Here is a 285,639-nt window from a genome sequence, read left to right as displayed (position 1 = left end):
CACCCATGGGTACCATATAAGCTCTGTATTTTTAGATAAGTTTGATACATTGCTATATAAATTAAAATGTGAGAAACTGTACAAGAAAGTGGTTATATGTGCTGACTTCAACATAGATGTAAGGATTGATGACAAATTTTCTTCACATGTAAAGAACCTGGTAGCCACAAATGGACTAAATCTCAATTTTGATTAGTATACAAGAGTTACAGCAAGCTCTGCAACATGTATTGACAATATTGTAAGTAGTTATAATTATTATGTAAAAGAAAAGTTTCTTCTAGATTTAGGAGTATCAGACCATAAAGCACTATTTGTATCACTACCAAAGCAAAATTCAGTCTGCACAACAAAAAGATGTAGGAATTTCAGTCAAGAAAACCAAGTGGACAGTCAGCAAACACTTCCACAAGTGACAATTAAAATAACTTTTTAACTGAATTCTTGGGTATATTCAATGAATGCTTCCCTTTTGTAACAGTGAGGACCAGGTCCCAAAAAAGTAGATCCTGGGTAACAAAAGGAATTAGAGTGTCTAGTGCTACTATGAGGAAACTGCATATGGAGGCAAAAGTAAATCGAAGCCCTCAATTTCTTAAGTATGTAAGCACATACAAAAAAACATTTGACAAAATAGTTAAACTAGCAAAACGTACTGCAAATAACGACGTCATTTCAAATGCAAAAAACAAATCAAAATCTGTTTGGTCTGTTATAAGAAGCGAAGTTGGCAGTGAGTCAGAGAGAAAATGCCCTTCTAAAATAGTGATAAATGGTAGAGCTGTTACAGAACCCAGTGCCATTTGTGAATCATTCAATGATTTTTTCATAAACTGTAACAGATTTGGTGACTGTTCACCACCAAATACACTCCTGGAAATTGAAATAAGAACACCGTGAATTCATTGTCCCCGGAAGGAGAAACTTTATTGACACATTCCTGGGGTCAGATACATCACATGATCACACTGACAGAACCACAGGCACATAGACACAGGCAACAGAGCATGCACAATGTCGGCACTAGTACAATGTATATCCACCTTTCGCAGCAATGCAGGCTGCTATTCTCCCATGGAGACGATCGTAGAGATGCTGGATGTAGTCCTGTGGAACGGCTTGCCATGCCATTTCCACCTGGCGCCTCAGTTGGACCAGCGTTCGTGCTGGACGTGCAGACCGCGTGAGACGACGCTTCATCCAGTCCCAAACATGCTCAATGGGGGACAGATCCGGAGATCTTGCTGGCCAGGGTAGTTGACTTACACCTTCTAGAGCACGTTGGGTGGCACGGGATACATGCGGACGTGCATTGTCCTGTTGGAACAGCAAGTTCCCTTGCCGGTCTTGGAATGGTAGAACGATGGGTTCGATGATGGTTTGGATGTACCGTGCACTATTCAGTGTCCCCTCGACGATCACCAGTGGTGTACGGCCAGTGTAGGAGATAGCTCCCCACACCATGATGCCGGGTGTTGGCCCTGTGTGGCTCGGTCGCATGCAGTCCTGATTGTGGCGCTCACCTGCACGGCGCCAAACACGCATACGACCATCATTGGCACCAAGGCAGAAGCGACTCTCATCGCTGAAGACGACACGTCTCCATTCGTCCCTCCATTCACGCCTGTCGCGACACCACTGGAGGTGGGCTGCACGATGTTGGGGCGTGAGCGGAAGACGGCCTAACGGTGTGCGGGACCGTAGCCCAGTTTCATGGAGACGGTTGCGAATGGTCCTCGCCGATACCCCAGGAGCAACAGTGTCCCTAATTTGCTGGGAAGTGGCGGTGCGGTCCCCTACGGCACTGCGTAGGATCCTACGGACTTGGCGTGCATCCGTGCGTCGCTGCGGTCCGGTCCCAGGTCGACGGGCACGTGCACCTTCCGCCGACCACTGGCGACAACATCGATGTACTGTGGAGACCTCACGCCCCACGTGTTGAGCAATTCGGCGGTACGTCCACCCGGCCTCCCGCATGCCCACTATACGCCCTCGCTCAAAGTCCGTCAACTGCACATACGGTTCACGTCCACGCTGTCGCGGCATGCTACCAGTGTTAAAGACTGCGATGGAGCTCCGTATGCCACGGCAAACTGGCTGACACTGACGGCGGCGGTGCACAAATGCTGCGCAGCTAGCGCCATTCGACGGCCAACACCGCGGTTCCTGGTGTGTCCGCTGTGCCGTGCGTGTGATCATTGCTTGTACAGCCCTCTCGCAGTGTCCGGAGCAAGTATGGTTGGTCTGACACACCGGTGTCAATGTGTTCTTTTTTCCATTTCCAGGAGTGTATAAAGCCCAATGTGACAGATAGCAATTGCATATGTTTTAAGTTTTCTCATGTTTCCATCTCAGATGTCGTCAAAATCATAATGTCCTTAAAAAAATTCAAAATCAGCGCGGTGGGATGAGGTCCCCACTGAAATAATAAAAACAGTCCATCACAGTATTGCATATCCACTCTCTTTCATAATCAACCAATCATTTGATGAGGGATGTTTCCCAGATCGATTAAAATATGCAGAAGTTCAGCACATACATAAAAAAGGCAAACAAGATGAATTGGGCAACTATAGGCCAATCTCACTGTTACCAATTTTCTCAAAAATATTTGAAAGAGCTGCATGTGATCAGATTGAAAATCACAATGCATCTAACAGCATTATCTTAGGCAATCAATATGGTTTCAGAAAAGGCCGGAGCACAATCCATGCAATAAATGAATTAGTCCCAAAAGTCAGCAGATGTCTTGATGATAGAATGTGTGTATCAGGCATCTTTTGTGACCTGTCCAAAGCCTTCGACACAGTAAATCATGACCTGCTTCTCCAAAAATTGGCACGCTATGGTTTTCAAGGCAAATTTCTTAGCTGGATGTCATCATACTTGGCAAACAGAAAACAAAGAGTACTTATTAACATCAATGGCAAGAAATTTCTCTCTGGCTGGAAAAACACTTAATTAGGTGTTCCACAAGGTTCAATATTAGGGCCACTACTTTTTCTGTATTATATTAATGATATGCCATGTCAGGTCCAGACGATACTATCCTCTATGCAGATGACTCAACAGCTGTAGTCTGTTGTAAAAATGAGGTAGACCTAATTCGTCATATTGAACAAACACTTGGGGAAGTGGAGGCATGGGTCAAAAACAATAACTTGACATTAAATTTTACAAAAACAGAAATTGTTCATTTTACCACAAAACAATCTGCACAGTCTATAAGTGAAATAAGGTATATGGATAAAAAATTAGAGACTGCAGACTGTGTGAAATTCCTTGGCATGTTAGTCAATAAAAACCTGTGACGGAGTCACCATGTGGACAACATACTGGGTCGACTGAATAGCCTTGTATATATTATGAATATCTTGTATAGTATTACTGATTTAGCTGTAAGAAAAACTGTATATAATACATATTTTGTTTCAGTCATTAGGTATAGTATAATTTTCTGGGGGTCTGAAAAAACAAATTTACTTAGAGCTTTTAGACTACAAAAAAGAATCATCCGAGCAATGGTGGGAGCAAAACCAAAGCAACACTGCAAACCTTTATTTGTAAAACTGGATCTAATGAGCATTCCAACCATATACATCTATCAAACTCTCACTTTAAAGAAAAGAAACCCACAACTTTTTGAGGGCAACTTCTTCTTGCATCAATATGATACTAGACATAGAACGAGCTACATGTTACCTACCCACCGTTTAAAATCATATGAAAAAACCCCATACTGTATGGGCACGAAATTTGTAAATAAAATATGTAAAGATATGGATGACCAAATGTAAAAGGTACGAAAAGAGACCTGGAAAAATATCTGAAAGATAAATGTTACTATAGTGTAGAATATTTCATGAATGGTAACAATGCATTATAATTGTAATTAAAATACCTCTTTGAAGATGTTACACCATATATATTATTAGTTTATTGTCTATTTTTAGTATTGTTATATATAGTGTAAAACTGACAAGTCATCACAAGCATATGAAAATTTTCCCTGTTCTGGCCCAATATTTTGATATTACAAAAGGCATACAATGTAACTTATTACAGTTAAATGAATGTGACCGTGAAAGTTCCAGAACACTGTCTGAGAGAGTATATAAATTAATTTCTGATTTCAACCTTGGCAATAAAGTTTTTTGCTTTTGGTTGGGATAATACTAACACTAACTGTGGAGATGTTGGAAGAAAAGGGGGAAACAATATAGTCAGAAAACTTTAAAACAAACTAAACAGGTCTATAGCAGGGGTAGGTTGCCCAGTTTGTATATTACATACTGCAATCCAAAGTGAAACAGATATACTTTCACAAGATATTTAAAGCATAATTATTAAAGTACCTAACCACTCTTCAATTTATGCTGTTCGTGTAGCAGCACTAAAGCACTTTCATGATTTCCTGCATGTGACATGCAAAGATCTACTCAGGCATGTAAAAACTAAGTGGATGAGCTTCTTTCCTGCAATTGAAAGGTTGATATACATGTTTCAGCCCATCTTAAACCATACTTCCTATCTCTGATATGTGTACCAGTCTTTTCAAGTCTTTTTTCCACTTCTTGTGGAGAAATTTATTTACACTTCCTGCATGTTCAAATAAGTCAACTTCAAAAGGCAATTGCCACAACAGCAAACAGCAGAACATACACTGATGGGCTTCAAGCACACATGTTTACAGAAGAAACATACCTGGGTTATCTGTTTATTTATATTTGGTATAATAGGGAAAGACATTTGTGCAACCTCTTCTCCTGATACTACTTGATCTAGTCTCATCCATGTTATGTCATTGAAGTTCTCTTACAAGCTTTTTTCAAATGCTACAGAAAAAAGCATATGGTTCCATTAGAAGAAAAAGTCAGAGTCATAATTCAGTGACTTTACTTTGCAATCACGACACCATGCAGCACAGTATAGATGCACCCAACAACATGCCAAATGGACCTCTCAGGATTGGCATCACATTCTCTTCACCAATGAGCGTCACATAAGCCTTCAATCAGACAATAGCTGGAGACATGTTTGGAGCCAACACAGTCAGGCTGAATTCCTTAGACACAATGTCCAGTCAGTGCAGCAAGGTGGAGGTTACCTGCTGTTATGGGGTGGCACTATGTGGGGCCAATGTATGGCACTGCTGGTCGTGGAAGGCGCCGTAATGGCTGTACGATACATGAATGCCATCCTCTGACCAATAGTGCAACCATATCGGCATTATATTGGCAAGGCATTCATCTTCATGGTCGACAATTTGCTTCCCCATCATGCAAATCTTGTGAATGACTTCCATCAGGATAACGACAACATTTGACGAGAGTGGCCAGCATGTTCCCCAGATGTGAACCCTATCGAGCATGCCTGGAATAGATTGAAAAGGGCTGTTTATGGACGATGTGACCCACCTACCACTCTGAGGGATCTATGCCGAATCACCATTGAGGAGTGGGATAATCTGGACCAACAGTGCTTTGATGAACTTGTGGATAGTATGCCACATCTAATATAGGCATGCATCAATGCAAGAGGACATGCTACTGGGTATTAGAGGTACCAATGTGTACAGAAATCTGGACCACCACCTCTGAAGGTCTCACTGTATGGTAGTACAACATGCAATGTGTGGTTTTCATGAGCAATAAAAAGGGTAGAAATGATTTTTGTGTTGACCTGTATTCCAATTTTCTGTAGAGGTTGCAGAACTCTCGGAACTGAGGTGATGCAAAACTTTTTCTGATGTGTGTGTGTGTGTCTATACTCCACAGGCCACTATATGGTGTATAGCAGATGATACAATGTACCACTACTTGTCATTTCTGTTCCTATTCCACTCATAAATGGAGCAAGTGACATCTTCAAGATCCAGACACAAAATGTAAATTGACGTCAGTAGCATCATTCTGTGGTAAGCTGCAAATGCCTATTCTACAATTTTATCAATAGAGTTTTACAAAATGAGTGCTGTCTTCCCTCTAAGAGTTCCCTTTGAGTTCACAAAGCATTCCTGTAGCACTTACATGTTGATCGAATCTCTGATAACAAATCTAGTAGCATGCTTCTGAACATGTCTTCCTTTAATACAACCTGATGGGGATCCCAAACACTCAAGCAGTACTCAATAATGTGTTGCACAAGTGTTACATCATTTGGATGTTGTAATGCTCCAGCCATCTTTGAATGCACGATTGACAACCTGCTTTCACACCATAAACTGATTACATATATTTGCTATTTCGATAACATTTTAATTTTTCAGACATTTGAAGACTGTCTAATCTGACTGACAGCTATGTTGATGTGTCTCCAAACTGCACCTGAATCCAAAAAAGTGCCTTTTCGTCATGCAAGAAATAAAAATCTTGGGGCATCTAACACATGGTGATTGAGACCATCCCAATCTAGAGAAAATAACAGTAGGCAAAGATGTTCCAACTCTTTGACATGTTTTGTGTGTGCTCATACTACTAGCAATTCATAAATGACTTCAGTACCAAGGTACATTCCTTTCAAAAACTACTGTAGGGAGACACAAAATTTTTGTACAATGAGGTGAAAGAAAGGACTTCCCCTGTTCTTAAGGAGGCACTAACATCTTCTCCTGTTCTAGCCTTGTATGACAGGAATGGCAAGACACAACTTCACACTGACAGTAGCGATTTTGGCAGAGAGGCAGTTATAACACAAATTCAGGAGATAGATTACACTTCCAGAGTACTCTCCATGTCTGAGAAAAACTACTCTACAACAAAAAAAAGAGTGCCTTTAGTTATTGTTCAGACTATTCAGAAGGATCTGTTGGGTTGACTGTTGAGATTAGCAATGAAGCTTCAGGAGTATGATATCACAGTAGTATACAAAAATGTGTCTGAACACAGGGGCATCAACTGCCTTTCTAGCAATCCTCTGGTGGAACACAGAAGTGTAGACAAAATCTCAGTCATTGTTGGATTAAATGACATTGTTGCTCAACAGAGGGAAAATCCAGCACTGCTGGAAACTATAAGAGACTTGAATAACGAGTAACTGACCAAAGGAGAATTCCAATTCATAAAACAAAGGAAGGAAGGAAGGAAGATTAAAGTTTAATGTCCAAGTGACCATGTAGTCATTAGAGATGGAGCACAAATTCAGATTATGAAAGAATGGGAAATGAAATTGGCCATGCCATTTACAGAGGAACCATCCCAGCATTTGCTTGGAGTGGCTTAGGGAATTAATGGAAAACCTAAATCTGGATGGCTGGATAGGGATTTGAATCCTCATTCTCCCAAATGCAAGTCCAGAGTGCTAACCACAGTGTCAGCCCTCTTGGTAATTAATAAAAGGAATGTTGTATAAGAGGAACTATGATCCAATGGGGCAGAAATGTTTGGTTGTCAACCCATATACAACACAGAGCAGCAAGATACTACAGGTCTCACAACATTCTTTCTCTTCCATTTTTGCAAGGCTCAAACAGCACTGTTCCCATATCAACCAGAGGATACTCAGGATGACTATGGGGAACACCACATCACCTGGACTTAATAAGCAAGGTATAAACTCACATATGGAAAGACCAAGAGCACTATAATGGCAAATAACAGCCAGTAAGATATGGCCATGAAGATTTGATATGGATTTTTAAACCTGTGTGGAAAGAGGTACTATCGGAAAAGTTACTAATATGCTACTTTTTGGCTGTATCTTTGTTGCTTGTCTAATGTCATGTTTGAAGTTGACAATTATGACTTCATCATGAAGAGGAAAAATGTGTAGAGACATTGTCTGTGTCCTCTGTATCAAGCTCTGCTTCAGTCCAGAGGCACATATCAACTATGGATGACTGAAGAAAGGAGAAGACCCATTCCAAAATCATGATGCTTCAATGGGTGGGGCTACCTTTAATGCTCATCAAAGTGAGGTGGGTGTAATAACACAACTAGAATACGAGACTCTGCCAGTTTCACCATACAAAGACCACTGACAAGCTCTTGATCCCTACTGCTGTAATCAGCTCCAATGAGAATTTCTGAAACACTGGGTCACTGTTTATTCAGCAGCAGCAGCACTCCATCATCAGGCCCCATGTGTCTACACAAATACAATTGCCTACTTATGGGGAATTTCAGTGCCTGGGTAGTGAAGGAGGGGGAAAAAAGGAGCACATAACAGAATTAACCAAAATGGGATCAGACTGACAGATTTATGCAAAGCACACTTCGTGATTGAGAAATCCAAAATCTGGGTAGGGAAGGAAAAGAAATACAAAAACAAAAAAAATATTGGAAACTACTCAGCACATAACAGAATTAACCAAAATGGACCAGCTTGACAGATTTATGTAAAGCACGCAACATGATAGAGAAATTCAAAATCTTTAAAAAGCTAACCTAAAAAATACGACACATGACTGTTAACAAACCTATGTCTAGTTGAATTCCAACTGAATGATATATCAATCAAAAAGAAGTTCCATAAAGAAATATATATTGTCAGAGTCCTCAGAGGACTTTCTAAAATAAAATTCGTTGTCACTCCCAAAAAGCAAAAGTGAGCTAACAGTACCAAAAAAACTTAAATAACAACAGAAAAAAAGAGACCCAGAAAAGATGATGAACTCCAAAGAGTTTCCCCTCAAAACTGAAGACATGCAATACTAAAACTGAAATCAAATAAAAGAATGTCTAGTAACTTAAGCTAAACAACCAGCTCCCATAAGCGAAATGAAAAACATGCCTGATGGATGGAAGAAAGTGACAGACTTCTTGGACCAATAAGAAAAGTGTGTCAGCAGTGGCAATCACAGAAAAACAAACGTAACAGACAAAACTTCTCAAGCATAAGAAAATTAATGAGTAACAATCTCACATGAATCAAAACAGCCCATGAAAAGTATCTCCTGTTTCAGATCAATGAAGACTTAATCAAAAACAATACAAGCAACCTTTATAAGACTTTTAAACAAAAAACAATAAAATACAACTCACTGACCCTACAACTCCAATAAAAAACTGAAATACTGCCAACAACAAAGTGAATAATTGCAAAATATTGGCAGAATATTTCAGAAACCACCTCAACTGTAAAGAACCCCTAATGCTGAACTCCCCACCAATGAGAAACTGAAAATAATCATATTGAATCTTAAAACCTATAAGGCCTCAGGAGAAAAGCTATTCACAGAAAAACGTCAGAAAAATGTCTAAGAAATTGCCATAAACTGTCTCCAAAACGTCTATGAAGAAATCTGGATAAATTAAAGAATCAAAGATAAGTGGAAGTTCAACCCCATCCATTCACTCCATAAGAAATGCTCCAAGATAAACTGCAACAACCACAGATGGACCTCACTTGTAGATGTAATGTACAAGATAGTCTCTAAAGTCCTACTAAACAGAGAAGAACCTCAACTAGTGTATCAACTTGGAGAATAACAAGACGATTTTAGGAAAGGAAGATAGTGCCCATGTCAAATTCAAAACTTCAAAAATTTCATGGCTTCCTAAAAATCAAGAGCAAGATCATCTGTTGTCTTCTCCAGTAACTTTCAAAAAGCTTATGACTCAGTACAATGGGAATTGCTCATCTCTGAGTTAAAGGAATTAAACCTAGACAACAAAGCCACAAAAACTAATCAGAGAGAACTTTAAAATACATCAAACTCAAATTCATGGAAAAATTCTCTGCCCTTTGTGAGATAAAAAACTGGTGTATGACTAGGAGATGGACTGTCCTCACTGCTATTTAACTGCACCCTAGAAAAAGTAATCGGCAAGTAGGACAAAAATACCCATAGTGAAAACTGACTCGAAACAAAAAACAAAAGCATTATTGCTTGGTGTTCGTAGAAGATATGGCCCTACTAGCTGAAATCTAGGAGGAAGCCCTTGAAATATAAAAGCAAACAGAAAAATAGGTCTAAAGTCTCCTTTGAAAAAGAGCAAAATAATGACAGTCATAAAAAACCTTCTGAAAGATTTCAGAGTGGGAGAACAAAAAATAGAAATAGTCATAGGATTAAAATATCTTGGAGAATGAATCAGCTGGAATGCCCTCAAGGAAAAAAAGGGATTTAAAAGAAATATAATGGAACTGGCCTTCCAAATCATCAACAACAGGTAGGGGAAGGTGGGGTAAAGTGCCCCCTCTAAATGAAATTGAATTTTCATGAAATAATGGCTGTTAACTGAAGCTTGCAGCATATAAATCTTGAATCAACATACTGTAAGGTATCACACCAAATATTTATAGCTAAGGTAAGAGTATATTTTATAGGACATGTAAACATTTTTCTGAATGCTTATATAGTGGCCACTTTTCCATACCTAATGGGGTAAATTGGCCAGATCTTTGCCAACATTCCCAAATAGATTGTTTAGTTTTAAAATATGGGTAGGCTTATAGTTTTTATTTCACCATTGATTATGATTAGGAGAACAATAATAAGAGTAATGAATTGAGCAAATAGGGGTAACAGTTTAGACCAGCTTTAGACATTAAAAATTGTAAGTAATTTACAGAGATCAACATTATTTCGAAGTTCCTATCCTTGTGGCACCTGCACCAAGAAATTCGTGAGCCATAGTTACAGCTAGCACAAGGTAGAAATGCCTAGCATTGACTGGCATGACCACAGATTTAGCATTAGTCCAAATTTTGACAATGGTAGAATGCACCCAGGTGCACACAAGACAAAGCAAAGACCAGGGTGAGCTGAGCAATGCACCAGTGTAGACTTGTCTGCAGGTGTATGATTCTGCTCACCACAGGCCACATGTGATTAGTTTAACATGAGCTTCCCACGACATGTATGAATTTATTTTGATAGCACAATTTATTCATCCATCTCATTATATTGTGACCAGCAACCAGCAATACAGCTCTAGCAGCTCTAGCAATATGCCACAGATGTCAGGTCAGCTGCCAGACAGCTTCTAGTCATACCATGCCCAGTTCAGAAACAACACAACAAAGTGCCACCATCTTGCTTGCACCCAAATGTCAGTGGCAACTGGGCTTGGACACACCTAGCTGCAGTGCCATATCAAAGCATCTCTTCATGGCAGAATGGGCTGGCAGTGTTAAGTACCCTTTAGACATGGGTTCTGAGCTCTCATTATTCCCAGGAACAATGTTGAGGGACTGCAGGACAGCCAAGGTGCTATCTCTTATGGCTGTACACAATTCAACACTCAAAATGTATGGCACACACCAACAAAATTTGGGTCTGGAACTACACTGCACATTTGTGTGGACCTTCAGGTTGGCTGACATCAGTGAGCTAATCCTGGGTGCAGATTCCTCGGACACTACCAGCTGCTTGTTGGTATTCCAAATTACCAGCTGGTAGGTGCTACCACAAGTCAGAAGATAGCAGGACAGTGACACCAGGCTACTTTCTTCAGTGTACGCTGACATCCTTGACAAATTTCTGGAGGTCACTTGCCTGCCTGGTCTTCATTGGGACATGAATCATTCTATGGTCCACCACATTATAACTACACCAGGTCCTCCCACTTCATGTCATCCATGTTGATTTGTGCCCAGCAGACTCGCTGAAGCAAAGACTGAGTTCGAGGCCATGCTGCAACAGGGCATCATCCAATGATTGAGCAGCCCATGGTCCTCTGCCTTGCACTTAGTGGAGACTATTGTGCCTTCAGTTCACAAATAGTGCCAGATCGATATCCTGTAAAATGTCTTCAGTGTTTTAGTCATGCTTTGGAGAGCTCTGTAATTTTCAGAAAATCAACTGTGTGAAGGCATTCACGCAAATACCAGTGGCACCAGAAGAAATTTAAAAAATGGCAAACATCACACTATTTGGACTCTTCCAGAGCATGTACATGACATTTGGCTTTTGGAATGCTGTCCAGACCTGGAAGTGTTTCCTGGATGTTATCTTATAAGGTTTACCATGTTGTTTTGCATATCTTGACAACATCTTGGTTTTCTTTAAGTCACTTGCGCTCCTCTGCCACCACCTAACAACCATTTTTTGGTGCCTGAGTGAGGCCTGCATATTCAGCAACATAGAAATGGAGTTTCTTGTAGACTTAATCATACTGAGTGGATCCATGCTACTACCAGGTACAGGTGATCTTAAATATACCATGTCTACAGGTACATAAAGAGTTACGCCACTACATCAGTGTGCTGAACTTTTAGTGACAAGATCTCCCTAATACTGCTGCTGTGCAGGAGGTGCTGACAGCAGCTCTGTGTGGCCCCATCATGAAGGGGAGGTCTCCTGTGCACTGGATAGATGCAATGGACAAAAGTTCCAACAAAATCAAATGAAACCTCGCAGAAACAATGTTTTGCTCAAACACCCACTGTGCAACACTGAACAGGCCATGGTTGTTGATGCTAGCCAGTGCTTCAACAGCATGTTGTCAGTATCTGGCAGCTACTTAGTTTCTTCTCACAGAAACAATCAATGTTGCAAAACGATTGGAGTGTCCAGGACCATGAGTTACTTGCAGTGTATGAGGCAGTAAAATACTTCCGCACACTGGTAGCAGCATACTCATTAATTATTTACAGTGGCCACAAACCTATCACTGATATGTTTTGGGTCAACAACACCAAATGTTTGCCATGCTGGTCCTGGCAGTTGAAGTACATGTGATAGTTCGCCACAGATATTCATTATATTTCCAGGATGGACAATATCATCGCCACTGTTTGTCCTGCACTTGTGCCATTGTCTCTTCTGCTGTGAACTTTGAGGACGTTGTCCAAGAAGAGGAGAGCAACAATAAACTTGACAGCTTTTACCATAATGCTCCACCAGCCTGAAACACAAACTAGAGCCCTTTCATGGCTCCAAACATAACATTTGGTGTGATGTATTGAAAGGCACACACTGCCTGTTTTGCCTGTAGAAATTCTGGCGCACTAATTTTGACTGCGTCCACAGACTGTCAAACTCGGGTATCAACACTCCCATGTCACTCATCACTGTGCATTTGGTTTGGTCAGAACTCCGGAAAGAGTACCATCAATGGGCACATGCCTGGAGCACATGTCAATGTGCCAAAGTTGGGATACACACCCATGACCTGTTGGTACCTTTCCCAATGTGACATGCCGCTTTGCACATGTCCACATGGCAAGCAGTATCTGCTAACAATAGTGGACCATTTCATTTGTTTGCCGGAAGCAACACCCAAGACCATCACCATCACTCATGTTGACAACTGGGTGGCACATTTCAGATGCCCCAGTCATGTCACAACAGACCACCAGTTTGACAACACTCTGTTCACTGACATTTCCTAGCTTTGTGGCGTACAATTGCACACGACCACTAGCTACCACACGGCCTCTAATGGCATTCTGGAACAGTTCAATAGGATACTGAAAATTGCTGCAACTTGACACAATACATCCTGGATGCAAGCACTCCTGCAGGTTCTCCTCAGCCTTGAGGTATCACTAAAGTATTTCACCAGCCAATCTCATCTATGTGCAAAAACTCGCCATTCCAGGAGATTTCATGGAGGAAGTACCACCACCACATGATACCTCAATCACTCTGGGGGTGGAACATCTGCACATCCAAATGGCCGATGTGACATGGCACCAGTAAAGCATTTGTATATGCTGATCTGCAGTGCTGTACACACGTAATGTTGCACACCAATGTGGTACAGTCACCTCAGCCTCTCCCCATCTCACCCAGGCAGCCAGCACAACAACCCAGGCTGCACCAACAACAGGCGCACCAAGCACCCACACCCTAGCCCCCCAGTGGACTATGTCATGCAGTCCAGCCACCACATCCACTTCAAACGACCATGCTGCATAATAATCAAGTACACTTAACAATGCAGCCGACATGCACCCCAGCCATCACATGAGGTAAGAATATGCTCCCTGAGCCACTGCTTGCTGTAGAGACTCTGTCTCCAGTGTGTCACATCACCATCTGATCTCCAGTCGAGCTCTAGTCATCACCTCCCATCTCATCAGCGGCTTGTCCACTGTAGCCCCTGGACCCACGTCCATGTCCCTTTACCTCTGCTCCAACAGTTGTTGAGGCGGGATCTACTGACTTGCCCTTTTCCATGTTTGCATCCTCGTTGTACTCCAGGCTTCACCCATTGCATTGCCAGGCAAGTCCGTTGCAGTTCCGGAGCCCGTGTTTAAGTCACAATTATACCATGCTCATGCAAGTTAAAACACTTTCTACAGTTCTCCCACCTCCACTGTCTTGAGCTTTGATGCTGGATTGAGTGCTGCACTCTGGTTGCCCATCAGACTGTCAGTGAAGTCAGTGAACTACGAACAATGCTACTTCATGAACAATTTATTTCATTACCTACTGTGCAACTGTTCAATCTTTTGTTTTGTGATTTCAACTGTCAACCAGACTTTGCTTGTGTGTTAGTGTCCTCTGAAGTGAACCATGTATGGCTATCAACTTGTGACAGTTTTTTTTATTTCTTTGTTTGTTGTCCTCAGTGTCAATGTACTGTTGCTATTCTGGCTGAAAAATTTTGGGGCAGAAATCAAACACGGACTACTTTGAATGATGTAGCCAACTGGTACACATTTGCATTTCAGAGTGGTTTACTTTCAGTGTTCATAACCCACCAAATAATACACAGTTATATGGCCAGTGCACTATTGTTTAACTTTTGATAAGTCTCATTAATAGGTTGCAAGTGAACATCCACATACTGCTTCAGTAGTTTACTGTCGTACATCTACGAGCAGTAAAAACCTAACCACACAGTTCACAAGTCTTGCAGAATATTGCAGTTTGTACTGAACAGATACTGTTATTGTTTTAACACATGGCCTAATTGTGTTACACTTATTTCACAGTTAATTTGATGCATTGTTGTTGTTCTAACCAACACAGGTTCCTGTCTGAAACTTGGCCATGAACTGACTGTCTTGGGACCAAAAATCGGGCCCTTATATATCCTCACAATACTAGGTACTGAAACTACACATTGTTTGAAGTTAAATTTACAGAAATTAAAATTAAAACCTAACTCATTAAATTAACTGAATACACCAAAAAATTTGTACCTTTTAACACTTTTTTCTACTACAAGGTTTAGGCCAAATTATTTGTTTAAATGATGAAATTAACATTTATCATTATGCAAATAATACTTTTGACAAAACTGTTAATTACTTTGGAGTTAATTAAGGGCCGGCTTTCCTAACATGTTTTCGAATAGAGCCAAATAGATCCTTTAAGAATACTATTAGTTGTTCCTCCAAATGTTTATAATTGGTACAGAATTTATATTTGTTTATATGTCAGCAATAGAATTTAAGTTACAAAACAATTACTGATTTCACCCTATACCAAAAGATACTAACTAGGAATAGTCAAAATAAATTAGAAAATCAATTACATACATAAAACTAAGCACAAGATTAGATCTGGTGTTATATTCTTTGAGATTAAGGGCCAACCTTTCTCTTTTATAAAAATGCAGATTGTACTTGTGTATGTTAATGGTAATTAGTTTAAAGTGAAAGAAACAAATTTAAGGAGGCAGATGACAAAACAAGAGGGGAAGTAAAAATATCCCAGCTTCCTTCATCACAGACTGTGCATAACTTGATTCCGCTGTCACTAGCTGGCTGTGCATGGACACACCCACCGTGTGCTCTGTCCATGTGTGTACTGACATCATTGGCCACTGTCAGATCTGTGTGGATGTGCCTGCCACCATCGTGTTCATGCTTACTACACCAGAAAGCCCAACAGCTCCAAATGTGCTAGTTGCAAGTTGGTTGCTGGTACTTTCTCTTAGCCCCTGATCTCCACTTTCCAAGGGGGGAACTGTGTGGCAGCCACACTGAGAAATATGGGAACCATAGTTACATCCAGCACAAGCTAGCAATATCTGTCTTCCACTGGCGCATTCACAGATTTACCATTAGACCAGAGTTTGGCAATGATGTGACATGCACAGGTGCACAAAAGACAAAGCAGAGACCAGTGTGAGCTGAGCAGTGGATCAGTGTAGACGTATCTACAGGTGTATCATTCTGCTTGCCACAGGCCACCTGGATCAAGCTTAATGTGAGTTTCCCACAATGCATACAGGATTATTCAGAAAGCACCGTCCATTTTCACATCTTGTTACATCATGACTGTAACATACATGATGCCCCACAGGTTGGAAGATGGTTACCTGTTTCGTCCACTTGTGTGAAAATCATTTTTCCTGTGGTTAGATGATCAAACCATGTGCCTGATTCCTGAGGAGCGTAACCCTCCCGGAACAGTGTTCAAGCATATCTATTATGAAACACCCTTTACTGTGACAACATGGTGACAAGAGCATAGACTGTCGATATCATAAAACATTGTTAATAGTCTGCATATTCCATTGCCACAAATAAATGAACCATTGTGCAGACATGTTTTCAGTCAATTTCCGTCAGCCTGTCCTACAGCCCAAGCATAGCACATGGGTGTGGCAATAAGCCCCACTCACAGCACAACTAACTTGTAATTGGTGATCCAACATATTCCTGCTTCATGTTGTTTATAAGTCTTAAAACCTGAATTTTGGACCATTGTCCATTAAGCAAGTTTGTTTCAAGGGAATCCGATAAGTATGTTTTCCTATTTTATAAAAACTCATTACACACAATTTATGATCCTGAAATATTTTTATTTACATTGTACAGTGCTTCTGTTACTTTTTTACATCGTCATAATGTTTTTCCCAGTATTTTTGGCAACGTGACACAAGGTTTTCCAAACCAGTGTAATGCCATGTCATGTCCTTGCTCAGAACTTCTTGTTTACTGTTGATGTGACTACATCATCAGTGTTGAAGTACTTATCTCTAAGATGACCTTTGAGTTGGGGGAACATGTGAAAATCACTTGCAGCAAGATCTGGTGAATATGAAGGATGTGAGAACACTTTCTAGCTGAATCTTCTAAGCTCAGCCTGGGTCACTCCATTGTATGAGGCAGAGCATTGTCATGAAGGAAGAGAATGTTATGAGACAAAAGTCCATGAAATTTTCTTTTTATGGCAGCTTATAGATTCCTCAAGATATTACTGTACCTCTCTCAATTTGGTGAGGTGTTGTGAGGCAGTTAGTGAATGATCAAAACCCCACAGTCCCAAAATATGGTTGACATAACTTATCCTGCTGCATGTGTGACCTTTGTTTTTTTTTGTGGTTGGGTTTCTTCCACACGCCCTGACATTTTGTCTCAGGGGTCAAGTGATGAACCTAGGTCTCATCCCCAGTGACAGTCCATTTGAAGAGCAGATCTCCCTCTCTCTGATGCATTTCCAAAAACATTATGGCCAGATCCATCCATTGCTGCCTGTGGACATCACTCAGTAAATGTGGCACCCATCTTGCAAAGACTTCGCTGTAGTGAATGAGCATCCAATTTCAGTCCCAGAAAATAGCTGCATTATGATGCTGTCAATGATAAATATGACAATCTTCATCCAAAATATTGTGAATTGCAATAATGGTATCACTTCATCACTGTAGTGAGCCTCCCAATGTGGTATTTGTCATTTGCATTTTCTATCTCTTCCACAAACTATACATAACAACATCTGACCATTTTAATTCTCATATAGCCTTCCCCACAGACAGAGGTTAATTCCCACTGGATATTGACAGCAGATAGTTGTTTCACTGTGAAAAAAATGAATGACAGAGCACAGTTCACAATCAGACACATTTTGTAATGGTAACTCCATGTTAGCTCACAGCATACTGGCAAGATAGTGCAGTATGCATAGTTAGCCACTATGAGTGTTGTCAGCACATACCAGTCTAACTCACCAGCCCTCACATGTCATCACAAGTCACAGGCACATTTTATTTTACAGAGAAATTTTTTGTGCGTCCAGTATTGATTGGCACTCCCCCAATAACTCTTGCAAAGTAGCAGTTTGAAATATGCGTCATTTATGCATGAAGATAGATTATAGAGCTGTCTACTGCCACCAGATGGTGTTGCTGCTTCCCATAAGTGGCATCAGTAAGACATCATGGAAGCAGACCAGCAGCAGAGGACAGTGTGGTTCCTCTAGAGGGAAGAAATGACTGCTTCAGTTATCCACAAGTCGTTTGTAGTCATATGTGGGGAAACAGCACTAATTTGCCAATCCATGTTTCATTGGGTGTCAGAGTTCAGAAGCAGCAGACACTGTGCTCAAAAACACAAAAGCACTCAGTGTCCAGCAACTGCATGCAAACGAAACAATGCCCGGCATGTCAATGACTTGATAACGGGGCATAGGCAAATCACATTTGAGGAACTCCTGAAGGCAACAGGTCTGTCATGGGAAACTCTCTGCGCCATCAGCCACGAGGATTTGAAAAAGAAGAGGTTGTGCAAACAATGGGTCCCCCATTCCCTCATCATTGTGCAGAAACAGGGGCATGTGGGGATATGTCAAGAGTTGGTGCTACAGTGCAGTGCAGATCCAGTGGAGTTCTTTGAGCACCTGGTCACTATTGATGAATAATAGTTCTTCCATGAGACTCTAGAAACAAAAGTTCAGTCTATGCAGTAGAAGCATACTGGAAGCCCTCATCTGAACAAGTCAAGACTGGGACTATTCATGCAGAGATAAATGACGACTGTGTTCTGGGATCAGGAAGGTATACTGCTGCTGGAGTGGCCCTCTCACATTATGACCCTCAAGATTGTTCAGTACTGCTCTTCACTGTACCAGTTCCATCAACACACTCAACAACTCTGCACAGAAAATGTTGCCATGGCATTTTGTTCCAAAACAGCAATGCGTGGCCTCATACCAGTCACCAGACCATTGCCACTGTGCATGAACTAGGGTTCACTGTGCTACCCCATCCTCCATATTCACCAGCTCTGGCTCCTAGTGACTGTGCCCTATTCAATGTGATGAAAGATGTTGTGCAAGGTAACAAGTTCACTACCAATGATGAGCTTCATGCAGCTGTCAACCAGTGGTGCCAGGATGCTCTCAAAGAATGGTTTGCTACACAAATATGGACTCTGCCAGAATGATGGCAAAAGTGCATGCACAAAAGTGGAGAATATCTGTAATATAAACTGTATTCATTTGTTCAGTAAATGGTACCTGTGAACACAAAAAAAACTGTAGTACTAACTATGTTTGAATGCTTCAAATAAAATAGGGAAACTCACTTGCTGGATGAACCTCATAATATTTATTATCCTATGTAGATGCTGTTTATGCAAGTGCTGAGTTAATTATCTACCCACAACCAAAGTCAGTACTGAAATATGCTAAAATTTCAGTGCAATTGATGCGATCATTCTGTTCTTGTCAGTCTTCTGTCAATCTGTCTTGTTTTTTTATGTAAATCTCATACACTGAAACTGTGTCATCATTATTATTACTCAGCTCCAGCAAACAACATGGGCGTATTCACTCTCCATAACACTATCCATCCAAAATTCTTGTTCATACATTTGACATCAATCAGCATCTCTAGTTTTGAAGTCCTTGAAGATCTGCTTTTCCCACTTATAATGACATCTTTCGAGTCACTCTCAAAGAATGTATGGATCAAAGTTGACACTCAGATTTTTGACACCATTCCTCACAAACAACTTCTAATTAAATTGTGTGCCTATGGAGTATTGTCTCAGTTGTGTGACTGGATTCATCATTTCCTGTCAGAAAGGATATAATTCATAATAACTGATGGTTGTGTGACTGTATTTGTGATTTCCTGTCATAAAGGACACAGTTCATAGTGATTGATGGAAAGTCATCAAGAAAAACAGAAGTAATATCTGGCACTCCCCAAGGTCCTCTGTTGTTCCAGATCCACATAAAGGACTTAGGAGACAATCTGAGCTGCTCTCTTAGATGATTCTGTCACTTACTGTCTTGTAAAGTCATCAGATGATCAAAACAAATTTCAAAATGATTTAGATATCTGCATGTTGCAAAACGTGGCAATAATGAAAAGTGTGAAGTCATCCACGTGAGGACTAAGAGGAATCTGCTCAATTTCAGTTACACAATAAATCACACAAACGTAAAGGCTGTAAACTCAACTAAATACTTTGGGATTACAGTTATTAATAATTTAAATTGGAACAATCCCATAGATAATGTTGTGTGGAAACTAAAACAAAGACTGTGAATTATTGGCAAGACACTTAGAAAATGTAACAGGTCTACTAAAGGGACTGCTTACATGATACTTGTCTGCCCTCTTAAGGAGTATCTTTGTGTGGTGTGGGATCTGCATCAGATAGGATTCATGGAGGACACTGAAAAAGTTCATAAAAGGGCAGCTTTTTTTGTATTACTGCTAGATAAAGGAGAGGGTGCCATGGATATGATACACAACTTGGAGTGGCAGTCTTTGAGGCAGAGGCATTTTTCTCTGTGGCAGGACATTCTCATGGAATTTCAATCACCAGCTATTTCCTCAGTGTGTGAAATTATTTTGTTGTTGCCCACCTACATAGGGAGCAATGAATGTCATAATAAAACAAGAGAAATCAGAGCTCACATGGAAAGACTTATGTGTTCACTTTCCCTGCACAATGTCCGAGAATGGAACAGTAGAGAAGTAGCTTAAAAGTGGTGGGATGAATGCTCTGCCAGCCATTTAATTGTGAATTGCAGATTAATCATTTAGATATAGATGTAGAAGTGATTCTGTGGTAGGACCCGCTCTTCATATGAGTGTATTACTGCAATCAAATTTGCTTTAAGGATTTCCAACACTCCTGTTTGCAATTCTAACTGTTGTTGAATACTGTAAGTCTTTATTTGAACAGTTTTGATTACATTGACTGTAATACATACACTGAAATCTGAAGGTAGTAGGAATAAAGCACATGGAGCAAAAGGTTATCTAGGAGCAGGAAATGTGCTATAGACCAGCTGATGTTAGGAAGCCCAGGCTCATGCAAAGTGTTAGGAAAAAGAAAGTGCTGCTGCTAGAAAGTAGCCACAGGTGAGGTAGAGGCCCTCAGTTACAGGAGAACTTAGGGGCAGTATACCAGACCATCAGCATATTCAAATCAAATGCAGGGCTACGTCATGTGATAGAGCGCTTAAGATCATTATGAAAAGATTTTTCAAAATAGGGTCTTTTATTAATAGCGGGTGGGGTGGGAAACAGTTCGGACAGCAATGGGGCATATGACATAGGTAATGAACTGGGAAAGATAGCTTTGCTGGACAGGATAGCTTCTGTTACTCATGGCACCAATGTACACTTTGCTGAGCTGTTCCAGTGCCATGACCAGACACACTTTAATGGAGCTCTGAGGTGGATTAATCTGGATTAGAGATGGCACTGATGGTAACTGACTTTGTACATGTTGCTCTGGTGCATGTCGAGACAATCAATAGATGGCGTTTCACGAGGCACAACCAACTCCTAAACAGGACTGGGAAGGGCAGGTTGGTACAGGTGATTCATGAAAGTATGGGGGGTGGATCTCGAGCCACACATGATCAAATACCTGTTGTCAGAGGTAGGAGAAGTATCTTTTTTAGGATAAATGAAGACAACAGGTTTCACTACCTCAAGTTTAAAAAATTCTGAAACAATCACTCACAACACACCAAATGACATACATATCATAAAGAAAAAGAAACCATTGGAAAAAAGCAACAAGGGACATTTTACAGACTTAACAATCATTCATCGAAACATGTAATCAATAAAAAATAAAATACAACAATTTGAAGTTGAGCTCTATTCTTTGAATTGCACAGTAGTTTGTGGCAGTCAACATTTGTGCAGAGACACAGAAATCCAACACATAGCATTATCATTGCATGAAAGGACAGACTCTTATTGTGAGATTAATTCAAATGGTGGAGGATAATGCATTTATTTCAGAAAAAGAATGCAGTTGAAATCAAGACAGATCTTAGTACAGTAAGTGAACATAAACATTTTTAAATATCAGCCACTGAATTAACAGGTCTTGATAACACCGTGTAATTAATCATTGTGTGCATGTATCGATCTCACAGTGGTAGTGTGAACACTTTTTTCAGTAAATTAACAATAGTTCTCTATAAGTTCAAGTACAAAAATAAACTTAACTTTGTGTGGAAACACAAACACAAATATCATAAACAAAATTAGCAGGACCCTCATAAATATCCTTAAGAGTTCTGGCACATTCCTGTTTGTCAATCGTGCAACAAAAGTTACTACAAAGACTGCATCAGTAATTTAACAAGTGCCCACAAATATGGACAGGGAAAAGTGTGATGTAGCTGTAAAAGTTCTGGAACCATCAACCCATTTCTGTCAAATAGTAACAGTAAAATCAGGTTTGGAAAAATTTCCTAAACAGCAAGATTACAAAATATGTTTATCAGAAATCAAAATACAACATTTTTCAAAAGAACTACCAAACCAAAGCAGGGAGGACATGTATATGGAAACCAATGTAAATGTGAAATTCTCTAAATACTAAAAATTATTTCAACTGAATTCTGAAAAGACATTTCCAAAAGTACTCACATCAGTATCAATGTCTCAAAAAAACAAATGGATAACAGGAGTTACTAAGAAGTCCTCCCAAACCAAAAAGTACCTCAGTTCCATGAAAAAGAGTCATAATGAACCAGAGCTCCTAAATTTCTAATCAAGAGGATTTATAGGGTGGAGCTGATTTCTGCAAAAAAAAAAGTCATTTAATGGCTAAGTAAAATATAATGAAGAGGATAAAAGCAGAGCAGACAGAGTTGTAATAAAAAGAAAATAAAAAAAATAAAAAAGACAGGGAGAGCCAAACAAAGACATAATAACATACTGATAAGGGAGGGAGATAAACTAATAAATGAACCACACTACTTAGCAAGCTATGCGAACAATGACTTTTCAGGTATTGCAGAGAAGTTGCAGTAAAAATTCCCTAAACCAAATACAACACCTGTAAATAATTATGCAGTAAATAGAATGATGTTGCTGCCAAACACAGGTATAGACCATAAAGTCAGCGAAACCATACATAAAACAAAAAATAAAAAGTCAGTCAGCTTAGATGAAGTACCAATGTGTGTACTGAAACAATGCATAGAGAGTGTACAAGCTCCCTTAAGAAACATAATAAGTGAGTCCTTTAATTCAGGGAAATTTTCAGAGTATTTAAAATATGCAAGAGTTATACCAATGTAAAAGTAAGGTAATGCAGAAGTCATAGAAAATTAGTGACTCATTTCTCGACTGTCCCCATTCTCAAATAAAATAGAATCAATTAACTCTCTGCTGCTTGTGCAGATGACATCAAAATGATTTTCCTGTTCTATTTTGTCTGAGTGGGCTGGATGGCAGTCACACAACTTTCAATACCTTTCCATTAACCCTCCAGCCATTAGTTTCAGCCATCATCAGCTTTCAGTTATGTTTATGAAACAGTATTATAGCCTAGAAGATGCTCGTCTTCTGCACAAGCACTACTACTACAATCTGGAACAAAGTAGTGTTTGCTATTTTATTCCTTTCCTAGATTCAATACAACTTTCATGTTGATAATTTTAATCATATCTAACGTAATTATAGGTAATTTGCTTTTTACGTAGAATACTTACCTATGAAAAGTAAATATTCTCTATACTTTTACTTTGTGGGAAAAAAAACCATAGAGTTTAGCTGACATTCTGATGTATGGCGGAAATGGTTGCAAGAGCTAAGTGACGTAGATCCTTACAGTGATACTGTTGACTCAGAGAATGATGATTTTGTACATAAAAGTGGTCATGATTCAGGAGCAGGACAACAACTGTCAAAAATTATGGATTTGAATCATAAGAAGAAGTAATTGATGAGGACATATTTCTTTTCTGAAAAGATGGAATAGCTAAATGGAGGAACAGTAGATAGCCTACTAATGTTAGAATAAGAGTTTGTAACATTGTTACACATTTACCTGGACTGAAAAGTGAAGCTAACATAACAAAGAAATAGATATTACAAAGTTATTCTGGAATGAAAATATAATACCTATTGTTGCACATGTACTAATATTTACATCAATGAAGTTAATGGTAACTTTCTATGGAAAGGGATGCTAAAGAAACTGATGTTATAAAGATCAGAGTTTTATTAGTTTGTAATATCTGTGTAGATCTCTGAGGCATTCTAGAAAGAGGTTATCAGTGTTGTGGGATAACTCAAATGGCAACAGACTTGAATCATTCTACCTGTGCATGAGTAAAAACTGATTCAGGATACACATGAGATGTCTCAGGTTTGATAGCATCCTTGACAGAGGTGTCCACAGAGAGAATGACAAGTTGGCTGCTGTCTAGAGGTACTGGAGCTATTTAAAAAAACTTGCCAAAAATATTTATCACCTAGTGTATATCTTACTGTATTTTTGTATTAATTGTATTATATTTAGATTTAAATAAAACACTTCTAAAGTCATTCATATACACCATTCAGAGTATCCAATTACAGTGTTTATGTTGTGGGTGACACATGTTATCCACATGAATAACAATATCAGGAATCATCACATAAGTAATGGGTGGTTAATAAAGAGAGATTAATGAATTACTTGATTAAATACAACTTTTTAAGTGACCCACAGTATGGGTTCTGAACTGATAGATGTATGGAATCAGCCACAGTAAAATTCACAAAAATGATACTTGATGCCCTCGACAAAGATGAGTATGTCACAGACACATTTTTAGATCTTTGTAAGGCTTTTGATACTATTAACCACAAGAGTCCACTAAATAAGCTAGAAGCATTAGGAATAAGCAGGATAGCTAATGACTGGTTCCTGATAATACCTAGCAGATAGGGTACAATAAGTGTAAAGTTGTAGTAAAACACTTATCAGAGCTGAAACACATTAATGTAGAAGTTCCTCAGGGTAGCATTTTACGATAAATACTAGTCCTAATATGCTTCAATAAGTCTCCCAATACCTAAGTCATGGGGAAAAAATTCTCTTTGCTGATGCAGTAATATTGTAGTCACTAAGAAAACAAGATAACTCCTTGCACAGAGACCAAATCAAATGCTCAAGGGCGTTTACAATTGGTCAATAAGCACTAAACTGACACTGAACATAAGGAAAACAAATTCCATGAATTTCAGTTTGAAAAGGGAAAATAACATTGTTACATTAGATGAGATGGCACATCTATAGATTGTTTAACAAATGCAAAATTTCTAGGAATGAATATTTATTCTCAGTTCAAGTGGTGTTAACACACAAAGATAAAAGCAAACAGAATGTCATCAGTATATTACGCCCTTACAGTCCTGTCACCAGTGTGTAGCAGCGAGTGTCCTTTATTTACTTACTACTCATATGTGCTTCTTAGCTTTGGCGTTCTTTCCTGGGGAACAAGTGCACAGAATATGAACACAATCTTCAAACTCCAGAAAAGGGCCATAAGGATAATAACCAAAAATAATACTATAGCTCATTGTAAAGATCTGTTCAAAACACTAGGGATATTAACTGCACTGTGTGAATACATTTACCAATCAATTGTACATGTAAAAAATAATATCGATAATTACTGCAGAAACAGGTAAGTTCATTACCATGAAACAAGATCTAGACTGAACTTACACTTACCAATAAAGAATAAACATAAAATTAAAAACAGCATTTTCTACCAAAGTATAAAACTATAACAAATTACCAAAGCTATGCAATCTATAATATTAACACCTTGACCCCTTTCTGAGCTCAATAACTCACTCATTAGAGAGGGACGCTGAATCAGTTTTTCAGGTCAGCAAATGGAAAGTTGTGGTACATGGCATCAGCTGATCCTGTGTGCAATGCTATGAAACAATGTGCATATAGTGTGTGTAGTGTGAGCAGTGTCTAGGAGTCAGAAATAAATGAACAGTTTTTACATTAGTCTTTGTCATTATTAAACAAGTTATTTGTGAAACAGTATTAATCACACTAGGAGTAAACCAAATGAGGTAGCACCATTTTAAACACAGTGGCCTTGTATTCAACCCAGCCATCTCGATTTAGGTTTGCTGTGGTTTTCGTACATTATTTTAGACAACTGCTGGGATGGTTCCTACTATAAAGCCACAGTTGACTACCTGTTCCATCTTTGTCATATTAGACCTGTAAGTCTGTAAATGTCTGTATATGTGAAACACTATTTTTCTTGTTCTTAAATTTTAATGACAAGACGACCAGTTTCTTCATATAAGAGATCTATGTATGAATAGAATTACTACTGCTATTGAAGGAAATTGTAGAAGAGGCCAAGGCTCATCATGAGCTGTAGAGCCAATAAAGAAGAAGGAGGCTACTGCTATTACTGCTACTACTATAACTACTTCTACACTTTTTGCAGAAATCAGACTGCAGTTATAAGAAATGAAGGACTTGAAAAATATGTTTAATTGTGAAGAAATGGAATGAGTATTTTAACATTTTCGTTAAACATTCTTTTTTAAATATGGCATTTATTCTTGTAGGGAACAGGAGTTGTCAACGATAAACTTTTTCAGGTTGTCTTCACATTTGGCTTCACTGTCTGTCAGACACTTTATGTCACCAGGTACTGGTAAGTGATCAAAAATTTTGGTTGCAGCAATGTACACCCGTCTTTGTACTAAAGACAAACTTACTGTGGAGTAATAGATGTCAGTTTTCCTTCTGGTATTCAGATTATGTACATCATTGTTTGTTATGAACTGTAGTGGATTATTTACAACAAACTTCATGAGGGGATAAATATACTGTGAAGCAGTAGTCAAAATACATACCTTTTTAAACAAATGTTTGCAAGGTGATTGTGAGTGATCACTTCATATTATTCTTATAGCACATTTTTTAGCAATGAATACCTTCTTTCTTAAATATTAGTTGCATCATAACATTATTTCATATGTCTTCATTGAATGAAAATACAGAAAATATATCAACGTACTGATTTCTCTCTCACCAAGATCTGCAATTATTCAAGCTGCAAATGTGGCTGAACTAAGTAGTTTTAGAAGTTGCAAAATGTGTTCTTTCCAGCCAGCCACTGTGGCTGAGCAGTTCTAGGTGCTTTAGTCCGGAACTGCGCTACTGCTGCGGTCGCAGGTTTGAATCCTGCCTCGGGCATGGATGTGTGTGATGTCTGTAGGTTAGTTAGGTTTAAGTAGTTCTAAGTCTAGGTGACTGATGACCTCAGAGGTTAAGTCCCATAGTGTTTAGAGTCATCTGAACCATTTCACCCAGTTTAATTTCTCATCAACATGGACATCTAAAATTTTTGAAGACTCCACCCTACTTGTTATTTCCTTGCCATGTGTTACATGTATGATTGGTAAAGTACATCTAGATGTGCAGAACTGAACATGCTGTGTGGTTTTTAAGCCGAGAGTGAGACCACTTGCAGAATACAACTCAATAGTACATTTAAGAACATTATTTATGATTTCTTCTATTGCTCTACATGATTGGATTGATTACAATATTAGTGTCATCCAGAAAAAGAATAATTCTGCTTTTTATATAGTAGATGGAAGATCATTTACATATATGAAAAACAAGTAGACTTAAGATAGACTCTTGTGGAAGCCAATAAGTGATTTCTCCCCAGTCAAGAGAATATCCCAACCTTACATTGCTTCAACATTCTCAGTTCTTTTGATTAGATAGGACATTAACCATTGGCTGTCTATAACATCAGATGCATAAAACCACAATTTACTCAGGAGAATATTGTGATTCACAAAGTCAAATGCCTTTGATAGGTCACATGAAATATCAATTGGAGACATTTTGTTATTTAATTTAAAGTTGGTGACTGATTGTGTAACTGGCATTCTCAGTTTAGCAACTTTTCTGGATTCCTAACATGATTTACCGCAGATATTATTGTTGCACACATAGGATACTATCCTCGTATTTATTTATTTATTTGTTTATTTTTTCTCCGTACACATATATGAGGATTTGCTTTGGACTGTCAGGGAAAAAAAAAAGGGACACCCCATGAAAAAATTATTTGAATGGGATGGAAATTGGTGGATCTGAGGTACATGTACTGTCAAGCTAATGATTTGAAATTCAGAAAAAACTGAATGATTTATTCAAGAGAAAGGACTTCACAACCTGAGCAAGTAGATAAAGCATTGGTCCACTTCTTGCCCTCATGCAAGCAGTTATTCAACTTGGCATAGATTGATAGAGTTGTTGGATGTTCTCCTGAGGGATATTGTGCTGAATTCTGTTGAACTGGTGTGTTGTATTGCCAAAACTCCAAAGTGATTTGAGGTCCCTACCAATAATGCACCAAACTTTCTCAGTTGAGGAGGGATCTAGCTACCTTACAGGCCAGGGTAGGGTTTGGCAAGCATGACGACAAGCAGTAGAAACTCTCGCCACGTGCGGGTGGGCATTATCTTGCTGAAATAAAAGCCCAGAATGGCTTGCCATCAAGGGCAACAAAACAGAGAAATGAATATTGCTGATGTGCCACTATGCTGTAAGAATGTCATGGATGACAACCAAAGAAGTCCTGTTATGAAAAGTAATGGCATCCCAGACTATTACCCCTGACTGTAGGGCCGTATGGTGTGTGACAGTCAAGTTAATATCCAACCACTGTTTGAGGCACCTCCAGACATGTCTTTGGTGGTCATCAGAGCCTAGAATCTCATGGGCTGGAGTAGAATTGTCTTTAGTGATGAGTTCTAGTTCAAAGTGAGCGCAGATGAACAGCAAGATGCTCCAGACAGTGGTGGGATACCAACTTGACTGTTGCTACCATATAGCCCAACAACAAGGAGTGGTGGTCTAGGGTGCCATTCGATGTCTTCCCCAGCACCCTTATAGCACAGCAGCATGCCGACAATATTCTTCATCCCGTTTTATTGCCCTTCATGGCAAGCCATCCTGTGTTTACATTTCAGTAAGATAATGCCTATCTGCACATGGCAAGAGTTTTTACTGCTTGTCTTCATGTTTGCCAAACCCTACCTTTCCCAGCAAGGTCTCTGGATCTCTCCCCAATTGACAAGGTTTGGAGCATTATGGGCAGGACCCTCCAACCAGCTCAGGTCTTTGATGATCTAATGCGATGAATTTGGCATGATATTTCTCAGGACGATATCCAGCAACTCTGTGAATCAGTGCCAAATAACTGAAATAACTGTTGCATAAGTGCCAGAGATAGACCAACATATTATTGACTTGCTGAATTTGTGGAACTCTTGCTCTTCAATAAATCATCAAATTCTTATGAAACTGTAATCATTTGCTTGTCTGTACATGTATATCACATCTACTGATTTCATCCCACTTGGATAATTTCTTCATGATGGGCACCTTTTTTTGAGTGTGTATTATACACTGAAGAGCCAAAGAAACTGGTACACCTGCCTAATATCATGTAGGGCCCCGAAAGAATGCAGAAGTGCCACAATACATGGCATGGACTCAACTAATGTTTGAAGTAGTGCTGGAAAGAACTGACACCATGAATCCTGCAGGGCTGTCCATAAATCCATAAGAGTACGAGGGGTTGGAGATCCCTTCTGAACAGCATGTTACATGGAATCCCAGATATGCTCAGTAATGTTCTTGTCTGGGGAGTTTGGTGACCATCGGAAGTGTTTAAACTTGTAAGTGTTTTCGTGGGGCCACTCTGTAGCAATTCTGGTTTTGTGGGGTGTGGCATTGTCCTGCTGCAATTATCCAGGTCCATTGGAATGTACAATGGGCATGAATGGATGCAGGTGATAGACAGGATGCTTATGTACATGTAACCTGTCAGAGTCGTGTCTGGACATATCAGGGGTCCCAAATCACTCCAACTGCACGTTCTCCACACCATTACAGTGCCTACACCAGCTTGAACAGTCTCCTGCTGAGATGCAGGGTCCATGAAGTTGTCTCCATAACCGTACACATCCATCCACTTGATACAATTTGAAATGAGACTCGTTCTACCAGGCAATATGTTTCCAGTCATTAAGAATCCAATGTTATTGTTGATGGGCCCCAGCAAGGCATAAAGCTTTGTTTCGTGCAGTCATCACAACTACGTGAGTGGGCCTTTGGCTCCAAAGGCCCATATCGATGATGTTTTGTTGAATGGTTTGCATGCTGACACTTATTGATGTCCCAGCATTGAAATATGCAGCAATTTGTGGAAGGGTTGCACTTCTGTCACATTGAACGATTCTCTTTAGTCGTCATTGGCCCTGTTCTTGCAGGATCTTTTTCCAGCCTCAACAGTGTCAGGGATTTGATATTTTAGTGGATTCCTGATATTCACTGTACACTCATGAAATGTTTGTACGGGAAAATCCGCAATTCATCATTGCCTCAGAGATGCTGTGTCCCATCACTTGTGTGCTGACTGTAACACCACATTCAAACTCACTTAAATCTTGATAATCCACTGTTGTAGCAGCAGTAACTGATCTAGCAACTACACCAGACACTTGATGTCTTATATAGGCATTGCCGACTGCAGTGCCATATTCTGCCTGTTTACATATCTCTGTATTTCAGCTCTCATGCCTATACCAGTGTCTTTGGCACTTCAGTGTATTTCCTCTCTTCACCTTGTGTGAACTGTTATAAACAATATAGATTGATTACTGGTATATATAAAAACTATTTGTACAAATGAAAAGTATTTGACTCCTTTGAAAGAATTCCTTAATACTACAAAAACGTTTGTTGATAAGAAACTCTTTCACGGCCATTTCAAAGCATCTTTCACTTGAACTTTATAAAGTTTTTGGAAGTTTGTTGTAAAATTTTATCCCCAGATAACAGGAGCTGCTGTCTGCACTTTTTGTGTCCTTTCTTCCCAGATGATAATCATAGTCTGTCCTAGTATTGTAAATGTGCACATCTCTATTTAGACTATTATACTGCTTTTATTTTAAAATTAGTTGAACAGTTTTATAAATATACCTAGATGGTAGTTTCATGAGATTTTTATTTTTGAAAATCCTGTTACCAGACTCATTATAACTAAGTTTACACACAATCCTCACTACCTGTTTTTTAACGATGAGTTACCTGTTTAAATGCTTGGCAGCAGTACACCCCCATACTTCAATTCCACATGTGATGTATGGATACAATAAAGAATAGTAGATAATACTCATTTGCTCATAATTAAGAACTTTTGACATTGTCCTCATTGTGTTCATTGATTTTCTTAATTTTTGGCATAAGAAATCAATATGGTGCTTCCAAGAGATATGCTGGTTCAACATCGTACCAAGGAAAGTTCTTTTATCATCCAGTTTTATTCCTGTACCATCAGCAGACACAGTTCTCAAAAATTTTAGAAAATTATGCTAGCAGTGAAACATGTTGGTAGTTATTGTCATATGTCATCTTTTTTACACAGGAGTTTATGGCATATTTCAATCTCTTTGGAAAATTGCCTTGAAATTAGTGACAAATTACATATTTCAGAAAACACAGCACTTAAAACCTTTTATATATTAACAAGTCTTAAGTACTCTGTTGGAAATGCCATCAGATGAGCTTTTATTTTTGAGAGAATATATAATCTTTTTTAATTTCAGAAGATAAGTTGATGAGACATTCATATGATTGAATTTTATTTGAGCTGTTTATTCAACATATTGCTTTGATTTTTCTCTGAAACTGTTTGTTACTACATTTCCTACGACTGTAAGAAATAATTATTACATATAGCTGCTCCTGTGCCAGATCATTAGCAACCCTTCCATTTATATCAATAACTACATTATCCTGTTCTGTGCACTGTTTTCCTTTCTCTTGTCTTACTAAATTCCATATATACTTTAGTCCGTTGTCAGAAATACTGATTTCTGATATAATCTGCATGTTACTTGACATTTTAATAAGTTTTATTAGTAATTTTAAGCAGCTTTTGTTAGTGCATAACTACTGTTGGATCTTTACTTGGTCTTAACAACTGTTATATTTCCTTTCCCTCTCAGAAGAAACTTTCCCTCCACTGATCCATGGTATTTCATATGGTTGTTAAATGTAATTTCTGATTAGCTTATTTAAAGAGCTACTTTCAAATGATGATATGATTTTATCATGGAATAGATTAAATTTTATGTCAGCATTTGGTTCATTATGCCAACAGTCTTGGCGCATTGGTAACACCAGTTCCCATCAAATCACCGAATTACATACTGTCAGGCTTGGGTAGCTCTTGGATGGGTGACCATCCTGGTCTGCTGAGTGCTTTTGTCAAATGGGATGCGCTTTGCTCTTGTGAGGTAAATTGAGGACCTACCTGATTGAGAAGTAATGGCTCTGGTCAGGAAAACTGACAGTGGTTGGGATAGCAGTGTGATGACCACATGCTTCTCCATATCATTATGGGGACGGGATCGGTAATCGGGATATAGAAAACTTAATTCCCATATATGTCATAGTTCATATATATATATTTACACTTGACACTGTGTCCGTACAGAATGAAATATCACAAAGAACTGGCTAAAGTAAAGTTAAGATGGAGGCTCGACAGAGCACTTAGAGTACACAGATATTAAGTTTCATGGTCGATACAAACTATCGACGCCACACAGCCCCCCCCCCCCCCCCCCCCCCCCTCTTCCCTCTTCTGCAGTTCGGAGTACTGCAGATGTCCAAGGATGAGGGTGTGCGGGTGTCGATGTCGGTGGAAATCGTGTGCTCAGGCAGGTGCACCACAGGTACTTCCATCTCGAACGAGGTGGCTTGTGCAGGCGGAGCGGCGAGAGGCAGGTACACTTCATAGTCAGTCATCCACCGTGGCTGGATGAGACGGCGGCCAGCCCGGGTGTAAGCAGGTGGGGTGGTCGATAATGCGGTGGAGGCATGTGTAACCCTTAAGTGGATCGAGCCATCCGTAGAAATGAAAGCACGTAGAGATGCTCGGTCACACTCACGCGGGAGTGTGAGATTATGTGCAATGTTGACGTGTAAGGGACCGTCTGATGGCGGGACCTCGGTATCTGTCAAAGAATGAGCACTCGGTTGTCGAACGTCACAATAGAAATGTCGTTCATTCGGTGTGGCGGCACGCTGCATGACAAACTGATAGCAGGTGTGTGTGTCTCCAACATTGGAGGTGAGGGCGCGAAACCTGCGCAGGGAGAAACGGGGTGACGTGGGGAAACCAGTGAATGGTGGCGAAAAGTCTTCGGTGGAAGAGGTATGCGGTGAGGTTGATGGGAGCACGTCTTTGTTTTTGATCAAGGATGGATCGTCTGCAGAGTCCGACTGAGGTGGTGTGAGACCATCAGGGTCAACGAGAGCCAGTTTCAGGTGATGCAGAGAAACTGTCTGTGTGTGGTCTTTAATCATGATATCAAAATTAATGTCCCCCCACCTCAGGACCTTGTAGGGGCCAAGATAAGGAGGTTGAAGAGGCTGCCGAACCACATCATCATGCAGCACGACGTGGGAGCAGTTGGAGCATGCGGTGGGAACGTAAGTCTCGGGTGGTGAGTGACTGATGGGTGGGTGCAAACGCATTTGTTGAAAATGCGTGTGCATCCGGCTAATGAAATCTGGTGAGTGGGGAAGATCCTCGCTAACCTGGGGAAGAAAAAGTCCCCCCAGTAGGAAAACAAATTTGGATATAGCCTCCCTGTAGGTCAGGTTTATATATCGAACGTAGACCAAGTAGCACCCACAGGAGAGCTTCTGACCAGATACAATCATGGCATTGAAGGGCTGTCTTGAGGGTATGGTGCCATCTCTCCACCAACCCATTGCTTTGTGGGTGATCTGTGGTAGTGTGTATTTTTTAGTGCCACAGATATTGCGGAGGATGGTGAAAAGGGAGGATTCGAACTGCTGACCCTGATCGGTGGTGATAGTGGTCGAGCACCCGAAACGAGCGATCCACGAGCCAATGAAAGCCTTGGCTACCATCTCAGCAATAATGTTAGGGAGAGGAACAGTCTCAACCCAGCAAGACAAATGGTTGATAGTTGATAAAATAAATCTATGGCCCTCCGAAGGAGGAAGAGGCCCGATCAGGTCAATATGTACGCGACAGAATTGTCCTGTGGGAATGTCGAACTTGCCCAGAGGCGGGGAGATGTGGCAGCTGATCTTGTTGTCTTGTTGCGTTGGCAAGGGACGCAGCTGCGTGCCCAGGTTTGACAGTCACGTTTGATATTCTTCCAAACAAAACGTTCTGACATGAGATGTGTGGTGGTTCGAACACCCAGGTGGGCTAGGTTATGCAGGGCATCAAAAAACTGTCGGCGCAGCCCGCGTGGGAGCAAAGGGCGTAGGGTGCTGGTCGAAGAATCACACCACACCTCGTCGGAAATGCCAAGAAATTTAGCTTTTGTGAAAACAAGTGATGTTTGTGGGTCTCGCAGGAGAGCCTGAGAATCTTCGTCAGAAGCTTGGAGGGAGGCCAGATCGGAAAGATCAACAATGTGGGAAACAGTACTGATCCGTGAGATGAAATCTGCAGCGATGTTATCTGTACACGTAACGGACTTGTCAAGGGGGTGGATCCTCAGGTGGGTTGCAGAACGCTTCTGCCAGTGGTTTGTGATTGGTGAGGATGAAAAACAAACGTCCCTCGACGTCAGGGCAGAAATGTTTGATTGCCTCGAAACAGCAAGAAGCATAGATAGTTTCTTGGAGAAGAAACGATGGGGAGAAACTGTGTCGCCCTTGAGTTGTTGCAACACTGCCCCCACTGCGATGTCGCTGGTGTCCGTAGTGATGAATAACTTGGCCGAGGGGTCGGGGTGGGCGAGTGTCATAAGAGCTAAATAAGTCTTCAGAGCCTAGAAGACCTCTAACATCGGAGCAGTCCAAGAGACAGGTTTGATACCGGAAGTTTGTTTGCCTGATAGTGCGTCCGTCAGGGGTGCCTGAACAGTGGTGGCGGAAGGCAGATGGCGTTGATAGTAAATGATGGTGCCGAGGAAACAGCGTAGCTCTTTGTAAGTAGCCGGGGGCAGCAGAGACGTGATAGCCTGCACACAAGATTTGGGAGGCTGTATTCAGTCAGTGGGGACAGTGTAACCTAGGAAGGAGACTGATGCCTGGCACAACTGAAACTTGTGTTTGTTGACCTCGACACCATTGGAGTTCAAGGTCTGGAGGAGCGTAGACAGACAATTTTCATGTTCCTCCTCTGAGCTGCTGAAAACGAGAATGTCGTCCAGATAAGCAAAGCAAAACTCGAACTGTCACAAGATAGAGTCAATGAAACATTGTCACATTTCCGTCATGTTCTTTAGGCCAAATGGCATGAATTGGTATTGGAATAAACCAAGCGGCATGATAAGAGCTGCCTTAGGAATGTCTTCCGGTAAGAATGAGAAAACTGATAGATGCTGACTTTGCATAAGAGAAATTTAGGAATAAGCAAGGCAGTACAGGCTCTAAGACTCATCTTAGAAGATGGGATGAGGAAAGGCAAACTTATGTTTACAGCATTTGTACATTTAGAGAAACAATGTGGACTGGAATAATATCTTAGAAATTTTGAAGCTAGGAGGGCTAAAATACAGGTATGAAAAAGCTATTTACAGTTTGTACAGAAGCCAGAAGGCAGTTATAAGAGTTGAGCGGCATGAAAGGGAAGCTTCAGTTGAGAAAGAAGTGACAGGGTTGGAGCCTATCCCTGAGGTTATTCAGTCAGTGCATTGAGTAAGCAGTAAAGGAAACCAAAGAAAATTTGTAGAAGGAATTAAAGTTCTGGGAGAAGAAATAAAAACTTTGAGGTTTTCCAATGACACTGCAATTCTGTCACAGACAGAACCTGACTTGGCAGAGGAACTAAAAGGAATGGACAGCATCTTGAAAGGAGGATATAAGATGAACATCAACAAAAGCAAAACAAGAATAATAAGAGTATAGTCAAATTAAATCAGGTGGTGCTGCAGGAATTAGATTAGGAAATGAGATACTTAGAATAGAAGATGAGTTTTGCTATTTGGGCAGAGAAATGACCATTGATGGCCTGAGTAGAGAGGATACAAAATGTAGACTGGCAACGGCAAAAAATGCTTCTGAAGAAGAGAAAATATGTTAAAACTGAACATATTTTTAGGGATTAGGAAATTTTTTCTTAAGATATTTACCTGGAGTGTAGCCATACATGGAAGTGAAACATGGATGATAAGCAGTTTCGCCAAGATGAGACTAGAAGTTTTTGAAATGTGGTGCTACATAAGAACACTGAAGGTTATGTAAGTTGGACATGTAACTAACAAGAAAGTACTGAATAGGATTGGGGAGAAAAGAAATTTGTGGCCTAACTTGACTAAAAGATGGGACTGGTTGATAGGACAGGTTCTGAGACATCAAGGGATCATAAATGTAGTGTTGAAGGGAAGAGTGGGGGGTACAAACTATAGAGAAAGACCAAGAGATGAGTAGCATGAGGAGCTGCATCAAACCAGTCTTCAGATACAGCAACAACAACAGAAACAAAAACATTATGTAAGTAGGTGTGATTATCTGAAATTTGTATCTCTTTACTTCTAATTCTTTAATGTTAAGTTGGAGAAATTCTGCTCAGCACTAACAATGCTCTGTTGTTTTGATGATTTTGAGACCTATTGACTAAAATCTCTTATGCCAGAAATGTAATTTAGCTTATAGTTTCATTTCAGTCTCTCTCCATGGCACATCTCTTAGTCTTACCATATAATTCTCATACACTTTTACTAGAATGTACTGGACTATGTATGTATGTATGTATGTATGTATGTTCTAGGAAAGTTCATGTAGAATGTAAATACTTCTGGATTAAAGGACACCACTCACTGAAAAGCAGAAGTGTTTAGTTGCAGGAATAAGGTACATGGCTCATGTTGTCTGTAGTTCGATTGCATCCACATTGCTACTTTGTGCCAGGAAGGGCTCTCAACAAGGGAAGTGTCCAGGTGGTTAGGAGTGAACCAAAGCAATGTTGTTCGAACATGGAGGAGATATAAAGAGACAGGAACCGTCGCTGACACGCCTCGCTCAGGCTGCCCAAGGGCTATTACTCCAATGGACGACTGCTACCTATGGATTATGGCTCGGAGGAACCCTGACAGCAACGCCACCATGTTGAATAATGCTTTTCATGCAGCCACAGGACATCATGTTATGATTCAAACTGTGTGCAATAGGCTGCATGATGGGAAACTTCACTCCAGACATCCATGGCGAGGTTCATCTACGCAACCACGACACCATGCAGCGCAGTACAGATGGTCCCAACAACATGCCGAATGGGCCATTCAGGATTGGTATCGTGTTCTCTTCACCAATGAGTGTTGCATATTCCTTCAACCAGACAATCGTCAAAGACATGTTTGGAGGCAACCCAGTCAGGCTGAACGCCTTAGACACACTGAGCAGTGAGTGCAGCAAGGTGGAGGTTCCCTGCTGTTTTAGGGTGGCATTATGTGGGGCCAAATACTCCACTAGTAGTCATGGAAGGTGCTGTAATGGCTGTACAATACATGAATCCCATCCTCTGACTGATAGTGCAACCATATCAGCAGTATACTGACCAGGGATTCGTCTTCATGAATGACAATTCATGTACCATCGTGCAAATCTTGTGAATGACTTCCTTCAGAATAGCGACATGACTCTACTACAGTGGACAAGATGTTCTCCAGACATGAACCCTATCAAACATGTGTGGAACAGATTGAAAAGGGCTGTTTATGGACGATGTGACCCACCAACCACTCTGAGGGATCTACGTCAAATCGCCACTGAGGAGTGGGACAATCTGGACCAACAGTGCCTTGATGAACTTATGGATAGTATGCCATGATGAATACAGGCACACATCAATGCAAGAGAACGTGCTACTGGGTATTAGAGGTACTGGTGTGTACAGCAATCTGGACCAGCACCTCTGTAGGTCTTGCTGTATGGTGGTACAACATACAATGTGTGGTTTTCATCAGCAATGAAAAGGGCGAAAATGATGTTTATATTGATCTGAAATGCAACAATGTATTGAAATCAAAACTTAGCAGCTATGTTGTAAGTATCTGAATGTTGGGAATAAATGTTAAGATACAGGTTCTGCATTATATTATGTGAATATGTGCTAGTAAATTGAGTCAGTTGAGGAGCTTTGGCGAAGGATACTTATTGTTACCGAACTCCACAATAATCTTACAAAAAAGACTGTGTAACAAATTAGTGTAAGATGATTCTTACCTCACAATCAGTACAGAAAATTTAAGGAGGTTGTCAACCATAACAATTTTCTAATGCACCAACAACAAATGAAATGTAAAAGGAAAACCTTCTGACAGCAGTAATAAACTCATGTGTGCCTTGCCTGAACAGTCTGCAAGTCTGATATATAAATGCAAATAATTCCCAAAACTAGCTTGTTGGTATCTGTTCCAAAATCAGGCATTAGTTTACACATTGTCAGCAAGAGGAGAAACTGTACTACATTAACAGCTACTATCAAGTCAACAGTTGACATGATGAACAACACAGTGACTAAACCAAGTCTAGCAAAGCATAAAATAAATAATGCATGTGTGATAAGAAAGTTCTATGCATTGCAAATGACATCTGGGATAGTTTCCCTCTTAAGTAACACATTTAAAAAATTACTTCATTGCTAATGCTATCAGTGTTTTTCCCTCTCTCCATTTTCTGATGGCAAATGAACTTGTAATTATGCGCAATCTTAAATGTCATAATGATAGGGCTAGTACTAATCACATAGTCTTCAAATTATAGAACATTTTTTCCTTCTTTTTGTAAATATCAGTTTCACTTTTAACTACCTAAAAAGTTTATCATCCACTTTTACTCAATTAATTACAGTATTCCTCTAGATTCTCTAGGTGCTAATATGTGTGTGTGTGTGTGTGTGTGTGTGTGTGTGTGTGTGTGAGAGAGAGAGAGAGAGAGAGAGAGAGAGAGAGAGAGAGAGAGAGAATGTGTAATTGTAAAGGTGCTGATAATATCAATGTCGAGTGTCCTAAACAAGCCACAGCATCAGCGATATTATCTTTTCATATCTTTTTTATTAAAATCTATATCTCTGCTAAATGAACAAATGTTCTACCCACAAAATCTAACAACAAAAATGATAAAAACTTCATGCAGATTTTTGATACCATTATATTTTTATTCGTGTACTTTTCCTATTTGGTTCATACTAATAATTTTTAACTGGTTAGGTTTTTTAGTGATATGTCTTCCTTTCTTCAGTTTAGAATTATGGCTTTACCATCCATGGTACATTTGAATTTGAAGTGTCTAACTTGTCTTCATTTCTTTGTATACTGTTATGGTATTTGTGTGTTACATCATTAACTGTTTTGGCTCTTCAATATTTTCCACTACTTTAAAATGTACATGTATTTTCAATCTGTGCTACGCTGTCAGTACAGCTTGTTTTCCCTTATTTCTTTTCTTTTCATTTCTTGCTAGATCGTTTCACAAGTTTCTTGTTTTTCTGCACAGTTGTGTTAACTGCCTAATACACAAAATTAATACTTATGGAATATCAGAAAAAGTATGTGATCAGTTTGAAGACTTCCTAGAAAAGAGAGTCCAGTATGAAAAAGGTCCCTTGGCAGTCCCCTCCCTTGGCAGTCCCCTTCAGAATTCTCTGATATTTCTATAATTACAAGCATACCTGTCCTGCAATGTGACTCATATTAATTTACTGACTGTCACTACAGCATTATGCAAATTGAGATAGCTATAGCAGCAGAATTTTTCAAACACACATTCATACTAACACATTTAAGCACAGGTATGAGATTTTCTTTTATTATGTGGTGGTCATTTTTAATACCCAGATATATTCAGCTCATCAAGGTGGGGCCTTCTTCAAAGTACAAGGTATGCATTTTGTAGATATAGCTCTTCCCAATTCATGCTTGTATTACATATTAATTAATTGTATTAATTAATCAGTTCATAAGTTTCATATATATAATTTGCACTGTTGTTGACATCTAAATACAGTCATCATCAACTGAAATCAGACAATTACTGTAATATGTGATCAACAACTGGAGCAGAAAACCTGTTCAATGTTTCCATCCTTCACAGTGATGAAATAACATTTTGAGAGAAGCCAATATGTTGTCATTAATGGGTAGGCCTCACTGGAAGTGAAAGTGGCATCTGGTGTACCTCATGGAACTGTGAAAGGGGCATTACTGTTCACAACAACATAAAAAACACAGTAGACTACATATTTACTTTCTGAGGCTGTTCATAGATGACACAACTGCATACATGTAGGTCATGCCAAAAACTGTCATGAAATGCAGGAAAATTTGAAAGTGTTCAGCATTTCATGCAAGGCTGGCAGTTGATCCTTGACATAAATAATTCAAACATAATGCAATAAATAAAACTTTCAGCCTGTAGTGCCTGTGTCAAAAATAGACCACACACACACACACACACACACACACACACAGTCTCAAGCAACTGTAGCCACACACAATGTGGCTACAGTTGCCCAAGGCTGCAGTCATGTGTGTGTGAGTTGCGTTTGCATTTGACAAAGGCCTTATGGGCCAAAAGTTTTATTTGTGACAGTTTTTTTTTTTTTTTTTTTTTTTTTTTTTTTTTTTTTTTTTTTTTTTTTTTTTTTTTTTTGTGTGTGTGCCTGTGTGCGACTCAGCATCTCAGCTATATGGTGAAAGGCAACTTTCCTTCTCATAATTTCGTTACATTCCATCCTGGATTTTCCATTGTTTGAACATAATGCAATGCCACAAAAAGATGAAGAGCCAAAGATTGTATGACTACATAACAGATGGTCAGTTGCACAAATAACTTAACAACAGTCAAGTATCTTGTGGTGTCTGTACAGACTGCTTTAAAGTGGAATTAACACAAAACTCTCATCGTGGGTAAGGTTGAGTTTTCTTTTTTGTTTTTTTAAGGAATTCTATGAATGTGTAAATTACACAGAAAGGAGATCAAAAACCTTCATACCACTATGAGTCAAGAGACATATTACTTTCTGCAACTTATACTTTTGTGCAATGATCACAAGGATGAAACCTGAGAAGGGGTACAGACATTGTTTTTCCTTGTCACGCACAACCCATCAGAAGAAGAAGAAGAAGCAGCAGAATGGATGGGGAGAGGGGGGAGAAAATGTGGAAGAAATGATTCTGGCACACCATATAAACACTGCAACACAATGTACATTGTTGCCTGTGGAATGCACATGTAAATGAATTTTTCAGTTGTTGATAACCATAGCAATTCCTCTGATACTAGACTCTACAATGTTCCGATGCAAAGCTCAGCATCCCACTAACACTGGAGTCAACACATACTGAGCATTAGTTCTATTAGACAAGGATGCAGACAGGAACAGACCATGATCTTGTAGAAGGTATCTCCCAACATTTGTCTGAAGCAATTAAAAGAAACCACTGAAAATATAAAATAGGTTTTTGAAACTCTTTTCTTCTAGCTAACAGTCCAGTGTATCCATCAATATTGCACCTGGCTCCATTACCAAATTTTGGTAAACATTTTGTATTGTCTTACATGTTTGTTTATATTTTCATATTGAACGATGTGCATTATTGTAATACTATACAAAATGTTACACAGCCCCCATCAGAGATCTGATAAAACTAAATCATTCTCAGCAAAAACCATCAAGACATTCACAATTACTTTCTCATGCTTTCCTGCTTACTGTATTACAGCAATGGAAAGAAAAAATTAGTTCATTTGATTTTTTGCTGGAAGATGGGAAAGAAAATACTGAGGTACAATGTCTAATCAACGTCACAATAAGAACCCTAAGACTGAAAAATATGAAAGCAAGTTATAGTATTGACTGTAGTGATGAAACCCGCACTATAATGTTATCATAAAACTAAAAGAGAAAGAGAGAAATGCATCAGACCTAGTACAGCTGTGATGGTATTGTTAACAAGATAATTGTGTTTGTACACTCTTCTAAAAATCAAGATGACATCACCACATTTTACTTTATCAAAAGATTTCTCAGAACTCTGAAATGTACAAAACATATGTTCCAATTCCTTACAATATTACTATTTGCAAATCCGAGTTTCTTCTTGTGTACCTCACATACTCAGATATGGTGCAATTATTTATTAATTTTTAAATATTCTATTTGATCTATATTCAGTTCTACTTTCAGATGTGCTGAAATATAGTGAGACTGCATTATAATATTTATTACTTCTTTATTTTTGTTTGTGCTTCACTATGAATTGTGAAAATAATGCATCTATTTAAACACATTTTCCTCTCATCTTGCAAATTATGCAGGTCATTTTGAACAGTTCACTTCATTATGGAAGGTGATTATAACAATATACAAGTATCAATTTAATACAGGCATCTTTAACAAAAGGAAAGAAAAAACTATTGTCAACATTATTACAGCTTCTTAAATTTTTACCAAAGTATCATATCTCACTGGAGGTGTAACAGCTACATCTCATTGCTGAAACAGTTAGGACACCCAGAATTTATAATAAGTACTGAGAACATAAACAACTTATTATGTCACATCAAAATCAATAGAAATTCTGTAACAGGACCAGTCCAAGCACCATAATTATGTTCATCACATTCACTACTGCACATGACATCATCTAGCTCTCAATGAAAAGAAATATAATGCCATTGTCACAACAACACAAAACACTTGTAACACATTTCTACCTTATGCAGGCGTGTGTATGTGTGTATGTACGCCCCTGCTACTCCATGCCCTCACACACACACACACACACACACACACACACACACACACACACACACACACACGTGCAGCATGACAAGACTTCTGCTTTCACCATATTGAGATATCAAAAAGCAGCCAAGATTCTGCTTTCAACATACTAAGATATCAAAAAGCAGCCTACATTGTCCAGCTGGTACTACTTTTTAGTAATTAACCAAATGTTTTGGATGATTTCGGAAGAAGGACAGTGGCATAACTTCAAAAAGTTATTACTGGTTTAAAATACACTAAATTAGTATGTAAAACTACATAATAATTACAGCAGTAATAAAAAATATCATAATAATACCTTTAACCACACATGATGAAAATTAAAGAGCAGTAAGTACCTTTCAATTACAAGATAAAATCTTTCAATAATCAATCAGAATTTATAAAAACATAAAACAAAAGCAAAATTTGTAAACTGTACAATTAATTGATTTGACCAGTATTACAGTGGAAATATATCACAGATCAAGCAGAAAAGGACATTTGTCCCAAAATGTGCGAACAGCAAAACATTTAGGGCAAACTCTGTGAAATATGTGATCATATTTTCCCCTGTTGTAGGGATAAAATTTTCTGTTTTCATACCAATCAGTACAGTTGCACATGGAAACTGCAGCAGAAATGAATCGCCTCAATGAACGTAATATTGGACAGGAGAAAACAAGCAGCATGAAACTGAATGAAAATATAAATTGTGATTGAAAACTGTGACTCAAAACCACACTATTCTTATTGCTTGCACATTTTTTTTCCGAATAAATGATTTTACAAACTGTCAGCATGGGAATTCTACTGTAACATCATTATTTGGCAAGGGAAGATGTATGGTGGTGGTGGTGGTGGTGGTGGTGGTGGTGGTGGCGCATGTGGGGGTTGGCTATTCAAACCTGTACTAAAATCTATAAAAAAAAAAAAAAAAGGCTGACATGTACATGATACAGTACAAATAATGTACTCATTACAATCTTAAATATACTATGTTACACACTTAATCCCTAATCATCACGATATCTGAAGTACATTATCTTCAATAATCACAGCCACAGCCATAACCACGATGGCATGGTGCCAAATATATGCAGACAGACAAAGTTATTGGCAAGACAAATACAAATAGATTTTTCAAAATGTATGAACCGATAACTTAAAAACATAACTCAGTCACTGTAAAAATAACATGTTTGTTTGCATCATGAAGTTTACTGGAGATCTGGTCAGACATCACTGATTGTAGTTACAAAGGGCAATATAAGATAAAACTGGCAGTCAATGTTGCAAGAACAAATATGTTTTAACTTAAAGAAATTCAAGCAGCTCTATTTCATGACATGAAGTACACTTATAATTTAACTCCTGAGAAGATTGTACAATTTTCAGTGCAAAACAGAACCTAAAACTCACTGAACTTTAGTGCACAACAATCCTTCAAATGCAGTGTCCATGCAGAAAAAATAGATATCTAATGAGAAAAATCCAGATCTATATACATATATGTTCCACTGTGGATAAAATGTCTTGGAGAAATAGGATGGCTTTAGCAACAGTCTACACTTTCAAAATCTTTTTTTTTTATCACTGATGAAACACACACACACACACACACACACACACACACACACACACACACACACACACACACACACACCATCTGTATTAGTACCAGTTAAAATAAGTACAGTGTAGAATGCAATACTTATGTCGCTGTAGTAATGAATAATTAAATTATTGATTTGTTAGCAATTCCAAAACTATTAACAGAATTAAGATGTTATAAATTTTATAGCCAACACAGGGAAAACTCTTTCTTATAGTTATACTGCAGTTCTTCTCCATTGATTTCGCTTGAAACCAACAATGACATATGTTCCAAGTGATATGTTAAATTAGGTTCGTTGTTTCAAGTTGTGTAGTTATAGCATTCAGTCTTAAGTTCCACACACAGCTGTTTGCACCATGGAATTTTTGGCAGTACTTTCACAGTTTACACAGGGTATTGTTATACACCCAAGACTGGTTGATCTGGTGGAAGAAAGAAGTAGGAAAAGACTCTCCCTGTTCACTCCGCCTCCGTTCTCCTTCTCGCTGCCGTTCCTCCAACTAAAAAAAAAGTTCATAACACAACAAGAGAAATAACACTATGAATCAGCATCAGATATATAAAATATAAATAACTATATGATACATCACTTCAATTGTTAATGATATCAGTTTGACAAGAAAGAGAATCCCCAAGTTTCTCCAGATATGCCATATCCAACTGAAGCCACTCATTGATAGTTAGAAACTTTGCAAGCTAGAAATAAGCTCAGAAGAGAATATATTTTCACCCCCTTAAAAGAGAACACTGATGCCTTTGGAGCACTGTAGTTGGTGTAGCACTGGTGCATGTGGTCATATTATCCTCCACTGCTGATAGAGATCATGGGAGTGGAGTGGTGTGGTGTGCATGTGCCAGTCAGTTGCACAGTAACAGCACAGATGGGTTGACATGCAGTGACAGGATGGCAGAAAGAATCCATCATGTCTAGATATGCCCACAACCATAACGTGAATGAAGTTCCCCAACTTCTTGGTGTATTATGTGGACTATTCAGTTTGGCTATGAGGAATGGTGTATTACCTGCAGTCATGCAACATAGCTTAAGAACAGTAATCTTAAAAAGATTCTCCAACAGGAATAGGAGATGAGTGTAACATTTTTTCAACAACAATCAGTTTCAAACACAACAGCAATTGCAGATCCATCTCAACCAGATTCTGAGCTAACAGTGCAACATTCAATGGACATTTGGAGTTGAGGCACCTCATGAAAGGCCACTGCTCATAGGGATGCACAAAGCTGCACTTCTCCATCAGCCAAACAACACAGAAACAATAGCTAAAAGAACGTGTTTTCAATTGATGCAAAGCACAATGAGTTATTTAACCCACAATATGTGGAGGGTGTAGGTCAGGTTCCATATATTTCTGTGATGTTTTGGAGTGTTTATTATACCATGGCTTAGGTCCACTCTCTCAAGTTACCATAAACATGAACTAGGAAGTTTATTTTAACATACTCAGTGACCAAGTGTTGCCCCTTTTTTTACATCTTCATGATGCACATGCTGTGGACACTGTCATCTTCCAAAATGATGCCAGACATTTTCAGAGGGCTGCTTATGTACATTTATGGACTGACGAATAACCAAGTACCCTACCACACTGTGTTTGCTACTACAATGTAACTCATTTTTGGTACCTTTGTATGTATCTGAAACAAGAATATGTATTAAGCATTGTAGTCACCTGCTTAAGGTTTAGGTTATTTGTAAGTTACTCATATGCTAATTATATCTATGCCTTATATATAGTGTCTGGAATATTAATATTATTTTATGTACTGACGAAGCCTATTTCATCTTGCATGATCAATGGCTAATAAAGAATCTTGAATCATTGGTCTGCTGAATCACAGTAATCAACATACCTGCAGTCTGGTAGTCCTATTGGAGCTAATTATCAATGAGAGGCTTCAGTTGGATATGGCATACCTGGAGAAACTTGTGGATTCTCTTTCTTGCCAAACTGATACCATTAACAAATGTAAATGTGATGTCACACAGTATTAGTGTGATGTCTCCAGGGAAAGACTAATATTTTGTCCAGTGCAGTAATTTATTTTTGAAACAAAGTGTAATGAACAGGAAGGGAAAATTCTAAAGGTCACATCCACTAACGTATGCTGATGACTGAGTGATGAGTTGCTCACTCTCTCCTCATGACAAAGAGAACACTTTACTTTTTTGTCTTACACGACACAGCTATATTTAGAGATCTGTTGTTTCTTTCATTTGACTGCAATCTTAGTTATATACTAAAGGATAATATTAGCATAACCATCAAAACATATCATTCTTCTGAGTAATTCAACAAGAACTTGATACAGTATTCAAGTAAACAAATCAAAATAGAGTCTGGAGTGTAATGCAAGAGAGTTGTGTATTTCCATGTGGATGTCAATTGATCCACTACACTTGCATACTGCAGAATGGGTTCCATGCAAAAATTACAGGTGAGATGCTTGCAAATCAACTTATTACAAAAAATATCTGCTGTGGTTGGAAAAGGAGTAGTGAGTATAATTTTACCTTTATTTTCAAGCATCAGGTGCGGGGTATGTACAAATTAAAAGAAAGGAAGCAAGTGATGGCCACACAAAAGAAACTGCAATAAGTACGGTTTGAGCAAAGGTAGGGATGGAAATTGCCCATGGTCTCATTTAACAAATCATTCTGACATTCACCTCAAGCATTTACAGAAATACTTTCCCCTCACATATTTGGAGAAACTGTAGAGTGAGTCATTAGGAATCTCACCTGTCTCTTGTGAGCCGTTGCAGCAATGATATCCTTATTTTTTAAAGCTTCTGTTACTTTCAGCCACATTCTTCTTGACTCAAATGTTGCCTGCTTTTCTATTGGTCGTACCCTCTTCTTATATATGTCTAAGCTGTTCACTTCAATTATTTTGGTTGCTGCCTACAAACACAAAAATGAAAATCAGTGAGTTGTTAAAATACAATACAAAACACTTTTATCCTATTTACAACAGGAAGTTACTATCTTAAGTTAGTATAGATAAAGTACATTTAATGAAGGAACTGGAAGCCATCTAATATGAACGAAGGCAGTGTGAAGCAAAAACTTGTGGTGCAACAATGAAGTAATGATGTAAAGAGAGAAGAAATTATGGTATTGCATTTTAGCTTGTGTCTAATTTTTCAAAGCACTCACAACCAAAAGCCAAATAACATATTTGGAACTTTCTAGGTAATAATTTAAGCCCATCAAGAACACAGCATCAATACTGTGCCTACAAGGATTTCACTTTTTACTGTAAACCCATATCAAATTTTGAGTAACAGAAGTATTTTTGGAGGAGAGGCCACAAAAATATAATTTTACTTTTTGAAATCTGAGTAGGTCTGTCAAACAGCACATAAATATATTGTGAAAAAGTAAACACTCATTAATCAAAGTTTTTGTTTGAACATCACAGCACTTTACCTGGAATAGTTACATTGGATTGGTGTGCCTTGGATTTACTGGAAACAATAACCTAGACCACCAAGTCAGTTATGAAGTTCAGGTCCACACTGAATCTTAATAATCACAGTGTGAACTGCCATTTACCACATATAAAGCTATGGCAAAAATGGAAGTTAAGTGCCATGAAGATCTCTAAGACCAAAGAGCACTGAAACACTGACATTACCAGCAGAGTCACAAGACCACAAAACCGTAGTAAACACTAAATGCAACATACACACTATCATCTAGAGTTATTAGGTCATGTGTAGTAGTAAAAAAAAAAAAAAAAAAAAAAAAAAAAAAAAAAAAAAAAAAAAAAAAAAAAAAAAAAAACAGAGATCTATGTGAAATCCTGCTTTTTATTGCACAGTATGATGATCTTGAGAAATTTATTTTGTATCCTTGGAGTAATGGCATGGTGCAAGACAACCAGATGTTGTGATCTGACTGGTGACACACATTTTCATCCACACTTCAAAAAGGAATTTATGGATAAATTGAGATGATGTTGAATTAGTACACCTATCTTTGCAGTGAACCTGGAAGTCTGAGGGGAAGAAACTTTTACAAAGGTGTCGTGTAATGATATTAGAAATATCTTTGGATTGAGTGTGATTGGTAATTGTGTGAACCATCTGTAAATTTGTTAGTTACCCAGTATGAAGCAGCTAAGACAGCCCATTCCAGATACATCCAGAATGAATAATTACATCAAGATGAGGTTTTTGCTAAGTTTTGGCGGACAATGTGGTGAATTTTCTAACATATGCAAGTGATTTTTAATGCTTATAGCTACCAAACTATGACAGTAACTATATACAGAACTATATACTTTTAATGGCATTAAAATAGCGTTTGAAGAAGACTACAACAACTTAACATGTGAAACTTGATCAAATAGTAACGCAGTACCAGCACCACAAACTACTGTACCATTGTCAGGAGAAGAAATCCCACAAATGTTTTAACTACTGCAAGAAATGTAAGCAAACACATATCACAGGTACATTTTGTGTGTTTGAAGCCCATCAATCTGTGGTCTCCTGTTATAGTGATTAGACAACTTGCTCATGGCACTACTCATTGTACAGGACAGTTGAAAAAGTGGGTATGGTTTTTGCCAAACTTTTAGAGCAGCAGTGCACTTGTATCCTTAAAGGTATTCTGATTGTGCTGATGCATCACAATTCGTCTTTGCAAACAATGTACAAAAATTTCAAGACTCAAAGTGTGAATAATAAAAGAATAAAATATGCCAATGAAAAAGAACATTAACTGACAACAGAAATGAAACTATTATTTTAGCAATGGTAACACACTGCCCATGTCTCACTACAAGATTGCTTGAATGAGGGAGTAGGATCAGCAAAAGGAGTGTTCTGCAAATACTACAGTTAAACACAGCTCATCCTCATCACATTTTGTTCCATCAACAGCTGCACTGCAGTGACATTCAAAATTGGTTACAGTTCTGCAAATGCTGTCCCTGAAAATTGGAAAGTGGTGCATTATTTCTGTGCCCACAACTACCATGGTCAGTCAGTCTGTAGTGCAGGCTTTTCAAGAATCACATCACTAACTCCTATTTTATTGGTGGGGCTGTAAATAGCCACAAATATCTAAAGTTCCCAACAGATATGCTGCTGCAGTTACAGGAAGAATTCCTCTTGACAATGGAATCCATGTGGTACCAACAGGACAGATGTCCAACCCTTCTGCACAGATAATTACCAGCTTTCTTAATGGAATATTTGAAGATTGTTGGACTGGTCATTTGGGATAGACACAATAGCTTGCAAGCTCACCAAGCTTAAAACCTCTGGACTTTTATCTGGGTGGAGGAGATTAAAACAAGAGGTCTACAAGAAAACAAACACCGTGAGAGGACATGTATAACACAGGTCTGTGCTGCTGTAAGTCCAAATGAAATTTAATACTTGGTAGCATGTATTAGTGTCCAAGACCAACACTTTGAACACTTGATATGGCTGTATAATAACAATCTCACAAACCATACCAAAGTTACATGTTTGTTTAGATTTTAAACAGTAGGGTTGAGCTTGTGGGACCTCTTCTACTAACAGCAGGACACTGGCTTGCAGAACTGTTATCTTGTTACTATTTGCTCAAGTCCCCAACATATTATGTCGTTGAAGTTCTCTCCAAAGGTTCTCCACAAAAAGTATATATTTCAATTTAAGAAAGTCACAAATTATCCCTTATACCTCAGGGAACACCACACCTTGATATATTTACTCATTTCGGTTATATTTTGGATGGCCTGCCTTAGCTGCTTCACCATATTTATTTGTTAGATCACTTGCACAACACACATCATGATTTGGAAAATGTCACACGTCAAAAGTATTTTAGTACAATAAAAGCACTGGGTACAATGTTCTCTCTCTCTCTCTCTCTCTCTCTCTCTCTCTCTGTGTGTGTGTGTGTGTGTGTGTGTGTGTGTGTGTGTGTGTGTGTGTGTGTAAGGGAGGGAAAATCAAACAGGGCTGAAACAAGCAGCACAATTAAGAAAATAGGAATGCAGGTGAGCTACTATGAACAACATAGTGAAGATCTTACCACAAACAAAGCCAACAAACACCACCATGGAACAAGTTTATATGCCCACCAGTTCTGCATATGATGAAGAGATTGAAAGAATATAAGTCAAGATAACAGAATTTATTCAGATAGTTCAGGCATACAAAATTGTGTTATGAGAACTGAGACCGAGGAAAAAGAAATCACAGGGTAGGCAGCCTGCTGAATTTTGCATAGAACACAATTGCCTTAACAATGATGACAGATGACTGTACAAACAGAACACATGTGGAGACATGGGAAGGTTTCAGACAGATTATAATTGTGAACCAGAGATTTCAAAACCATATTTTAGACTGCATAACATTTCCAGGGATAGATGCAGTTTCTGGCCATACCTTATTGATTATGAGTTGCAGATTAAAACTAAAGAAATTATAGAAAGGTGGAGAATTGAGAAAATGGGACATGTGTAAGCCAAAAGAAGCAGAGGTTCATGATAATTTCAGAGATAGCATTAGGCAACTAATGACTACCGTGGAGGAAAGGAACACTGCAGAAGACAAACTGGTGTCATTGAGACATGTTGTCACATGCAGTGTCAGTGACGGATAATGTTTCACAATAAATCGTAATGATGTGTAATGAGTCTTTTACAGTCCATCACACTTTTGAATACGGTTACTAGCTAAAAATTTATAACTTTATTTATCTTAAATACACAGATGTGAGTTAGTAATTCTTACCCACCATCTTTAACACATTACAATAACAGAAATTATTCTCTGGACTTGTTTTCACATTTTACTTTGCTATCTATCAGACATTTTATATTCCTGAGTAAGTGATCAAAAATTTTTGCTGCAGCATTGTACACCCCTTCTTGTGCTAAGACAACTTCAACGTGGAGTAATGTCCACCTGATTAGCTGAGTGGTAATGTGTTTGTCTATCATGCAGTAGGCCTGGATTCGATTCCCAGCCGGGTTGGAGATTTTCTCCATTCATAGAATGGAGAATTGTAACCTGGTGATCAAACTTCCCTGGATGGGGCATCCCAGCCAACAATGCCACACAATTTTATTTTATTTTATTTTTTTTGTGGAATAATGAATGTCTTTTTTGTGGAGTAATGAATGTCATTTTTGCTTCCAGTACTGTAACTATGCATATCATTGTTTCTTTTGGACTGTAGTGGATTATTTACAATAAACTTCATGAGGGAATAAATATACTGTGAAGCAGTAGTCAGAATGCCCAGTTCCATAAACAGATGTCTACAAGATGACCATGGGTGAACATCACATATTGTTCCTACAGTGCGCTTATGAGCAACAAAAGACTTTCTTTCTCAAAGATGAGTTACCCCAGATTTGTAATGATTCTAACAAGGGAAATTCGCCATTGCATCCCCCCCCCCCCTTCAGATGTAGTGGTAAGAGGGGCCAGTGCACAGCCCACCAAAAACTGAACACAAATCAAGCATGTAAACAGGAAGAAGTTGTACTGAACTGTGGGGGAAAAAAGCATAACAGAAATGTGAACAGTCCAAGGATAGGAAGTGCAATATAAGGCAGCCAGTAGCAGCAACAGTGTCATGATTAAGAGGTCACAGTGTTAGAATGCCAAGTGGGTGAGCTGTGTTGAAATCTCCCTTTTGCCAATTATTATTATTTTTTACCACACTGTTCGCTGTATTCAAATTTGTGTCTGTGTCATCATGTAACGTCCGTTTGCAACAGCGAAGTGTAAAGGAGGGACCTATAATGACAGTTGATTCTGCAAAGACTTTATTAGCAGCTGAAAGAATGTGAATTTTGTGAATGGGAACCGTAAACTTTTGATGAGAAGGCAACAAGTCAACCAAATCCTCCACCGGAAAAAAATGTCTGGTGTGTCATAAATGGCATTAGTTACAGTACGTATGTCATATAATAGGAAGCTCTTACCAATGCACCGAATTTATATACCTGGTAAGAGAGTGAGATATGCCTCCTTGTCTGATTTAGGTGTTCACATGAACATGAATGTGATCATTCCCAAGGAAACAATGAAAACATAATAGTTTGTCACATAAGTTGCAACAAATGAATGAAACAGTTTCACGATCACACAGGTTCTCTGTGCTCTGTCAAAATGTATATTTTTTAACATTTTTGAAGTTGTGTTCTGTTTTGGAAGTTTTGACTCTTGAATTCCTTTGTTGTTAACATAGTTCACACCTGTTTATTTGTTGTTTTCATTTCTGTGAGCCATCTATGTGGTATCTTGTCTGCTCTCACTATTCATCACGTTTACTTGTGACAGTAAAGTATGCTTACCACATGACTCATATTCTATAACCAACTGACGAGCTTACAGGAAGGGAACAAACATTTCAATGACCAGATGCACAGTAAATAAAGTTGTGAAAAAAATAAATAAATGGTATTAGGGAGTTTTGAACATGGCTCACCCATTTGACAGTTCAACACTGACCACGTAATCACGATGCCTCGGCTCCTCAACTTAGTTTAATATTACACTTGTGAAGCTTGGACCATTCACTGTTCCTATTTCACTTTTTTCATAGTTCAGTACACCTCCTTCCCGTTTTCACGCTTGATCTGTGTTCAGTTTTTGGCAGGTTACCCACTGGGGCATGTTACCACTAAATCTGAGGGGGTACAATGGGGTGTTTGACTTTAAAAACGTGCTTTTCGCAGTTTAAATTATCATCAATATGGACACCTAAGAATTTTAAGTTTCCACTCTGTTTACTATTTCCTCACCACGTGTTACACTTATCATTGGTGTAATACTCTTGTATGTGTAGAACTGAATAAGTTGTTTTTTAAAATCAAGGGCAAGGCAATGTGGAGAAAACCAATGATACATTTATGAGCATTGTTTACCATTTCTTCTGTTTCTGTACATATGCTTGGACTGATGACATTAATAGTGTCATCTGCAAAAACAACTAATTCTGATTGTTGTATATTAGATGTAAATTTGTTTACTACATGAGGAACAATGGCGGACCTAAGATTGAGCCTTGGTGAACTCCATACATGATTTCTTTCCAGGCAGAATTACATCCCTGGATAATATTGGTTGAATTACTAAGTAAAACATTCTGCATCCTTTTGGTTGGGTATGATGATGTCCATTGGTTGGCCATACCATCAACCCCACAAAACTTCCATCTATCTAGGAGAATACTATGGTTCAACAGTCAAATGTCATATATATATAATGGTACACCTGGAAAGAGCATGTTGATTTTGGTCTGATGATGGCATATGCCCCCTGTGGGATAGTAGATGTACTAAAATGGTTCAAATGGCTCTAAGCACTATGGGACTTAACATCTATGGTCATCAGTCCCCTAGAACTTAGAACTACTTAAACCTAACTAACCTAAGGACAGCACACAACAACACCCAGTAGATGTACTGATAATGGTTTCAACATAATCTGCCAACAGATAGCGTAGTGGCATAGCTAACAGGGTGCCATCTGTGTCTACTCTTTAACAAAGAATTCTCGCAGCCAGAAGGCTCAGTGTTGTGCAAATGTGTGAAGTAAGCAGGCAACCAAGCCACAGACATGCACTCGTGCTTCCTACAGTGAACTGAGCAAGTTTGAAAGGTGTCAAACTGTGGCCTTCCAAATAGCGGGATGGTTCATTCACAGATTTATCACACAAGTTGAATGCGCTGTCACAGCTGTACAACAGAACTGGTATCAGCGGTCAAATGGACATTCTCACTGCTGTAGATGAGGTTCTGGAGATCAATCCATCAGATGACTGAAAGGATCATCGTATTTTAAGGGCAGCAGTGACACAATGTACGGCTACCACAGCACAGATAAGAGGACTTGTGAGTGCAGACACGTCAACATGAAATGTTGTGAATCGGTTATTAGCAATGGGACTACTGGCATGCACACCTCTGACCCACGCCACAGCATCAACGTGCACAGCTCAACTGTTGCCACCAGAGAATCACATGGAACATGAAATGGCACGCTATGTTCTTCAGCAATGAAAGCAGATTCTGCCTGCACACAAGTGATAGTTGTTCGTGCATATTATGTAGAACTGGTGAGCACTGTTTTGCAGAGTGCATTCACTAAGACACACTGGCCGCACCCCAGGACTTATGGTCTATGGTACAATACACTACAAGTCTCTTTCACCTTCGGTGTTTCTGGAGGGGACACTAACCAGCACTTAGTACATACAGAATGTTGCTAGACCCATTCTTTTGCGTTGTCATAACAGAAGGTTAGTGTATTGTTCCTACAGGATAGTGCTCATCCACACACTGCCCACGAAACTTTACATGCTCTGCAAGATATGCAGCAACTTCCCTGGCCAGCACTATATCCAGACTTGTCTCCAGTTGAGCACGTGGGGGATATGATGCGACAAGAAGTGACTCATCAACCACTAACTCTTACAGAGCTGTGAGAACAGGTTAAACAGGCATGGCATAACATATCCCAGGACAGTGTTTGCCACCTGTACTTGATGCAAAAGTGAGCACCTGCCCCTGTATGCTACACCACGTACTAATATTGGTGTTCAAGCATGGGTCAATATCTCGTACCTAAGAATTGCTTGTGCTGGTGATCTGTAAATGTAATCATTTCATGTACTCCATATGCTCTGTTGCAACTATAGATCTTGAGTGAATTGGAAACCTCTAAATGGGTGTAGCAATTTTTTCTGGCAATGTGTTTAATACTTGTAAAACTTGGTGAGTGAACATGAAAATGGCATTATCAGTAGAGTAAATCTTTTGAAAAATAAACTGCGATATTCTGAGGACATTATTGTTGCTAAGGTGACATACTATTCTAGAATAAATCATCATTTCAAAAATTTTGGAAAATGGTCAGTAGTTACTAACATCTCTCTAATCATCTTTCTTAAAGAGGGGTTAAGCGACAGCATATTTCAGACTCTTTGCAAAAATGCCTTGATTTAATAATGCAGATGATGAACAACTCGGCAAAAAGACAAGGTCCAGTAGACAGTCTTGGGTAATATACGACATACTGAATTTAATTGGCGAAAGGAGAAAATACATGAAAAATGGATGACCTGATTACAAAACTCCATATTTACTGATAAAGAACAAACTACAAAATCTTGAAATTTTAACAATGCTCTGTGTGTCCACCAGAGCAGCACAAACAATATCTAGAAGATAAGTTATGGCAGCTGTTATTCTGTTCTTCACTTCTTCTATGTTCTATGTCATGGGATAAAGGGGATATGAACACATTTTCCCTCAAATATCCCCACAAAGAGGGGGGGGGGGGGGAAGAGCAGGGGGTCACATCTGTCTGGTGATCTTGGAGGCCAAGAATGCAGGGCAGTGTCCTGCGATCCCATGCACCCTATCCAGCAGTGAAGCAGAGTATCACTGAGAAACTGATATACATTGTAGTGCCAGTGTGGTGGAGTTTCATCCTGTTACAAAATGAAGTCATCGGAATCCTCCTGAAGTTGTGGGAAAAGCCAATTCTGGAGCATTAGAAGATAGCTCATTCCAGTCACCGTTCTTTCCTCAAACAAGAAGGAACCTTACACTTTTTCATGACAAATGACACAAAAACATCCACTTTAGGTGAGTCTCTTTTATGCTCAATAATATCATGAGGCTTCTAGTGTCCCCATATGCACATGTTATGCCGGTTTACTTTATTGCTAACATGAGATGTTGCTTCATCACAGAAAATTGAACATGGTAAAAATGTATTGCCTTACATATCCTCTAGCAGAGCATTGCTGAAGGCAACCTGTTTCCTTTTATCATTAACCCGAAGAGCTTGAGCTAGCTGTAGCCTGTATGGTTTATAGGCCAAACGATGCCTTAACACTTGCCAGACAGTCATATTAGGTACTGCCAGTTCTCTGCTTGCACAGTGAGTAGACTTCTGTAGACTCCGTTCAAATATTTATTAAATCCCTTCCACCATGTCAGTCATCAGAAGTGCAATGTTGACCTGGACTCTTATCTTTGCACAAGCATACTGTCTCTTCAATGAAGAATGTTTTTAATTGCAGCTACATCAATGCCAAAATGTCGATGAAAAGCATGCTGGACTGAAATCACTGACTCACTCTTTGAGAACTGCACCACACAACATGCCTTCTGTTGAGGGATCATCATCTTAATTCTGACTGACTGCCAACTGAGAAGACACACTGACTGGCATCCACGAGTAATTTTCTGAAGCTCTAGGTCATGCCCATTCAAACGACACACATTTCCTTGCTGGCATGTCCCTTGTTTCATAATTACTAATATCCAAAATCATGTCACTCTTTTTGAAACACCCTGCATAACAACACAGCACAGGATCTGCTGAACGGAAAAGCAGGACTGACTGGATGAGAAACACAAAGGTGTAGAGGTATGCACAACTATGGCATTGATGGATGTCACTTATTGGAAAATTAAGAAATCTATGGAGAAATGAGAATTAGCTATGCGAGTATCAAGGGCTCAGATGGACAGCCAGTACTAAGAAAAGAAGAGAAGCTTGTACGATTGAAGGTATATATATGAAAGGGCTAGACAAGAGAAAGAAACCTGAAGACAACATTATGCAAAGGAACAAGGAAGCAGACGAATATTAGGTGGGAAATATGGTACTGTAAGGAGAATTTTACAGAGTGATAAAACATCCAAGCTGAAACATGGCACGCCGAGTAGATGACACACACTCAGAATTATTGAGATCCTTTGGAAAACATACTAAGAAAAAAATTATCCGCCTGATGTTCAAGTTTAACAAAAATGTAATCATGCAAATTCCAAAGGAGGCAGGTATCGATAGGTATGAATATTACATAACTATTAGTGTAATAGGTCATTTTTGCAAAATATTATCATGAATTATTTACAGAAGAATAGAAAGACTATGAGGAGTTGACCTTGTCAAGATTAGTTTGGGTGCTGGAGGAACTTGGGAACATGCAATGTAGTACTGATCCCACCACTTATCTTAGAAGATCAACTGAAGAAATATAAAACTGGAATAAGGGAACACTTTTGACAAAGTCGAATGGAAGTAGTAAGTGACTGATAAAAAGCCTGGCACTTTACCACTTTACAACCAAGCCATAATTGGTCAAAAACAGAAACATGAGCTTACCATAATGCACCAAAATTATTGAACTCTGACAACTAATAATAGTGATTTAGATTCGTCTGTAAATAAATCCAAAACACCAGTCATGAATCAATACCAGTACTATGATCACATAATTAGCTTTTGTGAGCTTCAGACCATAACCTCTGCTGCTTTCTCCAGGAAAGACAAAACGAGTAGTGGTGTACCAATATTCACTGTAAAAAGGGTTAACTACCATGGTGCATATATTAGCAGCTGTCGTGCTGAAGATTTTGCTGAAACTGCAGCAGTAAAATGAAAATGGAAAAAATGAATGCCTAGTAATCTTTGTGTACACAGATCAGTTGGAGCATGGGTTGATAGTAGCTTCCTAACCAAACTTACAAACCAGTTAATTCATACAGACAATAAACATCTTGCAAAAAAGAGGCTGGCTAATCACTGTAATTACTGAAGACCAACATCATCCCTGTCCTGAAACCTAATCTAATTCCCTCATTATTGCCTGATTTAATTTGACTACATTCCTTTAGACTTCAAAGTTTCTACATGTACATCAAACTCCCAATGCCACCCAACGGACTATGGCAGATGGTACTTCTGGTACCATTAACTGATGCCCTTCCCCTGTTCCACTTATGAATGGTGGGAAGAATATTATTTGGTAAGCCTCTGTATTGGCTCTAATTTCTTGAATTTTCCCATCGAGGTCATTTTAGTGATAGGAAGTAATGTGTTGTCCAACTCTGTCCAGAATGAGCTCACTCGAAATTTCAATAGTAAACCTCTTCATGATGCACAATACCTCTCTTGCAATATCTGCCACTGGAGTTTGTTGATGATTTCTGTAACACTCTTGTGCCAAATAAACAATCCTTTGATCACTGCTCTTCATTGAATCTTCTCTATCTCTTCTATCAGTTCTACCTGGTAAGGATCCCAGATAGATGAACAATCCTCTAGAATCAGTCGAACAAGCACCTTGTAAGCCACTTCCTTCATGGATGAGTAACATTTCCTTAAGACTCTTCCTATAATCTCAGTGTGGCATCTCCTTTTTCTACTATTTGTTTTATGGGGTCATTCCACTTATGGTTACTATGGATAGTTAATCCTAGATATTTTATGTTAGATATTGTTTCTGGCAATTTGTCATCAATAGTTTAGTTTCACAGTTGTGGATTTCTTTTCCTATTTATGCATTCAGGGTTAAATGCCAGAGCCTGCACCACTGATCAATCCTCTGTAGGCCATTCAGCAAATCTATACTGTCCTCTGGCCTTGCTACTTTCTTCTAGACAACCACATCATCTTCAAACAGTCTTTAACAACTTCTGGCACTTTCTAGAAATCATTTATATACATTGTAAATAGTAACAGCCCTATCATACTTCCTTGTCGTACCCCAGAAATTACCTTTACATCTGTCGATTTTGTTCCACTGAGAGCGACATGTTGAGTTCTGCCTGCAAGGAAGTCTTGAATCCAGGAGCAAATCTGGTACAATACTTGGTAAGCTCTTGTTTCTTTCTTTCTTTTTTTCTTTTCAGTAAATGGCAGTTCGAGGCAGTGTCAAATGTCTTCCTCAATCAAGGAATACGGCATCTACCTGAGCACCGTTGTCTATAACACTACGGATCTCATGGAAAAACAGAGCAAGCCGGGTTTCACAACATCTCTGTTTGCATAATCCATGTTGGTTTTTAGGAGGAGATTTTTGTTCCCCAAAAATCTCATAACTCTTGAGCGTAAAACATGTTCCATAATTCAACAACAGACTGATGTCAACAACATAGGCCTATAACTATATGCATCTGTCCCATGATCCTCCTTGAAAACTGGAATGACCTGCACTTTTTTTACCCTTCATTGCTCCACTGATCTACAATAAACTGCTGCTACACATGGAGCCAATTCTTTTGCATAATCTTTGTAGAATCTTATAGGTATATCATCTGGTTCTGATGCCCTTCAATTACTAAGCAATTGTTGTTGCTTTTCTGTTCTCTGAACTGTAATTTCCTTTCCAAAAATCTCCTTGGTTTCTTTTAATAGTGCTCAATGAACAGACTGAATAACATGATGGATAGGCTACAACCCTGTCTCACTCTCATCTCAACTGCTACCTCCATTTCATGTCCAAATCTTGTAACTGCAGTCTTGCTTCTGTGCCAGCTGCAGGTAATCTTCCACACTGTATTTTATTCCTGCTGCCCTCAGATTTTCCAATAGTGTATTCCAGTCAACATTTTTCTCTAAATCTGCAAATGCTACAAATATAGGTTTAGCTTTCATTAGGCTATCTTTAAGAGAAGTGGTAGTATCAGTATTGGGTGATGTGTTTGTCCATTTCTCAGAAATGCAAACTGATAATCCACTATCAGTTTCTCCCAGTATTTTCATTTTTCTGTAAATAACTTGTGTTGTTTGTGCCTTGATCAGCTGAGGTATTTCAGTGCCTTGTCAGACTCTTCTTGCAGTACCATATCTCCCATCTCATCTTCATCTGTTTCCTCTTCCATTTTCAAAATGGTGTCTTCAATTTGTTTGGCTTTCAATTTCCTTCATTAGTATTGGTTGCCATCTGCAGCCTTGATATCTATATAGCTGCATAAATTTTGACCATAGATTTCTTTACTTTTCATGAAGGTGCCCCTATCATTCCTGTAACCATGCATGTTTCTACAGTCAGTCCTCCTTTGCCATTCAGCACATCTGTGAATCTCACTTTTTCACATGTCTGTGTTTTTATAGTTTCCTTTCATCAATTAAATTCAGTGTCTCATATGCTATCCACAGATTTCTAAGTCACCTTATCTCATTGCCTCGATATTTTTCTGCTGCCTTCATATATTATCTCACAAAGATACCCATTCATCTTCTATGGTATTCCTCTCCCCTGTTTCAGTCAATAGTCACCAAATGCTGTCTTTGAAATCTCATCAACCTCTCATTCTTTTAATATCCCCTACATTTCCTATCCTTCTGTAACTTCTTTTGTCTTAATCTGCAGATCACAGCCAATACATTACGGTTAGAGACCAAGTCTACCCCTGGAAGCATTTTATAGTTTAAATCCAGTTTTAAAAACTCTGTCGTGCCATTATAATCTATCTGAAACATTCCAGTGTCCCATGTCTCTTCCACTTATACAGAAGTCTTTCGTTATTGTTAAGCCAAATATTACCAATTATGAAATTGTGTTCTGTGCACAATTCTACCTGACTGCTTCTCCTATCATTCCTTACCAACAGTCCATGCTACCCTATGGTTTTTTTCTCTCTCTTGCTTTGCTTGCCAACAAATTCCTGTCCCCCTCATCACAATTAAACTTTTGCCTGACTTAATCCGAGTCATTTCATCACACAGTCTTACAATCTCTTCATCATTCACAGAGCTAGTGGGCATATAAACTTTACGGCTGTGGTGAGTGTTGGCATTGTCTCTATCGTGAATATAATAAGGTCTTCACTATGCTGTTCATACTATCTCGCATGCATTCCTACTTTGTTAATCATTATTTGACCTACTCCTGCATTATCTCTTTTTGATTATGGAGGATGCCATAATCGAGCCATTCAGTAGTAATTGCCTTAGTTTCCCCTTGCTGTCAGCCACTGGCAGTAACAACATATGTTAATCTTACAAGACCAGTAAAGACCCTGCTGCTACTGAAAAGGCTGCTACCCCACTTCAGGAATATGTTGGGGTGGCCTCTCCACAGATGTCTTCCTGTATTTTTTAGGCACACAAATCACCTCACTAAGAGAATTTCTGTGGTTTATGGTTATGAGTGGGGTGGGGGAGGGGAGGAGGGATATAATTTGGGCTTATGAGTGGTGAAGTCACGTAAACATTTTTTTTATTGCTTTAGAACTAATAACACCAGGTGGCATACTTGATGTAATTAACATGGACAATAAATAATTCAGACAAGAAGAGAATAGAAGCTTTCAAAATGTGGTGATACAGAAGAATGCTCAGGATTAGATGGGTAAATCGCGTAACTAATGAGGAGGTACTGAACAGAATTGAGGAGAAGAGGAATTTGTGGCACAATTGACTAGAAGAAGGGATCAGTTGGTAAGACACATTCTGAGGCATCAAGGGATCACCAATTTAATACTGGAGGGAAATGTAGAGAGTAAAAATCGTAGAGGGAGACCAAGAGATGAATATGCTAAGCAGATTCAGAAGGATGTAGGTTGCAGCAGTTACTCAGGGATGATGAAGCTTGCACAGGATAGAGTAGCATGGAGAGCTGCATCAAACCAGTCTCTGGACTGAAGACCACAAAAACAAATCAACATTTTTCAAGCAATGTGTGAGTGATGCTACAGTAACTTAACCACAGCTCATAATATGATTCTTAAAAATAAATAATTTGAAAATGCTTCCATTTTCAATTACTATTTCTCCTCAGTGGGTAAAATGATCAATGATAAGGTAAAAGTCTTTGACAAAGTTTCATGGGAAGTCCATCAGCATACAGGATACACCATTTTACTGCAAACTGCAGAGAAATAAGTATCATAGTGTTTTCATTAAAATGTTCTACATCTTCATAATAGGATAGGTTAATATTAACACCTTAAAATGTATTTGTGAACCTGTCTACAGCAATTAAAACAAGTACCTTTCTGGAAAAACTGAAAATAGCTAAGGTAACCTTAATTGTTAAGACTGGGTAGTAATGAAGAGAAGAAAATGTTAGGTTGATCTCCATTCTATCAGTTTCCTCCAAGATGATAGCAAATATGAACTATAATAGAACCACAAAATAGTTTGGAAATAAACGAGCATGCCACATGTATTTACTCTGATCTTTTTTAAAAAAAAAAGTTTTTGATTGTTACAATATTATAGGATAAATTACAAAATACTGGATTTAAAGTTACCCCCTACTCATCGATAAAACCTCATCTAATGAAGAGAAAACAGTTAGGGACTACATACATCTGAAATTGGTAACACTAAATGTGGTGCTTTTGATGTTTCTGTACTGGGGTCCCTTCTTTTTCTTATATTCTTGGCTTAGAAGTGACACAGAAAATAAGTCTGTCATTTGCAAACACAAGCCTATCACAGATCAGACATTTTACAACACAGTTGGAAATGAATTAATGCAGTATTTTAATGAAAGCCATCGGAATGTGAGCACCACCCATGAAATTCAACAAAGAGGAAAATGACACTGGTGTGGAAGTAAAAATGGGCATTGAAACTGTGAAAAAATGAATCAAATGTAAAATTTATTTGCAATAGATATTTTAAGCAAATACTGGTACACTACACACTGCCTATCATTCACATTAAGCTCACAAATTAATTATGTCATCAAAATGAGATTGATGGAAAGAGCAAAATGTAAAAGCAGGAATGACCTATGAGAAATGTATGGATGTAGAGGCATGAATAACTACAGGAAAGATAGATGTCACCTACATAAAAGAAACAAACTTAACCCAACTCTAAAAGTATACAATGCAGGATTCAGCAACCACCAAGCTGTCATTCTAAAGGTCGATGTTAGCAAAGATACCTCAAACCCAGTGCCACCTAAAACTTTATGAAGGTTTTTCACTCAAGATAACTTGAACAAGCTAAATGCCCTCCTTAGTAAAGAAAAGTGGACAGAGATGTACACAGCCAATGATGTCTACATGAAATTCAACATACTTCTTGACAAAATGATCCACCACTTTGAAGAGGCTTTTCTGCAAAAACCAGTAATACTAAATAATAATAATAATAATAATAATAATAATAATAATAATAATAATAAGAGAAATAAGACTTCGATTACACCAGCTATAAAAATCTCTTGCAAACATAAAGAATACTCCACATGTTATGTAAACAAAGTAGTGACTCCCCCCAACTAACAGAATACTACAAAAACTATACATGTATCCTAAGAAGAGTGATAAAACAAGTGAAAAGGATGCAAAATGGTGAGTACATTGACAAATCCAGCAATAAAGTAAAAGCAATGTGGAATATCATAAAAAGGGAAGGAGGGGAAATGAAAGCTACAAACACAAACATAGAAATCAAACTCAACAATGAATCTATATCTAATCCTGAAGTTGTAGTGAACTCTTTCAACAATTTCTTTACAAGCATAGCTGAAAAATTGGCAAAAAATAATCCTAACACAAACTACCAACCAGCAAACCAAAAATATCACACATGTGCAGAGTCAATGTTCATTACCAAAGTCACTGAAAATGATGTTGCAAAAGCCCTCAGAGTGTTAAAAAATTCATATTCAGCTGGAATTGATGGTATCCCAGAAGCTGTAATCAAAAATTGTGTACACACAATTGCTGAACCATTAACTCACCTCTGTGACTGTTCTTTCCAGGCAGGTATTCCCCCTGAAGCTCTGAAACTTTCTGAAGTAATTCCTGTCTTCAAAAAAGGTGGTAGTAAAGATATGAATAACTACAGGACTATCTCAATCTCATCCTGCTTTTCTTAAGGTTTTGAAAAAATAATGTACAAAAAACTGATAGACTTCATTGAAAAAAAAAGATTTACTAAGTTTAGCTCAACATGGGTTCAGAAGCAACAAATCTACTTAAACTGCAGTATATGATTGCATAAATACGCTATTAGATCTGTTAGTTAGAAAACAACCCATAACAGACATATTTCTGGATTTGTCAAAGGGTTTTGACACTGTTGACAACAAAATATTGATGGAAAAAATAGAACGGTATGGTATCAGAGGAACTGCAAACAATTGGATTGCTACATGCCTAACCAATCAGATGCAGAGAGTCAGCATGAAATACACGAATAGACAAACCAACTCAATAACTGAAATCCTATCAAGTTATAAAATTGTAAAGCAAGGTGTACCACAGGGCTCAGTATTGGGACCCCTACTTTTCCTCCTGTATATTAATGACAGGAGCCTGAATGTACATGCACACAAAACAATAATATTTGCTGATGACACAACTGTACTCCTCAAAGGGGAGAATACAGAGGCTGTGCAAAAAGCTGTGAACTTGGCCACTGAACAACTCAGCAACTGGGCTAAAATCAACAGATTAACTATCGACACCAAAAAGACAGCTTCCATGAACTTTCACACAGCACAAAATGCAAATTTCTCTCAGCCACTTGTCACTGTAAATAACCAACCAATAGATACCGACACGGTTTTCAAATTCCTGGGTCTGTGGGTTCAAGATAAACTGAAATGGAATACACATACAGGAAAGGTAAATGTCAGAATTAGTACTGCCTGTTATGCATTGAGTGTACCTAAATCATGTGCTAGCCTGAAAACATTAACCAGCGCGTACTATGCTTACATACAAGCCCACGTAAAATATGGTGTGATATTCTGGGGAAATTCTCCAACTGCTCTGAGATCATTCAAAATCCAGAAGAGAGCAATGAGTATTATTACTGGGAGCAAACCCAGAGACTCCTGCAAACCAATCTTCAGAAAGTTGGAAATCCTTACACTGCCTTGCCTATACATTCTCGAGACTTTAAAATACTGACACTATGATTTATCTTAGAAGATAGGCTGAAGAAAGGCACACCTATGTTTATAGCCCTTGTAGATGGAGGATGTGTGTATGCTGCCACCTCACTACTAACCGGCATTGCCCAGCGATGATGAAACAAGCCCGTTACATCTTACCAGCTAATTTAATCTGCACCATTACTCCTCACCCCAATGCTCACTACGATCCTCACTAGGTGAGGATCTCATGCTGGTTTGTGATTTGTGCCATGACCATCATCATATGTCCCGAAACTTGAGGTGGGACTGGCTGCTTCAAGGTCACTCCGGTAGTGCTGCAACTGGCTTCTCCAAGTTCACTCTAGTAGTGCTGTGTTTGACTGCCACTCATTGTGCAGTTTCTAGCACACCGTACATACAGTCACAAACTGCAAACTCCTATGCAGGGCATGCCAGAGAGTACTTCCCATTGTACCAGTTATTAGGGCTTCTTCCTGTTCCATTCATGTATGGAGCGCGGGAAAAAGTTATTAGTTAAATGCATCTGAATAATCTGTAATCACATCTCGTGGAAATCGGGTTTTCTGCCGGATATCGGCGTCTTCCAAACACAATATTTCGATGTCATTACTTGACGTCTTCATCAGGTGATCCCTGAGACTGGCTGCTTGCTGGACCGGGTCGCATATTTATGCCTGCCCGGTGCCTGGTGTTCTGTTTGCTGTTCCTAGTCGGTCCACGCCCGCGAGTCGCGCTATCCTGCCGCTCTAGGGGTTCCCTATTCCATCCGCGCCCACTCTGGCCGCCTCCAACTGCGGTCGTGGCCCCCTGATGTTGCCTCCTCAGTCCGCAACCGTGAGTGGCGCTCCCCTGCCACTCTGGACGCTCCCTATTCCGTCCGCGCCCGCTCTGAACGCCTCCATCTGCGGTGGTGGCCTCCTAGTGTTCCCTTTTCGGTCCGCACCCGCGAGTGGCGCTCCCCTGCCGCCCTGGAGGTTCTCTATTCCGTTCGCGCCCGCTCTGGCCGCCTCCAACTGCGATCGTATCTCAGACAGCCGCACACTGCGGGCACGAACCAAGAAGGGGTCACCAGGAAGCCTCAGCCACAGTCGGAGAGAGCCAGAGCGGGCGCAGATGGAATAGGGAACGTCCAGGGCGGCAGGGGAGCACCACTCGCGGGCGCGGACCGAAAAGGGAACACCAGGAGGCCACCACCGCAGATGGAGGCGGCCAGAGTGGGCGCGGACGGAATAGGGAGCGTCCAGAGTGGCAGGGGAGCGCCACTCACAGGTGCAGACTGAGGAGGCAACACCAGGAGGCCACGACCGCAGTTGGAGGCGGCCAGAGTGGGCGCGGACGGAATAGGGAACACCTAGAGCGGCAGGATAGTGCGACTCGCGGGTGCGGACCAACTAGGGAACGGCAAACAGAACACCAGGCACCGGGCAGGCATAAATATGCGACCCGGTACATCAAGCAGCCAGTCTCAGGGAACACCTGATGAAGACGTCAAGTAATGACATCGAAATATCGTGTTTGGAAGACGCTGATATCCAGCAGAAAACCCGATTTCCACGAGATGTCATCAAATCGGCGGGAAAGTCTAAGAAATTACAATCTGTAATCAGTTTAACCTTGTCTTTGCAGTTTTTAGGAGTGATATGCAGGAGGCTGTAGTATATTCCTAGAGTCCTCCCTTGATACTGGTACATAAAACTGTAAGTAGTCTTACTAGAAGTAGTTTGCCTCTACTTCAAGCATCTGGCAGTTCAAGATTTTCTACATTTCTGTGACACTGTCTTGTGGAGCAAACAAACACGTGACTATTGGTGCTGTTATTCTTTTTCTATGTTTAATATCCCTTCATAGTCCTATTTCAATGGATACCACATATTTGAGCAATATTTTAACACATTGTTCTGTATGCAATGTCCTTTGTTGACTGATGACATCTGCACAGTGTCCTACCAATGAATTTACCAAACACAAACGGTAACATTTCTATCCAAAACCGGTGTTGAGGCAACAGGGGTGCACCACTGGCAAAGATGACGGAGTGAACGACAGCTGCAGAGTTCTGTATGGGCAAATAGAGTTGCAATGTTCAGCAACTGACCAGTCAGATGAACCAAGGTGCTATCAACAGTGTCTCCTCAATGACCACTCAGCAGACATTGCCGTGGATGGGCTTCCGCAACAAGCACCTAGTGCATGCACCTATGCTCACTGCTGTTCATTGACAACAAAGGCTGAAATTTTGTAAGCCAATACAGCAACTGGATGTCCACTGAGTGCGACAAGTGGCCTTTTCAGATGAAAGGGTCCAGGCCAAAAATGTTTTCATGGCATTTCCTGGGTGATCTCGTCATTCTGGAAGGCACAATGGATCACCACAAGTATGCATCTATTCTTGGGAACCATATACAGGCTTTTGACAGGTGGTCACATTAATGTGACAGGACAGAGTAGAATGAGACTAGGTTGCAAAGAAAGTAAAACATTATTAATAAACATTTATATTGGGAATAATCAGCTTCTGGGAGCACACAGACTTACAAAAGAAGACCATTATCTATTTCAATAAGAAATTACAGTTTTTACAAAGAGATATAAGAATAAAATCCAAATACCATCTGAATAAAAGGCTTATGGAAGACACAGTAAGAGACTAATCTGATAAGGACGCATACATGGACATTAAGTAAAGTCACAAGCAGGTAGTTTCTAGTGACAGAGTACTACTTCAATCTAAGAAACCTCTTTCTCAGCACTTTCCACAAGTTTTGTTTTCAGGCTCTGCAGAGCTCTAGACTTTTTTTTACTCACTTTCGAATGAAATTGTCAGAGAAACCTCTTTCAAGACTGACTTTGCCTTGGAAGAGACTGCAAACAACTCTTCACATTTTCATGTACACTTTTGACCCCAATGACCACCATCCAGAACTGGTTGATGCGAATACGATCCCCATAAAGTTCTTTGAGGATTTCCTCTCTTGACATGATCTCCACTAGATTTTGGAACTCATGAGCAATAGCATCAGCCTCATGACAACCAAAGAAAATTAAGGTAGTAAAATGTATCAATTCTATGCCTAACTGTCTCTTCTCATGTTCAGTGTTAACTGCCACTTGCGGGACTAAATGTGGAATGCTCTTCATAAAAAAATAAACCAGGGGGAATTTGTCCAGAATTTTGGATACTGCACTCTGCATAAATGTAAGGCTCACAATTCCAAGATATCTTTCTCTGAAACGTCACACTGACCAAGATCTTTTTATTCAACTGATTTATGTTGGCACTCAGATCTGTTTTCAAGATAGTCTGTTTCTTCAAACTTCTGGTTTCACAAATGTTCTGTTTAATTCTCTGACTAGACCAGTGGGAAGGATAGAGGAATGGAGTTAAGGGTGCATCTGACTGATATTTGGTCAACAATGACTCAACCTGAGCATTGACAGTCTCAAAATAGGCAAGATGAGCTATCAGCAACTTTCCCCTTAAGGACTCGCACACTACTTGGTAGCTATGACTAAAATTCCAGTAGCAACTTTAAGTCTATGGTTTTACCTACTTCTGTTCCTTCTTTACCCTTTCTACTTCCTTTACATATTTTTAAACAGCTGTTATATTTGCTGAGCCCAGACTGATAACATTTTGTTTTCCACCCACCAAACAGCACAAAACTGCTGTAGGAAAATGGCAGTGCTTGTAATACTGTTGATATCAACTTGGCAGGAGGGGCAGTTTTTAAATAGATTACATTAAGCTCTTAGAAACTGAACAAGATTCCAACCAGTGCTAGTACCACCTGTGTTAAAGTCACCGTGCACTGTATGTAAGCCACATGTCCCAAAGTCCAAAAGCACAGAACCCTCTGCATTACCCTCAACTTGGAGCTTCCTTTTCAGTTCTCTTAGGAATGTCTTATTAACATTAGCGCCACCCATGATCACCTTGAACAACGTGCCTTTTCAGATTTACCTCAGATTGGAATGCTCGTGCCTCGAAGTCTTCAACTAAATCTTTTGCCGTACTTTCTTTCAAAAACACTGAAGGCTCAAAACATGGCCCAACATCCTATTCCAAAAATGAACAATTACATCAAACTCAGTCACAACTTCAACACAAGCAAGAACAATCTCTTGTAGTTGTTTAATGAAAAACAGCTCCAATCCAAACACAATGCCATAATTTGCCTTTGACTTTTGAAACTGCACTTGGAAGGCAATGTTACTATCTGGGAACACATCTGGTAAGAGGTTAACAAGATGTCGATGTCCCAAGAAGATTGGTGTCTCACAGCAGCCAACAGACACAAATGGAGCTCTGTCTTCAAAATGGGCTCCTCTGCAAGTAATCTAGGATTGTCACCCTTCATCCAGAAGTTCCTGCAGTAGGTACTCGATGCAACTGCATTGGGGTAACACCTGGCTGTAGCCTGAAGCTCAGCATCCTTCTTTCCAAGTTGGTTTTACGAAGCATGAACCAGACACAATTTTTTTCGGATGTGATCTCTGTGATTCAACAAAATTCTGGATCCTCAATCCAGCAAGAGTAGAATTCACACTTCCAGTTCATTGAATAAGCGCTGAGGTAACACATGGATTAGACAGGATTGCAACTACACAATATAGTGAGATGTGGCCAAGAGTTCATAAAGACAGAAAGCCACTAAAAATTTTTGTGACCTGCACTTTTATCTTTCTTACGAGCAAATTATACCCCACCCCCTTCACCTATATCTCTCCCTGAGTGCCTCCAAAGTAAGCCAATAAAATCTTGCTTGTATGTGTGTAACTGAAAGTAGTTGACTAAGATTGGATTGGATTGGATTGGATTGGATTCGATTGGATTGGAGATGTTAGCCACTCAGGACAGAAATTACACAGTCACCTCACTCCCCATGCACCAGGCACCTCCTCTCAAAAGTTCCTACTTACCCTCCAACCATCTGTGTTACACTACAGGCTTCTGCTCAATGTTAACTAAACAAACAACAGCATACCAAAGCCCAATGACTGCTTGTTAGTGTTCTAATTACACTATTTTATGCCTACAACTAAAGATCTATAATCAATCTTAATTGTACACAACACAATGAGATTGACAGATGTTGGCATGAACAACAGTAATTTTTATGTATATAACTAACAAATGTACTGTATGTTTACCTATCATGCCCTAGTATTACTGGTATAAAATAAATGGATTTGAATAGGCCACAAACTCCCCTAAAAGCACACTTTTTGTGATAACACTGTGTTAGCAAACAAGGCAGTACGTTTGAACAGATGTAAATGTAAACCACACCAAATACTCATCACAGATTCTTGCTCATTACATTGAGTCAGAAACACACACAATCACAACACAACACAAACCAGAGTTGCATAGTCAGGCTGCAGTGACAGGCGTGCAAGCTATTCCATGTCAACAAACAACAACCTCTGCACTGCTTGCCTGGACTTGGCCAGGCCGGGTGGTCTGGCTGGCTGCTGCATTGGAGTTAGCGAGGGAAGAGGTTTAGGGCTTCCAAAACTCTGATGGAGGGCAGCTGCATAGTACCAAGGAGGAAAAGACATTCTCGTCTAACATTTTATAAAGCTGTAGATGATGTTGAGTTGAATGCTCAACCAGTGAGTGGACAACCGTTTTTGCACAGCCCTTCAGTGTTTTGTGGAGCTGTGTTTAATTTTACGTTGGAGAACCTTGAAGCATATGATCGTGGAAATGGTTGGGTGACCACAGATATTGTACGGTACCCAGGAGACAAAGTAACTAGTGTTGGAGGACTCTAGAGCTTTAGTGAAAGAGACATTACTGCTTATCGCACCTTGGCATTGAGTCAAGGAGAAGGCAAGCAAATGCCTCTGCCCAAAATCAAATGAAACACCATGCCTTTTCCAGACATTTTAGACAAAATACAAAAATTCCCCAAGTTTTCCAGAGCAAAAACATTCCCTACGTTTTCCCTGCTTTCCAGATTTTCCAGGACACTAGACACCCTGAATAAGCAGAGTCAGATTGATGTAATTATGAAGAGACTGGCACATGACAGAAATGAGTGGAGAGCTGCAGCAAACTAGTATTTAGATTTTCTACCGAAGAGGCAATAACAGCAAAAACAACAATTGAAATATGGGCTATTTCCAGGGTCAATGAAACAAACTGCTGGTATGAAAGGAAATAAATGTGAGAGTATGTAGGACTGTACCAAGAGAATCTAGGTGTACATGGTGATATGTTGGTTCTGACTAATATTAAGTGTAGTTTTATAGCAGAAGACAGCAGCTAACCATTACCTCCAATGTATGTAAGAACAGAACCAAAGAAAAATAACATAGTTATAGCCACAGGACAGTAGCTGTATGGTGGGAGTTCATTGCTTGGCAGAATTAGATTAGTAAATGCATTGCTGATCACTGTTTTAACTATTTCAGCACTTAAATTTAAATTTTGACTTAAAAAACTACTTAACAATAATCCTTTTCACACCTTTGAAGAGTTATTATTTCTTGAATAATAAAAATGTTACCAGTAAAATGTCTCTTTTTTTTACCATGTCCTGCTGAATATTAAGTAAAATTTGTTTCCTTACTATGAGAGAATTTTTACATATTCTGAAAATTCAGGTGAAGAACTTTGACATATTCATAAAAATGACAATGCAATGTGACCAAAAACTGGAAAAATTGCCACATTTGGCCACATTCAGAAGAACTGATGTCAAATACATTTATTATTATTATTATTATTATTCTTTCTTTCTTTTCTCAGACGTTATGTCTGGTCAAAGATGGAAAGTGACGCGGACCTTGATCAAGCGTGACTTCCTTTTAACTGTACAGTATATGTTATATTGCATTTAGGAACTTTCGGCTAATTGAACATGTATCAATAATTACGGATTTCTGTAGTTGTATATATAAGTTTGGATGTAGCTGTATTGCATTGATGTACTGGTGGATATTGTGTGGTATGACTCCTGTAGTTGATAGTATAATTGGTATAATGTCAACTTTATCCTGATTCCACATGTCCCTGACTTCCTCAGCCAGTTGGATGTATTTTTCAACTTTTTCTCCTGTTTTCTTTTGTATATTTGTTGTATTGGGTATGGATATTTCGATTAGTTGGATTAATTTCTTCTTTTTATTGGTGAGTATGATGTCAGGTTTGTTATGTGGTGTTGTCTTATCTGTTATAATGGTTCTGTTCCAGTATAATTTGTATTCATCATTCTCCAGCACATTTTGTGGTGCATACTTGTACGTGGGAACGTGTTGTTTTATAAGTTTATGTTGTAAGGCAAGCTGTTGATGTATTATTTTTGCTACATTGTCATGTCTTCTGGGGTATTCTGTATTTGCTAGTATTGTATCCGCTTGTGATGTGATCTACTGTTTCTATTTGTTGTTTGCAAAGTCTGCATTTATCTGTTGTATTATTATTATTATTATTATTATTATTGTTGTTACTATTAATACTACTATTATTATTAGTATAAACACAAACATTTCTGGAGACACTTTTTTCAACCAATACTAATCAAGAAAGCATATGCTGCAACTAATGGAATATAACATGTGGCTTTCCATTTTAGCTGCAATTATTGAGAAATTATTTGATTAAGTAGACTGTTGAACACACTTGCACTGGTAAATAGCACAGCAGTTTCTTACAAGTATTTGATAATTTGAGTCAATGATATTACTATCTGGAAGAACAATCACAAAATAAATACAAGGAATAGGAGAGAAAACCATTTCTTTAATAACATTTTAAAGCTATGTGTTACATTGAAAGGTAAAATTAATATGATGGTCTAGCTCTAGGAATTTTATAGACCTACACACTACAGTTACACAAAGTACCATCTCAGAGTACAACCTCAAGGTTCTGCATTTTCTCTACCATTACCTCTAATCAGCAAATCATCGATTATCTTCTCAGATTGGAACAACTACACCATATCCTTTACACAATACCCTGGTCCATCCCTATGCCACATCAGCTCTCATACTTCACCCACCAACACATCCTACTCTGGTCCTGTGACAAGCTTATCCAATCCTGTCAGAGGCAGGGACATCTCTGACAGCAGCCATCTCATATACCAACTCTGCTGCTAGTCCTACACAACATTTTATGTGGGCATGACCACCAACCAATCATCCACCTGAATGAATGACAACTGCCAAACTCTGGACAAGAGCTCAGTTGACCACCCAGTGGACGAACATGCTGCCGAGCACAACATGCACGATTTCAATGGCTACTTAACAACCCGTTCCATCTGGATCTTCCCCCTCAACACCAGTTTTCCTGAACTAGGTAGATGGGAATTATACTCACAACACATCCTTCATTTCTGTAATCCTTCTGGCCTCATCTCCACTAACTTCCACCTCATACCCACCTCCACTCTGCCTCAGGACCCTAACTTCACTCATCTTGCACCCACATCCTCTTCCCCACAGTCTGCACTTTCATCTTCTCTGTCTCCTCCTCCCAATCCATTCATCCATATCATCACCATGAGCTCACTGGCGCCTGTGTTGCATTTCTATCTTGTGCACCAGCTGTTCCTCCCCCCCTCCCCCTTTTATCCCCTGCATCTGCTGCCTATCCCTCCCCCATTCTTATCCTGTAAACTTGCTACCCCTCATTCCCCATTCCTATCCCATGCACCTGCTGCCTCCCTCCCAGCCTTCAGATACCCTTCCCAGTACAGTGATTTCAGTAGGATGTGTGCACACGTGTGTACTCCCACTTGAAAAAAGTTTCCTCAAAAAGCTAGCGAATTTCTCAGCCTCATTTATATATCTTTAGACAATTCAATGTCTCTACTATAAGGCAAGTTTCTTTCCCTTTATTCTTACATATTTAAAAAGTGTTTATAGAGTGTTTCTTACAGGGTAGAACTTACTGTTAAGGTGGTAAGAAAATACCAGAGAATTAAAACACTAATGCAAAGGAAAGTGATCAACATGCAAATATGACTAAAGCATTCATTCACAGTCCATGGGCTAGGATTGTTTTCCAGTTCATTTTCCAGTTTACCACAAAATATAATGTTACTGAATATAGTCTTTACTGGTAATTATTATTAATTAAAATTTATATTATTCAAATGAAGTAGCTAAATGTTCAGATGGAAGCTTAATTCTGACATGATGCTAATTCATACATTATATCAATTACTTACATTAGGATAAGTAAATTCAAAATGGCTGTTCCATTCTCCCTGTATCTTGCATATGATAGTTCCAGTTTCATTCTTTACATCTGATGTTACAGCATTTACTTTTCCACCATAAAAAGGCTGAAACAGAAAACATTTAGGAATTATAAATTTAAAATAAATTCATTCAAATACATCATCAGGTAATGACAATCTATAAACCCAAGAGACTGAATGATCTGCCCTTAGTGGAGAATTTGTCAAACAATGTATAAATAATGTCAGCATAGTCTACAGATGGTTGTATAGATTTCTGATGCCCCAATAGTCGGATATGCCACCATCCTGCATGAACATCGTACGTTCCAGCACGTGTTTATCAGCCAGGCTGGGGATGATGCGATCCTGTAACATATTGGCGTACCTCTCACCCATCACGGTAGCAGTTACAAAACCAGAATGACGCATTTCCTCGAAGAAAAAAGGCCCGATAATGGTAGATGTGGTAAATCCAACCCATACCGTGACTTTCTCATTGTGCAATGGAGTTTGCACGACAGGTCTAGGATTTTCAGTAGCCCAAATTCTGCAGTTGTGGGTGTTGACAGACCCTCGGAGCATGAAATGAGCTCCGTCGGTCCACAACACGTTACTCAACCAATCGCCATCTTCCGCCATCTTTTGAAATGCCCACGCCACAAATGCCCTCCGCTTCACTAAATCGCCAGGTAACAGTTCATGATGCCGATGGATTTTGTACAGATAGCATCAGAGGGTACGCCTCAGTGCGAACCAAACAGTAGTGTATGGAATGCCGGTGTGATGTGCGACTGCACAAACACTGACTTCCCCATGCATAGACGAACCCACTACAGTCTCCATTTCTTCCTGAACTGTCTCAGCAGTATTACGCTTTGTGCTCGGTCGGCCACTATGGGGCCTATCGTCTAAACAACCCATGGCTTTGAACTTCAAAATCATTCTTGCCACAGCTGCATTTGTCAATGGACCTTTACCCTTTCAAATCCCCTTCCTACGGCGATTGGATCGTAACGCTGAACTAGCACATTCCCCATTCTGATAATACAGCTTCACTAAAAGTGCCTTTTCAGGCAACATCAACATGCTGCGACTGCTGGCACATCTGATTCTCTCTGTCATTACAGCTCCTTTTATACATGATTGTCATGCGCAGTCACTGACGTTTTGCTGTCCAGTGCCATCTGTCGGACATTTTGTGAACTTTTTTTTTTTTTTTTTTTTTTTTTGTTCTAATAAAACCCCATGTCATTCCAAGCATGTGTGTCAATTTTTACCTCTCTATCTACATTATTCTGTGGTTTATTAAGTTTTAAAATTTATATTGACTTGTTGGTCACATGGTTCATCCACATGGTCACACACTCATGTGATACCACGCATGTCTCCTTCCACAGACATGCACCTAAGTTGGCACTCTGCCCACAGAGAGCCAGTTACATCAATCGACAGCTGCCTGAAGTCTCCACTACGGACACCGCTGTCACCATGCGGCCCACCAAGGTGTAGTGCTGCCCTCGCCCTGAACCACGTCCCATGCTACACTTCAAACAGACACTTCAAGGATGTCCTTTTTAGTGTTTTAACATGTCTTAGTTTGTTTGCTGTAGCAGGGTTCCTTTTCAATTTTATTTGTGTGGCTTTTCAACCAAATGGATTTTTGCATATGTGAGAGTTCATTTGTTAGGGCAGTGCTTCATGCTTCTTGTGTTGCTGTACTCTGAAGGCAGTGGTGTCCATTCCTACGACAGGGCAAGTTTCTCAGTCTATGCACATTTATTAACAAAGTTTCAGATTGGTAGCTGTCTCTTCAGCATAGTTCAGGCAGTCCGTTCATGTGTTTCACAAGTGTGAATTCTCTCAACTGAAGCTGTTGGTGTGAGATGTTTTCAGTACTTAAAGGTTCAAGAACAATGTACAGACTTGTGTGTGTGTGTGTGTGTGTGTGTGTGTGTGTGTGTGTGTGTGTGTGTGTAACTTCTGCACTGTTTCAGTGCAGTAATGTGTTCATTGTAAATAAGTATTGTAATAGTTCTATTATATGTTTGTTACCTTATAAATAAATAAAAACTTTTTTCTCAATTTTAAATTCAGTGCATTAATGCCATCTTAGTAAATCAGTGTTGTAAAATGATACTTTCATGTAGTGTTCATTAAAATAAAAAAAATCATTCCACTTGGGACCTATGGAAGGTACATCAGCTTATTTGTTTTAGTTGTAAATATTTGTCATGTATTATTGTTTTTCTGACATGTTCTACATCCTGAAGAGCCTCCTCACTGCAGATCAATTGGAATAAAAGTAAATCTATCTGTAACCTATTTACAGGTTCCATAGGATGAGGATTTGAAAAGGCTCTCTGTGATTAAAATGACCTTTGGGTTGTACCAATATTGGCACCTCCCATTTGGCAAGTGCCCATGTGATTTTCAGTGTTTTCCAAAACAACTGACAATGTCCGTTTCTGGGTGCATCAACCGTCTTGACATCGTGATGGGTGCATCCACAGAAGAGCATTTCTGCAACTTACGACACTGGCCTGTGAATGCGCTTTTACATTTTTGAAATCTAAATCACATTCTGCTCCTTGTTTGGCTACCTTCCATCCTGGCCACCATCTGGACTTGGCTATAGACACCTCTCAGTATGACCTTGGGGCCATTCTTCCACAAGAATATGAGAATGGTTCTGAATGTCCGATAGCTTATGCATAAAAAAATGCTGAACTCGACCCAGCAGTGCTCCTCCCAAGATGAAAAGGAAGTGCTTCCTGTCATCTACACCCTCAAAATGTTTTTCATGTGTTCTTGTATGGGTCTAAGTTCCACCTCATTAGCCCTCAGTTTCATTGTTCTGTTCATCTGCTTCATTGCCTGACAAAGTAGCACACCATCTCCAGTGTTGCTTCTTCTTTCAGTCTCGTTACAACTATGAAACACATTATTGGCCCACTGTGCAGCGTGCCAATGCCAATGTACTGTCCCAGCTTCCAATGAGGCCAGGTCCTAGTTCTGATCAGGATGAGCTCCTTTGTTCTCACTTAGATGATGTACAGTCAAAGTGTTTTGTATTATTGGCTCCAAGGTCACATCTGCTGTTGCTGCCGATCTCATTTTGTGCCAAGTTGTTCAACTCAACCAGCATGGTTGGCCGGACAAGCCTCTGGGCAGGGCTTCTGATCCTTTATGACACTATTTTACCCTCCGTCACCACCTTTTGGTGTTTGATGGTGGTGGTCTCTCAGCTACAGATGGACTGTCGCCCGCATTGTGATCCTGACCACCCTACAGTGGGATGTGCTTCAGCTCCTACATCTGGAACTTTGGGTGGTGGTCTTTCACACCAAGTCATTGGCCTGTCGATATCTCTTCTATCCTGGCATCGATGGTGGCATTGTGCATCTTTTTACAGCCTGCTCTCAGTGTGCTGTACAACAGCCAGTGCTGGCGGTGACACTTTGTCCACAGCCTGAATCACAGCATCCATGGAAATATGTTCATATTGATTTCACAGGTCCCTTCCTACATTCTGACTGGTTGTTGTTCCATTCTACATTCTTACTGGTTGCTGGTTGTCGATGCTTTCTCGAAATTTCTGTACCTTACCTGCTGTCCTCCAACGTCAGCTGCAGCTATGGTTCAGGCCACCTCAAAAATGTTTCTTGTAGAAGGACTGCATTATACACTTGTGATAGATAACAGTTTATGTCTCAGACCTTCCACGATTTCCATGCCTTTCAAGTCATTCGCCAAGTGACTGCTCCTCTGTTCCATCCCCAATCTAACAGTGAGGCAGAAAAGCTCATTTGCACATTCAAGGTTCAAATGAAGAAGTAAGTCACAGACTCTTCCATGGACGGTACATTGAGTTCCTACAGGTTTACAGCAGTGGGGGATTGGAGTCTGGGTGAGATGCTCCATAGTTGCCAGCTACGCACCCTTCTGCATGTGCTCACGCTGCCCCACCATCTGTCAGCATGACCCTCGTCACAGTTTGATCCTTGGGCTGCGGTCTGTGTTGGAGGGTTCAGTCGCCAACTGAAGTGGAGTATGGTTGTGGTCCACAGCTTCTGTGGCTGCCACCTCTGCATGGTGCACATCAGTGATGGGCTGGTGGCATGCCACCGTGATCAGCTACATCCTCATGCCATAGCGACAGCTGCACGTCCACCGCTGCCTTCACTTCCTCCCCCAGCACCTGTCCAGGCTTCCACTGGGAGTCCCTGCTGTGAGTGTTGGACAGCCCCCCCCCCCCCCCCCCCCCCCTGCTGCGGATGTTGCTGCCTCCTGCCTCCCCTCCAGGGTCCATTATTTCGATGCACATTGCCAGCCCATCCCATGATGCTCTGCTACCACCTGGTGTTCCATTGCTGCCTGGGCTGGAGCCGTGGGGTACTTCATGACCAGCGCCTCCTGCCCAAGTCGCCAGGGCCTTCATCATTGATACAGTTTCACCACCCAAATGTTGAGATGCTACCAGCACCCTCATTGTCATTCCTCCTTTTTGATACTTTGTGGACTGTGTGTGTATGGGGGGAAGGGGAAGGGGGCAGGGGGAAGGGGAGGGGAGCAGGGGGAAGGGGAGGGGAGAGGGGGTAGTCACCACACGTGTCCACAGCTGCTCCTGCTGAGCCCCTACTCAGCAGTTCCAGCTTGGAATCTCCTTCCAATACCATTGTCATCACCTGTGGCACCCACCGCAGAGGACATTGATTTGTAATCTGTTGGGGCAACATTAACATCAGACAAGTGTCCTTTTTCCCAATAGTGAGAGGGGCGTTATAACTGTGTTCATCATATCTCAATATACGCTGTGGCACCAGGAGGCCAGTGCCCTATACTCAGATGCTCTGCCAATGGCGGCTGCGTGGGCCAGCCACCACAGGGTTATCCTCTGTATAAGGACAGCACAGTAGGCTCCTGTCCTCAGATTGTGTTCTACTGCTTATTGTACTGTTCCTATGTTTGTTGTTTGCTTGAATACGGATGGACAAACTTTTGGGCTTTGTGGCCACACTATTGTTTGTGTCTAGCATTATGAAAATTTGTGACTACTGAGTTCCTCAGAACCTAACTGAAGAGCAGAAGGAACACCTGTGCCAAACTGCTTGCTTGTTATGAGGCTGGTGGTGATGACTTCTTGTCAAACATTTTCATAGATGAGGAAACAAGGATTCACCACTTCGAGCCTGGGGGCAAATGCAATCCACAGAGTGGCAGCACACAATATCTCCATCAAAGAAGAAATTGAAAACAGTACCATCAGCTGTAAAGTCATGGATTCAGTCTTCTGGGACAACGAAAGGCAATAATCTGTTCGATATCTTCCCTCACAGTCAAATGACTGACTTTGGAAGTCTATTGAGAAATACTTTGGGAAACGAAAAAACCATTACAGCATGTTTGTGCACACAAAAATGTGAACAAAATTCTCCTTCTCCACAATAACATAAGACCACACCCAATTCTGCATGTCCAAGATGAGATCACAAAACTTTGGTGGATTTTTCTTCCTAGTTAGCCCTACAGCCAGTAAATATCACCTTCTTTGGCCTACTGAAGGACTGACTCTGCAGGAAGTACAACTGCAATAATGAGAAATTTAGTGAAGCAGCAAGAACTTGGGTGAGATGCACACCAGTAGAATGGCATGATCACTACATACAGGTTTTCAGATCAACAAGGTGTAAGGGCATAAAAATGAATGGAGATTATGTTGGGAAAAAAAATAATTTAATAGCCAAAAGATTGGGGAGCAACAGAGCATATTTAACTTATGAATAAAATTACCTTCTTTGAGGAAAAAAATGTGTTCCATTACTTACTGAACAACGATCAAAACAATTATTATGAGACAAGAGGCATCTAAACATGGAAGGCACACAAACTATGAAACTTTCTCTCAAACGTCAATGTAATGCTTAACTTCAGTTATGTGTATTGCACTGTATGCTTACACAGTATTCTCTTCACCAGGAACAATCAGCTATGGAACTCTTAAGGAACACACTTAAGAGAGGACATGAGGCGCATCAAGGGGTATTTGCGTGTGTCTCCCTTTTTGAATTAAGAACAGATTTATTCTCCTATGACAGTAGTCCTCAGCTGTCACATATTTCTTACAGTGCATAACCAACAGAGATTAAGCCAGAGGAACAGATACTCAAGTTTCAGTATACGTGAGAAACTGCAAGTGAAGCTGGGCAGTTTTTGACATATCAAGCAGAAATATGGCATTACCTTTCCACTCAATTTCGGGGAATCTGAGTTCAATAGCATGAACATCTGTCCAGCCTGGTGTACACACTCATTGTGTGACATCACAGTGACTGCATAGATTGTTGTGTAACAGGTATGAAGAGTCCGGGTCAGTCCAGGCAGTACTCACAGCAATTTGCTCCCTGTTGTTGTTAGCCTATGCATGAAGAAGGTGGCTAACTTCAGACGGTGCTCTCATTATGTGGTCCAACTCACTACACATGGTGTATAGATAATTTTTCTTGCTGTAATCTTGGTGGAGATTTAGGTCTTGGGTAACACTCCACAATTAGCGTGTCATGTTACACTTTTTTAACTGCAACAGAAGTATCGATGCCACAGGCTATAAACAGTAAGCCTGTTATGAACTGAGTACCTTCTAAAAAGCTCAAAGATATTACAGAAGCCGAAGTTCAGTCTTTTCTTCCTCCATAACAAGATAGCCCGAACATACACAATTTCAAGAAGGTTATAGAATTTGACATGTCGCTGAGAGCTTACAGATGAATAAGGTAACAGTGTAAGCTCACTCTACTCATTATGACCTCTTCTCTAAATCTTTTGTCTACTTTAGCATTTGAAAACTGTTGTTTGTGTGTCTTATATCTAAGAGAAAAATATCACTGACTGCTGGTAAGTATTAGAAATAGAAATGACACCCACTGACCATGCCAAAGGAAGAATGCTAGGTTAATCATGTCTCAATACATAAACAGTATCTCTCTCTCTCTCTCTCTCTCTCTCTCTCTCTCTCTCTCTCACACCCCCTTCCCCCTCCCTCCTCCTCTTTGCACATTCCACATTATAGACTGGTATGGCAAAGACATTCAACATGCAAGCGATATCTTCATTTACTGAACATTTGAAATTAAGAAAGATGCAGGGACTTTCACATAAATTTCGACAGATATCCAACAACATTTCTTTTCTGTGTGACTCAATTATGAAATACAAATTATCTCTATAGATTTCAATGAATATGACAGTAAATTAACCAATTATAATAGCAAGGGGTGAGCTCACTCACTTATATTACACAGTCTTTTTTTTAAAATTACATACAGGGAGTGAAAGGTTATTCACAACAAGATTATTCACAACTTGTACAGAAACCAGGTGTATCAAGGGGCACAAAATGGAGGCAGTAGTTGGGAAGGAAGTAAGACAGGGTTGTAACCTAACCCCAATGTTATTCAATCTGTACATTGAGCAAGCAAGTAAGGAAACCAAGGACTAATTTGGGGACAGAATTACTTCTCAGGGAGAAGAAACAAAGACTTGGAGATTTGTTGTTGAATTGGAAGAGCAACTAAATGGAATGGATAGTGTACTGTAAAGAGATTGTAAGATGATCATCAATAAAAGTAAATCAAGGGTAATGGAATGTAGTCAAATAAGGAGATTTTGAAGGAATTATATTAATAAATGAGACATTAAAAGTAATAGACAAGTTTTGCTATTTGGGTAGCAAAATAACTGACAATGGCTGACGAGGAAAAGCATTTTTGAGAAAGAGGAATCTAATAAAATCTAAAACAAGATTAAGTGTTTGGAAGTCTTTTCTGAAAGTATTTTGAGTGTAGCCTTGTATGAAAGTGAAATGTGGACAATAAACAGTTCAGACAGGAAAAGAATAGAAGCTTTTGCAATGTGGTGTTACAAAACAATGCTGAAAATTAGATTGGTAGATCACATACGTAATACGAAGATACTCACTAGAATTGAGGAGAAAAGAAATTTGTGACACAACTTTGTTACAAGAAGGGATCGGTTGATAGGACACATTCTGAGACATAAAGGGATCATGAGTTTAGTATTGGGAAGGGAGGGGGAGGGGGAGTGGGGGGATAAAATTATTGAGGGAAGCCAATAGATGACAACAAGAAGCAGGTTCAAATAGATCTACTTTGCAGTAGTTATTCAGACATGAGGGGGCTTGCTTAGGATAGAATAGCGTGGAGAACTGCATCAAACCAGTCTTTGGACTGAAGTCAACAACAACAGTATACTATACTACATCATATCAAACATCACTAGCCCTGTTAGAAGTTTTACAAATTGTCACACTTTAAATAGAGGCTTCCTACCTTCTGTTTAACTACTTTAGCATTTCATGTTAGTTGATGGTTCTTCTGTATGTAATTCATTCCTACAAATTATTGAAGCTGTGCAAGTGGAATTCAGTGATTCTACCACAATGTAATACACAAGTTCTACCAACATACATAAATTACCTGTAATGAGCATGAACCCATCCACAGCTCTGTGCAATAATCTGCAAAAGTCATTACACTATTAAAATTGTAATTGTGTGCATGATGGCAATACTAATTCAAGCTGACAGAAAAAGCTGTGAATCAATAACAGGTGCTGATTAAAAAAGTGAATCAAAGACTAAACCTATGTTGTGAGCCACTCTGTGAATGTCAACCACATGTCAGACAATAGCAGTCTGGATTATACCATATATCAAAACCAGGAAGAATATACAACCCACTGCTAAACAGAATACACAATCTCTCCTTGGCACACTACTCATCACTCTACTCTAATTTTATTACCATACACTCAGTCCCTAATGATTATACCCAGATTATCAATGGAATAAAAGATTCACTGAAATTTTCAAAACATCAGGGAAGTGTGAGTGTGTTTGAAGTCTTTATCCATCATATGTGTAATGACACTGTGCAATGAGTTGCTTAACTAGCCAGTAACTTTTAAGTGATAACTTGTTACTGCATGCTCAGTCAATACAAAATCACTAGGTGGCAACAACTTCTTTTTACATTGTCTGTTTCTAATTAAGTACTGTGTCCTACAACTTTCCCAGTCATGTAAGTATGCATACGTGAGAGAGTCTGACTCTATGCTGCATTCAAAACTAGAAAAAGAAACTGTGTTTCCCAGGCTCTATGGTATGAATCAAATATCGTGAAGACTTGTTGGTAACTACCAAATTGTTCTTCCAATCTTTCGATAGATTACGAGACAGCAAAGAATAAGAAACATAATACTTAAAATCATTAGAAATAAATTTCCAGCAAAAGCCGTGAAAGTGTGATGTATGCACAACTACTACGATAATGAGAATAGTTAAGTCAACTTGTATTAAAAAGAAATTAAGACACTAAGATAGCTCAACAATGGAATAAATTAAATACGTGTGTGTTCTGAAGAGTATATACAGGAAGGGAATGAGAGGAGACAAGCTCACCTGAAGCAACTCGCTGTTTTCATGAATTGCCTGGGTGTCTGTCATCTGAGAGATAAGTGATAATGGATTCTCGTCTTCCTATAAGAATTGAAAGTTACAAAATCAATTACCTAGATTCTGCTTAATTATTTTCAAATTTTAACTGTGAATAGTTCGATTTCCGCACAACAAACACCTATCTACGTCGCTCAATAGTAGGGCTAGGATTTATATGATAGGGCATATATTTTTTGGTAAGACTGACATTTTCCTTCAATAAATATAAATATTTGTTATGAAAATCTGAATGAATTACTGTAATTTGTTAAATCATATATACGCAGATGTGACTATTTCTCTCTGACAGAGCCTATTTTAGTAAGTAAATGGTCATATTAATTATATTTTCACTCTTTCAAGAAATAAAGAACTTTTCCCCTGCAATTTCTTTCTTCCATGTTACATTTCTCGTAAGTGTGCATCTCATTTTGTTTCCTGGAAAATAGCAAACATCTTCCTTCTCGCCCTATTTCACCTGAATTCATAATGTGGAATTCACCCTCATGCAACAATGAGTTTGTGAAGCCTATTAGTATTCTATGAGCAGATAGTTGCTTAAGCCATTCTGGACCCTGGATTGCAGACAAGTGTTGAGTCATTGAAGTCAGAAGTATGTGCAGTATCGTTCACAAAAATATCTTAAGTGAAGCAAAGCATTCATGTAAAATTACAACAGTTAATGCCTCAATGCGGTGAAAAGGTATTTTCGATTGATGGTAAAATACTGTATTGTAAACTGTGTGATGTAAGAGTAACTGCGAAGAAGTCATTTAACATTCAGCAACATGTGAGGAAAAAAATCCCACACACAAATGTGGAGTATAATGAACTGAGAATGAGAAAACACTATTTTATACATAACTCTGTGAAGCACTTTGTACAGCTTTCCTTTCTGCTGACAGTCCCTTAAATGAACTGAACCATCCAAAATTTTACGAATTTTTAGAAAAATACACAGGCAAATATCTCCCTGATTCTTCCACATTAAGAAAGGACTGTCACCTGAAGTTATGAAAAAACATTACAACAAATCAGACAACAGATTGAAAATAAAAATGTGTGGTATGATTTGATGAAACAGACTCCATGGGAAGACACACTGCAAATGTTGGTGTCGGAACTTTGGAAGATGGTGAGCCATGTTGCTCTTATCGACAGTATATGTGGTTGCACTGTTCGACTGTTACACAGCAATGGCTTCATGCCCAGTGCTGACATGAAGTACGCAGTCACTTCTGAGCCTTTGAGAGGCATACCTAGCTCGCATTGAGGGGTCTCTACCTCTGGGTCTACAAGGAAGAGTCCAGCTGTCAACTAGAGTGCCAAGGCCCTTTTGAGCAGACAACTTCAGATCAGCGCAAGGCTGTGCAGACAGAAAGTGAAGTGGGTAACTGTACTTCAGGTGGAGAAATTGTCAGGCCAGAGTGTGACCAAAGGAAGATTTGTGTACCAGTTACCTCTTGGGACAGCCCCTGTTCAACCAAAAAACACTAAAACTGGCAAGTGCATTTCAGAACATCACCTGTTGCTGTATGCAACAAAGTCAAGTCTAGTTTGTTTAAGACTTGTCTGCCTTATGTTTAAATTGATTATTTATTAATTTCAGAACCAGGGTACGTGGGGAGAATGGATTTGAGTGCTGATCTTGCTCAGTGAGTGCATCCAGTTTTAAGATTGATATTTTGTTAATATTGTAACTCATGCAAGTTGATGCTGCACCTTGGCTTAATTTTATTTGAGAAGGCTTCCATCATCAGCACTGTTTCTTGCATATTTCAACCTAGCTGTATTATGCCTGTACTGAGTTTACCAGGACTCGTTCGTGGTTTATTATCGAAGAGTTAATAGCTATCGGTGTCAGATAAAAGCACTATTGTTTTAACTTGTTCATATTTGTGGTGTTTATGATTATTTATTAGCATAATGAAAGGTTGTTTCAAATATATTTCTCAGTGTGGGCAATGCAATGTGTAATTTGGGGGACTTTGAAATTATCCATTTTTATGAACTGTTTATTGTGTTTTTGTTAAATGTACGCTATTTATATCTTGTAAAAGTACCAGTGACTGCACCATTTGACCATATCCTGTAGAGTGGTGTGTCATTACTACGAACTGGTGCTGGGTTTGAGTCCTGCCCATATTCGGTTGATGGTAATAGGAAGCTAATTGAGCATGTGCTGGCATTTATAATTGTACTGTAGAGCTTTGGGCAGTCTTTTGTATTTTGTTACTTATGAGTGCAAGGCTTGTTTATATTAATAAAATTGTTATTGTGCAAATTATGTTTATTTTAAGGCCTGTACCTTCCATCCCCAAGCACTTTCATGTAGCTCACTGGCCATTTCATATGATCCAGGTGAAAATTTTGTAATAAACTGAACATTTAGAAAAACCGGACAAGTGCAAGTAGGACTTGTGCCCTGAGAGTTCCATACGAACTTAATTCGGCATATAGATGCTGCTGCTGCTGCTGCTGATGATGATGATAAGTAATAATAATAATAATAATAATAATAATAATAATAATTTGTGTGGCTCAGTGGTCCAGTCCAAGTCTTTCTATTGAGCACCACTTCAGCAAATTTTATGTTCCATACCTACTCCAGTTATCCAGTTGGGGAAAGGGGACCTACAGTTTAGCATGGAATCCAAAGCATGTGTTGTTTCTGGTGACTTATTTGAGAGACTGAAAATCCGTTCTCCAACAGAGGTTCAATCCTGCAACCCCTTAGTTTTCATATACGTGCTTTACCACTAGACTACTAACCCGACACGTATATAGGTATTTCATCTATAGGTTTTGATGACAGAGTTTGAGAGTATAAAAATATGTGACACATATGGCCATATGTATTGAGCGCACTGACTTAGAAGCACAAGTTATTTACACCACCAAGGGAAATTTTAACTTGATACCGCTACACGTTCCTGAGAAGAAGTGGTCATAACAGTCTGATGGATGAACAGACAGACTCACACAAATGGGCAACAAAATGATTTTACACAGGTTTCATTTTTACAGCTACAGAACCCTAAAGAGTAAATTTTTCTACTATCACAAAATTGTTTGACAGATCTGTGTGTGCAATACAGCATAAAGGCATTAAGCATGACACTGTACCTCTCTTCGTAATGTATGTTGCACCTTATATGGTGAAAGCTGCCGATTCACTCAAAGAATTACTGCATACAATAGCACCATGCATGTCACTTGTTTAGCTCACACCTTACATTGAGTTGCATTCATAGTAAACTGAGTGATACTGACAAATTTATAGTGTGTTTCAAGAAAGTATTTTTGAATGCCCCTCCATGTGTTGTAGCATTTAAGTTGCTAGCTCCAGACATTTCCTTGCTACCATCTCCTATTTCAATAAGATGGAGGTTCGAGATTAATACCTGCAACTATCTGACAGAACATCACCACTGTGAAAAGCAGAACTGATTCATTTGTTAGCAGTGAAGCCACTTCCATTGGACTAGCCCAAGAATTAATGTCCATTGCTGAAATTTCAGGCAAACTTTTGAACAGAAAATCAGATATTGGATTTATTCCCTGTGCTATAACTGGTATGCAGCAATCAGAAATGCCACTAATGAATCAAACAGAAGAAGTGAAAATAAAGTTGAAAAAGAAGTGTCAAAGAACATGGAAAAGGTGTCAGAAAAAAAGAAGGATATCATATATTGTGTTCCATTCCAGTGATTTTGTTTGGTGAAATGTTCTCTCTTAATCATTGAGATTTAGACTGAAATGATATTTTCCCTTTAAATATGCTCCTCTTTAGTCAGGTAAAGTAGAAAGAAGCTTTTCAATGTACAAAGCTTTGTTTACTGACAATAGGAAATCTTTTTTATTTGGAAATTCACCCAAGGTGTACACTGTATATTGCAACTGAGAGTTCATAAACTGAAGTGAAAATGAGGATGTACAAAACATATGTCACAGAGATGAGAAGCACACTGAATGGTGGAATTTTATGTAGTATGCTTTTTATTAACATAAGTTAACTATATTCTGAAAATGTTAATAAAAAGCATACAACAATGTCAAATTAAGTAGTTTAGCTTGCTTCTCATCTGCAGTTTATTCTTAAATAAATAGTTCATTATCATAAACTGACTTACTAATTTATTTTGCAACAGAAATTTGATCTCATTTTAATAGTCAGGTCATACTTTTTATATTACTGTGCATATTTTTGTAAATTTTTGGTCATATCTTATTTTTTGTGCATATTATCGTGATTTTTAGGTCCTAAAAATCCTAGTCATACTCATCAGTCATTGACACTAATATTTAACTTGAGTTACAATACACACGTACCACGTATAGTATTTAAGCAGAGTCTGTTCATTCAACTCAAGTGAGAAGTCTCACATCACAGTTTGTTGAGTGACAAATACATTCCTGACACAAATAATCACTAGATTTAGTAAGTGGACACATGGTTAGAAAGAAATAAAGTTGGTTACAATATGATCTGTGTAAAAAGATAAGGCAAGAGAAGTTCAAATGTACCATCAGAATTTGTGAAATGATTCAGAAATTAAGCAACTACAAGGTCTTCAGAGATAGTTATCACAAACAACAAAAATTCAGAGAATTTCATGGAGTCAGTTTGTTTGCAGCTCCTGGAATGGACACAAAGAGAGTACACCACTGGCTTTTTAACTAACCATCTTCACAGGATCCAGCTTTCATTTATAAAAATATTAACATTTCTATCAATTTTTTGAGCTCACATTTAATAATATATGCTATATCAAAATGATCATCTATTACTAGAATCGGGCTCTAGAAGCATCCACAATGGCACCATGATAAAAATCAATTTTACCTGTGTCTTCTGGATGAATACAAACAAAAATATTTTGATACAGCATTCTTGAGGGAAATGCTCCATTCAAAAATGTTTTAGGCGATATTTTGTTGCATCTCCACTGCAACAAGAAGCAACTATTTAAGCTACCAGTTATCTTATTGGGAAGTAATTGGGGGTGATCAGATGTGCCATATTTTATGGTATGTCCCTTATTTAACTTAAGTGCCCCATTGTCCTGACCAAATGCAGTCCAATTACGCATCTACAATGTGTATGCCTGGGTACAAAACAAGTTGTGACTCCAGTCCTTGCACATTTGCCACCTTGCTGATCACCTTCATACTGTTGCAGAAACATATTAACTACTCCAAGACCACCTAGGCTTAGCCACCTTTTGAACATGGCAATCACTACTCAAGCATATCACAAATATTATGAGTGAATAACAGATGATACAGAGGTAGTACAAGTAACAGAATTTACATAGTTTTATTACTGTACCCAACTGATAAGCAGGTATTACATAGCAAATATTGTCAATGCAGATAAGTCAATCATCAGTGAGCACCGCTGCATGATGATATTGTCAAACCAACTCCACAAGAGACAGTATTTCACTGCAGGTAAGTCAACAGGAACAATCCTGATGAGCATGTTACTGGGTTATATTGCAATATCGTTTCACTCCCATTTTCACACAGTGAGTAAATCACGTACTGAAAACAGAAAAGTACCCCATCTGCAGGAACCTTGCATCAAATCAACACCAGATATACCACAGAGGTTTCAGTAGCTCACTCAGTTTAAAGAAGGAATAAAGAACAATTGTGTTAGATTAAGGTCAAATTATATGAAGGATTAAATGAAATGGTTACTATATCATGAACTGGAGAGTTCACTGCTCAAGCCACTTTGCAGTCAAGCTTACGTTGTGCCTATGTTGCATTTACCTCATTGTTTTCATGTTATTTTGTGCTGCAATTCCCATGCTTTCTATTTACTATTTTCTGATATTTTGCTAATTATGTTTCACACATGTACTAGTGGGTAAGGTCATGACAGTCCTACCCATGAAGTTAGTTGCAGTTACGTTATATAACTTGCATGATATATAGGTAAATGTGAAACATTTCTTTCATATGTTTTATTTGCAGTATTACTGGACAATTCCCAGAAGTACCCAGGTACTTAAGAAAGTTAATTTTAGTTATTGAACGCACTATCAAAAATGTTTCCCCTTTTTGAGCAATGACAAACAGTCTATTTTAGTTAATCTAGTGTTGTGGATATAGCACCAACCCATATTGCTGTTCCAGGATGTCTGGACCCTGCAGCTAGATACATCCACAGTCCCTTCATTGAGTGCACTCTAGCGAATTATATAAATTTTGTTTTCTTGACTGTGGTTACGATTTTACTGTGTTGTTCACCAGTCAGACACCTTTAAGCGCAGATGTGCAGACAAACATTTGATCTGTTTCAATCAAGACCTGGTAGAGGCTACCTGTATTGTAAACACAAGTTGTAAAACTGACCACATCTTTAAAGTTACTTAGCAAACTTCATGTTGAAATGCTACATGTTAATGCTGACCTAACTTTATATAATCTGGTCAAGCCTGTAACAATGCTTATATATTTCAACACAGGGTTAACATATCTCTCTCAGTTAATCAAAGGGCCTTTTAAAGGATCAAGCTATGATGGTCCCATCACATCCTGTGATCAAATATGTTTTAATTCATATTCTCTGTACCAAAAGTAAGCACCCCCCCCCCCCCCCCCCCCCCCGCTCCAGACACTCCAAGTCCACAAATTTATGAAAGTTCATGTTACTATCTTAACTACCAAAGATTCCCACAGTAATTCTAGCACATGTTATTTTATCTACTCTTTATTTCTTTTCTTTTTTGCGGTTAATGTTACTATGAACTGCAAGAAAATGTTTTTTATCTTACTTAGTCAGTGCCCAAATGGATTAATTAGGACCAGAGTCCTTCTTGGAAGGAACAGTGACCTCAATTACCGTACACATTATTTCTCTTTTGTAGACACCCGTTCCTGGTTCGTCACATAGTGAGCAACATCGCATGGTGCACAATGTGCCAGACTGCCAAGGGTACTAAGAGCCTGGATAGCTGATCACGACTGTTACCTCAGTACAACTCTGAATGACATTATCCTAATTTTCCTACTTTCATGAAAATTTTCAATTTTGTACTTTATGCTTACTTGTACATATGTCAATTTACCTAAAATCCCATGTTTTTTGAAGAACAATTTAACCCCTCAAGTGTGTATGACGACATATGTCGTCCACAGCCAACCACTCGCTCAGTGTGCGCGACGTCATTTGCTGTCTGAACTTTTTGAATACATTTTTCCTCTCTGCCAATGCAGTTTGAAAGACAGCCATTAGATGGCAATGTTATACGTTCCTTGGCTTCATGTTGATGGAGACTGCATTTGTTATTTGCATGGATTACAGACGTTTTTGTCTTTGAGCGTGTGAGAATTTTTCGCAGGTTGTGTACAATGGTTTGGCTGACTAAAGATAAAATTCTGTGACTTTTAATGGGGTACAGCCTCACCTGACTGGAAGGAATGTGACAGAATTTCTGCACCAAGTCCATTTACATCAAGCACTGCTGATGGTAGGCTGAAACTCCAAATTCCTGGTAATTCCGGGCCATTAGCTTACTCTGAACTGTTTGTTGACAGTGAAATAATAGCAATGATTGTCAAAGAAACAAATATGTGAAAAGTTTTCTTACACAAGGAAAGTGAAAAAATATTTTCTCTGAAAAAATGGTAATTTGCAAAGTGGTTTCCAACTGATGTTTATGGAGTCAGAGTTCTCTTAGCTCCATTTCTAGTTTTACTGAGGGAGACAGTGTCTAAAAGATCAGCTAACATGCATTTCAGCAGAAATAACAAGCTAGAAATGCTCTTCTTCCCTAATGTTATGAGTGAAGAAAGATTTAATCTCCTGCCAAGATTCCTACATTTTGCTGACAACAGAGATCACAAACACGTACATGGCAGTCAAAACATTTATAAAATTATGCCTCTGATAAAGCACTTGAAATCAAGATTTCAGACAGTTTATGAGCCAGGAAATAATATAAGTGTTGATCATTGTTACTTTGGAAAGGGAGACTCTAGTGGAAGCAGTATATACCTTTGAAAGCAGCACACTTTGGGATGACATTTTTCGAACTGTATGACAAGAATTGGTATCATGGAACTTTATTTTGTACACTGGAAGAGATACTGGTCTTAACTGCCAAATAACAAAAGATGATGATCTTCTGTCAACAAAGGTGATGTTAAATTTGTGTGAAAATTTGTTAGATGTAGTTAGATGAAGCTGACAAATGAGCTCATAACTAATTATCACCACAGAGCCATCGACCAGAAGCAAAGAAGGCCCTCTGACATTGTCACTAGCCATCACCGATTGTCTGGTATACACTTCCCAGAAGGAAATCCAGCAACAGAAGAGTAGGCCTTAGGAAATATGTGCTGTGTGCAACAAAACGGAAAAGAAGAGAGACATCACAGATGCAACACTTGTCCTGTAAACTCAGCACTGCGTATTGTGCCATGCTTCGAGTGTTATCACACTCAAAATATCTTATAAACAATTAATTTTTATAACACAATTAAAAGTATTTGTGCTTAAAGTGATATACTCTGCTAAATCCTTTTGGTTTCAAGTGTTTACCCAATTTTTTCAGAATGTTATTTCCAGTACTTTATTAGATATAGTATTTGCATTATAGGAGGGATATAGCACTCACAGACATGCACAATAGATGTCACACTGCAGGTGCTATCAGGTGGAAGGCAGCGACAAGCTTGAGGGGTTAATCAATGTATTCTGTATAAACTTCGTGAGCTCTAGTTCAATACAAGCTCTGTAAGCCTATGTGAACTGTTTGCTTAAGGGAGAATTTCTACATTTCTCTGTTATATCACAAATTTTGCTGATTCATTGTTAGAGCCAAGAAGTGACCAGATCCTGCGAATCCTGTTACAACTGCCATTTCTCTCGAGTGTCGACTATAACAGAATTTTAAGCATATTCCGTACAACAATGGGCATACCCTGATGTTGACCTGTTTCCTTTCATTATATTACAGATGGTGTCCAATCTGTGATCGTTCAGTGGAGTGTTTGAGTGTGAGGTCACACATGTTTACGATCACTGAACCACGATACCCATTTGCCTTTACCTACTACAGGTAACCACCAACATCCATATTTGCTGCCAAATGTTTTTCATGGGACATACCATTATTCCATTTTAAATCCAACTCAGTCACAGGAATCCTTTTTTATGTTTTAGCACTTTGTGTTTGTGCATTTTTATGTTATTGTTTTGTGGTAGTAACTCTACTGACATGCCCCAAACTGGTGACAGCCTCACTGGTGCATTCAACTACTTGAGCTGCTGTATCTTTGCACATTGTTGCCAATCAATTGAAATGAGATGCTATATTCTGTTTACTTTATCAATATTGTTGGCAGTCTGCCATTCCAAAACCCTCCTTCAAGTTCTGATATAATGTTTGAACGGCTGGACAATCTACTGTATATCACTCAACAGGGGTGAGTGTTACTATCTCCACATTTTTCCAGTAGCCTGGACATTTGCACAAAAGCACATTGTTTGGCAGACAAAAGAAATCTTGATTGTTACAAAGGAAAAAGGAGTGCCAAACCCATTCTGTTATGGGGCACAGTGTGACCTTCAGTCTAGCATTCACATAAATTATTACAAGTGCTCCACTTTAAAAAATACATGCTGGTATCAGCAATTGCAAAATTGCTCTTTTCCTAACAGAAATAAAGACAGCCCCTTGTCTTATATGGTCACAGTGGTGCACGGTCTGCTGTTCACATCCGCTGGTAAAAACTAATGGTACACTGTAATGGTCACTTCAACTGGCAGTGGACTTCCATATAACAGTTTGAGCTGTAATGTAATTGTACCCTTTGTTAGATTATCTGCTCACTTGACACAAATAAAAAATACAAGTACATAGTCTTTTCTATTGCATTTACCTGAATTACCAATTGTACAGCCACAATATGACAGCTGGCCTATGCTACCTGACAGTAAAAATGACCGTCTACTGCAATCAATTGTTACACTTATAGCCCACAAATGGAGGCAAATTACTATCAATAATGCAGTCGTGCACATTGCTGAAAGGCATATGAGAGAAATTATGTTAGCATTAACTGAAGAGATAATCCAGGTATGTATGCTAAAGATATGCTAGCAACGGTCCTACGACACTCCCCTGCAGCACACCTGAAATCACTCTTACTTCGGAAGACTTCTCCCCATTGGGAATGACATGCTGCGTTCTGTTATCTAGGAACGCTTCAATCCAATCACACAATTGGTCTGATAGTCCATATGCTCTTACTTTGTTCATTAAATGACTGTGGGGAACTGTATCAAACACCTTGTGGAAGTCAAGAAACATGGCATCTACCTGGGAACCCGTGTCTATGGCCCTCTGAGTCTCGTGGATGAATAGCATCAGCTGGGTTTCACATGATCATCTTTTTTGAAACCCATGCTGATTCCTACAGTCTCCAGAAAAGTCATTATACTCGAACATAATACATGTTCCAAAATTCTACAACTGATCAACGTTAGAGATATAGGTCCATAGTTCTGCACATCTGTTCAATGTCCCTTCTTGAAAACGGGGATGACCTGTGCCCTTTTCCAATACTTTGGAGCGCTACACTCTTCTAGAGACCTATGGTACACCGCTGCAAGAAGGGGAGCAAGTTCTTTCACGTACTCTGTGTAAAATCGAATTGGTATCCCATCAGGTCCAGAGGCATTTCCTCTTTTGAGCAATTTTAATTGTTTTTCTATCCCTCTGTCATCTATTTCGATAGCTACCATTTTGTCATTTGTGCGACAATCTAGAGAAGCAACTACAGTGCAATCTTCCTCTGTGAATAAGCTTTGGAAAAAGACATTTAGTATTTTGGCCTTTAGTCTGTCATCCTCTGTTTCAGTACCATTTTGGTCACAGTGTGTCTGGACCTTTTCTTTTGATCCACCTACCACTTTGACATAAGGCCAAAATTTCTTAGGATTTTCTGCCAAGTCAGTACATAGAACTTTACTTTAGAATTTGTTGAACACCTCTTGCATAGCCCTCCTCACACTACATTTCGCTTCGTGTAATTTTTGTTTGTCTGCAAGGCTTTGGCTATGTTTATGTTTGCTATGAAGTTCCCTTTGCTTCTGCAGCAGTTTTCTAACTCAGTTGTTGTACCATGGTGGCTCTTTTCCATCTCTTACGATTGTTATACTTATCTAATGCATATTGTACGATGGTTCTTAACTTTGTCCACTGATCCTCGACACTATTTATACTCAAGGTAAACCTTTTGTGTTGAGCCGTCAAGTACTCTGAAATCTGCTTTTTGTCACTTTTGCTAAACAGAAAAATCTTCCTACTGTTAACTGTTTCAAATAGTTCGGGTCTGTTTGTCACCAGAAGGTCTAATATGTTATCGCCATGAGTCGGTTCTCTGTTTAACTGCTCACGGTAGTTTTCAGATAATGCACTTAAAAATCACCGGATTCTTTGTCCCTGCCACCCGTTATAAATGTTTGAGTCTCCCAGTCTATATCTGGTAAATTAAAATCTCCACCCAAAACTATAACATGGTCGGGAAATCTACTTGAAATATTTTCCAAATTTTCCTTCAGGTGTTCTGCCACAACAGCTGCTGAGCCAGGGGACCTATAGAGACTCCAATTACCACGTTTGAATCTGCTTTAATCATGACCTTCACCCAAATTATTTCACATTTCGGATCTCTGTCAATTTCCTTTGATACTATTGCACTTTTTATAGCTATAAACACGCCTCCCCCTTCACTGTCCACCCTGTCTCTTCGGTATACGTCTGATTTCAGTCAACTTTCCATCCCTAGTACTATGTGGACATTGTGACCATTTATTAATGAGAGCAGTTCTGGGATATTTATATAGATGCTCCTGTAGTTTACTATTACCACATTAATATTGTCATTCTCTGTTGTGCTTTGCCTACTGCTACCTTGTCGCATCTCAGGTAGTGTCTTGTCGGGCCTGGGGAGGGAATTCTCTAACATGAAAAACCCACATGTGCACTCCACACATACTCTGCTACCCTTGTAGCCTCTTCCTGCATGTAGTGCACACCTGACCTATTCAGGGGGATCCTACATTTCTCCACCCGATAGCGGAGGTCGAGAAATTTGCACCCCAGATCTCCACAGAATCTTCTGAGCTTCTGGTTTAAGCCTTCCACTCGATATTGTCTGAGCCTCTGGTTTAAGCATTCCACTTGGCTCCAAAACAGAGGATCACGATCGGTTCTGGTAATGACACTACAAATATTTAGCTCAGATTCCACCCCATGAGCAAGGCTATCCACCTTCACCAACTTCGCCAACCGCCTGACTGAACTGAGGATGGCTTCTGAACCCAGACGGCAGGAGTCATTGGTGCCAACATGAGCAACAATTTGCAGTCGGGTACACCAGTGCTCTCTATCGCCACTGCCAGGGCTTCACCAATGAGACCCCCAGCAAGCAGACAGAGTGAACACTGGCCTTCTTCCCCGACCTTTCCGCTATTTTCCTAAGGGGCTCCATCACCCGCCTAACATTGGAGCTACCAATCACTAATAAACCCCTCCCCTCGTGTGCCTGCTCGGACCTTGCTGAAGGAGCAGCCACATGTCCACTCACAGGCAGAGCGGGCGATGCCACATGACCAGCCTCCACATTGACCCTCCGCCTTGTGCGATGTGAATGCGTTTGAACCCACCACTCCCCTTGGGGAGAGGGTGGTCCAGCATCGCCCAGTACCCGCGAAGATGTCTCGACAGCAGGGACCGGGTGTACCATGTGACTCCCCACTGCCGCTACACTCCGAGGTAGCAGCCTGAAGACGGCTGACCGTGGCCATCAGCACATTCAGCTGTTCGTGAACAGTGGCCAGCTCCTCCTATGTCCGTACACAGCAGTCACACATCCTATCCGTCCTAAGAAATCAACAATTTACTGTAGAGAGTTAAGTAATCAACTTTTAACTAGGCTGCTAATTCACTAAAGGTGGCTGATAGCTGACTAAACTGTGGTTACCAGACACTTCTTGCCGGAAACAATGAAAATAAGAACTAACTGTCTCTGTACTGTATTCAAAACAAACTCGAAATCTATGGAACACTATTACTAGTAATCGAAAATTAAAGCTTCCTAAAAGCAAAAACACATGGAAAAAGAAGTAACAAGTAAGGAAAACACAGTTAATACTTAAATTTATGTAGCTTGCTGCACAGGAGATGTGAAGCATATGGCAGTTACAACTTCATGTTTTATTGAACATATTAATCATTACTGTTAGATACAATGTTACCCTTCAGACAAATGCCTTCAGAAAAAGACTTCCAAACAATTGACTCTATATTCGATGTTAACAAATTTCTCTTTTTAAGAAACTGTGTTCTTGTGACTGTCAGTCTACATTTTGTTTCCTCTTTACTTCCGTCGTCATCATTATTTTATCACCCAGATTACAAAAGTCATCATCTATTTTAGTGTCTCATTTCCTAATCTACTTCCCTCAGCACTGCCTGATTTAATTTGACAACATTCCATTACCCTTGTTTTGCTTTTGTTAATGTTCATCTTATATCTTACTTCCACGACAGCGTCCATCCTGTTCATTTTCAAATCCTTTGCTGTCTCTAACTGAATTACAATGCCTGATTCCACAGGGAAACTGTTGTGCCCAATGACTGTATTCATTTGAAGTAGTAAAGGGTACAGCAACCAGTTGCGATGATGTTCATTTCGAAGCTAGATTTTGGTCACTGAGTCACATTGAAGAGGTTTATTTCATATTTAGATTTCAGTCACTATGTGGCACAAACCATGGCCAAACAGTGACCGAAACCTAGAAATGAAGTAAACATGACTGTGACTGACTGACTGATGTACCCATCACTACTTAGAATTACAATGTCATTGGCAAACCTCAAAGTGTTTGTTTATTCTCATTGAGCTTTAATTCCTTCTCCAAATTTTTATTTGGATTCCTTCACTACTTGCTTGTTCAAAGTTTAATTACAAAAAAATGCCAACTCTCACAAAGCATTTACACAGTATGGTGGTGGTGGTTAGTGTTTAACGTCCCGTCGACAACGAGGTCATTAGAGACGGAGCGCAAGCTCGGGTTAGGGAAGGATTGGGAAGGAAATCGGCCGTGCCCTTTCAAAGGAACCATCCCGGCATTTGCCTTAAACAATTTAGGGAAATCACGGAAAACCTAAATGAGGATGGCCGGAGATGGGATTGAACCGTCGTCCTCCCGAATGCGAGTCCAGTGTGATAACCACTGCGCCACCTCGCTCGGTACACAGTATGTTATGCTGCTCAGGTGTTTAGTACAAGGGTGAAAAATATCTCAAATATCATTGACCACTTACCTTTGTATGGAAAATGATGTTGGCTGAGAAGCCAGAGCTGGAAGTTAGAGTTACTTTGCCACCCAGTTCAACCCAAGGTACAGAGAGTATAGACCGTGCATATACAGCTGGCAGTGAAAATGTATATTTTTCCTTATGCACGCCTAGGTAAAGATTTATCTCTCCAATCATATTTGCTCCTATTGACATGCCTGAGAAGTTGGATTTGGTCCATATAGATGCATTTAGGCATATGTTTTTAGATGGGCATTCAACATAGAATGCAGTGACTGAAAAAAAGAATGAAAATTATATAGTACAGAAATTAATAGAGAATATTCATTCAAAACAACAAAATTAAAAGTATGTCCCTTCTTTGCATCAGCAAACTACAATGATTCTGAAACATTCTTGCTTTTACCTAGGTGACATATATGAAACTGGCATTCAAAATACTTAATCTATGATAGAAATTAATTGTTCATATAAAATACTTCAGACAACCTACACCAACTCTGCACAACTTTTAAAGTTGCAAATTTATTTTGTTGTTCTCTAAAATAATATTAAATTTCTAACAAAAAAGAAAAATAATGCTCATTCACTGAAGATCAGGGAATTATTTAATATCAAAGGGAGGAAAGAACATAGAATGTGGAGAAAAACAGAAAATCATTAAGAGTAAAGTAAGAATAATTTTGACGAATAATCTCTACTAATAATAAAATTGCAAAACTGTTGTGTCTGTCTCTGTCTGAACACGCTAACCTCCAAAACTACTATAGGAATTTTCATGGAGTTTTCATAGGTAACTTGAGAATAGCTTGGGGCAACATATAGACTTTATTTCATCAAAATCAAAACACACAAAAAAAGATATTTTAATTTAAAATTTTGTATAAAGGTGTCTGCAAAGCTAGGGTACACAGGTATACTGATTTTGCTTTGTGCACTAAAAATTTCACAAAATTGCTTTGCTTCTTTCAATATGTTTTATTTATATTTGACTTCTTGGCTAGGAAAAATGAATTTATTTAGTTTGCTCTGTGATTTGGGTGCCTGCTTGTTAAATTTTGATTTTTTTGTTTATGAATAAAACTATCTAGAAAATAGTCAAGTCTTTCTGAATACACCAGAATAGATAAAAGACTGAGGATTATGCAGTCTCAAGATCCAATGAAGATTGCGAGGTGCGACATGCTGTGGCTCAAAAGCATTAGGCTCAACTCGCTCTATGGGAACTCCTCCTGAAAGTGAGGTGCGACATAAAGCAACCTTTGGCATGCCACAGAGGAGTGTTATGGGACCATTGCTTTTCACAATATATATAAATGACCTAGTTGATAGTGTCGGAAGTTCCATGCGGCTTTTCGCAAATGATGCTGTAGTATACAGAGAAGCTGCAGCATTAGAAAATTTCAGCGAATATATTACAGGTATCGAATATATTGCTTCCCCCTACTTATACCTCCCGAGGAGATCACGAATGTAAAATTAGAGAGATTCGAGCACTCACGGAGGTTTTCTGGCAGTCGTTCTTCCTGCAAACCATATGCAACTGGAACAGGACAGGGAGGTAATGACAGTGGCATGTAAAGTGCCCTCCGCCACACACCGTTGGGTGGCTTGTGGAGTATAAATGTAGAGGTAGATAACTCTTGATTGAGAGCATTGTGCATTATCTCACTCCTCATAAGCCTTCACTCAAAGATGCTGTAAGTTACTTCTCTTCAACTTATCATCATAGAAGTACATTTTAAGCACCCTACAGTAGTGTTTGTCATGGGCTACTGTAGCCTGACTGTGACTACTCCTAACATAAGTTTCACAGAAGCTCAAAATTTAGTGCGGATGTCAATGCGAGATGCTTTTAATAGTTTCCCCAATGAAACATTGTCTCAAAATATGGTAGAAAAATCAAAGAGATTCTGGTCATATGTAAAGTACACCAGTGGCAAAAAACAGTTTATACCATCACTGGGCGATAGCAATGGAAATGTTACCAATGATGGAGTCACTAAAGCAGAGTTACTAAATACAGTTTCCCGTAATTCCTTCACTAAAGAAGATGAAGTAAATATTCCAGAATTCAAAACCAGAACAGCCGTTAGCATGAGTGACATTAAAGTAGGTATCTTAGGTGTTACGAAACAACTCAAATCACTTAAGAAAGGCAAGTCTTCCAGTCCAGATGGTATACCAATCAGGTTCCCTTCAGAGTATGCAGACACAATAGCGCCTTTCTTAGCTATCACATACAACCGCTAACTTGACGAAAAGTCTGTTCCTAAAAACTGGAAAGTAGCACAGGTCACACCAATACTCAAGAAAGGAAATAGGAGTAACCCATTGAATTACAGACCCATATCACTGACCTCAATTTGCAGTAGGATTTTGGAGCATATACTGTACTTGAACATTACGAATCACCCTGAAGAAAATGACTTATTGATACATAACCAACACGGATTCTGAAAATATTGTTCTTGTACAACACAGCTAGCTCTTTACTCCCATGAAGTAATGATTGCTGTCGACAAGGAATCTCAAATCAATTCCATATTCCTAGATGTTCAGAAGGCTTTTGATACCACTCATCACAAGCGACTATTAATCAAATTGTGCGGATATGGAGTATCGTCTCAGTTGTGTGACTGGATTCGTGGTTTCCTCTCAGAGAGGTCACAGTTCACAGTGATAGAAAGTAAATCATCGAGTAGAACAGAAGTTATGTCTGGCATTCCTCAAGGTAGTGTAACAGGCCTTCTGCTGTTCCTGATTTACATAAATGATCTAGGTGATAATCTGAGCAGCCCCCTTAGATTGTTTGCAGATGACGCTGTAATTTAGCATCTAGTAAAATCATCAGATGATCAATTCCAATTACAAAATGATCTAGAGAGAATTTCTGTGTGGTGCAAAAAGTGGCAATTGGCACTAAACAAAGAAAAGTTTGAGGTCATCCACATGGGTACTAAAAGAAATCTGATAAATTTTGCATATATGATAAATCGCACAAATCTAAGGACTGTCAATTCGACTAAATTCCTAGGAATTAGAATTACGAGCAACTTAAATTGGAAAGACCACATAGATAATACTGTGGGGAAGGCGAAACAAAGACTGCGCTTTGTTGTCAGAACACTTAGAAGATGTGACAAACCCACTAAGGAGACAGCCTACATTACACTTGTCCATCCTCTGCTGGAATACTGCGGCGCAGTATGCGGTATGGGATCCTTATCAGTTAGGATTGACGGAGGACATCGAAAAAGTGCAAAGAAGGGCAGCTCGTTTCATGTTATCACGCAATAGGGGTGAGTGTGTCACTGATATGATACACGAGTTGGGGTGGCAGTCACTGAAACAAAGGTAGTTTTCTTTGCGGCGAGATCTATTTACAAAATTTCTATCACCAACTAACTTCCTCTTTTGAATGTGAACATATTTTGTTGACACCCACCTACATAGGGAGAAATGATCATCATAATAAAATAAGAGAATGGAAAGATTTAGGTGTTCCTTTTTCCCATGCACCATTCAAGATTGGAATGATAGAGAAGTAGTATGAAAACAGTTCGATGAACCCTCTGGCAGGCACTTATGTGTGAATTGCAGAGTAACCATGTAGCTGTAGATGTAGATATAATTCCTGCTTTGTTCTACATGATATCCTTATCCCACTTGTCAGCCACCCGGGCTGCCTTTTACTGCTAGTACCACATTTAGAATGTACTAATGGAAAGCAACTCTCAAAGAGCATGAGAAATGTGTTAAGGAAAGCATTATATTTGTCATCTATGTTATGGGCACTATAAACCTCTTGCCACTCTTGTTCCTTGATGAGGTTTAAAGAACTCTCCATTGCTGCTGGATTAACTTTCCTACATAGTCTGTAATTATATGAGACATTTGACTGAGTACAAAAGTGTTTTAGTGTTAAAATTTGTGCATTATGGTCTGAAATGCCATTCACCCTATTACTAACAGAATGCCCATCTACCATGAAACATCTAAGGACTTAAATGGAATACTGTTTTTTTTTTTTTACGTACATGGCCACTCCCCCACCCCGCAAGGGACTCCTCGAAAAACAGCCAGCTAATCTGTATCCTGGTAAAGGAAGCCTCCTAATTGTCAAATTATTTAAGTGGTGTTCTGATATACCAATAATTTCAGAGTCAACATCTATAAGCGGGCCACTACGAATGTAGTGCGGGACAATACATTGAGAATGTGGGTTTTGCGGGAGGTATGCCAGAGATAAATCCCTGCAGTCGCGCCATCCTCTGTGTCCTCGGTGGCTCAGATGGATAGAGCGTCTGCCATGTAAGCAGGAGATCCCGGGTTCGAGTCCCGGTTGGGGCACACATTTTCATCTGTCCCCGTTGACGTATATCAACCAGTAAGCAGCTAAGGGTGTTCATTTCATTGTAATTTCAGTTCATTAACTATATCTCTAATACCTCTTATATTTAGATGAAACATGCTAATTCCTTCTCTACTTAGAAACATGACATCCTCTGAAGGTGAGCCCTTTGTTAGAGGGACTTCCTTTAAGCAGGTATACCTATCAGCTGACTTCAATCTAAAAAAGGTGCAGCTCTAACACCGACCACTACAGGAATTTTTCCATGAATGATCCCACCACCACCCATTAAACTGTGACCTATAAGCTTTTCCAGCCTCCGCTTCCCAAACCTATTGAGGTGCAGGGAATTCCCAGTGAAACCAGATCTACTGATAGACTCAACTGGCACCACTGAAATGTGCCCATGTCCTCTGCCATCAGTGACCTGAACTCTCCTAATACATAAAGGCTTTTCCAATCAATCACATCTACAACTGATGATTTGGGTGCATTCCTCATGATATCATTCTATAATAATATGTCTAGGCAATTAATCTAGTAAATGAATGCAGAAGCACACAGCTAACACTGTACCCTAAAATCACCAGATTTTCCTTTAATGTTTGATGAGCATCCTTGAAATACTCTTATGATTATTAAATGAACCTGTAACAAAGCACACTGCTGTTCTTTGGATATTCTACATCTCCTCTGTAAATTCCACCAGGTAAATGTACCACAATGCAGAGCAACAGTCAAGAACTGGTTGAATTTGGGCATTGTAGGTTGCCTCCTTCGTGACTGAACTTCACTTCTGTTCTTCCAATGAATCTCAGTCTCGCATCTGCCTTTTCTAAAACTTTATTTGTATGGTTGTTCCAATTTAAATTGCTCTGCATGCATACTGCTAGATGTTTGATGGTTATGTCTGTTTCAAGTGACACATCACCAAATATATGCATCATAACAAATGAACATGATGGAGTATGTGACGCTATCGAACAGTAATTTTTATATATCATGAATAGCAACTGTGAATGACACTCCTCGTATTAAGGCACACCATTTATAGATTTTGATAAATTTATGATGAATTCTTGCCATCCAAGATCGTGTATTGGGTTCTATTCAGGAAAAAATGTCCAAATCAATTACCTATTTAAGAAAATACTCTCTGTGCTTGTATACATGTGATCAGTTGACCCTGTGATATGGTGCTTAGTTCCTTTCAGATATACTGGATGGATGGAACCTGTATATTCATCAATACCATTTGCAAGATATCATATTTGGGGAAAAAAATTAGGAATGGCATTTACATGAGTGTGATTTCTTTAATCTGCTCTAAGTTTTGGAGAGATACCATCCCCTGCCCCCTTTCCTCCTCCTCCTGAATCATGTCTTACAAGAGACGTTTGAGCTAAATGTGAGGTATGGAGGGGACTTATTTTGCCACAAACGCAATGTGAAACTCTGCAGGAAATTTGTTAGAACACTTGACGTACCTATTTCTTTTCCAATTATCTGAGAGTTTGTGAAACAGTCAAATGATTATAGGTCATAATACCCTATCTGCCCAAATGCTTATTTTTTAAATTTAGATTTTATTTTACATCAACTCAATTTTGACTCCTGAACATTCAGTGTGTGTTTAATTATAGATTTTGAACCTCTAAGCAATGTTAAAATGCAATTAATTTTCCTAAAATTATTTGAAATACTGATTAATAATATCTGACTGTGGAAGCTATTTATGCCATTACATACAGTCCATCTAATTAATGAGCTATTATTAGATTTTGTCTGTTAATTGGTTTGTGGAGAATTTTCTGACCATAACAATTAAGCTGTGATGAAACTTCTTCATCCTTTATAGCCCTGCATGCAATGAACCTGTTCAGTGTACATCAAGTGGCAAGTTGAAATTTACATCAAAACTTTTTCACATGTCAAATCCACAATAAATGTTCCTATTTTATTTTGACTGTAGTTTGTTGGTAAAACTTGTCTCTCTTCTGGCAGAGCTTCAAAAGCCAGCACGCTACAACGCCAAGTAAGGTAGCTGGCAGAGAATGCACTCCCTTATATTCTGAATTTATTGACGGTCTCCACCGCCAATAATGTGGCTGTCCCAGGCAACATTTTTCAAATTAAATTCACATCCAGCTACAGCCACATGAGCACAGTACTTTCATGCCACTCAGTTCAAGCAGTCTCTTCAATGATTCTAAAAATGAATGAGGTAGATAATAAAAACACTCTGTTACTAATCTTTGTCCATCTCATCTATTTTAGTCAATATAAGTTCATGGTTTGACTGAAATTTGATAAGCACAATAACCAAGGGCACATCAAGGAGTCACCTTTTCAACGAAGTTGTGAAAGGAGGAAGACACTATGCACTGCGGATCACAAATTTAAACCAACTGCCAGCAATATCCATGGACTTTTCCATAAAATTTGTCTGTTCATTCAAAATTATCTAGTATCAACTAATTGTATACTCTGTGAGAAAGGGACACTACCACAAAAGAAACCATGCATGACCTCAAAGTTAAGTTACGCTTGTAAGAAATGATGATGTGTATTTGTAAGCCAATACAAAAAACAGTCTAAGCAACAGTGGAAACAAGCAGTTCTCTCTTCCAAACAACCATAGAATAGTAGGAGATCATGGTATGACATGAGGATGAAAAAGAAGGAGTGAAGAGCACTTACTTTATTGCTACAGTGACCTGCTGCACGACTTGTGAAAATGTCTTCCTTTTCTGTCTTACTTTAGAAAAAAAATGATAGTGTAGAGTTACATAAATCAATAACCATTAATAAATGGGTAACAAACATGGTCATTAAGAGTCTCTGACAGTGTCCAAACACACCTGATTTCAAAATGATTTTTTTAAAAAATAATAAAGGGGCTATTATGAGCCAGTGTTCACAACAGAAGGTGTTTCCCAGTATATGAATCTCACACAATAAATTGTTTCATTACAAAAAAAATCTGAGCTGAACTTTGAAAAAATATTATCTTCAACACATCACAATCATAATGCACATTGATCAATTCATTAGCTGGTTGCTTAATTTCATATTCCATCTATTATTTACGCAGTTTGTACTGCAGTGATGTAGAATGAGTAAGATTAAATGCCATCTGTCATGACTATATTTATATTTAACAATAAAAGAAAACTTTTGGTTACTATACAATACATATCACTAGCCTTACTTACGAATATGTCTACAAGAAAGGAAGACTTAGTCAGAAGAAACAGTTTTAACTTTGATTTAAAATTTGCTTCACTACTTGCCGGAAATTTGATACTCATATTACACAGTTATCATTATACTTATATTAGAAAATGATTAAGGAACTTTGTGACTACATATTACAGACCTGACCTATTGACAGGTTTAGTGCAAAATAATGGCTGGCTCTGAGCACTATGCGACTTAACTTCTGAGGTTATCAGTTGCCTAGAACTTAGAACTAATTACGCACTGAATTGCAGGAACAGTTTATTAATCTAATTGTGCCCTAACAGTGGGCACCTACAACAATTATTAGATGCATAGATGGTAACTGGAGATACACCAAATATATGGATGTCACTTCGGGAATGTCTACCACACAGGCATGAAAAAGCTTGGTCCATGTGGAGGTCAATGAAAATACCAGACACTAGTGTTGGCAGCCACAGGGACAACCAAAGAAATGAGTCTTTCTTATGTGATTGGGCCACCTTCCTGCTTCTTGGTCTACTGGTTAGTGTTACTAATGCAGAGAGAATGGCGTTTATTTGTGATGACCACCTCAGAGTTTTTTGTTGGGAAAATGTCTGGCTTGGCATCTATTCATACTCAGCCTCTCAGAGGCCAAATAAGTTTAATAAAAATGTTAGTGAAACTGACATGAAAAATGCAAAAGTGCCAACAAATTTAAAGGCTTGCACCAACTTGAAAGCCATACAACATTTTTTAATGCTGTACTTGTGTCTCATTCCATAGAACATGTCCTTTCCTTGAGAAAATGGTGGTAAGTGAAAGTAATACTACAACAGTAGTAATTTTTTTTATTTTGCATAGAAATAATTGAAGATCAGTAATGCTATTGCTGATTCTATGGTCTTCAGTCTGAAATCTGGTAAGATACAGTTCTTAATTCTAGTTTATCCTGTGCAAGCCTTTTCATCTCTGCAAATTACTGCAACCTACATCCATGTGAAACTACTTGTTGTAACCAAGACTTTGTCTACCTCTACTACTCTACTATTTTTGCTCCCCTAAACTTCAGTCCATTGCCAGATTAAGTATTCTTTGATGCCTTGAGATGTGTCATATCAACTGGTCTCTTCTTCTAGTCAAGCTGTAGCATACATTTCTTTTATCACCAATTCAGTATCTTCTCATTAGTTATGCGATCTATCCATCTAGCCTTCAGCATTCTTCTGTAGAACAACATTTCAAAAACTTTTATTCTCTTCCTGTCTGAATCATTTATCATCCATGTGTCACTTCTGTGCAAGGTTACACTCCAGACAAATACCTTCGGAAAAGACTTCCTCACACACGAATTTATGTTCAACATTAACAAACTATTCTTTTTCAGAAACGTTTCTCTTGGTATTGTGTCTGCATTTTATATCATCAGTTCCTTGGCTGCCCAAATATCAAAATTCGTCTACTACCTTCAGCGTCATCATCCTAATTTAATCCCTTCGGCATTATCTGATTTGATTCAACTACTTTCCATTAGTGGTGCTTTATCTTTTTTGATACTCATCTTATGACCTCTTTTCAAGGCACCATCCAGTCTTTTCATCTGATCTGTCAACTCCTTTGCTGTCTCTGCCAGTATAACAATATCACCGGTAACATCAAAGTCTTTATTTCCTCTATTCCAAATTTCTCTTTGGTTTCTTTTACTGCTTGCTCAGTGTACAGACTGAATAATATTGGGGATAAGCTACAACATTGTCTCATTCCTTTCTCAAATACTGCTTCCCTTTCATGACATTTGACTTACTACTGTAGTACAGTTTCTATACAAGTTGCAGATAACCCTTTGCTCCCTGTATTTTAGCCCTGCTAGTCTGAAACTTCCAAAGAGTCTATTCCTGTCAACATCGCGAAAAGCCCGTCTTCAGCCTATCTTGTAAGACAAGTCGTAGTGCCAGTACGGCCTCACATGTTCCTACATTTATTCAGAACTCAAACTTACATTCCCTGAGATTGGCTTGTACCATTTTCTTTTGTATATAATTTGGGTCAGTATTTTGCAACTATGACTTATTAAACTGGTGGTTCTGTGATATTTATACCTGTCAAAACCTGTGCTGTTTGGAATTGGAATCATTCACTACATTCTTCTGTGAGTAATCTTCATGTCTCAAATATCTTACATACCAGATGGAATATTTTCCTTTATGGTATATTCTCCCAAAGATCTCATTAATTTTGAGGGAATGTTGTCTACTCTAGGTACCTTGTTTCAATTTATGTCTTTCAGCGATCTATCAAATATTTTTCACAGTATATTTCCTACTACTTCCTCTTCTCTTTACATTAGATTGTACTCAAGTTTGTTTTCTTTGAAAGGCAGAAGGAATATACAGACAGGCTATATAGTCTTCCCTTTTTTGCTTACTACTGGCATTTTTATATTTTCTCCCCTCACCGATTAAATTCTGTATTTCCATGCGTTGTTGCCATTTTTTGGGGTGCACTCAGCCTCCTGATGCCAATTAAATAGCTACTCGACTGAACAGTAGTGGCTTCGGTCAAGAATACCATCATAACAACCGGGAGAGCGGTGTGTTGACCTCACGCCCCTCCTATCCGCATTCTCCACTGAGGATGACACGGCGGTCGGATGGTCCTGGTAGGCCACTCGTGGCCTGAAGACAGAGTACTTTTATCTCAGATATTATACAATGACTTCTGCTGGCCTTTTTCTTTTTGATGATATCATCATCTGCAAACATCACTATTTCATCTTCCCTTCCACCTTCTATTGTGTTCCTTTTCCTCATTTCAGTCACTCACAGATTAATGCTCCCTTTGGAATATTTTAACTTATTGATAAGTCCAGTGCTTGATTTTCTACTTTTCTGCAATTCCTTTAATTGGTTGGTTGGTTTATAAGAGGGGGAGGGGGAGGGGAGGGGGGGGGGAGGGAGGAACCTAACTGCTAGGTCACTGTCCCTCGTTTCAATTAAAATAATTCCACAGGGGTGGGAGTAAAATAAGTAAGACATACAAAACACAGCTGGAAGAAAGGGGAAATCCACAAGAATGACAGAAGGGCAACAAACACTAAAATGGACAAAATCAGACAAGAAAACCACAGAGACACGGAAGAAACATGGAGAAGACATCAAAACGAGAGGGCAGATTACCGTGGCTCATTCATTATGAGAATAAAAAGGAGAAGCCAGCCACTCTGCAACACATTAAAACCTCCACCCTAAAAGTACTAGGCTGGAGGACACGCAGGGACAAAGGACATGCGCTAAAACTTAGATCAAAGGATAAAACCCACCCTCATGAATACAACGTAAAACTAAAGCTGCTGTTGTGGCATTGTCACTCAACACTGAAGGTAGGGTGCTGGGAAAGTTAAAAGTCGTTAAAGAGTGGCTAAAAGTGGGCAGTCCAGCAAGAGATGGACGACCGTCACTTGTGAGCCACAGCGACACCAAGGTGGGTCCTCGTCACAGAGGAGGTAAACCAGCATTAGCCACATATGGCCGATGCAGAGCCAGCAGAGGACAACTGATTCCCTGCAAGAGGACCACATGGAAGACTTCCATACATTCATAGTCTCCTTAATGACACACAGTTTGTTGTGAGTACTGTTATACCATTCCGTCTCCCAAAGCCGAAAAACCCAACGGCGTAACACAAAACACAGGTCAATTTTGGAGATACCCATCTCCAGAAGCAGATTCTACATAGCCTGTTTGGCCAGCCTGTCTGCAAGTTCATTGCCTTGGATTCTGAGGCGTCCTGGGGTCCACACAAACACCACTGAACAACGAGATTGTTCCAGGTCATAGATGGGACTCCGGAATGGATTCTACCAAAGGATGGCAAGGGTAGCAATGATCGCGATAGCTTGTAGGCTGCTCAAGGAGTCAGTACACAGGAGAAATGACTCACCAGTGCATGAGTGGATGTGCTCAAGAACACGAGATATGGCTACCAGCTCTGCAGTGAAACCACTGCGGCAATCTGGCAAGGAGTTCTGTTCAATATGTCCTCCATGAACATACGCAAAGTCTATCAGGCACTGAAAACCAGTCGTAAAACCATCCCCATACACAGAAGGTGGGACCGACGGCCCTACAGCTGCTGCTACACCGTTAATATCCACTAAAAATAAAGAGACACTCAATACGGAGCCCTGCAGAATGCCATCCTCCTGATTACGGGATACGGGGGGGGGGGGGGGGGGGGGGGACTATGGGAGGCACAGACTTTGACATGGAAAGTACGGAGCGACAGGAAGTTTAGAATAAAAAATCGGGAGCGGGCCCCAGAGATCCCACTCATACAATGTGGCAAGGCTATGATATCGGCAGGTCAAAAACGATGTCAACCAGATGTTGGCATCTGGAAAAGGCTGTTCGGATGGCAGACTTAAGGCACACAAGATTATCAGTGGTAGAGCGACCCTGGCGGAAGCTGCCCTGACATGGAGCCAGTAGGCCATGTGACTCCAGGACCCAACCCAACTGCCGACACACCATATGTTCCAGCAGTTTACAAAGACAGTTGGTGACACTGATGGGCCAGTAGCTATCCACATGAAGCAGGTTTCGATCAGGTTTGAGCACCGGAATGATGGTGCTCTCCTGCCATTGCAATGAAAAGACGCCATCACACCAGATCCAGTTGAAGATGACGAGGAGCTGTCGCTTGTAGTCATATGAGAGATGTATAATCATCTGACTGAGGATCCGATCTGGCCCAGAAGCTGTGTTTGGGCAATGTGCAAGGGCGGTGAAGAGCTCCCACTCTGTAAATGGGCATTATGAGGTTCACTGTGACATGTAGTCAATGACAGGACTTTCCTTTCCATTCGCCGTTTGAGGGTGCGAAAGGCTGGGGGTAGTTCTCTGACACAGAGGTTCGAGCAAAGTGCTCAGCAATCACATTTGTGTCAGTAGATACCACGCCATTGACGTTTAATGTCAGGTTCACCTGTTGGGGTGTGGAACCCAAAAAGCTGTCTGATCTTTGTTCAGAGTTGGGAGTCGGGAAGGTGACGTATGGCACCCAATGGTCACCATATACCTCTCCCAACACCCTGTTTCCGTCATTTTATAAGCTGGCGAATGCGGGAATGGAGTCCCTTTAAGGCTATTAGGTGCTCTAGGGAAGTGTGCCGCTTATGTAACTGTAGAGCTCGCCAATGCTCTGTAATTGCCTGACTGACTTCTGGCGACCACCAAGGGACTCTTTCACTGGGAGCACCCTAAAGAACGACGAATCGCGTTTTCCACTGCAGAAACGATCATTGTAGTGACCTGCTCAACAACAACATCGATGGCACCATATGGCGGAGATTCAGCGGTGACAGCAGAGATGAAGGCCTCCCATTATGCCTTGTTTAAAGCCCACCTGGGTAGGTGTCCATGGGCATTACGCCAAGGGAATGACGGGAAGATGGGGAAGTGGTCACCAGCATTGTCATGTGCTCTCCAGTGGATAGATGGGAGAAGGCCAGGATGGCAAACCAAGAGGTCAATGGCCAAATATGTGCCATGTGCCACACTGAAATGTGTGGGGGCACCTGTATTTAAGAGGCAGAGGTCGAGTTGTGACAATAAATTTTCGACTTCCCTACCTCGGCCAGTAACCATGGTGCCACACCACAACGGATTACGCGCGTTAAAATGTCCCAGAAATAGGAAAAGTTAAGGGAGTTGATCAATCAGTGCAGCCAATACGTTCGGGGGTATTGCACCATCTGGAGGAAGACATACATTGCAGACAGTTATTTCCTGCGTCGTCCTTATCCTGACAGCCACAGCTTCAAGAGGGGTTTGAAGGGGCACAGGTTCACTGCATACAGAGTTCAGGACCTAAGCGTAAGCTCCACCTGACACTATTATAGTCACTATGGTTCCTGTAATATCCCTTATAACCACGGAGGGCAGGGGTTTGCATTGCCGGGAACCAGGTTTCCTGTAGGGCAATGCAGAAAGCAGGTGTAAAGCCTAACAGTTGCCGTAGCTCAGCCAGGTGGTGGAAAAAACCGCCGCAATTCCACTGGAGGGTTATGTGATCGGGAAACTGGGAAGGCCTGAAACACTCAATGAGGCAGTCTACGCCTCAGGGTCACCTGCTGCCACCAGATGAGTACCTGTGTGATCGACATCCATTGTGCCTGAGGGCCCAGCGAGATCTATGTCCTCAGTGGACACCAGAATCTCCACCTCATCCTCACACACAGAGCTCGTAGGTAATGGTGGTGTGGGTGCCACCACAGTGCCTTAGTTCTAAGGGGTCCTTTTCTTTTTAGGTTGGTTGGTTGGCTGGGAAAGGAGACCAGACAGCGTGGTCATCGGTCTCATCGGATTAGGGAAGGAAGTCGGCCGTGCCCTTTCAGAGGAACCATCCCGGCATTTGCCTGGAATGATTTAGGGAAATCACGGAAAACCTAAATCAGGATGGCCGGACACGGTATTGAACCGTCGTCCTCCCGAATGCGAGTCCAGTGTCTAACCACAGCGCCACCTCACTCGGTTTTCTTTTTAGGTTTTTCTCGCTGCTCCTTAGGTTTGTCCAGCTGGGAGGGCTTCATGGATTCAGTCTCAGGGAGGCCCTACGACCACCTACCTGTGGTTGCTTCAACCACTGGCGGGTGTCAACCACTGGTAGGAATGGGGTGAACCAAGCGATCCCTTCCTGGCGAGAGGAGCCGAAGAAGTCTTATGCTTCTCCGGCTGAGAAGTTGGGATTTGGACTGACATCCCTGATGGTTGGGGGGAGGGGGGAGGGGAGGTGACTGGGTGGCTACTGAAGTAGGTTGTGCAGGAGCAACAGGGAGGGAAGTGCCTCCCACCATCAAGTGGGCAGGTGGAGTCTGATGGGACTGAGAGCCACGGTGGAACGGAAGATGGTAGAACCGCTGTCATAGTGGCAGCGAAGGTTGACATCATATGCACAGGATGTAACTTCTCATTATTTTCTCTTGGCCTCAGTGTACGTCAGTCGGTCCAGGGTCTTGTATTCAATTATTTTTCTTTCTTTCTGGAGAATCCTGCAGTCTGGCTAGCAAGTCAAATGGTGCTCTCTGCAGTTGACACAGATGGGAGGTGGGGCACAGAGAGTAATGGGATGTGAAGGTCGTCCAAAATCCTTACAGGTGACACTAGAAGTACAGCAAGAAGACATATCGCCAAACTTCCAGCACTTAAAGCACCGCATTGGGGAGTGATATACGGCTTTACATCACAGGGGCAGACCATCACCTTGACGTTCTAGGGTAAAGTGTCACCCTCAAAATCCAAGATGAAGGCATCTGTGACAACTTGATTATCCCTCGGACTCCGGTGGACATGCAGGACAAAATGGACACCTCCCCACTCTAAATTGGCGTGCAGCTCATCGTCAGACTGCAAAAGAAGGTCCCTCTGAAATATGATACCCTGGACCATATTTATGCTCTTATGGGGCGTGATGGAAACAAAAACAACCTCCAGCTTGTCACAGACAAGTAGTGCCCATGACTGAGCAGAGGATGCTATTTTGATCAAGACCGACCCTAACTGTATTTTGGACAAGCCCTCTCCATACTTACCCTCTAAATGCTCCACAAAAAACTGAGGTTTCATTGACAAGAAAGTTTCATCATCAGCTCTCGTACATACGAGGTACCAGGGTGAATAAGCTTCACTGCCATCCTTAGCCTGGCATTCCTCCCATGGTGTGTCGTCGGGGAGGGGTGGGGGTGGGGGGTGGGGGGGTGCAATTTCGTATTTCTTAACATTGAAGTTACACCTTGACTGCTTTGAGACTGCTGGTGTTTGACCACCAGCAAGAGATGACGTATTACACTTCATGGCAAGTCATCCGCCCTTACGCCACCCACTCCGACCAGGGGCCCTCCCCATGGGCACCACCCAGCCACAGCAAAAGCCACCTGGCAGGATGCCCATTGCTGGGAGTCTTGATGCCCCAGGGTGACTGGCATCTACTACTCTTTGGCATACATGGAGAGTTAACAGCACAGACATCAGCAGAGCGATCCTTGTGCGGTCAGGGGGCTACAACCAACAGGTTACATGGCGGCCTCACCACAATGGACTGGCTACCGCACTGGATATCAGCCGCAAACGAGTTAAGAAGTCGATTATCATCAACAGTGCAGAAAGCATGATACTGCACAGAGCACAGAGGAAAATGCACCAAGGAGGGTGACCTCGCCCGACAGCTGGAGAATGAGCGGAAGAGCAAATCCACGTCGATGAAGGATGTGAGAGGTATCGGTGCATGATGGACATTGTGCACCTTCCCCAATTGGCTCGCTCCTTGGAAAAATTTTGAAAAAAATGGAGCTCAAACCCTACAGGGGACCATCACATAAAGGCCAAAACTTGTGAGACTCCATTTAGTTGCCTCTTACGACAGCAGGAATACCTTGGTCCTATTCTAATCCCTGGACCCACAGAGGAGAATTTCTTTAGTTTTGATCAGCAGTTCATAATAAGTAAATTACGGCCTGGTCTAACTCCACGCATGTCACTGGAAACATTCTGATGTTTAAAATCTGCTTTCAAAATCTCTATATTACCATTACATAATCTGTGTGAAACTATCCAATGGCTCCAGGACTCTTCCATATATACAATCTTCTTTCACAATTCTTAAACCAATTCTTAGCAACGATTAAATTATATTCTGTGCAAAATTCTTCCAGGTGCCTTCCCCTATCCTTTTCCTCTAGTCCATGTTCTCCTGATATTTTTCCTTCTCATCCTTTATGTACTAGTCACCCATCACAATAAAGTTTCATCTCCCTTAAACATCTGAATAATTTCTTTTATCTCCTCATACATTTTTTAATCTCTTTACTCTTCATCATCTGCAGAGCTGTAGGCACACTCACTTGCACTAATATAGTGGGTGTTGGCTTCGTTTCTAACTTGGATTGAATAATGCATTCAATATGTTGTTCATAGTAAACTCATCCATATTCCTATTTTTTATTCTTTATTATATTTACTACCGAATCATCCATATTTTATGTTATGTTGATAACCCTGTGCTCACTTAACCAGAAGTTCTGTTCTTCCTGCCACCACACTTCTTTAGCTGCCACTATATCTAACTTCAAACTATCCTCTCATCTACTTACCACCCCCCCCCCCCCCTTTTACCCAAATTAAAACATTCTCTTGGGTAGGCCCTACCCAGGGATACAAATGGAGGACTATTTTACCTCTGGAAGATTTTATCCAAGACATTTCTGTAATCATTAAACCACATAGTAGAATATCATGTACTTGGGAAATGTAATTGCTGTAGTTTCTCTCAGCTTTCAGCCATTCACAGTAACCACACACGAATGCAATGTTACCTAAAGTTACAGAAGGCCAATTCAGTCCATCATTCAGACTGTAGCTCATGCAACTACAGAAAAGGCTGCCATTCCTCATCAGGCACTACAGGTTTGTCTGGCCTCTTCACAGATACTCCTCCATTGTGGTTGCACTTACAGTACTGCTTTCTGTATCACATGCAAAGCCACCTCACATGAGCAATGGGATTAAGATAGTCAAATAAGACATTTTATGTTACAAAAAATGTGTTCAAATGTTTGTGAATTCCTAAGGGACCAAACTGCTGAGGTCAATTGCCCCTAGACTTACACACTAAAACACACACACACACACACACACACACACACACACACACACACACACACACACACAGGAGGACTTGAACCTCCGGTGGTAGAGGCCACACAGCCTGTATGTTACAGTCAAAGTTATGAAAAAAAAGGCTAATGCTGTCATATGAAGCAGATTAATTAACTATCAGTGACAAACAATGAATACATCTACATATATACTCTTCCAGCCACTCTACAGTGTGTGGTGAGGGTTACTTTTCAATATTAGCATTTTCTGCCCTGATAACAGTGAATTGAATTACAGATGGCTATCTGAAGTCCTTACCAGCAACCACATCAGGAACAACTGAAGCAGGGATGATACACTTGCTCAAATTTGAAAACACTCTTACATACCAATATTTGACTTAGATTGTATTAGAACTGTGGGATGGTTGGTTGGTCAACTGAGTAAGGGACTAACAAGTGAGGTCACCCATCCCTCAATCAAGGGCTCATTCATTCGGAATAAGTGACAGCCAAAAGGGATGTGCTCGGATGAGGAAAGTACGCAGATGTTGTAAAAGTGAGGCTGTGACTGCAAAGCTTATGCCAGAAAAGACAAGCGATTCACAGAAAACTGTAAGTATATGAATTGAACCGGTCTACTAGTTAGTGCAGAAAAGTGGGCTCCTAGGACTGAGCTGTGCTGAGAGAAACCAGTTTTACATCTCACCCCTGCCAACTCAATTAAGGACAAAGACAGCTACAGAGTAAAGAATGCCTTCTCGGCAAGAGATCCAGAACAGTACGGCCAAAAGGCTAAAAAGGTAATGGATATCAGATGGACCATCAAGAATAAAACAAAATGAGAGAAACAGTTAAGGCTGTGCATGGGTGTCCCCTAGGGCTCTGAAAGTGAAGGGGGCAGGCCCTCCCACAGCTTTCCAACTCCCAATCCATCACAGGCAAAGTGTTAAAGAGGACAGCATCCACTAAGCAACAGTGTGTTACACATAGGATGGGAAAAATGGTGTGGCAGGATAAGAAGCAAGTCTCCTAAAAGGAATTAGAACAGAGGAAAGGAGGGATGATACAGGCAGCAGGCAAGGAGACAGGGTCGAGCGTTCCCCTGATCCATCATGTGACAGGAGACGACCCCAACCCCAATCACTCCATCTCAAAGGTAGTTTAAAACATTATATCTGAAAATAAAAACCAAAACATTATATCTGAGAACAAAAATCACTGTCATGAAGCAAATGGAGAGCCAGTTTCAGCGCCCGTGAGTTGTCCACCAACATGAGAGGCAAAGAATCTGGAACATTAAGTTCAGCACAGTGCGCCTGGAGGAGGAGTCATTCCACCAGGATATAAGCAACTGTCACAACCACATTGCGGGGGTGGTTTCTTACATAAAATAAAACTACGAGCTAGTCTGTTAGGACTGATGCAGAGGTGATATACAATTGTGGATTATTTCCAGGAGGAGGAGTGCCCCATGCAGCAGTAGTCTCCTTGGTAGCGCAGAGGTTATAAAAGGGTCCAGTAGCCCACCAGATGATGATCCATTCCCAATCAACCAGAAGCCTTAGTGGCACCTGCAAATCTGTATTTGGGCTCATCAAAGTAAATGTGCGGCAAGTTATCATCTATTCTCTAGCCAAATGGTCAGCCAGTTCATTCCCTGGGATACCCGCAAGACTTAGGACCCACAGAAAAGCAACCAAGCAGACAGTATCACTGAGTTTAGAGAGAAGGTTATGTACAGCAGATCAGTAACATCCGTCACTGATCTGCAGACTGCTGATTGGGTCATTACATACTAAAGCACAGTCAAGGGTGGCTCATTTAATAGAGCAGAGGTATTTGCTAATGGCCATCACCTCCACCGTAAAAGCACTGCACGTTGACTGGTGTTCCTGACCAACAGGAAGTATAAAAAGATAACCTGTCCTATCAATGGTTTTACAGTCAACAGTGTTACTCCTGGAGAACTGAAAGCAACAGACGCCGAAAGGTCATGGAGAAAACAGACTCTAGTCCTAATTCATGGCCTTGGTGCCAACCAAGGGAATGGGGCGGGGGATTGGTTGCAAGATAACACAGGGAGTACATTCTAAGGAGAAAAGTCAGAGGGCCTGGCAGAGGGCTGCGAGATGTATACCAACTGGTAATCCCACATGAGAGCAGCTATCAGGGGGTCAACACCCCTCATATATAAACATTTACCTAGTGTTGGAGGATTAGGAAATTGTTAAATGGTGATTGCATAGGTGAGCAAGATATGGTACTATCGGAAATGAAGAGAGAAAATCTCTGCTTCAGTAAGGAGACTGTCTACGAGAGTAGTCTGGAAGACGCCAGTGGCCAGTCGAACTCCACAATGATGGACCAGATCTAACAATTTCAAAGTTGAAGATGCAGCCGAGCTATAAACCTGACAAACATAGTCCAAGTGGAACTAGACTAGCACCCGATAGATATGAAGGCGAGTAGCAAAATCCACGCCCCAAGAGGCCTAGTCAAGGAAGCAGAGAGCATTAAGCTTTTGCATGTAGCTAAGCCAGCTTCTTGGCAAACAGGAATCCAAAAATTCAAGACTAGGCAAGGACATCCAAGCACTGAGTTCCCAAGTGGCATTCTGGGTCAGAGTGGACTATGGTACAATGACAAACACACACAACCTGCATTTTTGCATGAGAGAACTGGAAACCACGCAAAAGTGTCCATGCAGAGACCCACCGAATGGTGCCTTGAAATTGGTATTCAGCAAAGGCTACACAGTGGGAGCTGTACCAAACCTACATCTCATCTACATCTACGTGATTACTCTGCTATTCACAATAAAGTGCCTGGCAAAGGGTTCAATGAACCACCTTCAAGCTGTCTCTCTACCATTCGACTCTCTAAAGGTGCGTGGGAAAAACATGCACTTAAATTTTTCTGTGCGAGCCCCAATTGTGATGATGATTTTTCCCTATGTAGGTGGGTGGCAACAGAATGTTTTTGCAATTGGAGGAGAAAACTGGTGATTGAAATTTCATGAGAAGATCCTGTCGCAATGAAAAACGCCTTTGTTTTAATGATTGCCACTCCAATTCACTTATTATGTCTTTGGCACTATCTCACCTATTTCTTGATAATACAAAACGAGCTGCCCATCTTTGTACTTTTTCGATGTCATCCGTCAGTCCCACCTGCAGAAGTCATTGTCACACAGTGCGGGGGTGACCAGTGGCTCATAAAGGTCCCTAGTCCTTTGATGGCGATGAGGAATAATGTGAAACTCACCATGGAGCCTCATGGGATGCTGTGATCTTGGACCCATAGACAACTAAGTTAAGTACCAACTCAAATTCACAGTCTGTGGGATAAAAACTGACAAATAAAAATTGGTAGGGAGCCTCAAGAGCCCCAGTCATGAAGGGTAAGTAAAATGCGATCATGTCAGGTGGTGTCATATGCCTTATGGTCAAAAACAAGACTGCACTGAGGAGTTCGTGCTTAGAAAAAGCCTATCGGGTAGCCGTTTCCCTCCTGGAAACATCATTGATAGGGAGACGAAGGGCCCCAAGATTTGAGAACCCAGCATAATCCTTGGCCAACCATCATTTCAAGCAGTCTGCAGAGCATGTTGTGAGGCTAATCAGCAAGTAACAGTCGATGGATGCTGGGTTTTTGCCTGGCTTAAGAATTGGTGCAATGATACACCCTCATAATTGCGAAGCAAAAACACTGTTGAGCCAAATACCATTTAAGACCCTCTGGAAATGGAGCCGTTGAGTAACAGTCAGATGTTGTATCTTCTGATTCTGAATGGACTCAGACCCAGGTGGATATAATCAGGTGAGTGGTCAAGAGCATGAAACTGTTCCCAGGCTGTGAAAGGTTTTTTTATGTAATTTAGCACGTTGAGGGACAAAGAAAATGGGAATGTCTTCTATTCATCACTTGCATGTCCAACATAAGATTAAGGACACCAATGTTATTGTAAAGTGGGTTGCAAAATGTTCAGCCAAGGTGTCAGTACAGGGACCTTCAAGAAGAAGAGACCTAGTACAGTTGTGGATCTCTGGTGGCCCAGAAGACTATGGAATTTGGCCCACATCTGGTACAAAGAGGCATACATTCCCAAGGAGGACACATAGCACTCACAGCATTGGTTCTCACTGCATTTAATTATCAAGAAGTCACTGAAAAGTGACAAGGCTGTTGTGTGAAGTTGTTATTTGAAACACTGCAGAGCTCCGCAGTGATCCTGAACAGCTATTGTAATGTCTTTGGTCCACCATAGCACCGTCCAGTAATGTCAGAGACTTGTAGAAACGGAACAGCAGATCAGACACCTGCATCAAGACACCTTGCACAGCCTTGTCGGAGCAATCTGACAGAGATGGGATGAAGGTACTAGCAGCAGCATACAACTGCCAGTTGGCTCTTTGAAGCACCCAGTGTGGTAGTTAGTCTGTCTGGTATTGGCAAGGAAATGACAAGACAACCACAAAGTGGTCACTGTAACAAAGGTCATCATGTAGTGACCAGTATAGCAAAGACATGAGATGGGGGGGGGGGGGGGGTGTCATTTAATCCAACAGCTGAAGTAAGTAGGAGTACCATCCTTGAGGAGACACACAAGCTGGACAAACAGAAGGTCCTACCAGACAAAGTGGTACTCCCCTACACAGGGTGGTGCATACTGAAATCCCCTAGTGGGAAAAGGAGGAGACGTTGTTGGATTAATGTCATCAATTAAATGTAAGTAAGTGGCCTGCCTGGAGGCAAGTAAACATTGCAAATGGTGATCGGTGAGATTGTTTGCACGCACACCCCCACAGCTTCCAACATAGTATGAGGGTAATCCAGTTACTAACGACATCTATGCAAACTCCTGTATGAACACCTCCAGATACCCTCTCAGGGCCAGCATGGGTCCGACAGAGTGTACGATGCGCGCAGATCGTTGGGTACTGGTCATCGGCATGATGTGTTTTTTGTAGAGCAATACAAATTGCACAAGAGGAGAAAATAATGTGTTGCAGTTCTGGCTGGTGACAGTAATATCCATTTAAGTTCCCCTGAATGATCATGTCACGGATGATCAAGTTAGACGAGAAGGTCACAAGAGGACCAGTCATGCCCCAGGATCACTGCCTAGCAGGCATCGATGTGGATAGAGTCGCATCAATGAGCATCGGTTCCAAATTTGATGGCACACATCTACACTGATACTCCGCAATCCATTTACAGCACTTCGCAGAAGGTATCCCGTACCACTACTAGTTATTTTCTGTCCTGCTCCACTCACAAATAGAATGAGGGGAAAAACGACTGTATATATGCCTCGATATGAGCCCTAATTTCCCGTATCTTATCTTCATGGTCATTACACACAGTTTATCTTGGAGGCAACAGAATCATTCTGCAGTCAGCTTCAAATAACAGTTCTCTAAAGTAAGGGCATAGAGGGAGGTGCAGGGGAGGGTATCTGGCACCCCCAGGGTTACCAGAGTAGCCTTGTCCTCCACCTCATTTTTAGCCTTTGGTGGCAGGGGTTCTACTGAGGGCCTATCACGTTAAGTGTGGGAGTGGCAGAAGGCTGGGCAGCCCTGGCACCCAAAGATCAGTTCTTTCAGCCACTGGTTGGCGTCAGGCCACTATCTGACGGTGTTCAGGTAGAGGGATCCTGAGAGGAGCCCTGTCACCAATAGACACCAGAGAAGGGAGTTGTTCCTCCAGCTAAGTCTGGGAAGTGGTTCCTGAAGATGGTGCCGAAGAACTGGTTTGGACAAATTTGAGGTAGTGAGAGTGATAGCTGTGACTTTCGCTTAATTGGTCATCACATCAACAAGAAGTAGCCATTCATACTTTTTTCATTACACAGTGAACAAAATGTGGTCAATAAATTTATATTCCTGAATTTTATTTTATTTGTTCAAGACTGGCAAACCAGTGAATATGGAGGATGGTGTTCCACCCAACTGCAACACAAAGTGGTTGCTTGTGGGGACTACCTTTGTAAAGTGATCATCTATAGTTACGGTATTTTGGGTCCATTGTACAACATGATGACATATGACCAAAGCATAAGAATCTGAAGCACCTCTTTGGTGGTGGGACTTAAGTTTTCACCTCACACCTAGTCACCATGACTAACCTTTTCTAGCAGGTAATTTCCTTCAAAGGCTAAAATGAAAGTGCCTCTATATGTTTGATTATCCTCAGGATCTTCTTGGATGCATCGGGTTGATTGATTGAGAGGGGTTATGGGACCAAACAGTGAAGTCATCAGTCCCACAATTCCAAAGTGAGTCACAGAAGAAAGAGGGTCTGCTAAAAGTGGACGCATCCAGTCATGGGATTCAAATTATAAAATAATGAACATTAAATACACAAAGTAAAGGCATAAAAGGTGAGACCAAATCTAAAAACTGGAAAAACAAAACAGGGGGGGGGGGGGGGGGGGGCGCATGGGGTCACAGTCCAAGAAGATTGTTTGGCTGCATCAGACAAAATGTATGCTTCACCAATCGAGATAAGCCCATAGCGTCTCATCCGTTTGCAGAGTAAGGTCTCTGTGGAAGATGATTCCTTGGAGCATATTCAAAATTTTATGTGGCGCAATGGTCACTGGTATGTCACTCACATGCCTAAAGAGCTGTAGATTGTGCAGCAGAGGACGATTTAATCAACAGCGATCCATTATGCTTTCTTCCCAAAGACTCAACTTCTCCAAATTTCCAATATGTCCCACAAAAAATAATGGTTTTGTCACAGTAAAAGTATTTCCATCAGTTCAAGTACATTAAGAGTTAAATAAATTGTTTTGCTCCCAAGTGTCTGGGTTGTTCCTGTTCCCAGAGGGTCACCAGGGTAAGGAATGCAGATGGGCTGTAACTGTCTGCATTGATATTTCTACACCTGTCTGATGATATGGCCAGATATGAATGGCCTTTGTTTAAGTGTAGTTTAATATGTTTCATCGGCAAAAAAATATGCTGATGCCACCTTACTCCTATCACAAGTTCTCCCAATGCAGCAAAGGCCATTTAGTGCAACAATCATTGCTGGGAGTCCTTATGCCCCAGGTAGATGGACATCTACTCCTTGGCATGCATGGGGAGCTAGCAGTTCATGCACCAGCAGTGTGATTCCTATGTTATCAGGGGGCTCAACCAAAAAGGCAGGATTGGCTTTCTTGGTGGCCTTGAAATGCATATAAAAGCCTACACAGGTATTGCACGCAGATGATCTTAAATGCTGCACACAGTAGCAGTATTTAAGGTGGTGTTTTGAAGTCAGTCCACACTACCGAAAAATTTGGAAAATGTGGGTCAAACACAGAAGGGAACCAAAAATCACTTGGAATAGCCAGGTCAACATCAAAGGTTGTCACTATGGGAAAGAGAGTAAGAGAAAGGAGGAGAGTCTGAAATGACAGATTGTAGCACAAGAAACTAAGTGGGTGCTGCAATAGCTTGGGCCCCCATGCTCACTATACACACAGAACGTGTTTGAACTATATATTCTCTGAGGAAAACTTGACTCTCGCCATGCTTTTAAATGTAAATATAATTTACGTTTGTTTCAGTTGTTCATACTGTATTGGCTTGAAAGTAAATACTATTATTATGTCACGAACATTTTTACAAAATTTAAGCTTTGCCTGCTTTTCTTAAATCTATAAAACAGTTCTCTTTTTTTGTCCAAATTTCAGAAATCTCACTGTTTCTAAATGTGTATTCTGTGTTTTATCATTATTAATTTATGATGCCTAACATCAAATTCAACATGGACAGAAACTATTAATGAATAATCAAAACAGTCATAAATAAACAATACATTTTTACTTCGGAAATTACAGATTTTTTCCTATTTTGACTGTAGTGGTTGGTGATCACATATTCATGGTTGGGTTTCCATACAAAATACGTGTCTCACCTTGCCCCAAAGTGAAAACTAGATTATACAGGGTAATGCACAAGTGCACTTACATTCAAGGCTGGACTGAATGTCTTAATGACTTACCTGTACAGTAACTTCTGACTGCATGGAAAATTCTTTGAAATTTGTTCCAGTCACCCATTATTACACAGTCCTTTTCCTTCATTTTTACAAGAGACAGTGTAGAAAACAGTAGATTACTGTTTAGCAGTTTTGATCTTACATCAGTTTAGTGAAACTTAATTGTCTGTCATTTTATACATTATTAACTAATGTATACCTCAACATTTACTATTATGACTGCTGCAGCATTTCAGTTTCTCTTTTTGTGCTCAGAATCTTTGCTTCATTACACAAAAATCCTCATTTTATCAACCTGCATCAAAAATAAGTTTAATACTTTATGTGTCATCCTATAATCACTGGCCCAATTTGATTAACACAAGACAATATACAGTATGTTAATCCCAAGTATATGAAAACTGTTCTTAGCCTGCATTCAGCCTGTTTTAATCGGCAATGTTTTATGACAGACAATCTACTACTTTCTGAATAATTTCTAAAGCAGTTGTTTCCCTGTTGCCTTGCTTATCTTTAACATAGTCAAATCAAAGCTTTTCCAAAACAAGAAAAAATTCCCACTCCCATATCAACCACCAGACAAATGTTCAAGATGAATATTCCAAGAACAATTTAATTTAGAATATAATATCTAATTGTTTTATAAGTTCCATTAAACTGCTCAAATAGAATTGTCTTTAGAATAGCATACGACACTTTTTCAGAACTTCATACCCTTCAAGTACTTAAGTACCATTGATAACCAGATGGCCTTACTATTACTGCTAACCATCTTAACTTGTTCATACCATCATTATATAATGGAAGCTGTTCTCTGAAGATGACCTTCACTTACCAGGAGGATGATGTGACACTTGCTCTGCTATATATGTAACTGTTATTTCATTGCATGAGTTGTCTGTTGTTTGTTTTTCATCTACTGGGAGCACAAGCCGCCATGAGCATCTGAATATTTCACCAATAATTGGATTATACGGCTTCTTTGCGACAGGGCTTCTACGGCCCATATGAAATGAAGTTAAGTACCACTCCAAAACAGCAAGCATTCTTGCTTCTGGAGTATCTGCATCAGGAATCCTACAAAATGGCAAGCAAGTATTATCAGATATGTTAATTGGAACAAATGTTGTGACAAAATTGCTGTCATGTAAGTATTTAAATATAATGAAACATATCCAATACAGTAATTGGTATCCAAGAACTGATGTAGAGTAAGCTTTGTGTTTGCGTCTTTAAGCTTATATTTCATATGGTTTTGCATGTAATCAATAGAATTACAAGAACACAACTGATTATTTCTTTAGATTTTGAACTGTTCCTGAGGTACGAGACTGTGGTATCATGAGAATGTGTTCTTCTTCACAACAACAGATGGTTAACAAAAGAGCTCATAACTCAAGACAAAGGAAATGAGCAGAGGGTGAGAAGAGTTTCTGTCTCCATTCTCACCAATGGCCTGTTTTGTTTGAATGAATTAATGAATGAATGAATAAATAAAGTGTTCAACATTCTGTTAACAATGAGGTCATTAGAGTGAGTGTAGGCCTGGACATGGCAAAGATGAGAAAGAAAATCTTTCCCTTTTCATAGGAACCAGCTGACCATTTACCTTATTTTTCTGATAAATAGGAGTTTATTTTCCTGAAATGATATTTATACTCAAGTTGTAATTTTTTTTATCTGTGGTGTTAGAAAATTTCTTGCATGAATGTGAAGATTTCGTAAAGACCCTTCCCTCCTCCCCCTGAGCAATCAATTTGTATGAAAACAGAAGGATCCTTCACAGCACCTTTACTTCTGCACAGTCATTAGATACATAAACAACCTAATTCAAGTCACATAATTTGAAGTCAATTACATACCTTCATGTCAATCATTTAAAAGTAATCAATTAAAAGTATTGTCACATATTACTTATCTGCATCACAATTCATTGTAAGAAGTTAATATTAAACATAACAGATTATAGAACAAAATAAATAAATAAATAAAAACTTTGGTTGTACAAGAAAAACATAGATACAACATTTTCATAACAACAATAAACTAGACTATATCAAATATTTTCTTTTCAATGTTATGTAAATGACAAAATGATAGTATTTACAAGTCACAGAATATTGCACTACAGTCTGTATCAATCTAATTAGAAATTAGACATCTAACAATTTCAAAGTAGCAACTGCATTTCTAAAAATGTTATTTCACTCCCTCATTCCTATATACACTGAAGTGACAAAGTCATGGGATACCTCTTAATATCATGTCAGACATCCTTTTCCCCAGTGTAGTGCAGCAGTTCGAGGTTGCATGGGGGTCAACAAGTTGTTGGAAATCCCCTGCAGAAATATTGAGCCATGCTGCCTCTATAGCCATTCATAACTGCAAAAGTGTTGCCAGTGCAGGATATTGTGTATGAACTGACCTCTTGATTACGCCCCATAAATATTTGATTGGATTCATGACATGTGATCTTGGTGGCCAAATCATCCACTCAAACTGGCCAGAATGTTCTTCAAGCCAATCACGACCCAGTGACATGATGCATTGTCATCCATAAAAATTCCATCACAGTTTGGATACATGAAGTCCACAAATGGCTGCAAATGATCCCCAAGTAGCCAAACATAACCATTACCATTTAATGATTGGTTCAGTTGGACCAGAGGACCCAGTCCATTCCATGTAAACACAGGTCACACCTTTATGGAGACACCACCTGCTCGGACAGTGCCTTGTTGACAACCTGGGTCCAGGGCTTAGGTTTGCACCCCACTTGAACACTACTATCAGCTTTTACCAACTGAAATCAGGACTCATATAACCAAGCCACTATTTGCCAGTTGTCCAGGGTCCCACTGATATGGCCACGAGCCCAGGACAGGCACTGCACATAATATCATGTTGCTAGCAAATCCCTTAGTGTCAGTCATCTCCACCATAGCCCATTAATATCAAATTTTATCCCACACTTATTTCTGGAGTTATTTCACCCAGTGTTGCTTGTCTGTTAGTACTACAACTCTATGCAAATGCTGCTCCTCTTGGTTGTCACGTGAAAGCCACTGGCCACTGTGATATTTGTGGTGAGAGGTAATGGCTGAAATTTGGTATTCTCAGCACACTCTTGATACTGTGGATCTGAGAATACTGAATTCCCTAATGATTTCCAAAATGAAATATGCCATGCATGTAGCTCCAAGTACCATTCAATGTTCAAAGTCTGTTACTTCCTGTCATGGGGCCATAATCATGTTGGAAACCTTTTTACATGAATCACCTGGGTACAAATAACACCTCTGACAATGCACAGCACTTTTATACCTTGTGTACGTGATACTACCACCATCTGTATGTGTACATATCGCTATCCCATGACTTTCATTAATTCAGTGTATTGCTTTTGCTTGAGTATATGATGGGACTTTGTCTTTTTCGATTTCACATTGACTGCATCAAGAAGCTTCAACACAATGCTTTTTCTCTCAGATCACATGCTAGATATCAAATTAATATAAATTAATGGAAAGTGAAACATTTCCACAAGACTCATGCTTAAAAAACCACACAATAATACGAAGTCTTAACATTCAGCTTTGTAAGAAAATTATGCTGATGTTCAGTAAAACACACACACACACACACACACACACACACACACACACACACACACACACACGAACGTTATAGATGTATAAGAGATTTTATGATTGAGAACATACATATGAGATACTTTCAAGAAATATCATGTTACAAGAATTTAAAAAGTTGCAAAGATTATACATTGAATTCCATTGAACTGTCATCAGACGCCACACATTTACGTCTATTTATTTACTTATTTATCTCACAAAAAGCTGATAAATATTTTTTCTTAAAGAAACTCTGTTGTATCTCCTCACCACATCCTTTCTCCATCAGGTGGCTGTTGCTCTATGATGAACAAAGGTAATGTGGGGCACGACATAATAAACAGTACGAGTGTAAGAAATATAGAGACTGGTAACTAACAGGAAATGTTAAGACACATTTAAAATGGCAGATGTGCTCTTATGGTGAATTCACATTCATCATTGTCTTCTCTACATAATATTCATCACAAACACTAAATGCTTCTGTGGTAGCCCACTGGGCTACTGCCTGGAAGTCTGGCACAAGCCCCTGTCTCCAATGTCAGCCATCATTGCACGACTGGCACATGCGACACAACAGTCACTCCACATCCCATATTGTGAAGCGTGACTGCCAGGGGGAGACAATGCAGCCCAGCGACCAAGCATGACAGCTGTGCAGGTGCCTCCAGCATCACCTGCGACACACTGTATACATGTGCGGTTGCCACCTGGCCATCACCCTCAGTCTGCTCTAGCTCATCGTGCTATTTACTACACTAACTAGAACTGTATTGTACCTGTTTTGCCATGTGGCAATGCCACACATTGTATCCTTTGTGAGCTATTGTCCTGTGAAATTGTTAAATATACTTGTTTTGGAGGTTTTATCTCTCTCTCTCTCTCTCTCTCTCTCTCTCTCTCTATCTATCTATCTATCTATCTATCTATCTATCTATCTCTCTCTCTCTATCTATCTATCTCTCTATCTCTCTCTCTCTATCTATCTCTCTCTCTCTATCTATCTATCTCTCTCTATCTATCTATCTATCTCTCTCTATCTATCTATCTATCTCTCTCTCTCTCTCTTTAACGCTGGGAGTTACAACATAATTGGCAATAAGGATGGGATTTTTCCTGTTCGTTACACAACCCAGACCCTGTGAAATAGGCTACCTTACCAGGTGCGTTGATGAAAGTTGTCGTACAGCACTTTCTGCAACAGCTGTTTGGAGGATGGTAACATCAGGAAGCCTTCTTGTCATTGTTGCTCTCCCGAAAGTCTGCTACAGATCTGCCACCATCCCTACTTTGTGGTGAGACTGCAGAAGAGTTGGAAATGTACTAGAAGAGGCTCCAGTAGCACTTTGCCGCATTCCATGTAATGGATTCAGATGCTGTAAAATCACTTTTTTCTGTCATGGATCAGACCCAGTACGTACCAGCTTTCGTGCAGACTGGCCCCTCTCACAGAACTGACACACCTGGCCTTTGACAAAATGTGCTTTCTGTTAACTACCGACAATGCCATGACATTGCATCCAGTGTCATAAAATGCCTAATCAGTCATACCACATGTAGGCAGCTGAACTGCAGGTACTCAGTCCACAGCTGCCCAGGCACCCATGTGTGGGTGTGGAGCTTAGGACGCTAGGATAAGCGGATCCTGGCAGTCGTCCAGCAGTACTGGGGAAGCTCTGGGTTCACTCTGTCCCTGGAGGATTGGACATGCCATCAAAATCAAATCTGCCCATGGCAGGGAGAAGCAACCAACATCGCCTGTGGGCACTCTGGTGGACACACAGCACGGTGACACCGCCTTTCACTTCTCTTCTGCTAGACCCTCAGCTATCTTCCCTCTTGTTCCCAAGCTGTTCCTGTCCTCTGATCCTGCCTCAGGCATGGATGTGTAGGTTAGTTAGGTTTAAGTAGTTCTAAGTTCTAGGGGACTGATGACTTCAGCAGTTAAGTCCCCTAGTGCTCAGAGCCATTTGAACCTGTCCTCTGGTTCTCGGACCTGTTTGTTAATCCCAGCCATGCCCTTATCTCCCTCTGTTTACGGGTGACCCGAGATGAACAGATATCGGAAAATCAGGCTGCAGCATAGAGCCCTCTGGCGCTGGTCCCACCACTGTAGCTCCCTTCCAAGTAGGTATACATGGAAAAATAATCTGAACAGTAATGTCCAAACTGCAGTTACATTCCATGCTTAACAAAAGAGTTATTGAATTAAGCATTTGCAATCATCAATCAATGAGTCTGAAAATGATTTAATGTACTTTCTTCTTTCTTTCTTTCTTTAGCTGCTAAATGTTTTATCATCCACAATATGTGTTATATTCAAAACTTGCCTATCTTTGTAAATTAGCAGCTCATTCTGTACTAGCACATCTGCAAGGGCACATCAAACACACATCACAAAATAGGAATATTTTACAAGGTATCATTTCATTGACTCTGATAATGGCATAAAATATAATTTAATTCATCAGACAAATGTTTCACTTTGCTGTGTGAGAAATCTGTTGCTTTTAACTATCATAGCCATATTAATTCTCCAATAAATAAATATCTGCTATAAAAATGAATGTATGTATGTATGCATGTATGTACGTTCCACATCTCCTCCTAAACTACTAAACTGATATGAACCAAACTTAGCACAGATATCACTTACTGTCTGGAAAGAAATGCTGTGGGGGTAAGAACCACTTACTTACCAAAGTAGTGGTGGTAGGAGTGAAAAAGACGTGTAGGCCATGATGCCCAAATACCCAGACATTATTTATCCAGGATTTGAGAATGGTAACACTTGCTGACTTCAAAATTTTACACATAATTTCACAGCTTTAAGAAATGTTTTCTTGCTGACACCCCCACAAAATGTTGAAAGGAAAAAAGTTATTGCTAACTAAATTTTCACTGCTCACAAGTAACAGTGCTGCATCAGGCATTATGTTTTATTTTATTACTAACTTCATTTGTTACACATTTTGCGGACAGTATTCGTAAATGCTACTGTGTGTACCATTAAAGCAGTAATTATCAAACTGTTTCATTGATGAAATCTTTCTCCAAAATTTTTGGGAAGGTGATGTATTCCAGAATAGTATCTCACCTTAGCACCAATAGTATCCTTAGCAAATCACAGTTAGGTGTACACCAACCAGATTTTACAAGCATTAAGTAATAAAATGCACCAGTTGGTATTTTCTGCGACCTCTCTATGGCAGTTGACTGTGCAAAACACAGTATTCTCCTAGATAAATTAACATTCTATGGATAATGTCATATCTACCAAAAGAAAGCACAAAGTTGTGCTTAGTAATTCGAGCAATACAGTCCGGAGACATAATTCTGACTGGGGAAAAATCATGTATGGAGCTCCCCAAGGTTCACTCTTAAGTCCACTACTGTTCCTCATATATGTAAATGAACTTCCATCTAGTATATAACAAGCAGAATTAATTCTTCTTGCAGATGACACTAGTATTGTAATGAATCCAAGCATACATACAGAAACAGAAGAAATGGTAAACAAGGTTCTTAAAAGTATCACTGACTGGTTTTTTGTGAATGGTCTCACCCTCAATCTTAAAAAGACCCAACATATCCAGTTCTGCACATCTAGAGGTACTACACCAATGATATGTTTAACAAATGGTGAGGAAATAATAAACACAGCACAAACTTCAAAATTCTTAGTAGTTCATATTGATGAGAATTTAAATTGAAAAAACACATTTTGGAACTCCAAAAACAACTCATTTCAGCCACATTTACACCTAGAATCATTGCAAATCTTAGGGACAGACAAATCAGTAAGTTGTGATATTTTCCATGTTTTTGTTCAATAATGTCATAAGGAATAATGTTCCAGGGTAACTCATCTCTAAGACAAAGTCTTCATTGTGCAAAAAAGTTCTGTGAGAACAATATGTGGTGCTCACCCACAGTCACCTTGTAGACATCTGTTTAAGGAGTTGGCCATTGTCACTACTGCTTCACAGTATATTTTCTCCCTCATGTAGTTTGTTGTAAATAAAACCACTACAGTTCAAGAGGAACAATGAGGTATGTAAATACCAGAAGGAAAAATGGCATTCATTACTCCACATTACAGTTGTCCTTAGCACAAAAAGTGGGAGCACAATGTCACAACAAAAATTTTTGATTATTTACCCACTGATATAAAATATCTGACAGACAGCAAAGAATTATTTGATAACAAACTGGGAAAACTTCTCCTTGATAACTCCTTCTATTCTGTAGGAGAATTTCTGTTATTGTAATGTGTAAAAAGTGCTGGGTAAGAATTATTAACTCACATCTGTACATCTTTCTTATTCTTTTTATGAAAAAGAAAAAAAAAATAGAAATGTACACAGTGTAACTGTCTGTACAAATTAATTTGTGATGTGATGTATGATGACTCATTCCACATCATTACAATGTATCACACAAAATGGCCCATGGAACCTGTTACTAACTAACTGACCAACAAAATTAGATCATTGTACAACAAATAGTTCAGGTGATACGAAGTCAAAAACACCAAGGCGTGTGAAAAATGCTTCATAATGCATGACAGTTTAATTTATTACTTCTTTTACCAATAACTTTACTCCCAACACATTTCGCAGACAGTATCCACATATGCTACTGTATACACCTGCAAAATTATATCATCATGCAACACAGTTGTACAATGATATAAGATAAGATGCCATAAACAGTGAGCTATGTGAAAACAAAACTGTAGGGCAAAATGTGCAAGAGATACAGGTGAAATATGTGTACAAATATGCATGAAGTATGTCAAATATATGTGATGTGCATTCATGGGTAAAGCTGCATGTAAAAGCTCCTCCGAAACCCCTGGACAAATTCAACCAAATTTGATACACATGTTACTTACTACTGTTAAGAAATACTGTTGGAGTAAGAACTACAAACCACCTATTAGGGTGGTGGTGAAGGTCAGAGAAAGGTGAGAGACAACGAGACGAAGAAACAGAGAAGGAAGGAGGTGGTATACTAATAGAAGATTAGAATAAATGCATACCCTGGGTTGGGTTGTGTGGGGGAGGAAACCAGACGGTGAGGTCATCGGTATCATCAGATTAGGGATGGAAGTTGGCCATGCCCTTTTCAAAGGAACCATCACGGCATTTGCCTGGGGCAATTTAGGGAAATCACGGAATACCTAAATCAGGATGGCCAGACACGGGATTGAACCGTCATCCTCCCGAATGCGAGTCCAGTGTGCTAGCCACTGCGCCACCTCGCTCAACGTACCCAGGCAATGCCAGGTACTCACCTAGTAATTTATAATCATAAGGTTGGTAGCCTTCACATATAATCACTAAATAATAAATTAACAGATCATTTGGTATCTATAAATTGCCAGTCTTCGATCAACAATTACAGATGAAGTTTTAAATTAACTTTACCTGTGTGCAGGATGAAAGGGATTCAGTGAAATTCTGATATGAAATACCCAGAATGTGAAATGTTTAACTTAAAAATGTCAATGATGTAATGCAAGTTTACAGTTCTTCATATTTCTGGTTGTAATTAACAGACCACAATTAAATTGCACCTAAATTCATACAAAACTCTACAAACAAAGAACACAATATTTTTATAGAGCCAACAGCCTAACCGTAAATGAAAATCCAGAGAGTTATATGCTAAAGGATTTATTAGTGATATATATGAAAAAAAAAAGGAATACAAGAATCTTTTACATACAGTAATAAGTAACACAATTCCCTGTAAAGAGGTGGGAAAAAATGTTCCAAAATATGATAGTCAACAACCATTACTCTCAACAAACATTTAATGTTAAATATTTTACCTTACAAATTCAGCTGTGTGCCCCATGCAGTCAGCAAACATTTCAAGAAGGGAACGCCGTTCTAAGATGAAAGTGGGGAGAACTACTCGTGTTAGGTCCATTCCGAGTTTCAGCTGCGACAACAAATGCAAAATAACAGATTTGTGTTCTTCAGTGTCATCTTGATCACCATCACTTAGATCTTCATTATCAGTAACTTCCTCATCTGGATTATAATCATCTGAAATAGTTAAAGAAATAACCACTAAAACAGAAAATTTAGTGTGACGTGAAATCACTATGAGATATAATAAATACCATGTTATGAAATTACGATTATCTTAGACATATGCATTTAATTTCTGCTGAGATTCAAAAATTACAGTGAAAATATCATGAAATATTGTGGCGTTGAACACAGGAATCTCATTTTTCATGCGATGTTACCAATAAAAATAATTCTTGATCTCATTCACATACACATTCAAGGCTCAGTAAAACAAATGTCTTTTACAGATAATTAATTTTATATGCTATTATTAGACAAGACATCCAATAAGGCAACATAAGGTTCAACTCATTAAACAAAATGCAGAATACACGTTTCTTGTAATGTTCAGAAACCTATCTCAAAGAAATGACAGTGGTTCAGCAGCCTTGCTGAGGAGTCATTCTTTAACACATATAAGCAAGTTGTCTTTGTAGCCAGTTGCATCTCAGCAATGAGAGTTCTGAAAATTGTTGGAAGTAACTGCTTGTTGTTCTCATTTCATTGGAGTTTGTGTTTTGTGTTAATTCAGAAGAAGAAATACCCCATGCCTGTGTAAATAGCAAAAATTCTTTTGTTATATCTGTAGAGAGCTAACCCTGAAACAGCAAAACAGAAACTCAATTATCTTGTAATAGAGTGCTACAAACTTTATTTTGGGTCTAAAGTTGGTGACCACGACAAGAACTGACCCTCCCACATATGAAGGGCTTATTTCAATAGTGGTACAAGTCCATTACCTTCACTTTTCTGTCTATAATGCTTCTGAAAGTAATGATCCAAACAAACAAAAAGAAAGGTTCATCTCTAGCAAGAAGCCATATGCTTGAATATTTCTGGTATCTCAACTGCAGATTTTTCAGCACTCATTTAACTTTAGGACTTTGTATCTCAATATGAACAAAAATGGACTTGTACCACTATTGAAATAAGCCCTTCATATGTTGTTCATCATGTACTACACTCCTGACAGGTTGGTTACAAGGATCACACCACATAGCCTTTGCTGTTCCCATGGTCTGGAGGGATCAACAGATCACACAACAGACAAATATTTTTTGGTAGATAGATGGGATCACCTTAAAAACAAAGAAAACTGTTATATCCTAATTTACCATATGTTATACGGTCTTTATACAACAGTGAACAATTGCCAATACCAGTGCCTTTTAATGGTGTGTTTACACCTGTGCGCATTATGCCCAGAGGCTGTGCTACTGTGCTTGCAACACACGGAAGTAGAGGCAGGCATGTAGGTTGCATGCTTCTCCTTCAACATGTGTGTGCAAGTCATTCCATACACACCTGTGTTCACAGAGGGCACCTCTACTTCCATGTGCGAGCAAGCTACAACCGCACGGCGGTTAGTTGCAAAGTGCACAGGTGTAAACACACCTTAAAAATGTGACAGTGAGTGAAGCTGAATACAGTTATATTTAAAAGGCAAAAGACAGCAGAGGAGATATTCATGCCAATTCAACATTTCAAGGGCACTGAAAATCAAATGTGCCACACTTTGTCTCAAGGATACCGCAACAATATACAGAGTGATCCATTGATAGTGACCGAGATAAATATGCCACAAAATAAGCATAAAACGAAAAAACTACAAAGAACTGAACTCGTCTAGCTTGAAGGAGGAAACTAGATGGCGCCATGGTGGGCCCACTAGATGGCGCTGCCATGGGTGAAACGGATATCAACTGCATTTTTTAAAGTAGGAATCCCCATTTTTTATTACATATTTGTGTAGTACGTAAAGAAATATGAATGTTTTAATTGGACCTCTTTTTTCACTTTTTGATAGATGGCGCTGTAATAGTCACAAACGTGTAAGTACGTGGTATCATGTAACATTCCACAAGTGTGGACGGTATTTGCTTCGTGACACATTACCCGTCTTAAAATGGACCGTTTATCAATTGCGGAAAAGGTCGACATCGTGTTGATGTATGTATTAACCCTGTAATTGTGGGCGACTTTCCAGTTCCTCCGTGCAAATTGCAGGGAATTTTTATTTGATAATGAGAGTAGTTGTAAGGATAGAATTATAGAAACGTAACAAAAAACCAAAAAAGTGCTTTTGGGTTCATTTTTAATTGACACGTGACACAAATAATGTGAGAGATTCGAAAATTGCATTTAACCTTACAAGAGTAGATGATAAACTTTCTGAGTGTTGTATCTTACAGGGAGACAGAAGGCAATTTTTATCGCTATTCTGCTAATGCTATTTTACCCTTTGAATAGGTACACTTTTCAAAAGAACTATAAGTGATAGAACAATGAAATTTTTACTGCATATATATATATAACATATATGCCTCAATTTACAAATAAAATGAACACAATACCTCATATATTTTTGAAGGAAAAAAATATATTCTTTCACTAGTAAAACTTAACTTTTTTTGTACATTAATTATTATAAAACAGTTTCTGATTGTTTGGTGGTTCTCAATTTATTTGTAATAACTTATTACCATCTGCAGTACAAATTGACCAAATTTCATGTTTCTAACCCCGTTAGTTTATCAAATAATGGTACCTGAAAGTAAAAAAAAAGGTAGTTCTGAGAAAACTCCATTTAAAGTTTAATATTGCAATTCTAGTATAGTTATTGATGAGAATTACTTACCACTAATACTTTTCTGCACTATACTGAGCAGCATCTGAATCATACTGATCTTTTCTTCTCTTGGTCCCTCTTCTTTTCTGTCTGGCTTCTTTTGTGCATTTTAAATTAGCAATATCTGCTTTGCAGATTCTCTCTTTATCTATTTGCATCAAGGATTTTGCAGTATTTCCAGTAGATTTTATGCCCAATAATTCCAAAACATCCAGTTTTCTAATTACACCATCATTGAAGCATAAAATAGCATCATAAATTTCAAATTTGAGGGTTGTAAGCTGAACAAATACAGTTTTCGGTAACCAGTTCCAAATGACAGAATTCACACATTCATTTAAATTTTCAATTTTCCCATGAAGACATTTCTCCAACATGGTATCTTTACAAAGGTCTCTAAATATGGGTTTAATTTCATTCATTACTGATGCAGGTAAAGAATGTTTGTGGTCATATCTGGCACTTCTCCTGTACTTGCACCAAGTGTCAGGATTATTCGTGCAAAGACCGTGCACTGGATATTCATTTGTGGAATGCTTATGGAAAAAGATAGCCCACACAGCTTTTTTCCATGTTTTCTAAGTTCCCTATTCTAAATTTCCTACATTTCTTCTCATGGTCAAGCCATAATAATTCTGTAATCTATCTATTTCAACATTTGTCAGGCGACGTTTACCACCTATCTTCTTACTATCTTCCAATACTATTTTTGACTTTTCTTTCAATAATCTTCTCAACCTGGACCCCATTCTCTTCTGGACATGCCCAATGCACTCTAATTTAGAAATTGTGACACTAGGACCATAGGGTTGTTCTGCACGTACCTGGTCATAAGCCTTGCTATCACAGTGGAAGGCGTGGCATTTAAATGCCAGACTGTACAGAGCCTCAAGAAAACCATCATGTCTCACGAAAAAAATTGTTGTATTTATATAAAACAAAAACTGTTTCACGCAGGAAAGACCAGACATTTCAAATATGCTAAAATAAAAATAAAAAAATTTTTGAAGTCCACTTGCCTTCGGTCTCCCCTTAAAGCAAGGTTCCATAAGCTAGCTGATCGGGAATATGAATACAAAATTTCTAGCATGAGAAGGTATACATGTGTGATACTGGAAAACATTGAAAACATGACTCCCAGTATTTCAGGCAGGAAAATAATGATTGCCAGTGTTCCAGAGCAACAGAAAAAGATTTGGCTGAAAAGTAGCACCTTACAACGTTCCAGAGCAAGATAAAATTATTCGACAGGAAAATGGTGAATTGTGACATGCAAAGAGAGCAGAAATTACGTTTGTCATTATAATTGTGGGCTCCGTGAAATTGTATGGAAAGAGTTGAATGGACACACCTGTGTTGCCTATGGTTATAGGGTTAATAAGCATTGGTGTGATACTTACTCAAGTGATTTTCAAAATTCAAGAAATACTGCACCTACCCGAGTGCTTTGATCCATGACTTTCAGCATATCATGCAAGAAAAGTGTAAACTGGGTTTGTTATGACTGTTAGTTGCAGAATCTATGCTGGTTGGCATGGAGGAGATAATTCTATTACAGATACTTCATTAGGTTTGAACTCTGAATGTGTTGTAAGAGTCTGTAACATGTGGACATCAAAGATATTTTACAGTAGTTTTGTAGATTATTTCTGCTATCCTTGTTGTATAAGGATGTGCCTGTGCTTTCTTGCAAATTCTGGGCTCTACAGTATGTTATAGTTAAAAGTGGGACTAACTCAGATTTAAATTCTGTTTAGGATTCCACCAAGTCCTGGACTATGGTAAGTTTTAGTGGTTTTAGCTGTTTCTCAATGTCACTGTCACTTATATCTATATCACTCTTATTTATGGTGTTGCAAGGATTAAACTGATGAAGTGCTCCTGGATTTTCCTTTGTAAAGGAACATTTGAAAATGGAGTTCAGCATTGTTGCTTTTGCTACCTTCAATTTTAGTACTTGTCTCATCCACAAGTACGTGGTACTAGTGACAGCTTTTGAATATGATCATAATTTCTTTGTTTTTTTTTTAGATGTATTAAGATAAGATTATGTGCAGTAGTAATTGAAGGCTTCACATATTTATCCTCAAGAGCTGAATGTGTTTCCTTCAGTCTCTATCTATCGATCATCTACCTGTAGTCGTATGCTTTGTTTTACACTTGTTGTACAGCAGTTGCTATTTCTTTGTAAGTTTCATTAAAGTGACTGTATGTCATGAAAAGGTTCTACTAAGTACATATCTATCCAGTTCTTGGTCAGTTATTTTTCTGAATATGAGCCACCTTTATCCTAGTGAAGATATAGGCTGCAAATGGGAAAAATCCATTGAGATAAATGACTTTGACAAAGGGAAGATTATTATTGTGCACAACCTGTAAAAGGTTATCTCAAAAACAATGAAACTGGTCAGACATTCACCTGCTAATGTCTTCAGCATCTACAGAAAAATGTAGGTGGTCAGTGAAACTGCCACTAGGTTCTAAATGGTTGGCATCCACAACTCTTCATAGAACATGGGGTTCAGAGGCTTGTCTGCTCTGTAAAGTATGATAGATGGTGATCTGTGGCATCTCTGCCACAAGAGCACAGAGCTGGTGCATGCACAAGTGTTTAATAGCCCATCGTTTATCATATGTTGTTGAACCTGGAGCTCTGCAACAGACCACCCCTATGTATTCAATGTTGACCCAACAACATCATGAAAACAATACAATACAATACAATACAATTATGATTGCAGTGGCCACCAGACCATTGGGATTCGACTGTCGATCAATGAAAACATGTTGGATCTTCGGGTGAATCACATTTTTGCTACGCCAGGTCTCCACATATGCCACCATCAATGTGAATGGTGGCTCAAAACGTGCAGCGCACCACTGACACAGGTTGCTGGGAGCCATGTTATGCTACATGAGACATTCTCCTGCACTTGCATGGGGCCTGTGGTAGTAATCAAAGACACACTGACAGCTGTGAACCACCTGTATACCTTCATGCTTGATAACTTCCAGGATGGCAATATCATCTTTCAGCAGTACAATTGTCCATGTCTCAGAGCCAAAAGCATGCTACAGTGGTTTGAGGAGCATTATAGTGAACTCACATTGACATCCCAGAGTCCAAATTCGCCTGATGTAAATCCTATCAAATCCATCTGGGTCGCTATTGGAGTGTCATCACCATGTACACAAATCAGCGGCCTATTATTTACATGAATTACATGACCTGTGCATACACATCTAATGCCACAAACCTCCGCAAACCTACCAACAAACGGATGGAACCTTGATATGCAGAATCAATTATGTATTTTGTTTGAAAGATGGACAAACGAGCTATTATGCAGATATTCATAATGTTTTGGCTCATCACTGTATACAAGGCATCAGATAAAATTTGTGTAATTGGACTAAGAGTTTCATGGTAAAGAGGACACAGCATGCTACCTCAGATGGAGAGTCATCAAAAAAAAAAAAAATGTACAAACAACTTTACGCATGCCCCAGGAAAGTGTCTTGAGATTCTTGCTGTTCACCTTGTACATTACTGACCTGGTAGATAAGGAGCCTCCAGTTAACATATTCCTAGATGGAAAAAAGGATAGAACCAGTAAAATACGTTCTCTCCCTGGGAAGTTTAATAACATGGAATCGAAACAGTACAGAAGAAATAAGGAGAAAGATATCTATGGGAAAGACAGCATTTGAAAAGGTGAAGCAGTTATTAAGATCTAGAAGAATTCCAATAGAGCTGACGAAAAGATCTGCTAAATGTTATGCCTGGAGTGTAGTCTTATGCACCAGTGAATCATGGACAGTTAAAAAGATATTTAAAATGTTCTGAAACGCGGCTACAGAGAAAAATGCTTAAAGTAGACAGACAGACTTAAGAATGAAGAAGCAATGAAAAATAATAGGGGAAGGACAGGAGGTTATTGAAAGTAATCAGAAAGAAGAAGAAATCTTCACAGGACATGTACTAGGACTGAAAGAAAGAGGTAGGAAGACAATTGGAATGATGACTGACATTAGGAGAGGATGAACTTACAAATAGATGAAGGAAGAAGTTCAGAACAGGACACTATGGAGAGCCACCAGTTGAAACCTGTCATACGACAGATGCAATAAAAGAGAAAGAAGAAGATAATATTAATAGTGACCTCAGACTGCACACGATACATTGTTCCATAATGAAGTACTGTCTGAAAATACTGCACAAATATTCACTCAGATGTTGATACAATTTCAATGAGACGCAGATATTGGCAACTTGCTTTAAATGTTCAGTGACAAATTTTGAACATCAAAAAAATATAAAATATATAAATATAAATCCTACGACTACAGTATCAATGAGTGACAACTGGAATTAGTCAATCTGTACAAATATGTGAGTAACAAATTGCTGGGATATGGAATTGGACCCTTACCAAATAGGACTACCAGAGGATATCAAATGTATGCTAAGAATTGCAGTGTGAATGATCACTGGTTTGTTTGACCTGCAGCATCACTTGGATGCTGAAAAATCTGAACTGCCAGATGTTGGAAGAAAGATGCCATGAATCCTATGTAAACCTCCTTACATAATTCCAAGAACTAGCTTTAACTGAGGCATCTAGGAACATAGAGCTGCCTAGATGGCACATATGGGCCACAAAAGCCAAGATTAGATTGATCCTAAGGTGCACTCCAAACATAAATGAAATAGTAAGAAATGTTAACACATTGTACAATGAGATGTACTCTCTGGCAAGCACTTTACAGTAGACTGCAGAGTGTAGAAGTATATGGTACAATAACTAACAACAGAGACAAAACTATACACGTAAATCTCAATTTTTAAAATGTTAGAACAGTGCATGACATGAAATAAAAACACAGGTAGATGACATATCAGAAGTAGTGGTGAATGAGAAGAATTGACTCCATTAACGATTTACCTCCATTCAGAAGGATATCCCGATCTACAGTTGTTAATTGTGTAACCAAAACATTCTTCATTATTTTTGTTAAGTATGTCATGAATCACTTTTTAGCTACACCACTAAATTGGTAAAATGTCAGTTTTTCAAACAAATTTTTGATATTAAGTGTGTCAGATACCTTGGACTGGTGAAAGAAAATTCCAACAAATGCTATTTCGTTATTTTATGCTTGTAAAATTTGGTGAGTGAATGTGTAAACAGAAAATTTTCTGAAATCCAAATTGTGATTTACTATGTACTAAAATATTATTATTATTATTATTATTATTAATGAAACAAGTCACCATTTTAGATTATATTATTTTTGAAATAGTTCACAAAACAGGTCAGCAATGAACCATTTCAGTGATTGTTGACATCACACTCATCACCATTCATTTGAAGAGGTTTATTTTGCTGAAATCCTATCAATCCTGTTTGGTCTTTTATTTGTGAGTAAGTTATTAGTTTCTTAATGTCAAACGGAGATATGTTTGATAATACAAGGTCACTTAATACCGTACTGACTTGTCTGCTAACTCCTCGATGTTATTGTCTCTACTGCTTTTAAGGAATTATGCTCAAAGAATCTGCAACCTGTGAATTATAATTTATAAACTTGACATTCAAATCAATAGACATATTATATTGTTATGTGATTTGCAGTCCTCTTGCTTGTTTTACTATGTTCCCCATACATTTAACAATGTTATTTGCATTATTAATTTCAGACATAATGCAAATACTTTTTTAGACTTATTCCTAACATTTCTTAACAATTCTAAGTAATTTTTGTCCTATGAAACTAAAACAGGATCTTTGTTTTCATTGTTAAAAAAATATAGGTTTCACTTTTCTATTTATAAGACACTAATTTAACTGGTTATAATTTTCACATGGCTTTTTACTGTCCTTACTAACTAGGTTACTGGGAAATACATTTTCAAATAATGCCACAAACTTATCACAAAAAAATGTTAAATCTGACACTGGCATTTTGTTTCATATATATTTCATCCCAGTCTACCTCTCGTGAAACTTTTTAAAGTTGTTTTGCTCTAGAGTCTGGTTGCCATAGTGTACATGATGACAGGATAGTCCACTACTATCCAGTACTCATTTATTTGCTTGCTTTGAACTTCATCTACAAAGATATTATGAACTGGGATACAACTATCTTCATACACACTTGTTGGAAAATAAATTACTGAAATCAATCTGTACTTCAGTGTTTCTGAATTTGTGTTCGGCTTCTTTGGCAAGTGTTCCTATTTTCCACATGACTTCTACACAGTTCTAGTGTTTCACAATAAGTTAATGTAAAACTTTGAAAAAGGTTCCCTTCTGACTCTAGTTATCACAGGCATCTTGCCTATGTGATAGTGTCTTCGTTTTTGCCAATAGCTCAGCTAACCTGCCTTGACTTCTCTAAGGAGATATCACAATTCCTCCATTACCGAAACTTCATGGCAGATTAAAATTGTGTGCCAGACATGGATTCAAACCTGGGGCCTTTGCCTTTCACAGGCAAGTGCCCTACTAACTGAGCTATCCAAACATGACACACAACCTGCCATCACAGCCTTATGGCAACAGCACCTCAGACCATGATGGTGGGCTGCGAGTCTTGCTCGGACAGCCCTGTCAGTTGGGAGAGCACTCGCCCATGAAAAGACACAGGTCACAGGTTAGAATGCCAGACCAACAAACAGTTTTAATCTACCAGATAGTGTCATATCAGCACACACTCCATTGCAGAGTGAAAATTTATTCTACTCCATTGCTGACTTCCCACATCACTAACATGCACAATATCAGTGTGAGATTTCACTTCATACAACAGCAGTCTGTTCAACTCTGCATTTACAAAGCATATTTTATTTATTTAATTACTCTGGTCACAACTAGAAAATTTTTTGTGATGACAAAGCAAAGTGGCTCAATATAGTATATTCTGCAGAGAAGAGCCTTTATGACTTGTAAATAATAATAAACCTGGTCACATTACAGACTTACCTCTTACCACAGGTCCACACTTTACATGTTCAAAACATTTTGAATTACAGATTATTTAAACAACGATAATGAATATAACATGATAGCAATAACAATAGTATTATTATTATTATTATTATTATTATTGTTATTATTGTTTAGTAGTAGTAGTACTAGTAGTAGTAGTAGTAGTAGTAGTTATAAGTAGAAGCAGCAGCAATGTAATTGCTATAGTATAGCTCAAATAAAGTAAATCTGTGACTGACAGACTACAGTGATTTTTTGATGCAGGAGTGGGATACAGTGTTGTCGATGTGGGAGGGGGTACAGTGTTGTCAGCATACAACCAACCACACATGACAAGGCTCTGTATGCACTTAGAAAATATGAAAAACAGTGAACACATGCCACTCAAGATAGCACTATCATTCAACTAACTGAAATGTCAATCACAAAATTATTTTACTGGATGTATGGTAATAGTAGGAAGATGACTGCAGTATATCTAAATCTTAAACAACTCCAATAACTTCACAACAACACCAAAAACTACTACTACTACTACTACTACTACTATTACTACTATACAGAGAATGTTGACATAAACAGAAAGAAGGATCCAAAAATAAGAATGTTACTGTGCAATGGGATCTAGGATAGAAAAATGCAGGTAGGTTGTTACACCTAGGGGTTTTGAGCCATGGGAAAAATCTGGTGGCAGAAGAAGTTACTCAGCTGTACTAGTGTAAAGGGTGGATTAAAATCAAGGGAAGACATTCTAATGTTAGAGACACAGAGAGAAATCGATGACATTGTGAAAACATCACGCCAGAGCTGTGTTCTTGTTATAGAAAAGGATTTAGAGAAGGCAACAATATGATGGAGTGGGGCAGACAGCATTTTTCCTTTATGGAAATTAGTGTTTCTGCTGTTCTGCTCTGATAAGTATGTTAAGGTTGAGGGGGGAGAGGGAAAAACCACACACACTGCTCAGTAGAGAGTGTGTGTGGATATTATGCAACTGTCTACATACAAACAGGAAGACTGTGCATAAAAAGGTGAAACACTATCAAAATAATGAGACGAACGGATATATTTTATACATGTGCTCACCACTAGCTCCACATACCATGAGAGTTCATGAGAGTGTCCTTACAGGATAATATCACTGTAGTCTACGATTAAATTTCAAATGTTTGTTCAAGTTTCAAAGGGAAGGGGTTTTTTATATTTTTGTAGTGAATGAAGAGATGATGCCTTCTTGAATACCATAGCTGTGTGTTCAGTCCAGTTTAGGTTTCCCATCTAATATTATTCCTGATCAAGATAAAATTGTGTTTGTCCCACTTCAAACAAAATATGGGATTCCCCAAATTTTGAGTTAATAAGAACTGAATGATGAACCACAACTGCTTGGGTTTTGAATGGACTGAATTTGAATCCTATAGTCAGACTCCACTGTAATAAAACATACAAGACAGCACTTACATTCTTGATGGCTATATTTGAGTTAATGGCTTTTGCAGTTATGTAGAACTGGAGATCACATCCGCACACAAATGTTAATCGTAGTGTGGCAAAACTGTGACGTGTCACTAAGTACAATGAAAAGTGTATTGAAGCTTACATCAAACCCTGTATAATGCTTGATACAACCTTTCTCCAGTGTGATTTTGTAGTTCAAGACATTATGCACTGTTGGTGGGATGTGAGGTGTGGGAAGAACCATACTGCTGCAATCAGAGAAAAATTTAGGCTACTAAGTTTGGAAAGTGTAATGTTGAAGTCACCAGTATCAATGGCTTTGCTGAATTCTAATAGCACAAAACAGTCACTTATTGTCTCATCCTGGCTAACTTCAGATGGTTTGTTGCTTTTATTTAAGCAGGTATCATGTTATGGAGTTTGTGGAAACCTCATTGGAATTCACATAGTAGATTGTCAATAAATATTTGGTATGCTTGCCATGGACTAAGATACACTGTGTGATCAAAAGTATCCGGACACCCCCAAAAGCATACGTTTTTCATATTAGGTGCACTGTGCTGCCACCTACAACCAGGTACTCCATATCAGCAACCTCAGTAGTCATTAGACATCATGAGAGGGCAGAATGCAGCACTCCGCAGAACTCACGGACTTCAAATGTGGTCAGGTGATTGGGTGTCATTTGTGTCATACATCTGCATGAGAGATTTCCACACTCCGAAACATCACTAGGTCCACTGTTCCTGATGTGATAATGAAGTGGAAACGTGAAGGTACACGTACAGCACAAAAGTGTACAGGCCGGGTTCATCTGTTGACTGACAGAGACTGCCGACAGTTGAAGAGGGTTGTAATGTGTAATAGGCAGACATCTATCCAGACCATCACACAGGAATTCCAAACCACATCAGAATCCACTGCAAGTACTATGACACTTACGCAGGAGGTGAGAAAACTTGGATTTCATCGTTGAGCGCCTGCACATAAGCCGCACATCACACCGATAAATGCCAAATGATGCCTCGCTTGGCGTAGGAGCGTAAACATTGGACGACTGAACAGAGGAGAAACGTTGTGTGGAGTGACGCGTGTGTAGTGCCAACAGTAAAATTCGGAGGCGGTGGTGTTATGGTGTGGTTGTGTTTTTCATGGAGGAGGCTTGCAGCCCTCGTTCTTTTGCATGGCACTATCACAGCACAGGCCTGAATTGATGTTTTACGCACCTTCTTGCTTCCCACTGTTGAAAAGCAATTGGGGGATGGCAATAGCATCTTTCAACACGATCGAGCACCTGTTCATACAAAGTCCTGACCTGAATCCTACAGAACACCCTTGGGATGTTTTGGAATGCCGACTTCATACCAGGCCTCACCGACTGTCATCGATACCTCTCCTCAGTGCAGCAGAAACCTGCTAGCACCTGACTGAACATATGCTAGCGAGAGTGGAAACTGTCATCAAGGCTAAAGGTGGGCCAACACTACATTGAATTCTGTCATTACCGATGGAGCGTGCCACGAACATTTAAGTCATTTTCAGCCATGTGTCCAGATACTGTTGATCACATAGTGTATGCTATAAGATTACAAATGGTGCAATAGTCAAAGGCAGTGTCCTTCCAGGGTAGTGGTTTTGTAGGATCTTATTTTCTGGTTGCTGAGAAAATATTTGCCAAGGCTTATGTTGACATCTACTGCCACTGGACCTGATAGATGTTGATCTAATACATACTACGGATTTATTGGTGGTCTTGTCAGTAATATGCAATTTAAGTAATTAAATTTTCACAGGTACCATAACTTCTGCCATTAAATAATTAATGAGTCTCCTAACAGCACACTTAAAGTTCTTGATGGGACTACATAATCCCCATCAAACTTATAATTCTAGATGCAGCTGCTGCCTCCACTCCCTAGTACTACATCCTCTGTCTTTATAGAGAGAGTTACATCTGTAGGCTACATGTCTTCATGTCACTCTTTGTCAAAAGCTTTGTGCAACGTCTCTGTTAGCCTGTCAGATATCAAAATCAATCACTTGTCACCAGGATACCTATCGTCTCATAATTTACATATATACTTTATGCACCAACATTACTAACTACAACTTCGCAAAAAAACCCTTCCCAAATAATAATGCATTCTGTAATTTTATTTCCTTCCTGCTACACAATTGCTATTTCTGCTTTGTAGCCACTGGCAATCTACCATACATTGTACTTTCAGTTTGTACTGTGGAATACCACATTTGTGGCATTAAAATAAACATTCTTCTATCGTCAAACAATATCATGGTTTTGACATGTCCTATGACATGAAATGTAACTGATTTCAAATGGATAATAAGGAACCACCTGAGAATACAAAATTTCAGAATGGTATCTAGATGGCAACAGCATTATTATTTAGACATTTCTATATGGCTGTATCTCTTAATAGGAATACTTTCTTCCTATTTATTTTCTATTTGAAAAATCTTTTGTTAGGTTCCTACTTCCTGTTACAGCTGTTGCAATTATATGATCCCCCCAACCTCCCCCCTTACACACACACACACACACACACACACACACACACACACACACACACACACACACACACAGAGGCATGATTTTTATGTTATCTTCTGAGTTTTTGTGCTGCCCATCTGTTAGCACTTCACTGTAGTTAGAAAACAGTTTATCACTGTCTATGTTGAAACACGGAACCCAAGTAGCCTTGAGTGCCACAACTGTGAATTTCTGATTATCTACCCCTGTTGCCTGCAGACGTTTGGCTATGTCAACATTTCTTGACTGCATGGACTTTTGCTTTTCAGCAAAATTCATTTTTACCCATTGGGAGTATCTGAACTACTGAGATCAGCCATTCCAGGTGAAGACTGCAAGTTTCTTCTCATGTCTACATTAATGGGATTCAAGCTCATCGTCCTTGGGCTACAACATGAATCTAAGGCTTTGAAGGCAGACTTATTTGAATCTGAAGCCCAAAAGAGTTGACAACTTCATCTGAGGGTGCAACCCAGTGCACTTCAATCCTTCCTTATTCCTGCATGAATCACTTGTCTCTTTATCTTTTTAAAAATCTTATTTGTGTGACAAGAAGAGAGGAGAGCAGTCTCCAAGCTAATGAAACAAAATTCCTAAGGAGTATTTTAGGAAAAACAAGGACAGACAGAGTGAAAAAATTAAGATGTGAGGAGTGAAACGGAAGTAGAAAAGTTGAATGGGATAATTGAGAAGAACAGGTTAAAATCATATGGACATGTGAAGAGAATGGAAGATGGAAAATACCAGAAGGAATGATAGAGGCAAAGTTAAAGGGCAAGAGGGAGACCTACGACAAGACATACTGACTCAAACACCAGCTTAACAAGAAGGAATCTGGACTGGAAGAAGAATGGTAGAAAGATGGGAAAGTGGAGAAGGACCATAAATGTCCAGATCCAGCCTGATGCTGGATACAGTGGAAACAAAGAAGACAAGAACAATCTGTATCAGCATAAAAAATTCCTTTGCCCACAGTACTGAAACATTCTTCAAGCTGTTTTAACACTGAGTAAAGTTTGCACAAAGTGGGATATTTTGAAGTCTCTATGAAAGCAGTCACATTAATGAAGTCCCTGACCTGTTCTTTAATGAATGTGGCTTCTAGAACAATCCAATGCACTTCATCATCCGACAGTGAACTGATGTACTCAGTGTCTGCATTAGACAGCTCCCACATGTCACCACTGCAGAAGAATTCAATTATTGTGCTTCTTCAACTACTCCCTATGTAATTCATGACAGAATAGTTCATTGGTGAACAACCAGATGTCAGTGTCCAATGGGCACAATGTTTTGGCAAACGATCATGTCGCCTTCATCAGGTGTGCTGATGAACTGACTACCACAGAGCTGGTGTAGGTCTTATTTCATCTCCTCCTCTCCCCCCCCCCCCCTTTTCAAATCCCACCCACCTGGCATTCTGTATGAGGTCCAGCATCTTCTCCCATGATCCTCTCACCACCAAGTCATTCTGTCCAAGGTTCACACCCAGGGATGTGCGCTGGCAATGTCTCTGCTGCTGTTCTTTCTGCCTTTAAAGTCATCATTTCATAGCAGGATGTCTACCTCTTCTTAATCAGGCTCAATGTGGGTTCCCAGGCCTTACGAAGGATGTAGCCACTATCACAATTTATCAGCAGCTCCCTTAATTGAATCTCAATAAGTTCTTCAGTTACACAGTTGCAGAAGTTAGATGTCTGTGTCAAAACCTTAGTATCAATTCCATGTGATTCTGATAGCCAGTGTTCCACAACTGCCAATTTGCTACGCTGCTGCAGTCTAGTGTGGCATTGGCGTTCTCAATAACAATCTTAGACAGGACCCACAGTTTGGCCTATGTAGGTCATGCCACATTGGAATGACAGATCCCAGATTTCCATACTCCAAGGTCATCCTTGACACTACCAAGCAGTGCCTGTGTTTTAGCTGGTGGGTGGAAGACAGCATACACTTGATGTTTCTGAAGAATTCATCCGATCTTCCTGGATAATGTGCCACAAAATGGAATAAATGCAATAGCCCATCCTTTTGAGGTTCCTCATTTGTTTCTGCCAGTTGTAATGTTGTTGTAGGACATAGAGCTCTCAAAATCTGGAACCCAGTGTTGTCATTTTTCTGGACCTCCATCCTCAGATGTTCTCATTGTCGGAGAAGGTGCAACCACTATGTACCAATGTTCTGAGCTCACCATCTATCTGCACCAAGTGGTGCAGCTGTCCAAATGAGCTGAATCATTTTTTCTCTCCATTTCAATGCAAATGTGTGTGAATTCCTATGGGACCAAACTGCTGAGGTCATCGGTCCCTAGACTTACACACTACTTAAACTAACTTACGCTAAGGACAAAACACACACACACACACACACACACACACACACACACACACACACACACACACACACACGCCCGAGGGAGGACTCGAACCTCTGGCAGGAGTGGCCGCCCGATTCGTGACATGGCACCTCTAACCGCACCTCTCACTCAAAACATGAATTATCGTAGCACTGAAAACTCATGGTGATAGCTGAAAGTCTTGCTCACAGTTTACACTTTGCATGGGGGATCGTTCCACTGTTATGGTCATGCATGCATTCTGTGCAGAAGTTTAGAAATGGCCCTTGTATTTTCATAAGTTAGTACTAATTACAAGCTGAGTTTACACTGTGACAGATACAGAATTTGCCATGCTTTTACCCAAACAACAAATGCTGAATTATTTAATCTGATTCAAATTTAAACCACATGGCATATTTACATGTTCAATAATGGTATTTTTGTTACAAAAATACGCATTAGCAATAATGAAAAACAGCATTCAACCATGACTACTACAATGATATCATGCACAATATTGTTTTACTATTAAGCTTGGTAGTGAGGGGGGACAAAACATTTCTTGTTTCACAGGAAATGAACTATTAATTTCAACTGGAATACAAGTCACAATCATCCCCAATGGGAAAGTTAATATCTAATTTCAACATTAAATAGCTAACGCATGTCAATCAGATGCTCATTTTATCATGCAATTTTTTTTTTTACCCAAAACAGGTATAAAAGCTATTTTTTGAGAGATTTAATTTTAAAAAATTCTATTTTATGTTGTTCAGTGCATTATCATTCAAATGAAATTTTTCTGTCCCTACCTATACGCCCCTGAACCTAATGGGGAACACTTGATGATGCAGGAAAGCAGAACAAAGTAGCATACCTCACAAGTAAAATAATACAGAAATGTACATTTTGTAACTGCATTATTTTAATTAAGGGTAGCTACAGTACTTGCAGCAGAAGTTGCTAAGAAAGAATCTAGGAAAGCAGCAAACTGATGCACGTATGCTTAGCCACTAATGTTTAGATCAGGTTCATTTCCATTTCTATATTAAACTAAAAGAGATTTCAAACAACTCACCTAATGAAGCATCGACAGATGTTGGTGATGGTGGTGGTGATGGTGGTGGTGATAAATTTGTGGGCCATGGCTGTGTTTCAGGTACACTAAATGAAAATTTGACAACAATGAGAAGTATTCCAATTAATAAAATAGTAAAAAAAATTGAAGGGTGCAGTAACAGATACAAAACACTATAATCACTAAGATGCAGGAAGTAAAATTTAAATCATACTCCCACCCCTGTCCACCACCAAACTAGAGTCTTGATACTTTTCATAAAAATAATCCCACCAATGACAATAAAATAATACTGGAACCACTGGGTTGCCTTATTTTATATATCTATATCATAAACTGCAGTATATTTTAAGTATGGAACAGCAGTTTCATTCTTTAGTTCCACTTTCTGAGTGAGAGCTGCAGCACACGAATACTGAAGAGGCCCTGTCTCAAGTTTTGTAAGAGTAAACCTACTGGTGCCAAGTTTCTTCTGTTAAAGGTTATATAAAGTTTTGGTGTGAAGTACAGAGTCAGTAGGTTGGGAAGAGAGTCTGTGGTGACGGGTTGCTTGATGCTCAATAATGGAGCCTTCAGCATACACAAAAAACTATAAAAAGTTGAATGTTGGTTACAATGTAAAAACTAGGAAGTAGTCCAAATCTAAATGAAATGTGTAAGAGCAGTGGCATGTGTAAGTGCTAATATACAAAAACACACAAATTAAAATCTTCATGCTCTATGCTTAACAGGTAGTTTACATAAAACACACATCACAAAACTATACCAAACTCCTCTAATTCTTAACTAATAGAGAGACGTAATTCTTCATATAATATTCAAAGCAGCCATTGTATTGTATTGTATGTTAACTGGGGACCTAGAAACGACGGAGTGGCTCTGTCCCCGCTGCAGCCTCAGTGGTCCACAACCCCACAACGACTACTGCAGTCTACTTCACCCCTCCGCCGCCCCACACCGAACCCAGGGTTATTGTGCGGTTCGGCCCCCGGTGGACCCCCCAGGGAACATCTCACATCAGGCGAGTGTAACCCCTATGCTTGCGTGGTAGAGTATGGTGGTGTACGCGTACGTGGAGAACTTGTTTGCGCAGCAATCGTCGACATAGTGTAACTGAGGCGGAATAAACGGAACCAGCCCGCATTCGCTGAGGCAGATGGAAAACCGCCTAAAAACCATCCACAGACTTGCCGCTTCACTGGACCTTGACACAAATCCGCCGGACGGATTCGTGCCAGGGACCAGGTGCTCCTTCCCGCCCGGAAAGCCATGCGTTAGACCGCACGGACAACCGGGCGGGCTAAAGCAGCCATACTGTCAAAAACTATAATTCACTCCATTAAAACACAGACTACAGACTCGTATAACAAGCAACACAGTCACAGGTTAACCCACAGGAGTAACAAAAACTCATGTTAGACAACACAGCATAATAAGGAGATGGTAAAAGTCACATTATCAAAATTCAGTGATTGGAAGCTGGTATACCATTGCCAGATAGTTTCATCAATAAAAGTTTTTGTGAGGAACAAAATAATTCCTCTGCCTGGCAGTGAAATACATCAAAGTGCAAAAGTACCCTGTTTTTTGACACATCCCACATTTAGACCAATGCACTTCATCCAAAGCTATTACAGTGAGTGTATTTGCTTTCTGGAAGATATGCAAAAACAACTCATCTACAGGTGCTATAGCCTCTCCATCAGAACCAAAAGGTTCTTTAGTCACAATTTTCTCTAAACGTGAAAATGGGTGGAAGTCGGAGAGTACCAAACTGGCGCATACAGAAATAAGTTTTCCTATGGTTCAAGTGCCTTTGCAGGGTCGTGTTCAGTTCAGATGTAACATGATTTACTTTATAGTTTTACAATACAGTCTGTTTCTCAGATATTTTCTTCTGTAAAATTTCACATGATCCTGATCAGTTATCATTTTACACTTAGCAAAGTAATAAACACAAATTCCAGGTAAAAAGAAGAGGGGAATGAAATAGAGAAACAATCCATGAATAAGGAATACTCAATACAACTCCTTTATCACAAAAATTCTTTGTCTGATTGTGACAGCAAAGATGTTCTGTAAACATATTAAGGGGCACCATTACCCTAGTCAAGATGGTTAAGCAGAAAGTCATCTATTCAATATCTAAAATGTCCAAGAAAGAGACAGAAGCATGTTAACATAAAAAAAATCCACAAAACTTACAGTACTGGAGCTGTTCAAAGTAATATTTTAGGTTTTCTCAAAATCAAGAAAACTTTACCAGGTGCTGTTTGTTCAGGAAAGTCTGCTGTGAAGAGAGCCACCAGCAACATTTGTTCTGAACATACATAAAAAGAAATGAGTCATGTGGTTCTGGACCCCAGACAAGACCAGAAGTAAATATCTCCTCCAAAATATTTTCTCTGTAACCAGTGAATTCAATACTCATAACCGACAAGGGAATAATAGTCTTTTGAGGCACATCAAGGGAGGAAATGAAACACCTTTTTTCTATGTCCAGTTACCTATATGATGTTAAAACAGTTGTGAAAGTTTTCCTTGATGTTTTTGTGAAGTGCTTCCAGATGTGACAGACTTGACAATTAGGTGTTGTCAAAATCGATAGACAATACAGAGAGAAACCACGGTTGCAAGTTCCATGTGTGGTGGAACTGACATTCCACTGACCCTACCAGTGATCACTGTGTGGCAATGGAAAAGCTGGATCCTGAAAGGTGGTGGACAAACTTTGGTAAATTGTGTTGTACAGGTCTGAGCCGGTGATGTGTAAACGGTAACACAGTTTAATGCAAGGGCACTTGGAAAAACAGAAGTTTCTGGTAGCATTACCTGGCTGGGTCTATGTAAAAAAGTCAGCCCTCCCAACTATCATTATCACAACTAGATAAAATGAAGTTGTGAGTAACAAATGCTATAGTGCTGTGTAGGCCTTTTTACATGAGTTGCCATAGTGAGTTTCTCCATTTATTTTTCCACAAATTATACAGGCTGCAAATTATTTCATACAATACGAGTCTCATGACTACAAAAGTAAACTTTCAAGGACAAACAGGTAACTCTTCCATGACTGACTTTGCTCCATTTTCTACAAGCTGCCTCTCCTTGACATGCTAGAGTAATGCCGTTGAACTGCTGGAGTTTGAAACAGTGCATTCATTTTGTTTCAATAGATTTTCTCTCACACACAGCCCCATTAAACCCACTTTGATGTGCTCTGGAAGCACAATTATTTTAAGCATTACAATCAAAATGTTTTTATCAAATCACTACTCACATTTTAAGTTACATTTTTCTCCTGCCACAGTTCTTTTTCACATTCCTCTTCCAGCACATTGGCAATACTTTATATAATATCCTTCCAAAAAACAATATTATTCACAAAATGTACTGTGATGCACAGTGCTGCCATAATTTGATAATCTCAAGCCACTCTTAGTTTTTGTCAGTAGATGATCAGGTGCAAGGTACCTTGAGATAAACAGACTTCAGTGAAACAGGGGCTTCATTGATTATAAGATACTTTTACCCTCTTGAATATGTAGGAGTGACAACATTTCAAAATTGCCACCATCTTGATGAGAAGTACTTAATACTCTGCCCAAGCAGGCCTCCACATGCGCATTAAGTTTTACACAGTTGATGTCTACAAAAACTTCTGCATCTACATTCTCTACAAACCACTTTACCATGCATGAGTAATTCATACCAATTTTAACGATTATGTACACTATTCTATTTGTAGGTTAAACAAGAGAAAAATAACCACTTACATGACTCAGTACCGACCCTAACCTATTTTATCTCAGTCTCATGATCTCTGTATGAGGTACATGATGGTGGTAGCATAATAATCTTCCTCAAACACACGTTCTCTAAATTTACTCACCAGGGTCTCTTGAGAACTATTCCAACTTTCTTCCAACGATTTCCATTCAAATTCCACAAGCATCTCTCGTTACACTTTCACATGAACTACACTGTCTCTGAATTTATGCCATGCCTGCTGTCATATATACTTCATCAGGACATCAAACATAGCAGCAGTACTCTAGAATTGGTCATACTGTTGTTTTTTAAGCAATTCAATTTACAGGTGCACTTGCACTTTCACAGAATCTCTGCACCAAATTTACCTTCCCATAACACTGATTTTAAGTGATCTCTAATTTCATTTTTCTTCTTAGTATAACCCCAAAATACTTATATGGTATGACAAGTACAAGATGTTCACCATTAATTTTCCCTACAGTATACGGATTGTCCTGAATTTATCCACATTTAAACAGTACTGTCGCTGCCCAGACAAAATGGCAATTTTTTCAAAATTGTTTTGCATTTCCTTACCATCCAGCAATTAGATTTTCCTCTACACAATTGCATCATCAACAAACAGACTTATTCAGAGGATGCTTACAACCATCTCTCTCATTTATAAGTCCTTCCAGCAATGAAACATTGATATGGTAGTTTCCTCGTGCTTAAATACATTTCTAATGCTTAATGTTGCTGTTTCCTGTCTTCTGTTTCAACAGAAGACAAGCACAGCAGTTTTAGACCTATTCATTGACTTTATTTATTACCAGAGCTTCCTAAAATTTTTGGATAGATCTTCCACCAGGATATGACTAAAAATTATTGTAGGCTTCATGCAGTCTTTCTAATTCATTCACTAGTGCTGCTAAGTATTCTCTATCAGTTTACCTGTAGTCTCATATGGTTAATTCCTTGTATCTAAAATAATTGCAACATCTGTCGAGTGCTAAGCACTCACTCAATCTTTACAGTACAAACAATGTTGCACCAAAGTATATGAAATATTCAAGCACCAGCACCTAGCCTCTCTTCCATGCCAGGTAGGAGTTACTGATAACCATGTAAGACATCACACGAAGTCATTACTGACTAACCCAATATTTTTTCAGAAATAGAATTACCTTTTGGAACAGCATTCCTTACAATATCTTTTATTCTCTACTTGATGATTCAATCTGTAGATATGTGTATGTATCTTTACGAAGTTTTCTGCCATCATCGACATCTTTCTTATTATTCTATACACTTACATTTAGATGGCAACAGCAGTACAGTCTTTATGTTGTTATTGTTGTTGTGGTCTTCAGTCTGAAGACTGGTTTGATGCAGCTCTCCATACTAGTCTAATGTGTGCAAGCCTCTTCATCTTTGCATGTGCACCGTAACCTACATCCATTTCAACCTGCGTAATGTATTCCAGCCTTTGTTTCTCTCTACAATCAGCCCCTCCCCCATACCCAAGACACTTCCTTCCATTACCAAACAGACAATTCCTGAATGCCTCAGGATGTGTCCTATTAACTGGTCCCTTCTCTTGATCCCCCCCCCCCCTCCTCCCCCAAGTTTGATTCTGTTCCTCTTTGTTAGTTTTTCATCTCTAGCACTCTCATGTAGCACCAAATTTTGAAACAATTCTATTATCTTATTGTCAGAACTTACAGACTGCTTTCAGCAGCTGATCTCCTAATCTAATTCCGTCAGCATCAACTGCTTTAATCTTACTACATTCTATTACTCATGTTTTACTTTTGTTGATGATAATTTCATAGCCTCTTTTCAAGACACTACCCATTCCAATCAACTGCCTTTTCAAGTCCTTTGCTGTCTCTGACAGAATTACAATCTCTTCCTGAATCTTAATTCCCTTTCCAAATTTCTCCCTGGTTTTCTTTCCTGTTTGCTCAGTGTGCAGATTGAATACCACTGGGAAGATGCATCAACCCTGCCTCATTCCCTTCTTAGCTACTCCTTCCTTTTCACATTGTTTTATTATTACAATTGCAGTCTGGTTTACATGTAAGTTATAGATAATCTGTCACTACCTGCATTTTATTCTTGCTACCTTCATAATTTCAAGGAGGGTATTCCAGTCAACACTGCCAAAAACCTTCTCCAAATCTACAAATGATAACAACATAAGTTTGCCTTTCTTCTGCCTATTTTACATGTCGTAGGGTCTGTATTGCCTTATGCTTCCCACAATTCTCAGGAACCCAAACTGATGTTTTCCAAGATTGACTTCTACCTGTAAATAATTTGTAACTGCACTTTGCAACCATGACTTACTGCACTGACAGTTTGGTAATATTCACAACTGCAAGCACCTGCCCTCTGCTAAAATGGAATTATTAAATTCATCTCAAAGTCTGAGGGTATTTCGCAGTCGCCCATAAATTGTACACCAGGTGGAATAGTTTGGTCATGATCATCTCTATATAGGATTTCAATAATTCTGAGGGAATGTCATCTACTCCAGGGGTCATTTTGACTTCAAGCTTCCTCTGTTCTGTCAAATTCTTCTCACAGTGTCATATCTCCCAACTCATCTCAATCTATTTCCTCTTCAATGAGCATTACAAGAATACTGTCTTATGTTTTATGAAACCTCAGTACATTCCTTTCACCTTTCAGAGTCCCCTCCTTTGCTTAGAGCAGACTTCTCATCTGATCTCGTAACATTCAAGCAGGTGCTTCTTTTTCTCCGGAAGTTCCTTTAATTTTCCTATAAGCTGTAGCTATCTTTTCCATATTCACAGATGTTCCCACTGCCTTACATTTCTTGTCTAGCCATTCCTGCTTGACAATTAGGCACTTTCTGTTAATTGCATTTTTCAGACGTCTGTATACCATTTTGCTTGTTTCGTTTGCTTCATTTTTCTATCTTCTATTGTCAGTAATTGATTCATTGTCTTGTGGATTATCCAAGTATTTTTACTGACTTCTTTTTTTTTTGTTTTGGCTAATTGATCCTCTGCTACCTTCACTTTTTCACATTTCAAAGCTACGCAGTCTTGTTCTCTTTTTGCTCTGCCTCCCTGTTTCTGTCAATTGTTGCCTACTTCTACCTTTGAAACTCTCAAATCAATCTCCTCAATTTTCTATCTTTCTGTAATTTCTTCATTTTTAACCTGCAGTTCATAACCAATAGATTATGATCAGAGTTTACGTCTGCCCTGGAAATGTTTTGCATACATTCTTTCAATCTCATCAGCATCTGCAGTGCTAGTTGGCATACAAAGTTGTACTACTGTGGTGTGTGTTGGCTTCCCCTCTATCTTGGCTACGATAATGCACTCACTACACTGTTCGCAGTAGCTTACACCATTCCTATTTTCCAATTCACTATTAGATCTACTTCCACATTACCAGTGTTTCATTTTGTGTTGATAATCCTGTACTGACCTGACCCAATGTCCTATTCTTCCAGTCGCTGCACATCACTAATTCCCACTATATGAAACTTCGACAATCTGTCTTTTATTTTTTTATTTTTATTACCTGTTAAGGCACTTAGCATTCCATGCTTTGACCCACAGAACACAAGTTCTTTTTTTCCCCTCCAGATGACAACATCCTTCCTAAGTAAACCCTGTCCACAGATCTGAATGGGGGAATATGAGATGCGTTCAAAAAGTATCAAACCTTCAAATTTCCCATGTAAGCCAACGAAGTGCAGGGGACTTTCTTCAGCAGAGATTTGGTGAGAGGCATTCACATGCCACATGCACTCGTGAATTTTTTCCCCATCAACAGAAAGCATCAGTCACTGGCAGTTGGACGACAAGAATTGAATGCTCATCACATATCAATAAATTGTAAAATGAGAAAACTACTGGGCAGAAATACTGCATTAACTTTTGCCACCTGGAAACCATTTGCCAGATTCAACATGTTTTTCATGGACAATGTCACAAGCAATTCACAGATAAATTGAATCAAATCTGCTAAATATCAATAGACAGTGAACCATGTTGAGGCAGACACTCAACAAGCCAAATTGGCAATGTCATTGAGCAAGAGCGGACTTTGGTCATGGACATCAACTGTACCAGTGTATGGTAACTTACAAATGAGACAGGGGTAATAATTGGATTGGCACATTCAAATTTGACCGACAGTTTGTATATGAGAAGACCATCTGCAAAATTCATACCAAAACTGCTGACAATAAGAGCAGAAACACCACCATCTGGAAATAGCAAGGGACACGCTGGACAATACAAACAGTAACCCTAACTTTCTGGACACTGTGATCATGGATGATGAAACCCGGATTTATGGGTACGATGCAGAAACCAAGATACAGTTACAACAGTGGAAACATCCGACATTCTCAAGGAAAAAGAAAGTACAACAGGTCTGCAGCAATGTCAAGGTCATGTCAGTCAGTTTCTTCAACTCTCAATGAGTGTTGTAATATGAGTACACAACACAAGGCCCAACCATCACAAACAAACACACCACAAGGTCCTCTGTTGCCTTTATGATGCTGTAGGCAGCAAAAGCTTGGCAGCTTCATCATAATAATGCACTTGCCCATTCTGCATATTTGATTTAGACTTTCTTCAGCAAACACAATATTCCTGTGGTTAATCAGACTACCTATTCCCCAGACATGGTTTCATGTGAATTTTGGCTACTTCCTAAGGTTAAAACACCCCAAAAATGATTTGAGTCACGAGACGACATCACGCTGAATTCTACGGTCCAGCCAATCACCATTCCAAAAGTGTGTTCCAGAAGTGTTTCCAACAATAGCGGAAGTGCTGGTAAAAGTGTGTGCATTAACAAGGACACTACTTTGAAGGGGATTAGAGTTCTGTGCCTCCAAAGCATAAATGTATTTCTGACCACTAAAGGTTCAATACTTTATGAAGACACCTCATATTTTCCAAGATGATGCCATCACCATTAAACCATACAGTAAAGCTTTATAGCTCCATGAAATATGATGGCTGTAGATTCCCTTTGCTTTTCAGCTTCTTGCAGTATTAACACAACAAGGGCATGATGGTTAAAGTTAAAAGTTATGATTAGTCAGCCATTCAGGAACTATATGTTGTAATGGCTCCTCAAAACGTACTCCTCTGATGCAACTGAACCTACAAAATGGCTACCCATATGGTAGAGACACACAAGCCTCACACCACCGAGAGATAGAGAGAGATAGAGAGAGAGAGAGAGAGAGAGAGAGAGAGCGGGGAGGGGGGGGGGGGGGGGTTTGCACACATACATGGGGGTGTCAATCTTTATGTATTACTCAAATAAAACACATCTCACAAACACTACATGTCACTGCAATACCTTAAACATAAATCCAAGAGACAACTTGATAAGCCCAACAACAAATGTGGTGGTGATAAAGTAATAAACAGCAAAAAGCTGCCAGATCAAATTTTGAAGAATCACAAATACAAAGTTCAGTACAGCACCAATTATCCAAACTAATTGGAGGACACTGATGTTCGAAAAACCGGTTTATTCTGATAATGGAACTGTATACTTTTATTTACCGTTTTACCCATAAAAACTACATATATTTATAACAACATTAATCTCTCATTATCCCAAAGGCAAGTACAATAGGAATATGTATAGTACAGCTTAGTAAAGAAAAAAATATATAATACATATGCATTTTATATGTACAGGACATATGTATAGAATTAATACTTAGAAAATCCTTAATTTTTCCTGACTAAGCAAGCCTGCCTGCTTACAAGCAGCTAAGCCATGCGCTTACTAGTTACTTTCATCTTGAGTTGCAATGGTTTGCAAGGCAGTAACTAAACATGTAAATGCTTCAGAAGCAGCTTTTATATTTTCATCCACATTTTTTGGGCCACCAGTAGTTGAGATGATGGTGACATCAGTTTTATCAGTGATAAAGTTTACAATTTCACCATCTTGCACGATCTGGCACTCTGGATCTAAATTGTCAACATTCATCCATTCTTCAACGCCTTCATTCCATTCATGGTAATTGAATTTTTCAGCATATTGAGCATTTCAGACATATTCTGTTCATCATTTCCAATTAGACTCTTAAAAACTTTCCACCATACCCAAAATTTTATTCCAGGCTTCTTTTAAACTCTGTTCCTTTACACTATCCCATGCTGCTCCAATTGTGTAGGACACATCTTTCAAAGCAACACTTTTTCGATTTCTTAACAGGCTGTCTTCTCCTTCCTCTTCTATTCTATTTCTAACAATAACTTATGTAACAATCCTTTCTTGCAATACCATTTGAAAGTCTCAACAGTGCCTCGATCCAAGAGCTGAAGTAAGGAGGTTATGTCCTTTTTGTTTATGGTATCGCATGATGGATGAGTTGGTGCTGGGTTCGAGGCAGTAATGTTTTCTTCCTTTTGCCGTTCTTTAACTGCTGTGCTTTTATGGAAGGTATGAAACTTTTTATAACCCATTCTGTGAAAATTGTACTATCCATCCACGCATGCTTCTGTGGGGTGCAAACAACAGGCATTGCGGATATATAAACATTTTTGAAACAATGCCATTTCTTACTTTTACCAATGACGAGCATAGGCAATCAATGGATAACAGCAGCATTAGCACAAGTTAAAGCCATTATACGACCCTTGCTTATTTTAGGACCATCACCTGCTAATTCACAACACGAAGCACAAGTTTTTCTTGTCAAAGTTTTCCAACTGGGCTCAGTTTTGTTAGCATTGCAAATGTCTTCATGAGCACCATCTTTTTCCCTCAATACATCCCTTAGTTAGATTTCGAAAGAATCAGCTGCTGAAAAACCAGCAGATACATTTCTCCTTCTATTTGATGCTCACAAATGCTGTGTCTTTACTTAAAGTGTTTTAATCAGCCCACGCTTGCTTTGAAATATGACAGCCCTCCAAGATTTGCATTAAACTGAACTGCCTTTTTGGTAGAATGGGACAAGAGAGAGGTTCTCCTTGTGATCTTTCCTTGTAAACAGCAACATATATATCCATGTTTGTAGCAGGGTGGAGGGTGACATGTACGAGCAAGTAACAGTTCAGTTATGCAGTCATCAGGTTGACTGACATTTGGATAATCAACGCTCTACTGTATGGAAGAACAAAATCAGTTTCCGGGAAATTTTAAAAAACTATTGTGGCCATAAACTTCTATACTTAATGAAGTCTTACTAACAAACCTCACTTCATAATATTAATTACTTTACTGTGAGAAGAACTGTTAAGCTCAGCAGTGAAAAAATCATTGCAAGACAATTTAGTACAACATATTTGCCGCAATACTTTCCAAGATAAGATCACATCTGTTTCAAATGAATAAAGCCCCTAGCATACATCATTCAATGGAAACATGTTTAGTTGTTCTGCTCATCTGAAACTGCATAAAACAGTTACCTAAATATTAAAGATGGTATACATCTGTCCTCCTTCCCAGTCTCATTTAAAAACAGCTTGGGCAATACTGGTAACCACTGTAAATATTTACTTCAACTTGAAGAACTAGAGCACCAAGACTAGGGTTTTGCTCGGATCCTAAAAACTATCACTAGTCATCTGTGATTGAGATACATGTGCCCAGCAGGATGGTCATACAGAGTCATATATAGTAAAAGACATCATACATAATAAAAAGACAGTCCAATCAGGACACACAAAGGTCACAGTATGGAAAATAACAACAGATAGGGTTTTCCTAAGTCATTTCAGGAAAATGTTGGACTGGCTCCAAATAATAGGCCATGCCAACACTTTCCTCTTTTCTTACGCACTTCATTTGTAGAATGAAGTAATCTATATGCATTCTTGCTCTATCATCATCATCATCATCATCATCATCATTTGTATTAGTATTTTTTGTTGTTATTATCGTTACTAGCCAACAAAACAAATTGAAGGCTTGGCCAGGGTGTCAGCACCATCATCTTTACATATGAGAAACAAGGAGAGGCGAGAGTAATAGTGTACACTCCAATATTTTTACAAGTGGAGTACAGTCACACACTAAACATCTATACATCAACACCCTGCATGGAACAACAATTAAACAATGACTGGCACTTTTGTTTGAATATACTCCAAGTACACTGTCAATTAGTTAACATTTATTGACAGTGTAATGTCCATGAATCCACGTTTCACCTGAATAATTCTTAAGCTTCATTTTTGTGTAAACTTTAATGTGATATGCCTTTAAATAAAATAAAAAAATATTAAATTAGGCATCTTATTTCTACACGAAACCTGTGAAGTTTTCACACATTTGGCATTTCTTTTCATTGTTCATATCATGACAGAAATAGAAACAGAACAATACATTTACCTGTATCATCTACAGGATATTTATTGTATATAACTTGCTTCTTGTTCTGGATAGATATTGAACATTGGTAACCCTCTTGCTGTAATTAGCACAACGTGATTTTAGTCAACATTAACATTTTGTTTGCATTTTATGTCACCTTTTTCATCATCATTGGATCTCCTCCTCCTCCTCCTAAACAACAACAACAACAACAACAACAACAACAACTTGAATGATGCTACCGAAAAGCCGATGAAGCTACCAACAAAGGTATTTTCCATAATCACTTTCCACAACCACACAGTGAGGAAACAAATGTGCAATAGTTCAAACTGGGATGGGACTGTACATAGTCATGTGACCAACTTAGTGTCCACTATGGCCAAATCTATGGTTCACATTGTTGAACAATACTGGTGATATTTTCATCCTGGAATTTCATAGTGCCATATATTATTGCTTCCTTTTCTTTTTTTACAAAATGGTACATGTATGTTATCGGCCAATATGACATAGTGGCTAAACACTGAAACAAGTTATTTAGAGAAGAAAGTGTTAGAACCTGATCTCAGCAAAGTTCCACTTGTGCAGAAATGTAGGAACACAGTGAGACAATAATGACTAAGATTTATTGTAGAAAATGGGTTGGAGATAAGTAAACCTGTGTCTACAGCGTTTCTAAAGGTAGCAGGGATAAACTGTGGGGGAGTGAAAAGTTATTTATTATCTGTACAGAAACCAGACTGCAGTTGTAAGAGTTGAAGGACACGAAACGGAAGCAGAAGCTGAGAAGTAAGCAAGACCGGGTTGTAGCCTATTCATGATGTTATCCAAACTGACATTGAGCAAGTTGCAAACAGAACAAGTGAGAAATTTGGAAAGGCAAATTTAAGTTCATGGAGAAGACTTGACAACTTTGAAATTTGCCTATGACAATGTAATTCTATCAAACACACCAAATGGATTTGGAAACTTAGATGAAGGAAATAGATTGTGTTTTGGAAACAGGTTATAAGATGAACATCACCAAAAGTGAAACAAAGTTAATGGAATGTTGTCACATTAAATGTGGTGATGCAGAGGGAACTATATTCTGAAACGAGACATTAGAAGTAGGTGAGTTTTGTTATTTAGACAGCAAAATAACTGACATTAGTCAAAGTAAAGAAGATATAAAATGCAACATACAAAATAGCAAGAAAAACTTTTGTGAAAAGAGTTATTTGTTAATATTAAACATAAATTGAAATGTTAGGAAGTCTTTTCAGAAGGTAATTGTCTGCAGTGAAGAATTGCGTGGAAGTAAAATTTGATCAATAAACAAGTCAGGCAAGAAGAGAATAGAAGCTTATGAAATGTGGCACTACAAGAGAATGCTGAAGACTAAATGGGTAGACTGGATAACTAATGAAGAGGTAGAGAATTTACTTAAGGAGAAGAGAAATTTATGGCACAACTTGACTAAAGGAAAGTATTGGTTGATAGGACACATTCTGGGGCATTAGTAATCATCAGTTAACAGGCGTGCACGCACGCACACACTCATGCACGCCTGTCAGACACAAAACAACTAAACATGAACAGGAAAGAATTTTATGTGAATTTGACATAACTTAATTCTCACTTTCAATATGCCAGTTGTATCTCACAACATAAAAACAGGATTCAACAGCCTGAAGTTTTGGCTATAGTGGTCTAATCTTATGTACTGTTTCCAATGTCATAATCATTAATGGTACACCCTTAGAACTCAGTCATACTGTGAGATACGTATGAGAACCTCTGAGGAGTTTGTAAGGTAGGAGGTGATGTACTGGTGGCACAGTTTTAATCTGCCAAGAAGCTTTGCATTTGATTTGCCAGTGCACTTTCCTGCACTACACATATGAACATTGCATACATTGTTTGGTAACACAGATGGAACTAGTATGGTGTAACAAACAATGTTATCTGGCTGTTAAAAAGTCTATTTAACAGGCACTTGAAGGCAATGGTAGTAAGACATTACTTACAATAAGATCTGCAGCAAGAGTTTATTTTATGGATCACGAACAATGAAGCTTTTTGTTGTTCTTCAATCAATTATATACAATGTCAACACTAAAATTATCTTGCTTTACTGAATGCAGGTTAATGTATACAAGTGATAGGCCTAGTGAAGCATGAACATACCTGGATAGCACCTATTACAAGACTCATATGTCCTTACTGAGACAGAGAGAACATTTACAAATCCTTCACGAGTTGTATTTGCTGTTCTGCATACAATTTCCAGGCCTCACACAAAAATTACGAAATGGAATGACAGTATGCTACATTTCTTACAACTGTTTGATTGAGCCAATTATTGGCACAAAACTACCAACATTTCCCATAATTACCAACGATTTCTTACATAAAAAAACATTCAAATACTAAAAAAGTACAACGAACTGGAAAACATATTTTTGGCAAACAATTAATTTTTAAATACAGTATGTAAATGTCCAGCCGAGGAGAAATTTTACATTTGTAAACATTATCATCTGTCAATATCCCTAAATGAAGAAAATTTTGAAATTAATGTTTGGGAGCTCAGCACTGCAGAAAAGAAATCAATGTACATTAAGAGCTAAAAAATGTGTCTGATTTAAGACCATAAAAATTTTAATGATAATATACCCTTCCTTCTCATCTGGTGCTTCCAGGTATGATATGAAGCCCGTCTGTCTATATGGTACACAGTCTGGCAGAGATGAAGCACTTGTACCAGACCTGCTGGTATTGCTTTCCAATGAAGTTGTAGAGACTGATGTTAAGGCACCACTATTTGCACCTGGCACTGTTATTTTGTTTGTGCCGATTTCTGCATACGACACAAAATGAGAATTGTTTGGTCGATTTGGAGGTGGATGCCTCTTCGAGTTATTGGCTGCAATGGAAGCAGCAGCCTGCTGCTGCTCCAGAATTGAAAGGCACTGACGTAAGCAGCTCACTGTTGCTACACTTGTTGCTTTCAGGAGTAATAACATTTCATCATTGTGTCTCAGGGCCCCTGTCAAAACCAACAAAGTTTTCATATAAGATATGTATTGTGTCAAAGTATTACTCACAAGGGGAGGCCACGACATTGGGATCACACATTTACTTCAGACTTTGTACGCCATTAGTGGGCCATTAAAAAAAAACAATGTGCAAATAGTAAGGTGCACTACTCTGGCAATTCTGAGAAAATCACAAGAGAAGTCTTACGCGTCTACTATGTAACTGATGTATGTGTGTGAAGGTGCCAGTCATAAGAAGTCATTGTGTGCTGAGGAGGCTGTGGTTCGAGTCCTGCTACCACTAACTTTTTTAATCTTTTTTTATCATCACTGGTCACATTATTTCATTTACATGACATTTTGAAAAAAAAAACTTCTATTTGCAAGAACTATTTGCAAAAAGTTTCAATTTACGTTTTCCATGTCTGTAAGACAAATACCATCCTGCAATGTGTGATGTGTAGAGCACACCTGACGAGTAATTCTACATTACTATTGTGGTCTGGCAAATTGTGACCTACTATATTACTGAATGTGAATAACATCATTCGAATAATTATTTATCGAGGTTTGACTTGGGCTTTCCAAGCCTGTCACTTGTACTTGAAAATTTAATTACAAATAGTAAATAGTCAAGTAACATATCAAAATTCACTACAACTTCATGAAAATGCATGTTTCCTTTTTTCCTCTTCATTATATTACCTTTCAAATTTCACATAAATTAAATATTGTGACCAGTGATAAAAAAAAATTGATTAAAAAATTAAGTGCCACAGGGATTCAAACTGTCACCTCCCCCATGACCCATTTGCAAAGCACGAATGCTAACCAGTTGACCACAACAACTTCTTATGACTGGCAACTTTGCACAGAGATGTCAGTTATGTAACAGATGTGTAAAACTTCTCTTGCATTTTCTCGGAATTGCCAGAATAGTGCACCTTACTACTTGCACATTATGTTGTTTTAATGGCCTACTAAAGGCATACAAAGTTTGAAACATCATGCATGGCCTCCTCTTACCAGAAGAAAAAATATATTACGAGAGGCAGATATACAAGGCAAAACAAAATTCAGATTACTTGACAGGAATATCAAAAACATAAGAAAAATTTGAAACAATAGGAAATAGTTTGGCAAATGATAGGACCATTCAGAGTGTGTAGCTCACAATTCAGTATTAAACATATCAAGCAGATATAGTTTATCAAGAAGTGGACAACTTGCTTGTTCTGTAAGTGTCTTGTTTTGTCTTTCCTTCAATATTTTCCACAATGATTGCCCACTTTCGAAACCATCACAGAAGTGTAGAATATAAGAACTTGCCTTTATGCTTATTTTAAATGTAATGCATCCCCCGTAAATAAGCAAATATACACTTATACACTAAAACATTTTCCTCACAAAGTAGTTAACTGTGACAATAACACCCAAAAACTATGGAACACTAAAAAAGGATTAAAATATCTTTTACAAATAACAAAAAAATAGTTTAATCAATAAAAATAGAGAACCCAGTTGCTTAGATTGTGATTCATCTGTAATCCCCTCCTCCATCTTTCTTCTAAGAAAGATAGGTGTGCATTATTAACAATAATGGGAGGAATTATGACAGGCTGACAATTTCAGTTTGCATATACAGGGTGAAGCAAAAGTCGTACACTCGGGCTTCACAGCGCGACTCTTCACATGCCAGCAATAAAAAAGGTCTGTCACAAAATTTCGTCTGGCGAGTTCATCCGGCAGAAAAATGATGTTAAAGAGTGGCAATCTGGTAACACTGTAACCATATTTATAGTAACTAACCCTGTCACCTCACACTAGTTCTGCTGTACAGTTGGTGCAGTGGATCGAGTTTTGGGTTAGCATGCAGGAGGTCGAGGGTTCGATGCTGGGTTGGGGTAAACTTTTTTTATTTGCTAATTTCATTCTGACATATCAAACTTAACATACACCGTTTCTTAGTTCATATGTATCCTAAATTTACAACATTTTGTAATGCTGGACATTATAAATACGTGGTTAGACAGGTAAGAAACAGACAGTTGAAACAAAAAACATGTCATAGGACAGAATAATTACAAAAACATTATCAGTTTTGAGATACTAAAGATGATAGCACCGTGCAATAACACAACATCTACTTGTCATTTCTACTACATGTACTATGAGCACTCAGATGTCGCACATTAGCAACCAGTGACAATAATAAAGCTCATATTAATGACCGTATGACCTTCACAAAGAATACGTTGTCCTCAGAACAACAGATGCTCAAAGCGACCTCCCTGCACATCCAAACATTGCAAAACCCGTCAGATCTCACAGCTCTTGACCCTTCGCAGCGAAGCTGCATCCACAGTAACAAGAGCAGCATGAACACGTGCTACCAATTCTTGTTGTTGGAACCATTCACAGAATTGCATCTGCTGATGCCCATGGTAGTGCAGCGTGTTAACGACCTTGTGTTGCAAGACATGCAGCTGTCTTGCTACACTATGTGTACTTCGCTGAGGTTCATGATGTATGACCTCCAGAACAGCTTCCTCAGTAGCTGGAGTATGGTGTGTTTATGGAAGACCTCTGACACATGATTGTGGAAGAACAGAGCCTAACTCCCAAAGGTGCAGCTCCAGACGACGAAACACATCTTTATCTGGATGGCATCGATGAGGATATCTAACAGCATATTTGTGAGTTGGAACACCAGTCCAGTTATCGGATGCACCAAGGAACAGGAACATACCCATATACTCATCGTTTGTGCATGCCATATGTCTGTCGCGCTGGTTTAGAGGTCTACAATGAGAAAATTCGATACATGTACACATGTACATTACAGTCTGTCACAGGCACTTTACTCCACTCGCAACTACTCCCTGTCTGGTGGATAGCACATGCAGTACAAACACGTCGTCAGTCCTGCACGCTGTTGCACCTAACATGCATTATCCCTTTGACACATATTATACTGCACGATTCATCCCGACACCGCTAATTGTGAAATGTTCATTTTTGAATTACACTGTTTCCCTAATGGTAACAGATGTGATGTTTCCACAATCCCGTCGATTATGATAATGATGATAATAATAATAATAATAATAATAATAATAATAATAATAATAATAATAATAATAATGTATTGACATACACACTGAACAGCAAACGGTAACCAGACTCAATGTTGAAAGGCACAACTGTTGTTGTTTATGGGGGAGGAGACCAGACAGCGAGGTCATTGGTCTCATCGGATTAGGGAAGGACAGGGAAGGAAGTCGGCCGTGCCCTTTCAAAGGAACCATCCCAGCATTTGCCTCGAGCGATTTAGGGAAATCACGGAAAACCTAAATCAGAATGGCTGCACGCGGGATTGAACCGTCGTCCTCCCAAATGTGAGTCCAGCGTGCTAACCACTGCACCACCTCGCTCGGTGAAAGGCACAATTAATGGGACCATGGTGGTGATAAACAAATAGTAACCAACTTTGGACATTATTTTCAAAGTATGTTACTAGTCCTACTGTCCCTAACAAAATGTAATGGACCTCAAGGAGGCAAGAATAATAGTTGGTACTAATCTATGCGACCATTGGAGAAGGGTACAAGGAAAACAGGTTTCGCTTCTAGTAGATGAAGTAATGTGAATAAATTCACGCCAAGACATTGAAAGGGCTTCTTTCAAAGCTAACCAATCTTCCATTTCTACAATTGTAGTATGTAATTGCAAATGTTTTCTAGAAGACCTGCTGCAATCGCTGTTGACAACCAAGATGCCAGATACCACACCACCTGGACTACATTTACCAAATAAAAAACATGTACCTTAACCTAGGATCAAACCCTGAAATTTTGTGAGAGAGATGTTTTTGTCACTGGCATGTGAGGAACCGCACTGTGAAGCCCAAGTGTGCGAATTTCACTTCACCCTGTATGCAAATTTGAATGGCTAATGGTAGAGCAGTGCCATGACAGGCCAGGAACCTCAGCATGATACATAGTTTAATGTGATCAAGAACACCAACATCAACAGTGAGTAGCCTGCCTCTGCCCAATTTTGATCTCAGTCATGGAATTGCATCTTGGTATCATTTTATTGTCTGGATATCCGAATAATCAAAGAGGGTTTCAAAACCAAATATAAAAAAAGGTGATGTACAATTTGATAATAACTTATATTTGACAGTCATTGTGTGTAAGATCATGGTCAGATTTGTAACAGAATGGTGGCTGTTGATTGTTGGACCCAAAAACCAACTATACTGTCTGGTAAAAAAAAAAAAGATTGAAGCTCATACATTTTTCCTTCAAGGTACCTACCTGAAGCTGGTAGCTCCTCAATTTCCTGGCTCATAAGCTGACAAGACTGTTCTGCACGATGTATGTGATCACGCACCGTAGCAAATGCATCAAGCAGCTCTAGAGAGTACTGCACTTGTGAAACAGGTGCTGGAGCATGTACAAGGGAAATGTGCTCCCGTGGTGGTAATGGTGGATTACTCTGTGCCACAAAAACAAAATGTTTCTACAAATAACAACACAGCTATAATTTGCCAAGATGTCATAATGAGGCTTTAAAAACTCTCATGAAAATGTATAATCAACTGTTTAGTTTTATACATACGCCAAATACCTCTCATCACAGAGCTGCACAAATGGTATGAATAATAACAATGGGAAACATTTGCAGTTTTCAGTAAGAGCAATTGCTCATAATCGCAAAACTGCTTCTTCCAGGTGACAAAATTAAAGGCTGTGTTCTAAATTACATTAATTTATACTAAATTAGCACTTCATTTACAAGAAAATTAATGTTGGGCAGGTTGATTGCAAGTGCTCGTTTACAGCAAAACTGGTCTCTTTGCTGACCAAAAATTTATGTCCACAAAGAACTTCTTTTTTAGAAGGAAACAGAAAATAGTCACATAGAAACAAATCTGGTGTACTGTGTGAGGGCGAACTAGTTAAAAGCCAAGCTACTGCACTTTTACTGTTATAGTGGTGGCAGTGAAAGCTGACACATGGTCATGGTGCTAATCTTTGTCATTTCTGCTTCAACCAATCACTTAGGCAGTCCATAACGCTCTGAAATAAGAGCCTCTGTTTTACCATTATTCACAGTCAATTAAAAGGACATTACACAAATAGATTTCCTTCACTTTTCTCACCAATCAAATATTTATTTATTTATTTATTTATTGTGCACTTTCACAATTGCTAACTCCTTGTTTTGAAGGCAATTGAATCTCAGGGTGTAGTGGAGATCTACATTTTGTCTTCAATCACAGAAGATACCAAACGCTTTAGAATTATGCTGTAACATGATTTTAAAATGGTCTTCTCTTGAGCATCTGTGCACACAAGTCAACAAATGCAGCATCCATTACACTCAACTACTCCAAATGTAGCATTTCATACAAGTTATTACATGACACATGTAATATGTCAACAATATCATTACTCTTAATTTAATGGTACTCTATCTTAATAACATAATTTTTATCAAATATTTCTTTAAAAGAAATCTAAACTTGGCATTTATAATGTTTCAAATCTACATGTTTTTGTGCTATGTACCACATTTAAATTCATTTAATCAGTAATGAGTGGTCTTGAGCACTGATGCAATTCCCATGAACTCTCTTCGACTCAACTTTCAACTTATTTACAAGTTACTTTTTTTTATTTATCATTGCCCACATACTACTACTGTAGTGGTGTGCAGAAATTAAGGATGAATGCAACTTTTGCATGACTTGTCAAAACCAAGTAATATAGCTTGATGAAACTTGGACCATAGATAGAAAGAACTCCTAAAATTTAGCACAGAAGAGAACTAAAAGAAATATACAATAAGGTGAAACAGAAATGAAACTTTCAGTCAAAGACAATAAAACACTGTAGTCGCTGTGATTCATAATGTCCCCTGGACATTACAAAAGGCAGGACATGGTTCTTAACAGGTTGTGTGATCGCTATGAATGGCAATGCATGCTCTGCAACATGCTCGCATGCAGGAAACAAGGTTGGTAACATTCCATTCCTCCACCAGTGCAATTGACAACTGCTAGATGGTCACTGGTGCACGTGGACATGCTGCAATATGTTTCCCAACACATCCCACACATCCTTGATATGCTTTAAGCCAGGGGAACGCGCAGGACAATCCATTCACCAAACATTCTCTCATTCCAAGAGCTCCTCCTCTTGCACTGTTCAAAGTAGTCACGCACTGTCATCCATAAAAATGGAGTCAGGATCAAAAGCACCCCTCAAAAGTTGCACATGTGGAAGGAGTACAGTGTTACAATGTACTCCAATGAGTGTACTATTTTCAAAGATTTGGAGGTCAGTAAGCCCATGCAACATTATGCCTCCCCATATCATAAAAGCTGGAGCACCAGAATGATGTTCGACTATGCTGGATATAGCACCATACGGTAAGAGGTGGGAACATGTAATGCATCCAGGAATATTGTCTAACATGACCATTTTGGCGGTTCCCATGTTTTAATGTGTGGAGGCATAATGTTGCAGAGGTTGTGTCTTTTCAAGGGTGCATACAGCCCCAACTTCATTTTTATGGGTGACAATATGCGACCTCATCAAACTGCACAGGTGGAGCAGCTCTTGGAATGACAGGATACTCAACAAATCGACTGACCTGCCCATTCTCCCCAACTGAAATCCCATTGAGCATATGTGTGATGTGTTGAAATGTATTGGAGCACATCTACATGCACTAATAACTAACCAGCAGTTGTCAACTGCACAGTCACATGAATGGAATGCTCTACCATGAGAACTCCTTACCGATTATTTCCATTTGTCTCACTGCATATTCCTTTCAGTTACCTTCTGTACTACACTGTAGCAGTTCTTTCTATTTATGGTCCAAGTTCCATTGAGCTATATTACTTGGCAATGGCACATCATTGTTACTTTTGTCCTTACTTTCATCCTTAAGTTTTGTGCACCAGCGTGGAGCAACTCAATCACTTAATGTTAACAAACAACAAACAGCTATGCAGTGGAAAAAAAATCCCTGTTACCAATATTAATGCCAACATAGTTAACGGATAGGAATTCCAAAGAAAAAGCTATTCAATAAAAGCACCACACAAACAAGAACAACAACAACAAATTTAAAGCTGATGTACCTGAGCTATAGCCATTGTATGCATTTCAGCTACAGCACGTATCCTATTAACCCATTCTTGCCGTGATCTTGCATCTGCTGCCCTCAGCTTGAACATTTCACCACTAGCTGAATTGACAGTGAAAGTGTTACTGTCTTCATCACTTGGTGATATAACAGCTGCAGCGAGGTGAACTGAGCCCCTTGGTCTCTGTCTTTTTTCAGTTTCATTCTAGGTAAGAAATTTAATGCAACACTTAATATTTCCACTCAAAGGTTATATTCTATGAATTACAAATACATCAAATAACATGAAAGGTACATAATTTCTTCTCAAACCAGCAACCTGGAATTTCAAGTTTCAGATGTACAACACAGAAAGGAAATTGAATCATATGTTTTCAATAATGATAAGGAAAGATAAACACAACATATTCAACACATTCATCATTAATACAGTTTTTCTTCATTTACTATATCTACATCTATGTGATTCCTCTGCCATTCACAATTAATTATCTGGCAGAGGGTTCATCAAACCACCTTTGAGCTATTTCTCTACTGTTCCACTCTTGAACAGCTCGCGGGAAAAGCAAGCACTTAAATTGTTCTGTGTGAGCTTTTATTTCCCTCGATTGACCCTGGTGGTCATTTCCCCCTAAATAGGTGGGTGCTAACAGAATATTTTCGCAATCGGAGGAGAAAGTTACTGATTGTAATTTCACGAGAAGATCATGTTGCAATGAAAAATGCCTTTATTTTAATGACTGCCACCCCAATTCATGTATCATGATCATGGCACTCTCTCCCCTATTTCACGATAATACAAAATGAGCTGTCCTCCTTTGGACCCTTTTGATGTCCTCTGTCAGTCCCATCAGATGCAGATCCCACATTGCACAGAATTACTCCAAAAGAGGGCAGACAAGTGTGGTGTAAACAGTCTCATTAGTAGACCTGCTGCATTTTCTAAATGTTCTGCCAGTAAATTGTAGTCTTTGGTTTGCTTCCCCACAAAATTATTTGGTGATCATTCCAGTTCAAGTTATTTGTATTTTTAATCCCTAAGTATCATTGCTTCTGTCACTACTGTCACTTCTGAATAATGACTTGCTCAGCAATAATTAATTAGTAGAATACAATTAAAAATAAATCCAAAGGCTATTCCCCTACCTAAGTGAAAAATAAATTCAGTGTGGGTCCGCTGTTGGATGTGGCTGATGATTATGAAACAAAAAGATGTATGAGCTAACCACTCAACAGCAACTTATAATCCACGCAAAGACTTTGATATTAAACAGGAATTTTATGTCAGTGTAAATCATGTTATCCTCTACATAGAAGGCAGAACCCCATTTGAAGTGTGAGATGTCATCTCATCAAAAATAAAAATCATTTCCTTAAAGTTTTACATACTGAATTTTGCAAGTAACAAGCATGAAGAAGAGGTGAGTCTTTACAGAAGAATAAAACACATGCAATCAATGACTTACACAGTATACACAACAAGCTTATTTCCGCACATGGGAGGAACCAAAAGAAGGCATGTGTACCAGATAAAATAGTCTCAAAAACTTACAAGGGAACTGTTGAATCCAACAGGTCGAAACGTGTCCTGAACTTTTTTATACAGGAAGAATACACCTAACAAATCATAATGTCGAAATTTTAGCTGCCAAGACACACTGTGAGTAGAGCAATGTCATGAAAGACCAGGAACCTCAGCACAATTCAATCATAATTTGTAAAGAGAATTTCAGTTTCCATTGATAGTTTCTCAGACACAATTGTGCACAGTTACTATTCGCTCAAATTTGAACTCGTTTAATATTCATAATACACTGAAGAGCCAAAGAAACTGGTACACCTGCCTAATATCATGTAGGGATCCTGCAAATACACACAAGTGTCACAACATTGTGTGGCACGGACTTGACTAATGTCTGAAATAGTGCTGAAGGGAATTGATACCATGAACCCTGCAGGGCTGTCCATAAATCCGTATGAGTACAAGGGAGAGCAGATCTCTTCTGAACGGCATGTTGCAAGATATCCCAGATACACTCAATAATGTTCATGTCTGAGGAGTTTAGTGGCCAGCAGAAGTGTTTAAATTCAGAAGAGTGTTCCTGGGGCCGCTCTGCAGCAACTCTGGATGTGTGGGATGTCATATTTTCCTGCTGGAATTGCCCAAGCCCGTCAGAATGCACAATGGGTGCAGGTCACTCCAACTGCACACACCGCATATCATTACAGAGCCTCCACCAACTTCAACAGTCCCTTGCTGATATGCAGGGTCCATGGATTCATGAGCTTGTCTCCATACCCGTACATGTCCATCCACTCAACACAATTTGAAAGGAGACTCGTCCGACCAGACAACACGTCTCCAGTCATCAACTGTCCAATGTCAATGTTGACGGGCCCAGGCAAGGCATAAGGCTCTGTGTCATGCAGTCATCAAGGGTACACAGTGGGCCTTTGGCTCCAAAAGCCCATATCAATGATGTTTCGTTGAATGGTTCACATGCTGACACTTGTTGATGGCCCAACATTGAAATCTGCAGCAATTCTCTTCAGTCATCATTGGTCCCATTCATGCAGGATTTTTTTCCAGCCACAAGCAATGTTGGAGATTTGATGTTTTACCAGATCCCTGATATTCACGGTACACTTGTGTGATGGTCATATGGCAAAATCCCCATTTCATCACTACCTCGGAGGTGCTGTGTCCCATTGCTCACGCACCATTCAGACTCACTTAAATATTGATAACCTGCCATTGTAACAGCAGTAGCCGATCTAAGACCTGCGCCAGAGACTTGTTGTCTTATACAGTCGTTGCCGACTGCAGCGCTGTATTCTGCCTGTTTACATATCACTGTATCTGAATGGTGCTTCAGTGCAATTGGCAGTCATCTTCGCAGTATCACTAAGTGTTAACAGTAGAGATAAAACTGAATTAATTTTCTTTGTGACTTCTTGGTATATGTAGCTAATAGCATCTGCCTTTTGGCACGTTCCAGAGGTTCACAGTAATGTGGAACCCAATTAATGCTTTCCACCTTGTTAAGATGAAATATGAAGAATGTGGTACCGATATGTGATCAAAATCACCTAATTCTCCTGAAGACCGATGTAATTGTTGTTTATTAGTTAATTTCTTGGACATTCATTCCAACAATGTGAACATTTCTGTAGAAATTGTGGAAACATTGGAAGAAACAGGAAATAACACTATGATTCCATGAATTGTTGTTTGAACGATGACTTGTCAAAATTATAGTTCAGAACAAAAATAGAGTACCTTATAAGCCCAAAGAAAACATGTACAGTAACAGCTCCCAGTGAGAAAGAAAACACTTAAACTTAAGCAGTGTGCAAATCTGGTTCCATTTTATAAAATCTCAACATGAACTGCATTAATGGGAAAAAGATTTACACAAAGTACAAAACATGCACCAAAATGAAACTGACAAAAGAGTGAAAGAAAAACTATTTGAAAGATTTAGAACAGCCTGTGAGAGTCAATGCACCGTTACCAAGGGAAGTCTACAAGACTGGGTGCTCTGGACTGCAAATGAGATGAATATTATTGATTTCCACGCTTCTTTGAACTGGTTAAAAAGATTTAGGAAGTTATACAGAAATGGAAGTCGCAAAATTATGAAGTTTGCTTCAAGTAAAAGTGTAGAGGAGATGTCATTAATAGATAATACTATAGAGAAAGTCATAGCTGACGTGAAGACGCAGCTTCTTGTTATCCATTAAAAGCTGTGTATTAAGCCAATCATTCAAGTTTTGTGCAAACCACACTACCATTTCAAGTTAAAAAAGACAGAGAACATTAGGATAATGCACTTGTTTTGCCTTAGTAAGGGAGCACATTCATTTTACTCCCAGAAAACTAGATTGCATAGCTAAGGATTTATTTTACTTACACTCTGCATTCTGAGATATCTCCCCCCCCCCCCTCCCGCATGTATTTGCAGGGCAGAGTTGCTTGTAGAGTCGATGAATGCTATGACACATTTGTACGATATGTATCATTCGTTTGATATATATCAGTGCATTACTGCTTCCGCAACTCTCTCTCGTCTTCAGGAACATCACGCAAATTAGGACAAAAAATTTAAAAAAAAGGATAATTACTTGTAAAAGTCTTGTAATCACTGTAGCAAAATCTGGAAAAATAGGAGAGAATAATTTTCAATGTATCATCCAAAATGTCTTCCTACCATTTATAGAGAATAATTTGTTGCTTTTGTTAGGCTCTTGGCCTGGACATAATGGCACCTTGGTCTTTAGGAGGACTACAAAACGACTGTTAATGTAATTCAGATTCCACTCAAAATTAATTGTGTGATTCACCCACTCGATAAAATATGTTTTCAAGTAGTGTACATCATTTTTCAGATAACTGTAGAATAACATAATTTCTGAAAGCTCTTTTTCATTTCAGGTTTATCAGCGGAACAGTATTGTTAAACTTCAGTCATTTCTGCATTGACAGTTTGCATAACCACATTTTACAAATTTGATCAAGTATGGCTCAAATGGCTCTGAGCACTATGGGACTTAACATCTATGGTCATCAGTCCCCTAGAACTTAGAACTACTTAAACCTAACTAACCTAAGGACAGCACACAACACCCAGTCATCACGAGGCAGAGAAAATCCCTGACCCCACCGGGAATCGAACCCGGGAACCCGGTTGATCAAGTATGCCTGGTACGCAGCACAATATGCAGAACAACAACCACCACCTTTTCTTACTACATTCCAGTTTAGTCTAAATAACACTGGTAATTTCTGTAAAGCACCTGAATGCATTAATCTTTCTTTTATCAGGTGTGGCTGATGTAAGAAAAATGATTGTTTCGTCATCCAATAGGCACTATCTATTTTTGTGACAAGTACAGGGAATAAACAACGATAACACTTCATTGTTAGTGAAATATACATTATTCAAAATTTATCATCAGAACTGTGCTACAGGAATTGTTATAAAATATTTAATGTCAACAAATTAAAGTCCTGACTGATGGAAGTCATCCGTAAGGTAACATCATAGACTGCCTTTATTTTTTCTGCTCTTGTAGTCACCTTTGTAACAATTACATCTGCAACAGTTTATCTGTCGAAATGAACTGCAAGTTATTCAAAAAATTAATGAAGTAAGGAATTCTTGGCATGGAATAAGTACTAAAAATCGCATGCATGCACCTTGGACTTAACACCATGTGGTGCTACATCATCTTGGCAGCTACATCTGCTTATTCACTGATTTGAGTGCTACACAGGAAGGGCTGTAGAAAGTGCTGTTAGAAGCAGTTCTTCATGTGGGAAAAATGAGAAATTTTAATTTCTTTGAAATACTTGCCGTGTGCCTTAGCAGCAAACATATTGACAGTGCACTCCTTTCGATGCATTCTACCTGCGTGAAAAATTTCAGGGTAGGTTTTGACACACTGGATTGGACCATTCCCTTGTTGGTTCCAGAAACATGATGTAAAATTTAAATGTGTTTTTTGTGTTGACTGTGTCAAGACTCATGCATGTGTCATGATACATTGTGTATTTTCCCTAAATCGTGTGCCACAAAAAATATACTTTGGGCCACAACATCTGTTGCAATTTTGTCAGTAGTATTCTCATTTAAGTAATCATGCAGCCAAAGATTCAGTGTGTATCAATGTGGAGAAATGTACATTTTTTGACAATTATCAGAAATCATGAGAATAGTTTTCAGATGTTTGCAAATGGAGAATCTTCATAAGTTATGAGAGTTGTTCAAATCTATTTTGTGATGAATCATTATTTGTGATTTGCAGTTACTCTAAAGATCTACTGTATCACATATGTTTCTTCTTTTGGCATAAGCATATACTGTCTGCATCTGTCATAAACAAATTTCTACTGAAAAACTGGTAGCCAGGAAAAAAGGGGGCTGTAAACTGACCTGACTTGTTCATCATTTTGATAAAAGAATCAAATTGTTCAAATGATATATGGGGGACATAACTAATTAAATTAACAGTATTATCAAATTTGTTAGTGACTATAACCCGAAAAATGTTTCAGAGAAATGGTTAATTTTGCAATAAGTTTCTCTGTTGTCATAATAGATAACTCGTCTTGGCTACAAATCACTTCAGCAGTAAAAAGCTTCTGGGAATAATTTTAGCATATCAGACCCATAACTTAAAAGAGAATGGGCACACTTAGTTTTAAGTTATCTGTTTACAGTTCTGTATAATTTTGTACCAGGTACAATGCAGCCCCACTGTGTATGCTGTTCTTGGGCATAGGATGAATACTGGTCATTCGTAAGAAGCTGGATACTGCCCTGACTACTGTCATGTGATTGGAATATGCGTCGAATGGGTGTTTTGGGAGGGCTACCGAGAGTCGTGTATCAAAAATACCAAAGGTACCTCCAGCAATATCCTGTCCCTTGGAAACTGCCTCTTCTACAGGACATACAGGACCCGTAACTGAGTGGCATGTCAATGGGAGGTCTAAGAATCCTGTACAGGTGATATAGGGACCAGGGAATCTCAAGATGTCGCACTCACTGCTCTGACCAAGGAGTTCAAAGTGTTGTCTTCCACCGAAACCAAAACTGAGCCAGTGAGATTCACTTCAGCTGTTGGGAAAAATGATGTGTTTTGTGTCCAGGGAGGCAAACACAAAAGGGAGGCATACATTAATCATTGGCAGTTCAAGCGCATGATGAATGATGGTACCCCTTGGGAAACGGCAGCATGGGATGGTAAGGAACACCATGTGCACTGAGTGTGTGTGCCTTGTGGCCACATTCAACACATTGAAGAGGACATTCTGGCAGCCACTGAAGAACCAGGTGTAACCAGTTGCAGATTGTGGCACACATGGGGACAAACCATTCCTGTCGTCTGGACTCAAGAGGTCATACTTGGATTATTCCAGTGACTGGCTGAGAAGGTTAAGAATACCAACCTTGCTCACTAAGTTTCAACAAAGTTCACTATCTGCAGCATTGTCCTCAGAAAAGATTGTGGCCCCCTGGTTCTGAGGCATGTAGAAGGCTTGACCCAGAAACTGCATAGGCTCTATGACCAGCTAGCCTGTGCCTTCCTAGACTTCCACCATACGTTTCAGGACTGTAAGGTCCCCCAAAATGGGTCTGGTGTGCATTACAAATCAAAGTGCTGCTCAAGCAACTGACAGTGTGTGGAGTGCACACAAGATATTTTTAGATTAGGCAACTTTCCATTCAGTCCAGATAACGACAGCTGTAGGAGATGCTGAAGTATCAGTGTAAGATTCAAGGAAATGCCCGCCAAAGGCAAGAGTATTAAATACCTAGTGGGTAATTGTCAAAGCATCCACAACGAAGTGCCACAGTTCGGTGTGCTCCTAAAAAACACTGAAGCTCACACAATACTAGCTATAGAAAGCTGGTTAAAACTTCAAGTTGATAGCAGTGAGATATTTAGGGAAATTTAAGTGTGTATCGAGAGGATAGGCTGATGGGGAACAGAGGTGGTGTGTGTCACAATAGACAAGAAACTCTAATCTGCCAACATAGAAACTGAAGTAGCAAGTGAGACTGTTTGCAAAAGACTCAGTATCGAGGGTGGGCATAAAATTGTAATAACTGGTGCTTTTTACATATCACCGAACTTGCCTCCTGATGTAAATGAAAAAAATAGAAAAACCTCAGTTCACTTGTATTTTAAGTTCCCTAAATCATACTGTAATCATTAAAGAAGACTTGAATCATTCAAAAATCAACTGGGGCACTTATAGTTCTGTTAGTGGTGGGCATGGCAAGACAACATAGGAAATATAACTGAATGCCTTCTCTGAAAGCTACCTACAACTGATAGTTTCGAATCCCACTGATGATGAAGATACATTAGATCTAATGGCCACAAATAGACCTGACCTCTTTCAGGGTGTCCACATATCAGTGAGCATGAGGCAGCTGTAACAGTAATGGCTACCAAAGTACAAAGGGCAGAAACTACTAGAAATACTTATGTGTTCAGTAAACCAGATAAAGAAGCAGTAATTTAATATCTCAATATGTAACTTGAAACTTTTATCTCATGACAGGAGCATATAAAGTAACTATGGCTCAAGTTTAAAAGAATAGTTGACCACACACTGGATAGGCACATACTCAGTACAACAGCTCATGGTGGGAAGAACCCTCTGTGATATACAGTCACCACAAAGAAACTTCTAAAGAAACAGACTACTGCAAGTAATAGGTGTAAAACACAGCATAGGGCTATAGATAGAGAGATGCTGAATGAAATCCATTTGGCTGTCAAGACAGCAATGCATTAAGCCTTCAATGACTACTGTAGCAGGACAATGTCAAAAACTTCGTTCTCAAATGTTCCTTTACAAAGGAAAATTCTGGAGCATTACCACAGCTTTAATCCCTGCACCACTGAAAACATGAGTGAAATGAGTATTACTGTCAGTGGCATTGAGAAGCAGCTGAAATTGTTAAAATTTAACAATGCTCCAGCAATCAATGGAATCCCTAACAGATTCTATACTGGATTTCTGGCTGAGCTAGCCTGTCTCTCGTAGATCTTTCAAACAAAGAAAATCATTCACAGAAGTTGGAAGAAATCACAGGACACATCCATCTACAAGGGCAGCAGAAGTGAGCCACAAAATTACCATACAATACCCTGGACATCCATCTGTTGTAGAATCTTAGAATATTCTGAGCTCAAATATAATGAGATATCTGTAACAGAATGACATCTTCCATGGCAAACAGAATGGATTTTGAAAACATCGAGCATGTGAAACCATACTTGCACTTTTCTCACATTAGATACTGAAAGATTGGCAGCTCATATTAAATGTACAGAAATGGAAAATTGCACACTTCATAAAATGAGGAAATGTAGTATCCTACAAGTATAATATCAATGAGTCACAGTTGGAATTGGCTAACTCATACAAATACCTGGGTGTAACTCTTTGTGGGGATATGAAAGGTAATGATCACATAGGTTCACTCAGCTCAGTCATGGGTAAAGCAGGTGGCAGACTTTGGTTTATCAGTACAATGCTGGGGAAATGCAATCACTTTGCAGAGGACACTGCTTACAAGTCACTCATGTGACCCACCACAGAATACTACTCAAATGTGAGGGACGCATACCAAATAAGACTAACAGGGGATACTGAACGTTTACAGAGACAGGTAGCACAAATGATCATAGGTTTGTCTGACCTGTGGTAGAGTGTCACAGAGGCACTGAAGAAACTTAACTGGAAGACTACTGAAGATAGACATTAACTTTTTCAAGAAAGACTACTTACAAAATATCAAGAACCAGCTTTAAACGATGATGGTACTAATATACTACAGCCTCCTAAGTATCACTAAAATAGGGATCATGAAGACAGGATTAGATTAATTACAGTGCACAAAGAGGCATTTAAACAGTCATTCTTTCCACAGTTCCACATTCTATATGTGAATGAAACAGGAAATTCCCCAATAACTAATAAAATGAAACATACCCTCTGCCATGCACTTCACAGTGGTTTGTAGAGAACAGATTTTTCAGGCACAACATTCTGCTGCAACATATACTAAATGCACTACTGCAAATTCCTTTAATGTGTAATGCACCATATTTGTGAACATAACATGAACTGTAAACTGTAGTAAACTTCACTGTTGACACATCACAAATGAATCATTATTGTTTCTCAAAGTAATAACACTAATGCTGAAGCAGCAAGCAGTTGTTTGTTATGAAAAATAAGCATTTTACAAACACATGCCTCACATGTCATGCCCATTTAAGACGTTGTAACAATTGAAATATTCTCTGTGACTATTGCTTCCATACTTCAAAGTGCCCAATTTTCAATAATTAATTGTCTGTATAAAGCAGACCCTGTAGGTTTTGGGCACCCTGCATCCATACTGTAAACAGTAGTGGTGCGTTATTTCCCAATGGACACACCTTATGTTACATACATTTATGATAATTCTTCAGCTACAGAGATACTAGTATACTGGCATACACCTTATGAGAAACAGTTCCATACATCACCAGTTATATTGTAAGTGCGTATCTTATTGACATGAAACAGAACAAAAATCCATCTTAAAGTAAAGGAATATAAAATCCACATGAGAGTAACATTTCACATTCTTCTCTGCCTCATGGATGAACAGAGGGAGCCGAGCTTTACACAATATTTTATGTATGAGCTCTTAATAGGCAGATTTTGGTTAAAATTTTTAGCCCTCCATCGCTCTCGAAACACACAGTTGAGTTTGAAAGTGAAAAACATATTGGTTTCCTTCATCCCTGTCTTCCAAAAGTGTTTCTGGTACAGCAGTTTATTTGTAGTTACTGTATCAGTATCTTTTCTTCAAAATGTGACTCACTATCGAACTAAAAATTTGATAATCATGGAATGGATTGTATCTGCATAGTTAACTAGATCCAAATCCAACAATGAGCTTCAGTAAAGACATCATAACTTACTTCTGGACTACTATTCTCATAATCAATGATGGACCCTTTTTAGAAAAAGGCAATAGGACATTTATGTCTCATTATTCATATTTACACTTTTGCATAATATTCGACACCATTCAAGTTCCAAGTGTGCATTGCTACTCTTCAAACATCCAGCATGAAAGAGCCTTTTCATACAAATGAAATGGCAGAGTACTAAAAATCAAAAGATATCATGGAGAGTGTTTAGGTTCGGCTACAGTCTAACAAGGACATGAGGAAAGTGCAGATCACTATAGTTTTATATAATACTAATTCGTACCAAATAATAATTCAGTGTGCCACTTTCTGGATTCAAAACAAACCATCGATACTGCCATCCTTTAACAACATTTGTATACTTATTCAACTGGCCCTCATACTGATGTCTTAATTTCTCAGATGTCAGTTCTGACCTGAAACAAAACAGAAGCTGGAATAAGAAGTATGGTTACAACAATAGGATCAATAGGAGTAGTAGTAGTAGTAGTAGTAGTAGTAGTAGTAGTAGTAGTAAGTAGGAGGAGGAGGACTCAAGCCCCTTCTAATTCATTATTAGTCACACTCAAAATAATGTGCGACTAATTTGCATGGTTACTTGTAAATTTTGTTAGTATCCACACCCAAGAACTGCAAAGGTATTAGTCACAGTACTAGTACAGACAAAGATTTTGCAATCGCATTTGCATGTGAAAGTACTAGTTTGGCCATGAAGTGCCCCTGTCTGCATAGTTACCCACATCTGAAAATAGTTTCTTTAGCTAAAGCAAATGATGTGACAAATCTGAGAAGTCCTGCCACAAGATAACTGTTTGGCCAAAACTAGTTGTGTACTTAAGACAAAATTTTGAACTGTTTTAAGAAGTGTGGTATAAAAATTTCTTTTTGCTCAGAAAACATATTATAAAAGGTAAGAGAACACAATAAAGAAAAAAATTGCTGGCAATTTATCAAAACTCTGGTATTTATACACTAAGATATTGAGATAGTGATAATGCATCGGGCAAACTGAAAAAAATTTTGTCATCAAGTGTAAACAGCACACAGAAAAGATGAAGGCTGTTAAGCTAATATCTGGGTCGCACTTAAGAACACAAAATCACATTGCAATACGTAATGATGGTAACTTAGACTTTCTCCCCAGACTTCAGAAGGGAAACCTAATGAATTTGCTAGAAGAAATAGAAATATTCAGTCTACTTTACAACACAAAAGATTTTAATCACACTTTCCTTTAGAACTTCTTTCAAGGTGTAATTAAAAATAAATTCTTCATATGTGCCGTTTTAAGTCATCTCATACCTAACTGGCTTTCTGTTATGTTTCCTGGCTTTAAACAGTATTTACCACATATTATCAATCATTTGCAATAAGAAATAAGATAATGTTGTTCTGTAGAGTTACAATGCCCTACGATTAATATTAATCTTGTGGTTTTATAATACTTTCTCTGGAGAACTTCAGAGATGAAGTTTAACAATTTCTGTTGATCTAAAATCCATCACTGTGATGACCTGTTTCATATATTAAACTTCTCTTGTATTTAAGCGTCACTAAATGGTAGTTTAAGCATTCTGCGAAAGGCAATTGTTTACATGGATATAAGACACAAGATTCCCCATAATTTATCAATTATAGAGCGACAGCCACCAAGTGAGACAACACAAGAAACTGATGCAGCAACACTGCTTGCTGTGAGTTGTTGCAGATCATGTGTCCACCTTAAATAATGTGATTGGTGTCTTTACTGTATGTTTTTGATGGCTCCTAAAGAAAATAGTTGCAGTTTAAGTAGGCCTAATTTTATTACCTCAGACTTTCATTTAACTGTTTTCACTAATGGAAACCAATATGTAATTAATTATATCTGTATAAATAAAATGTAGACTTTCAATTATGCTAGTAAGAGAGAGAAGTGGTACATATGCACTCAACTGGCTACAGTCCATCATAATTCAGAACACAACTAGCAGCTGCATATCAGCCTATGGATATCTTTACTAGACAACATCTGTGGATGGATTATGATAAGTTGGAGATACACAATAAGGTGAAATATTTATTTCACAACTGGTAGCTATATTCCATCTGTTATTATTGTATTTATAAATTTTGTTCCTTTAGTATTGCAACATATTTTACTATATCCGAGAAGTTATGTAATAACTTTTCTTACTACAGGCTATCTGAAGACGAACATACGGTCAAAATGTGTACTGACATGATAAATTAAACACAATTGTAATTGTGGATAAACTTTCTACATGTGCTAAGATCATTTTTATTTCCATTTTTAATTCAGTCCTAGAACAGGTTTCCTACAGTTTATCCCTAATGAATTTCTCACTCCCTTCCAAATACCATTTTCCAGAGGTTAATAGTGCAGAAACCCAGTAGATTGTGTGTGTGAGGCATCTAGACTTCTCAATAAAATTAGTTCAAATATTAGAATAGAGAAAAATCTAAAGAAACACCAAAATTTCCAAGTTACTTAGAATTATCATTTTGAAAATGTTTACCTTTGATTGTGAGCCATAGTATACACGCACAGTCACGCAGGAGTCTTTGGCATTTCCTGTAAGGAACAGAACAGCACATAAGCTAAGAAGAAACTGGCTCACTACATGACAGCACAAAGTTGTTTGAATGCATTCTCTCTCTCTCTCTCTCTCTCTCTCTCTCTCTCTCTCTCTCTCTCTCTCTCTCTCTCTCTGACTCTCTGACAGACAGACAGACAGACAGGAGAGAGACAGAGAGAGATCATGCAGGGATCTCACCTGTCTTTTCTGATCTGCTGCAGAAATGATATCCTTATGTTTTTAAAGCTTCCACTAGTTTCAGTCAGGGTCTTCTTGACTAAAATGTTTGCTGCTTTTCTATTGGTTTCTCCTTGTAAATATTTAGACTGTTCACCTGAATTATTTTGGTTCCTGTGCACCAAGAGATCAATGGCATTAGTAACTTTTAACCTATAATACATAACATTATTATTCCGTTCAGGATATGAAAACGCTATATGCATTTATTAAACATTATATCCACTTTATGAAGCTATTGAGAATCCCCGTAACACGAATGAAAGCAGTCTAAAGTCAAAACATATGTAGCACAACTGAGTATTGCTGTGAAGAGAGCAGGAAACATGATACTCCATTTTGATTATGATAATTATCATGTTTGCCATTAATCATGTTCTACTGGTCATCACAACCAAAAGCCAAGTAACATTTTTCAAAATTTAAATGTCATCATGAAATCCCCTGCAAATAACAGCACCAGTACTCTGCCTGTGTTTTATATATGGTATTATTCCAAACCTGATACTGAAGTAATGTCACACCATAAAGTATCCACTGTATCTTGTATACAATTGCTCTATAAACCCCTAAGACATTTGTGACTACTGTCTCAACTGTGCAAACCACACTGGCAGCAATCCATTTCCCTCGATAGAATCTAGTAAGATCTGTCACTACAGCAATCTACAACCATCACAGAACACTTCAGAAATACTACAAGAGGAAAATGAAAATCAGAAAACAAGTACCATCAGTCATTGCCATTTCCACGCACAGCTTATAGCAGGCGTGATAACAAAACATTTACTTTGTAATGTAGTATACAGAATCTCACCAAAACATTGAAACTGTGTGCTGCATCAGATATCAAAATTGGATCTTTGTATTTCACGTTCAATGCTCTATTATTTGAACTATATAATTACATGATTTGGTATGTAGGACATCCGCAACTGAGAAGCATGATTAATTTAAAGAGATCCACTTCAGTTGTACTAATGATTATTCAAACTACGACTGATGTCGGAATATTAAAATCCCTTCTTCAGGTGTATACAATTATTGTATTTGGGGATGCATAATATGGGGTCAGGCCAGTCAGTGCAAGGGTTCCAAATCATTGCATCTAGGTGGAAACTGTCTGCTGTCGGACAGGTGCATGGTATGAGTGCCAACCATGACTGGCCAACGTGGTCAACATGGTTGACATTCATGTGTGTGACTGCCCAACGGCAGACAGATTTTGCCAAGATGAAGTGATCTGGTGCCCCTGCACTGACTAGCCCAACTGCACATTGTGTGTTATCACATACAATAATTTTATACACCTGCAGATGCGATTTCATTACCCCGAAACCAGATGTGATTTGAATAATTGTTAGGACAACTGAAGTGGATCTCTTTAAATTAATTCTATGAGTACAGTTCAAGACCTAACAGAACTAAAATAAGTCCACACCTCTACGATTTTTTTCTAAATTCCAGTGAAGCTATCTCATGCACCTCACTAGAAAAACAATACTGGAAGCCATGATAAGGCAAACTATGCCTTCCACAACCTTGTAGTGCAGTTCCAGAATGAAACTTTCATACTACAGCAGAAACTGGATTAAACTGGAAAGACCAAAAATCCTGTTTGAAGGACTGTCCAGTATAGTTTTCATCTGTCATGGAGGTTTATAAAAGTACTCATTCTGCTCTGCTACTGAAAGTTTCTTTGCGGGAATCATTCCTTCATAGACTATACGCAAATCTCTCTCTCTCTTTCTTTCTCTCTCTCTCTCTCTCTCTCTCTCTCTCTCTCTCTCTCTCTCTCTCTCTCTCTCTCTCTCAAGAAGCCAGCCGTTGGTCATCCGCCTGTGTCCAATCCCCAAATAAGTGAGGAAAAATTCACTCCATTTATATGGACAGAAGGATATCTGCCACACCTAAGTAGCCGCCTTTATCAGCCACACCATTTCTACTCATAGTTTTTCCCCATGGCTCTCTATTTCAGTAGAAAGTGATAACTAGACCACGGATTTTTAGGTCGTAAAAAAGTGTGTTTTAGGCACCTAAAAAAGGCTCCTTCAGTAGTTCATTTAGGCTATATAAAACCTATAATAGGCTCTAATAAAAATGATGCAGAGAAAATAAAAATAAATTAAAATACACAGTGTTGACAGTATGAACATCTTATTATTCATTAAAATAAGGAGCATGAATATTTACACAGTTACAGAGCACAGCAATCTACAACATTAATGATGAACATAACTCCAAATATTTTTGAGTTCCTGCAAGATAGATCTCCGTAATAAAAATGTGGCAACGGTTTAATTAATACATTCGTAGTTTAACATATTCTGACCATAGTTGGCTTCACAATAAATAACCAAAATCTTTTCTAGGTTTTCTAGTGAAAAACTGTGGCGCTTGTGAGTCAGAATCAATTTATACACTGAAAAAGAACGTTCTACATCAACAGATGTGACAGGGGCGTACTTCATTTTCGGCACATGTTGGACAGGAATGTTGTAGTCAGGAGTGCTGGATTTTCCACTAAGTATGTCAGCAGCTGCACACAACTCCTTCAGGTCAGTGTTATTCTGAAAAACCGTTTGCATTTTTGCCCTACTTTTTCCCCTACTTCACCTGGTGCTTCGTTAATTTTCATTTTGACTTCTTCAAGCAAAGAAATATTGTCGTAGATAGGTCTCCCTGAGCCTTCTAATTGTGAAATTATTCTTGCCATAAATGTGTAGTGGGCCCTAATGCAAGATAAGTCCCGTTTTAGAGAATAATCTTTGAGTAACTCCATTGCTGCAGTTATGGATGCAGCATCCTCCGGTATATTTTCAACCACCTTCTGGACAGCTGAGAGATGCGTACTATAGTATTCTGCTGCTATCACCCACGTGCCACAGCGGGTCACAACAGGCTCTGGCGGCAATGGGACATCTGGAAGCCGTTCTTTGAATGCCTGTATTCTTGATGGTGCCTTAACAAAAACTTTCTTCATCATAGATATTACTTTATTTACTTTAGGAAATTGTAGCCTTACTTGCTCTGCTATGCGTTTGATCCCATGCACTACACAAGTTACGTGCAGCATCAATGGGCAGAATACTTTTAATAGTTGAAACACTGCTATCATATATGCAGCAGCATCAGTGACGGCCAGAAGTACCTTATTCTCATCCACTCCGTTTGGGTATAGCACCTTAAGCCCATTGTTCACAAACTGTGCTATTGTTTGTTGGTTTTTTTTGCAAGCTGTTTTGAGTAAATCAAATGAGCCCTGGATGGAGCATCTGGATCTAGCTTGCCAATAATCAGGTTTGCAATGTAACAGCCAAGACTGTCAGTAGTTTCATCCACAGAAATCCATATACAAGATTCTCCAACATCATCTCGGATTCTGTGCAATGCAACATTGTAAGCTGAATCCACATTATTCTTACATAAAGTTGACTCTGCAGGAATAGACTGATGGCAGTACTTCTCAAGAAAACCGCTGAAAATAGGGTTTTCTAATTTCCGAAAGGGGATGTTTGCTGCCACAAGTGCATGACACAAATAACTGCAGAACTTGTTTTTTCTCGGAGGATTCACCAGATTTATTGGTTAAATGACTTTGCTTCAATTTTGACTTTTGTTCAACATTAGCTTTATGTGCGATTCCATCTGAATGCTGAGTTAAGTGAGATTTCTTTACACTCGAAACCTAATACGAGAGAAAAGGGAAATGCAGTTTAGAATTGCATATAAAGAGTATTTCGTATTACTAAAGGATAGCGATAAAAAAGAATCCTAAGTGACAGGAAAATAAGAAGGCTAAGGAAAACATCAACTAATCTCCTTGTTGCATGCTTGGCAGAAAATAATTTTCCCATCTGTTGTATAATGTGGAAAATATTGCAGCTACTGCTTTATATGAGTAGACTTTGAACTAGTTGTTTTCGGCATGGCGTAGTATTCTCACACAGAAACTAGAATTTATTTTGCACTTAGAACGTCAGTAACACTTAACACGTCGGTCGCTACACAGTGTACGGATTTGTTTTCGCTGGGTAAAAAGTGAACGATGACCTGTTTTTGTTCCTTTTATTGCGGTGCGTGGGAGCGATAGGAGGTCCGTACTCGTTGCTGGACAAATGGCACCTGACAGATGGCCGCCCCTTCTGAACAAGCGAATGGAATCTACCAGTGCTTCAGATGAAAACATTTCACTATTGGCAAATTATTTTTCGAACTGGAAAATTCACTTATAATACCTTTCACGAAACAGAGTAGTTTGATAGGACTGCCTGTAGACAGCAGCGAGAAAATGCGCGAAGGGCAGTAATTTAGCTATAGAGGGCGTCTACGATTAACATTGTGATTTTTTAATCCGTACTCAGCTTAAGGCCTAGGAAACAGTTTCTTTGCGAAAATACACAGCTGGCCAAAACCCTACAAACGAAATATTTTCAAATATAACATTTAGTACTCCCACGTTCGATTCTAATGTGTAACTCAGATCTTTGACCAGTTCCCATTCGCTCACCGAAGTTAAGCACTGTCACGCTTGGCGCGTACTTAGATGGATGAACATTCAACCGTGCCGAGTGCTGTTGGTAGTAAGCCAAGCAAAGGAATTGTAAACAGTCTCTAACGACCTTCGACTTCGACGAGACGTAAAACCCTAAGTTTACTTCCTTTTTCTAATCTTTGAAAACACAAGAACTGTTTGTCAGATTAACGAAATAGGTACTTTTTAGGATTTTGATGCTGAAATAGGCAAAATTAGGGGTCAACGTCGAAATACGCAATTTTAGGTCCAATAGAACTAATGGTATTCAGTTTAAATGGCTCTGAGCACTATGGGACTTAACATCTATGGTCGTCAGTCCCCTAGAACTTAGAACTACTTAAACCTAACTAACCTAAGGACATCACAAACATCCATGCCTGAGGCAGGATTCGAACCTGCGAACGCAGCAGTCACGCGGTTCCAGACTGAAGTGCCTAGAACCGCACGGCCACACCGGACGGCGGCATTCAATTTAGTTAGTGATGAAACGCATAAGTACCAACTTACATTCAAATTGGAGCTTAGGAAAAAAAATAGGTTTTAGCCTAAGGATCCGTGATCTATTTTTTACATATGAATAATAAAACATCTATAAAGAGTATTTGGTATTAACAGGGATAGCGATATAAAAAAATAAAAAAAGACTGAAGTGTTAGGCAAATACGAAGCATGAGCGCATATCAACTAGCATCCTTGCTGCACGCTGGGCAGAAAATATTTTTTTTTCCATCTGTCGTATAGCGTGGAAAAACTTGGAGCCACTGTCTTATATGATGAAATAGGCACTTTTTAGGATATTAAAGCCGAAATAGGCAAAAATAGGCACTAATGTCGAAATAGGCTTTTTTAGGTCCTATAGAATTAACGCTATTAAGTGTAAATAGTCATGAAACGCATAAGTACAAATTTTTATGCAAATAGGAACTCAGGAACAAAATAGGTTTTTACCTAAAATCCGAGGTCTAGTGATAACATGTAAGGGAGTGGCCCATTAAGCAACAGCATGCTTCTTTGGCTGCCATACTTGCTAGTTAGCTAATTTCCTTAAATTTCCTTGTGCCCAAATATGTCACAGAATAACACCTATTTCTGAAAGCTTTTGCAGGTATGGCGAGGAGTCCAGAATGTTCTGCATTATTTCAGCATCTATTCCACCTGCTAGATGAATCCAGACAGAGAAGTGTTACTGGAATGATGGTCATCAGTAACTTCCTACTGAGAAAAATATGCTAGAGGTGGAGATCAGAATGAAATGTTTATGACTGAGGATAATTCAGCAACAGTACTGAAGTAGGTAGTGTTGAGAGTGCTATGGATATAGAACTCCTGTGGCTTCTCAACAACTCTGTCCCTAGGGCAAGTAGATTATGAGACCCATAGCACATTTTGCATATTGAAATCACCCACTAAGATAAATAGTAGTGGAAGTTTTATTATAACATCTGTGAATGCCTCTTAGTCCAGTATTTCTTGTGGAGTTAAATACAGAAAGCATATGATTTAATCTTTGTGGCACATAAATTACAGACACACACACACACACACACACACACACACACACACACACACACACACACACACACACAGAGAGAGAGAGAGAGAGAGAGAGAGAGAGAGAGAGAGAGAGAGAGAGAGAGTGTGTGTGTGTGTGTGTGTGTGTGTGTGTGTGTGTGTGTGTGTGTGTGTTTGGATCTGATGGGTGCCCAATGGCGAGGTCATCAGTGCCCTTACAATTATAAAAACAAACTAATGTTAAGATGAACTACAAGTCTTGTCCACGCAAGCACTCAAAATGACCACATAGTAACTCTGTATCACATGTACTCTCACATGCACTAAAACCAATTAGGATGAAAGAGAGCTAATCAAGAAATTAAAACAGAGAAAAAACATAACACAGAAGAACTAAAAGGAAATCGCAGGGAAATGTGACTGGCTGACCACTTACAAAAATCTAAGGTGAGCCAGCTACCCTTTGACACATTAAGAACATCTCCATAAAATCTTGTTAAAAACGTTGGACAATTCACAAAACTTTAAAACCCTAACCACATTCATTTGATCTTTACATAAAATAGACAGCAAATCCACCGCAATCAGCTGGCTGGAAAACAAAATGCAGTCCACCGTGATCTCAACGCCACAAGCACCATACATTGGAGGGTCGTCTTGCCGGATTAAGAATGTGTCATAGGGCTGTGGCCTATGCAAAGGTGAGTAAGAAGGACCTCGTCCCAAGAACATGGCTGGAAGGAAGTACTCCATGGCCGAGTTGTAGGTTTGATGACACGGAGCTTGTTATCAGTCACTGCCAGTCACTCGTCTTCCCATCGACACATGACTTTGTATCCGTAAAAACAGCTACAGGGTTGTGGTATTCAGATAAAATATCAGAGAATATTACATTAAAAATGGAAGTAGGAGTGCTGTCTTTCCTGTACTGCACCAAATCTAAAATCACTCTGGGCCTCTCCAGTAAACATGGGGTGAGGAGGTTAAAACCCGGGATTTGGGGTCGTACTGGCCCCACACAGAGAGACTCCGGCACACACTGCACATGGATCCCAAATGGGATCGTGGTTTGTGGATGGTTGGAAAAAAGGCGTTCCAGAGATGGACTAGCAACAGTATGGTGTGCAGATGAAGTTCGAGCTGCAAGGAACACACATGCCTGACACACCATGAGGAGCTGGTGCTGGATGGTAAGTGGCGGTTCCCCTGCCTCAGCACAGATGCTAGGTATGGGACTGGTCCAATAAGCACCTGTAGCCAGCCGAATCCCCTCATGATGGACAGTGTCAATTATCCGCAAGTAAGAGGGTCTCACTGACCCATACACCATGCAACCATATTCCAGCTGCCAACGCACAAAAGCCCAGTAAAACTGCAGGAGACATGGCCTCTCTGCCCCCCAAGGCCTGTGGCTAAGGCACTTGATGATGATCAGTGCCTTCAGGGTTCTGGCTTTCAGGTCTCGCAGGTGTGGTAACCACGACAATCTGGAGTCCCCACTAGACTGTAAGTTGCAACTGACTGTACACACGATACTGTTGATGGCTATGGCAGAGAGGGTAACACTTAAAACACTGCCCTGAGGAACACCATACTCCTGCTCAAATCGATCAGACAGCATGTCACCAACTCGGGTCCTAAAATACCGCTGAGACAGGAAAGACCGTACGAAGATGGGGAGGTGGTCACATAAGCCCCATTGATGCAGCTGTGTGAGAATACAGTGTCTCCAAGTAATATTGTATGCCTTACTTATATTGAAGAATATGTCGATACAGTGTTGCTTACGGAGGAAAGCCTGCTCAATAGCCACCTCCAGGAGGGTCAGATTGTCAACAGTGGACCGAAATCTTTGGAATCCACACAGAACGAATAAGGAGTTGCCTGGTCTCTAACAAACAGACCAGAGGACGGCTAACCATTCGCTCCAGGGTGTTTCCTACAGAGTATTAATCCTTATGGATATAAAAAGGGGACACTTTTTCAAATGTCCCCTCCTTCCTCTTTATCACCAGAAACACATTGTTATTCATGACCCCATGAGCCCTATTACTGCAGTCCGAAGTATTCTTATTATCAGATGGGCTATCCTCTCTCATTCTTTTGGATGAATAGGTGCGAATACTCCCAGGCAATATACCCTTCCTGCTGGGAGGAGAAGAAGAGGATTTCAACAGTTCCATCTGGTATGCTTCCTCTGCTGCTGAAGGAACAGCATTTTGTCTTTTATTAAATGGGTAGTTTCTCTGCTGGGTACATTTGTTGCAAATGCTTGTAGTGCACTTTTTCTTTGCTCTGAAGCTGCCTCATCTGTTTGATTGTCTTCGGGTTCCGATGGAGCTCTGCAGTAAACACAGTGTATTCAATGTGAAGGCAAATTCTGAAGACACAGTTGGGAAACATGACCAACAGCCAAAGGAGTCCTCTTGCTTTGTGTTATTAGTGTTCACTCTCTTAAAACTGTGATGCCTACCTAAAATTTTATATAACAAAGATTGGAATGTAAAATCTGGAGTGTAATCTTCCTTAAAATTTTGTCAAATCTAAAACAATTCTAGGCCTTTTTAGGAGCCAAGGTGAAGATCTGCTCCAGCATTGCTGTAAAACTTTAAAATCAGCCACACATATTTCTAAGAGGTAGTCTTTCACTCCGCTCCCATATAGCTTAATGGCTTGCTGTCATTTCCTTTGGTCTGTGAGCAGCAGTATGATATGCAAGTGTCTGTGGTGTGGATATTATCTTATAGGGCTGTGGCACCCTAAGGAGTCACCATCTGATGTTAAGTGGTGGCTCACCAACCACAGTGCAGACACACACTGTGCATCCACAGTCTGGCCAAGATTGCACAAAGGCTCCATAAAAGTGAAGCACACAGGATCAGCCTGCTCCTCTGCTCCACACAAATTATGGCTAAGAAACTTTAAAATACAAATAGCTTTTAGGAATCAGGATTTTCGGTGCCTAATGTGTGGTAACCAGGTATGTAACCTCTCTGTTTCTTTGAAACTGAAAACACTGTCCCTCATCCTCAACTTGGAAAAGTTAAAAACAGAACATAAAAGGTCAAAAAGGATGGACACACACACACACACACACACACACACACACACACACACACAGAGAGAGAGAGAGAGAGAGAGAGAGAGAGAGAGAGAGAGAGAGATTGTGCCTTCAAGTAGGCCGCCATGATGTCAAAAAACACACTTATTAAGTGATGCCTGGGCTGGAAAGCCTGTTGTATAGCCACTTCAAAGGGATAGTGTTGATACGGTGTAAGATGGATGGACGTGCAGACACACAAACAAAGCATCCATAGTAGAGTTTCGACAAACAGACAAGGGACCAGTACAAACAGAGGAGGTGGCTCGATCGGCACCCCAGGATGTACCATTGAGAACATGTAGGACATTGAGGAACCATGTACAGCGGGCTGCCAGGTAAGACGCTTGGGAGGACCAAGAGTGTTTCCTATTGAGAATGAGCATCATGAATTTTGTAGTTTCAACAAATGGAAGGGCAACAGGCCCAAGATGTAACGATAGTAGGAGAAACCAATTGTGCCACCAGAAATTACTACATATGGTTTTGTCAGTGGAAAAACGAAAACTATAGCCGATACTCCAGGAGTAAAGACGATCAAGACATCACTGAAGATGCCACTCAGTGAGACAGGTCCGTGGAGAATTGCAATAGATGGCAAAATTGTCAACAAAAAGGAAGCCGAAGATCCCCAGTGGGAGACAGGCCATTACAGGATCAATGGTTATAGCAAAGAGAATGACGCCCAGGACGGAACCCTGAAGCACACCATTTTCCTGGCTAAAGGTGTCCGACAGAACAGAACCCACAAGCACCTTGAAAACTCGGTCTTTTAAAAATTCCTGAAGCAAACAGGACAGGCAGCCACAGAAGCCACATGTGTAAAGAGAAATGAGGATACCAGTTCTCCAGCATGTGTCGTAGGCCTTCTCCAAATCGAAAAACATGGCCACAGTCTGGGATATCAGCAGAAAACCAATCATGACATGGGTGGACAAAATAACAAGATCATCAACTGCATAACACCATGCTCGAAATCCACACTGTGCAGTCGTTAGTAAATTGCAAGACTCAAGCCACCATATCAGCCGGGCATGAATCATACATTCCATCACATTGCAAATGCAGCTGGTGAGAGAGATGGGGCGGTAGCTAGAAGGAAGGTTTTTGTACTTACCGGGCTTAGTTATGGGTATGATGGTGGCTTCACACCAAAGTCTGCAAAATGTGCCCTTTGCCCAGATGTGGTTGTACATGTTAAGCAGGAAGTGCTCGCCCGCAAAAAAAAAAAAAAGGTGTTGCAACATATGACCGTGGATAGCGTCTGGTACTGAGATGAACTGAGAGCATGATTTAGCTCCCTCATAATAAAGGCAGCAATGTAGCACTCCCGATTCTGAGAAGAGAAGGGTATCACCCAAGCCTCCTCCACTGGTTTCCAATGGAAGAACACGGTGATGATGCGAAGAGTTCGAAACTTCCGCAAAATGGTGGCCCAAGGTGTTGGAGATAGCAGTAGGGTCCACAATAACATCGTCTGCTACTATCTGGCTGGAAATTGGGGAATGGATCTTGGTCCCAGAGAGCTGTCAGAAGTTGACTCACACAACAGAGGAAGGGTGGAACTGTTAAAAGAACTAGTGAATGAAATACAGTTAGTTTTTTTACTATCCCGAAGAAAGCAACAACACTTTGCATGCATCTGATTATAATGAACGCAGTTGGGCCATTGTAGGATGACAGTTAAAAACGTGCAGAGCACGTCTCCATGGGCAAACTGCATCCTGGCACGCCTCAGTCCACCAAGGGACTGGGACACGGAATGGTGATAAGGAAGTACGAGGAATGGAGAGTCTGCTGCAGTAAGGATAATGTTTGTGAGATATTCCACCTGGTCATCACAACTGTGGAAATCTTTTTCTTCGAAGGTCACCAAAGAGGAGTGAACCCACCAGTCAGCTTTACTAAGCTGCTATTTGGGTGTACACACAGGTGGGGTAGGAGTCAGCAAACGGATAGCACATGGGATAGCTAGAGTAGGGGTCAGAAAGAACAGACCACTCAAGATGATGGGCAAGTTAGGCAGCACAGAAGGATAGGTCCAAATCGGACTAGGTGTGCAAGGAGTCAGAAAGGAAAGTAGGTGCTCCAGAGTTAAGGCACAAGAGGTTGAGTTGATTAAGAAGATCAGCCAAGAGGGCATCTCTCTCACAGGTTCTGGGAGAACTCCATAAGGGATGATGTGCATTAAAGTCACCGAGTAGTAGAATGGGGCAGGGAGCTCACCAATAAGCTGAAGGAAGTCTGCCCTGGTGACATCGAATGACGGAGGAACATAAATAGTACAGAGGGAAACAGTCATGTAGGGAAGAAAAGGCGAACTGCAACAGCTTGAAGATGTGTAGTCAGGGAGATGGGTTGACTATCAATGTCATCCCATATGAGCAGCATGACGCCCCCATGAGATGGAATGCTGACCTCAGGAGGAAGGTCAAAACAAACCAGGAAGACACGTGAAAGCTCAAAACGGTCACGAGGGAGCAATTTCATTTCCTGAAGGCACAGTACATGGGGATGCTAAAAGCAGCCATAAATCCTCTTTGTGGGACCAAAGGCCACGAACGTTCCATTGGAGGGGAGTCATGATGAGGAACAGGTGTAGGGGTTTCACCTCAGCAGCGACAGAGTGACAGCCTGTGAAGAGTCACTGCTACAGGGCACAGAAGCAGGAGGATCCTGCTCCATGGGGTCTACAGAAGCATCGGCTTGCTTGTGCTGTCGGTCTGTGGAGTCCAACGCTGAAAAACGATTGGTGGTGGGCACTCGTGGCACGGAGACTGGCCGGGCCAAGGTATCATGTGGCAACACTGTCTAAGAAGATCTTCAAGTCAGCGAAGAAGAAGACTGTTTGCCTTTGTTGGACTTCTTCGAGCCTTTCTGGTTAGAGGAAGACTCGGGTGTTGTTTGGCTGGAGAGAGGTAGGAAGTCTTCATGGGAGTACTCCTCCTGTCCTTTCCAGCCTACCGGTTGTGTACCTGGTGGCTTCGCCCCTTGGGGTGACAGTATGATAGCTTGTTGCACAGCTGGACAGGGAAATAGCGATGCTACCTTGACACAGGGCAATTTCACAACCTCAGAGCTGAATTTGAGGTTGCATGTCTGCACGGCAATGTCCTTCATGGAATGAGGGGTAACAAGAACAGAACTATAGGTGCCTGATGGGAGAACGCAGGGTTTGCGACTAGCCAATAACTTTCAAGTGACTGGGTAAGGCACCTTTTCCTTTACCCGGATCTCTTACACAGCCCACTCATCAAGATACACGCGACAATCCCGAGAGGCGGTGGCTTGGCCGCCATTGCAGTTGATACAGTGGGGAGAAGGAGGTGGACAGTCACCCACAAGTGCATCCCTAACACAGGTGATACATTTGGCTGGGTGTTGACAAGACATTCTAGTGTGGTTGAAACAATGACACTGGTAGCAGCACATCGGGTTCAGAATGTATGGTCGGACTGTGATAATTTCAAAGCCTGCTTTGATCTTGGATGGAAGCACCACTCTGTCAAACTTGAGAAAAAGAATGCAGGTGGGCACTAAAGAGGAATCTACCTTTTTCATCACCCGATAGATGGCAATGACACCCTTATCAGAGGGGTAAGGTTGGATTTTGGCCTCTGTCAGACCATCGAGTAGCCTAGTGTAAATAACACCACGGGAAGAATTCATAGTTCTATGGGCCTCTACATGAACAGAGTAGCTGTGGAGAAGCAAGGCGGCAAGCAATTGTTGTGCTTGAGAATAAGTAGTAGTCTCCAAAAGCAAAGTGCCATTCTGAAAACGAGAGCAGGATTTCACAGGGCCAACAACTGCATCAACACCTTTCTGAATAATAAATGAGTTTATCGTGACAAAGGACTGACCGTCTTCAGTATTTGAGACCATGAGGCACCGTAGTGCAGCAGGAATGGTCTTTCAATCATTAGCCTCATTATGCTTACGTTTCATAGACGTTGATTGTGAAGGTGATTGGCTGATTGTGAGAAAAGCCCCCATGACTGCCAGCATCTCCGATTGCACACTCCTTCCAACTGAATTGTTCACACTTCAGGTCACACCTCCCCAACACCTGACACAGGGACCAATCGACAATTTGGGAAGGTAGCAGCTCAGGCAATCACCCCTCCCTGAGCCTGGCCTATACCAGGGGGTACATGTGAAACCTACCTGTTGACCTGGGACTGGGAATTGTGTGTTACCCAATCACCTGTTACATGTCACACATGTGGGCCGGCCTTCATGATCACACAGGGAGGAAGAAGAAAAGGAGGAACCTCAAATGCCAAAGCGGAGGAACGAGAGGAGAAGGGAAACAAAGATAGGAAAAGGAAGCAAAAAACAGTAATGAGACTGTTCTTATGTCAGTGGCAGACAATGCAGAACATTTCCAATAACACCCCAGACATGTTTCCCAAGGGAGACGAAAAAGAATAGCAAGAGGATAGACATGCATCATGGAAGGGAAAAGATGCTGCAAAGGCTGGGGCCCCCTGGTAGCCAAGCACAAACCCGCCAAAGTGTGGCGAGCCCCCTGGGGAGATTGTTACTATTTCATCGCCTGATCCACTGTCTCATGGTCACAGGGCCTGATAGAATTTGGACTTGATTGTTTGGCCTTTTTTGTCCCCAATTCGGATTTTCGATATGGAGGTAAGGCTGTTTCAAAAGAAACATTTTTTTATTCTCTTTTTCTGCCTGCCATGAGGTTTTTTATTCTTCCTGGCAGTAGATCCTGCTGCCATCATTATTTTGGTTGTAGGAAAGCTTGGCTGTTTCACCAGTAATGCAGGTTTGCAACTACATTTACAATTGCAGGTCGTTGTGCTCTGTTTACTGCAGTGTCAGCTGTCATCCGATCAGCTGCACTTTCAAATATGTGCGTCACCAGTTGCACCACTGCGTTTCCTATAGCCACCACCGTGGCATGAGCGCACTGCCATAAATGTTAGATCGCCGCCAATGAGATGCAAGCATCCCCTCTCCACAGCTTCAAGTTTGAACTTTCACGCATTAATGCACTAACCCCATTTTGTGTGTTAATCAGTTGAACAACATTTACAGACTTTCACAGTGGCCAGGGCTCATGACCTACTGAATAGTTATTGTATTGAAGACAGACTGATTTGTAAATTTGCAGTATCTGTATATGTTTCAACATTCAAAGCTATTGTTAGCAACTGATGTTACAACTACAGCAACAAAGTTATGTATTATTTTCACTGTTTCATATTAGATGTAGAATAAATTAATATCTGATTTCTATGTTCACAAACAGTACCTGTTCCACGCTCCTGTATCCACATACTTCAAAAAGGCTCTCCCAATCTCAAAATTCATGAAAGTGCTCTACTGCGCAGGTGGAAACAGAACAGTTTTTCGCAACACGGAAAGGACAACTGTATTCAGAGAACACACTGCAAACTATGGATTACATAGCAAATTTGTAACCAGTCACTGTCTTTTCACTAGATACCAGAGCTTCTGTCACATTGCTTAACCTAGGTACGTAGGAAAAAATTGGCCAACAACTGTAGCAAACATCAAATCTACATCTCACTGCCTACAGTGACAGCATTTCAGTGCTTGGAACATGCCACTTAGTAACAAAATACAAAAGCATGATTAAGGAAGCTCCTTTTACCGTAGCCCAACCACACAAGAGCCCAAATATTTTCGGCATGAATGTGTTGGATTCTTTCAGATTGAACATAAAGGACAATGTGCATGCCACAGACACAGACGTTTTCCATGCCGCAGTTCAACAACTCTCTGGTAAGTATCAACATTTGTCCAGCGGTACTGTACGATGTGCAATAGGTTTTATGCTCACATTACAGTGAATGCTAATGTGCAACACAGATTTTGCCGCGCACGCCCTGTGCCACATGCATTATGTGACAATGTGGCTATAGAGGCTGGAATCCATTGGTGTCTTAAAACCTATTTTAGCAAGTCAGTGGGCATCACCTTTAGCAGTCATTCGTAAGCGAAATGGAAAGATTCGTCTTTGTGTGCATGGTAAACTCACAGGCAGTCACTGATTCCTACCCAAAAATAAGTCTTTCAGAAGCCGATCTTCAATTACCATTGGACAGAGAGACAGAGAAAATGCATGTTGTGAATGTCAACTTGTTTGAATATCAACACCTGTGTCTGCATTATTTCAAAAATGTCTTGAACAAGTGATGTCCAAGATGCCTTCTTGTTTTCGTTGTCTTGGTGACATAATCATCCCTGGACAATCAGCGGAACAACACCTTAAAAATTTGGACTGTCTTTTTCAAGTTTTAACTAAGGAGAGCCTCAAATGTAACTTGCAGAAATGTTCTTTTTTCAACACAATGACTGAATACTTGGGACATATCATCAACACCAATGGTGCTCATCCTTTGAAGAAACACTTACAAGCAATTCAGCAAATGCCATCTCTTAAGAATTTACATGAACTGCAAGCTGTTCTTGGAAAATTTATTTACTATGTAAAGTTCATCCCTAATGTGGCGCAAATTGCTGTGCATCTGAACCGCCTCAGATGTAAAAATGTTCTATTCCATAGGACAAAAGACTGTAGCTTTGTTTTTCAAAGACAGAGAAATGCATTGCTTCATCAATCTTGCCTTATACACTACGATCTACTCAAACCCCTTGTGCTTGCAGTCGATGCCTCATCCCAGGGCACTGCGACAGTTTTATCCCACAAAACTGACAAAACAAAATGTCCCAATGGCATTTGCTTCCAAAACTTTGAACAGTGCTCAGATTAACTAAAGTCATCTCAAGAAGGGAGCCCTGGCTGTAATAAAGGCTGTCACCAAATTTCATCATTACATGTACGACAGAAGATTTTTCTTAGTCACGGACCATACGCTTCTTACTTTGTTGCGTCATCTGTCAAAAGAAGTTCCTGATTGGATGGCACAAGAGCTTCAATGCTGGTTGCTATTACTGTCAAATCACCAGTATGAAATTCAGTATTATCCGACAGCACAACACACAAAGGCTGACACACTGTCTCATTTACCTGGCAGTACAGATGCAGCATTTGACGTATTGGAAGCTTCTTGTTTACATATTGATTCTTCTGATTTGCAAGCACTAGTTTCTTTTCTTATTGATTCACGGTGGATCGCAGAAGCCACGAACCATGACCAGTCACGATGATTGCTAAAGAGTTCCAAAGGTTGGACACGCTCTCAGAAATGTGTTCCAGATCCTTTAGAGCAAAGATACTTTGTGCATCACACCAGTTTACCTGTTCTGAATGATGTGATTCTGCTTCACATGCCTAACCAACAGACATAAGTGTTAATCCCCACCTCATTGCAACAGCAGATGTTAAGTCTTCTACATAGAAGTCGTTGGGAAACAGTTCACACTAAGCAGCTGGCATGCCAGCATTGTATGTGGCTTGGTTTAGATAAGCAAATAGAACATGTGACAGCACAATTTTACGCTTGTGCGGACAATTAGGCCACTCCTTGCCCATTCTGCTACTCTATGGCAATGCCTCCATACAGCCTTTGCTGGCACTTTCTGGCAAACATGTTGGTTAATTATCGTTGATGCCTACAGCAAATACCATTTTGTTATCTCAATGCATCTGACAAGTGCTGTCAGCACAATCGAAGTGCTCGCTTCTGTATTATCTCTCTAAGACTTGCCATAAACAATTTTTTCTGACAATGGACCTCATTTTACTTCCAAGGAATTTGCACAAATATACAAACACAACAGAATACAGCATGTCAGGACAGTAACATTCTCACCATAGTCTAACAGCGAGACTGAATGTTTCATTTGAACATTCAAGATGCAAATATCAAAACTACGAGTTTCACATTCAAATAAAAATGCCTCAGTGATGTTTATGATTCATATTGTACTCAGCCTGATCCTCACATTTTGCCAGAAGAATGTTTGCATGGGAGACGCTATCAGACCTTGCTGCATTTGTTTCATCCTTACCTCTCTGCTCCAGTTTCAAACTTCACCATGAAATTTCACTCACATGTCGGAGTTCAATATCAGGTATACAACAAGTCACATTGATGGGAATCTGGCATTGTTTTCACATCATCTGGCAGAGCATAGTATACTATTTGCAGCAGCACAGACACACACCAACGTCACCAATATCAGCTACAGTTCTGTGAATTCAGTGATCCTGTCATAGATAAAACTGTTTCAGATTTCTTCATTTCATGGCGTCTGGTCACCATGACAGAGCCACATCCATCCATCACACTGCAGCCTCCTACGCAGCTTACAGGGTGGGGTGCCTCCACCCACGGCCATCTCACCCATGGAAGTCTCCACCTGCCCACCTGTGATGCCACTGATGCCAAAGTTGCAGATCACCTCTCCCATGGCCATTGCCGCCATCATCCTCTGCAGCACCCTGTGTGCTCCTGAAAGTGCTGTTTGATGCAGCCTGTGTACCTGGTGCTCACAAGACACAACGCTGGAACGTGGGTCAGTCTGCTCTGCTCCCAGCCAAGCAACCAGTGTCATCACTATCTATGGCACAGGCTTCTCCCTGTACCATCCCAGTTGGGCAGGGACGGGTGCAGTATCAGCCACTATCCAGTCATCTGCACTTCCAAAAATGTGTGCCGCCAGTTAGGCGGCTGAATTTCCTACAGCCACCACCATGGCACAAGGTCACTGTCACAAATGATTACGCCGCTGCCAATGAGATGCAAGAATCCCCTTTCCAGAGCTAAAGTGGCGGGTGTGCTTAAGTTCGAACATTCATATGCTGACCCCATTTTGTGTGTTAGCCAGTTGAATAACAGTTACGGACTTTCATAGCAGTCAGGTGTCATGATCTACTGAATATTTCTTGTATTGAAGACTGACTCATTTGTAAATCTGTGGTATATCTGTACATTTCAACATTCAAAGATACTGTTAGCAACTGATGCTGCAACTACAGTAACAAAATTATGTATTATTTTTACCATTTGATATTAGATGTAGAATAAATCAATATTTGAATTCTCTGTTCATTAAAAGCATCTGTTCCTCGCTCTTGTATCCACTAAAGAACCACACAGCGAGCAAGGAAGTTATAACATTTAGCTACCAATGTCTGGGTGCCAACATTAAATTGGTTGGTTGACTGGTTGGTGTTTAATGGACTAAACAGTGAGATCATCTGCCCTTTTGTCAAGAGAGAGTTCATCTAGAGTTAATCATATCAGCCAGAAATTTGATTGAATTATGAAAGTATGTAGGAGTGATAAAATTGGGGCCTTGAAAGAAACACTGATGCCTGTACTGCTAAAAAATTTACAGGAAATTATAAGTCTATGGACCAGGCCAGTATATATATAAGAACACATGAAGGGTCTTGCAGGTCTCATCAATAGCAAGAGAAACATCACATACATTGACCCCATGCCAACACTATTAAGGGCGAAGACAAAATAAAGAATGCCTTCTAGCCAGGAGATTTGCAACAGTAAGAGTGTGGAGGCTAAAAAAGTAAAGGATATCACTTGGGCTGATGATAATGAAATAAGGTGAGAAAAATAATCAGGTCAGTCGGTGGGCCAGGCATGTGTCCCCCGAAGCTCTGCATGTGACAGGGGCCTCCATCCCATGAGCCGTCCGACCCTTAATCAATTGCAGTCAAAGTGTTAAAGACGGGAACACCATCCACTATTTCACAGAGTGCTAGCAATAAAACTGAAAATAGGACATGGCAGGAAAAAAGGGCTGCATGTGGCTAAAAGCAACTAACACAAAGTAAAAGAAAGATGACCACGGCAGCTGGCAAAGGAGGCAGATTGGTTGGTTGGTTGGTTGGTAGTTAAAGGATTAAATAACAAAATCATCAGTCCCCAAAACAGGGGTAGTTCACCTAGGATTAGTGATGTCCACAAAGTACACGTTCTGATGAAAGTACATAAGAACAGTATGACTGAGGCACTGAAGGCAAAACTGATGCCAGAGCTGAGAAAGAATGGATTGGGCCAGTGTGTTGGTCGGAGTAGACAAGGAGTCTCCCAGGGTTCATCCAGTGGTGAGAAAGGCCCCACCCTGCATCCGATCCCCAATAGCCCAATTAACACTGAAGACAAGTTACACAGCACCACAACGTCTTTTGATCAGCACATTCATGATAGTAAAAGTAAGCAGGCTAAAAATATAATGTACGTCAGTTGGACCATCAATAATAAGAACAATAGGAAATACACAGGTAAGGCATCAAGTGGGCTCACTGGGGGTCTGCATATGATGGGAGTCGTCCTCCCACAGTCCTCCCACTGCTGCCCCTGTGTAGTCTACATGGCGGTAAAAGATCACCCACTACTCAACAGAGTGCTACCTCTAAAACAGAAAATAAAGTGCAGCAGAAAAGGAGACAAATTGCATCTAAAAGCAATTAAAAAGAGCATACGAAAGGGATGAAAGATAAGCTGGTCAAGGAGGTAGGGTCAAGTGTCTCCTATGAGGTGTTATGGTGACAGTCATTTTACCAAGTTTCTTGTAACACAGTAATGCTCAGGACTCGGTAGGTGTCACTGTTTTAATTAAAACAGAACCACGCCATAGTTTACTGAAAGAAGAGATTTCTCCAAATACATTTCTGATGTTATGTACTAAAAACAAATAAGATTAGTAGTTACAAAGGACCCTCTATCAGTCCAGGTGCAAACCAGGAACTGAGGACAGTAAGTTTCTGCATTTTGCTTGATTTTACTTTCCTCTCATGGCATAGCCAAGGTGGGAAAGTTCCTGGTGTAATAAAAATCTGCATTGAAATCATCAAGTCTGTCTGTGTGATATACCCACCCTATGCGGTCTACTCCAGTCAAGGGCTCTCCCCATAGGTGACACCCAGCCAGAGCAATGGTTACTTGGGCTAATGGCCATTGCAAAGTGGGATCTTGTACAGGTACCTCTGTAATATAGATTGCAAAACTTTCAGTACAGTTGAACATGGGATGGACAATTCTTGTGACACTGCACAAGCACTAGCACTACTCAGGCATGTGATGCATAGTCATTTACAGCAACAGCAACTTCGTCATTAACTTGCAGGATAGGATGCCTTCCTCTTCCAGAGCCACACCACCAAGATCACCCGTGTTTTCAAATTTCATTATCATCTTTAAATCATTTAACGACATTGGGCATCTACTCAGACCTTTCAGTTGGTGATACTCTCTTCATGCAGCACTATAATTGCTGCCGTTCACATAAAACAGTTTCACTAGCATTGCGCCGTTTCTCTTCTAGATAGCCATGCTGTTCACTCACATTATGTCATGTCAAAATGACAGTGTGGATGTCATACCATCACACAAACAGTGTACAGTCCAGATTTGCACCTGGTGGCCAAAATTGGAACTAATTTTCTTCCAGTGCAAATGGGTTCCGCATTAAGTCATCAGCATATCAAGCAAGTTTCACTGCCAAATGAAAATTACAGCCACAGCAATGGACCTCCATGGTTAATTATAACTAGGAAGCACTCTCTCGAAATTTCAATAGTCAACCTCTCTATGACGCACTATGCCTCTCTCTAAACATCTGCCACTGGAATTTGTTGAGCACCTCTGTTATGTTCCCATGCAGACTAAACGATCCCATGACTAAATGTGCGGCTCTTTCTTGGATCTTCCCTCTTTCTTCTATCAGTCCTACCTAGTAAGGATCCCATATTAATGAGCAATTCTCAAGAACTGGTCAAACAAGAACAGTAAGCCTCTTCTTTAGTGGATCAATTGTGTTTCCTTAAATCTCAGTCTGACACCTGCTTTTCCTTCTATTTGTTTTATGTGATCATTCCACTTACGATCTCTCCAGATCTAGATACTTCCAGATATTTTATAGTAGTTACCACTTCGAGCAATTTGTCATCAGAAGTGTAGTTGTACAGTAGTGCATTTCTTTTCCTATGTATGCACAATATGTTACATTTCTTTATGTTCAGGGTCAACTGCCAGTCCCTGCACGACTCTGCAGGTCCTGCTGCAAAGTGTTACTGTTTTCTGACATTGCCACTTTCTTACAGGCAACCATATCATCTGTGAACAGTCTTAAAGATTTCCAATGCCTTCTACTACGTAATTTATATAGATTGTAAACAGTAACAACCCTATATCTAATCTAACCAGACTTCCTTGAGGCACTCCCGAAATTGCCTACACATCTGTCGATTTTATTCTGTTGAGTTCTATCTGTAAGAATCCAGTTGCAGATCTGGTCTGATACTCAGTAAGCTTCTATTTTATTTATTTATGTTTTTTTTCCACTAAACAGCAGTGCAGGACAGTGTCAAATGCCTTCCTGAATTCACGAAACATGGCATCAACCTGAGTTCCAACATCTATAGCTCTGTGGATGAATGTAAATGCTGGATAATCCTGAATGTTATCACAATTCTGCCATAGTACTGTTCCTTTTATTTTACAGCTAATGACAGTGTTCTTTTTAAAAATTCTTGACTTTTCACAACTCGTGATTAGTCAGATCTGAAGATGATGATCAATTGATTTAAACTAGTAATCATACATGACAAACTGCAACTGAGACTGTTACAACAAACAGTTAAAAATTTGGAAGAGTTCTGTTACACATAAGAGCTGTTTACATTGCCGGTGACAGGATGATTCTGGAGTTGCATCTACTTATGACACCTGAAGTATCGTTACCAATGTGTCATTCACTCATTAACATGTATGAGCAACTGCAAAATTGCCCATTTTTCTTTCTGATATTTTGGCTTTTAGCTATGCATTGTGTTACAATTATGTATTGACAAACAAATGTCAGGAAAACCACTATCACCAAGGCGAAACAGGTAAATCAAGTCAGATTACAAATGAAGATGATGGCCATATATTTTTTGAAATCCAGACCTTTAGCTGCTTACAGGCGTTGATAAATATCAATGGGGAGAGTCGAAAATGTGTGCCCTGACTGGGATTTGAACCCGGGATCTCCTGCTTACATGGCAGACACTCTATTCTTCTGAGCCCCTGAGGACACAGAGGATAGTGCGACTGCAGGGACTTATCTCTGGCACGCTCCCTGTGAGACCCACATTCCCCACTTACTGTCCACACACTACATTTTTAGTGCCCCCACCTGCTATACTCATTGCTTGTGGCAGTCAATCTACCAATTCCCGTAAGAGCTCGGGCAATGTGAGTGCATCCGCACCCCATCACATATTATTTGATGTGAAAGACTGTGAATTTGTTCCACTGTGATGAAACGTTAATCAAAACTTTTATCTGGATATACTGAAGTGCTTGCATGAAAACACGTGAATATTTTCAATTAAAAACAGACAGCATGTGAATTACACTAGAATAAAGAGTCTGTTTTAGCAGGGAGTTTGAATGTGGAAAAGGGGTCTCTCTTTAGCATGGGTTGGGGGTGGGGGGTGGGGGTGGATGGTGGGGGAGGGGTTGGGATGGTGGGGATGGGGGGCCCTACTTTGCTCATCAGTTGAAGGAAACAGGGAACCTTCATTTGCAGTGGGGGAAGATGGAAAGAGGTCCCTCTTTTGCAGTGGCTGAGTAAGTGTAACATGACAGAATAGATTAAATTTATTAAATATTCTAGTTTATAGTGTTTTATTAATTACAGATCAATTTATTAGTTTTAAAGGAGCCTTTGAAGATCAACTTTAGTTGAATAGAAGGTATTAAACATCAGAAAGCTCTTTAATGCACTCTTAACTATCAATACATTACCCAAAACACATTTTATATGCTATGTCTGGATGCTTAACACATGTACACTGTTCATCCAAAACATTCCAACATGGATTTTATTTCTTTCAGTTTAGTAACTACAGTGGCAGCTAGAATGCAGCTAAAAATGGTAAACAATGGTTGTGCATTCAACCAGTCAGTTGTCAGCAAGCAGTTTTCTGTAGTGGACGCGCTTGCCACAGTGTGTCGACATGGTTGAGTCACAAAACGTAATGGAGCAACAAAATCTAAACGAAATCTAATGTCCAACAAATCCTCCAAAATGTTGTTAAGAAGAGAAAAGTGCACACAAAGTTTGTATCACACACTTTGACTGCCAAACAAGAACAATGATGCGTGGAAGCCTACCATGACTTAATTGTCATGACAAACATTTTATGGAAAAAAAACACAAGTGATGAGAGTTGATGTTATTGGTATTATAAATATGAACCTACCACAAAACAACAAAGTGGAGATTGAGTCTCTGATGGTTACCCAAGACAAAAGAAGGTGCAAATGTGATGTTCACACTGAACAACATCCAAAGGTGGACTATCCTGGCCTTATAAATATTGTGTGTGTTGTACTCAAGTGCAGGGATTGATTGACAGAGAGGTTATGGAACTAAACTGCGAGGTCAACAGTCCTGCAATTCAAACGTTACATGCGTAAGATAGAGGCATCCGCTAAAAGTTGGCGGATCCAGGCAGAGGGGTGAAACTATAAAGCGAGGAAGCTAAAAGTACACACAGAAGAAGGCATAAAAGGGTAAGCCAAAACTAAAAACTGGAAAAACAGAGGGATAAAAGAGTGCTCTTTGGAAGGGGGAGTGGTCATGGGTCCCAGACACAGAAAACACAGAGAGGCCTCAACCACAATCACCCTGCCCCTCCTCCAGGAGGAAAGCAAAACCTTGTAACTGAAAACAAAATCTGCTTTCACAAAGGAAACCGAGGGCCAGTTCAACCATCCATGAATCGCCTGCTAGTATTAAAAACAAGGAATCTGGAAGGCTATATTTAGTGCCAAAGGCCAAAAGAAAGGGACATTCCATCAATATATGGGATATCATTAGTCTGGCTCCAGAACCACACTGTGGGGATGGCTTGTTACACAAGAGGAAACAAAGGGCGAGTCTAGTATGACCGATGCGTAGACAGCATAAGACAGTGGACTCCTTCCAAGAGGAGCAGAAGGAAGAGCGCCAAACTGTAGTAGTCTCCTTCATTGTGTGGAGTTTATTACTGAGAGCAGTAGTGCACCAGATGTCGTCCCACTTTTGGGCAAAGAGAGATTTGAAGTGAACCGCATATCTGTATCTGGAAACATGAAAGAGAATGGGGAGTAAGTATCCACCTCTCTAGCCAAATGGTCAGCCAGTTCATTCCCTGGGATGCCCACATGACTTAGGACCCAGAGAAAGACAACTGAGCAGTTGGCACTGTCAAGGGCAGAGTTCATGGATAGCAGAAACCAAAGGGGGACAATAGTAGCATCAGTCTATAGCTCACCGAGTCGGTACATATTAAAACACTGAGGAGGGTGGCCTGAGTAACAAAATGGAGAGCCCTGTTAATGGCTAGCTGCTCTGCTGAGAACACACTACATTATCCCAGCAGTAAATGGCATTTCATGCCAGTAGGGGACATAAAAGCATATCCTGCCTTACTTTTCATTTGAGAACCATCAGTGCAGAAGATGGTAGCACCCTCGAACTCTTCATAATGATGACAGAGACCTTAGGACCCTGAAATAGGTCAGTCTTCATCCGTAGTCAAGGCACCATCCAAGGAGGGGGTGCGGGAGGGAATACATGAGGCACAATCCAGTGAGTGGAGATGGAGATCCCAACAGAGGAAAGTGGGACTCATTCCAACTAGCAATCCCACCCAACGGCGGGTATCTGGAGGGAGACATCCCTCGATTGCAAAGAGGATGAGGTACAAGAGATGGTAAGGGATCATCGAATGGCAATTGTGTAAGACACCCGGAGTTGGCTCCATCATATTTGTAGAGGAGGAATACCCACTTCTGGGAGGAGATTGTGGGGAGGACTATTGCGAAAGGTACTAATAGCCAGATGCACCTCACAATGATGAACAGTTTCAGAGTGGAAGGAACCACTGAGCCATAAACCTGACAGCCATAATATAGTCTGGACAAAACCAGAGTACGGTAAATAAGGAGGAGTGTAGCACGCTCTGCAGTCCAAGATGTGTGGGCAAAGAGCCGGAGAGTATTAAGCTTGCACATGCATGTAGTCTTCAGGTGGCGAATATAGGGCAGCCAGGTCAGCTTTTTATCAAAAAGAAGCCCAAGAAACAGGACTGTTCTACTACATCGAGGTGTTGGTTACCTAGGTTACCTAAATAAAGTTCTGGATCGGGCTGTACTGTGGGTCAATGACAAAAATGCATAACCCACATTTTGCAGGGATAAAACTGGAAGCCATGGGGAAAGGCCCACACAGGTGCCCATTGGAGGGCACCTTGGACCTTGCGTTCAGGAGATGCTACCGAGTGGGACATACAACGCTGGGGTAACCCCAGAGGCCCAAAGGGGTTAGAAGCCATCTGGTGACAATGAAGAAGTGTGTGACACATAACACAGAATCCTGTGGGATACCATTCTCCTGGATCCAAGTGGCGTTGAGTGAAGTACCAACTTGAACCCAGAAGAGCCTGTGGGATAAAAACTCCCAAAGAGAAATTGGGAGGAGCTGCAAATGCGCAACTGAAATATGATGGCACTAAGCCATGTCATATGCCCTATGTAGCTCAAAGAAGACTGTAACATGGTGGCGGCAATTAGTAAAAGCCTGTCAGATTGCTGTTTCCAAACTGAGTAAATGGTCAATTGTAGATCATCCTTCCCAGAAGCCACACTGATACAGGGACAAAAAGGCCACAAGATTCAAGCACCCAACATAATCAGAAACTAACCATCCTCTTAAGCAGTTTACAAAGCATGTTTGTCAGGATAATCAGTTGAGAACTGTCGAGAGATGTTGAGTTCTTTCTACACTGTCTCAACATTGCAAAGGGAAGGCACCCTTGAGCCAAATAAGGTTGAGGACCCTGAGTAAATCTTGCTTCTGCATAACGTCTAAGTGTTGGATTATCTGGTTGTGGATGGAATCCAGGCCTGGGGCTGTTCATGTCAAAAGGCAAGAGCCTTCATGAATTCCCATTCAGTGAAGGGTTTGTTGTAGGATTCAGCTTGGTGAGGGTTGAAACAGAGAGGGGGTGGGGGGGGGGGGGGGTTCTTTGACTCATCATTTCTGCCTGAGAAAGGTAGCAGGATAGAAAGAGGATGCTAATGCTGTCACAAAACGTGTCACAGGGTATTCCGCCAGGACCGATGGATCGGTACACAAAGCATCCTGTAGGATAAGACCCTGGACAGTTGATTGTCGCTGGTGGCCCTGATGGCTCCGGTGCTTGAGCCAGACCTGCAATGAAGAGGAGGAAACATAGCGCTTCCAGCAGTCATTTTACTCTGCTTAATAAGTCAGCAAGTCTTAGTTGGCATGGACATGCTTAAAAGTGATAAGGTTGGTCTGTGAAGGGTGTTGTTTATATCGCTGCAGCACCCATCGGCAGTCCTAGATAGCAACTGCCATAACCTTGATCCACCACGGTACTTAATGACAATGAGGGGAACCTGTGGATAGGGGAATAGCAGTGCCAGAAGCATGAAGAATAGTGACAGAGACATCTTGCACGACCACATCAATGCACTCCAAGAGAGAGGTGTCTGAGTGCACAGCAGACATATATAGGCTCTGCAGAATCCCCAATGTAGGGGCCTGTCTGCCTGGTGGTGGCAGGGGAATGATAGACTCACCAAAAAGTGGTCACTGTCGCAAAGATCATCATGGTGTGACCCATGTAGGGAAGGCACAAGACCAGGAGAGGATATCATGAGATCAAAACCAGAAAAGGTGCCCGGATGCAAACTGCAATCATACACTCTGACCAGGGCCTCCGTTCTGGAAGATGGACGATCGAGTTGGGGAATAGTAGGCGGTAATTTGGATGCCTGGGCAAGTTACAAACGTGCAGCATAAGCGGCCACTAGTCGTTGGCGGCAGATCCGCAATGGAGGGACACCAGCCTCCACAAGTAGGTTGTTTACAGGGCTTTTGCAGAAAGCTCCAGTTGCGAGTCAGATATCGCAGTAAAGTATGGGGAAGGCAATGCCGAACCGTAAGCCAGGCTCCCATAATTGAGATGGGACTGGATCAACGCGTGATACAATCTTAGAAGGGTAAACAGATCGACACCCCAGCTGGTGTGACTCAAGCAACGAAGAGTGTTAAGATGGTGCCACAACGTTTGTTAAAGCTACCGAATATGAGGGAGTCAAGTCAACCGCACCTCAAAAAGCAAGCCCAAAAACTGATGCGTCTCCACCACGGCAAGAGGTTCACCGTCAAGATAAACCTGTGGCTCAGAGTGAACAGTGTGACGCCAGCAGAAATGCGTGACACAGCTTTTGGCAGCCGAGAACTGGAAGCCAAGCGTGACGGTCCAAGACTGCGCGCTGTAGCTGCTGTTCAGCAACTGCAATGCCAGTGGAGCTATAGTACAGGCAAAAGTCATCAGCATACAAAGAAACCGATACGGATCTACATCTACATCTATTTGGACACTCTGCAAATCACATTTAAGTGCCTGGCAGAGGGTTCATTGAACCACCTTCACAATTCTCTATTATTCAAATCTCATATAGTGCGCAGAAAGAATGAACACCTATATCTTTCCATACGAGCTCTGATTTCCCTTACTTTATTGTGGTGATCATTCCGCCCTATGTAGGTCGGTGTCAACAAAATATTTTCGCATTCAGAGGAGAAAGTTAGTGATTGGAATTTCGTGAGAAGATTCCGTCGCAATGAAAAACACCTTTCTTTTAATGATTTCCAGCCCAAATCCTGTATCATTTCTGTGACACTCTCTCCCATATTTAGTGATAATACAAAATGTGCTACCTTTCTTTGAACTTTTTCAATGTACTCCATCAGTCCTATCTTGTAAGGATCCCACACTGCACAGCAGTATTCTAAAAGAGGACGAACAAGCATAGTGTAGGCAGTCTCCTTAGTAGGTTGTTACATTTTCTAAGTGTCCTGCCAATAAAACTCAGCCTTTGGTTAGCCTTCCCCACAACATTTTCTGTGTGTTCTTTCCAATTTAAGCTGTTCATAATTGTAATACCTAGGTATTTAGTTGAATTTACAACTTTTAGATTAGACTGAGTTATCGTGTAACCAAAGTGTAACGAGTTCCCTTTAGCACTCATGTGGATGACCTCACACTTTTCGTCATTTAGGGTCAACTGCCACTTTTTGCACCATTATTCAGATATTTTTTCTAAATCGTTTTGCAGTTTTTTTTGATATTCTGATGACTTTATTAGTCGATAAACAACAGCGTCATCTGCAAACAACCGAAGACGGCTGCTCAGATTGTTTCCAAAATCGTTTATACAGATAAGGAACAGCAAAGAGCCTATAACACTACCTTGGGGAACAGTTGAAATCACTTCTGTTTTACTCAATGACTTTCCATCAGTTACTACGAACTGTGACCTCTCTGACAGGAAATCGCAAATCCAGTCACATAACTGAGACGATATTCCATAAGCACGCAATTTCACTACGAGCTGCTTGTGTGGTACAGTGTCAAAAGCCTTCCGGAAATCCAGGAATACAGAATCAATCTGAAATCCCTTGTCAATAGCACTCAGCACTTCATGTGAATAAAGAGCTAGTTGTGTTTCACAGGAATGATGTTTTCTAAACCCATGTTGACTCTGTGTCAATAGACCGTTTCCTTTGAGGTAATTCATAATGTTCGAACACAATATATGTTCTAAAATCCTGCTGCATATCACTTTTAATGATATGGGTCTGTAATTTAGTGGATTACTCCTACTACCTTTCTTGAATATTGGTGTGACCTGTGCAACTTTCCCACAGCTGCAGCTAGCCCATTGATAGCAACTAAAAAGAGACAGATGCTCAAGCCAGAGCCTTGCGGGACCCCATTCTCCTGGACTTGGGAGGAACTATGGGAGGAACCAACTTGCATGCAGAAGGAACAAAGCAACAGAAAATGTTGAATAAAAAGTGGAAGTGGGCCCCTAAGACCCCAACTATTTAGTGTGGTGAGGATGTGATGTCGCCATGTTGTATTGTACACCTTCTGCATGTCAAAAAAGACAGCAACCAGATGCTGACAGCGGGCAAATATCGTGCAGATGGCAGAATCCAGGCAGACCACATTATCGGTGGTAGAGCGGCCCTTACGGAACCCACCCTGGGACGGAGCCAGAAAGCCCCGAAACTCAAGTAGCCAACTCAGCCTCTGGTTCACCGTATGTTTGAGCAACTTACACATAACATTGGTGAGGCTAATGGGTCAGTAGCTGTCCACCTCCAGGGGGTTCTTACCAGGCTTCAACTCTGGGATGATAATACTTTCCTGCTATTGAGAGGGGAACTCACCCTCAACCCAGATACAGTTGAAAAGGTCAAGGAGGTGTCGCTGGCAGTCCACCGAGAGATGTTTGAGCATCTGATAGTGGATGCGATCCGGCCCGGGAGCCGTATCAGGGCAAGCGGCTACAGTACTGTAGAATTCCCATTCACTGAATGGAGCATTGTACAATTCAGGGTGGCACGAATGGAATGAAAGTCTCCGACTTTCCAACCGCTCTTTCAAGGAGGGGAAGGCCAGTGGGTAATTCGTAGAAGTGGAACTCTGAGCATAATGCTTCGCTAAGAATTCTGCAATCGTGTCTGATTCAGTACAGACTGCTCCATTCAGGGAAAGCCCAGGTACACTGACGGGTGTCTGATATCCAGAGTCGCCTAATCTTGCACCAAACCTGCAATGGAGAGGTACAGGTGCCAATGGTAGAGACATACCATTCCCAGCACTCCTCGTTCCATCGGCGAATATGGCGTCGGGCTCAGGCGCAGAGCTATTTAAAGGTAATAAGGTGTTCCAATGATGGGTGCCACTTATGACGCTGGAGGGCCCGCCTGCAACCTCTAATCACCTCAGCGATCTCCGGTGACCACCAAGGCACAATCCTCCGCCAAGGGTACCCGGAAGAACAGGGAATTGCATATTCCCCAGCAGAAATGATGCCGGTGGTGATCATGTGAACCGCCGCATCATTGGCGCCAAGAGAAAGAGGCTCAAGAGTGGCAATGGAGGTGAGCGAGTCCCAGTCAGCCTTATTTAAAGCCCATCTGGGGAGGCGCCCAGGTGAGTGATACTGGGGCAGTGACAGAAAGATTGGACAGTGGTCACTACAGCACAAGTCATCATGCACACTCCAATGGACAAATGGTAGAAGGCCAGGGCTGCACACCGAAAGGTCGATGGCTGAGTATGTGCCATGCACCACACTGAAATGTGTGGAGGCACCATTATTTAAAAGAGAAAGGTTGAGTTGTGCCAACACTTGCTCAATGACAGTGCCTCAGCCCGTTGTCACCAATCCACTCCACAAAGGGTTTTGGGCATTAAAGTTGCCCAATAACACAAAAGGTGGCAGCAACTGGGCTATCAGCGCAGCCAATACATGCTGCGGGACATCACCATCTGGTGGAAGACAGAGATTGCAGACAGTAACAGCCTGAGGTGTCCACACCCGAACAGCAACAGCCTCTAAAGGTGTTTGAAGAGGGACACACTCGCTGTAAAGAGAGTTAAGGACGTAGACACAGACTCCACCAGATACCCCCTCATAAGCTGCCTGATTCTTATAATAACCCCGATAGCCACAGAGAGTGGGGGTTCACATCGCCGGAAACCAAGTTTCCTGGAGAGCAATGCATAAGAAATGGTGAAGGCTGAGAAGTTGTTGGAGCTCAGCAAGGTGGTGGAAAAAACCGCTGCAATTCCACTGGATGATGACACTGTCTGCGGCCGAAGAAGGTGTGAAGGGACCGAGGAGGCATTTTGCACCGCTGGATCACCTGCTGCCACCAATTGAGTACCCATGCAATCGACTTCCATGGTGTCTAAGGGTCCGGCAAGATCTAGGTCCTCAGCAGACGCCAGAATCTTCACCCCATCCTCAGACGCAGAGCTTGTAGGTTGCCATGGGGTGGGCGCCACCGCAAGTTCCTTGGTCTTGGAGGTCTTCTTCTTGGACTTTTCTCACTGCTACTAGGGTTTCATTGGCTGAGAGGGCTTGATTGATTCAGTCTCCGGGACTGAGGAGGATCGTGAAGCCCTACGACCAGCTACTTGTCATCCTTCCCACTGGTGGAAACCTGGGAATGGAGGGACCCAAGTGACCCCTACCGAGCAAGAGGAGCCGAAAAAGTTGGATGTTTCTCCGGCTTAAAAGTGGGGACGGATGTCCCTGGTCCCCGATAAGTTGGGTTGGGGGGTGGGGGGGGGGGGGGGGGGAGGTGTTGCTCCCAAAGTAGGTGGCGCAGGAGCAACAGGGAGAGTAGTGCCCCCCACGGTCAAGGAGGCAGGTGTAGTCTTATGCCTCGGGCAGCCGACTGGAATTTGCTGAACTGATGGGGCTATCACTGTTGTCATGGCGGCAGCATAAAAGGAAGTCATTCGCACAGGATGCAGTAGTTCATATTTCCTCTTAGCCTCAGTGTAGGTCAGTCGATCCAGGGTCCTATATTCCATGATTTTCCGCTCTTTCTGTAATAACCTGCAGTCTGGCGAGCAAGGTGAATGATGCTCTCTGCAGTTGACACAGATGGGAGGCAGGGCACATTGAGTACTGGGATGTGATGGGCGTCTGCAATCTCAAAATGTGACGCTGGAAGTACAGCAGGAAGACATACGGCTGAACTTCCAGTACTTAAAGCACCACATCGGGGGAGGGATATAGGGCTTCACATCACAGCAGTAGACCATCATCTTGACCTTCTCAGGCAATGTATCACCCTTGAACGCCAAGATAAAGGCACCAGTGGCAACCTGATTATCCCTCAGACCCCAATGAAAGTGCTGGGCAAAATGAACACCTCACCACTCTAAATTGGCACACAGCTCGTCATCAGACTGCAAAAGAAGGTCCCTGTGGAATATAATACCCTGGACCATATTTAAACTCTTATGGGGAGTGATGGTAACTGAAACATCCCAAAACTTGTCACAAGTGAGTAATGTCCATGACTGGGCAGAGGATGCTGTTTTTATCAAAACTGACCCAGAATGCATTTTGGACAAGCCCTCCACCTCCCAAAACTTGTCCTCTAAATGCACTATGAAGAACTGAGGCTTTATGGACACAAACGGAAGCTTCGCTGCAATTCTTAGCCTCTCGTTCCTCCCATGGTATGGCCAGAGAGGAAAACGATTTAGGGTCATACGTGTCTGCATTAAATTGAGTTGGTTGGTTGGTTGTTGTGATGTTTAAGGGGGACTAAACAGCGAAGGTCATCAGTCCCCCATTAAATTGAGTCCTGGAACGCTTAGAGAAGATGTGCCACGCTTCATTGCATGTCATCCAACCTGATGCCACCCACTCCGACCAAGGGCGCTCCCCGCATATGCCACCCAGCCGCAGCAAGGCCACCTGGCAGGATGGCCATTGCCAGGAGTCCTGATACCCCAGGGAGATAGGCATCTACTCCTTGGCATACGTGGGGAGTTAATGGCACAGACATGATCAGAGCGATCCCTGTGTTGTCAGGGAGCTATGTCAGGGGGCTACAACCAACAGGGTACATGGCAACCCCACCACAATGGACTGACTACCGTGCTGGATATCAGGTGCAAATAAGTCCATGGTCGTCATCAGCGCAAAAAGCAACACAGCATAGTGGATGGCAGAAACTGCACTCAGGAATGTATCCTCGCCCAAGAGACGGAGAGTGAGCGGGACTGCAACGTGATGCCGAGAAAGCGGGCTAAAGATCTCAATGCACGATGGACATGATGCACCTCGTCAGGCGCCCTTCCCCAATTGGCTCGCTCTTCAGAAAAATTTGGAAGTATGGAGGTCAAACCCTACAGGAGACCATCACATAAAGGCCGAAACGTGAGAGATTCCTTTTAGTTGCCTCTTACGACAGGCAGGAATACCGTGGGCCTACTCTAACCCCCGGACCTGCAGGGGTGTGGGGTGGGGAGGGGGGGGGGGGGTGCCATCACTGGCGGGTGCCAAAGAAGGGGCATTTTTTCAGCTCAGGAGGGGGAGCATCACCTGGAGGGGAGGGAGTCGGAACTGTAGGGGAGGAGAAGGGGGAGGGTAGATGGGAATGGTGCTCAGGTAAGGAAGAGGTAGGAGGGGGAAAGGATGTAATAGGGCAAAAGTAGAAGAATTCAACACTGTGTGGTGTTGGTTATATATTGGTGAGCTTCAGCAAAAGATAGACAATCCAGGGACTTCTACTCTTGGATTTTCTTTTCTGTCTTGTCAGATGGGCTATCTGGCGAGTGTGGAGAGTGGCGGTCACATCCATTTACACACAAAGGTGGCAGAATACAGGGGCTTACCTCATGGAGTTGGTGTCCAGTCACCATACAGAGGGTCCACTGTAGAGTGGGAAGACATACGCCCAAAACCCAAGCACCGAAAGTACCTCATGAGTGGCGGGACATAAGGCTTCATGACATCAGTAACACACCACCTCGACCTTCTCTGGGATCGTTTCTCCCTCAAAAGCCAGAATAAAGGCGCCAGTATCAGTGTGGTTATCTTTACAATCCTTCTGCACACGTCGAACTAAATGAATGCTGCATCGCTCCAGATTAACCTACAGTTCCTCCTCAGTTAGCGGGACGAGAGCGCTATGAAAAATCTGTCCCTGGATCATATTCAGAGGCTGGTGAGGGGAAAAGGCACTGGGACACTGCCAAGCTGATCACAAGCATGAAGAACTGCAGAGTGGGCAGCAGAAGAAACTATGATCAACAGGGAGCCCAACCGCATCTTACTGAGAGATTCCACTTCGCCAAACTTGTCCTTAATATTATCCACAAAAAACAATGGTTTTGTGGTGGTGAATGTGTCCCCATCTGTCCTAGTACAGACCAGATGGTGTGGAAAGTGTTTCATCCAAAGTCAGAGAGCCTGGCCTTTCTCCCAGAGTGTGGAGAGGGAAGAGAAGGTTGCAGCGTCATACAAAGCAACATTCATTGAACCTTTACAACTCCAAGACACAGCCATTTGAGAATGGCTGGATTTTTGCAGCTTGATATGCTTCACACACCAAGTGTCCACCCTGATACCACCCACTCCAATCAGGGGCTCTCCCCATGGGTGCCACTTGGCAGCACTGATACAGCAGCTGTTGCCAGGAGTTCCAATGCTCCAGCATGACAAGCAACCACTCCTTGGCATACATGGGAAGGCAACAGCTCAGGTACCAGTAATGTACTCCCCGTGTTGTCAGGGGGCTCAGCCAGATGCGTACATAACAGCCCCACCACATGGACTGGCTACACGTGCTGGTGACCCAGCAGGGTGGAAGGGGGCTACAGTGGGGAAGGGAGAGGGGGAGAGGAATCCATGCCATAGATGAAAGGGAGGAAGTTCTTCCCCAAATAGCTCACACTAAAGACACAAAATTAGAAGTGAAGATCAAACACCAAGGAGGGATCAAAATGCCAAAAAGAAGAAAGAGAACAGCAAAGAGGAACAAAATTGCAAGGAATACAGGGAACAAGGTAGACAGCCAGGTCAACATAAATCAGAACACCGAGAGAGGGGAAGGAGGGGGCAGTGGAGAAGGAGTGAGGATGGGGCACGGTGAAGGAAATGCAGCCCAGGATGGAAGAATGGGCAGCACTAGCTCGGAGCCCCGTGGGCTCTACACACAAACTCTCAAAAGAACCGTGAGCCCCTGGGGAGAGGGGGGAGGGAGGGGGTCAAGTGCAAGGAGACTATGTAAACACCTGAAGCATTAAAACCACCATCTTAACTTTTGTCTATTTTTCATTAATCCAGTCTTGAAAATGTTTGGACAGATGGGTTATACTACTTTCTATACTAAATTTAATATTTTAAGTCTTCAAAGAAGTTTATAGTCATAGTGTTATACACTGCCCAGTCACAATAATGTAACCACCTGTCAAAAGCCTGAAAAACCACCTTCTGCAACACAGACCACTGCGGGAGATGCAGGAAGGGATGTGGAGGCACGATGACTCCAGTGCTGTGGTCAGTTGCGCTAGCTTTCTTGGATGAGGAGCCACAGATTCTCAATTGGGATTAAATTCAGGGAGTTTGGTGATCAGGATAGTATGGGGAAACTTATCCTGGTGCTCTTTGAACCACACATGTACACTGCAAGCTGTGTTACATGTTGCACTGTCCTGCTGGTAGATGCCATCGTACCAAGGAGAACATGGTCCCCAAGGATAGATGCATATTTGTGCTGATCCACTGTGCATTTCAGAATGTCATCATCACACAGGAGATGCCACAAAAGCTTTCCCAAACCATAACGCTCTATCCTCTCCAGTCTAGACCCATCTGATGATTGTTACAGGGTGTTTGCTTTCAGTGTAATGGAGCATAAAAAGTGATTCATATTCAAAGACCACCTGTCACCACTCAGTGGGCACCCAAGTTGTGGTACTGGCATGCAAATTCCAGCTTTCGTTGCCAATGAACAGCAGTCAGCATAGGTAAATGAACTAGGTGTCTGCTGCAGAGGCCCCACACGAAGTAACATTCACTTGGCGGTCATTGAGGAGAAACTGTTGGTAGTCCCCTGGTTCATCGGGCGGTCTGTTGCTCAACAGTTTCATGTATATTTGCCCATAAACATCTCCACAGCTGTCTTCTCCCCTATCATCTCTAGCCTGCATTGCACCACAGTTGCCTTGGTGCCAGTTTCAGATAGTGTAATTTTGCCATGTGCTGTGTACTTTAACCACGATGAGACATGAACAGTTTACAAACTTAGCCATTTCAGAAATGATTCGACCCTTGGCACAAAAGCCAATGTTCATGGCCTTTTGGATGTCAGGTAAATCGCTCCATTTCCACATTAAGGCAATGACTGCACTGTGTTCCGTGTCCCCCTGATGCGCTTTATAAATCTTCCACTTCACCTGCCATCTATGAGGGGTTACTGCATGTTGACATCAAACACAGGTGGTGGTCACATTAATGTGACTGGAGCATGTACATTCAAGGGAAGAATTATACATGATATACAACAATTTCTATGAAACTGTAGTGCAGTATCAAATAATATTTAAAAATTGTATTGCATCACTATGGCCAGTTGAGGTCACAATGGGCCCATTGAATTGTGAGGGGGGGGGAGGGAGGGGGGGGGCAATATGCACTCTTTTTTAAAAAATCGTGTAATTTTGCTCCCTTATCACATGTGGACACAATACCCAGTAAGCTAATGTAAGCACAACAAGATACTATACATTTCAATTTTTAAACTGATGATCTGGCCAACATAGCTAACATTAGTCAAGGCACTAAAACTACCTATTAGAATAGGTTTTTAATAGCTTAGTTCATAGGGAAAAACCAATTACAAAAAGGAAATGAAAGCTATAGGGAAAATTCACAAACACCAGCGAAAACCTATGCAAGTGCAGGGCTAACAACACCACCTAGCAGAGACGCAACAAAACAGCTCCTGCAGCTAAAATAGCGGCAGCGCAAACAATGCAACAAAATATATTGTTCATAGAGTCAAGAACAAATGAAGAGGCAAAAGTAGCGCAACAAAAACTAACGACCTTAATAAACCCTACCTATGAAAAAATTTCTATATGTAAAATCAAGCAAGACAATAATGTAGTCATCGTGGAAACTGCTACATAAAGTGACACGGAAAAGATAATGAACAACAGAGGTGCAAGAGACACTGATTTGTGAACAGCCTAAGAAAATGAGCCCTTTAATGATACTGTACAACATCCCAGAGGATGCAGATGGCAAGGCACTAACAGCAGGATGTATACATGGACAAGGAAAAAAAAAATTCCCTGATTTTCCCGGGTTTCCTGGTTAAAAATACACTTTCTCCCGGATGAAAATACACTTTTTCCGTGTTAAGTAACAGTATACTTTTCCTCAGAACTGTAAAACTTATCAATCCTTTCAATGGTTGTGGTTTTATACACCGGTGTAGAATTTCCCGGCACTTTAGAAAACTAAATTCAGGGGAAAAAACACGTTTTGGAAAGATGTCTGAAGTGCAGCAACATGTACACTGCATGTTTCGTATTACGAAGGTATAAATTCGAATTCCACCAAACACCGCATGTTGCTTTCCGAAGGATTGAAATCGAGATTGCAACGTGTTTCTGTAAGCCAGTCGTAGCTCGTGTCAAGCGATCTCGCCAGCCAATGACAGTGGGTATTCAGGGCATAGGACATGTGATGTAGTCAGCCAATAACATCACACACGAACAGGAAAAGGTAATGGTTTAAATTAATATACATAATGTTGCTACAAGAAAAGAAACACTTTTACGTATAATACTGGACTATCAGATTAATAAGCTGCAAAAGTAGCTAAGCTTTCACACATAATGTTGACCTTTTTTGCACGTGTTACACTTTAAGATACATCTCACAAATGTGCCAGTAAAATTTTTAACATCGACATAAATGTCTGATCTTCTGGGCTCGAAAATATTCTAAATGGTCGTCCTCAAAGATTTGATTTTTAAATGAGAGTCAAACGCTCTGTGTTTTAAGAAATTCATCGGACATTCGCGCACAGAGTTCATCTAGGGTAAAAGGAAATTTACTTTCAAAGTAACGCTTTCCAAACAACCATTCTGAATATTTTCCCACGACCTGTTGGAAATAGATTCGTTTCAGCAGTTGCCAGAGAGCGCCAGATAGCAGGCGCAGCCGCGCTTGCGCAGCTACGATGACGGAGGAAACCTGTACGTTCGTATGCGTAAAACATTAAAAGATGTTACATTATTTCATAAAAGAAACAAGACATTAGAGGATACTCCAAGAGCGTGGGAATTTTGTGAACTATACTAAAATGTATCATTCGGCTTAAAGTGCACATTCATGTGCCCAGATTCATATGTAAATTTTCTTGGAGTACCAGTACTGTATTACCTCATGTTTGGTTCTTTATAAAGGCATAATGCCGTATGTGCTAGAAGATGTAAACGTGAACTTGAAATGGTGCGCACAATTGAAACTAGCCAATACTGTGGAACTAAACACTTCGTTTCAAATAAATTGACTGCCTCAGCAGAAAAGAGTAATAAAAGTCAAATTTCTTTAACAGACCGACAAAAATAACTTCACTGTTCTGCAAGGTGATTAACGCTTGACTGTCAGAAAGGTGGAAATAAAATAAAATCTGAACCTAATTACATATTTTGGCCTTCCGTAATTATGTGAATGTATTTTAATTCACTTGATAGCTCCTGGTCACAGAAATCCATTTTTTTATTTGACGTGAGAGCAATACACGAAGAGGAAACAGCAAAATCACTTAACGTAAACACGGGTCACGTGGAGACTACCACCTCCCCACTACAACTCAGACTGATCTACGATTTTTTCGGAACTGGGGCAATATTAGATAGTGGCGCTCCCCCTCCCTCGAGCGTTTGTGGTAGGACGCCAAAAATTCAAAAAACCGACGTTTCAAAAATATCTTCATTTTGTAGCGCACATCTTTCTGAAGAGTCTGATACGTAATACATAGATGTTCGAGGAAACGTAACACGTCCTTTGGTTGGTTGGTTGGTTGGTTTTGGGGAAGGAGACCAGACAGCGTGGTCATCGGTCTCATCGGATTAGAGAAGGATGGGGAAGGAAGTCGGCCGTGCCCTTTCAGAGGAACCATCCTGGCATTTGCCTGGAGTGATTTAGGGAAATCACGGAAAACCTACATCACGATGGCCGGACGCGGGATTGAACCGTCGTCCTCCCAAATGCGAGTCCAGTGTCGAACCACTGCGCCACCTCGCTCGGTGTCATTTGGTCTTAAGTGTGCCAAAGTGCAGTGCCACATTCTTCCATCGCACGTCTCTGATTTCGCTCTGTGGAATTCAAGAGACATAATGTTTTGTAATGGATGTCATCAAACTATATTCACGACAATGGAAATTACAATGCCCTGTGGTGCCTCTCCTGCTCCCAGTCGGCCAGTTTGACATCCTGCCCCTATTTTAAAAAATCTCGCAATTAATACTGGATGGGGTTATTTTTAACTGACAGAAAAGAACTCTTCAGAAAATTTGCTGTCTTTACTGCCTATTAGCTAATACAGTGCTGTTTTGTGTGATATAAAATTAAATAGAGGATACATAAAACGAGTAAAGACAAGAAACAAGCAAGACAGTACACATTTCTTCAGTCCTTAGGCCCTACCTATTTTTCTCTCTAATATTGCTACAGCTTTATATAGCGTACTTTCCTTTCTGGGAACGAATCTATTACCTCATCAAAGTTCGTCAACGTTTTGCTACATGAAGAAACCAAGTGTCGTTGTCTATTATTAGAAAAGCTGTTATACAAATTGTACCCAAGACTGATGTGGTTTCTCGATCTGATTACGTGTATTTTGTCACTGCTAGATAAAACGAAATAGGCCTGTCTAATATTGCAGCAATTGTTACACATACCAAATAAACGAGACTGTTTTAGCACAAATTCTCATTTTTATGACACGACAGAATATAATTCACGAAGTACCAATATCAAATGCCTATTAGGCCCTACTACAAGAAAACATTTTATGTTAGGAAATAGTTTCACATTTCATTCAAACTCTCTCGCTCCTGAAGCATGAGATCGAAAAGTAGTAGTATGAAATTTTTATATAAATCTGGAATCTTCATATTCTTCTGTAATTTGTGAGAGTCCCCGTTTCTTCTCCTTCCTCGTTCTGACAGACAATCTTGTCATCACTGTAACTATTCCTGCCACAATCACTGATTTAGCTATCCCGCATTTGTCCTCCGGTTAGCCGTTAAGTGTTCGTACAACGCGGTTTCCTCGCTACTCCCAGAATAGAACTTTAGCGGCTGTTATCCGGGGACTGTATAACTGGCCCTTGGGTGGTGCAGCGGCCTGGTCAAAAATTTTCCGTCAAAATTTCATTTTCTCGGATACACGGAGGAGACAATACGCAATATTTGTTGCCTGTTATTCCTGTTAGTCGTTCATTTCCACTCTGGTAGTCTGAATCTATGGAATTCGCTAGTAGTTATAACAACGCTGACTATTTGCAAACCCAGTCAACCACATAAACAGCGATTGGCATTCACCCGATCAGCTTTATTCCGCTCAGCTTGTATAGACCCGTCCCCTTTTGTCTGCAGGAAAGTTTATTTCTAAATGTGACGGGGATTCCGCTGGCAGAGACATCACATACACTACGCACGCATTCAAAAATCAACTTGCTATTCTTTCAGAAATCAACTTAGAATGCGTACACGTGAATCTGGCAGCTTAGGCGCACCAGTAAAATTTTTCCGGATAGCATCTGGCTGCTTGCTGCTATTGCTTATTTACACTACTGGCCATTAAAATTGCTACACCAAGAAGAAATGCAGATGATAAATGGGTATTCATTGGACAAACATATTACACTAGAACTGACATGTGATTTTTCACGCAATTTGGGTGCATGGATCCTGAGAAATCAATACCCAGAACAACCACCTCTGGCCGCAATAACGGCCTTGATACGCCTGGGCATTGAGTCAAACAGAGCTTGGATGCCGTGTACAGGTACAGCTGCCCACGCAGCTTCAACAAGATACCACAGTTCATCAAGAGTACTGACTGGCGTATTGTGACGAGCCAGTTACTCGGCCACCATTGACCAGACGTTTTCAATTGATGAGAGATCTGGAGAATGTGCTGGCCAGGGCAGCAGTCGAACATTTTCTGTATTCAGAAAGGCCCGTACAGAACCTGCAACATGCGGTTGTGCATTATCCTGCTGAAATGTAGGGATTCGCAGGGATCAAATGAAAGGTAGAGCCACGGGTCGTAACACATCTGAAATGTAACGTCCACTGTTCAAAGTGCCGTCACTGCGAACAAGAGGTGACTGAGACGTGTAACCAATGGCACCCCTATCCATCACGCCGGGTGATACGCCAGTATGGCGATGACGAATACTCGCTTCCAATGTGCGTCACCGCGATGTCGCCAAACACGGATGCGAGCATCATGCAAACAGAACCTGGATTCATCCGAAAAAATTACGTTTTGCCATTCGTGCACCCAGGTTCGCCGTTGAGTACACCATCGCAGACGCTCCTGTCTGTGATGCAGCGTCAAGGGTAACCACAGCCATGGTCTCCGAGCTGATAGTCCATGCTGCTACAAACGTCGTCGAACTGTTCGTGCATATGGTTGTTGTCTTACAAACGTCCCCATCTGTTGACTCAAGGATACGGACGTGGCTGCACAATCCGTTACAGTCATGCGGATAAGATGCCTGTCATCTCGACTGCTAGTGATAAGAGGCCGTTGGGATCCACCAGGGCGTTCCATATTACCCTCCTGAACCCACGGATTCCATATTCTGCCAACAGTCATCGGATCTCTACCAACGCGAGCACCAATGTCGCGATACGATAAACTGCAATTATGATAGGCGATAGGCAATTATCAAAGTCGGAAACGATGGTACACATTTTTCCTCCTTACACGAGGCATCACAACAACGTTTCACCAGGGAACGCCGGTCAACTGCTGTTTGTGTATGAGAAATCGGTTGGAAACTTTCCTCATGTCAGCACGTTGTAGGTGTCGCCACCAGCGCCAACCTTGTGTGAATGCTCTGAAAAACTAATCATTTGCATATCACATCTTCTTCCTGTCGGTTAAATTTCGCGTCTGTAGCACGTCATCTTCATGGTGTAGCAATTTTAATGGCCAGTAGTGTAGCTAGAGAGTATTCCAGTCAACATTGTCAAAAGCTTTCTCTAAGTCCACAAATGCTAGAAACGTAGGTTTGCCTTTCCTTAATCTTTCTTCTAAGATAAGTCGTAAGGTCAGTATTGCCTCACGTGTTCCAACATTTCTACGGAATCCAAACTGATCTTCCCCGACGTCGGCTTCTACCAGTTTTTCCATTCGTCTGTAAAGAATTCGGGTTAGTATTTTGCAGCTGTGACTTATTAAACTGATAGTTTGGTAATTTTCACATCTGCCAACACCTGCTTTCTTTGGGATTGGAATTATTATATTCTTCTTGAAATCTGAGGGTATTTCGTCTGTCTCATACATCTTGCTCACCAGATGGTAGAGTTTTGTCATGACTGGCTCTCTCAAGGCCGTCAGTAGTTCTAATGGAATGTTGTCTACTCCCGGGGCCTTGTTTCGACTCAGGTCTTTCAGTGCTCTGTCAAACTCTTAGGGAGGGAAAGGCTATTTACAGTTTGTACAGAAACCAGCTGGCAGTTATAAGAGTCGAGGGACATGAAAGGGAAGCAGTGGTTGGGAAGGGAGTGAGACAGGGTTGTAGCCTCTCCCCGATGTTATTCAATCTGTATATTGAGCAAGCAAAGAAAAATTCAGAGTAGGTATTAAAATCCTTGGAGAAGAAAAAAAAACTTTGAGGTTTGCCGATAACATTGTAATTCTGTCAGAGACAGCAAAGGACTTGGAAGAGCAGTTGAACGGAATGGGCAGTGTCTTGAAAGGAGGATATAATATGAACATCAACAAAAGCAAAACAAGGATAATGGAATGTAGTCGAATTAAGTCGGGTGATGCTCAGGGAATTAGATTCGGAAATGAGACACTTAAAGTAGTAAAGGAGTTTTGCTATTTGGGGAGCAAAGTAAATGATGATGGTCGAAGTAGAGAGGATATAAAATGTAGACTGGCAATGGCAAGGAAAGCGTTTCTGAAGAAGAGAAATTTGTTAACATCGAGTATAGATTTAAGTGTCAGGAAGTCATTTCTGAAAGTATTTGTATGGAGTGTAGCCATGTATTGAAATGAAACGTCGACGATAAATAGCTTAGACAAGAAGAGAATAGAAGCTTTCGAAATGTCATGCTAGAGAAGAATGCTGTAGATTAGATGGGTAGATCACATCACTAATGAGGAGGTATTGGATAGAATTGGGGAGAAGAGGAGTTTGTGGCACAACTTGACAAGAAGAAGGGATCGGTTGGTAGGACATGTTCTGAGGCATCAAGGGATCACAAATTTAGCATTGGAGGGCAGCGTGGAGGGTAAAAATCGTAGAGGGAGACCAAGAGATGAATACACTAAGCAGATTCAGAAGGATGTACGTTGCAGTAGGTACTGGAAGATGAAGAAGCTTGCACAGGATAGGGTAGCATGGAGAGCTGCATCAAACCAGTCTCAGGACTGAAGACCATAACAACAACAGTGTAGCTAGCTGCCACACTTCTGTAGCCAGAAGTGGGAGAAGGTACTAGTCGTACATGACTCAACTGCACATGCGCAGAAGCTCGCTCGCAACCACTCAAACGAATCTATTGTAAAAAGTTGTGAAGTCACACTCATCGGAGGCAATTTGTTGTTGTGAAACATTGCATAGTCTTCCTAAAGCCTTTGGCACATTTTGCTGTTGGCAGACACTTATATGAGCACTGTGTTTTGTTGTTGTATATGGTGCATTTCCTTTGCAACTTAAGTTTTATTTTCGTTTTTTTCCCTCTTGTTCATTTTTTATTGCTGCAGTATTATTCTGCAGTTGCGAGATACAGTAATAGTCTTTGTTAGAGTATTGGTTCTTACCAGTCAAAGTAAAAAAAAATTAACTAAAAACTAAAACAATGAAAAATTCCCGGATACTAAAAAATTCCCGGGTTTTTCCCGGTTTTCTCTCGGATGAGAAAATTTCCGGGTTTTTCCCGTATCTCCTGGTTGTCCCAGGTCGTATACACACTGTATATGCAGAACCTTGAAGATGAACTGACTAAGGAAAGCTTCAGAGGCGGCTTTACTGTACAATTGACGACAGCACCAAAGAGAAGAAAAGTGGTCCATCAAGTTACTGAAGTGAGCCTCGAGGTTAGAACAGCTCTCATGAAGTGACAAAAAGTATATCTTGGGTTTCATTCGGTTTCAGTGAGAGACTATCTGGTACTGAGGCACTGCATTCCATGCCAAGACCTAGACCTAGGTCATTTGGCAAGACATTGCGATAAACAAGTAGTAAGTTGTGGACACTGTGGGGAAAGAGGTCATATTACAAAAGACTGTAATAAAATCAAACATGCAGCAGTGTGTGTGCCATGTAAATATCGGTGTAAAAAATGCACAGGGAACAAAAACAAATGTCACATATATCAAACGCTCCTAACAAGGCAGATTTTAAAAATTGATTATGTGTAGGTTTTTCATAACAGTAGAAAGCAATGAGGACTGTAATGACACCAAGTGCGAGCTATGTAAGAAACATGTCACCATCGAGGAGGTGGTGTCAGAAGAGCAAGGAATTTATTGCAAAAAGTGAGCAGTAAGTACCATAGAACAGAGCATGCAACACAGACTGAAGTAGAGCATCCTGCACCTATGAAAAAGCAGGAGAGAAGTTTTTGGTGAAAATTCAGAACTATGTGGTATAACAGAAGCAAGATCAGAGACGGATTTGGGAGTGACATATAAGGGAACAGGATTTGGTGACAAACTGGGCAGTTGTATGTAGAATGTGACAACACACAGCCTGAGGAATAAACTGTGCTACCTACAGAAGCAAAAGAAGGTTTGCCAATGTAGGAAGTGAATCTGCAACAAAAACAATGGGAGACTCAGAGCCAGCTCATGCAGGAAACAAACACCTTCTACAAAGAAGTAAACAGTAACATACAGATCAGAACAGATCCGTGACAGATTTATGAATGCATAGAGAGCATTATGCAACTCACTAGAGTGGAAGAGCCAATGACGCTTACTACAGTGTTAAGATATCTAGTAAGATATAAGCATCCAGAAGGGGATTATATTACTTTTCCTGTACCTGATTTTGTGGATAGAATCCACCTCAGAGTAAACAACCTGCCAACAGAAGTTGAAAAACTGGAGAAGCTACTGAAGCAGGTTTCTGTCAGAGGAAATGAATCATTCTCTTTAGATACTTTGTACAAGCACTTTGTGATGACACATGGTAATACAACATTTGATTAAAGGCGAGTAGACCAAGTGTGTTGAATATAAACCTATCACCCCTAATGGAGATAAAAATAGGAGAAGTTTAATGCCATGAGAAGTTTCAGCGTATTGCACGAGGCTAGAAGAGTGCCTCCAAGAAGCATATACGAAGGCAGTACAGATCACCAGTATGCCAATAACTGCCCAGATAGTCACACAAGGGCAGCATCCTATGGCAGCAATAATAGTACTTAACAAGGCCATTACAGTGACAAAAATATCACAATACTGTTCAGAACACGTAATCTGTGAGGAACTGTTAACTGTATTTTCAGTTTAGTCATGAGATAGCTGAGTGTCTGCTAAGACTTAAGGATATTAGTCACATAGGACATAGGTTGCAAGTGCTACTCTGAGATGAAGAGGCTAGCACAGGAGAGGAATTCATGGCGTACCGCATCAAACCAGCCAGATGACTAATGACCAAAAAAAATGACGAACTAAGCCCTTTGGGTGTTCCATTGGTACAAATGCAAAGTCAGTATTGTGGCATACCCGCCTGACTGATGACTGTGGAAGACAACTAGAAGAAGCCATTGTGGAACTCAACCTATCGGTATTGAATGCGCCTCACTATCTGCCAACCTACAAAGGAAGGGTCAGAGCAACATCAAGTACTGATGTCACTTTAGCAAATGCGGCAGCAATGCGCAGTGTGACAGACTGGAAGGTTGTGAGTGACCACAATAACATACCTTATACTATCACTGGAAGGGAAATCCAAGAGGACACAAAAAACATATGCATAAGGCTCGAATATAAGATCAAGGATGCTAACAGGGAAAAATTAAGAAGAGTGTTTCAGAGTCCAGGAACTCAATCATTGGGTGATAATGTAGATGTTAAAGTGCAAGAACTGACAGTGGCTATACATAGGGAAATGGAGGCATCAATACCTATCAGCAGAGGTCACTCTAAAGGAGTACCTTGCATCTGGACCGAGGAACTATAAAAATCAGGATGTAACACAAGAAGAGCCAGGAAGCTATACCAGAGCAGCATGACTCAAGAAAAAGGAATTCGAAGGTTGCGTAGATACAGATATTTTAAACAACATTTTAAGGAAGATTTGTGGAAAACATAATGGAACGATGGAAGCAATTCGTGGAGGCTAACTTAGGAACCGATCCCTGGGGGTGTACCATACAAAATAGTCTGTAAGAAAATGTGGTCACCATCAGTCTTATCCACTCTCAGAAGGAATGATGGGATGGTAAGAGAATGCTGGGAACAGTCAGTTGCCCTGCTAATGGGAAACCTACTTCTTGAGTATGGAGAAGAAGGCAAGACAGATGATCTTCGTAGGTTACAGGACATGTTATGGGAAGAATATAGGAACAGTAAACCTGTGTACCCCTTTGCACAAGAAGAAATTAGGCATATAATTTTAAGACTGCAAAAGAAATAATCTCCAGGACCGGATGGACTAACTGCCGAAGTAATGCAAGCCTTATGCGACCAATTAGATAGTTACTTGTGCGATCTTGGTCATTGGGTGTCTCTTGCAAGGAAGGGTCCCTGCAGTGTGGAAGAACGCTGAAGTGGTAATAATTAGATTAGATTAGATTAGATTAGATTAATACTAGTTCCATGGATCATGAATACGATATTTCGTAATGATGTGGAACGAGTCGAATTTTCCAATACATGACATAATTAGGTTAATTTAACAACATACTTAAGTTAATATAACAACTTTATTTTTTGTGTTTTTTTTCCCTTAATTTATATCTAAAAATTCCTCTATGGAGTAGAAGGAGTTGTCATTCAGAAATTCTTTTAATTTCTTCTTAAATACTTGTTGGTTATCTGTCAGACTTTTGATACTATTTGGTAAGTGACCAAAGACTTTAGTGCCAGTATAATTCACCCCTTTCTGTGCCAAAGTTAGATTTAATCTTGAATAGTGAAGATCGTCCTTTCTCCTAGTATTGTAGTTATGCACACTGCTATTACTTTTGAATTGGGTTTGGTTGTTAATAACAAATTTCATAAGAGAGTATATATACTGAGAAGCTACTGTGAATATCCCTAGATCCTTAAATAATTGTCTGCAGGATGATCTTGGGTGGACTCCAGCTATTATTCTGATTACACGCTTTTGTGCAATAAAAACTTTATTCCTCAGTGATGAATTACCCCAAAATATGATGCCATATGAAAGCAATGAGTGAAAATAGGCGTAGTAAGCTAATTTACTAAGATGTTTATCACCAAAATTTGCAATGACCCTTATTGCATAAGTAGCTGAACTCAAACGTTTCAGCAGATCATCAATGTGTTTCTTCCAATTTAATCTCTCATCAATGGACATACCTAAAAATTTGGAATATTCTACCTTAGCTATATGCTTGTGATTAAGGTCTATATTTATTAATGGCGTCATACCATTCACTGTACGGAACTGTATGTACTGTGTCTTGTCAAAATTCAGTGAGAGTCCGTTTACAAGGAACCACTTAGTAATTTTCTGAAAGACAGTATTGACAATTTCACCAGTTAATTCTTGTTTCTCAGGTGTGATTACTATACTTTTATCATCAGCGAAGAGAACTAACTTTGCCTCTTCATGAATATAGAATGGCAAGTCATTAATATATAATAAGAACAACAAAGGACCCAAGACTGACCCTTGTGGAACCCCATTCTTGATAGTTCCCCAGTTTGAGGAATGTGCTGATCTTTGCATGTTACGAGAACTACTTATTTCAAATTTCTGCACTCTTCCAGTTAGGTACGAATTAAACCATTTGTGCACTGTCCCCACTCATGCCACAATACTTGAGCTTGTCTAGCAGAATTTCATGATTTACATAATCAAAAGCCTTTGAGAGATCACAAAAAATCCCAATGGGTGGTGTTCGGTTATTCAGATCATTCAAAATTTGACTGGTGAAAGCATATATGGCATTTTCTGTTGAAAAACCTTTCTGGAAACCAAACTGACATTTTGTTAGTACTTCATTTTTACAGATATGTGAAGCTACTCTTGAATACATTACTTTCTCAAAAATTTTGGATAAAGCTGTTAGAAGGGAGATTGGACGGTAATTGTTGACATCAGATCTATTCCCCTTTTTATGCAAAAAAAGCACACCGATGTCTATGTTCAGTCAATATTTACTGCACTTTTTGTCATAAAAACATATTACAAGTTAAATCACAAAATTTGTATTACACAACTGAGAAATCTTGTCAGGGTATTTTGCCAAATATTACATACATACATAACACAAATTATGGAAAATCCAAAGGAGAAGAGGGTATGGGAGACATTACGTAACTCTTCCCAAGCACAAGTCTTTAAAACAATCTCAATTTGAATTAAATATCTATTATTCTATGGAAAATTATTTTAGTGAAAAGTACAGTAAATCTAAATGGTAAACCATACCCCACTATATGTTTACATTTCCTGTTTGGTAGTGCAGATTTAGAACTTCAATAGTGTAAAAAAAATTGATATTCAACAACCAACTGAGTCTCATGCATTGAAAGTTCCATTTCTTATAGTACCTGAGTGCTTTAGAAAATGTACCCCAATAATGTAGCTGTCTGCTACCACTAGTGTAGTATCTGGTGGGATCAAAGAACAGCATGCAATTCTGAGGCCAATATTTATATGTTCTAACATAAAAGTTGGACATTACGGTGAGGATGAATTTTATGTTCTCTTGTGAAATAATTATAATTACTCACACCAACAGTCTCTCTTGAATTAAGAAAACAAAAAATGAAAAAGCAGATACCAGTAGCTGCCCAAAACACAGTCAAAATTTCATGGCTATCATTTGATAGTTCAATATATTTTCTTTTCTAGTCTCTCTCTCTCTCTCTCTCTCTCTCTCTGGCTACAACTACCTCTGTTTACAAATTTAGTGGCTGTCAAGATCACTAAACATACGACAAAATAAAGCAATTAATGAGGAAAAACTTCGATGGCTAGCAGGTAATTTTCTTCTGTGATACACTGTGGTTGATGGTGTATAATCATAGTGTACAAACTAAAAGTTGCATGTAACATTGGTGCCTTAAAAAGTATCATCTGCAGTCCCCCCCCACTCTAAATCGCTCACACTTTGGTATGGCCTTAAATGTTGGGAATTTTTGACTTATGCGTTCAGATTTGGGGGGACTAACATGTACAGCATATTCGTTCTTTGACTTTATACCAACAGCTGTTCTTCCTAATAACAAATACTAGGATCCATCACTAGAAGAATTTCGAAACACAACGTATGTAGGTTCACTATCTTCAAAAACGCAGAGCTGGTGTATTCGCTTGGTTATACTGTTACGAAAAGTAAAGAGGGGCAATGCCTTGACAGTAAGTCGTTGTTGACATGATGATGCAGGACCGAGTCCCTTCTGTCAGATCTCCGTATCTAATCTTACAGTATCAAAAGCAGCAGCCACATAAACTGTACAGTAGGTATAAGTGGCGCTATAACACAAGCTCGGTAGGCCTAAATTTAGATATTATCTAACAAATATTATTACAGCGAGATGACATTTACCTTGAAATATAAAACAAGCTTCCAAACGCCGAGATTACTGTAATTAATAAACAGAGACAGCCAATAACAACATAAAGCCCTTTACACTACTATATCCGGCACTCATGAGTCACTGTAAGCATGTGCTACCTGTCAGTAATCAGCTGCGAAACATCAACCAGTTGGAAGCCCACCACAACATTGCCGCATGTTTTTCCGATAGTTTCATAGCGTAAGATACCGGTTCACACTCGAAATCCTTATCATCTTGCGTTGCCACAGAGAACATCCCATACTAGTATCAAATTAAGATCGTCTTTCCTGGTTGTACTGTTGGCTAACATGATTTCCTTCTGCTGCATCGAGATTCATTTCTTTTGTCAGAAGTTGTGTTGCTGAATTTGAATGTTGGCTAACAAAACATATGAATGTCCACAGTGTTGTAATTTTGTGCTGTGTTTTTGTTTACGCACATTGGGTTTGGAGTTGTTGCCGCAAGCACTGCCCAATAGTTAAAACACTGGAGTTATTTTGTACTTGGTTTCTGTATATCTAACAATTGGAGCGCTTAACGTAAGTAATCATGCAAGTTCTGTACACGTTCGTAAGAAAACTGTCGTGTAAGTTACGAAAAGGATGATAGCTTTTGTTTGATCAAAATAATTTTAAATTCTTTGTACCGAACAGAGACGAATGATTTACTAGATGGTCTTATTTGCGGTAGTCACTCTGTCGTATGAGAACAAATCAGCCGTGTATATCACTGTGTTGTTTGATTTGTGCGTCGTCTATTATCTGTAAATAACAGCTTTATTTTCCATGACTAGCAGTCTGTATTATTACTGGGTGTGCAGTTGTTTTGTCTGGAAGGGGGTAGGAGGGGGGGGGGGGGAGAGAGAGAGAGAGAGAGAGAGAGAGAGAGAGAGAGAGAGACAGAGATTGGACTAATTAAAAAAGTGTTAATACAGGCTTCTATTTCTGCCTTCTTGAACTCTTAAACAGTGGCAGAAGGTTAGAACCAAATGTGGGACCTACATGTTGTCAGCCAGAGACTATACTCCACTGGACAACAGACAGATTGTCTTCCTAGGAAAACCCAGTGATGTTGGCCATAGACACTGTTAAAGATTTGTGGTGTGGTAGGACTGAAGAGCTCTTGCTGTCTGATCATGTTATCATTACTACTACTGTAATGTTCAAGTTTTTCCAATCGCCAGGCAGGTGTTTCACATGGAAAATCACATCACCAGTTAATGTCCCAGGCCTGGTGTATTGTAGATTGCAGTCCTGCCATTCTGCTTTGATCAGTAATGTGAAATGGAGGTTTTTGTGGTCGACTCTGTAGTGATTAACTTCTCACGGTTAGGGTTCAGTCATGTAGAATTTTTTAAAGGACATCATATTCACTGTTGACTGTAGAAATTTATTTATATAACTGTTCCAGTTTTGGACTTCAGGCCATTTTTGAGTAATACTGCAGTACCACTTAAAAATGGCCCTAAGGTGAGTATGATGTCCTTAAAAAAGCTCTGTTGTATTGTCTGAGGTCTAAGATGGATATGAATGTCATAGTTTGGTAGAGATTTTTTGAAGCCAATGGACATGTTATGACAGCAAGCACTGTTTTGAAACTGGAGATTGTGGTGGCAGACAGATTGGTAGTGTAGTCCTACACGTAGGTTTTGAGTTGATTACGACAACAAATGTCAAATCACAATTTTTATTAGGTTGCAACATTGTGCATTAAATACTGAACATTGAAACAAATAGTTTCTCACTGTGGTCTGATATTTTCAAGTTTTTAAAATGTTTGACACTATTAGGCCTAATAGAAAGAACATGGCAACCCAAAACCTACAGATTCCCATGTAGTCCCAATACTTCATAAAATGTGTCATATCCACCATACTGTTGTCCGCCCCCAGTAGCTGAGTGGTCAGCGCGATGGACTGTCAATCCTAAGGGCCCAGGTTCGATTCCCAGCTGGGTCGGAGATGTTCTCCGCTCAGGGACTGGGTGTTGTGTTGTCCTAATCATCATCATTTCATCCCCATCGACATGCAAGTTGCCGAAATGGTGTCAAATCAAAAGACTTGCACCAGATGAGCGGTCTACCCGACGGGAGGGCCTCGTCACACGACATTATTGTTATTATACCATACTGTTTATCACTAGTCGAAGCATATGGGTTGCAGCAAATTTTTCAGTACATCCTCTTAGAAGTGAAACGCTGCTTCATGCATGGGGTGCCTATGTTCTCTTCCTTCCTCTTTTTGATGTAGCATTGTCATAATTCTCAACTGCATGTGTTGTCTGACAGAGACCCAACTAATGCTTTAGTAAGCTTCCTAATAGCTCCACAGCACATAGGCTACATCTGCAAGCCATTATACTAAGTCACAGAATTTAATTTACTGCATACAATTTGGGGCTATAGTTCTTTTAGTCTTTATCACGAATCTCCAAAGTTCATACATGGAGGCAGGAGTGCTATGTAGCCATCAGGGACAGGCAGGTGGCATTGTGAAACTTTGACTGTACGCCATTTGCTGACAAGCTTGCTGCCTTTCGCATTCCCAGAGTGAAAGCTCAGCACATTATTGGAGAGAATAAAAAGCAGTCATCATTAGAATATTTACAGTCTGTTAGCCATTTCACACAGTCACCCACTTTATATGAGCCAATAAGAAGGATCCAAGGGAAACGTAGTGCAGACACTGCAGTGGCCATGCAGTACAGTGGTGGTCTAATCACTACACAGGAAGCTGTAGCCCAGATAATTTCAAAAGCTTCAAACAAATTACATCAAATGCCAGGCAAGGTAACACACTCAGTGCAGATGGGAATTATTTGAGTACACATTTGGGCTTTAGCTCCAGTAACACAAGAGTACAACTGCCTCTTTTGTATGAAGACAACGCTAGAGCCAGATGAAGCACACTGCTACATGTTGAAATATTTGAAAGTTGAGACAAAACACTACACCCCTCAGACTTGTTAATAGAATCTGTATTGAAGAACAATACTCTGATTCTCAGAGGGAAGTAATTATGATTTGGCTCCTGAAACTTGGGAGGAATTGCACCAGCCCTTGTAGTCTGTGTGGCAAGAGAAAAACGCTGACAGTTGAGGTGGGCTTGGCATGGCTGCGTCATGCTGCACCTACCACAACAAATCATGTGATGCATTTTTCCCATTGTTGTTGGAAACTATGGCTTTCAGGTACTACTAATGGCTGCATCTCGCACATGAAAGTTAGTAACAGCATTTCCAGCTGCCCAGGTTCTTATGCCAGTGTGTGGTGTATAGTAACTAACACAGTATAGCAATTAACTGCTGTGTATGGAAGAAATTTGAACTAATAACCAACAACAGCTTAGTATGACTCTAGAAACCATAAATTTTCTCAGTTGCTATCAGTGCAATTTCCATAGGTACCACTCTACACTTGACAGTCTAATACTCCCAGAGTCAGCAATACAAGAGGTTTTTTTTTTTTTTTTTTTTTTTTAAAGGCAGTGCTTGATAGGACTATTTTCGATGCTGAAAAGGTGTATTACGCTAGATGGAGATACGTCATCATCTGAAAACTGTATGAATGAGGGTTCCAAAGTTGTCTTTTCATTATAGTGTGCTCAGTCCTCTTGGGGCAGTATTTTAGGTTCAGAGTTGGTCATATACTCTCAGACCTGCATATCCAGGAGAGTGGTGTCCATCAGGGGAGTGTGTTAAGATACCCAGCCTCTGTGCTGAGGCTCTGGAATTCGCCTTTAAGAATCTGCTGATAGCTCCTCATGGTGTGAGGTGCACATAAGTTCCAGTTAAACCTCTAATGTAAGGTCTTTAATCTTCTTATCAGTGCATGAGCAGAATGAATGTATGTAATCACAGAAGGGCAGCAAGTGCTCAGGTTTATAGCAAAGGAACAACTTCCAGAGCTTAATGTGGCAGACTTGAATGTTTTAACACGGTGTTGAAGCAAATATCCTTCCTGGCTATTCGCGAAACCAAGTTTGTTTTTAAATTTGACAAAATAAAAGGAAATGTAATACACATGTCTGCTTGTGTCTGTATATGTGCGGATTGATATGTGTGTGTGTGCGAGTGTATACCTGTCCCTTTTTCCCCCCAAGGTAAGTCTTTCCACTCCTGGGATTGGAATGACTCCTTACCCTTTCCCTTAAAACCCATATCCTTTTGTCTTTCCCTCTCCTTTCCTTTTTTCTGATGAAGTGACGTTGGGTTGCGAAAGCTCGAAATTGTGTGTGTGTGTGTGTGTGTGTGTGTGTGTGTGTGTGTGTGTGTGTGTGTGTGTGTGTGTGTGAGTGTGAGTGTGTGTGTGTGTGTGTGTGTGTGTGTGTGTGTGTGTGTTTGTATTAAGTCTATCTGGGGCTGGAATGGGTCATGATTTTTAAAATAAAAAAGAATAGTGCAACAGCTGCTGGTATGTTTTAAAAAAGGTTTTATGTGGTGTTTGGAGCCCTGCCCAAATCACTGCGTAGGTTATTTTAACATGTCTAAGTGCATGTTTCGTCCTTTTTTAGTCAGTGAAGAACACAACTACAGTTATCCGCATCATAGTTATATGGTTTTGTCTGCATGTCCAGTTCTGCTTTAATATATTTATGTTAGGAAAGTTCTGGTAGAATGGAAATACTTTTGAGTTAAAGAAGACCACTCACCAAAAATCAGAAGCATTGAGTTGTCGATAGGTACACTCAGAAAGAAAGAAAACATACTAGCTTTCAGAGTAATCCTTCGAGCTAGAAGATAAAAACGTGCACTATGACCCTACATGATGCCAGCTGAATGAACGGTGCCAGTGCTGCTTTTTGCAGGTGGACTATGTTGTTATTATGAGGGTTGTGTTGAGTAGGGTGGGCAGAGGCATGGAGGGGGGGGGTGGATTGGGGGAGGTGGCTAGTGGCTCAGAGGAAGGCAGCTAGTTTGCTGGTTAGGAATGTGGAAGGGAGGGATGGCAGGCAGAAGTGCTAGGTATATGATGCACGGTTGTTGCAGCCAATGGGGAGTGGTATGCGCTGAAGTTGATGTGGGGCCATGAAGTAGGAGGGGGTGACAGGATCAAGGAAGGGGAAACTGTTGGGTGGAGGGTGTGGGGACATTGATTTACCGGAGATTGAGACCAGGATGATTATGGGAGCAAAGGATGTATTGCAAGGATAACTCCCATCTGCACAGTTCAATGTAGCTGGTGGTGGAGGGACCAATCCAGATGGTCTGGGTTGTGAAGCAACTATTGAAATTGAGCATGTTATGCCACAAAGTGATCAAATTTGTTCTTGGAAATGGTTTGGCCGTAGCCATTCATCATGGTGGCCAGCTGGTCGGTAGCCATACTGACATAAAAAGCTGTGCATTGTGTGCAACAGAGTTGGTATAGGACATGGCTGCTTTCACATGCTACGCAGCCTCTAATGGGTAGGACAGTTGCAGATCATTCAAAATTTTACCAGTGTGCTTCAATGTGGTGGGCTTATAGCCTTTTGACTTGCAAAGGTACTCATCATAACTAAATCAAATAAATTTATTTTATGTATATAAATTGAACTGTGTAAATATATTTTAAATCTTTAATTAATAGTTAAACACTGTGGGGAATAAAATAAATTTAAAAAAAAGGATGTTAACTATGGGATTCAAATCTGCATCGACAAATTGTCAGTCTCTGCATTAGACCACTCGGCCATGACACCATTGTAAGAATGGCTCCTTAGAAATCCCTCATACTCTACGCGTAAATTTTTAGAGAGCATTTCACCTTTTGCTGTGGACCACTCAGGCGAAATATTCTATGAACTTGAAAGGGGTTTTATTTTATCTGTAGTTTGTCCACAGAATTGATGGCCTTTTGGAAATCAACAAACATCTTTTAAAATCAGTCATCTTTGGCAAATAATTGACTTCAGATTAAATATTTTTTCAGAACATGATCTGCCATTCCTAAAACCTTGATATTCACCTAAATTACTCTACAGTGTTTAGTATAATCTTGGAAAATATGTTAAATCCAACTGGTTGCAAAGAAATTCCTTTGTAGTTGTTAATATCTTGTTTATTGCTTTTCTTATGTAGTGGGTGTATGAGGGCCGCCTTCCACTCTCGTGGGACTGTTTCTGTTTTCAGGTTTTCTCAAAGATTAATTTTAGCTCTTTTTTTTATTTTTGGTAGAGATGAAAAGTTGCACTGTAATAGATTCTTTTCCAGCTTTATAAGGTTTCAATAATGTCTTCAGTTTCGTTGATAGTTGGGGGTAAACCACCTTCTACATTTTCATGAGGGTTTGAGTATTAGAGCTCATGGATTGGTTCTGGACAATCTAGATGCTGTTGAAAATATTTTGCAAGTGTTTCGAAATCTTCAGCATTACATATGCCAAATTGGTGAGCCTTGTCCCATGTCCCTCAGTTGTTAGATTTACATGTAAAGTAAATCTGCCTAACTCTTTAAATCTAGTTTTCTCCTCCAAAGACCTGCTGGAAAAGGAGCTCCTTTGAAGATCATGTACAGAAAACATTTTCATACTAAATTTCCTCATATATGCCTATTTTATCACCATCTAGCCTATAGTCTTTTGACTTACAAGGATAGTGATCACAGCTAAATAGAATATACTAATTTCAAAGATATAAATTGAACTGCTTAAATATATTTAAATTTTGTAATTAATTGTTTTAACATTCCAAAGAAAAACTAAAGTGGATAAAAAAAAGTTGGTAACACCAGAAATAGAACCTGAGTTGAAAGTTTGCCAGTCTACACGTTAGGCCCCTCGGTCACAGTGCTGTTAAGAAAATGGCTTCTCATAAATACCACATACTTTATGCTTGCACAATATGTTCCGTGCAGTTTCAAAGAAAAATACTGACCTGCTGCTGTGAGCAACATAGCACTCCTAGTTCCAGAAGGGATGATGTCACATCAGAGCCTGTGCAGTTGAAAACAGACAGCTGCATCCAATCTCTTAAGTGAATTGTAGCATGGCAGACCATCACTTCAGCACTTGATATGGCACAGGAAACCAGCTTGTGGACTAGGTTTTGGGAACTGGGCCAGGGAGTTCAAACTGGGGAAGCTATAAAATAGTTATCATCCCACAACATATGCATTCTAGGTAGTTCGATTAGCGATTCCACCAATAAATCAGCGGTTGCTGACTGCTTTTTGCTAGTGTGTCTTTGGGGGAAATCCAAGCTTTGGTGATATAGATTGAATTATTGATAGTGTTCAACTTCTTAGTTAATGATGTGGCTGAAAGACATTGCCATGGTCCAAGAGATGTGGGAATCCAATGAAATGAAATGAAATGTCATGTGGCTAGGGCCTCCCGTCAGGTAGACCGTTCGCCCGGTGCAGGTCTTTCGAGTTGACGCCACTTCGGCAACCTGCGCGTCGATGGGGATGAAATGATGATGATTAGGACAACACAACACCCAATCCCTGAGCGGAGAAAATCTCCGCCCCAGCCGGGAATTGAGCCCGGGCCCTTAGGATTGACATTCTGTCATGCTGACCACTCAGCTACTGGGGGGCGGACGTAGGAATCCAATAATACACCAGCAATCTAATGTGGTAATTAGAAGATGACTCTACAAGTCACTAAGTATACCATTGAATTCCTGCTTAGCAGTTAAACTCTGGTGTTATTTCAAAGGCAGATTTTTCTTTGTTGATGTAATGGAGAAGTTACCACATTCAGTCAGAACATTGTGTTTATTGGTAGTGTGTGTATCGTCAAGTACCACTCCATACCTTGAATCATAGTTTCATGTAATGCTGGTAATTACCTTGGATCACTGTGAGAAAATAACCCTAAAGGTTTGACAATAACATTGGTACATACATGGAAACAGGCAAGTCTTCCAATATCTTGGTAATTTTGTCAAGTGACTGAATCGAACAGTTGGATTGCCAAAGTCCAAGTTGCAGTGTCTAATGTGTGTAGTGACATGACAGGACAGAAAGAGAGAAGCTTATGTGTTGTATAGTGTTGGGTTAACTTGGAACAGACATTGGTGTGGATCGTTATTACACATAACATCAGTGTGGTAGCATTAACACAGGAGCAAGACTAAACTCGTGCATTAAACAATATGTCTGTAAAATGCTGGTGGTTCCAATAGATTCACATACCGGTCATTCCCATTGATGGGGAGCCAATAATCTTTTAAGAAGTGTAGTTTTCAGCTCTAGTCAGAAGAGTTCAGTGCAACAGGAGGAAGGCCACACTGTGGCTAATCTGTTTGTCACCAGGTGTGAATATTACAGCTGACTTCACACATTCCAGTGCAGCATTGGTTCAGAGTCCATGCTGTGCAGCAGCGTTCTGGAAAACAGCGCTTTTCGCTGGTTGCTTGGCTTGACTGTCAAAGTATATTAAGAATTGTGAAACTGGAGCTAAACTTTCCAGTTTCAACTAAAGACAATTATGATGCCTCCCTCAAATCTTCTTAATGGGTCTTTACAAACAGTACCTCTCAGTAAAGACAACAGTAAAGAGATAATAATGAAATAGATTGAATGCCTGTAATGGGACTCTTGCAGTGAAGCATAGAGCAGAGGGAATGGACCATATTATGACATTAACACCGAAATTCTTGGCTTACATGAAGATAATTAAAGGATGTTTGAAGTTGAAAATGAAAGATAAGAATAATGTAATTTTCTAGAAGTGTGTTCTAATATCTTTATAGTAGGAGGGCTGGCCAATTTCAGCATCCATCCCTTGCTGGATGGGATTTAGGATGAAAACAGCTGCAAATGAATAGAAACTGAAAGTCACCCATCAAATGGGTATGATACAATGGATTAAACATGCAGCACATAATAACCCAGAATTTATTGAGGTACTGCATTAACCTTGGTGCAGTGTCTGAATGATACTCCTCCTGCAATTTGAAAAAAGAAGCAAAGAGAGACAGAGGCAGATGCAACAGGGAGTACAATAGTGGCAAGGGAAAATGCCCAAATTTCCCCACCAGGCTCCAAGTGAAACTGCCTCTTTTGCATACACCGGCCCACTTACACACAACCTGTGCTAACAGCCGACTTGTTAGGCCATGTTTCATGTTAGGTGTTCCTATTGCAGGAGCTTCAAGGACTGCTGTCACAAGCCACGCTGGCGTGAAGTAGGCTACAGTTGCTGAACAGAATGGGAAAATCAATTGTTGAACAGTTTTTCCATTAATGTTACTCCATACACACTACTTTGCAAGTTGGTTATGTGAGGTCAAGGCACTACCAGTTGCACATTATGATAAACAAGTCATCACAGCAAGGAAGGGCAAAGACCTTTTGATGTCACAGTTGGCTATCCAGTTGAGAGTGGCAAGTGGGGGTGGAAGAAGGGAGGGGGTGTAGGAAGAGGTGGTGGTACAGCAATGCAGGGACCGCACGTTGAAGGCCAAGAGACTGCCATCTGTAGAGGGGTTGAAAGGAGCCTCTTTCATGAAAGCTACTATGACAGATATTTGAGCAGACAGCGAGGTTCACACTATAGACACACTGTCATTCTCTGGAAACAATCATTGAGTAAACTGTTAACTGCACCTGTGTCAATAGTTATTCAAACTGTTATCTCAATACATACAAGAATAAAATGTGTAAACCGCCTTGAGAATGACATCTTAAATAATAAAACCCCTTTTTGAAGAGAAGTATGCAAACTTAAATTCACGAATAATAATTCCCAATCGATAAGTGACAGGAAACAGTAAAGTTGGTGTGATGTCTTTTATGAGTTGAAGAATGCTGCATGTCATTTGCTGTTTACTGGGTGCTGCATAAATGAATTACCTCATTAACAATTTCATTGTGAATGGCTCAATGCTGACAAAAGAAAAAACTAGCTGCTGTATAAAATGCTGTGGTAAGCATACTGTTAGACTCTTCACTTGGTGCCATACTGGCACTTACAGTGAACTACTCACATAACATTTAATAAAAATCCACCATGTGACATAGTACGCAGACAGAAGGTGTGTTGTGGGCACCATGTAAGGGAAACTGGTAAGAACCTGCATTTTCACTATGTCTCCAATAGTTTGCCATTCAGGAACCCCGGTGGACAGTGTGGGATGAAAGTGTTAAAAACGTGTCACAGATGTGTTGCCTCCTCCACCCATGTTCTTATAGTAACTAATGAACAGGTTAATCAAATGTGGCTTGGTGAGTAACTCAAATTGAAATAAAGCATTCTCTGGTGTCCATTCTAGTGAGACTACAGCACACGATGACAATAAATAATCAACAGCTCGTATAAAGTGCTATCTTCACCACCTCCGTAAATATACTACAATTACACAGCAGCAAACAGAAACAGAAGCAAGAATACAGACAGTTAATTTTCTGCAAGTGAGCAGCACGACATGACAGGGCAAAACAAGACACACGATGATGTGACATTTGCTGTTCCTGAGGAAAGAAAGGTGAGAGGCCAAAATCAACAGTATAGTGCAAACAGGCTACTCACCATATTTACAGGGAAGTAGAAGGATCACAGGCAAATGAAATGATAGAAAGCACATAATCTCACAACTGAACCACATAGGAGTGTTTGGAATACAAAAGCATAGTTTAGGTAAGAAGGGGTGGCCACAATAAAGCCAAATGACCCTGTTGATATGAGGGTAACACTGCCCCTACATTATCTCTTTGATCTAGACTTGAAGTGGTTTTGAGATTATTATGCTTGCACTTTCTGCCAAACCATTTTAAGGCAACTACTAAGTTCCTTACTTCCTTCGATCAACACTGGGAAGCAGTTTATTTGTTTCAAAGGGGAACTTGTAGGACAACCGTATACTACCTTATAAGGAGTATACCCTGTTGACTTGTGAATTCTGCTGTTATAAGTGGGCAAAATGTACAGTAGATAACAATCTCAGTCATTGTGTGTCTTATTCATGTAATAGGATTACTTTCAAACAATTGTCTGTGGATGTGTTCACCACAGCTTTGGGGTGGAAGACTGAGTGAGTGGCCACATGTACAAGATTAAAGTTTTATCAGAGCATGAGGAAAGGGCATGGCAATGCATGTAGACATGCTTTCTCCCATTTTTGGTTTTTATTATCCATTTTAAAATATTGATAAGCACCATGTGAATCCAGCTTTGTGATTGGTTTAGCTATTTCTGATTTTTATATGGATGTGCTGTAATCAACATTCATATATTATTTCTTGAGAAATAACTGAAATTGCAAGTTAAATTCAGAAATGCTTTATTACATGTTAGACAAATTTCTAGTGAGTAGTTTGATTCATATTATATACGTATATCGTACATCAACTACTAAAAATGTATAGGGGTTTTAGGCACTACATAACTCTTGCTGTTAGCTGGTATAAGAAAGTCATTAAGGGCTGAGCCCAAACTCAGATTTGAGAGGGAAATTGGTTGTGTCCTTTTAAAAGGAACCATCTCAGTATTTACCCTAAGTGATTTGGGGAAAACATTAGAAACCTAAATTGGGATGGTTGATTGACAAATCCATGTTCTATACTGCTGAATGCAAGTCCGGTGTATTAACCACTTCACAACTTCGTTCAATGATTGGCAATAAAAATGATCTGTTAATAGTATATAGCAAAATAAAAAATTAGGAACCTGGTGGCCATCCATACGTTCTTTTTTGTAAAGTAATTCTTCATGTGCATAGTGTGTAAAGTGAAGGTGTAAACAATTGCTGGTAAAATAAAATAATAGGACAATGACAGGCAACACACTTTTCCTCTGCTGTGTGTAGATGGTACCCCACTTTATGTACCCAGTGCAAGGATAGTTTTAGGTAACTCTTGAGAGGTGAGAAAACAATCTATGTGTTTTAGTGCTGAACTATATGAAATTTTTCTGTATTATTTGTGGTTTGTTCTTAATCTCTTCCATTCAGCTTTACAAAGCATGTCATCTACAAGCTATTCTCTCTTTTGGTAGTCATAGCAATTTTTTGACCAGGTCCGTAGTGTCTTTTTCATGGCAAGCATTGCCAAAATTGTTGAGCAAAATGCCCAATAGCACTTGACTTATTTTTAACTTTCACTACATCTGCCTGGATTTTCACTAGATCTACACTGAAAATATAACTGCTAGCTCATCTATGAGTATTATTGTCCAAGCATTGTTGTCATATATTCCCAGAACTGTTGAGTATGACAGGACATCCTTCCGGACAAATCAAAGCTTTGTTTTGCACCTCATTTGAAGATAATTTATTTTCTTTCTGTAGCAGTTCTTATACTGGCTGTTACTGTGAGGTGAAATAATTTATGAAGACTACAAACACATCCTAAGGAAATTTCTTATATAACAAATGTGCTGAAGAGTTGTAAAATTTGTTTGTTAAGTGACAAATAGGCACTTTCCCAGATGGAAATATGCAGACATGCATATGACCTTTGAGACAACAGATAATTTGCATACAGCTAGATGAATATACGAAAAATAGCTTCTGAATAAGAGTAGCTCTATTTATTCAATATTTATTGACATATTATGTTGAAGATATGTTCATTACAAGCTGAGAAAATTTTATCTCTTGAATATTGAATGCAGTCCAGTTTTTGATCAAGAAGTGTTGTTGATGTGTGCAAAGAGCACTCTACAAGTAGAGGCATGGTTGCACAGGTGTTATAGGCCAGTAAAATTAGAGTTCTGCCTGAGAAAAATTGGTGGTGTTCTGGAAAATATTTTAATTGCTCATGTGTACCTCCTCTATAGTTAATCTGAGAGTTCCACAATTACAGAGTTGAGCTTCCACTTCCGTATTGAAATAATCTCAAAATTATTGCACTTTTTTCAGTTTTCTTGCAGTTTCTCAGAAGCTAAATTTTTAATTAAAAAGTTTAGCTTCTGTATGTCCAATTCTTTCATGGTCATTAGTGTAGTTCAGTTTATTTATTAGTCCTTTTTTGTTTAAGAGATCTCTATATGATATAGACAAGTTAATACTTAAAAATGACAAAAGAGTCATGTTAGTAATTTTTAATAACTAAACATGTTAAATAACTATTATATTCCCATTCCAAATATTAAACTTTGTTTGTACATTGAAATATGTCATGTAAGGATAAATTTAACCTGAGGGCAGTACTTTACATACCAGGGTGTTCGTGGACTGAGTTGAATCGGTGTCACTGGAAACATGACAAGGAATTTTCAATGAGTATAAAAACTTCAGTTCTTGTGGAAGTTTGCTGGTGCAGGTGACATGGATGTTTTTGTTTAATCTGATTTATTTATCAACATAATACTTCTTAATAAACTTTTGTAGGTATTAACTAGATTTGTTTTAAGCTCCCACCAAGGAGTTTACATTTATTTAGTGAGCATGTGCATGGTGAACACGAGGTCACAAGCCAGTGCAGTATGTTTTCCTCCCTTGTTCTGAGATTTTATTATCTGTATCTTTTATCAGTTTTGATCTCTAGGAGAAATTCCCTTCTGACAACCTTGCTTGCTTGTAGGACATTGAGTATGGTTTTTCCCACATTGTTTCTTTATTTTACGCTATCTTCAGTCCACACGTGTGTGTTTGACTTCTACCTTTTAAAATTTTTTTACCCAAGTGCAGTACGTGTGGGGAAGGTCACCCAGCATCACAGTATGGTAGCCAGTCTGTTGAAGACCAAGCTGTTACTTCTCCACACGTACTGAGGAGTAGGTGCTGTCCATTTTGGGGCATGTGGGCCCCAGGCAATAGCCACCAACCCAGATGGCCATTGCTTTGGCTGTGTGGCAGCCCTCATTTTGAGTCAACAGCATCGTAGCAGATATTTGGCACTGTGAAAAGACTTAAGTTAATAGCTGTTGACCATGAGGTTGCAGCAGTTTCCTCAGACCAGAATTCCTCAGTGCAGATTATGACCCTAAGAACTTCCCTTCCGTGACCATGCAATGGGAGGAAAGCAAAATGAAGCGAATTGCAGAAACTTAAGATGCTGGTTTGCACTGGGATAGATGAAGGTCCTTTTTCTTTACAGTGGAGAATATTGAAATTGTATACGAGACCCACCCACATGTTGCCAAGGTTGTTTCAATTATGCTGCAGAAGTTGTGCTGAGAAGCCATTACACATCCTGCATACAGTCCCAATCTCTCCTCATGCTGTTTCCGTATTTTTGGCACTCTGAAGAAAGAAATTCATGGCTGCCGATTTGCTTCTGATGATCAAGTGCACACCCTGGGTACAATTGTAGCTTCTTAGGAAACCGCGAACATTTTTCCATGAAGACACAGACTGTCTTGTCTCACAGTGGGATAAATGTATTAACAGCTGTGGTGATTACTATTAAATTAATAAACAGTTTATTTTTTTACATCTGTCTCATTTGACTGCCCCCTATGCGTAAAAAAATTGTGTTGTTATTACGATCAGTTGTTGTGTGTCCTGTACTTGAATTGAGTGATTTAAATTATGTACTTTATGAGACTAGAACCCACAATTCAGCAAATAAACCAATACCTCACAGGGCCCAAATCTTAAGCTGGGTTTACACACGCAACAAAAGTGTCGGCACAGCTAGTGACATACCATAATGCCGTGGCATGTGTGAACTCCCAGTTTTCAGTGGTGCAGCTTAAGACAAGCAACTTTTCTCATCCCACAAAAGTTCAACTTGGCTGTACTTTGTTGCACCACTTACCTTCCACCACTGCTCCCTGGTGTCTGTACTTTGGAACACAAGCATTCTGTTGCAGTTATTGTAGAGTAATTGCTGCTGTCTTCCATTTGATTTCAGTGTGTTTTGATTTTATTACTGAAAAAAGTCAAAACAGCAGTCGGCAGGTACACTTTTACAGCTTCTGCTGGAATTAGAAAAACCACCACCTATGTTTAATTTTTTGTAGCAGTGTGTTTGTGTGTATGGGGGGTAATTACACAGCCCTTCAAGGAATAACTCAAAGAAGTCATAAGGCTATGTAGATTTAGGAGAGGGTTACAAAGGAAGTGCTGGTAGTGAGGTAGCAAAAGAGATCCTTGTACTTAGGACCACAGCAATAAACAGAAATTTTAAATGTTGTAGAAATGAAGTGTTAATCAATTATTTTATTTTCTCTTCATTTATTACTATCATTATTATCAAGTTAGTTACATAAATTGTCAGAGGTGAGTTTTTAAAAATGTTCTCAGCCAAGATGGAATGGTTTCTGAGTCTGTTACTGTATGCTTAAAATACCAACAAAAAGAGAAAATCAGTCACTGGTTTTATTATATAACTACAATGCATTTTGATGGTTACTCCTTAATCTTCAGGTGGTACATGCTCAATTTACATTGATTTAAAATGGCAGACAGAAGTTGTATTTGCTGCAAATATCATGGACATGTAGCCATTCTATGAAATTTTATCCCATTGGTGCAGATACATAAATACACAGATTAACTGTAAAGTATACAGTGACTATAAATAAACGGTACACAAACATAAATTTATTCTGCATTACAAACCAAATTTGGCACTTATTTACTTTTTCATGTCTGGAAACTAAGTCACAATCTTTCAGCCGAGTATAGGGCCACATCCAAGGCTTCTTTCCAAATGCTTTCAGGAAATCTAGATAATGGACACTGCCTGTTGCCCCTCATCCATGGTTTTCAGTATATCATGTGAGAAAAGGGCAAGTTGAGTTTCGCATGAGCAATGCTTTCTAAAACTATGCTGATTCATGGACATAAGCTTCTCAGTCTCATTAAAGTTTATCACATTCAAACTGAGAATATGTTCAAGGATTCTGCAGCACACAGAAGTTAGTGATATTGGTCTGTAATTTTGCGAGTCCGTTCTTATACCTTTCTTATATTCTGGAGTCACCTGAGCTTTTCTCCAGTTGCTTGGGACTTTGTACTGGGTGAGAGATTCACAATAAATGCAAGCTAGGTAAGGGGCCAATGCTGTAGATTACTGTTTGCAAAATCGAACTGGGGCCCATCAAGACGTGGTGATTTATTTGTTTTCAAATCTTTCAGTTGTTTTTCTGTGTTAGGTATGCTTGCTTCTATGTCATCCATACTGGAGTCTGTCCCTGGTCAAATGATGGTATGTTTGTACAGTTCTGCATGATTGATTTCTTGAACATGAAATTTGAAACTTCGGCTATCGTTTTGCTATCTTCAACTGCCACACCAGACGGGTCAACAAGGGACTGAGTGGGAGCCTTACACCCGCTTAGGGATTTTACTTCTGACTAGAATTTTCTTGGGTTCTCTGCCAGATCTTTTGCTAAGGTGTGACGGTGGTAGTTGTATGCGTTGCTCATAGTTTGTTTCACCAACACACGAATCTCTACTAACCTTTGCTTGTTGTCACTTGTGCATCCCCTTTTGAACCTAGAATGCAACAGCCTCTGTTTTCTCAGCATATGTCAAATTTCCTTATTAAATCGTGGTGAATCTTCATCATCATTTATCCACTTACTAGGCACATGACTCTCCAGACCACAATTTACGATCTGCTTAAACTTTGCCCATAATTCCTCTACATCCATCTTACTGGCACCAAGTGATGCCGATTTACTTTCTAAATGAGTTATAACCACTTACTTTCTCTGTCTAGCAGAAACACTTGCCTGACCTTCTTGACTGATTTATTAACTTTCATAATCATAGTTGGTATTATGACATCATGATCGCTAATCCCTGTTTCTATACTGACATTGTCAATAAGGTCCAGCCTATTTGTAGCTACAAGGTCTAAGATATTTCCATTGCATGTGGGCTTGGGCTAGCTGCTCAAGACAATTTTCAGAAAACGTGTTCAAAAGTATTTCACATGACTGTCTGTCTGTAACCCCTGCAATCAGTCCATAGACATCCCTGTCTATACTCGGCAAGGTGAAGTTGCTTCCAACTAGTATTGCATGATCTTCTTTAACAGCAAGCTTGTATTTATCTGGGACCTCTCAATATTTTTCTTGTTATTTTCCCATCTTTCATAGTTGAACAGTCTTCTTACCTGCTTCCTTTGCTATTTTAGATCGTTGTTCCACCAAGTTACAGTTGACAAAACAGAACGTTTCACACAGAAAATGGCTAAGTCTCACATCACAAATTGTGGCAACATTTTCGTCCTGTTAATGTCCATTTGGGTAATAGTGGCAGTTTATAAGGGGCAGTCAAAAAGTTTCTGTTGAGGACCTTGCTGTACTATATATACAGGGTGATTCAAAAATGCATGTAAATATTTCAAGGGTGTATTTGTGAGGTAAATATAAGACAAAAATGTTCTATACAATTTTTTCCATACTTGGCTTATTACAGAGTTATGAACAAAACAGGATAATACATTCAATACAACGTAAGGTATTTAATTCCCAGAGTTCACAGTTTAATTACAGTGCATTTGGACTAACAACGCAAACTGATAAATAAACGTGACGTAACAAACTGAAACAATTCCTCGCGAACACTGTATTAATTTAGGTCCTGTTGATTGAACTACAGCAATGCACAATAACTAAGGAAAATTGAAGCATTTTACAGACTGTACTGTACTGTACTGTATTTGCACAAATCTTAATGCAATGCGTGTTCAAAATGCTGTCTCTGAACTTGCAGACAGACCCGTGCTCGTCGCATCAATGATCTCTGCACATTACACAGTCCGTTCAACTCTCCACGAATAATTTCACAACCACCTTCAATTCTTTGTTGTAGCACTTCTCTGTTCGGTACTGCAGAAGAATACACCAATGTCTTTAGTCGGCCCCATAAATAAAAGTCTAAAGGGTTCGGGTCAGGTGATCTGGCTGGCCAAGCAATTGGTCCTCCGCGACCTATCCATCGATGTGGATACGCAGAATTGAGGTACGCCCTTACGTTGCGGCTGTAATGGGCGGGAGCACCATCGTTCATAAACCACATGGTGGCTCGTGTTGCAAGAGCGACATCCTGTAACAATCCAGGCAATTCTCCCTCCAAAAATTCGCAGTACGCGTGCCCATTCAGCCTTGGAGGCAGAACATGAGGTCCGAGTAAGTAATTCCCCACAATACCACACCAAATGTTTATGGAGAATTGATGTTGATATCCACGCACAATTCTCGCGCCAGGATTCTCGACAGCCCACTGGTGCATATTATGCGAATTGATTACACCCGCACGAGTAAACATGGCCTCATCTGTGAATAATATCCGCCGAATGAACATTGGATCATTCAAATGACGCTCTTGTAACCACTGGCAGAATAGCTGACGGCGAGGATAGTCTTCAGGTGTCAATTCGTGCACTTTTTGCAGGTGAAATGGATGCAACTGTTGTCTCCGAAGCAGCCGCCATACAGTAGATTGTGGAAGTCGTACAGCTGCACTAATTTGTCTCGTACTGATAGATGGATCTTGGTCTACCAGGTCCAAAACATGTTCCTCGACGTTCACTGCATGCTCAAGTGGTCGACCTGAATGTGGCCCAGGACGAATGCCATACTCCCGCATACGTCTGTCCACAGATACAAACGTCTGATGACTTGGTAACCGTCTTCCTGGAAACAGCTCACTGTACCTTCGTCTTGCTGCAAGTGCATTTCCATCTGCTGCACCATACACAAGGTGCATATCAGCATACTCACTGTTTGAGTACATCATGTGCACGAAACCTTTAGCCTTCCGACGATGAATGAACGACAGGACGTACTTTTCCGTTACCAACAACATCAGCGCCATCTTCCGTACAGTAGGAGTAAACATCACGTGCAAACAAAAACAAACACTATTCATGCAGTTTCGAATCAACTGTTGGGAGATACGTATGTGAATTACGTACCAGAATATGGCATCCTGCTGCTTGCACTGCCGTCGTTTTGATACGGACATGACTTTCGTATTTAACGATAACTCTGGAATTAAACGTTTATGGAAAAACATTTATAGAACATTTTTGTCTTATATTTACCTCACAAATACACCCTTAAAATATTTACATGCATTTTTGAATCACCCTGTATAACTGACTCTGATGCAGGTAAGTAAGTACCAACATGTAGGCAAAAGATTAGAGTTGCATTCATGTCTTTCTGATGCGCGTATACTAAATGCAGAAACATGAACTGTATTGACGTTATTACCAGATGTATCCAGACAGGACCAATGTGCTATTATTCTGTTCTAGGCCGCTGAAGGACAAAAGTCGGCATCCATCAGAGAGTGAAGAATGTGTATGGGGCAGCACACCTGTTGAAAACCACCATTGTGAAATGGTGCACCAAGCTCCATGCTGGTCACAGTTCAATACAAGATACTGGTCAACTGGGGAGGCAGAAGTTACACCAACTACCGTGGAAGACACTCAAGCACCTGCCCTATAGTCCTGATTTCTCCCCAAATGATTATCATGCCTTCTGTCCCTAAAAAAAGGGCTTGAAGGGTTGACAATTCCCTTCGGACAGGGGTATGTGGCAGGCAGATATGGACGTCTTCATGCAGCAGGACATGGTGTTTTAGCAAATGGGTATCTTCAACCTGGTGTGACGGTAGGATGATAGTGTCAACATTGACTGCGATTATGCTTGATTGGCATCTCAGTTCTGGACTTTACAACCATAGAACCAACTTTTTGATCCTCTTTAAATTATTGTACCAGCAAGATGTATTATAAATAACATTGGAAATTAATACCAATTAAATATCATACATGTAATTATAGGATGTTTTTATCGAATGTGAAATACTTAGTGATTTGACTGGCAGTGCTAGATCCTGTCCTAAGAAGGAGTTAGTATTGATGTGCAAGTAGCTCACGGTCATCACTCATTGAATCAAGAGTTCACTTCTTCCATCTCGCCAATATTTGTCTCCTTCGTAGTAAATACCAACAGCCTTTGTGTAGTAGCTTGTTCTCTTGTCTTGATGAGTACAACACTGTTGCATGTTATTTGTAGTTCTTAAGAGAACTATTGTAATACCAACTAACAAAAACTGTACCAGTATCACAGAACTCACAAAATTTTAAACTAATTTAAACCAATGTATTTTAAGAACATTCATTCTGTAGGAGCAAGAGAATGTAATTAGTTTGAGGAGTAAGCCAGCTTAGATCAATTAGACTTGTAGCAAGATTTTATGTTTTATAAAGCTTGTATTTAAAATGTAGGAGGGAGAAACTAATCAAACAACTATTAAGTTGTTTAGCTTGAATGAAAATTTATTCAGGAATACTAGAATTAATTATCACTCTCAATTTCGAAGATAATCAGGTCCAAATTAAGTTGCTGAAGAGAAAGTTTTGTCTGTGTGCATAAAACTGTTCACAAAAGTAACAGACAGAATGAGAAAGCACAAGCATTAGAACAAACCACGAGTTTGAGTAAGGGAGAATAAATGTTTAAGGATGAGCTCATAAAGTTTGATCTCAAAGTAAAATTACAAATATGCTGGGAAAAAATTTAACTATTTCATGTAATGGGTCTGAACAAGACATTAAAATTCTGTTTGACAATATTTATTAAAATTTGACTGCGTATGTATAATGATCTGAAAGAGACAAGCAGCTACAAAATTTCACAACCTTCCAATTGAAAGGGCAAGTGTAGAATATGGTTTGCCAATTGAAATTGTAATTTCTCCCTAATTTTCAAGGAAAACAGCACATGATACTTTCTGTGGGTAACTAGATATTTTCATGTCCCATGGATCATTTGCACAATAAATCATAATTATGTCACACGCAGATGTGGGTTAGTAATTCCTACCCACCACCTTTTACCCATTAAAGTAATTGCAATTCTTTTATGAAATAGGAGGCATTCTACAGGCTTAGCCAAATTAAGATGGAGGTGGGATGTGAGCACCCAAGTTTGTCAGGGAAGTTATTAGAAAGAAGTCCATAACCAGACGAATTTTTGTCACTACTGATGTGTTTTGGCTCCAAAGCTTACCACTTGATGTGATCTGTGGAAAAAGGAGGGTGCCACAGCCAGACTGTAGGGCATGTTGTCCAAAAAGAGAAACTAGGAAACATGTCTGGTCAGGAGGAGAGCTGGTAGACAAGAAAGGGGATCCAATGATACTGGTGCACTCTGGCCAGTCCACTCTCCATCCTCCACGTGATTGTTTCTAGCTCTCAGTTAGTTGGCAGAGGGGTAACTCAACATGTCCATTGGTCAGCAATGCTGTTGCAATAGCATCCGCTGGTCAGCATTATCCGACCAGGGTATACTGTCCACGTGAACTAAGCATGGTATGTGCATATGCAGTGCTACTTTGGCCCAGGCCCGGCAACTGTTCCATCGTAAGATGCAGTACCAGAATTCATAAGAATAAAATTAAATGCAACAAAGTTTTGAAACATCCTTCAGTCCTCTCCATTTGTTGGGTCCTTTGTTCACTGAACATTTACAGTTGATAGTAAGAATTTAGAGGTTCTCTTAGATAGATTATACAGACATTCAGTAGGTGGCTTAATGTACTGGAGGGTACTTATAAAATGTAAAATCTTAAGTGCAAAAAGGGCAATTGTTACAATGTCATTAGCTTTCAATTAATAGTTAACAATTAATTTTAATACAGTAAGTCAATTCTGCCACACTAGTGTCACAAAAAATAGGGAATAAAGTGGCTCCTTTGAGTTGTTTCGCCGGTCTAATGCCGTTTGAGTAAAGGTGGCGTCAGGTTGGTGACTGTGGACAGAGCCAAGGGGGGAGGGGGGGGGGGTGACTGAATGGTGTCAGCTCATGGAGAGATGTCAGTATAAAGGGGGGGGGGAGGGGGTTTACAGGTAATAGTGGCACAAACTTTTCACAGCAGTAATGCTAGCAAGTAATTATCAGGTAAAAGATAAAAACAGTCAGTGACATTTGTTTACAAACTTCCTTTGTTTATTAACCAATGATCTATATATTTTCCTCTGTATTTAAATTATATACATCATGGAGTTATTATTAACTGATTTTCTACTCCTGGTGTGAAGAACTGCCAAGTTGGAAATTAGGTTCATAATAGCACTATACATTCAACATGTTGTTCCAGTTTTATCATTTTTTTAGTTAATAGAGTCCCATAACATAAAAAAATTCAAATTTTCATTAAAAAACTTTTGGAAGTACCGTATTCTTAAATCAGTCAAGCAAGGAGGGCCATGCCTGAATAACGTCATTTAGAGATTTTCTTAGTTAGGACAGTTATGCAATGGCTGCTGCTCGGATAGAGTTGGGTTTGCAGAAGGTGAACCTTCGAGTTATTTGGTAGCATGGTAAAACTATCAGATTGCACTAGCCCAGGAAGCATTCCAGGCAAAACAGTCAATCTGAACAGATACTGTGTGTGAGCTGATATTATGTGTGTTTTGCTTTTTGAGAGTGCTCTAGCATGCCAATTACTCGTGTATCTAATTGGTCCATGCCCGTGCTAATTAAGTTAGATGAACAGATATCTGACAGTGGATACTACTACGTTACAATAAGAACTATTAAATAAAAAGTCACTAGCAGTAAGAGTAATGTGATAAGTCTGAGGCACAAACATGTGATTACACGTGGAAGTGCTACTTAAATTGGCTGTGGTACTGCTTTCAATGAGCTGTTCCCAACAGGTACAAACCGGAAATCGTGCATCACAACAACAATGCCTCAGATTCTGTAAAATATTATAATTTTGCAATCCACAACACAAGTGTGGAGGCATAGAGTGGAATGTATGTAATATAAGTAAAAAACTGAAACTTACAAAAATTTTGTGGAATACTAGCAGGGCTAGTGATCCTGAGCTTTCGCACAAGTTTGCAAGTTTGTCGCTCAGTTGTCATAAAGGGTGGTGGAGGTTAGTAATGAATGCACTGTTTAAGTGGGGGGGGGGAGGGAGTTTTACCAAAATTTAAATTTGAATATGCAGAAGGGGGCAATAAGGGTAAAAGGTGGGTAGGAGGTATTTGTGATCAAGTGTCCAAGCCTGTAGCAATTCATTACATTGCTCATCTCCACAAGGTAGCACACTTTGCTATGAAATGGATACAAGTGTTCACAAACAAATGAACTAGGTATAACTGTGTGTGGTGGGTTAGTCACATTTGTTCTGCTTTTTGAGAGTACTCTAGCCCGGCAACTACTCAGGGATCTAATTGGTCCATGCCAGTACTAATTAAGTTAGATGAACAGAACAGCTGGCAGGATATGATGATATTAGACAGAGGGAGAGGGGTAGACACAGCCATAGGAGTGGGGTAATCTGGAAACATTAACAACAAACTGAAACACAAACGGAACATCATAGTGCTTCACATCCAAGAGTGGTGAGAGGGGAGTATCAACATAGGACAAATAAAGAACACGAACAATTTCGTATGTCTTAAATGTGAGAGGTCCACCATGATACAAATCAAAGTGACTGTGTGACTGTTGGTCACTTAAGTATATGTGGGCAACGATCAAATCTGAATCAAAAAATAAAGCTAATACAACCCCCCCCCCCCCCCCCCCCCCCCCCCCACCGGGGCTCATGGCTCTTTCGTGAGTTAGTGTGTGGCACACATGGGGCCCCGAGCTCTATTGCAGCCAATGCTTCCTTCCCTGGCTGCATTTCCTTCACTCTGCCCTCCCCCTGTCTCCCAGCTCCTCTCTCATTGCCCACTCCTTTCCCTCTCTCGGTGTTCTGATTCAAGTTGACGTGACTGTCCACCTGGTTTCTTGTATTGGTTGCAATTTCGTTGCTTTTGCATGTTCTTTCATCCTTTTTTGGCGTTTAGTTCCCCACTTGAGGTTTGACCTCCACTTCAAAATTTCCCGTTTTTAGTGTGAGCCTTTTGGGGAAGAACTCCCTCCCTATCATCTGCTGTGTTGATTCCTCTCCGCCCTTCCTTCTTCTCTCCCTTCCCCGCTGTGGCCCTCTTCCATCCTGCTAGGTCACCAGCACGTGTAGCCAGCTCGTGTGCTGGAGCTGTTATGTATCCATATGGCTGAGGTCCCTGACAACACAGGGATCACACTATTGATACCTGAGCTATTCCATTCCCATGTATGACAAGGAGTAGTTACTTATCTTCTTAGAGCATCAGAACTCCCGGCAACGGCTTCCGAGCCAGACGGCCCTTGGTGTGGTTGTGTGGCGCACATGGGGGGAGCCCTTCATTGGAGTGGGTGGTATCAGGGCAGATGCTTGGCACATGAAGCAAATCAGGCTGCAAAAATCTGGCCGTTCTCAAATGGACATTTCTTCAAATGGTGAAGGATCACTGAATGCTGCTTCATATGACCTGGCAACCTTCCCATTCCTGGTTGCATCATGGGAGAAGGGCCAGGCTTGCCGTGTTGGGATGAAAAACTCTCCCCATTACCTTGTCTGCACTAGGACGGATGCGGACACATTCACTGCCACAAAGCCATTGTTTTGTGTGGAGAATATCCAGTACACGTTTGATGAACTGGAGTCTCTTAGTAAGATGCATCTACATGGATACTCTGCAAATCACATTTAAGTGCCTGGCAGAGGGTTCATCGAACCACCTTCACAATTCCATATAATGCCAGTCTCGTATAGTGCGCGGAAAGAACGAACACATATATCTTTCCATATGAGCCCTGATTTCCCATATTTAACGTGGTGATCGTTTCTCCCAATGTAGGTTGGTGTCAACAAAATATTTTCGCATTCAGAGGAGAAAGTTGGTGTTTGGAGAAGATTCCGTCACAACGAAAAACGCCTTTCTTTCAATGAAGTCCAGCCCAAATCCTGTATCACTTCTGTGACACACTCTCCCATATTTTGCAATAATACAAAACGTGTTGCCCTTCTTTGAACTTTTTTGATGCACTCCGTCAGTTCTATCTGGTAAGGATCCCACACCGCGCACCAGTATTCTAAAAGAGGACGGACAAGTATAGTGTAGGCAGTCTCCTTAGCAGATCTGTTACATTTTGCCAATAAAATGCAGTCTTTGGTTATCCTTCTCCACAACATTTTCTATGTGTTCCTTCCAATTTAAGTTGTTTGTAATTGTAATACCTAGGTATTTAGTTGAATTTACGGCCTTTATATTTGACTGATTTATCGTGTAACCGAAGTTTAACGGATTCCTTTTAGCTCTCATGTGGATGACCTCACACTTTTCGTTATTTAGAGTCAACTGCCAATTTTCGCACCATTCAGATATCATTTCTAAATCATTTTGCAGTTTGTTTTGATCTTCTGATGACTTTATTAGTCGATAAACGACAGCGTCATCTGCAAACAACCTAAGACGGCTGCTCCGATTGTCTCCCAAATCGTTTACATAGATAAGAAACAGCAAAGGGCCTATAACACTACCTTGGGGAACGCCAGAAATCACTTCTGTTTTACTCTATGACTTTCCGTCAATTACTACGAACAGTGACCTCTCTGACAGGAAGTCACCACTCCAGTCACATAACTGAGATGATATTCCGTAAGCACGCAATTTCAGTATAAGCCGCTTGTGTGGTATCGTGTCAAAAGCCTTCTGGAAATCCAGGTATACGGAATCGATCTGAAATCCTTTGTCAATAGCACTCAACACTTAATGCAAATAAAGAGCTAGTTGTGTTTCACAGGAACGATGTTTTCTAAACCTATGTTTACTGTGTGTCAATGAACCGTTTTCTTCAAGGTAATTCATAATGTTCGAACACAATATATGTTCCAGAATCTTGCTGCATATCGCTGTTAATGATTTGGACCTGTAATTAAGTGGATTACTCCTACTACCGTTCTTGAATATTGGTGTGACCTGTGCAACTTTCCAGTCTCTGGGTACGGATCTTTCGTCGAGCGAACGGTTGTATATGATTGTCAAGTATGGAGCTAATGCATTAGCATACTGTGAAAGGAACCTGGTTGGTATACAGTCTGGACCAGGAGACTTGCTTTTATTAAGTGATTTAAGTTGCTTCACTACTCCGAGGACGTTTACTGCTACGTTACTCATGTTGGCAGCTGTTCTTGATTCGAATTCTGGAATATTTACTTCGTCTCCTTTTGTGAAGGCATTTTGGAAGGCTGTGTTTAGTAACTGCTTTGGCAGCACTGTCTTCGGTAGTATCTCCATTACTATCGCGCAAGAGGAGGCATTGATTGTTTCTTGCCGCTAACATACTTCACAGAGGACCAGAATCTCTTTGAATTTTCTGCCAGGCTTCGGAACAAAGTTTCATTGTGGAAACTGTTATAAGCATCTCACATGGAAGTCTGCGCTAAATTTCAAGCTTCCGTAAAAGATCGCCAATCTTCGGGATTTTGCGTCTGTTTAAATGTGGCATGTTTGTTTCGTTGTTTCTGCAACAGTGTTCTGACCCGTTTTGTGTACCAAGGAGGATCAGCTCCGTCGTTTGTTAATTTGTTTGGTATAAATCTGTCAACTGCTGCCGATACTATTTCTCTGAATTCAAGCCACATCTGGTCTACACTTATATCATTAATTTGGAAGGAGTGGAGATTGTCTCTCAGGAAGGTGTCAAGTGACTTTTTATCTGCTTTTTTTTTTTCGTTTATTTTTGGAGGATTTGGGGGTTACAATATTCAGTCTCGCTATGACAACCCTGTGTGCACTAATCCCTGTATCCGTTTTGATGTTCGTTATTAACTCAGGATTATTTGTTGCTAAGAGGCCAAGTGTGTTTTCACAACCATTTACTATTTGCATGGACTCATAAACTAACTGCTCAAAATAATTTTCAGAGAATGTGTTTAGCACAATTTCGGACGATGTTTTGTGTGTACCTTCGGAATTAAACATGTATTTTCGCCACCATATCGAGGGTAAATTAAAGTCACCATCAACTATTATCATATGAGTCAGGTACGTATTTGAAATCAGACTCAAGTTTCCTTTGAACCTTTAAGCAACTGTATCATCTGAATTGGGAGGTCGGTAAAAGGATCCAATTAGTATTTTTTTCCGGTTACCAACAATGACCTCTGCCCATACTAACTCACAAGAACTATCTATACTTCAATTTCGCGACTACATAAACTACTTCTAACAGCAACAAACACGCCACCGCAAACTGTGTTTAGCCTATCCACAGGGAACACTGTTAGGTTCTTCGCAAAAATTTCGGCTGAGCTTATCTCCGGCTTTAGCCAGCTTTCAGTGCCTATAACGATTTGAGCATCAGTGCTTTCTATTAGCGCTTGGAGCTCTGGTACTTTCCCAATACAGCTATGACAATTTGCAACTGTTATACCGATGAGTCCTGTATCTGCGTTCTTCCTGTGTTCGGCCTGCACCCTTTGTAACTGAAGCCCTTCTTGTGTTTTCCCGAGACCCTCTAACCTACAAAAGCGCCCAGTCCACGCCATACAGCCCCTGCTACCCGTGTAGCCGCCTCCTGGGTATAGTGAACACCTGATCTATTCAGCGGAAACCAAAACCCAACCACCCTTTAGCACAAGTCAAGGAATCTGCAGCCTACACGGTCGCAGAACCGTCTGAGCCTCTGCTTCAGACCCTCCACTCGGCTCTGTACCAGAGGTCTGCAATCAGTCCTGTCGAATATGCTGCAAATGGTCAGCTCTGCTTTCATCTTGCAAGCAAGACTGGCAGCCCTTACCACTTCTGTTAGCCACTCGAAACCAGAGAGAATCTCTTCCGATCCAAAGTTACACACATCATTGGTACTGACGTGAGCAACCACCTGCAGTTGGCTGCACCCTGTGCTCCTCATGGCATCCGGGAGGACCCGTTTCACATCTGGAATGGCTCCACCTGGTATGCACACGGAGTGCACATTGGTTTTCTTTCCCTTCTTTGCAGCCATGTCCCTAAGGGGCCCCATAATGCACCTAACGTTGATGCTCCCAACTATCAATAATCCCACCCTCTGTGATTGTCTGGATCTTGCAGGCTGAGAGGTTTCCTCTGAAACAGGAATACAATTGGGCTCCATGTTCATCAAAGATTCTTCTGCCACCCAATCCACAGCTCTTCGTGCCTGTGATCGTCTTGGCAATGTCCCAGTGTCTATTACATCTCACTAGTCTGTGAATATGGTCCATGGAGTGATTTTTCATAGGGACCTCATCCCTCCCCCACCCCACCTCACCCCACCCCACCCCACCCCACCCCTCTCCCCCGGGGGCTTGCCATTCTTTGGCGGGTTCATGCTTGGCTACCATGGGGCCGCAGCCTTTACAGCATCTTTTCCCTTCCATGCTGCATGTCTATCCTCTTGCTATTCTTTTTCCCTTGGGAAACACGTCTGGTATGTTGTTGGGAATTTGGGAAACATGTCTGGGGTGTTATTGGGAATGTTCTGCATTGTCTGCCACTGATGTAAGAACAGTCTCACTACTGTTTTTTGCTTCCTTTTCCGTTTTTTTGTTTCCTTTCCCCTCCCGTTCCTCCGCTTCAGCGTTTGAGGTTCTTCCTTTTCTCCTTCCTTCCTGTGCACTCCTGATGGCCAACCCACGCGTGTTCGTGTTCCACGTGACTGGGTAACGTGTAATTCCCAGCCCCAGGTCGACATATATGGTTTGCATGTACCCCTGGTACAGGCCAGGCCCAGGAAGGGGTTATTGCCTGAGCTGCTACCTTCCCAAATTGCCAATTAGTCCCTCTGTCAGGTGTTTGGGAGGTGTGACCTGAGGTGCAAACAATCACCAAAGGCGGGTGCGCCCCCTTGTGAAGGAGGCCCCCAGTTGGAAGGAACGCATTACCGGAGATGCTGGCAATCATGGGGGATTTTCTCACAATGACACAATCAACGTACAAAACGTAAATGGAATCAGGCTATTGATTCAAAGACCCTTCCAGCTGCATGACAGTTCCTTGTGGTTTCACATACTGAAGACAGTTAGTTCTTGGCAACGGTAAATGCGTTTGCTATTCAGAAAGGTGAATTGCCGGCCCTGTGAAATCCTGCTCTCTTTTTCGGAATGGCACTTTGCTTTTGGAGACTACTTCTTATTCTCAAGCACGACGACTGCTTACTGCCTTGCTTCTTCAAGGCTACCCTGTTCGTGTCGAGGCCCATAGAACTTTGAATACTTCCCATGGTGTTATTTACACTAGGCTACTAAAAGCCCTGACCTAGGCCGAAATCCAATCTTACCTCTCTGATCAGGGTGTCATTGCCATCCATTTGGTGACGAAAAAGGTAGATTCCTCCTTAGTGCCCAACCACACTCTTTTTCTCATGTTTGACAGAGTGGTGCCTCCATCCAACATCATAGCAGACAATGAAATTATCACAGTCCGATCGTCTTGTCGACACCCAGCCAAATGTGTCACCTGTGGTAGGGATGCACATGAGGGTGATTGTCTGCCTCCTCCTCCCTGATGTATCAACTGCAATGGTGGCCATGCCGCCTCCTCTCGGTATTGTCCCGTGTATCTTGATGTGCAGGCTGTCCAGGAGATCTGGGTAAAGGAAAAAGTGCCTTATTCAGTCACTCGCAAGTTATTGGCTAGTCACAAACCCTGCGTTCTCTCATCTGTCACTTATAGTTCTATTCTTGTTACCTCTCGTTCCATGGAGGACATGGCCACGTAGACATGTAACCTCAAATTCAGCTCTGAGACTGAAATCACACTGTGTCAGGGTAGCATCAGCATCCCCCTGTCCAGCTGAGCAACAAGCATCAGACTCTCGTCTCAAGAGGCGAAGCCACCAACTACACAACTGGTAGGCCGGAAAGGACAGAAGGAGTCGTCCCATGAAGATTTCCTATGTCCCTCCAGCTAAACACCATCTGAGTCTTCCTCTGCTACCAGGAAAGGCTTGAAGAAGTCCAACAAAGGCAAACAGTCTTCTCCTTCACTGACTTGAAGATCCTTTTCAATGGTGTTGCCACATGATATCTTTGCCTGCCCAAACTCCCTGTCGCCGGTGCCCACCACTGTCCGTTTTTCTGCATTGGAGTCCGCAGAGCGACAGCACAAGCATGACGATGCTCCTGTGGAGCCCATGGAGCAGGATCCTCCTGCTTCTGTGCCCTATAGTAGCGACTCTTCACAGGCTGTCACTCGTAACCGCTGAGGTGAAACCCCTACATCTGTTCCTCATCTTGACTCTCCTCCAATGGAACGTTCGCGGCCTTTGGTCCCACAAAGAGGATTTACTGCTGCTTTTAGCATCATAGCATCCCCTTTGAACTGTGCCTTCAGGAAATGAAATTGCGTCCTCATGACAGTTTGAGCTTTCACATTTCTTCACGATTCGTTTTGACCTTTCCCCTGAGGTTGGCATTCCATCTCAGGGGGGCATCATGTTGCTCATACAGGATGGTGTTCGTAGTCAACCCATCTCTCTGACTACCCATCTTCAAACTTTTGTAGTTCACCTTTTCCTTCCTCACCTGACTTTTTCGCTCTGTGCCATTTATGTCCCTCCATCATTAGATGTCACCATGGTAGACTTCTTTCAGCCTCCCCCATTTCTTCTACTCGGCGACTTCAATGCGCATCATCCCATTTGGGGTTCTCTCAGAACCTGTCAGAGAAGTGCCCTCGTGGCAGTCTTAATCAACTCAACCTCTTCTGCCTTAACTTTGGAGCACCCACTTTCCTTTCCGTCTGCTCGCACTCCTAGTCCCATTTGGACCTGTCCTTCTGCACTGCCCAGCTTGTCCATCATCTTGAGTGGTCCGTCCTTTCTGACCCCTACTCGAGTGATCATTTCCCATGTGCTGTCCGTTTGCTGATTCCTACCCTGCCTGCGTGCACACCTAATTGGCAGCTTACTAAGACTGACTGGCGGCTTTACTCCTCCCTGGCGACCTTCGAAGAACAAGATTTCCCCAGTTGTGATGACCAGGTGGAATATCTCACAAATCTTCTCCTTACTGCAGCAGAACGTTCCATTCCTCACACTTCCTCTTTACCATGCCATGTCCCTGTCCCTTGGTGGCTTGGTGGACTGAGGCATGCAGCAAAGCAGTTCGCACATGGAGACTTGCTCTCTGTGTTTCGAACTGCCATCCTACGGTGGCAAACTGCATTCAGTGCAAACAGATGCATGCAAAGTGTCATCGTGTTCTTCGGGATAGCAAAAACGCTAGCTGGATTTCATTCACTAATTCTTTTAACAGTTCCACCCTTCCTCTGTCGTGTGGGCCAACTTCTGATGGCTCTCTGGGACCATGATCCATTCCCCAATTTCCGGCCTGACAGTAGCAGACGATGTTATTTTGGACCCTATTGCTTTCTCCAACACCTTGGGCCACCATTTTGCGGAAATTTCGAGCTCTTCCCATTATCACCCTGCCTTCCTCCATCGGAAACGAACAGAGGAGGCTCAGGTGATAACCTTCTCTTCTCAGAATCAGGAGTGCTGCAATGTTGCCTTTATTATGAGGGAGCTAGGTAATGCCCTCAGCTCATCTCGATCCTCCACCCCAGGGCCAGATGCTATCCACATTCGTATGTTGCAGCACCTTTCTCTTGCAGGCAAGCACTTTCTGCTTAATATGTACAACCACATCTTAGCAGAGGGCACATTTCCTGGACATTGGCGTGACGCCACCATCATACCCATACCTAAGGCCAGTAAGGACAAAAACCTTCCTTCTCGCTACCGGCTCATCTCACCAGCTGTGTTTGCAAGGTGATGGAAGTATGAGTCATGCCCAGCTGGTATGTTGGCTCAAGTCTTGCAATTTACTAACAACTGCACAGTGTGGATTTCGAGTGCGCCGTTCTGTAGTTGACCATCTCATCTCGTTACTTTGTCCATCCACGTCATGAATGGCTTTCTGCGGAAATCCCAGACTGTGGCCGTGTTTTTTGATTTGGAGAAGGCCTACGACATGTGCTGGAGAATTGGTATCCTCCGGACTCTTTACAAATGGGGCTTCTGTGGCTGCCTGCCCTGTCTCCTTCAGGAATTTTTAAAAGACCGAGTTTTCATGGTGCTTGTGGGTTGTGTCTTGTCAGACACCTTTATCCAGGAAAGTGGTGTGCCTCAGGGTTCCGTCCTGAGCGTCATCTTCCTCGCTATCGCCACTAACCCAATAATGGCCTGTCTCCTGCCGGGCATCTCCAGCTCCCTTTTTGTTGGCGATTTTTCCATCTATAGCAGTTCTCCGTGGACCTGTCTCACTGAGCGGCGTCTTCAGTGATGACTTGTTTGTCTTTGCTCCTGGAACATCGACAATGGCTTTCATTTTTCCACTGACAAAACCGTCTATGAATTTCTGGCGGCGCAATTTGTTTCTCCCACAATCTTTACATCTTGGGCGTGTTGCTCTTCCATTCGTTGAAGCTACGAAATTCCTGGGGCTCATGCTTGATAGGAAACTCTCTTGGTCCTCCCATGTGTCTTACCTGGCAGCCCGCTGTTCGCAGTCCCTCAATGTACTACGTGTCCTCAATGGTACTTCCTGGGGTGCGGATCGAACCACCCTCCTCCGTTTGTACCATTCCCTTGTCTGTTCCAAACTAGACAGTGGATGCTTTGTTTACGCGAGACCACGACTGTCCCTCTTACACCATCTCAACACTATCCACCATCGTGGCATCTGTTTTGCCAATGGCACCTTTTACACTAGCCTGATTGAGAGTCTATATGCTGAAGCTGCTGAACTGCCACTGTCCTACCGTCGTGACTTTCTCCTCAGGAGGTATGCATGCCGTTTGTCTGCCATGCGTGGCCACTCATTCTATGCCGCCTCCTTTGATGATTCCTTTGATCGCCAGTATGGAGCATGTCCTTCTCTGTTACCTCCTGGAGTCCGCTTTCAGCACTTGCCATGGCAGATTAACTTTACGCTACCTGCAGCTTTCCCAGTGGGTGTGAATGCTTCACCAACTTGGCTTTTTGAAGTGGCCCATGTTAACCTTGGCATTCATTCGTTTCCTGAGGACACCAATCCATCCTCGCCCTATCGCCTTCAGTTTCACGACCTTCGCGTGGAATTTCGCAATAGTACCTTTGTGTACACTGATGGCTATTTGACTGACCGTGGTATCGGGTGTGCCTTCCTCATTGATGCCCATGTCTTTCAATATCGACTTCGGCACACTGCTCAGTATTTACAGCAAAGCTCTTCGCCCTGTATCAAGCCACAGAGTACATCCAGTGACACAGACTTTTTAATTGTGGCCTCTGTTCAGACTCACTCAGTGCCCTTCAAAGTCTATGTGTGCTGTACACTGTCCATCCCTTAATGCAACGGGTCCAGGGAAACTGCCGGCCGAGCGGTTCTAGGCGCTTCAGTCCGGAACCGCGCGACCGCTACGGTCGCAGGTTCGAATCCTGCCTCGGGCATGGATGTGTGTGATGTTCTTAGGTTAGTTAGGGTTAAGTAGTTCTAAGTCTACGGGACTGATTACCTCAAATATTAAGTCCCATAGTGCTCAGAGCCATTTGAACCAGGAAAACTGCCACTTGCTCACTCTTGGTGGAGCCACTGTGGTGCTTATCTGGGTTCCTGGTCATGTCAGTCTGCCAGGAAACGAAGCTGCTGATGCTGCTTTCAAGGCTGCAATCCTTGTACCTCAGCCTGCTAGTTCCTATATTCCCTCCAGTGATCTCTGTGTTGCTGTCTTTCAGGAGGTGGTGTCCCTTTGGCATCACCATTGGTCCTCCCTTCTTGGGAAAAAACTCCATATTATTAAGTCTCTCCCAGCGGTTTGGACGACCTCCTCTCAGCCCTTCTGCTGGAGGAGGTCGTTTTAACTAGGATGGGTATTGGGCACTGTCTTTTCTGCCATCGTCATTTGCTAAGTGGTGCTCCCCCACCACTTTGCACGCAAGTTTTAGCTGTCCATCACTTACTGATGGAGTGCCGATTTTTCAACTGTTTATGTTCCCACTTGGGTTTGACATCTGAGTTATTGACCATTTTAGCAAATAACACACAGGCTGTCGACCGTGTTTTACTTTTTATCTGTCAAAGCAATATGGCGAAGGCCATTTAATTTGTGGTTTTGGACCTCCGTTTCTGTATGGTGTCTTTTGTAGCCCTTTCGCCACATCTCCGTTTTTAGCTGTCATCTCTTATGTCAATTTTAATTGATGTATAGCAGTTTTTCAGCTCCTCTAAGTTTTGGCTTGGATGTATATGACGCCATTTATTTTTGCGCCCTAAAACAAAACAAACAAACAATAGGGACCCCATCCTGCAAACAGATGAGGAACTCCAGGCTAATATCGTGCGGCATGGTGTTCATTTTGTTCGACGTGTGCTGAAAGGTCACAAAGACAACCGCACCGATACTGCCACTTTCACTCTGGCTTTCAAGGGGGATACCCTCCTGGATAAAGTCAAGCTTATGTGCTACAGATGTGACATGAAGCTGCACGTCCCTCCACCTATGCAGTGATTTTGGTGCTTGCATTTTGGGCATATGTCTTCCCGCTGTATAGCGGGCTCTCTGTGTGGTGACTGTGGCCACCCACTCCACGAGGGAAGCCCTTGTGTTCCGCCACCTGTGTGTGTCAATTGTGCTGATGGTCACTTCCCTCACTCGCTGGATTGCCTGGCTTACAAGAGAGAAAAGAAGATCCAAGAATACAAGTCCCTGGATCGCCTGCCTTGTACTGAGGCTCGCCAAAAATATGAGAGACTCTTTCCAGTGTCACTACACTCACCTTTTGCCTCTGTTACTTCATTTCCTCCTCCTACCTCTTCCTTACCCCAGCCCCATCCCCCTCCCCTTTCCCCTGCTGTTCCCACGACATCCCATCTGCTAGCCGTTCCCCCTCCCTGTCTGAAGAAGTGCCCCTCTTCTTCGACACCTGTGGGCTCTCTCCGGGGACCCCACCCCCTGCGTCTCTCAGGCCGGAAGACTCTTACCACCACTCGGCCACGAGATGCACCATCTGTGTGCCCCAAGGTCACCTGCTCTCTTTCGGTTCCAGATCTTGCAGACACATGTACTCCCCTTGTGCTCTGCCCTCCTCCACCTCTGAAAGAGAAGAAGAAACATAAATCCCAAGACACCCCCCCCCCCCCCCCTCCCAGGTGCCTCTGGAGGTGCCATCTCCCTCCTCGCAACCTGAGTCTGACACCATATGTATGGATGTCACCTCACCCTTGTCAGTGACGACTACTAACTGAGTGACGACATCCTCTCAGCTTCTTTATGTCAAACGTGGACTCTCGCCACACTGTTATCCAGTGGAATTGCAATGGATACTATTGTCACCTACTGAAAATGCAACGCCTTGTCTCCTCCCATTGTGCATTCTGTCTTGTTCTTCAAGAAACACATTTCCATAATGACCATTCTCCAACATTCCATGGTTATCATCATTCTGTCGGAACTGTGCTGGCCCTGGGGCAGCATCTGGTGGGGGTCTGCACTTTGGTTCGCTCTGATTTTATTAGTGACTGGATCCCCCTACATACCAACTTGGAAGTAACAGTGGTTCAAATGCAAACGACTCTGGCAGTCACCATTTGCAATGTTTACCTCCCTCCACGTAGGCCACTTCCTTACGTTACACTGTCTACCTTAATCCAGCAACTCCTGCCCCTATTTCTCTTCCTTCGGGACTTCAATGCCCACTACCCACTGTGGGAAGTGTCACTTCAACAGGTAGGGGTATACTAACTGAACAACTTATCATAGGCCTCGATTTGTGTTTCCTCAATGATTGTTCCCCTACCCACTTCAGTGCTGCTCATAGCACCTTCTCTGCTATTGAACTCATGATCTCCTCGCCTGCCCTCGTGGCTTCCCTACACTGGCCATCCCATGATGACCTTTATGACAGTGACTACTCTTCGGTGATTCTATCATTCCCCTGCTGCTGCTTCCAGGCAGACAGGCCGCCACATTGTGCATTGTGCAGGGCCAATTGGCCTTTATATACATCTGCTGTGCACTTTGACACCTCCCTCTCGAATTCCATTGATGTACTCATGTAAGGCGTCACTGCCACTATTCTTCAAGCTGCTGGCACTGCTGTCCCCCTATCCACAGCTCCCCTCATCGTCAACCGGTACCATGGTGGACCAAGGATGTCAGTCACTGTCCAGGACCACTGACAGGCACTGCAGAGATTTAAGCAACACCCTTTACAAACCAACCTTCTCGCTTTTAAGTGTCTCTGTGCTAAGCTCGTTGGCTTATTAAGCGGAGTAAAAAGGCATGCTGGGAGCGATGTGTCTCCTCCCTGGGGACGTATGCATCTTCATCACAGGTTTGGTCCAAGCTCCGTAGCCTTCTGGGCCACCAGCGACAGTCAACTATCCAGAGTCTTAACCTCCAAAGTGCTTCGTGCACTCACCCATTGGTCCTCGCGACACACTTTGTGACAACATCGGCATCCTCTTCATACCCTACTACCTTTCTCCGGCAGAAACACAGAGTTGAACAGACCCCCCTATGTTTCATCCCGCATCACACTGAGCCCTATAATGAACCCTTTGCTGTATGGGAATTGTTGCAGGCTCTGAGCTCTTAACAAGACATGGCCCCAGGCCCAGATTCCATTTACAGCCAGATGCTCCAACACTTGGAAGTTTCCCAGAGGCAACATCTCCTCTGGGGCTTCAAACACATTTGGCTCACAGGTGCTCAAAAGGATGGTCAGCTTCAGATTATGTAGGGTACTCGAATGTCGGGGCCTTTTGTCCCCATATCAGTGTGGCTTCCGTGCAAGACGATCTCCAAGTGACCATTTACTCCAATTGGAATCAGCTATCTGACAGGCTTTTACTAACCGCTGGCACCTTGTCGTGGTCTTCTTTGACCTATATAAGGCATACAACATGGCTTGGCACCATCACATTGTAATTACCCTCTATGACTGGGGCTTCTGTGGTCCCCTTCCGTTTTTTTCTCACCAGCCCTTCCAGCTTCGAGTTGACACTTCACTCAGCGCCCCTCAGATTCAAGAGAACGGTATCCCACAGGGTTCTATGCTAAGTGTCTCACTCGTCCTCATTGCCATCAATAGGCTTGTGACCTCTTTTGGACCTCTGGTCACCCCAGCATTGTATGTCGACGATTTTTGCATCTGGTGCAGCTCCTACTCGCTAGCATCTGCTGAACGCCAGCTTCAAGGCACCATCCGACAGGCCTCTGCGTGGGCCAGCTCCCATGGCTTCCAGTTTTCTCCCTCCAAAATGAGGGTTGTGCATTTTTGTTGTCGACCCACAGTACACCCAGATCCAGAACTTTATTTAGGTGACCATGCCCTCGATATTGTAGCACAGTCCCATTTCTTGGGCCTTATTTTTGATAACAAACTGACATGGCTGCCCCACATTTGCCACCTAAAGACTCCACGTATGCGGAAGCTTACTGCTCTCCGCCTCCTGGCCCACACATCGTGGAGTGTAGACTGCTCCACACTTCTCCATCTTTACCATACTGTAGTCTTGTCCAGACTAGATTCTGGCAGTCATGTTTATGGCTCAGCAGCTCCTTCCACTTTGAAACTGCTTGACCCTGTTAGCGATTGTGAGGTGCGTTTGGCTATTAGTGCGTTTCACACTAGTCCCGTTGATAGTCTCCCCACAGAAGTGGGGATTCCCCCTCTACAAATAGGACAGAGCCATCGCAATCACCATTTTCCTGAACACCCCATGTACCCTGTGCTCTTTGCCAACGAGGGATGTCTCCCTCCCGACACCCGTCCATGGGTGGGATTGCCACTTGGGATGCATGTCACTTCCCTCTGTCAGGATATCCATGTCCACTCACTGGAATGCACCACGTGTCGTTCCTCCCTTACTCCTCCCCCCTTGGATATTGCCTAGACCATAGATTAGGATTGATCTATTCCAGGGTCCTAAGAGCTCTGTTGCTCCTACAGTTTTCCAGCGTCTTGTATGTGCCATTCTTGCAGAGTTTCAGGGTGCCAACATCTTTTACACTGATGGTTCTAAGATAATCGATAAGTTGGGATACACTTTCACGTCTCCTACTGGCTTAGGACACCATTTACTACCAGGATAATGTAGTGTGGAGCTTCTAGCCATTCACAGAGCCCTCCTTTTTGTTTCTCAGGCCTCCCTCCACAGTGTTTTAATTTGTTCACACTCGATGAGCAGCCTGCAGGCTATCAACCAATGCTACTCTCGTCACCCTTTTGTCTGTGCTATCCATGACCTTCTCTCTGCCCTTGGCTGTGCCACCTGCTCCATTGTCTCTCTCTGGGTCCCAAGTCATGGGCATCCCAGGGAATGAACTTGCTGACCATTTGGCTAGAGAAGCAAATACTTGCCCCCCATTTCCTTTCATGATTCCAGATTTATGTCAAATATCTCTTTGCCCAAAAATGGAATGACAGCTGGTGCGCTACTTCTCACAGTAATAAACTCCGCACAATCAAGGAGTCTACTACAATTAGGTGCGCTTCCTTCCACTCCTCAGGGAAGGAGTCTCCTATTTTGTGTCATTTACACATTGGTCATGCCAGGCTCACCTGTTGTTTCCTCTTGCGTAACGACCCACCCCCACAATGTGGTTGTGGAACCAGACTGCCAGTATCCCACATATTGGTGGAATGTCCCCTTCTTTCGGCTCTTAGTGCAAAGTATTGTCTTCCCAATTCCTTAAATTTAATGTTAGCAGACGATTCACAGACGGTTGAACTGGTCCTCAGTTTCATCCATGAAAGTGATTTTTATTTCCAGGTATAAGGTTCTACTATAGTCTTGAAGCAGGGGCAGGTTGGTTGGTGTTGTGACCCCTTTTCCAGTCTTCTTGGTCTGTGACCCCAGTGACTGGCCCTTTCTTCCAGTTTTTAGATGTGGTCTCACTTTTTACACCTTTTACTGTGTGTGTTTAATGTTTATTATTTTATAATTTGACTCCCGTGGCTGGATCTGTCCACTTTTAGCGGAACCTCTTTCTTCTGTGACTAACTTTGGAATCGTGGGACTGATGATCTCACCGTTTGGTCCAATAACCCCTCTCAATCAATCAGTCGATTCACAGTGGGTTGGAGATTTTCTCTGCTCATGGACTGGGTGTTGTGATGTCCTCATAAATGCAAGTCACCCAATGTGTCATCACCTGAAGTAAGACTTGCACCCAGCAGCTGAACTTCCCCAGATGGGGCCTCTTGGCTACCAATGCCACACAATTATTTCATTTTTTATTGGCTGGGAAAACAGGATAGAATTGGTACTGTCAGCTAACCATTCCTGAACAGAAGGAGAAAAAGCAGAATAGAACCAACGGCATGGTCATAGAGTAAGGAGTAACAGGGGAGGGCTCAAAAATTAAGCACAATTACATGTGGCTGTGGACACCAATGAGGGTCTCACCAGCAGTATGAGTATCCATACGTTGTGCATTATCAGTAGCATAAGAAACCATGCCATTGAGAGTTTATCCACGTTGTCTACTATGGATGAAATGGTATATTCATTTGTAAGTTAATCAGCAAATAACCCTGTTACTAAGGGTCGTCACGATCCTCATCCTCCTGTGGGTTTGGGGGCTAGAATAGACCTCTGGTATTCCTGCCTGTTGTACATGGTGACTAAAAGGAGTCTGCTACTTTTTGACCAAATCAGTTATGGTCCCCTTTTAGGGTTTGGCTTCCACCTTTCAAAACTCTATAGAAGTGCGAGCCCTTTGGGGAATAATGCATTTTGTGCTGTGTCATGTATCAATTGTGGACTGAACCTTCTTAACCCATTATTGTAATGGAAATATAATAGCACTTGTCATTCAGCATGTTGGACAAGGACATATTACGGGGTGCATACTTTACATCCATTGTGCACTGTCATCTCCTGTAGCCACAATATTAATGGATCTTTTTGCGTACAATATCCAGTGCTGTAGCCAGTTTGTCATGGGGGCCTCATCATGTACCCTCTTGGTTGTAGACTCCTGACAACACGTGCACTGCTCGCCTGTGACAAGCCAGGTTATGTCCTGGTTTCCATCGCCCCCCTTAAGAGCTTAAACATGGTCCAAGGAATTGTATTCCGTAGAGATCTCCTCTTGCAGTCCGATGACAGATTGTGCACCAACCTACAGTGACAAGGTGTATGCTTGGTCAAGCATGTGTATAGGGGACCTAAGGACAACAGGGTTGCTACCAGTTCCTTCATCTTGGCATTTGAAGGTGATTCATTGCCTGAAAAAGTCAAGGGATGATATTTCGGTGTGACATTGAACTCCACGTTCCTCCCCCTATGTGGTGCTTCAAATGTTGGAAATTTGGGCATATGTCCTCTTGTTGTAATGGCCATCCTCCCATTTGTATCAGCTGCAGAGAGCACCATTTTTTAGAAAGAGCTGAAAATAATGGACTATAAGACCTGGTCAGACTGATCTACACAGAGGGAAAAAAGAAATGAGGCCGCCTAAACTCTGTGCACATTATCTCATCATATACTGTTGCTATGACGATGTTGCCCTCTCATATGATGGTCACCTAACCATCTGTGCCGTGTAGAGAGGGCCCTCAGGGAGGTACAGTTTATTTAATTTCATATCATTCAATTTTTTTTGTTTTCTTGGTTTTGTTTTTAATTATTATGCTTTATTGTTCATTTGCTAGATTAAGTCTTCTTTCTTCCAGGCTGTACCTGCCCCTTTGATGGTTGGGAGCACTCCTCCTCCCATTGCTCCCCTAACATCTACTTCAGGGGCAACGCCTCCCCCCCTGTCCCCCCAGACATTGGGGACATTGGTCCCTACCCCCCAGCCGCAGAAGCAAAAGCCTCCTCTGGCTCCCCTCACAAGGAAGGGATCCCTCAGACCACTGCCTTCCATGTCTTCTGTTGCTGTGAAGCCAGACACCAGCCAGTGGCTGAAGGAACCATAAGCTGCTGGTTGTAGGGCTTCACAGTCATCGTCAGTTCGTGAGACAAACTCAGAGAAGCCCTCCCAGAAAGAGAAACCGAAAGAGAAGCGTGAGGACAAGAAAAAGAAAGCAGTAAAGAAGAAAGAGGCCCCAACAGCCCACCACACCACTGCTTACTGCAAGTTCCCATTCTGAGAATGAGGTGGAGAGCCTAGTATCACCGAGGACCTAGCTATCATTGGAGCCTCAGTACCAATGGACATACAAACAACAAACCCTCAACAGGTGGTGGCAGATGACTGTGAGGCATAAACTGCGTCCTTGGTCCCTCCATGCCTTCCCAGACTACAGAAAGTGTCATCCTCCAGTGGAATTTTGGCAGTTTTTTCTGGCACCTGGCTGAGCTATGACAACTCGTAAGCATTACACCTGTTTTCTGCATTGCTCTTCAGGAAACCTGGTTTTCAGCAATGAGGACAAAATGGCTCTGAGCACTATGGGACTTAAGCAATGAGGACACCTGCCCTTCATGGCTATTGGGGGTATTTTAAAAATTGTAAAACTACAACAGGAAGTCAGGTGGAGTATGTACGAGGGCAGTTCAATAAGTAATGCAACACATTTTTTTTCTCGGCCAATTTTGGTTGAAAAAACCGGAAATTTCTTGTGGAATATTTTCAAACATTCCCGCTTCGTCTCATATAGTTTCATTGACTTCCGACAGGTGGCAGCGCTGTACGGAGCTGTTAAAATGGCGTCTGTAACGGATGTGCGTTGCAAACAACGGGCAGTGATCGAGTTTCTTTTGGCGGAAAACCAGGGCATCTCAGATATTCAAAGGCGCTTGCAGAATGTCTACGGTGATCTGGCAGTGGACAAAAGCACGGTGAGTCGTTGGGCAAAGCGTGTGTCATCATCGCCGCAAGGTCAAGCAAGACTGTCTGATCTCCCGCGTGCGGGCCGGCCGTGCACAGCTGTGACTCCTGCAATGGCGGAGCGTGCGAACACACTCGTTCGAGATGATCGACGGATCACCATCAAACAACTCAGTGCTCAACTTGACATCTCTGTTGGTAGTGCTGTCACAATTGTTCGCCAGTTGGGATATTCAAAGGTTTGTTCCCGCTGGGTCCCTCGTTGTCTAACCGAACACCATAAAGAGCAAAGGAGAACCATCTGTGCGGAATTTCTTGCTCGTCATGTGGCTGAGGGTGACAATTTCTTGTCAAAAATTGTTACAGGCGATGAAACATGGGTTCATCACTTCGAACCTGAAACAAAACGGCAATCAATGGAGTGGCGCCACACCCACTCCCCTACTAAGAAAAAGTTTAAAGCCATACCCTCAGCCGGTAAAGTCATGGTTACAGTCTTCTGGGACGCTGAAGGGGTTATTCTGTTCGATGTCCTTCCCCATGGTCAAACGATCAACTCTGAAGTGTATTGTGCTACTCTTCAGAAATTGAAGAAACAACTTCAGCGTGTTCGTAGGCACAAAAATCTGTACGAACTTCTCCTTCTTCATGACAACGCAAGACCTCACACAAGTCTTCGCACCCGAGAGGAGCTCACAAAACTACAGTGGACTGTTCTTCCTCATGCACCCTACAGCCCCGATCTCGCACCGTCGGATTTCCATATGTTTGGCCCAATGAAGGACGCAATCCGTGGGAGGCACTACGCGGATGATGAAGAAGTTATTGATGCAGTACGACATTGGCTCCGACATCGACCAGTGGAATGGTACTGTGCAGGCATACAGGCCCTCATTTCAAGGTGGCGTAAGGCCGTAGCATTGAATGGAGATTACGTTGAAAAATAGTGTTGTGTAGCTAAAAGATTGGGGAATAACCTGGTGTATTTCAATGCTGAATAAAACAACCCCTGTTTCAGAAAAAAAATGTGTTGCATTACTTATTGAACTGCCCTCGTATATGTGTTCTTACCTCTGTATACAGTGAACCTGTGCCCCTTCAAACAACTTTAGAAGCTGTGGCTGTCAGGATGAGGACAACACAGGAAATTCCTTCAGCTGGTGAAGTCTGCAACATATATTGGCTGCACTAATTTCTCAACTCCTCCCCCCCCCCCCCAATCTTTCCTACTTTAGGGTGCTTTCAGTGCCCATAATCCTTTGTGGGATGGAACAAAGATTACTGGCTGCTGTAAAGATGTCGAGAATCAACTAACTCAACTCGACCTTAGGCTCCTAAATACAGGTGCCTTCCTTCATTTTAGTGTGACACATGGCACATACTCGGCCATTGACCTCTCAGTTTGTAATCCTGGCCTTTTATCATTTATCCACTGGAGAGTTCATGAGCACTTGAATGGTAGTGACCACTTTCCGCTCTTCCTGTCCATCCCCAAGTGTCACTTACCTGGATGCTTGTCCAGATGGGCTCTTACCAAGGCTGACAGGGATGCTTTCACTTCTGCTACCACCATTGGAACTCCATTGCTTGGTAACATCGATTTGGTGACCCAGAATGAAATTACAACCATTGTTTGTGCAACTGAATCAGCAATCCCTTGCTCCTCAGGTTGCCTCCAGTGGAAGACAGTGCCTTGATGGTACCTTTATTGCTGTCTTTTTTTGACCTGACAAAAGTCTATGACACCACGTCCATACTTCATTACACGAGTGGAACCTCCTGGGCCTGCTCCCAATTTTTGTGCAGAAGTTTTTTTCACTCCACACCTTCAGAGAGTGAGCTGGTGCATCACACAGTTCACCCCTTATTAAGAGAATGGAGTCCCACAGGGCTCTGTACTGAGCCTCCCTCTCTTTTTAGTGGCTATTAATGGTCTTGCAGCAGCTGTGAGGTCCTCAGTGTCACCTGCCAGCGACTTTGGCATTTCCTCACCTCATCTGCTATTGATGTGGCTGCATGTCGGCAGCAGTCATGGGCTCTCACCCACGGCTTTCAGTTTTTCGCTTTTTAGGACTGGTTTTCAATGTGTGCTTAACTTGGCTTCTCCATCTTCGTCAGCTTAAGCAAAAGTGGTGGCAACACCTTAACGTTCTTCGATGCATGATTCACAGGGCCTGAGCTGCAGATCGCCCTACACTACTGCAGCTGTACAGAGCTCTTGTACTGTCCCGTCTTGACTATGGGAGCCTGGCATATGGTTCAGCATCACCTGAAGCATTGCGGATGCTGGACCCTATACACCAATGTGGAATTTGACTTGCAACAGGAGCTTTCGGAACGAGCCCTGTGAACTGCCTCCTTGTGGAAGCTGGGGTTCCTCCATTGTGGATCAAGTGACAACAACTGCTTGCCAATTATACCATGCACATTCACAGACCATCTCCCGCAACTGTGCCCCAGATCAGGGACTGCAAGTGCAGTCTGTGTCCGGTCCCTTCTCACTGAACTCGATTCTTTCCCTCTACCACCTCTCCTCCAGCTCCACTCACACGCATCTCCATGGTGTATACCTCAACCACAGCTTCATCTGGAGCTATCACAAGTCCCAAAAGACTCAGATCATCCTCCAGCCACCTGTTTCTTTCTATTCTTGACGCATCCCGGGGTTTGGAGGTAGTTTACATGGATGTCTCAATGGTTGATGGTCACGTTAGGTTCACTTATGCTCTTGCAAGACATACTAACAATGCTTCTTGCCAGATCGCTGCAGTGTTTTTACTGCAGAGCTGGTAGCCATCTCATGCGCTCTTGAGCATATCCATTCCTGTGCCGGTGAGTTCTTCCTCATTTGTAGCAACTCCTTGAGCGCCTTACAAGCTCTCAACCTGTACTGTTCTTGCCATCCTGTGGTAATGGTATACTTATGTCCTCGAACAATGTGAGCAGTCAGTGGTCTTTGATGGGCTCTGGGACATGTTAGAATCCCAGGAAATTAACTTGCCAACAGGCTAGCCAAAGAGGCAACTCATAAACTAAGTCTGGAGATTGGCATACTGGAATCTAATTTTCAACTGGTATTACACTGCAAAGTTTTTGGGCTCTGGAATACAGAATGGCGCTCCCTTAATTTGCCAGATAAGTTACATAAAGGAGATATGTAGAGGTCCTCCATGTGAGCCTCTCACAAGGACTCCAATTTTCTTTGCTGGCTCCGCATCAGCCATACTTGCTTACTCAGTCACCTCCAACATTGTGAGGACCCATGTTAGTGTCACTGTGATTCATGCCTGACAGTGGTCCACATCTTGTTGGACTGTCCAAATCTAGCCGCCCTGAGGAGGCACACTGCTATGATGTTAGGTGGCAATGCCTAAGAGTGGGCATGTGGCTTTCTCTCCTAGGCCTTCACCCTTCATGCATTTTAACTCTTCCTCACTCTCTCTGGCGCTGTCTGTACAACTTGGTGTCCGTCTTTTCACCATCTTTGTTTCTCTGCTTTGTATTTTTAGGCTGCAGATTTTAGTGTGTTGCAGAGTGGCTGGCCCAGGCCATCTGCTATATTGTTTTAACACTTTCTACTGCTTTTTTCCCCTTTTAGTTAATGTTTTCAATTTTGGCTTGCTACTTTCATTTTTTCCTTCAGTGAGTTTCCATACTTAGACTTTTTGGTTCCTTCTCGAGATTTCAGGTGATAGGATTCTTTTGGGGTGTGGTTTTAATCTGAGACTTGTATGAAGAAAGAAAAAGCTACTGATAGCCACACAGTTTAGTCCCTTTACTCTACAAACCAATCAACCAATCACAATCCTCAACATTTAGTGACATTGTCTTCAGATGGTGTAATAGTAAATAAATGTGTTCCAATACTCTCTGTGTTTTTAACTCTGGTTTAGTATCTCAACAAAACTACTACGAGCTTTTGTTTGGCACTGTGTCCTAATCACCATATGCAGCTGAAGGATAGTAAATACAGCAGGAGCATAACCATAACAAGTAGACAGCATGAAAATGTTCCAGTCAAGAGTACACATAGCCTCGCTCAAGATGGAGACAGTGTGCACCACTGTAGTACAAGAGTTAAGCAAAGTTCTCAAGTGGGTATAGATTACAATTTTTAGGCTAACCACAAGAGAAAAGAGTAAATCCCATTACTGACAAGGGAACCTCACCATCGCACCCCCCTCAGATTTAGTTATAAGTTGGCACAGTGGATAGGCCTTGAAAAACTGAACACAGATCAATCGAGAAAACAGGAAGAAGTTGTGTGAAACTATGAAAAAAATTAATAAAATATACAAACGGAGTAGTCCATGCGAAGATAGACAACATCAAGGACAATGGGAGTCAATGAGCGCCGTGGTCTCCTGGTTAGGGAGAGCAGCTACGGAACGCGAGGTCCTAGGTTCAAGTCTTCCCTCGTGTGAAAATTTTAATTTTTTATTTTCAGTTTATGTGACAAACTCATGTTTTCATCACTTTTTTGGGAGTGATTATCACATCTACAAGAAAACCTAAATCGGGCAAGGTAGAAGAATCTTTTTACCCATTCGCTAAGTGTACAAGTTAGGTGGGTCAACAACATATTCCTATCATGTGACACACATGCCGTCACCAGTGTTGTATAGAATATATCAGACGTGTTTTCCTGTGGAGGAATCGGTTGACCTATGACCTTGTGATCAAATGTTTTCGGTTCCCATTGGAGAGGCACGTCCTTTCGTCTACTAATCGCACGGTTTTGAGGTGCGGTCACAAAACACAGACACTAAACTTATTACAGTGAACAGAGACATCAATGAACGAACGGACAGGTCATAAATTTGCGAAAATAAAGAAAGTAAAATTTTCAGTCGAGGGAAGACTTGAACCAAGGACCTCTCGTTCCGCAGCTACTCACGCTAACCACGGGACCACGGCACTGCTGAGTTCATAATCTCCTTGATGTTGCGTATCTAGCGCATGGACTACTCAGTTTGTATATTTTACTAATTTTTTTCATAGTTCCACACAACTTCTTCCTGTTTTCTCGATTGATCTGTGTTCAGTTTTTCAAGCCCTATCCACTGTGCCAACTTATAACTAAATCTGAGGGGGGTGCAATGCGGAGGTTCCCTTGTGAGGGAGATAAACACTTATCAAAAGTATTGTCCAGCACAAATTACCAGTATTTTCGATAGCTACACAAAAAATGGTGTGCGTTATCTGCACTTCACTATCCTCTGTCTCAATTTCCCATATAACTGCCATCATGGACATCAGAGAATGTCATTTCTTAAAATTCGTAATGGCCTTCCTCATCTCTCATATCTATCATTAACTCTCTTCTGCTACACACAAATAGCTTCTACAAGACCCAAAACTCTCACCTATTCCTCATTTAAAAGCTTCTCATTTCATTGTCATATGAATTGTACTATTACTCCTAACAGTTTGGCTTGGCTCTGGCGAAAGAGCTGTCAGGACTTATCTCTCAGTGCACAAAATTCATTATATGAAGTGCATCATATTAACTTATGCAATAGTAAAGTCTAGCAATCAGTAATACAAGAAAAATAGTAATGCAGGAGCTCAACAGTTTTTAAGGTAATACAGTAAAACACATAAATATAATAGAATGTGAGCTGTCAGTAGCCACAGCAACAATGGGAGGGAGGGGGGCATATTTCACATTACTAGCTTCAGATCAATCTTTTCACTACTTCCTGTTCTCCTATCACTGTACTGTGAATGTTTACTAATGTAAATGAGATGGTTGATGCTTATCTGTTACATGTTGCTGCTAAGAGACTGCTTTTACCCACCTTTACATTCCACTCACGCTTGTTTCGTGAGTTCGTGCATGATGCATATGGGGGCCCGAGCTATTGTGGCCCATTCTTCCTTACCAGGCTGCATTTCCTTCCCTTTGCTCCTCCCTCCCTGTCCTTGCGCCTTCCCTTCTGCCCCGTCCGTCACCCATATCAGTGATCTTACTTAACTCAACATGGTTATCCACCTGGCTTCTTGTATTCCTTCTGGTTTTTGTTCCTCTTAGATTTTGCTTTTCATCCTAGCTTTTTGACGTTTTTGTCTCCCTTTGGGGTTTGACCTCCACTTCTAAATTTTCTCTCTGTAGTGTGAGCCATTTGGGGGAGAACTCCCTCCCTAGCATCTAAGGTGTGGATTCCTCTCCCCTCTTCCTTCCCTTCTTCTTTCCCTGCTGTAGCCCCTCCACCCTGCCAGGTCACTAGTGCATGTAGCCAGTCTGTGGGGTGAGGTTGTTATATACCCACCTCGCTGAGCTCTCTGGCAACACAGGGATCACACCTCTGATATCTGAGCTTTTGCCTCCCCTTGTGTGCCTAGGAGTGGTTGCTTGTCATTCTTGAGCATTGCAACTCCCGGCAATGGCTGCCATGCCAGACGGCCCTTGCTGTGAATGGGTGGCGATCATAGGGATCACACCTCTGATATCTGAGCTTTTGCCTCCCCTTGTGTGCCTAGGAGTGGTTGCTTGTCATTCTTGAGCATTGCAACTCCCGGCAATGGCTGCCATGCCAGACGGCCCTTGCTGTGAATGGGTGGCGATCATAGGGAGATCCCCTGATTGGAGTTGGTGATATCAGGGTGGATGCTTTGCATATGAAACGTATTAAACTCCAAAACACTTGCCATTCTTCTACAGCCATCTCTTAGATGGGTAATGGATCATTTAATGCTGCTTCTTGTGACCCTGTGGCCCTCCCTTCCCTGGCTACACCTTTGGAGGAGGGCCAGGCTCACTGACTTGGGGTGAAACAATTTCCCTGCTACCTGGTCTGCACTAGGACCGATGGGGACATTTCACTGCCACCAAGTCGCTATTTTTTGTGGAAAATATCGAATACAAGTTTGGCGATGTAGAGTCCATTAGTAAGATGCGGTCTGGTTCGCTGTTAATCAGAGCTATTACTGCCGCCCAATCTGCACCCCTTCATGCTTGTGACCATCTTGACAACGTCCTGGTGTCTATTACTCCTCACCGGTCTTTTAATATGGTTCAGTGAGTCATTTTTCATAGGGACCTTCTCCTTCAAGCTGATGAGGAACTCTGAAGCAATCTGGAATGATGAGGTGTTTATTTTGTTCGACTTCTCTAGAAAGGTCACCAGTACTGGCGTCTTTATTCTGGCATTTGAGAGAAATACGCTACCGGAGAACGTGGTGTGATGAGAAGCCTTCATACATCCCACCACCCAAGGTGTTTATGGTGCCTGAATTTTGGGCACATCTGGATACCCACTCCATGATGGGGGAGGGGGGGGGGGCTGTGTTCTGCTGCCTGTGTACATTAATTGCCATGACTTTCACTCTCCATGCTCGCCAGATTTGCCTGGTTTATAAGAAGGAAAAGAAGTTGCAAGAGTATAAATCCCTTGATTGTTTGTCCTACACTGAGGCTCATCAGAAATATCACCAACTTCACTCCGTACTGATGACATCTAACTCTGCCTTTATTATGTCCTTTCCCCATCCTTCGTCCTCCATACCCCAGTCATGACCCTCTCCTTTCCACCTCATATGCCAGTTCCCACGCCCTCCTCTCTGGGTGCTGCTTCTCCTCCACAGCTGGAGAAGTGCCCCATTGTTTGGCGCCCACCAGTGATAGGGCTCCCTCTTTGGACCTCCCCCCCCCCCCCCCCACCTTATTCCAGGCCAGAGGCCTACTGTCACAAGCCGACCAGTAGACACACAGTCCATGTGTCCCAAGGTCACCCACTCTTTCTCAGTCATGGATCTTGCAGAAGCCTGTTCCCCCTCTGTGCCCTGCATTCCTCATCCTGTGAAAGAGGAGGAGGAGAAGAAACTTGAGTGCCATTTCCCCCTTTGCAACCTGAGTATCAGACCTTTTATTTGAGGACGTCATCCTGTCCTCATTGGTAATCGATGGTGACCTGGTGGCGTGATTGGCTCCAGCCCATTTGCCTTCCATTTGGATCCCTGTTCTGTGCTTATGGATAATATTGTCACCTTCTGGAGTTGCAGTCCCTCCTTTCCTGTTGCTCAGCAGGTTGTGTCATTCTCTAGGAATCTCATTTTACTGATGCTCACTCACTGACACTTCATGGATTCTGAGCTTTCTGTTGGAACTGGGTCAGCCCTTTGAGGACTTCTGGTGGCGTTTGCACATTGGCCCATATGGGCGTTGTTAGTACATGGATCTCCCTTCGTACCAGTTGCTGGCGGAGTCCACTTGGTCTCCGCTATCACAGTTTGCAATCTCTGTCTCCCTCCTGATAGACCACATACACATGCTGCCCTAGCTGCCCTCCTTCAGCAACTCCTCCCTCCCTTCCTCCTCCCTCCCTTCCTCCTCCTGGGGGGTTTTAATGCCCATCACACTTCGCAGGATAGTGATTTTTTGTGTAGTCAGGGCTCCTCGTTGACCAGTTTCTTGCAGACCAAGACTTCTGGAATCTTAATAATGATTCCCGTACTCCTTTTAGTGCCACATATGGCACTTTCTCTGCCATTGATCTTTCACTCACTTCCTCTCCCCTTCTTCCATCCTTACACTGGTCGCCACATGATGACCTCTGTGATAGCGACCACTTCTCGTTGATTCTCTCGTTCCCTTCCCGACTCCTGATGGCCATGTTACTCCACTGGACTTAACATTGTGCTGATTGGTCTCTATATACCTTCCAGATTGTGTTTACACGTTCTTTGTCAGGGTGTATTCATCAAATTATTTGTGATTTGTCTGATAGGATAATTTGCAATACTGGCATTGCCGTTCCCTGTTCGCCTCTAGCCAGTTCCATGGTGGAGCATGGCCATTCCCATTGCCATCAGTGATCTTTGTTGTGCCTTGTAACATCTTAAGCAGCACCCATCTTTGTTGTGGCTTGCAACATCTTAAGCAGCACCCATCCTCTGCCGATCTTATTACCCTTAAACATCTTCTTGCCAAAGTCTGTTACTTAATCAAAAAGAGCAAAACGCTTTGTCTCCTCCCTAAGTTTTTCTGTCCCTTTGTCATGCATGTGGGCTATCCTCTGCACCCTCCAAGGTAGTCAGTGGCAGTCTTCTATTCGGGGCCTTGCTCTTCCAGGTGGCTTT

General features: G+C 40.6%; 1 protein-coding gene, 1 long non-coding RNA gene and 1 other non-coding gene across 6 annotated transcripts; 2 read left to right on the top strand and 1 right to left on the bottom strand.

Moving 5' to 3' along the window:
• Positions 1–44,284: 44,284 nt before the first annotated feature.
• Positions 44,285–235,386, bottom strand: LOC124721942 (oxysterol-binding protein-related protein 11-like). 4 transcript variants are annotated; one of them, XM_047247099.1, is made up of 15 exons: positions 235,213–235,386; positions 235,084–235,120; positions 185,554–185,706; positions 185,296–185,351; positions 183,060–183,192; positions 172,260–172,469; positions 169,420–169,600; positions 164,736–165,108; positions 149,976–150,061; positions 132,686–132,905; positions 124,050–124,291; positions 98,016–98,284; positions 74,136–74,252; positions 47,050–47,211; positions 44,285–44,788 (listed from the first exon to the last, which is right to left on the bottom strand). In XM_047247099.1, the coding sequence occupies exons 4-15, from the start codon at positions 185,310–185,312 to the stop codon at positions 44,666–44,668; spliced, it is 2,133 nt and encodes a 710-aa protein (XP_047103055.1). In that variant the 5' UTR covers positions 185,313–185,351; positions 185,554–185,706; positions 235,084–235,120; positions 235,213–235,386; the 3' UTR covers positions 44,285–44,665. The 4 variants fall into 4 exon arrangements, with proteins under 4 accessions (XP_047103055.1, XP_047103056.1, XP_047103054.1 ...); XM_047247100.1 differs by having other exon boundaries at positions 235,084–235,101; XM_047247098.1 differs by lacking the exon at positions 235,084–235,120.
• On the top strand, positions 102,289–102,362 carry Trnat-ugu. Its single transcript has one exon. It is a non-coding gene; the product is annotated as a tRNA-Thr (tRNA).
• A 68-nt stretch (positions 235,387–235,454) lies between the features above and the next one.
• Positions 235,455–254,713, top strand: LOC124723006. The gene is made up of 2 exons (XR_007006478.1): positions 235,455–235,635; positions 254,185–254,713. It is a non-coding gene; the product is annotated as an uncharacterized LOC124723006 (long non-coding RNA).
• Positions 254,714–285,639: the final 30,926 nt, after the last annotated feature.

This window comes from Schistocerca piceifrons, chromosome X, assembly GCF_021461385.2.
Source record: "Schistocerca piceifrons isolate TAMUIC-IGC-003096 chromosome X, iqSchPice1.1, whole genome shotgun sequence".
Classification (NCBI taxonomy): Eukaryota; Metazoa; Arthropoda; class Insecta; order Orthoptera; family Acrididae; genus Schistocerca; species Schistocerca piceifrons.
The sequence above is the reverse complement of the archived record's forward strand: the minus strand, read 5'-3'. Positions and strand labels throughout refer to the sequence as shown.

Excerpts from the sequence above, each read along its gene's own strand:
- LOC124721942 (XM_047247099.1), bottom strand. Across the intron at positions 172,470-183,059 it reads GCACACTGAATTATTATTTG|AATGAAACTGAAAAAAGACA; the intron begins GTACGAATTAGT and ends TTTCTTACCTAG. Across the intron at positions 44,789-47,049 it reads CAACGGCTCACAAGAGACAG|TTGGAGGAACGGCAGCGAGA; the intron begins GTGAGATTCCTA and ends CTTTTTTTTTAG.